The sequence below is a fragment of the Myodes glareolus genome, chromosome 7, assembly GCF_982192425.1.
Source record: "Myodes glareolus chromosome 7, mMyoGla1.1, whole genome shotgun sequence".
Classification (NCBI taxonomy): domain Eukaryota; kingdom Metazoa; phylum Chordata; class Mammalia; order Rodentia; family Cricetidae; genus Myodes; species Myodes glareolus.
This window is the reverse complement of record NC_142032.1, coordinates 52,448,128-52,733,828: the sequence shown is the minus strand read 5'-3', so window position 1 is coordinate 52,733,828 and position 285,701 is coordinate 52,448,128. Positions and strand designations below refer to the sequence as shown.

The 285,701-nt window shown below is 46.7% G+C and overlaps 6 protein-coding genes and 2 long non-coding RNA genes across 19 annotated transcripts; 4 read left to right on the top strand and 4 right to left on the bottom strand.

The window, feature by feature from the left end:
* Window positions 1–16,086: 16,086 nt before the first annotated feature.
* Window positions 16,087–44,948, bottom strand: Incenp (inner centromere protein). 2 transcript variants are annotated; one of them, XM_048457903.3, is made up of 18 exons: window positions 44,787–44,948; window positions 39,742–39,892; window positions 39,232–39,345; window positions 37,644–38,398; window positions 32,483–32,534; window positions 31,338–31,407; window positions 31,145–31,217; window positions 30,452–30,503; window positions 29,925–30,039; window positions 29,719–29,853; window positions 24,816–24,925; window positions 24,623–24,743; window positions 24,144–24,263; window positions 23,126–23,310; window positions 21,864–21,942; window positions 21,601–21,705; window positions 20,317–20,467; window positions 16,087–19,045 (listed from the first exon to the last, which is right to left on the bottom strand). In XM_048457903.3, the coding sequence occupies exons 2-18, from the start codon at window positions 39,879–39,881 to the stop codon at window positions 18,831–18,833; spliced, it is 2,592 nt and encodes an 863-aa protein (XP_048313860.3). In that variant the 5' UTR covers window positions 39,882–39,892; window positions 44,787–44,948; the 3' UTR covers window positions 16,087–18,830. The 2 variants fall into 2 exon arrangements, with proteins under 2 accessions (XP_048313860.3, XP_085549724.2); XM_085693598.2 differs by lacking the exon at window positions 44,787–44,948 and adding an exon at window positions 41,154–41,172.
* A 68,319-nt stretch (window positions 44,949–113,267) lies between these two features.
* Window positions 113,268–114,517, bottom strand: LOC125415888 (uncharacterized). Its single transcript, XR_007236714.2, has 2 exons — window positions 114,319–114,517; window positions 113,268–114,199 (listed from the first exon to the last, which is right to left on the bottom strand). It is a non-coding gene; the product is annotated as an uncharacterized LOC125415888 (long non-coding RNA).
* On the top strand, window positions 113,439–115,997 carry LOC146893569 (uncharacterized). Of its 3 annotated transcripts, none has more exons than XR_015003203.1 (3): window positions 113,439–113,677; window positions 113,880–113,951; window positions 115,640–115,997. It is a non-coding gene; the product is annotated as an uncharacterized LOC146893569 (long non-coding RNA). The 3 variants fall into 3 exon arrangements; XR_015003204.1 differs by having other exon boundaries at window positions 113,439–113,776; XR_015003202.1 differs by having other exon boundaries at window positions 113,439–113,951.
* A 19,841-nt stretch (window positions 115,998–135,838) lies between these two features.
* Fth1 (ferritin heavy chain 1) lies at window positions 135,839–138,301 on the top strand. The gene is made up of 4 exons (XM_087908140.1): window positions 135,839–136,119; window positions 137,395–137,541; window positions 137,767–137,892; window positions 137,987–138,301. Exons 1-4 carry the CDS (start codon window positions 136,006–136,008, stop codon window positions 138,146–138,148), a joined length of 549 nt encoding a protein of 182 aa, XP_087764266.1. The 5' UTR covers window positions 135,839–136,005; the 3' UTR covers window positions 138,149–138,301.
* A 71-nt stretch (window positions 138,302–138,372) lies between these two features.
* Window positions 138,373–153,465, bottom strand: Best1 (bestrophin 1). Of its 3 annotated transcripts, none has more exons than XM_087908138.1 (13): window positions 153,315–153,465; window positions 151,281–151,339; window positions 148,493–148,680; window positions 146,406–146,500; window positions 145,938–146,171; window positions 145,198–145,352; window positions 144,765–144,842; window positions 143,838–143,990; window positions 142,989–143,069; window positions 142,599–142,750; window positions 139,783–140,153; window positions 139,314–139,497; window positions 138,373–138,601 (listed from the first exon to the last, which is right to left on the bottom strand). In XM_087908138.1, the coding sequence occupies exons 3-13, from the start codon at window positions 148,642–148,644 to the stop codon at window positions 138,583–138,585; spliced, it is 1,674 nt and encodes a 557-aa protein (XP_087764264.1). In that variant the 5' UTR covers window positions 148,645–148,680; window positions 151,281–151,339; window positions 153,315–153,465; the 3' UTR covers window positions 138,373–138,582. The 3 variants fall into 3 exon arrangements, with proteins under 3 accessions (XP_087764264.1, XP_087764263.1, XP_087764265.1); XM_087908137.1 differs by having other exon boundaries at window positions 148,493–148,653; XM_087908139.1 differs by lacking the exons at window positions 151,281–151,339; window positions 153,315–153,465 and adding an exon at window positions 149,397–151,247 and having other exon boundaries at window positions 148,493–148,653.
* A 94-nt stretch (window positions 153,466–153,559) lies between these two features.
* Window positions 153,560–199,891, top strand: Rab3il1 (RAB3A interacting protein like 1). Of its 7 annotated transcripts, none has more exons than XM_085693601.2 (11): window positions 153,560–154,061; window positions 187,407–187,662; window positions 188,039–188,134; window positions 188,220–188,297; window positions 188,930–189,148; window positions 189,954–190,100; window positions 190,602–190,730; window positions 190,832–190,944; window positions 192,853–192,952; window positions 195,334–195,400; window positions 196,034–199,891. In XM_085693601.2, exons 1-11 carry the CDS (start codon window positions 154,033–154,035, stop codon window positions 196,114–196,116), a joined length of 1,317 nt encoding a protein of 438 aa, XP_085549727.2. In that variant the 5' UTR covers window positions 153,560–154,032; the 3' UTR covers window positions 196,117–199,891. The 7 variants fall into 7 exon arrangements, with proteins under 7 accessions (XP_085549727.2, XP_048314410.3, XP_048314418.3 ...); XM_048458453.3 differs by lacking the exon at window positions 153,560–154,061 and adding an exon at window positions 177,020–177,269; XM_048458454.3 differs by lacking the exon at window positions 153,560–154,061 and adding an exon at window positions 179,942–180,091.
* A 3,172-nt stretch (window positions 199,892–203,063) lies between these two features.
* Fads3 (fatty acid desaturase 3) lies at window positions 203,064–219,634 on the top strand. The gene is made up of 12 exons (XM_048458463.3): window positions 203,064–203,440; window positions 213,374–213,484; window positions 214,009–214,206; window positions 215,223–215,324; window positions 215,448–215,570; window positions 215,830–215,890; window positions 216,308–216,384; window positions 216,825–216,922; window positions 217,325–217,421; window positions 217,566–217,645; window positions 217,804–217,929; window positions 219,303–219,634. Exons 1-12 carry the CDS (start codon window positions 203,216–203,218, stop codon window positions 219,352–219,354), a joined length of 1,350 nt encoding a protein of 449 aa, XP_048314420.1. The 5' UTR covers window positions 203,064–203,215; the 3' UTR covers window positions 219,355–219,634.
* Window positions 219,635–225,245: 5,611 nt separating this feature from the next.
* Fads2 (fatty acid desaturase 2) lies at window positions 225,246–263,981 on the bottom strand. The gene is made up of 12 exons (XM_048457828.3): window positions 263,471–263,981; window positions 253,806–253,916; window positions 250,785–250,982; window positions 250,579–250,680; window positions 245,157–245,282; window positions 234,294–234,354; window positions 233,979–234,055; window positions 228,868–228,965; window positions 228,604–228,700; window positions 228,010–228,089; window positions 227,188–227,313; window positions 225,246–226,829 (listed from the first exon to the last, which is right to left on the bottom strand). The coding sequence occupies exons 1-12, from the start codon at window positions 263,675–263,677 to the stop codon at window positions 226,778–226,780; spliced, it is 1,335 nt and encodes a 444-aa protein (XP_048313785.3). The 5' UTR covers window positions 263,678–263,981; the 3' UTR covers window positions 225,246–226,777.
* Window positions 263,982–285,701: the final 21,720 nt, after the last annotated feature.

Sequence of the window (285,701 nt, the reverse complement as noted above, 5' to 3'; positions counted from 1 at the left end):
TGAGAGAGAATAGGGGAAGTAGCCCAAAAGAGGCAGGCAAAGGTTTAAACACGTGATAGATATTAAAGTGGGGGGGGAGATTTGAAGGCAGGGATGGGGGTGGGTGAATAAGGGAAAGGAGGAAATATATTAATGAAATATAAAGTTCCCTTCTCCTCCCCCATACTCCCAACTTTTTCAGGAGATCATGTCTATTTCCCCTTCCCAAGGGGATCCATGTGTGTGTTTCTCGTAGGGTTCTATTTGTTACCTAGTTTCTCTGGGATCATAGACTATGGGCTGATTATCCTTCGTTTTATGTCTCATATTCACTTATGAGTGAGTATGTACTGTTTGTTTTTCTGGGTCTGGGTTACCACACTCAGGATGGTTTTTTCCAGTTCCATCCATTTGCATGCAAATTTTAAGATGTCATTGGTTTTTACCACTGAGTGGTACTCTTACTGTGTAAATGTTACACATATTCCTTTTCTATTCTTCGGTTGAGAGGCACATAGGTTGTTTCCAAGTTCTGGCTATTATGAATAATGCTGCTGTGAACACAGCTGAGCAAATTTCTTTATGGTATGAGTGTGCACCCTTTGGGTATATGCCCAAGAGTGGTATTGCTGGGTCTTGAGATAGATTGATTCCCAATTTTCTAAAAAACTACCACACTGATTTCCAAAGTAGCTGTACAAGTTTGCATTCCCAGTAGCAATGGAGGAGTGTTCCTCTGACTCCACATCCTCTCCAGCATAAGCTATCATTGGTGTTTTTGATCTTAGCCTTCCTGACTGGTGTAAGACGGTATCTCAAAATCATTTTGATTTGTGTTTCCCTATGGCTAAGGATGTTAAGCAATTCCTTGAGTGTCTTTCAGCCATTTATAATTCTTCTGTTGAGAATTCTCTGTTTAGATCTATAACCCATTTTTAATTGGATTATTTGGTAATTTGATGTTATATATTTTGGAGATCAGTGCTCTGTCTGCTTTGGGGTTAGTGAAGATCTTTTACCATTCTGTAGGCTGCCATTTTGTCTTAGTGACAGTGTCCTTTGCCTTACAGAAGCTTCTCAGTTTCAGGAGGTCCCATTTATTAATTGTTGCTCTCAGTGTCTGTGCTTCTGGGGTTATATTTAGGAAGTGTCTCCTGTGTCCATGCGTTCAAGGATACTTCCCACTTTCTCTTCAGTGAGGTTCAATGTGGCTAGATTTGTGTTGAGATCTTTGATCCATTTGTGGTGTGGGAAATCCTTCTGTATATGTGTTTTTATTGGTTAATAAAGAAGCTGCTTTTGGGCAATGGCTTAACGGAATATAGCTAGGCTGGAAGGGATAGATAGATAGATAGATAGATAGATAGATAGATAGATAGATAGATAGATAGATAGATAGATAGATAGATGGAGAGAGAGAAGGCAGAGTCAAAGAGAAGCTATGTAGCTCTGCCAGAGACAGACACTAGGCAGAACTCTAGCTGGTAAGCCACAGTCACATGGTGATACACAGATTAATAGAAATGGGTTAATTTAGGATATAAGAGCTAGCTAGAAATACACTTCAGTGATTGACCAAGCAGTGATTTAAATAATATAGTTTCTATGTGATTATTTCAAGTCTGAGCGGCCTCTGCCAACACACTTGGACTTAAGTTTTGTATGTGGGGATAGGTATGGATCTCTTTGTGTTCTTCTACATGTTGACATCTGGTTATGCCAGCACCATTTGTTAAATATGATTTCTTTTTTCTACTGCATAATTTTAGTTTCTTTGTAAAAAAAAATCAGGTGTTCAGAGGTGTGTGGATTACTATCAGGGTCTTTGATTCGATTCCCTTGGTCCATCTGTTTGTTTTTATGCCAATGCCAAGCTGTTTTTATTACTGTATATAATAGAGCTTGATGTCAAGAATGGTGATGCCTCCAGAAGATACTTTATTATAGAGTATTGATTTGCCTGTTCTGGGTTTTTTGTTTTTCCACATAAAATTGGGTATTTTCTTTTGAGGTCTGTGAAGAATTGTGTTGGAATTTTGCTGGGGATTTCATTGTTTTCCTATAAAGACAAGAACAGAACTCTGCCCCAACCCTATATGATTTCCTTACCACCTGTATGGTTGTCACCGTTATGGATGAGCTGTTATTACTGTTTCTCAAGAGGTTTCTCATTTTCAAAGCAAACCTTTATTAATTTTGATGGTATCCATAGTTTTTCTTCTCCTGTGGAAACAAGAGTCAAACCCCTTCCCCAATGTAGCACATCTTCTAGTTTCCATTGTGAGGTCAACACATCCTTAAAATACACAGGTTGATTCAATTCAGAAGTTTTTTACATTATTCAATGTCTTCATTTTCCAAGGAAAATACACATCTTCAAAAGTTCAAGAGACCCTGGATGTTTGGATGCTGACAGAAGGAAAAACGGAATATGACTTATGAGGACAGGTGATCAAAACATATACATTTAAACATATATATATTTGTGAATATATAGAGTTGGATTTGGGGTTGGACAATGGCTCTGTCTTTCTCTAAACCCAAGCATGTTGTTAAAAAGAACATTCAGAGTTTCTGTCTCGTGTCAGGAGCCATCTGGTATGAGACAGAAGGAAGACTTTAGGAAAAATTTTACTTTCTCCATGGCTATTTTGTTTATATCGTATTCTTCATTGAATATATGTCTCTGTGAATAATGTTTAAGTTTTCCACAATAAACAATAGAGTTTCCTACAGATCCTTTTCCTGCAGTAATCTTTGAAGTTTCTGGAAGAAGATGGGGCCCCATAGCAACAACTCCACCTGGTTGAGATGACATCATGATGCTGATAGCGCTACTACAAGACCAATTTTTGGGTGCCAGCTGCTGAAATGGTGCACCTTCTCATGACATTCTGGCCAGAACTCCAAATAAGAACTTTGGGAAAAGCCTTATCGACTGCTTGTAAATCGTTTGCAACTATACTAGACAGTAATCTTGAAACTTAACCATCACTTCACTTTTACAGGATCCCATTAAAAAGAACGTTGCCCCCATGACAGCTGGAAGCAATTCTAGAAAACGATGTCCCCTCTCCCAACAAAGTTTGTCCTCAGGGTTGGGAACACCGTTTAGGGGTTGTTGATTATTACTTGCATAAGGTAGAAGGTTGGGGTGGAAACTATGTGGGCTCAAATAAAAAAGAGAAAAATGAAATGGGATGATAGATAATTTAGTGTGAATTTATTCACACTAATAATAATAGTGGGTAATAGAATGACTACTTGTGAGCTATTATTTATGGATAATTTACATTGGTATAGTTTTTTGTATATTGATATAAGTTCAAATTATATTTGTTATTTGTTTACAATATTTGTACACCTTGCAAAATTATTCTGTCATATTGTATACATGCATGTTTCTACCTCTGTTAGGACATTTTGTATACTTATATAACTTTTAGAATATATTTTCATATAGCATTATATATTATTCTTACTTCTGACCAAGATACTTATACATTGTTTACATTTTGAGGTCATCATTCTCATTTGCAGCACATTTGTTTACAGATTGTTTAATATTCTGACATGAAGTCTTAGTCTTTAAGTTATACAGGTATTAAATATTATAGGTCAATAGTTGTTCCTGTTTGTTATACATATAGTCAGATTAATTAGGTTCTTTAGATACATAGTGATTGTATTCTGCCCAGATAGGATTTGTATGTAGAACATTTAAATAACCTAGGGTTCTGTTGATATGAGATATGTTGTTCCTGACAGCACCAATCTATTCCCAAGAGAATGTTGAGCACCGAAGACACTCCACTTGGAGTTTGTTTTCTTCTTGGCACAATTGGTCTTTAGGCAAGGAACTGACAATGCCTCAACCACTGACAAAGCACATGGTACCCAGACTGGATAAGCAGGACACAAGGAAAAAGACTGCCAAACCTTGCCAAGACAGGGTAAGATGGTTCTGAAAAATTTCCTGCCTCTGAAAATGGTCTGTCAGTTACACTAGGCCTTAGCCAAAGTTGTTGCTTCAATGTTGCAAATGAGACTTTGGGCTCAGGTACCCAATTGTCTCTGTCATATACTGCTCCCTTTGGAAGCTGCTTGATTGCACTTCCTGCCTATTCAAGTAATATTATTTCCCTTCTCAGGCCTTCAGTGGGGTTGAAGATTAGACAGTCGTACTTACCATCCTCTTATGGTTTAGCCAAGCCTATTTCCCATGCAAGACTTAGACTCTTTGAAATAGAATGTCTATTAAAACATTTATCATGTATTCCTTGCTTAATATTCTTTATGTTGGTTGTAATTTTATACTTGATATCTTTTCCTATTGTATATAGTTTGTATTGGGTTCGGATTGTTTGTATTTAGACAAAATGGGGAGGTGATGGGGAATCTTTGCCAACCAATTATCTTTAAGAGGTGGGACCAAGTTAGGGTGTGACTTTCTGGGACCTTCTCTCTGTGTGGTTCCCTTGCAGCACAGTTGAGCTTGAACTTCTCGTTCCTGTTTTGTGAGTTTTCCCCTTATAACAAATAAAAATATAATTGTTTTATCTTTAAGCTGGCCTGGTTATTTCCCAAATTAAGCTAACAACTACATACAGCTGTAAATGTATGCATGGCCAGTTGGTTGCTGGATTCAGTTCCAGTTTCCTGCTCACACAGAGGACTACTGATCACTGCTCATTCTGTGAGTATACCCCTAAATAAATAAACCTTTATTATACTCCGTTCTGGATTACTGTAGTACTATTTTCTTATAAATTGTAAAATATAGGTTTTTTTCCCTTTCTTTTGTTTTATATTTGTCTTTATTTGCCTATTTTCTTGAGAGAAAGAAGGCATGGAGTTGGACATTTGGGGAAGTGGGGAGAATATGAGGGAAGATAAGGGAGAGAAAACTATGATCAGAACACACTGTCAAAAGTAACTATTTAATTTTAAAAATTAAATTAAAATGTGCTGGAGAGATGGCTCAGTGGTTAAGAGCACTGGATTCTTTAGCAGAGGACTGGGACTTGACTCCCAGCACCTATATGGTAGCTCACAACCACCTGTAATTCCAGTTCAGGGCATTCAGTGCTCTCTTCTGACCCCGTGGGCTGCCGCGGGCATGTGGTACACATAAACTCACACAAAGATACACAAAGACATATGCAAATATACTTTTTTAAAAAGTAAAAATAATAGTGCTTGACCTACTTTTTTGGGGGCAGGGAGTTCAAGACAGGATTTCTCAGTGTAGCTTTGGAGCCTGTCCTGGAACTCTCTCTGTAGACCAGACTGGCCTTGAACTCACAGAGATCTGTCTGTCTCTGCCTCCTGTCTACTGGGAATAAAGGTATGAGCCACCACCTCCTGGCCTGCTCGACCTACTTGTCCCAACAAAGTAAACTGAAAAATAATGCCCTAACATTGCCAACTTTTTGCAAAATGAAACACCATCTTCTATAAGATCATAAAAAGTTACAAATTTTATTAATTACATTTTATTTTGTACACATTCATCCATGTGTGCATGTGGACATCAGAGGACAACTTTTGGGAGTAGTACTCCCCTTCCACCATGTGGGTCCCACGAATTGAATTTGGCAGTCTAGGGTCTTCACCAATTGAGTCATTTCTGCTGACCAGAATCCCAAATGTCATGACTTATGTTGGAGATTTTCCTATCCAGCCTTGGTTATCTTTATTGCTATGACAACCATTTCTGGACCTTATAGTCCAAGGCACCTTCCTAACATATGGGATAGATGGATGCAAACACCTGAATGAGAAGGTCCTGAGCTGGCTTACTAGCTGTGTTGCAAGCAAATGTCCTATGATTTTATATATAAGATGGATATCTCTTTTCTATCCCACACACTGCAGTTATGATACTATTAGAAAAAGAGGCTGTTGGTGTACTTGGTGTTGGTGATAGTATGTTTGAGTGGCATGATAAGGATAATACATTAGGGTTCTTCTGGGCAACACAGCTGTGTGTGTGTGTGTGTGTGTGTGTGTGTGTGTGTGTGTGTGTGTGTGTGTGTGCATGCGTGCCCACGCGTGCTTTGGCTATTTGCACCATCCTGCCCCAGGATAGATAAAAAGAAAAGAAAAGGGGGCTAGAGATGGCTCAGAGGTTAAGAGCACTGATTGTTCTTCCTGAGGTCCTAAGTTCAATTCCCAGCAACTACATGATGGCTCACAACCATCTGTAATGAAATCTGGTGCCCTCTTCTGGTCTGCAGGCATACATGCAGATAGAACACTGTAAACAAAATAAATAAATAAATAAATCTTAAAAAAATAGATGAAGAAGAAGAAGAAGAAGAAGAAGAAGAAGAAGAAGAAGAAGAAGAAGAAGAAGAAGAAGAAGAAGAAGAAGAAGAAGAAAAGAAAAACAACACTAACTTTAAAATGCAAATGCAAAAGCTCTGTCTGACCGGTAGCAGAACACACCTTTAATCCCAGCATTCAGGAGGCACAGGCAGGTGGACCTCTGTGAGTTCAAGGCCAGCCTGTTCTACAGAGTGAGTTCCAGGACAGCCAGGGCTGTTACACAGAGAAACCTCGCCTGGGGGGTGGGGGGAAGAAACACATTTTCTGTTGAAGGTAGTTGTAGCAGTGCACTTACGTGTGTAATTGGAGAAGGAAGTATACACAGGACACAGTATACATGTGGAAGTCAAATGACAACTGAAGTCTGTGTTCTTTCACTACCTAGGTTCCATGAATCAAACTCGGGTTACCAGGCTTGGCGGCAAGTGCCTTTCTATTGAACCATCTCCTGGCTCTGTTATTCTCTAGTTTTATATTTCTGGCTTTAATATTAAGCCTCTGATCAACTAGAAGCTAAACCTGGCATGTCCTATAGAGAGGAGCTGAACGTTTCCCTGAGAGAGTGTGAGCAGTAACTCGAGCTGTCAGATGAGCACAAGTCAGCTACTGGAAGGCACAAAACTCCAGACACGGCTTTGTGCCAAGATCACTCTTCTGACTTTAGTAGTTTCTGTAAGTCTGCTACAGTTAAAAATGTTGAAGCAGCCCGACAGTGCAGCCGGGCAGGCCCTGCTCCCGTGCTGAGGCGATCCAGAGGGGTGAGTAAGTGGCCACAAGGCAGGACAGTCCCGGGGAACTGAAGCCAGACAACCTCCAATTCCCTAAGCTTTTCTGGCCATCCAAGCTAGGTGAGTTTCCTGCTGCTGGCTTTCTTTACCTCATTATCGGCGAATCAATCCCACACCAGTTATGTTTTAAGGGGTTATTTATTTTGGGGGGTAAAACTTACATACACCATAAACCGTCAGGAAGGGAGCCTAGTCGCAGGAGCCGGGAGCAGGAGCCAGGAGCAAGCACCGGAACCAAGAGCCGGAACCAAGAGGGCCTGGTCCGGATATGCTTCTCTTTTTAAAAGAGAAATATACCACGCCCCAGTGGGCTGGTATTTCAGCAGCTATTGGCTGACGGAGCGGAAGTCGCTCCCCGCTGCGCTGTGGGCTCGTATTTCAGCAACTATTGGTTGAGGCAGCACAAGTTACTCCCACAACACCTCATTCCACCCTTCCCCCAAGCCCACCTTTTCATCTGCGAGGTCCTTGGATGCCCCAAAACAGCCTGCTTCAGGGCTGAGGGGTCTGGAGAGCCAGCGGGGAGTGTTCCTGCCGCTGGGGCTTCTTTCTACCACCATCCCACCCTGCCCGCCAAGAAGGGGGGTTCTTAGAATCCCCCCAAGAGACCCTGCTCCTATGCTGAGGGGATCCAGAGAGGTGAGTACATGATCATACCTCCAAATAGTCCCAGGGGACTGAATCCAGGCTCCCTAGAATTCCCTAAGCTTTTCTGGCCATCCAGCTGGGTGAGGTTCCTGCTGCTGGCTTTCTTTACCTCATTCTACCCTGCCCCCAAGCCCGCCTTTACATCTGAAAGGCCCTTGGATCCCCCAACACAGCCTGCTTCAGGGCTGAGGGGATCTGAGAGCCTGCTCCAGTGCTGAGAGGACGGAAGAGAGGGCAGACCAAGAAAAACTCCCAAGTACACAGTCATCCACAGCAAAGATTGGACCAAGACACCAAGACTCTGCTGGCCTCATTTGAAGGAAGAGATGGGTAAGTGCCAATGCAAGAATTCCTCCAACATTCTGAAAAGCAACATGGTAACACCAGAATCCAGTGAACATGCAACAGGAAGACTTGAACATCCTAACCCAGAAGAAGTAGAAGAAATTGACTTTAAACGTAACCTTATGAAAATGATTGAGACCCTTAAACAGGAAGTGAAAAACTCCCTTAAAGAAATGGAAGAGAAGACAAATAGAAGAAATTAATAAATCCCTCAAAGATACCCAAGAAAACCAAGAAAAAGAAATCAAACAGGTAAAGGAAACAGTTCAAGACTTGAAAACCAAAATGGAGGTAATGAAGAAAACATAAACCAAGGGATGGCTGGATATGGAAAATCTGAGTAAACAAACAGGAACTACAGAGACAAGTATAACCAACAGAATACAAGAAATAGAAGAAAGAATCTCAGGCACTAAAGATACTATAGAGGAAAAAGACTCATTGATCAAAGAAAACAGCAAATCCAACAAATTATTAACACAAAACATTCAGGATATCTGGGACACCATGAAAAGACCAAACCTAAGAATAGTAGGGGTAGAAGAAGGAGAAGAATTACATCTCAAAGGCCAGAAAATATATTCAACAAAATTATAGAAGAAAACTTTCCCAACCTAAAGAAGGATATTCCTATGAAGGTACATGAAGCATACAAAACACCAAATACACTGGATCAAAAAAAAATTCCCTCAACATATTATAATCAAAACAAAAAACACACAGAATAAAGAAAGAATATTAAGAACTACAAAGGGAAAAGGTCAAGTAACATATAATGATAAATCTATCAGAATTACACCTGACTTCTCAATAAAAACCATAAAATCCAGAAGGTCTTAGATAGATGTGTTGCAGACACTAAGAGACCATGGATGCAAACCCAGACTACTATACCCAGCAAAGTTTTCTTTCACTGTCGATGGAGAAAACAAGATATTCCATGACAAAAACAGATTTAAACAATACAGATCCACAACCCAGCCTTACAGAAAGTACTAGAAGGAAAATCTCACCCCAAGGAAGCCTACAACACCGACAATAGCGCAGACATTTGATAACCCTCCACCAACACAACTCAAAAAAGGGAAATACACAAACACTACCACCAAAAACATAACCAGAATTAACAACTACTGGTCATTAATATCGCTTAATATCAATGGACTTAATTCACCTATAAAAAGGCACAGGTTAAGAGAATGGATATGAAAACAGGATCCAACATTTTGCTGTTTAAAAGAAACACACCTCAACCTCAAAAACAGACACTACATCAGTGTAAAGGGTTGGGGAAAGGCTTTCCAATCAAACGGACCTAAGAAACAAGCAGGTGTGGCTATCCTAATATCTAACAAAATTGATTTCAAACTAAAATAAGTCAGAAGAAATGAAGAAAGACATTTTATACTCATAACAGATTCATCAAGATGAAGTCTCAATCCTGAATATCTATGCCCCTAATATAAAAGCACCCACACATGTTAAAGAAACATTACTAGAACTCAAATCACACATCAAATCCCACACACTAATAGTAGGAGATTTCAACATTCCTCTCTCACCAATGGACAGGTCAACCAGACAGTAACTTAACAGAGAAATAAGAGAACTAACAGATGTAAAGAATCAAATGAACTTAACAGACATCTATAGAACATTCCACCCAAATAGGAAAGAATTTACCTTCTTCTCATGGAACCTTCTCAAAAATTGATCACATAATCAGTAACAAAGCAAACATCCACAAATACAAAAAAAATGGAGTGACCACCTGTGTCTTCTCAGATCACCATGGAGTAAAGTTAAAATTTAACAACAATACAACCCCAGAAAGCTTACAAACTCATGGAAGCTGAACAGTCAACTACTAAACCACCCCTGGGTCAATGATGAAATAAAAAAATTAAAGTCTTCCTTGAATTCCACAAAAATAAAGACACAACATAACCAAACCTATGGGACACTATGAAAGCAGTGCTAAGAGGAAAGTTCATAGCACTAAGTGCCCACATAAAGAAAGCTCACATTAGAGACTTAACAACACATCTGAAAGCTAAAAGAAGAAGAAGAAGAAGAGGAGGAGGAGGAGGAGGAGAAGGGGAGGAGGGGAGGAGGAGGAGGAGGAGGAGGAGGAGGAGGAGGAGGAGGAGGAGGAGGAGGAGGAGGAGGAGAAGGAGAAGGAGAAGAAGAAGAAGAAGAAGACTCACCCACAAGGAGAGGAAGAATGGAAATAATCAAACAAACTAAGGGCTGAAATCAACAAAATAGAAACACAGAAAACAATCCAAAGAATCAATGAAACAAAGAGCTGGTTCCTGGAGAAAAATCAACAAGATTGACAAACCCCTAGCCAAACTAATCAAAAGGTGGAGAGAGAACACTAAAATTAACAAGATCAGAAATGAAAACGGGGACATAACAACAGACACAGAGGAAATTCAGAGAATCATTAGGTCTTACTATAAGAGCCTGTATGTCACAAAATTGGAAAATGTAAAAGAAATGGCCTTTTTTTTTAGATAAATAACATATACCAAAATTAAACCAAGACCAGGTGAACAATTTAAATAGACCTATAAGTCCCGAGGAAATAGAAGCTGTCGTCAAAAATCTTCCAACCAAAAAAAAGCACAGGGCCAGGTGGTTTTAGTGAAGAATTCTACCAGATCTTCCAAGAAGAGCTAATACCTATACTCCTTAATGTATTCTACATAATAGAAACAGAAGAGTCATTGCCAAACTCATTTTATGAAGCTACAGTTACTATGATACCAAAACCACACAAAGACTCAACCAAAAAAAAGAATTACAACCCAATCTCACTCATGAACATTGATGCAAAAATTCTCAATAATGTTGGCAAACCAAATCCAAGAACTCATCAAAAAAAAAAAATCATCTATTATGATCAAGTAGGCTTCATCCCAGAGATTTAGGACTGGTTCAACATATAAAAATCTATCAATGTAATCCATCATATAAATAAATTGAGAAAAAAAACCCATATTATCATTTCATTAGATACCAAAAAGGCATTTGACAAAATTCAACACACCTTTATAATAAAGGTCTTGGAGAGATTAGGGATACAAGGATCGTATCTAAATACAATAAAAGCAATATACAGCACGTTGGCAGCTAACATCAAATTAAATGGAGAAAAACTCAAAGCTATTCCACTAAAATCAGGAACAAGACAAGGCTGTCAACTCTCTCCACATCTCTTCAACATAGTTCTTGAAGTTCTAGCAATAGCAATAAGGCAACACAAGGAGATCAAAGGGATTCAAATTGGAAAGAAAGAAGTCAAACTTTCATTATTTGCAGAAGATATAATAGTGTACATAAGTGATCCCAAAAACTCTACCAAAGAACTTCTACAGCTGATAAATACCTTCAGTGATGTGAGAGGATACAAGATACACTCAAAAAAATCAGTAGCCCTCCTACACACAAAAGATAAAGAAGCTGAGAGAGAAATTAGAGAAACATCACCTTTCACGATAACCACAAACAACATAAAGTATCTTGGGGTAACTCTAACCGAGGAAGTGAAAGATCTATTTAACAAGAACTTTAAGTCTTTGAAGAAAGAAATATAACAGGATACCAGAAAATGGAAATATCTCCCTTGCTCTTGGATTGGGAGGATCAACATAGTAAAAATGGTAATTCTACCAAAGGCAATCTACAGATTCAATGCAATCCCCATCAAAATGCCAACAAAATTCTTCACAGACCTTGAGAGAACAATAATCAACTTTATATGGAAAAACAAAAAACCCAGGATAGCCAAAACAATCGTAAACAATAAAGGAACTTCCAGAGGCATTACCATCCTTGACTTCAAACTCTATTACAGAGCTAAAATAATGAAAACAGCTTGGTATTGCCATAAAAACAGAGACGTTGACCAATGGAATTGAACTGAAGACCCAGATATTAATCCACAAACCTATAAACACCTGATTTTTGACAAAGAAGCTAAAATTATATGATGGAAGAAAGAAAGCATCTTTAACAAGTGGTGCTGGCATAACTGGATGTCAACCTGTAGAAGAATGAAAATAAATCCATATCAATCACCATGCACAAAACTCAAGTCCAAATGGATTAAAGACCTCAATATAAATCTGACCACACTGAACCTGATAGAAGAGAAAGTGGGAAGTAGTCTGCAACACATGGGCACAGGAGACCACTTCCTATGTCTAACCCCAGTAGCACAGACAATAAGAGCAACAATGAATAAATGGGACCTCCTGAAACCAAGAAGCTTCTGTAAAGCAAAGGACACTGTCATTAAGACAAAAAGGCAACCTACTGATTGGGAGAAGATCTTCACTAACCCCGCATCAGACAAAGGTCTGATCTCCAAAATATATAAAGAACTCAAGAAACTAGACTTTAAAATTCTAAATAACCCAATTAAAAAAAATGGGGTAATGAACTGAAAAGAGAATTCTCAACAGAAGTTCAAATGGTCAAAAGATACTTAAGGACATGTTCAACTTCCTTAGCAATCAGGGAAATACAAATCAAAACAACTTTGAGATACCATCTAATACCTGTCAGAATGGCTAAAATCAAAAAGCCTATGCTGGAGAGATGTAGAGTAAGGGGAGCACTCATCCATTTGCTGGTGGGAAGGCAAACTTGTGCACCCACTTTGAAAATTAGTGTGGCGGTTTCTCAGAAAATTGGGAGTCATCCGACCTCAGGATCCAGCAATACCACTCTTGGGAATATACCCAAGAGATGCCCAATCATACTATAAAAGCATTTGTTCAACTATGTTCATAGCAGTATTATTTGTAATAGCCAGAACCTGGAAACAACCTAGATGCCCCTCAATGAAAGAATGGATAAAGGTGTGGCACATCTACACATTAGAGTACTACTCAGCAGTATCTTTAATTTTGCATGCAAAAGGATGGAAATAGAAAACACTATCCTGAGTGAAATAACCCAGACCCAAAAACATGAATATGATATGTACTCACTCATTAGTGGATTCTAGCCATAAACAAAAGACATTGAGCCTATTGTTGTGATTCTAGAGAGGCTAAGTAATAAGGTGAATCCAAAGAAAAACATATATAGATCATCCTGGAAATTGGAAGCAGACAAGATTACCAGGCAAAAGTTGGGAGCATGGGGGTGGGCGTAGGGTGAGAAGGGGAAAGGGGAAAGGGGGACAGGGGAAGAGGGAAGAAGGGAAGGGTTGGAGAGAGCTTGGAGGAGTGGGATGGTTGAGATGGAGGAAAAAGGGATATGGGAGCAGGGAAGGAGATATCTTAATTGAGGGAGCCATTTTGTGGTTGGCAAGAGGCCTGGCTCTGAAGGGGTGCCCAGGAGCCCATGGGGATGACTCCAGCTAGGACCCTAAGCAGTGGAGGAGAGAGGGTGCCTGAATTAGCATTGTCCTGTAGTCAGACAAATGACTATCTTGAATATCACCACAGAACCTTCGTCCAGAGATGGATGGAGATAGAGATAAAGATCCACATCGGAGCACTGGACTGAGATCCCAAGGTCCAGTTGAAGAGGAGGGAGAATATGAACAAGGAAGTCAGGACCACGAGGGGTTGGTCCACCCACTGAGAACTGAGACAGTGTGCCTGATCTAATGGGAGCTCACCAAATCCAGCTGGACTGGGGCTGAACGAGCATGGGACCAAACTGGACCCTCTGAATGTGGCTGACAATTAGGGCAGACTGAGAACCCAATAATGGCACTGGGATTTGTCTCTACTGCATGTACTGACTTTTTGGAATCCTATTCTATTTGGATGCATACCTTCCTAAGCCTGGATGAAGTGGGGAGGGCCTTGGACTTCCCATAGGGCAGGGTATCCTGCCCTCTCTTAGGACTGGAAGGGGAGGAGGGAGGGTGAGTGGGGGAGCGGGAGGGAAGTGGGAGGAGGGGAGGAAGCAGAAATTTTGATTGGTATTATTTATAAAGAAATAAAAAATAAAAATTAAAAAAATTGAAGCAGTTTTTCATAAACTTTGCCCCCCACCATTTAAAAAGGTATTGAATTTGGTGAGCAATTTGGGGGTGGAAACTTGACATTTTCGTAAGTTTTTCTACCCATGAGTACAGTATCTACTCCCCCATTTGTCTGTCTCAACAATATGTTTAGCTTTCACTGTTTGAGTTTAAACTCTTTTGACTTGACAAGTATATTCCTAAGATTTTTCCAGACACTATTATGTTTTTACTTCAATTTCTGATTCCACGGTTAACATGGAAATACAAAGACTACAAATGTACCTCAGTGGTAACATGTTTGCCTAGCATGCAAGCATGCACCCTGGGTTTGATCCCTAGCACCAAGAAAATAAAAAATCCCTGCCAAGTCACAGTGACAAGGGCCTATGATCCCAGCACATGGGGAGGTTTGGGCAGGAAGATCAAACTCTTTTTAGTAGATGTTTTGAATTTTTTATATTATCTCAAGCTTTCAGTACTGGGAACTGAACCAAAGTCCTACATGCCAAGTACACACACTACCACTGAGGTACACCCTAACCCTTGAAGAATATTCTTACATTTTCCTCTTTGTCCTACAGCCCTGGCTATAAATCCTTAGGTATTTTAAAATATTGGCATCCTGAATTGGGTGTACATACATACATGTGGGGTTTAATTTGCTAGATTTTTGCTTTAAAAGTGCTTTATATACATAAACAAATTACCCTTAAATCCAAATTTTTAGATTTTATCATGAATTATTAGCATGCAATTGCTGAGTTTTCAGCTTCTACTTGGTTATGACTTTCTTCCTGTGCTATTTCTATGATGAATTTATAGATTTTTGAATGTTAACTCTACCTTGCATCCCTGGGAAAACTCTCATGTGGTCTGTTATCTGGCCATAGGAGAGAACCTGTCATAATTATTTGTTAAAACTTTTCAAATCTTTGCCAGGCCTAAATGTATACACCCATCTATCAGCACGCAGGAGGCTGGAAGCAAAAGGATCTTGAGTTCGAGTAACAGCCTGAATTACCTAATGAGATGCTGTTGTGCCCATCCTCCACCTCCACAAGGGGAACAAACAAAACACTGGGAATTAATGGAACTTTCCTTTACTTGGAATCAGCGCATTGCTGCCCTCATAGATGCAAGGCAGCAGGGAATATAGTTTCATTTTCCTAGAAAAATATGCAATGCCACTCAGGTTACCCACACCTTGCTTTCCTTGTGAAAGATTAGCTAGAAAGTCAGTTTCTTTCATAGGTTACTTAGGTGTTCGATTTGTTAAGTGAACTGAGACAATCTGTATGCCAAAGAAATTTGTCATTTAGTCAACTGAATCTCTAAGTTATCCAGACAGTCTCATTGCTCTGCTTTTGGTGTTATTTTATTTGGAGACAAAAATCTCACCATGTAGCCCAGGCTTCAGACTGAAGCCTTTTGCCTCAGCCTCTTGAGTGCTGGGACCACTGGCACACACACCTGGTGTTTATGATTTTAATCCTATTAAAAGTGTCCTGATGCCATCTTTCTGAGAAAGGAACCTGTGCCTTTGCCTTCAGAGTCTTGGTAGAGGCTTATGGATTTCCTTGAACCTCTCAAAATTCACAAGCTTTTGCCTTTTTTCTTTCTAGTATCATTGATTTCCGCTCTACCTGCGCTACTTGTCACTTTAAATGCATCTTTGTCTAGCTTCTTATATTTATTTTATGTGTATGGGTGTTCTACCTGCATGTATATCTGTGCTGAGCACATTGGCTACAGTGCCCATGGAGACCAGAAGAGGGAATCAAATCCCTGGAACTGGAGTTAAGGTTATAAGCCACCATGTAGGTGCTAGGAATCGAACCCAGGACCTCTAGAGCAGTCAGCACTCTTGACCACTAAGTCAACTTCCCAGCCCCTTTTCTAATTTTTTAAAGTGGCAATGGAGGCCATGTAGATCTTTCTTCACCCCTAACATGAAGAAATTTCCCTGAGTATTGCTGTAGTTATATCACAAAATACAAGACAAACACGTAAAAGGCAATTGTATTTCTATATACCAACAATGAACAAGTATAAACCAAAATCAGAAAAACAATAACATTTACAGTAACTCCACAAAAATAAATATTTAACAGAAAATGTACAGGATGTATATGCTGAGACCACAAAATGCTGATGAAAGAAACCAAGGGTGTAAAGATAAGCTGTTCACAGACAAATATTGTAAGCGTGCCAAGTTCCCCTCCAATTATCTATATATTCAATGAAATTCTAGTCAAAACTGAGAAGTTTTACACATATAAGCTGATTCTAAAGTTTACAGGAAAAGGTAAAATAAAATCAAAATTAATTCAGAAAAGAAAATGCAAAGCTGGAAGACTTAAGGCACTGGAATAAGACGAATACAGGTTCTGGTCCTCGTGGAGCCTGAGCAGTCTGCACATGAGCCACTGTGCTCCCCCGGTAAAGACGCAAAGGAAATGCAGTGGAAAATAAGTCTCTTCAGTGAATGGTGCTACAATTAGACATCCAACGACATGTGCTCAAATACAAACAAAGGCAGACATCCCATAGTTTAAAAAGTTAATTGGAGACAATTATAAATCCTCATGCACTGCCATTCATGGAATATTTTAGGAAACACAGAAGGAAATCTTTGATTTTCTTAGAGATGACTTTAAAAAGGACACAACCCATAGTTCCCAAATTGGAAATGGTGCTCTGTGAAAGTTAGAAACGAAAAGGCAGGCTGCAGTTTAAACAGCACAAAACATATCTGACAAAGACTGCATTCCTACAATATATATTGTAAACTCCACAGTAAAAAATCCTACTTCGAAACTGTAGGCCCATATTTCTATATGGTGTGGCTCTGAAGCCATAGGCCCCACCTGAGGATGGTCACGTAGCCCTGCAAGACAGGCCGCCGCAACCTAACAAAAGGTCAGGATGTTGTTGCTCCTTTTTTGTAATTTGGAGGATGCCTGATAGAAATGTTGATTTAAGCCTATGTGGCAGCTAGCATACAGAGCAGATAGGCAAATGTGGACGTGACAAAAAGCCATTCACCTGGTTACCTAGGAGACAGAATGCTGGTGAATTTCCCACTCAGTTTATGTTTTGGTATAAAAGCTGTTTGGAGAATAAATGAAAAAAATTCTTCAGCATGTAAACTCAGGACTTCATGAGGGACAACCAAAAACCTCCCTCCTGATAAAACTATGTAAGTTGTGTCTTTATTTCCATGCCTCCATGCCAGTCCAGAGAGATAGTTTATGTTGGGGTCTGGTCGAAGAAATAATTGAGAGTCCAGGCTAGCACCGGACATCAACACAAAATGAACAAAGGACTTGAACAGACTTGTTGCCAATAAAAGATATCCAGGTGGTAAATAAGAATCTGAAATGATATTCACCAACAGCCAGCAAATTAAAACCACGATGAAATATCTCCATATAGTCATTAGGGTGGCTAAAGAAATACAGACAAGACCAAACGCTAGTGAAGATTCAGCATAATTGTCTTCCTACTGATTTTCTAAGCACTGAAAAAATGTGCTGACAAGTGAATTTGATCTTGTGGTTTTCGAGAGACCTGTCTTGCAGTTTACTCAGCTGTTACCAGTGCGAATCTGAAGAATAAACTGCACTGTGTGCATCATACTTTAATGAACAAACCGTAAACGAATTCTGCAGGGGAAGATCTTCTAGACCAGGACAACTGTGTTCACTGTTTCCCACTGTATAAAGCACTACTGCCTTTGTATTTAGTCTTTATTTTCACCTAAAGCAATTAGAAAAGAAAGGTCTTCTGAACAGTTTTCCATAAGCTTGTCAGCATCTTAGGCAGCATAATTTACATGCTCTTCGCATGGAGCAGCTGGAGGTAACGGGAAAATACATGGGCCTTACTTACAGGCATGTTCAAGGCAACTGTGGTTTGATTTGGCCCGTCTGCCTGTTCCACGTGGCTGACCCCAATTCTAGGGAAACAGCATCAATTAGGAACTATCAAGACTAGGGCCACCTGCACTGAGCTAAGTAAGCACTTACTTAGTGGCTGGTAGTTTTGTGGTGAAATCTGCCCCTGCTTGTAAGCACAGGTCCTAGGGTCATCTTGAAGGGCATTCCTTTCCTGATCAAATCCCAGTAGAAGTACTTTCTCAAGTCCTTCCACTCCCCATGCCGCAAGCATGGCAGAGTCTGAGGAGTGGTCAGACTGAGAGCAGAAGACTAAATCACAGAGCTGTGTCACAGGGAATAGGCTCCATTTACAAACAGGAAGCATGCTCAACTGCCCTATCAGAACATACTGACATGCTTCCCAGGGGTTGTCTGGCATTAGAACCTCTGGAACACCATCTGGTCCCAAGTGACCTTGAGGCACTGCAGATGAAGGCCCAAGAATTACTGCTGCAGATCAACACCCCAGTGAAGCCCCTAGTCATCTTCACGATAGCCACAGCAGCTTCAAGGTATATACTTTATTAAATTACCTCACAAACACCAAAACCTAAAAGTCAACTGAATTTTAAAAATCTATTTACAGAGTACTGCCTACAGACCAATCAGTGCTGAATCTGGTTCTTCCCCACTCACCCCTCAAGCCCATTCTCCAATCAGGGTTGGGAACACCTGACAAGCAGAGGAACAATGGCATGAACAGACAGAAGAGCACCAGCCCAACACAGAAACAGACAGACAGACAGACAGACACAGATAGACAGACATGCTTAGGCCCAGTACTGCCAGGAGGGCTGAGGATTTGCCTCATGGCTTCTTTAGGCTATAGGCCAGGCTGCTTGCGACCCTGGTGGCTTTCAGGGGTGGCGAGTTCCAAGCAGCAGAGCTAGTGCGCTTGTGGTAGCGGGGTTTGCTCTTCTTAAAGATGTCTTCCAAGTCCAGTGGGAGAATGATTCCGAAGAGCTCTGGAAGGTTCGGGGGATGGTAGTACTGGTGGATGATGGCCTGGCTGAGCTGGGTGCCTGAGGAAACCAGAGGCCTGGATCACTGCCTGATGCTCCCTGGGAGCGTCCCTGACCCCTGCACCTACCTACAGAGTCCGGCCACCCTCTCCATACCAGCATGCCCTGACCCTACTCTACCTACTCCCCTGGAGACCTCCTCCTGCCCATCCCCTCCCAACACCAATTATGCTCTTATCTCCATCTTCTAGCAGCCGAACCCAAACAAAGCACACTGGGAGTAGGCTTGGGCAATAGTTTATTCTCCCCATTTTGTAGGCGGAGACTTGCCCAAGGCACATGGCAGATGAATGGGAGAGCTAAGTGTGAAGACAAGCCTGTCTGCAGATATTAAGTCTTGCCTGGCTACTCTCTCAGACCCTAAGGAAGAACGCAGGCTGAAGCAGCAGAGCTGTGGGAGTCACAGCCCTGCCAACCAGGCTGAGGTGGACCCTTGAGGATGATGAGGGAACTCACTCAGGGCTTGCTCCACACCAGGTACTATTCCTGCATTATTTCACTCTCAATAATCATCTCAGTTGGGTCTTAATACTATGCCCTCTTCACAGATACAGAACCTAAGTAATCCAATAACAACTACAATCATGCAACTTTGTTGGTCTTACTGGCCCCTGTTTGAGTGGCTTAGGAAAGTAAGATTCTAGTTACTATGGGGTTCAAACAAGGTCAGAGTAATGAAAGTTGTCTTTCTGTCAAGTGCTGACCCACTGTGGGATTTGAGGACCCTTATTCTGAGGTCAGCACCCTGTGCTAACCTCCAGTTCACCAGTCCTAAAAAGCACCCCAGCAGGGTCTCACACCCAGGCCAGAGACAGTATCACATCCCTATATAAATCTGAGACCTTGAGACTCAGAACAAATCCTGCTCTAGTATCAATACCCCTTCTCATGACCTTTCTTAGTCTTAGCATTCCAACCAAACCCTGCTGCACCCTCAGCACTATGCTCACCCACCAGTGCTTACTTGGGTCCGAGCCTCAAAAGCCCTGCTGGGCCAGACTCTGAAAAGAGGACGCAAGTCTATGTCACATAGCTACAATCAAGAGTAAAAGAACTCAACACCTTTCATCCTATGTCCTCAGAGGAGCCTTCAGTCAGAGTATTGCTCCTACCTCTAGGTGCATGCTCAAAGCCCAACACAAGCCTCTCAGCTCAATGCCATAAGCCCCTAGGCACTAGCACACCAGCCTACACAGCTGCAGCAGCTTAGCCACCAATTCCACACGCCACAAAGACGAGGAAGGTGGCCCCCAGCCTCTTCAGGAGCTCACCTTTGGCCCAGGAAGGGATGGGCTTCCGGGGATGAGCCTCATCATCTGTGGAGTCATCACTGTTTAGGTCCATTCCATAGTTATCTGTGCTGATCTTGGGGTGGGACTTGGGTCCTTGTGGAGTCATCTGATATGAGGTACAAACAGGAGACTGGAAAAAAAAAAAATCAGCATGGCCATTACTCCCCTCCGCTGCATTCCCGGAGGATACAGACACTCTAGTCATCTCCACCCACTTCTCAACATCATCATTTGAACAACCCAAGCAATACACATCACTTTGCACCATGCCAATTTTCTTCCACTTCAGCTTGCCCTCCCTCAGAGATGCTTCAAGACACACCATGACTTCAGCTTGCCCTCCATTCCTTTAACTAAATTCTACATCTTGACTTTGTAGCAGTGATAGTCTATTTTCTAAACAATTTAAATACTCATTCATCAACAGGAGCTTGTCAAATCCCAGTATGATTAACTGGGACATAGCCATTAAAAGAAAGAAATTTATTTGTATAAGACAGATGTCTAGGGTGGGTATGATAGTGCACTTGGAAGGCAGAGACAGCAGATCTCAGAGCTACATAGCAAGGCCCTGTCTCAAAAAAAAGCTGTTTTCGCTGTTGTTGTTTTTAAAATAACATTCTAGCCGGGTGGTGGTAGCACACGCCTTTAATCCCAGCATTTGGGGACAGATGTACCAATCTCCGTGAGTTCAAGGTCAGACTGGTCTATAAGAGCTAGTTCCAGGACAGGCACCAAATCTACACAGAGAAACCCTGCCTCAAAAAAACAAAAATTGTAGTTTTATAATATCAAAAAACCTATGCATTATGAAAAACAGAAAATAGAAGTAAGGTATAGGCCGACATGCCTGTAATACCTGGAACTGGGAGGTTAGAGATTAACATATGTTAAAGGATTACAAATTTGAGACCAGGCCAGGTGGTGATGGCTCACATTTTTAATCCTAGCAGTCAGAAGGCAGAGTCAGGCAGATCTCTGTGAGTTCGAGGCCAGCTTGGTCTACAGAGCGAGTTCCAGGACAGGCTTCAAAGCTACAGAAAAACCCTGTTTCAAAAAACAAAACAAAACAACAAAAAAAGAAAAATCAAATTTAAGGCCAGTCTGGGTTACAGAGACAGACCCTGCCACCAAAAAGAAAAAGGGGTAAAAAAAAAAAGATAAGTAAGTGACTTGTCCTTTCTTCAGGCTCTAACACAGCTTGAGCTCGTAAGCAAATGGAGAATGGGGTAGAGCACCTCCCAGTGCGGGCGCAGGCCTCACCTGCACATCCACAGTCACATTCAGGGCCTTGCTGGCTGCCGCCTCCTTGGCTTTCTTTGCCTGCTCTTCCTTCAGTCGTTGCTCAGCCAGGCGCTGCTGTTCTTCCTGGGACCCAGCCAACAACAAGGTACATGTGACTCCCCTCTCCTCTTGCCACATTGTCACCCCATGTGACAAGGCAGGTCTGCCAGGTCTGCCTGAAGAGTCTAGCCCAGGCTTCCCAATTTTCTCACCCACAGGGAGCCCATACTCCAGCATCCTACCTTCGTCTTCTTCTCCTCCAGTTCCCTCTGAAGTCGTTCCTTCTGTAGCCGCAGGGCCTTCTCTCTCTCCTGCATCTCCCTGAGAACCACCAAGAATCTGTCAGGGCAGTAATGGGACCCCAGCCCTGTTCCGGAAGCTAGGTTTGGTGGCCATGCCTTTAGAGAACGGGACACTAGAAATGGACACCAGCTTAGAGCCAGCAGCTAGATTCTCTCTCCAAAGGCAAGATTCTGAGCCTGACTTGAGTCTAAAACACATAGCGTCACTCTTGCAGGCAGGTGCAGTCCCTGAGCCTGACCCTTCCTTTTAGCCAATGGTGACTCCCTTCCTTCAGCCTTGTCACAACCACCACACATGACAACAGAGCACTCGGCTCCACCCACAGCAGGGAGGGGCTGGTGTCACCTCCACTGAGGAGTTGACCTCAAACAAGTCATTTAGGCTCCCTCTCAAACCAGTTTCCTCCATAAGGTTGGTAGTTTCTATGCCGTAAGAGTTTCAAGTAAGAATTAAATAAGAAAACCTGCAGAGTATGCAGCTCAGAGATATCAACCACAACACCCCATCACCCCTCAAAGCTAATAGAGCCCTCACCACCCATTCCATTCCAGACCCTTATCTCTGAGCAGAGATGCTTTTGTGTCGATCTATCTATCCCTTATACTGCCATGAGCTTCCAGCCCTCTAGCTGAGGTCCTCACTTCTTCATAAAGCCTATACCTACCACAAAGACAGAGTTTCTCAGGAGTTGAGTAGGAGAGGAAACAGTTGCTTAGCCTGTGGGTCTACATACACATGTGGGCACAATCGTAATAAATGCCAAGGAGGAGAACACCTCACTGGGTTATCACCACCACCAAGGGAAGCACAGGGGCCAGAGCTGAAGATGTTCCATGTCTTGTACTGCACTACAAACACCTCTCCCGCCTACGATGATGCCTGTGGCAGCTCTATAGAGAAGTGCTAGTCTGTCCTGAGAGTCCTCCACCCTATTGTATCTACTGAGAAAGACACCAAAGGAGTTAACACATTTGGTGGGAGCAGAATAAAAGATGGTGTGACCCCTAGTTGTTGCCCCTTGAATCTCCCACAGCTAGCATACACCCTATTTGGTGGTCCACCAGCTGTAGGCATTTGGTTTTAAAGCCAGGGGAAAGCCTGCCAACCTTCAAGAGAAGATGAGAACTGCCAAGAAGCAATAGCCCTGCTGCCTCTCAGTCCTCACATAGGATAGTAGTAAATGGCCAGTGGGTGGCCTCACCTCTTGGCCTGAAGACACTCCTGCTCCCTCTTGCGTTCCTGCTCCCTCCGCCGCTCTTGCTCTGCCAGTTGCCGCTCCTGCTCACGCTGCTCTGCCAGTCGCCTGGCTTCAGCTGCCTTGCGCTGCTCCTGCTCCTCTTCCCTCTTCCGTTGTAACATCTCTTGATGCCGCCGCTCCTCTTCCTCCTGAGTTGGCAATGCATTGAAGTGCAGGACACTCAAACCAGGCGTGGGTCCACAGGGAGAAGCTAGCCAAGGGGCTGCTCCTGCCCGTAGCCAGGGCCCCTAAGGCACTAGCCACTACAATGACAGCAACTAGGACTGAGAAACCAGACTCCTTGACATATGAACTTTTATAAGTCATGGCCAGACTGAAAGGCATCTGGCAACTGCTGCAGCACAACTAACAAGCAAGAGTAGAGCCTGGAGCTAACTGCGTACAATGGGCAAGCCATCGGACCCCACAGTCAGTTTCCCATCTGTAAAACAGGAAAAGCACAACACCTGCCCCTCATGGCAGCGTCCATCACAGCATAAATAAACCATACTAATTAGGACTAGGACTCCCCAATAGTGGACATCTGTTCCCTAAAGTAGTAAGACTGCCAGTTCCCAGGAAGAGCCAGGCCTACTCGTCCAAGGCTAAAGGCCCAAGGACGGAGGGTAAATGCCACTGCTTGTAGGACTTTCAGCATATTCCAGGCATGTAGTACTTCATATACATTAGTGAAGTTTGCTCTCAACAACAACCATATCAGCAAGATTGCTGCTACTTGAGTAACCTGCTAAGAAACAGCAATTGTGAGGTGAAGCCTGATACCAGATGCATATATTTAATCCCCAAACTTTGGTGTTGAGAAAAAGTGTATGGAAAAAGTCACCACCACCCAACCCTCAAGTCAGCAAGTAGTCCAGCATGATCTACTCTGCAGGATGGTATGTCCAGCCAGGGTTCATGGCATGTCGGCAACAGAGTCTGTCTTACCCCACTTCTTCCCTGGCCCCACCTGTAATCGCACCTGTTGGAGCCACCTGAGCCTGCGTGCCTCCTCCTCCTGCTTCCGGCGTGCCTCTACTTCCTCCATTTTCTTGGCAGCTGCCTTCTTCTTGGCCTTCTCTGCCAACCGCTCCTCCTTAGCCTGCAGAATCCACTCACATTTGATCTCTGGAGCAGCCCCTCACTCAGAATGCAGAGTGGGACCTAGGGCTCTGTGATAGGCACCCCTATTCCACTACAAATCCTGCTTGCTGCTCAAGCCCAGGGAAAAGGTACAAAAAGTCATACCTGCCCAAGACTGCCCACTCACAAAGAGCTGTTGGAAAACTTAGGTCAGACTTCCAGCATTTTACTTGCCTCAGAAGAGACTCCAGAGCCCATATGACAGGAAGCAGGGGTACACAGGTCACCCAGTGGATGACCTGGGGAGGAGTCCAGTCCCACCCTTCAGTGCTTGGGCCCCAGCAGGCATCGCCCACCTGCCCATCAGCCCAGACTCACCCTCTCTGTCTTCTCATCAATCTGAGCAAACTTCTGTTCAATCTGTTTCTTCTTTTCCTCCTTTATCTGCTCCACCCGCTCACGGGCCTGCAGCACCTTGCGGAGGCGCTCTTCACGCTTCCTGTGGGCACAGCAGAGTTAAGGAGAGCCTGCCTAGGCTGGGGCAAGCTGGGCTGGAAGTGGGGACACTTACAGCTTCAGCTCCTCCAGTCGCCGTCGCTTTTCCTCCTCCATCTTCTGTCTGCGCACCTGCTCAGCCTCCTCCTTCCGCCGCAGGCTCTCCAGACGCTGGCGCTCCTTCTCCTGAGAGGGCAGGGTGGGTACTGGGATGTGAATGAGGACACCCACCAACCCTAAAGGTTGTCTGGCAGCGTGCATCAGTTCTCAGTCACACGGCAGCAGATGCTTCTCAGGAAGTGATGCCCCAGTGTACCCTGTGCCCACCCTAGGCAAGCACAGACATTCAGTTCTCCTTCCAGGTGGACCTGAATGCCTCTCAAAAACCAATCCCCAAATTAGATGTGTGTTGATTAGAATTATATAAACAGCTTTAAAAAAAAAAAAACTAAGAATGTAAAAAAAAAAGACTAAGAATGCAAAAAAGGACTAAGACTATAAAGAAAGGGAACTCAAAGTGTCTGCAGATGTTCTATGTAGGAGGGCAGGATGAAGAAGAGTTACTTATCAGCACTGTGACTTCCAGTGCATGCTAGGAGTAAATACATGCAGCACTCTTCAAAAATACAGTGCCATCTAGTGAGCTAGATCAAGGGTGCTATGTCTTTTTAGTTTCCAGACCTCATGTGATTTGCCTGTGTTAATAATTTTTAAAACAACCTTAAGAGCTAGCTAGCTGAAGAGATCAGTGCTGGCGTCACCTCCCAGGCACATCCAGAAAGTCATAGCCATATGCAACAGCAAGGGTGGGGAGGGACTCCAAACTCCCTGACCAAGGACCAGACTAGTGCTTTCCAGCACCCACAAGGTGACTCACAAGCATCTCTAACTCTAGTTCCAGAGAACCTGATGCCCTTTCTGGCCTTCCTGGGTATAAAGCATGCAAGTGGTACATGGTGCACAGACATCCATGCATATAAAATACCCATACATGTAAAAAATGTGTGTGTGTGTGTGTGTGTGTGTGATAAAAGGCACAGACTAATTTTTTTTAAAAAAAGCCAAATATGTGGTGTTTACAAAAAACTTACTTCAAATGCAACAATTTAGATAGGTTCAAAACCTTATCTGGAAGGACAGTGTCTAACTAGCAAGGGTGGTAGCATATGACTAAACACAAATCACATGACATCCTCCAAAAATATTCCTAGTGACGAAGAACAAGTGTGTGGCTGCTGAGATTAGAAGATGAAGAGGGTGTGGGTATGAAGAAGTGGCTAAGAACTTTCTGTGGGTAACGGACATGATCTATATCCCACGTTAAAAACTACATTAAAATTCATAGAAACATACCTTCCACCAAATTTCATACTGTGTGACTTTTTTTTAAATAAACAAAAAATATTTAAGAGAGAAATGGAAAGAAAGAGGAAGACTAGGAGCCACAGAAGCCAAGCTGGTTACAGAAGAGCCTGAAAAGCACCGATCCTTGGGGAATCATGGGAAGAAATGGGTGACTGTTAGTAGGCCCCGGTTCTCCAACCCCAGACTCAGGAAGAAAAATGGGAACCAGACATAGTAGCAAACACCTATAATCCCAGGGAGAAAATTCCCAGGGAGAAAAGGCAGGAAGATTAGGATCTAAAGGCCAACCTGGGCTACTTGAGACCATGTCTTAAACATACACACCCCAACTTTCTCTCCCACCATACTGTTGTACACACGTGCTCTCCTTGGGAAAAAAGCATGTCAGAAGCAAAGGCTAGGCGGTACCTAATATTCACCACCACCCTCTTTTCTTCCTTCTACAGACAATCAAACTCCAGCTTTCAACAAGGCTGAGACCCTGCCTTTCATTCTTAAGCTTGAGTGTTAAAATTTCCCAGCACCAGCTGGAGTATTTATTCTACTGCATTATTAGTAAATCAGGACTTTCAGAGTCTTTCTGCCATAGAATCATTTCTCCTCTGCCCAGACTTCAAATGAGCTTTGGTCACCTATGTTCCCAAAGCTACCCACAAGGCCCAAGCAAAATGGGAGGAAACTATAAGCTGGAGTAGCCCCTTATACCTGGAGGCTTCACCTGAACACTCTCCTTGCCATGTGTCCAAAACTACTTTATACCAAGCCCTGCACTCAATGTAGGGACACTCACTCTCCAAATAACAAAATCTCCTCAAGTACTCACTGCTTTCTTCATTTTGCGCTGAGAAAACTCAGGTGACCAAGGCCAAGAACTGTCCTAGTCTCTGGTATCACAGCTATACCCACCAGATGCCCTGTGCAGGGACTTGGATTTCCCAAAGCAGGAAAGAGCAACTTGGCCATGACCATGATTCCTGCAAGGCTCTAATATAGAGGAAGGGGAGAAAATGAATAGTCAACTGAAGAAAGAACAAGTCTTTCTTGTTTCTTTCTTCACTGTCAGGCACAAAAATAATTCCATGAAAGCCACACAACTGGCTAACTAGTATACTGGGAAACTTGCCGTCACCTTGACCAAGCAGAGAGAAGCCTCTGTTCAGGACAAACAAGCTCAGGACCCATGCCCAACTGCTGAGACCCTCCCACCTGCCAAGGCATCAGCTGAAGGCAGAACCCTCCAGGTGTCTTCACAACTCTTCTCAGGAACTCTAAGAACAAGGGGCTGCACCAAGGTGAGGAGTAAGCAGGTGTACCAGAGCTCAGCAACCCAGTGCATTCTATGTGACCTGAGCAACAAGCACCCCTTTTCCAACAAAATCCTGAGCAACTGCTGTGGCTACAGCTACACAAAACCCCTTTCAGAAAAAGCAGCACTCTTCTCCTCCCTAGCAATTCTGCTTGTAGTTTGTGGTCAAATGCACTCTAGAATCCATCAGAGAACTAGACGGAAATGAGCCAAACCAGTTTTAGACTGCACACATAATAAAACAGCCTAGGTCCTCAGCATGAATTTTTAGGAGGGCAAAAAAAAAAACCTTATTAACATCAGGTACCTATGTATTACTGGGCTTACATATTATTAAAATTAAGAGATGTACAACCCACACCTGCATAGGTCAGTTTCCAACTGTCAATCAAAAGTTTACCAGAGCAGAAAACCATCTACACCCTACTCCTAGCAACCAGCTCCCCTTTCTCCTGGACCTACTCGGCCTGTTCTTCCCTTGTAGTTTATCTACCCTGTACTTTCACTTTTAAATACTAGACCTCTGAGAAGGGCAAAAGCACCTGCCACCAAGACTGACAACCTTACTTTGATCCCAGAACCTACATGACAAAAAGAACAGACTCAAAAAACACTGTCCTCTGACTTCCTCTAACCTCCTTCCAAACATGTCCCATAGCATGTGCTTGCATGTACATGTACATGTACACGCACGCGCGCGCACACACACAGACACACACACACACTAGAATAAAATAATTTTAAAGAAAACCCCACATTATCTGTATGTGTGTGCATCTTCAATTCTTTAAACTGACACCAAAAAGCTAAGAAATAACTGGCCTGGTGTAGGAGGTTCTTCTGTCTATGTGTTGCTTTCATTGGTTAAATAAAGAAACTGCCTTAACCTTTTGATAGGGCAGAACCTAGGAAGACAGAACTGAATTCTGGGAGGAAGAAAGCAGAGTCAAAGAACTGCCATGGAGCAGACATGCTGAATCTTTCCCGGTAAGCCACAACCTCATGGTGATATACAGATTATTAAAAATGGGTTAAACCAAGATGTGAGAGTTAGCCAATAAGAGGCTGAAGTTAATGGCCAAGCAGTGTTTTAATTAATACAGTTTCTGTGTGATTATTTCGAGGGCAAGCAAGCCGGGCAGCCAGGACCAAAAGCAGGCCCTCTCTCTTACAACACAGCCACCAGGCACAGGGAACAGGACTGTGAGCTGCCCCTAAAGCTCTTGTTCACAGCAAGTGACCCAGCCCAGCGAGGCCCAGCTCTGAGGTGTCTGGAAAAAGAACAGCTTCTTTGGTCATGTTCCAGGTGCCAATGACAACAGTTACATTGTAACCTGCATAGCTGAAACCAGTCTCAGTTTATAGCTACCAATTTTACTCCATCACATATCCCATCAGGTCTACTGCTCAGGTCTATGACCAACGAATTTCAGTGGCTCTATGAACCAGAGACATGTCTGTCCTTTTTTCCAATCCTCAGGCCCCAGTGCTGGGGATGAGGAAGAAGATGGCTGTGGGAAGCACTTTTAGCTGTGGCCTGGATAAACACTGTAGGTCACACCCCACCCTTGTCCTCCCTGTAGCAGGGTAAGGGCAAAGGGAAATCTCTACAGTGGGAAGACGCAGAGTCCCAGAACAGTTGGATCCCACCAGCTACCCTGGTGACTCCAGTGCCCTCACATGCACATCTGTCTTCCTAGCACTCCCACTTGCCATGTTAGCATTTCCATGGGGACTGTCAGCTAGCTACACACTGAAATGGACATAATTAAGTCTAGGTGTAGCTCTGTTAAGGGGCAGGAAAACGCTTTACTTACAACAAAGCTGCACTGTGGAGAGGAAACAGAAAACATCAAGAGTTAATGCCAAGGGATGTCCTACAGGGCAGGCCACGCACCTATCTGTGGCAGTGGGTCTACTCAGGGCCTTTCACAACACGCTGCTACCTTATCCCACCCAGCTCTCCCTCCCAACAATCAAGGTGCCTTCACCTGTTCCTCCCAAGTCACTCCCACCACTGGTCTGTGGACATGATGGCCAGTATTAGGTCTGCTAAGCCAATCCTCCCACTTTCCAGCCTAGGGTTCACCAAGTGGTTGAGCCTCTGAGTCACAGTTCAGGGTCCATAAGGCCCAAACAGCACCATAGTATTGAGGCAAACCCTGGCCACAGAGGCCTTAACCGCCCTATGATCAGTGTCAAGCCTCCATATGACGAGGCCCACACACTACCTCCAGCAAACTAAGAGAGCCTTCAGCCACACTGCCCCAGTTCCAGCAAAGCACAGCCAAAGGACAGGCTCCCTTACCTTAGGGTCCACACGGAGGGGAGTGTTGCGTTTAATGAAGGACTTCATGACACTGCTGCGGGAAGCCAAAGTAGGGGTCATGAGCATCTGGTTCTTCTGCACTGTGTGCAAGAAGGTCCGGAGTGGCCGTACCACCTGCAGACCAGAGCCAGAGTCAGCAAAGAGCAGGTAGGGCAGACACCAAGTAAGGGCAAGAACCTGCTTACCTTGTTGGCTGGACAGGGTGGGGAAGGGGTTTTGTTCTGTGGGGGTTGCAGCTCCTCATCCTCCAGATGCTCCTCGTCCGGTTCACTCATTGCCTGCTTATAGCTGCGTTTCCTCCTGGCCCAGGACAGGACATATCATAAAGAGGACCTGAGAACCCACCTCACAGCCCTACTACATCCCATAAAGACCATCGTTTACAAACAAATCTGGGCTCAAGCCACAGAACTCTGGACTGGAAGAGACTGAAGACTGGCCATTTGCTGCCCTCTCAGAAAAATGTAGGTGGCCAGCCAAAGGTCACAGAGCCAGAAGCATGCAGAAGGACACAATAACCCATTCCTAAGCCAGCACCTACAGCATCAAGCTTCCTTCTCTGTTTAGTCAGAGAACTGAGTCATGATACCGGACAAGAAGTAGACTTCCTGGCAACATACCTACCCTCCCTACACAAGAACCCCAGCTTGGTTCAAGGCCTTCTGGAAGCCTCAGACCAGAGCTGTCGGCATACCCCTTCCCAGATGCAAACCTGGCACTCGGAGGTGGTTCTCTGTGTCCATCTGTTTGGTCAAGCTTGGCTTCTGTGGAGAGAGCAATTTCAGTGAGGTTGTATGGATGATGCCCGTGGAGTATACATGCCAATTTTAGGGAATTCAGCACCAGTTACAGGAGGAGCAAGTCCCCTCCTGGTAACCTGGGGAAGTACCCTTTACTCCAAAGTGTCTTTGCAGCAGTCCTGGGAGCTTTCAAGCTGGCACAACAACGATCCTTGACCCGTTCACAAAGAGGATGTTTTGTTCAAAACCTTAGAGCTGCCATTTCTTCACAGCAGGGAAATCACCCTCCACAGAGAAACAGGAGCCAGTCTCCAAGAAACTACTAGTAGCCTGGGAAGCCAGGCAGGGCTCCTGACCAACTCCCAAAGCCCACAAGTAACCCTACCCTTTTTGTACTAGAAAAGTTAGAAACCTGAATGCCAGGTAAACATTCAGACCCAGCCTGCAGTTCTTCAGGAATTCCCTGGAGTGGGCCTCATGACCTGGACGGGGTACCTTCACACCTTCACTCTGCGTCCTAACCACCCAGCTAAAGTTACTCATTGTGACACCCAGCAGCAGCTCCAGCCATAAGATTATGGCCTCTTCAGGTTTAATTTATCTTTGGTGTATCAGATCAGAAAATGGGGCTCTGTATCCCAAGAGACAGGGCCAGGCCAACTCACCTTGCTGCCCTTCAATGTCTGTTGCCTGGTCAGTGGCCACAAGTTTCGAGGTATAGTCACTGTTTTTGGAGACCTACAGGAAGAACCAAGACTTGAAGAAGCCCACGTGGATCCTGAGGCTCAGGATAGCTGTGGCATATAGATTCAGAACTGGAGAACTCAAGTCCTATCCGTCTCTGACCTGTAGCCTTACCTCTGGCTCCTCCTCAGAAGGAGGAGCTGCCTCCTCAGACTCAGCCTCCTTGGTGGACTCCTGCTCCAGGCTGAAAGCAAAGCAGGGCACTGTGAGAACTCTATGTCCAAGCTTTTTCTAATTCCTCAAGTTAGGATCAATATTAGATGACCAGTCCTGGACCACAAAGCAACAGTCTAGGCTAGATAAGAAGACAGCAGCCATCCCCAGTGGCTTCCTGAGTAGAAGTGATGTCAGTTTCTGAATCTTGTTTGATATCAACCTATCAGAGATCTCATTTGGGATGGAAACTTGCTCTGGTTTGGATCTTCACTGTCCCCAAAGACCTGTGTACTAAAGGCTTTGGTTCCAGTACAGAGCTACTAGGATACAGTGGACACTTTGACAGATGGGACCTAGCTGGAGGGTTTCAACTTAGTAGGGATCCTTTCCTCCCTTTCTCCTTGCAAATCCCAGCCATAAGATGAACAGCCTTGTTCTACCACTCTCCTGTACTCTCCAAAGCAGCAGGGCTGACTGGTCATGGAAGGAAGGCTCTACAACTGTGAGCTAACTGAACCATTTTCCTTTGCAAGCTGAATATCTTAGGCATTGTTCCAGTGATGCTGAGCATAGAAATACTTTACCCAGGTCTGTCTCAGTCTATGGGGCCCATCTCTTTTGGGGCCTGCTCACTACTCACCCGAGGGCCAGGTAAGTCAAAGGTATGCCCAGACTCCATTTCTTCATCCCAAGCACTGAACCTCTCTGCCCCAAAGTAAGGAAGGATTAGCTCAGGACAGCAGAGCACAACTCCTGAGAAGCCAGTGTCCTGGCTCCTAGTAATCTAGGTCTAATCCAGAGCAGAAGCACCCCTGAGCCCCAGACTACCCACTCCATCACACCTCATTTTAAATGTTGCTATACCTCATTTATAGCCATGAAACTCATGAGCCAGAGCTGACAAGTGATACTGACTGAATGTTGCCTAGAGACCTGACAGTCATATTGTTTGCTGCCTGGTTACAGAGGGACCAGGCTAAGGGAACATGGGGCTGTTAGTAGTGCCATGGATAAGGAGGGAAGGCTTAGCCTCAGTAAAAACTTCCACCCACCCCTCCATGTGCCCTGCCCACCCTTGTGGGAGGCCCTGGCATGGAACTTACCTAACTTTCTGAGGCACTTCAACATTCAGGAGCCTCTCTAGGTAACTGTGACCTGAAGGAAAAAATAATAGATGTCATCGGAAACCAGTCAGGAACCAGGCCAAGTAGTCCAGGAAGTTTTGACAAGGGCATGATCATTGCTCCTTTCATAGACACATAGACTATGCCCGAGTCTCACCCTTATTCATCCTACAACCTCAGTGTAGCTAGTAGCTTTATGTCACTTGCCAAGCAGGCATACCTCCTCCTCTTCACGAGGCTAGAAGTATCTTGGAAAGCGGGGTATCTGACATAACACTTGGCCCCAACAAACACAGTTTATTTTCTCAACAGATAGTCTCTCAAGAGATAGATAGTCATCAAGTGCTTACTACGTACTGGGTTCTGAGCCAGGGCTGAAGGCTCAAGGCAATGGTAAGAAAAATCGACAAGGCCACTGTCTGGTCTTCCTACCAGTATCAGACCATCTTAGATAGTAAACTAGGGTATATCCAACAACCAAATCAAGGATGCTGAAACCTAGATGGGGACACCTGAACTGAAGATCAAAGGGGAGGAAGCAGAGGAATAGGAAGGCAGAGGTTTTCAAAGCATATTCCCCAACTTCTGGAAATACTTGAGGCCCTTTGGGGACATCCACAGGTCTTAAATATTTTCACCACTGCACTAAAGTGTGACTTTTCCTCCTTACTATATTAGCATTAGCCCAAACAGCACCAAAGCAACAGAACCAAGGAGAAAATGCAGAAACAGCACCTATCAAGGCTTCAACACCAAACTCTCATCCTATCATGCACAGTAAAGCAATGCCCAGTTTCGGGAATGTCCTTGGAGAATCTGCATTAATTACAGGAATGATGATTCATACCTTTAATCCCAGCACTCAGAATGCTGGGACAGGGAATTGCCACAAGTTTAAAGCCAGCCTGAGCTTTATAGTAAATTCTAGGGTTATCTGGACTACAGAGTGAGATGGTGTCAATGATCTAGGAAGAAGGAAAAACACTCAGCAAGACCACAAAATGAAAATAGGGCTTTGGGGTCAGGGGGTTAGAAAAAGGCCAGCTCCTGGATCAGGGAAGTAAGACCAACACTAAAGAGACAAGGAACCTAGGCAGTGCCCAAGGCTGAAGAGAAACAGGGAAGACAGGTAACAAATTGGAGCAACAAACTGGCAGGGCTCAGAGAGAACAAAGCACCAACAAGAAGCAGGAATTTCTCCTTTCTGGGCTATGGAATCCAGGTTGGAGGCCAGAAGGAGGCAGCAACAAAATGAAACTGGCAGCTATAGGTGCTACCTTGAGGGGTCTATGGTCAGAAGATACGCTCCCCTCTGGTGTAGGAATTTACAGTCACTGTAGCTGGGTAGACATTAGAGTGAACAGCTGTTTTCTAGAAGACCTTTGACCTTGGAGAATCCTTGGGAAAAACAATGGGCTGTTTCCCACGATTTGTAGGTTTTCCTAAAGGGGCATTGTGACCATCCCATGACTTTGGTTACAAAGCACCTGAGGCACACCTGAGGCTCTTGTATTATTGTGTATTGCAAATGATATATAATAAAGGACTAGAGTCATGGGGACATGTGATGGTCTCCTTCAGTAAGACATGGAAATTAGATTAGAGACCTTAGCAAGAGGGAATACTTTATGTAACAATCAATAAATATGCCTTTGTACAGTTGTTCGGGGTTCAGTACATTGAAGAGGCTGGACCTTCCTGCTGACACATAGGCCCTAAAATTTCATCTTGGAGTTCCCTCTTTCTTCAACTGACATGTGCTACACAGTGCACCCAACACCCCTCCTCTGCCATTGCCCCTCTCTCCTAACTTCAAGTTCCTTGACTGGGGGTGGGGAGGGGGAGGTAAAAAGGCCAGAAAACACCTAAGTGAACACATAACTATTTCACAGCACAAAGACACCCCTGCATGCCAGAACAGGCCCAGGCAAAGGAAGTGGCCTGGCCTAAGGACTGAGGAGGAGCTACCCTCCAATTAAAAAAAGTAGCCATGAAGTCTGAATGACAAAGCTGGACTTTCTAGAAACCCCACAGCAGTGACCCTTGTTCCTGCCTGCCCAGTGATGTCAGAAAGCTTCCTTCTGGAGAATGCACACCAAATCAGGAGGAAAAGAGGCTTCAAGTCCTCTGAACTCCATCACTAGCTCCAGAGACTCCCAAAGCACCCTTTACTGTCAGGCTCGTTTTCATGCCTTCTTCCTTCCCCACTCCCCTGCTGCAAGTGTGTCAAAAACCGCCTTGGGGGAACCCAGGCGACATACCACCTGAGTTGCCTATCCAGTCACACCTCAAAGCCTGGCATCAGAAAAGCACCAGGAAGCCTCGGTCTTGCCCTTTCTCACCCTTTGAGTAACATCAGTACAGACATATCTCGGGATGTTGTGCTGTCCTGATTGTTGCTGCTAGTGCTGATGAATCTGAAGCTGGTATCTCCAAGAATAGGCAGGCACACCTGTGAGGATGCCCTTTTGGTTTACATACTGGGTGTGAAACAGCTAATTGTTGGTGCCAACAAAATGGATTCCATTAAGCCATCCCACAGCAAGAAGAGATATGAGGAAATTAAGGAAGTCAGTACATCAATTAAGAAAACTGGTTATAGGGTACTGAAGAAATGGCTCAGAGGTTAAGAGCGCTGACTGCTCTTGCAGAGGGCCTGACCTCACAGCCATCTGTAATGAGATCTGATGCCCTCTTCTGGCCAGCAAGCATACAGACAGACAGAACACTGTATACATAATAAGTGAAGGAAAGGAAGGAAGGAAGGAAGGAAGGAAGGAAGGAAGGAAGGAAGGAAGGAAGGAAGGAAGGAAACTGGTTACAACAGAAGCATTTGTACCAATTTCTGGTTGGAATGCTGACAACATACTGGGCCAGGTGTTAATATGCCTTGATCTAAAGGATTAAAAAGTCACCCATAAAGATGGCAGTGTCTTTGGAACCACACTGCTCTTTGGAACCACACTGCTAGAAGCTTTAAACTGTATCCTACCACCAACTCATCCAACTGGCAAGTCTTTGAAGTTGTCCCTCCACAATGTCTATAAAATGGTGGATTGAGATACATATATATTATAGAAGACTGAAATCAAGAAATCTTCAGATAAATCTTCAGAAAAGATTACAAAGATTATATTGAGTGAATTAAGCCCAACCCAGAAAGACAAACATCTCATGTATTCTCCTAATCCAAATCTTTAGATATGTGTATATAACCTAGAATAACTGCAGAAACTAGAAAGCTAAAAAGGGATGGGCAGGGGAGTAGAGAAGGGAATAGCAGGGTAAACATGATTTGAAAAGGGGAGATGGGAAAAAAACAGAAGTGGGGGCTTTAATTTAGAGAAAGTGGGCATGGTGGCACACACCTTTAATGCCAGCACTTGAGAGGAGAATTTGAGTTCAAGAACAGCCTGATCTACAGAACGAGTTCAGGACTACCTGGGCTACAGAGAAACCCTATCTCAAAAAAAGGGGGGCGGAGCAGGGGTATCTGAGATTCTCCCCAATTCCTCCTACCTTTCCCAGAACTCCAGGCTTACCTAGTCCTGTAGACCCTCCCCAGGACCAATTTCAAGCCTGTGACACCGGCCCCACTCCAAGCTACCTGACAATTCAAAACGGACAGTGTGTCAAAGCTCGTGCTGCACATGACCAGACTGTCTCTCCAGCTGCAGAGCCTAGAGCTGGGCCAGAGAGAACCTTCCGAGGGTGATGTCTTGGACCTACCTGAGCCCGACAAACCCAGGCCCTTAGCACCTGCCTTTCTGGATGAAATGCAAAGGGGCTCAATTACCATTTTCTGGACTTTACAATTTGTCTACCCCAGTTTCTTCTTCTATTAAAAGGTATAAACCCTGAGGAGCCAAAAGTGTTGTTGCACAGACAGATTTCTCCCATAAATCTTACAAAAGTCAGGTAGACTTACTTCCCATTTACTATAAAACCTGGCCTGCTCTCTGACCTGGGTCTTGCAGGAGTCTGATCTAGCCTCCTCCTCTATTTTTTACAAGGTGCCTAAAAATCTCCAGCTATATTTGCTTTAGTAGCAAGAAGCTCCAGGCAACCCATCATTTACTGCTTGGTATCTCCAGGTCTTGGTCCAAGCTGTTTCCTTGGCAAGATAACTAGTGCTACATTTTCCTCACCCGGCCAGAGCACAACCATCCTTCAAAATCTTACCACAAGTCCCCATCCACTCAGACAGCCAACCCCAACTCTCAGGACTGCCTACTCTTCTCTATGGCTCCATAAGATCTATTCCCATCAGGGCACTGACCCCCTGGGCTTAGATCTGACCATAATGAAAGTGGCTACTGGGTACCAGCCCACATGTTCTATGTGGCACATCTCCACAGCAGTTTCACCATTAGGAGTTACATACACGGATAGTCCATCACTGCAAAATAGCAACGAGGGATATACTGACTCTGGGAAAAAGACCATAGAATACTGGAGCTAATATTCTAGGCCTATTTCCTCACCTATAAACAATGATGAACTACATTCGTCACCCAGTAGTGGCAACCACTAGCTACATGTGGCCATTTAAATCTAAATCGAAGAAAGTACAATGAAAATTATATCTTAGGCCAGTGAGATGACTCAGAAGTAAAGGCACTTGTTGCCAAGCCTGTCAACCTGAGTTCAGTCATCAGGCAGGACCAACACAGTGGAAGGAGAGAACTGATTCCTACAAGCTATCCTCTGACTTCCACATACATACACCATGGCAAGTGTGTGCACGTGCACACACATACTAATAAAAAGAAAAACAAACAAACAAAAACTTAAAATCCAACTTCTTGGTGGTACACACTTACAATTCTAACACTGGAGATAGAGGTAGAACTTTGAATCCAAACCTAGCAAGAGCCTATCTCAAAAAAAAAAAAAAAAACAACCAAGGGCTAGGGAATACTGTTCAGTAATAGAGTAATAGAGAACTTGCCTCACTCATGAGACATAAAATCAACTTCTCCATCAGACTAGACACATTTTCAACAGTCAGGCATGACTAGCTATGGATCCATGCAGATTCATGTAAGAAACATCTCTGAAGGGTTAATGGAAAGTCCTCTCAGAAACACCCCAGCTGAGCCCCCACTGCACCATCACCCCACTCTTGCCCCACACTCACAGATGATGCGAGCAGAGGCCTCTGGCTCCTTGTCAGCCACCTTGGCAAGCCGGCTTGACCGACGAGTAGCATTTTCTTTTTCTGCCACCAAACAGTACTTTTTGGATAGTGGTACTTGGGAATCTTGGGAAATCAGGCTTTGCCTCACTGACCGAGCATTCCCAAGAGGGTTCTTGGCTGTAGTGGGCAAGATGTTGTTTGGCAGGAGAGGAGAAAGCACCCTCTCCTTCCGAGGAGAGTCTGGAGAGCCAGGAGAGTCCTGCAGGCCCCGAGAGGCCCGAGCAATCTTGAGTTTGGAAGCGGAGCGTCCTGCTTCAACCCCTCTGTTCTTGGAACTCTGGGGTGTAGCCTTAAGGGAGCTCACTATGACGGATTCCAGCTTCCCAGACTCCACCTTCTTGGGTGTTGATTCCTCCTCTGACGTCAGGATGTCTTGGGAAGCTGGCGGTGTGGCTGGAGCTTGAACTGAAGATGGAGGATGGCCACCTTTGAGCTGAATGAGGTGCAGCTCTGCACTCCGTTGCTCTCTGGAGCTTACCTCCACCACAGCTTTCTTCATCACTAGGGGAGAAAGTCCAGCAGTGGGAGAGGAAGCAACTGATGCCACAGAGGCGGCTGCTGCTGCTGCTGCTGCTGCAGCCCGAGTTATTCGCCGCAACACAGGAGAGCCATTTTCCCCAACACTAGTAGTTGCCTTCTCCACCTTGTCCTTGCTGCGGAGGCGCTGGCTGTTCCGAGACTTTCTGCGGGATAACCTGTTGTGGCAGCAGAACAGAGGCTGAGATAGGGCAGGGGCTCCCCCAAAATAAAATTCAAGTACAATCTCCCTAGCAGGCACTAGTTTCAATGAAATATGAACAAAGGGTCTGAAGGCAAAACAGGTCCCAATGCAGACTCTACCACCATCAGCCATGAGAGCCCAGTTGTTCCTCTCTGATCCTCAGCCTCCCCAACTGTAAATGGATGACAATGAGTTCCATTACTCACAGAACTGCTGGGAAGATTAAATTCACACAAACTTCTCGACTGTGATCACACTGTGCTAAGCACCTTCTACAGACTTCACTCATGCCCTCAATCTGCAAGACTGAGATAATGGCCCTGGGAAGCAGGCTCCAATATCCCACTTTGGAAGATGAGAAAACAGAGAGACAGAAATCCATTCCAAGGACATACAGCTGCTGAGGCATGAGACTGTGGCTGACACAAATACCAAAGCTGCCTTGGATTAGAATGACCAGTATCTTTACCTGAGTACTGCAGTCACCACCATTTCTGCAAGGAACAGCCCAACAGAGGAGTTGGGAACCAACAACCTGGGCCACGCCTCTGGTGCCTCTCCCCTCCACCAAAACTCAAATCAATCTCCACCCCACCTTTGCCACCAATGCACAGAAATTCACACCTGTACTCTCAACTGGGCTAACACTGCATTTTACCCATGGCATCTCAACTGTGTCGGCATGCGGTACCAACTACCACTGCCTTCCGGCTGCTGTTTCTATCAGCACGTTCAGGAGCAGACTCTGCCAGAGGGCACCAAGTCTCCAGAGACCACCTCCAGTGCAACCTCCCCAGCCTTTCCTACCTTTTCCTCATAGGATCTCTGTTTTCATCCTGAAAGTTAGACACCCTTCTCTTCCTCCGACGGTTCTTCTGAGAGGGAGTTTTGGGCATCAGCTCCGGCTCATTGTTGAATTCTCTGTTAAGTACAAGAAGAGTGATCTTGAGGCTCCCTGGGAACAGCTGAGCTGCCCTTTCTCTCACTGGACAACATTCCACCCCATTCATGGCAATGACAAGTCAAGCTAGAGAGACCATCACCAGGAAAGCTCTCCAAAGCTATGTGAACTCACCAACTGGACACTCAGAGCTTCCTCCTGGTCACTGACAGGCAAGCAAGTTCCAAGACAAGTTACCACAGGCCACCCACTCAAGAGACACAGCTAACTACAGTGACCCAGGAGAAGGGCTCAATCTCTTCTCCCCCGCCCACTGCACTAGGGTGGTCCCAGCACATGAGGCACTTAGGAAGAAACCCTGCCAGGCTATTTGTCTGACCTATCAGGACACCCACACCAGCATGTCCCGCCTTTACCTGATGAACATGCGCTCAGCCTCCTCCTTAATCTCCTTGAGCCACATCAAGTCCTTATTGTCCACATTGCAGACAAAGTCCAGGAGTTTCTGGTCACATAGTTCCAACAGGTGAATGGGCCCTGGGGCTCTAGTCCCCATGGTGGCACTGTCTGGTGAGGGTAGGGACAAAAAGCATAAGGATTCAAGGCTAGGATAGGACCTTTTCTAGGGAAAGTCTATCAGACCCCAAAATCACACACAATACCCTGTGCCGAAACCTATGCATCTCCCAATACAGAGCCTCTTGCCGTTGCAGAATTCCAAACGCCAACCCAATGACTGCATCTCACAAAAAGAAGTGATATTACCCACTCTCTTGACAACACAAACACAGAGCATGACTGTCTCTACACACCCACCGTTTAATTCTGATATAAACTTTACAAAAAGTCATTTGGGGGCTTAATATGACTTTTCTGGATCAGGGATATGGCTGTGGAGAGAGGAATAATCCTGAGACCCAATTGAAAGGAGAGAAATAACTCCTATAAAATGCCCTCTGGCCTCTACATAAGCTATGCCACATCTGCACGGTTGTATAACAGTGTCCTCCCAGATTGAACCATTCCATCTGCAAGGAAGCTCCTTAAACAGGAAGGTCAACAACTCAAAATAGCTCCAGGAAGTGCCTGAAACTGATCTAATTCACTAGAATTCTCCCTGCCAGAGTAAGCAGCAAAAGTTGAGGGTCCTTCTCAGACAAGCAGAGTTGAGCTGCAAAGAAGACCCTAAGAGGAGCCCAGATGCCTAGAAGATTCTCAAGACAAGCTGAGCGGCAAGAAGCAGAAACCAGCTGAGCTTCCTGGATGAGGTTTATAGACTGACTAAGTCACTTGGAAGGACACTGCATCACCTGTTGAACTGGCTGCAATCTGTGCAGTGTAGTGTACTACAGGTGTCCCAGATTTTGTGATCTGCCGATGCTGGGGTGGGCCTTGGTGATGAGGCTGTCTTTGAGTCATTTTTGCTCCTGTAAGTAACCCCAATAAAACTCACTGGTTCACCAAGTTAAACTTTGGTGGTATCTGTACTTTGGTCTGCTGTAAGTTCTCTATCTAGTATTAAGTAGACCCTGAGGTGTTTGTTGCATGTCCCCAGGTAAAGTTTTGTAACACAACATGCATGCATACATACATACATACACAATACAAATAAACACGTAAATGGACAGTAGAGCTGAGAATGATGGTGCATGCTAAGAAATGAGGAGTCCACAGACACACGCCCTCAAAGAAACCCCACAAGCCCCTCCCTAGATTTAAAATGCCCTATAAATGGATGAGAGAGTAGGGTGAGTAAGCAATGTATTGTTTTCAGGAAAATCTGTCTATAAATATCAGGCAAAAGATGATGAAATGCCAATTTTCTTACTTTCTTAAAAAACTGGGTGTTTCAGGGGCTGGATGGATGGCTCAGAGGTTAAGAGCATTGCCTGCTCTTCCAAAGGTCCTGAGTTCAATTCCCAGCAACCATATAGTGGCTCACAACCATCTGTAATGGGGTCTGGTGCCCTCTTCTGGCCTGCAGGCATACACACAGACAGAATATTGTATACATAATAAATAAATATTTTTTTAAAAAAACTGGGTGGGGCTAGAGAGATGGCTCAGAGGTTAAGAGCATTGCCTGCTCTTCCGAAGGTCCTGAGTTCAGTTCCCAGCAACCACATGGTGACTCACAACCATCTGAAATGAGGCCTGGTGCCCTCTTCTGAACTGAAGAAAAAATACTGTATACATAATAAGCAAATAAATAAATTTAAAAAAAAATTTTTTTTAAAAAAACTGGGTGTTTGGATATCTGCCTTATGATCTGGTTATAAAATCATAGCAAAAGTCCTACACTAAGTGGAAGTATTCTGTTACTGTCATAGCAGGGCCTTAATAAATACCCCAAGCAGTAAATACATAATAAATACCCCAAGTGGTAAACACATAAAAAGACAAAATAATGGATGACAGCCATAATCTACAGCACATCAGATTTCACCTTACACAGGGACACTGAGCCACCACTCTTACACTTCCTTTTAGGATAATATGTAACTTTTTTCTTTTTTAAATTTTATTTAATTAACATTTTCATTTATTTTACATGCCAACAACAGTTTCCCCTCCTTCATCTCCTCCTCTGACTCCATTCAGAAAGGGTCTGTCCTATCATGAGCTTGAACAAAGCATGGCACTTCAAGTTGAGGTAGGAATGAGCTTTCCCCCTGCATAAAGGTTGGGCAAAGTAATCCAGCACGGGTAACAGGTTCCCAAAAGCCAGCTAATCTTAAGGCTAGGAGCCTTACAAACAGACCAAGCTACACAACTGTCACACACATGCAGAAGGCCCACATCAGTCCCATGCAAGCTCCCTCACTGCTGATCCAGGCTCTATGAGCTAAGGTCAGCTGTCTCTGTGGGCCCTCTTCGTCCGCCCCCTCCTCCCACTTGTACAGTCCCTTCTCCTTTCTCGGGAGTCCCCGCAGTGCTTGGCTGTAGATCTCGGCATCTGCTTCCATCAGTTACTGGGTAAAGGCTCTCGGATGACAATTAGGAAGAGACATCTTGATGGGAAGGGTGCGTTTTGGGGTTAGGGAGAAACCCGGTGCCAGGGAAATTCCCAGGAATCCACAGGAATGACCCCAGCTAAGATGCCTAGCAATAGTGGAAGAGGTGAATGAACTAGCCTTCTCCTTAATCAGATTGGTGACTACCAACTTACACTTTGAAAAGCAGGAACCACACATGTACACCTCAGTCTCTTGCCTACAAAGGTCACAGAAGGAAAAGCTAGATTACTGATCCCCCATCCTTCTGGAATTTGACGCCACAGGTATGCTGTAGCATTAAAACACTCTAGGGTTTTCCTTTAAAGTTCTTCGGTTTGATTTGTGGGGCACACTATCCCTTTGTCCTTCAAACAAGTTCTGCCTTCTAGGAACTCTGTCTCCTGTTTTGTATAGCTTCTTCACTTAGCTCTCAGATCCTCAGCGAGGCCAGACCTCCAACCCAAACCAAGATCTCACACACAGAGTTATGTGTTATGTGCACAGCAAATGAGTGCTTGTTCGTTTGCTACTTTTGCTCTCTCTACCTACTAATCATTGCTCCCTGAGAGCAAGCAGTTAAGGTCTTGTTCATCAACAAAATGTGTAGCCCTCCAGATGCCTGGCACTTGAGGAATGAATTCATCCATCCATCAACTAATACTGAAGCTTTCCTTACCATCACCATCACACACAGGGACACTCAGTGAGTAACTCACTGGGTACAGGTTAGGACAGGCCAATACACACCCAAAGACCCTGAGCTAACTGCCAAGAGCAGCACTAAATGGAGCAAACACAGGAGCACTGTGGCTTTAGAAAAAACTGTGCAGTCAGCTAATCACAAATATGGCCTTTCCACTACCACCCCAGTCTCCCCATCCCTCTACACTAGACCTGCCGGGCAAAGCCCAAGACTTCAGTTCAAGGTCAGCAAAGAGAACACTGTTCAAGGACACCAAAGATTTTTGCAAGGGAGCTACAGAAAGCAACAAGTGGGTAACTTTACAAAGCATCTGTTCAAACTGCCAACATGAGTGAGAACGTCTTTCAACCAACTCCAAAACCACACTTCCTCCATGAGGAAATGTGCCTTCTAGCAGGCCCTCACTGCAAGTTAGAAGAGGTGACCCTGAGAAAGCAGGTGTGTAACAAGAATCCGACTCCTGGGAAACTTCACCCTAAGCCCATAAAAGAACCAGAGCATCCAAATCCAGTCAAGGGAGAAGGGAGATCACTTCCTTTCCATAAATACTTCTTTCTTGCCATTCACCAGATTAGCACCTCCACTGCATTCTCTCCTTAGGGTGCAGGAAGTGAACTAAGCACCTCTCCCCACGCATCTGCACGCACGAAGATTGATCACTATAGTTGCTCTCTCATTCAGAGTCCTACTTCGGGCCAGGGACCCTCTCATTTCCTTCTTGCCACATATTTCAGGATACCCACGCACATAGAAGGTGACAAGAAGTCTAAGTCAAAGTCACCAAGTAAATCAGGAGGCGGAGCATGGATTTAAACTGCTCTTGACCACTAGCTACAGGCCTCCTGGACACTACCTACAAGTTCAGAACGGCACAAACCTGCCCCTGGGCAGCAGGAGGCTGGACGGAACTGCACTGCAGACAAGAGACTACGCTTGCGGGAATGACAAAAAGGCAGGTTCAGTTTCCGGACCTGGTGTAATGGTCTATCCTGTCTCTTAATTTAAGAGACAAGCCACGCCCACTCCCTCCCATGTTAGCTGAGGCAGGCTGATTTTCAGCTTCCAGCCTGAGTGCCTTCTGGGGGCACTTTCTGTCTCCCTCTGGGAGGCAGCTTCCGTCTGTCTCTTCTGTCACCCACTTCTCTCTCTCTCCCTCTCTGAATTTCTCCTCTTTTCCCTTCCCCTCCATAACCAACCTAATAAATATCCAACCTCACTCTACATGGAGTGCCCATCTGTCCGTCTCTGGCCGCCGGGGACCAGCCACCTTCGGAGACCTGCGGCGTGGTCTCGTGCATCGTGCCTGCCTGGGACTGGCTACTCTCGGGACCCGCTGTCCCCTGCCTGCCACCACTTGGAGACCTGCAGCGTTTCTGCTGCCTGCCGCCCCCTGGGATCCTGCAGCATTTGTATTAATTACACGTGGGACAGTTTTAAAATGCTACTCAGCTGGGGTGCAGGAAGCTCAGCAGTCGTTACGGTACGGAGACTTGGGTCCGGATCCACACAGCGGCCCAGGCTGTGTACTATGTGTTAGGCCCCGCGTGGGGGAGGGGATTGGTCCTTCTCAGATCCCAGGGCCCAGGTGCACCGGAGTGGAGGTTAGCTCCAAGCCCAGCACCATTGGAAAGTGACCCCCACATCACAGGCAACAAGGGGCGAGGGTGAGGGGTCAAGCCTCTGGCCCGGCCTGGGCAAAGAAGCGGACAGGACCGGATGCCGACCACCGCGGCCCCGCCACCGGCCTCCTGCACTCACTCACCCGGCGTCTGCGCGTCTGCCCCGACCACTACGATTCCAGGCCGCGGCCTCCGCAGAAGAAACTCCCCGCCAAGCCCAACCCGCTAGGCGCCGGGGCTCAGGGCTCGCCACAGGCAAGCACCAACGGAGCAGCGAGCGCGGGCGAATCTACGATTTTCAAAACTGTGGCTCAGCCAATTCCCCCTAAGTTTGTCAGGGCGGTTACAAAATTGCAAACCAATCATGTAACAGGACACAGGACTCCGGTAATCTATTGGCTGTCAGTGCTGTCAATCTGTGGGAAAAGACCATAGACGCTTTTAACACGCCCCAACTTCCGGGAGCCGCGGCACGCAAAGCAATGAGGAAGTGATTGCTCGTTCTGGGACGGGAATGTAGCTCGGAACTACAAGTCCCAGCTTGCATTGCGAAGACGGGCTTCGTTATGGGAGGACTCAGACTTATCTTCGGGCTATCCACTTCGCTGGTCACAGGTTCAAAATTCTTGTGCTTTCAGAATGGCAGCTTTGTGACCTCTGCTATTTTTGAGAAGTAAAAAGGAAATTAAAAAGAAACACATTGCAAATCTCACAGTGTTTCCTTAGAGTCGCGATTGTCACCCGGAAGTATTTGCTAAGTACCCTACAGATTGAACAGCCACACACAACAGAGAATTCTCTGGCCACAGACATTAATAAAGTATTAGTTGAGGGTTGCCACCACCTGTGAAAGAAAAAGCTTCAGTCTCCAAAATACCTACACCTCCACCCTCTTTATCGAATCATTCGCAGTATCCAAAAGGTGGGAGAAACTGAAAGTTCATGAACAGATGAAGAAGGGTTTTGTTTTTTTGAAATTGTTTTTCCTTTTATTGAAAATATCTTTTTTTCTCACATAATATATCCCGATTACAATTTCCCCACTCTCTACTCCTTTCAGTTCCTCCCAACCTCCCCTCCCATCCAGATTCACTCCCTTTCTGTCTCTCTTTAGAAAGCAGACAGGCAGGCTGAGGAGATGACTCAAAAGTTAAGAGCACTGGCTGGTCTTTCAGAGATTCTGAGTTCAACTCCCAGCAACCACATGGGGACTCACAACCATCTATAATGAGATCTGGTGTCCTCTTCTGGGCTGCATGCTGCAGAACGCTGTATATATAATAAATAAAGAAGAAAAAACAAACAGGCTTCTAAGAGATAATAATAAAGTAAGACATAATAAAATATAGTATAAAAAACGCAAAGTCTAACACATTGAAATTGGACAAAACAACAAATAAAAAAGCTCAAGAGAAGGCACAAGAATCAGAGACCCACTTGTTTGCACACTCAGAAATCCCATAAAAATACTAAACTGGAGGCTGGAGAGATAACTCAGTGGTTAAGAGCACTGACTACTCTTCCAAAGGTTCTGAGTTCAGTTCCCAGCAACTCACAACCATCTGTATTGAGATCTGTTACCCTCTTCTGCCCTGCAGGCATACATGCAGGCAGAACACTGTATAAATAAATAAACAAATCTTTTAAAAGAATAGTAAAGCCATAACATGTACACAAAGGACCTGATGCAGATTTGTGCAAGCCCTGTGTTTGCTGCCTCATATGAGCTCATATGAGTGTTGATCCCGTTGATTTAATGAGCTGTGCTTTCTTGGTGTCCTCCATTCTCTCTGGCTCCTCTTACACAGGGTTCCCTGAGCCCTGAGGGGAGGGACTTGATGGAGACATCCCACTTATAGCTGAATATTACAAGGTCTCTCACTCTAGATAATGTCTGACTGTGGATCTCTGTATTTGTTTCTGTCTGTTGCAGGAAGAAGCTTCTCTGATGACGGCTGAGCAAGGAACTGATCTGTGAGTGTTGTGCCCAGATTATGACCCCCATAGAGAGACCACCAGAGAGGCCCAGATTATAATAAGCAAGGTGTAATTAGCATAATACAAACATGTTTGGAACCCCTGTTTCCAAACCCATTGCAGTGAGGTAGAGAGGAGTTGAATCTCCTCTGTGGGGTAAGCATTTAAAGGTGTAATTACAAAGAGGCTTTTTGGAGCTGCTTTTGTCATTGGTGCAAGGTCTTTTGCTCTCTCCCATCCTGCTTTTTTATCACCAGGTGGCTGGCTAGGTGGGCTGAGCTAAGTGACCTTGTGCTCAGAATCTCCCGGGTAGGAGAGGGGAAGGCCACTATCTTCCTGGGAAAACATTCTGCTAGGAAATTTCTTCTCGCCCCTTTGAGAATAAGGGGTGAGGGTCCCACATGAGTACAACAGAATGTCATTAGAAATCACTTTATTGATATGTTCCTTTACTAGACCAGTAATATTTGACTTAATCCTAGGTCCCTGGGTTATCTAGTCACAGATTCATGGTCGCCACGGTTGTGTCAGGTGTGGGTTTCTTCTTGTAGCACAGGCCTTAAGTCAAATTAGCTAATGGTTGGTTACTCCTAAACTTTGTTCCTCCATTGCCCCAGCATATCTTGCAGGCAGGATCCCACTGTTGATCAAAGGGTTTTGTTAATCCCACCAAACAAGAGTAAAGACCATTACCCAAATCCTTTTAGTCAAGTTAAACAAGTTTTATTTTCTGTCAGACAAGGCTATTTCTCTAAAACAGGGCTTGAAAGAACAGTATCAAACACAGGAGAATGTGGGATTTATATAGCTCAAGAACTGCAAGACTAGGAGGTTTTCAAAGGTTGAGGGATTTCTAGAGGGTCTTACCAGAGTGGAGATCAGGGTACACAGTGTGGAACATGTCATGTTCCAGGAATGAGGTCAAACCCAAGTTTTACAGAAAACAGGAATGGCCTTATTTTGATCTTATAACAAAATGACTTCTAATCTTTGGGAAGAGGGGGAGGTTGTTGTGGGATATTTGTACATGGTGTGAAGATGTATTGCTGTGATTGGTTTAATAAAGAGCTGAATGGTCAATAGGTAGGCAGGGAGAGCAGGACACACAGTACAGAGATGAGGTAACAAGTCATGAGGCAGAAGGTAGATTAAAAACTATGTTAATTAAGTTATAAGGGTTAGTTGAAAACAAATCTAAGCTAAAGGCCAAGTTTTCATAATTAATAATAAATCTCTGTCATTATTTGTGGGCTGGTGGTCTCAATGAGAAAATACTACTACTGGGGGTCTCTGAGACAGGGTTTCTCCATGCATCCTTGGCTGTCCTGGATCTTGCTCTGTAGATCAGAACTCAGAGATCTTCCTGCCTTTGCCTCCCACGTGCTGGGATTAAAGGTGTACATCTCCAGTACCCAGTTAAGATGGCCTCTAATCTTAAAATGGAATCAGTCTGGTCCATCAGTTTGTGGCTGGGCTGGTGTTTATGTTTCTTTTGGTAGTGTGCAGAGTATCTTCCTGTACCAAAGATGCTAGGATATATGGGTGAAGGCTCTATGTAGGCACCAGCTTCTACTTCTCAACTTCACCGTGTTCAGTGAGTTTTGTAAGTGTTGTCATCAGCAATGCAGCCTTCAGTTTGTCGAGATCAATCTATAGTCTTGGCAACAGACTTAATTGTTTGGGGATTCCTGTGGGGCCCCTTTGGCCAACAAATCAATTAGATTTAACCCAATCCCAGTACTAGAAGCTTCATTTGGTGACAGGAGATGGCCCACTGGGGCTCTGTCACCTCCATTATTTGGCAATTTCATTTAGCTTGCCTTCACATATAGATCTGTTTTAGGAAGCTTCTACTGTACTAGGTTTCTGTACTACTCCTCAAATGACCCTTAGTTTTAGCTGTCTCTTTCTGTATTTCCTCTCTTGCCCCCTTTGCTCCTCCTTCTTCTCATTTGATGTTCCTGTTCCAGCCCCCATCTATCCATAACCATTCTATTCTCTTTCCTAACAATATCTATCTGTCCCACCTAGTCCCTTGTAACATGAGGGGCCAGCTTGTTGGGGTATCTGTTCCTACCCGGTACCCCACAGCTGGCAAGTCCCAGAGAAAATCAATCACACAGAGATCTCTCTAAGTTATAAAGCTGATTGGCCCATTAGGTCAGGCTACTTATTAGTTCTTATGACTTATCTTCACCCATTATTCTGATCTATGTTAGCCATATGGCTTGGTACCTTTTTCAGCTGTCAGCTTACATGTTGCCTCTTCGGTGGTCTGCGCAGGAGTGATAGAGGAACCTCCCTGCTTCCCAGAATTCTCCTGTTCTCATTGCATCACCTCTACTTCCTGTCTGGTTTTCCCGCCTATACTGCCTGCCTGGCCAATCAGTGTTTTATTAAAATATGATTGACAGAATACAGACAATTCTCCCACATCAGTCCCTTATGAGTAAAAATGAGGACACAACTGTAAGAAGGCCCCAGATCTTAATAGGACCCCATATCTTAGCACAACTGACTACATGATAGAAGTGCCATTTGGGCTGTAAAACTCAATACATAGCACAACCTGCCAAAAATAAAACAATGGCCTAATACATCAAAGTTCATAGCTCTGGGAAAGACTAAATGTACTAACTTGGCATTTTAGCTACTACAGTTCTGCTTCTGGATAACTGTCCTAGTTACCTGAAGTCTGTTAGCCCAAAACATGGTTTTTGTGTTTAAAGCTCACCCTGAGAAAGGCTCAGGGCTATGCTGAAATCCTGAACACACAGTGTGATCAGTAGCTAGCTAATAAAGATATTCTATTGGTTTAAGCCTACATGCAAGCAGGGTTTTTCTAGGAATCTAGGCCAAGGGAAGCAAAACTCAGGGGCTAGAGGGGTTTAGCATGGAGGACAGGGGTGAGAAATGCCGAGAGGAACCAGGACTCTGGTACCAAGTGCTTGCTATGCTAAGGGAGCCTGGCAGCCTGCATGTGCTTTGGTATGTCAAATAGGCACAACAGTTAGTCATTTGTCCTGAGTTTCTTTGGGACCTGACTCCTTACTCTATACCTAACCTCTGTGGTTCTGTGGTTTTCACCTTGGTTATTTTTGACTTAACAGCTAATGTCCACATATAAGTGAATATATATTTTCTTTCTGGGTCTGGGATACCTCACTCAAGATGATTTCTTTTTCTAGTTCCATCAGTTTGCCTACAAATTTTATGATATTATTTTTTAACAGCTGAGCCATACTCCATTGTGTAAATCTACCGCATTTCATTTTCTTTATCTATTCTTCTGTTGAGAGACATTTGGTTGTTTCCAGTTTCTGACTTTTATGATTAGAGCAGCAGTAAGTATGGTTGAACAAGTGTCTTTCTTCTTTAAGGATAAAATGCCCTCTGGGTTTATGTCCAAGAGTGGTATGCCTAGATCTTGAGGTGGATCAATTTCCATTTTCCTGAAGAAACACCGCACTGATTTCCACAGTAGCTGTACAAGTTTGTACTCCCACTAGTAGTGGAGAAGTGCTCCACATCCTCTCCAGCATGAGCAGTCACTTGTTTTGTTGATCTTAGCCATTCTGACAGGTGTAAAATGAAATCCCAAAGTAGTTTTGATTTGCATTCCCCTGATGACTAAGGATGTTGAACACTTATTTAAGTGTTTCTTGGCCATTTGAGTTTCCTCTTTTGAGAGTTCTATTTAGAGCTGTATTCTATTTTTTAAAATTGGGTTGTTTTTTTTAAGCCTAATGGGATTTTTTTGTTGTTGTGTAGCTACAAATATTCTCCATTCCACTGGTCCCCCTAGAGCGGTTTCTCTCCACCCAATGGGTCCTGCACACTAGCTCCTGCAACAGCTTATGAAATCACCATTTTGAGGCTAATATTAATTGCATATTCTTTGGCCTATTAGCTCAGACTTCTTATTAACTAACTCTTACATCTTAAATTAACCTATTTCTATTTTTTATCACAAGGCTCGTGGTTGTTACCTCTTGGGCAGCTACATGGCATCTGCCTAATTCCGCCGTCTTTCCTCCTCTTATCTCTGCTTAGATTTACCGCCTTGCTATATTCTGCCCTGTCATTGGACAAAGTGGCTTCTTTATTAACCAATGGTAATAAAACATATTCACAGCATACAGAAGGGAATCCCACATCATCTTCCCTTTTCTGTCTAAATAAAAAAGAAGGTTTTAACATTAACATAGTAAAGTTACATATAACAAAACAGGTATCAAGCAAGAATTACAGTTACAATATTTCTTTGTTAGTCTAAAGTTTCATATCTAATTTATCTTTTGTCGTAACTAAGGAAAATTATAACTGTCTTGAACTCCACCAAAGACCCCAGAAGGATATAATAGTTCCTAAATAAACAAGAAGTGCATTATAAACAACTTCCAAAACTCTAGAATTGACAGAGACATCATGCTGCCTGGACAGTTACCCAAAATTCTGTAATGTTGGGGCATCCATCTTCAGTCTATAGGACCATAGTATCTGGCAGATTTTTCCAAGAAACAGGAAATTTGAAAGACTATTTTGCCTATATTAGCAGTTGGTCAGTCACTTTCTTCTGTGTCCTGCAGAATGCCTGGCAGACTCTTTTATGAAGCAGGAACCCTAAAAGACCATGTTACCTTCTCTTTTTTTTAGATTTATTTATTTATTATGTACACAACATTCTGCCTCTATGTATGCTCGCAGGCCAGAAGAGGGCACCGATCTCATTACAGATGGTTGTGAGTCACCATGTGGTTGCTGGGAATCGAACTTAGGATCTCCGGAAGAACAGCCAGTGCTCTCAACCACTGAACCATCTCTCCAGTCCCCCCATCTTACCTTTTTTTGGCATGTTTAGCAGTCATTTTTCTGTGGGTCCTGCATGTCCAGTTCACACAGCATCCCATCAAGCAGTCCAGGCAAGAGAAGTTTCTTGCCCAAATGGCTAGCAAACTCCATACAGAGCCTCTTCGATGCCCATCATCCTGTTGAAGTACTTGGTGCTGCCAGAAGCAGACATGTCTCACTGTCGAGAAAAGTCTAAGTTCTTAAAACCTTTTAAATGCCGTATTCTGTAGGTCTTTGAAGTGCTGAAGATTATCTATCTAACTAAAATATATTTATATATCTAGAAAACCTAACTAACAAGACTACAAGTTTGACTATTATAAATGACTGTTAATCTGTAAATTTGATTATACATTACATTTTTAATGGGCTGTATAGTCATAATACCTTAAACAAGAGTAGAAATACACATATAACAAAGCTGACCTTAAATTTGTATCAATAAACCAAAGTCCATACCATTGTAAAGTATTCATTTCTATATATTGTGGGAATTCCTTTAGCCAATAATCTTTTAAATACTGGCCCATTTGGAGCATGGTCTAAGGTACCATAAGCACAGATGAAAAGCATATGTAACCCCTTTTTCTGCTGAATTTGGTTCCCAGCTTCCAGTGCACACAGAGGATCGTGGACCTCTACCCTTACTGTAAGTTTTCTTTCCAAATAAATAAACCTTTGTTATACTACATTTGGGCTATTGTGAACCTCTTTGATACGCCTACATTGTTGTGTTGTTTTGTTTTGTTTTTTAGTTCTTTATGTATTTTAGATATAGTCCTCTATCAAATGTGTAGTTGGTAAAAAGTTTTTCCTATTCTGTAGGTTGTCATTTAGTTCGAAAGATGATGTCCCTCACCATGAAGGAGCTTCTAAGTTTCATGAGGTTCCATTTGTTACTTGTTGATCTTAGTGCCTGTGCTATCAGCATTCTGTTCAGGTCTTTCCCAGGGAAGCTCATGACCAACTCTAGGTGCACCCGGGTGTGCTTCTGCCACCCTCGGTCCCCAACCCACCCTTCCTGACTGACAGCAGTTGCCACATCTGCCTCATTCTGATTTTGTTAATTAGATATTCTTTCTCTGCCTTTTAGTTAATTTGGATAAGGATTTATCAACCTTATTGATTTTCTCAAAGAATCAACTCTTTGTTTCACCGATTCTTGTATTGTTTTTACTTGTTTGTTTGTTTCTATTTTATTGATTTTAGCCCTGAGTTTGATTATTTCTTGCTGTCTTCTCCTCTTTGGTGTGATTTCTTCTTTTTGTTCTAGAGCTTTTCAGGTGTGTTGTTAGTTACTAATATTAGAGCTCTGTAATACTTTATGTAGGTACTTAGTGACATGAACTTGCCTCTTAGAACAGCCTTCACTGTGCTCCACAGATTTGGGTATGCTCTGTGCTCATTTCATTCAATTCTAGAAAGTCTTTAATTTCGTTATAATTTCTGTCTTGACACACTTTTTATTCAGTAGAGAGTTGTTCAGTTTCCATGCGTTCATAAGTTTTCTGTTTTTTTCTATTGTTGATAACCAGTTTTGATCTGTGATAGTCAGAATGTAGGGTGCTATTTCACTTTTCTTGTATCTATTGAGATGTGCTTTGTGTCTGAGTATGGGGTCGATTTTAAAGAAAGTTCCATAAGATGCTGAGAAGAAGGTATATTCTTTGTGCTTGTGTGAAGTGTTCTGTAAACATCTGTTAGTTCCATTTGGTTCATAACATTGTTCCTCTGTTTAGTTTTTGTCTGGATGACCTGTTCATTGGTGAGAGTGAGGTATTGAAGTCACCCACTGTCAGTGTGTGAAGGACAATATGTGATTTAAGCGGTAGAAATCATTCTTTTACAAAATTGGGTGCCCTTGTGTTTGATGCAGAGATGTTAAGAATTGCAATGTCCTCTTGGTGGATTTCCCCTTTTTTGAGTATATAGTGTCCTTCTTTATCTCTTCTGATTAGTTTTGGTTTGAAGTCAGATATTAAAATGGCTATATCAGATTGCTTCTTAGGTCTATTTGCTTGTAATATCTTTTTCTATCCTTTTACCCTGATGTGATATCATCCTTGAAGTTAAGGTATATTTCTTAGATGCAGCAGAAGGGTGGATGTTGTTGTTGCATCCATTCTGTTAGTCTGTGTCTTTTTATTAAGGAATTGAGACCACTGATATTGAGAGATATTAATTATTTTGTTGTAGGTGCATATGTGTGTGTGTGTGTGTTTCCCTCTTTTGATTGCTGGTCTAGGGTTATTTATCCCTTGTGTTTCATTGGGTGTGGTTAACCTCTTTAGTTTGAAGTTTTCCTTCTAGTGTGTCTTTCTGGATTTGTAGATGGGTATTTGTTTCAATTTGATTTTATCATGGAATGTCTTATTTTCTCCCTCTATTGTGATTGGAGGTTTTGCTGGGTATACTAGTCTGGGCTGCCACTTTGTAGTCTCTTAGAGTCTATAGAACATCTGTCCATGCCCTCCTGACTTTTAGAGTCTCCATTGAGAAGTCAGGTGTAATAGATCTGCCTCTATATGGTACTTGATCTTTTCCCCTTGCAGCTGTTAATATTCTTTCTTTTGTTCTGTACCTTTGGTGTTTTGATTATTATGTGCCAAGAGAACTTTATTTTCTTACTTGGTGTTCTATATGCTTCTTGAACTTTGGTAGGCATCTCCGTCTTTAAATTAGGAAAAAAAATTTAAATAATTTTGTTGAAAATATTTTCTGTGCCTTGTCTAAGTCAGTGTTCTATTGCTATGAAAAGAAACCATGATCACAGCAACTCCTATTAAGAAAAACACTTACCTGGGGTTTGTTTACAGTTTCAGAGGTTTAGTCCATTGTCATCATGGTAGGGAGGGCGCATGGCAATGTGAAGGCAGACATGGTGCTAGAGAAGGAGCTAAGAGTTCTACATCTGGATCTGCAGTAAGCAGGGAGAGAGAGAGAGAGAGACAGAGAGAGAGAGAGAGAGAGAGAGAGAGAGAGAAAGAGAAGAGAGAGAGAGAAAGAGAGAGAGAGAGAGAGAGAGAGAGAGAGAGAGAGAGAGAGAGAGAGAGTCCCTGGGTCTAGTCTGGGCCCTTGAAACCTCAGAGCCCACCAGCAGCGGTGACACACTTCCTCCAACAAGACCACACTTCCTAATCCTTTCAAATAGTGTCACTCTCTGGTGACCAGGCATTCAAATCTATGAACCTGTGGAGGTCATTCTTTTCTGTTAGATTGTTTGCTTGCATTCTTTTTTGGTTTTTTGTTTGTTTGTTTGTTTTGCTTTTTTTTTTTTTTTGAGACAGAGTTTCTCAGTGTACCCCTGGCTGTCCTGGAATTTGTACTGTAGACCAAGCTGGCCTCAAACTCACAGAGATCTGCCTGCTTCTGCCTCCCGAGCGCTGGGACTAAAGGCATGAGCCACCACTCCCTGGCATATGGAGTCCATTCTTGTTCAAACCACCACAGCCTGCCATCTCAGCTCCTTCTCCTTCCTTTATTCCTATTATTCTAAGATTTGATCTTTTCATAGTGCAGATTACCTAACTATTTGGTGACTGGATTGTTTTAGATTTAATATTCTCTTGGACTGAGGCTCCATTCCTCCTATTATATCTTCCAAAGCCTGAGATTCCCTCTTTCATCTCTTGCATTCTATTGGTGAGGCTGACTCTGAGATTACTGCCACCATTGTCCGGTTCAGTTTGGGTTTTGTTTATTGATTTCTGTTTTCCTTTTCAGGCTTTGAACTATTTTATTCCTTTCCTTCCACTCACTATGTGTTTGTATTTTCACGGTTTTCTTTAAAGGATTTATTCGTTTCCTCTACCATTTTCATAAAGGCTATTTTCAGTTCTTTTTCTTGGTGTCAGTTGTGCTGCAACCCTCGGGGTCTGCTGCAGTAGGGTTGCTGGGCTCTAGAGGAGACTGTCCTGGGGGATGTGACTGTGCCTTTATGCTGGTGTCTCGGCATTGGGTTTGGGAAGATAGAATTCTTGGTGCTTGACATCTGGTGCTGTCTTTGTTGAATGGGTGTTTTCCTCCTTGGTTTCTATTGATCCTCTGTCTGGTTCTTAGGAGAGTGTGGTTGCTCTGTGTTGCCTGGCAGGAAAACTCTTCTGAGATCCTGACAGTTTGAAGCCGCTGGGGATTCTAGGGCAAATGTATTTCTAGGTATTGGGAACTGACACTTAGGACTGGGCTAGGAGGGGAGTACTAAGGGGGTCCACAGGAGGGAGGAAAGCAGGGTGTTCTACTTAGTGGTGATCTGCTTAGTTCCTGGGAATAGGGGCAGAGTGAGGAGAGGTGATCTACCACCGAGCTGTGGGTGAGGCCCGGGGATTAGACTTGGAGGAACAAAGGGAAGCATGAAATCTGCAGTTAGCCTACTTGCTTCCCTGGCTGGAATCAGGTATTGTTTGTTTGTTTCTATGTGTTATGTCCTCACAGCAAGCTACTAGGCTGGATCTCTATATCATCTGATGAGAAGAGGAGATAAGTACACATCCGGGTGCCACAGTAAAATCAACTCTGTTTGTAAATTGGGAAGCGTACAGGAAATACAGCCCTCCAGTATGCTACATTACTCTGATGATTACATCAAACTTCGGGGAACCATGGATGCATAAAAGAGGCTTCTCCGAAGAATGTCTTCTGATCAAAAACAGCCTCCAGCTGGATGATGGTGCCTCACATCTTTATTTTTTCTATCTTTTTTTATTGATTTTTATTGAGTTCTATGTTTTTCTTTGCTCCCCCTCCTTTCCTCTCCTCTCCTCTTCAACCCTCTCCCACGGTCTCCATGCTCCCAATTTCCTCAAGAGATCTTGTCTTATTCTATTTCCCATGTAGATTAGATCCATGTATGTTTCTCTTAGGGTCCTCATTGTTGTCTATGTTCTCTGGGATTGTGATTTGTAGGGAACAGTCCTCCATTGCTGGTGGGAGTGCAAATTGGTACAACCCCTTTGGATATTAGTATGGTGGTTTCTCAGAAAATTAGGAAACAACCTTTCCTCACGACCCAGCAATACTACTTTTGAGTATATACCCAAAGGATGCTCAATCATACCACAAGGACATGAACTCAACTATGTTCATAGCAGCATTGTTTGTCATAACCAGAACCTGGAAAAAACTTAAATGCCCCACGACTGAAGAATGGATAAGGAAAATGTGGTATATTTACACAATGGAGTACTACACAGCAGAAAAAAATAATGACATCCTGAAATTTGTAGGTAAATGGATGGAGCTAGAAAACATCATATTAAGTGAGGTAACCCAGACACAGAAAGATAATTATCACATGTACTCACTCATAAGTGATTTTTTAAACATAAAGCAAAGAAAGTCTCACATCTTTAATCCCAGCACTCGAGAGGCAGAGGCAGAGGCAGGTGGATGTCTGTGAGTTCCAGGCTAACCTTGTCTACAGAGCAAGTTCCAGAACCCTGTCTCAAAAACAAAACAAAACAAAACAAAAAAAACAAAACAAGCAAACAACAGCAAAACCAATCTTCAGATTCAACCCAGGCATCATGAAAACCCTCCATAAACTCTCTCTCTCTCTCTCTCTCTCTCTCTCTCTCTCTCTCTCTCTCTCTCTCTTTCTTTCTCCTTCTCTCTCCATTAACAAGTTACAGGAAGAGATAAGAGTTTTTCAGGCTAGTTATTAACTATCCATGTGAGAGCCTGGTCATCTTTCCATAATTTGTACTCCCTAGGTTACATGCACAAATGCATACGTATATATGTGTATATATGCTCCCCCTTTTAGTTTATTTTTTTCGGTGTGTGTGTGAGTGTGCATGTGTGCGTGCGTGTGTATATGTAGGTACCCACAGAAGTCAGAGGATGACATCAGATCCTCTGGAGCTGGAGTTACAGACAGGTGTGAGTTACATGACTTGGGAGCTGAGAACTGAACTCAATTCCTTTGAAAGAGCAGCACACACGCTTAAGCACTAGCTCTCCCTTCTTCCCTTTTCTTCTTTCTTATTAAAAGAATGCATAAACTTTTAAGTCACACTTGATTTGGGAATATTCAGTTTTCTCTCATATGATACCCTCATGCAATAATTATAAAAAGATAATAGCAATAGATGTTATATAAAATTGAATTCTCAGTTAGCAAACCCGCAAAGGTCAGGAAAGAGAACGTCCCTCTACTCCCACCCACGTGAAGTGGAAGTGGAGATGCACACCTACAGTGCTAGCTCTCAGGATGTGGAGGCAGGAGGATCAGGGATGCAAAGTCAATCTCTGCATGTAGTGAGTTTGAGGCAGTCTTGTCTCAAAAACAAACAAACAAACAAACAAAAAGCAAAAGAGGGTCTGGGAATACAGCTTAGTGGTAGAATGCGTACCTAACACTCATGAGGCTTTACATCAATTTTCAGTTCATGCACATGAGCCTTTACTTAGACAGAGAGGGAAAGAGAAAGGGGGGGAAGGAAGAGGGGGAGAGAGGGAGAGAAAGAGAGCTGCATTGCATTTAACTTGGATTACCTATCTAGAACCTAGGGAACTAGAAAGGAGTCGTTGGCAGTGTGGGGAAAGAAAGATCTTCGGGAAGGTGAATGGCAAAGTACAGGTGGCATAAAGGGGGGAGGGGGAATAACTTGAGGGACAAGAAAAGGAGAGAAGAGAGATAGGAGGGTAGGACAGAGGTGAATGCAAGAGGAGGGATAACTAACATGAAGCCTCTTTGAAAGAGCCGTAAGAAACTCTTTTATCGGGTTACTGAAACATACAATTTAAAAAAGGAGTTTGAGAGTCTGGAGAGATGGCTTAACAGTTAAGCGCACTGACTGTTCTTGCAAAAGACCCGAGTTTGAGTTCCAGCTCCTACATGATGGCTCAGTTCCAGAGGATCGGATCTCTTCTAATCACAGGCACCAGGCACACATGTAGTGCACATGCAAATATGCAGACAAAACGCTCATATGCATTAAAAATAACAAAATTAAAGAAAAAAAATAGTTTGTAGGGCATACCCTGCCAGAAACCATGGATTATTAAACAAAAATCCCACTGCCAGGTGTGGGCTATCTTCCTCCAGTTGTTGGCCGTGAGGCCCAGCGAGCCTCAAAATAGTACAGGCTACGGCCATTGCACTTAGCTGTTGTCCCGGTTTGTGTTGCTGTCGTGAAATACCCCGGCAAAGTAACCTACTGGAGAACAGGCTTATTTTAGCTCACGATTTCAAGGTACAGCCCACTGTCACAACAAAGTCAAAAGCATCAGGGATCTGAAGCAGTTAGTCACATCCACAGCCGAGAGCAGAAAGAGAGAACACGCACGTGGCGCGTGTTCAGCTTGTTTTCTGCCCTTTATACAGTCTTGGACCCAAACCCAGAGAATAGCGCTTCCCGCTTATAGACTGAGTGTTCCACATCAGTTAATGTCGTCAAGACAGTCTCTGACAGACATCCCCACCAGCCAACCCAATCTAGACGGTGCCACAGTGACGATCCGTTCCCAGGTGATCCTAGATTGTGTTAAGTTGACAATATGAGCCAGCCCTCAGAGCTGCCACCAGAACTTGATGATAAGACCCTATTAGTGGGGCTGGAGAGGTGGCTCAGGAGTTAAGAGAATTTACTGTTCTTGCAAAGGACCTAGGTTTGGTTCTCAGAGCCCATGCTGGCAACCTACAGTCACTTGTAAACCCAGCTTCAGGGGACCCAATCCCCCCTTCCGGACTCCACAGGCACCTGCACTTACAGTGTACATTCCCACGTACAGACACACATGTACACACAATTAAAAATTAAATAAATCTTTTTAAAGACCCTCTTGCTGATCTTAAATTATGCACTTTTCCATGCCCACGACCCAGCTAATGCATGTGTATCATTTGCTGAAAGCAGCAAATGCAGAAGTTGAAAGTGACTCCCTAAAATCTACCACAAAGGTGGAAAGCAACATTTGTGTATATTGGCTGATAAACAGTGCTTGTCATTGGGATTCACTAGCGCCATTGGCCTCATTCCTTGTGGAACTCTGTTGTTTCCCATCCCTTTCCCATGTGATGCTTTCTATGCTGTCCGATAAACAAAGAGAGAAGCTCTTTGTTAGGGACACAAGACAGAAATACACAGACAGACATACGTAAGGGCAGACACACACTCAGGAACAGATTCACCATATAACCTTCAGGCAGGCTCAAGTCAGGCACAGATCACGTAAGACAGACAGACAGAGGCCAGAAGACACAGGGAGCGTGAAGTAGAGAATTTAAATCTGGGCTCGCTCTTGGCTAAATGACTCCAAGGGAAAAGGCTTTTATTTCTTTCCTCAATGTGACACAGATATGCTATTGGTATCTTAGACTTAATTGCTAATGCATTATAATCTGCACATTGTGAGAGTGAATCTGTGCTGTGGAATAATCCTTCTGTACACTGTGAAGATGTGTTACTCTCATTGTTAATAAACAGCTGATTGGCCAATAGCTAGGCAGGAGGAGAGGAGGCGGGAGAGCCAAACTGAGAGAATGCCAGGAAGAAGAGAGGGATGGAACCACAGGAGTCAGTCGTAAAGAAACGTGGGTTAGAAGAAATAGGTTAATTTGAATTATAAGAGCTAGTTAGAAACCAGCCTCAGCTATTGACCAAGTTTTATAATTTTTTTTTTAAAAAAAAGACCCTCCTGCTTAAGACATCATATACATTGATCACAGAATGTAGAGAAGTTAAGCTAATTTTGAGCTGGGGCATCTTCCTCCCTGGTGGCTAGCTTCCGTAGGTCCTGAGGTCCTGTGTAGATTGCGGGGAGAAATGAATAGTACCCAGCTGTGAACTCTGCAGGCTACAATAATGACCAGACTGGCCCATTGGTGCAATAGTTGCATGGATGTTCTGTACCTGGTACTACAAACCTAGCTAAGACCCATGGCTGGGGCGGCCCAGGGGAAAACTGCTTACTATTATTCTGCTAAGTGAGTACAGTGTTAAACTGTCTCCTAAATAGTTGTCTTTATACTCACAGATTAGTATAGCTTTCCACCCTCATCAGAGAAGCTTATTTTTTCAGTGGACAGCAGTTAATATAACAGTTCACAACTGGCCAAAGTGCAAAAGATCGGTGTCAGTGTGATGATGTGTGGCATACGCATAAACTGTATCACAGCCCTCATCAGGAACACTGTGGAAGAGGGGGTAGGAAGAGCCGGAGGCTGGGGGCAGGGAGACGGCAGTAAAACGGTATCTTCTGGACATGGACATGATAGTCTAATCACAGGGACACACACACACACACACACCTACAACCCAGTAGCCCTCATGAACACAGATGCAAAACTCCTCCACCACTACTAACAAACTGAAACCAACAAATCAAACATACTGCGCTCCATGATTGGGATCTGACACCAGGATGTAAGATGGTTCGACATACATATATACATTGATATAGCGTCTTAGTTAGGGTTCTATTGCTGTGAAGAGACACCATGACCGTGGCAACTTTTTTCTTTTTTTTCTTTTTTAAAATTTGGTTATTTATCATGTATACAGTGTTCTGCCTGCAGGCCAGAAGAGGGCACCAGATCTCATTATAGATGATTGTGAGCCACCATGTGGTTGCTGGGAACTGAAGTCAGGCCCTCTGAAAGAGCAGTGTTAACCTCTGAGCCATCTCTCCAGCCCAACCATGGCAACTCTTACAAAAAAAAAAAAACATTTAACTGGGGCTGGCTTACAGTTTCTGAGGCTTAGTCCCCTGTCTTCATGGTGAGAAGTGGCAACATGCAGGCAGACGTGGTGCTGGAGAAGGAGTTGAGATTTCTACACCTTCATCTGCAGACAATTTTACATGGTGCATCCCAACACCTATACTATTCTACAGGCAATAAATAAAATTTAAAGGCTTTTTAATTATTTTAATTTTGTGTAACAAGTGTGTCTGTGTGTAGATATGTGCACTTGAGTGAAGATGCCCTGGAGTCCAGAAGAGGGATTGGCTTCCCTAGATCTGGAGTTTATTAATTTATTTATTAAGGTGGTTGTGAATCCCAGCACGGCTATTAGGAACCAAATTCGAGTCTTCTGTAAAAGTAGTACATGTTCTTATCTCCTGAATCATCTTTCTAGCCCCAATAAATAAACTTTATAAATATGAATATCAGGGATTAAGTATGTCTGCTCAGTTGATAGAGTGCTTGTCTGGAACGCACCAAACCCTGGGTTGTCTCTCCCGCATCTTATAATTGACCATAGTGGCTCACATCTGTAGTCCCAGTGCTCAGGAGGTGGAGGAGGCAGGACCAGGAGTTTAAGGTCATCCTGGCTACATAGAAAGTTTGCGGTCAGCCTATGCTATGTGAGACTCCGTCTGAACGAATGAGCTGGTGAGAGGGCTTAGTGGGCAAAGGTCTTGCTGCACATCCATGAAGACCTCAGCAAAACTATGTACATGTCATTCCCATGGGTGTGCCTCCGTGACAGGAGCTAGGGGTGGGGCGGGGTGGGGATTCTCCTGGGCTCCCTGACCAGCCAGAGATCCTGTCTCAAAAGCTAAAGAGGGGATGGAGCTGGAAAAAAGGCTTAGCAGTTAAGCACAGGCAATTCAGAGAATTCCTGGCACTCACATCACCACCAGTAACTTCTGCTCCAGGGGATCTGGCCTCTGAGGGCACTCACATGTATGCAGCGTCCAAACACATACACAACCACACTCCCCTCCCCCCCCACACACACACAGAGGAGGAGGGAGGGAGAGGGGATGAAGAAAGAGAGAGAGCGAGGCTCTCAGGAAATAAGTTAGATCAGAAAAATCAGTTATAGGCTTCAATTCCTCCCCTGGGACATGTGGAGGATCTGTTAGGCCAGATAAGGAAATCTCAGAAAAAGGCCCTCCCTGAATATGAAGCCCCTCAACCCTGGTGCTCTCAGTTTGAGATATTCGCCACGGAAAAGAAGAGCGTGTGTGGGGGTGGCATTTCCTGAATGTCGGCACTTTCTCGACCTGACAAGAGAGTGCAGACGTCTATGGTTTGAGTGCAGTGCTGTCTATGGAAGTGCGCCCCGTGAGGTAGTGGAAGGGACGCTGCTGTGTGGCTGGCGGGGGTTTGTGTCAATTTCTCCACCTCAAAATGATAGAGCTGGACCGGATGGGAGCTGGCTTCAGAAGGCCCTCACAAGACAAATTCAGCGCCAGGGAAATCAAATTTTAACTTCTGGATTGAGGGACAAGACTCATACTCTGCGTCCACTAGGGGGCAGTAACTCTCTGCCTTGGATCTGAGCCCTTCAACCAGCAGGGCACAATTCACATCTGTGGGAGGGGTTAGGAACCTCACTTGGCTTCCCCCACTGCACCAAGCTACTTTACAACAAAGCCTCCTAAGTCGTAGCCCTGTGGACCAGTGGTTCTCAACCTTTCTAACGCTGCGACCCTTTAATACAGTTCCTCATTATCTTTGTTGCTTCTCCATAGCTGTAATTTTCCTACTGCTGTGTTATGAATAGTAACATAAATATCTGCTATGCAGATATGTGACCCCTGTGAAAGGGTCTCTTGACACCGAGGGGGTTACAACCCACAGGCTGAAAGCCACTGGTCTGGAGCAATAAGAAAAACGTGAGTCTTCTGTTGTTACCACGGTCCAAATGTTCCCAGACTCATCCCTTTGATACCCCCTCGTTACCCTAATAAGGTCAATTTGATAATCACTGCAGTTCTTGCAGGACTGAAACCGACACTTTGTAACTGGGCAAGCATCTCACAGAGCTGGGTGGCCAGCTTCAAGTCACATGAAAATTCAGTAATGTGCCCAGAAATGGACATTATCAAAGTCCATCCATCTTCTTACAGTGTAGTAAGAGGTGGTTTCTGGGGTTCCTTCAGACCTAAGAATCTGAGTGTCTGGTCTTGATTTCACAGTCCAGAACCTTCTACTCCCCTGTGTTGGTTCTAAAATGCTAATGAGCTGGCAAGTGACCCTGTAGTATCTGAGCTAGGATCATTTAAAACCCTCACCAGAATAGGAGTACGTTATATTCCATGAAATTAATTATCTCAACTGAATCTAATGTAAATCCCTTGCAGTTCTGCTTCCCTGAACATTTGTAGAGCAGGAACATTTATAGAAATATTGTTGATAATTGGAGTTTGGTTTTGTTTTTAGACAGGGCTCAGGGTGTAGCTTTACACTGCTGATCCTTGAGTGTTAGGATGACCGGCATAAGCCACTCGCTGCATCCAACTCCACATTTTGATTTTTTAAAAAACGTGCATGTGTATTTTTACCTGCATGTCTATCTGGGCGCCACATATGTGCCTGATTCCCATAAGAGCCATTACACTGTGTGGGCTAGGAATCCAACTCAGGTCCTCTGGAACAGCAGCCAGTATATTCTTAACCTCTGAGCCATCTCCTCAGCTCAACCTCCTTCCATTTTGATAATTTGACAATGTGGTCTCTATATATTTGTAGGCAATATGTAATGACCAGATCAGGATAATCCCCACCTTCTCCACCCCAATTGTGTGTGTGTGTGTGTGTGTGTGTGTGTGTGTGTGTGTGTGTGTGTTATTCAAATGTTCTCTTCTAGATATTTTGAACACCTGCGGCGACTCTTCATTAACTTTAGTAGCCCTGCCATTCTGTAGAGCTCTGGAGCTTCCCCCTAACTGGATTCTGAGGATTCTGTGTGTTTTCCCAGTGCAGACCTATGGGAGTGGCTGACTCAAGGATTCTAAAAATCCGTTCAAAAGCTGAGCATGGTAGTACACACCTGTAATCTCAGCACTCTGAAAAGGGAGGCGGGACCTCAAGTTCAAAGTCATCCTCAACGCCACAGCAAATCCAAAGCAGGTTTAGTATCTAGGAAAGTTTGTCTCAATAACAAAGGAGAACGAAATAAAATGAAGCTCAAAGTCAGTTACAGAGCCTGAGAGGGCACAGAGCCACGAAGGCTGCAGCATCCTGGTCTAACAGTGCCGTCTGGTGGAATGCAGCAAACAGAAATCGTCTGTAGGCAGACAGGCTGAGGGTCAGCGGGAACAGGGACTGCAGAAGTGTCTGTAGGCAGACAGGCTGTGGGTCAGCGGGAACAGGGACCACAAAAATCATCTGTAGGCAGACAGGCTGTGGGTCAGCGGGGACAGGGACCGCAGAAATCGTCTGTAGGCAGACAGGCTGTGGGTCAGCGGGAACAGGGACCGCAGAAGCCCTCTGTAGGTAGATAGAAACCACTATCAGGTGTGACTTTAATCACCCAAAGTCTCGGAGCCCTAGGAGGACATGAAGCATGTTTCCAAAGACACAGAGTGACTGGAATTCTCCCAACAGAGTTGTTGGGCAGAGCACAAAGTCTTTGCTCATCAGAGTAGCTGATAACGCACTTCACGGTGTCCAGAAGTTGTTTGCTTGGTCTGGCCTGAGAGCAGACCTGAACAACTTCGGCTCTGGCTTAGAAACCCCTGAGGGATTTTGAAAGTCAACAGTCCACACGTCTCCGCCATGCCTTTCCCAGACTTACATACTTCCTCTTCTTCCAGAAGTTTCCTGGACCTTGGAGGGTGTGATGGGTGTGTCTCATTTGTGACTAGATGTTCAACAATCACTAATTTTCTGTACCTTGACAATCATGAGTCTCTGCAGTCACCACTGACCCCTGCCAAAGGAAGTTCTCTGACTAAACCAGACAATAGTAGATGCTGTGGGTAGGAACGGCTGTTTAGGAGGTATTTTGATGGGCACATCATGTCTCTTTAGCAAAGTAACCAAAGCAGCATCCCCACCGGGCCTTTGGCCACCTCAGTCATGTCCTTTTTAACTGGGTTTACAGAAGCAGATGTGAATTCTTGCAGAGGAGCAGGCATCAAATCAAATCAGAAAGTACTTGGTTCCCTCCACAACAGACTTCCCACTAGTACATCAGGGGGCTCATCTTGCCTGGCTGGTTAATAGTCTAGTCCAAGTCTACCTTGGTGTCTCTAAGTCCTCCAAAATAATATGGTATCTTCAGTAATATTACCAACAGCCAACAGCAGCAGCTACTTCCTACAGTGTTAGAGGAAGGGTCTCAGGAGTCTCTACGACCAACAATTCCAAGGGAGGTAGCCTACCCCAGCACTAGAATGTCTATGTAGTAACCTAACCTATGCCTTCAGGGAGCTCTTTATGCACCCCTCTGTGGCATATAGTTGTTTGTGTTGTGAGTGTGTGTGTGTGTGTGTGTGTGTGTATGTTCAAACCCATCAGGGCATATGTCTGTGTTCAGAAGCACATGTACTTGTGTATGTACATGTGAAAGCCAGAGGTTGACATAGCTGTCTCCCTCAACTTTTCTCTACCATATGTACTGAGGCAGCACCTGTTACCTAGACACTGAGCTCACAGATTCAGTCCCTCTAGCCTGCTTGCTCCGGGGACGCTATCTCTGCCTCTCAGGAGCTGGTATAACAAGTGGGCCATCACATTTATATGAGTGCTGGACAACCAAACTCTAGTCCTCCTGCCTGGACGGCAAGCACTTCGCTTCTACCCACATTTTAAAGATGGAGTGTCATGTTTCCCAGATTGGCTTCAGCTTGCTTTACAGTCAGACAAGGGTGACTCTGAACTCCTGATCCTGCCTCCACCTCCCAAGTTCTGGGGTCACACCCATGTACCCCCTGCCTCCATGTTATGTTTGCTGCTTATTTTTTTTTACCTAAATGATATATTTCTTCTTCTGAGAAGACATTTTGCTACATAAGAATGACTTTTTAAAAAGAAAATGGACTAAATTATGGTATTTATGTTGAAAAATGAAAAAAAGGGGGGGCATTATAGCTATTGGAGGTAGTAGCTCTTTGGTATAGTGAAGACTAGATTCTGTCCCAAACAGAACACATGAGCAAGATCTTTACAATGAAACCAAATAATGCCACTTCTAATGGAAACACTTCTGTATACATTAGTGCTACATGCACACCTTGTACCAGTATTATTACACACATCTAAAAACTACTATTCTGATTTTTTTTTTCTCTGTGGCTTTGGTGCCTGTCCTGGAACTAGCTCTTATAGACCAGGCTGGCCTCGAGCTCACAGAGATCCACCTGCCTCTGCCTCCCGAGTGCTGGGATTAAAGGCGTGTACCACCACTGCCCGGTAATTCTGATTTTTATTTTTTTAATTCCAAGGCAAAGGAGAAGTAGTTTTAATGTTTTGGAGTGGTAATATTGAAGAGCTAATTTTCATATTTTTAAGATCTAAAAATAATATTTAAGACACTTGAAAATTATAAATAAAATTGGGCATGATGGCAAATGCTTGCAATATCCACACTGAGAAGGGAAGGACAAGAGACTAGAAGTTTCGGGTCATTCTCAGCTGCAGGGTGAGTTGGAGACCAACTGGGCAACATAAACTCCTGTCACCCCCACAAAAGGAAAACATTATATCAATTACAATATTGCTGGCCTTTATGTGTGTGCACAAATAGGCTGAATATCTCAAATATTGCTCATGTGTCGGAATTTCTGATGCCTCGGCTCTTTCTCTTTAATATGCTAGTCTTTTTTGTGCGGGTGAAATAGTCCTTTCAGAAGACAATAGAAGCCAATACAGAAGCCAGGCGCATGCCTTTAATCCCAGGACTTGGAAGGCAGAGGCAGGCAGATGTCTGAGTTGGAGGCCAACCTGGTCTACAGAGTGAGTTCCCAGGCAGTCAGGGCCACACGGAGAAATCCTGTCTCAAATCCCCTCACCACCACCACCCCCAAAAAAAGAAAAAGAAAAGAAGAAAGGAGGGAGGGAGGGAGGGAGGGGGAGAGAGAGAAATCAATACAGAAAATCCTCAGTCGGTCATACACAATAAATACAGTTGTTTAAACGTCCATTTGGGGGCACCAGAGGACAACGCCTGCTGGCCGCTCCTGTTCTGAGTGACTGATTTCCTTGCTTCACTCTGGGTTTTTGTCTTGTTTGCAGTGATAGGGATTGAACTCAGTGTTTTTCCTCACGCTAGATTAGCATACCCCTAGTTGATATTCAAACTATTGTTGGGATGGAGACCTAGCTTTCTATCGGACACAAAATCTTACTTCAAAAGTCCTCCATAGCTAGGCTATGAAGGGTCCGAGAATAAGAATATAAAAATGTCGATTCCAAAAATAAGAATGTAGAAATAAAAATATATATAAAGTTGTAAGCCTAGGAGAATGAGAACAGACTGTCAGGAGTTTTATTAGCAGCTTGAGGATTAACCATTAACAGTGGGTTACTCTGTTTTACAACCATAGCTCTGTTTACAAGGCCGAAACATCTGTCTACAAACTGAGGCTAGCCTACGGATATGAGCTGAGTCAACTTTTAGGAAATAGATATATGACCTCTGGGTTATGCATTATCCCTGCTATGTGAAACTGGCAGCATCAAAGGGGACGGCACAGGGCTGCAGTAAACACCACCTGGAAGCACCAAGGAAGACAATAGATTAAGTACTCAGTTACTTCTGTTAATGGAGATTGTAAAGTAAGGTAATCTGTATCTGAGTTTTACCTTGAGATTGTAAACATTCCTTTGTTCGGGCCTAATGCTTGGTGCCCCTTCTATAAAAAGATGGGTTCAGAAACTGGCCTCTGCCACAAGCCTAACAAAATCCGTCTCTGGCTGTGGTCTCAGCTAGCTGATAAGCTTTTTGTGCCCCATGGAGATATTTTATGTATTTATTTATTTATTCCTGGATTCTGGTTCCTGGAATCAAGTTTGCTTCTGGTTTATTCAACTTTGGTGGTCTGTCCCCATCTTTGTGCGGCCCCCTGGACCCAGCAGCTCCACTTGCTTGGCCTCAGGCATACTTGAACGTATGTAATAAAATGTTTTCTTACTGTTTCTGCGGTGCAGACGGTTAGCGTGTTTGACTGTTAACCGAAAGGTTGGTGGTTCAAGCCTACCCAAGGACGTTAGCCTTGTTTGCCAAAGATGCCAGGAACTGAAATATGCATTAGAAAGACTTTGCTCTATAGAGAGAGTCCTAGGTTCTCTACTCCAACAGGGCTACCTAAGGGAGTGTTTCCCTAGGTTCAGTAAAGCAAATTCAGGGGCCAATGCAGCTGTGGCTACTTCTGTCCGAAGACTCCGCTACTATCTCCATGGTCCTGGATTTGCAGATTGCCTAGACTCCAGCGTTGTGGAGTCATGGAGATAGGCAACATCAGTTTCCAGAGAAATGCCTAAGAGGCCCTGCAATGTGTTGCAGGAAGCCCCTGAGTGAGCTATGCATGAAGCTTTGAAGACAAAAATCTAAGTTGCAGTGGCAACCTCTGGGTGCTAGAAATGCTAGGAATGTGAGCTACCTGCCCCCAAAGACCAATAGGCATTCAAGGGAACTGACCCTAGAGAGAAGCCATATAAGCAGCAGGTGGTAGGCCCGGCAGGTGGCTGCCTACCCCACTGAAGCTTATATCCTGCAGACACTTGTTTTGAAAAACCAGGCATGAGCTGCTGCAGGGATCACTGTTTCCCCTGATGGGTTCAGCCCTGCTTTGACCCAGTTTTTCCTTGCTAGCCTCCCAGTCCTCCTTTTAGAATCAGGCTTCTTCTTAGTCTGTACCATTCTATGTTGGAAGACCACCATGGTAATAAGCCAATTAACAGGCCAGCTATCACCAGATGGTGGTGTTGCATGCCTTTAATCCCAGCACTCATCTGGCAGAGGTGGGTGGATCTCTATGAGTTCGAGGCCAGCGTGGTCTACAAAGAGAATTCCAAAACAGCCAGGGCTACACAGGGAAACCCTGTCTCGAGAAACAAGAGGACAAAAAGGGAAGACCAGCTTTCACATGTGTGCCCACACACGCAGGCACAGAGAAAAGTAAATATTTTAAAAACTAAAGCACTCAAGTGTTTTTGTTTTGTTTTGGTTCTGTTTAAGTGGTATTTCCAGCGGTTTATTCTGGAGCAGTTTGTGGTTGGAGTTCTTTTTACTTTATTGTTTTTCCTTCGCTTGTAAATGAGCAGAAGACACCCATGTAGCAGAGAATAAAATTCTGTAGACATTCTCGGGGGTAGGGGTCGCAGTAAAAACACACATGTTCCCAGCTTGGGACAATATTAACCCTGTCCTCGAGATGGTGACCCTTTCCTGTGCTCCAAGGCCACTGAGACCTGAAAACTGAGAGCAGAGGGAAGGAGGTCCAAGGTCATCGCTTGTCTACAAAATGTATTAAGTTACCCTGTGAACACTGCGGGTGCCGTTTGCATTGCCACATGAAAAAGAGAAATGAGGAATGTGGAGGGATTGGCCACTGGGAAAAGGCCAAGAAAGACTTCTGTGTGCAGGTCAAGCCATACCATAAACAGCTCTTGGGAAAAGGAAGCACAAATGAACAGAGCAATCCAGCAGCATTAGAGGAGAAAGATCAAACAAAAGAGAGATAAGCACTCTATCCGGAGTGGTCCTGTCTGACTTCTGGTGGAGAAAGACAGTCCCTGTAGCTTCCAACAGGACAGAACCAACATGAAAAGCAGTGGGAAGATGGGAGGCCCCTCTACCCAAAGCTCCTAAGTCCTGAACATTATTCAGACAGGAAAAAGAGGGAGCAGTGCATGGAATAAGATGGTTACTAAAGCCTGCCTTTTCCAAATCCACCTGGACACGAAAGACCCGTGAACCTGGAGAGCTTGCAAGTCAAGAAGATTCGGGCCACACCCTGAATTCAAAAGCCACCTCTGCCTCTCCTAAAGCCACCTTTTGGCTCATTTAGCGTAGAAGGCCTCATTTCTTCTATGTAAAATGTGGGGGTTTTATGCTAAAGATATGTCACTTTTGTTTGAGATGGAGTTTTGCTGTGTAGCCCAGGCTGGCCTTGAATTTGCAAGCTCTCCGTCTCTGCCTCCAGCGTTCTGGGATTGCAAGTGTACAAGACCTTTGTGCAAAGGCATTGCTGCTGGCGTGATAGTGAACAAGTGGGGCCTCTTTCTTGGGCCGATTCAGTTCAATGCCTGTGGGTTTTCTTGGCAGATATCCCACGTGTCTGGCATTTCTTGCACGGGGGGGGGGGGGGGTTTGCCATGGAAACTTAGGTTTTCAAAGCTTCACGAATTGTCAGCTCAGGGACTTTCTAATGCACACTAGTTTTGTTTTGTTTGTTGGCTTGTTTGTTTGTTTACACAGTGTCTCCAGCCCAGTTTGACCTCAAACTCCCTACGTAGCCAAGCATGATTTTGAACTCCTGCAAGATGCCCAGAGTGAAAAAGGTGAAACACAGAGAGCTACTGGGAGCTGAGGGAGCCTGCCCTCAGTGACCTACTTTCTCCAGCAAGGCCATACCTCCTAACTCTTCCTAGGGGGACAGTTGTCATTTAAATCACCCCAGAGGGTGACCCTGAAGTTACTTCCTCCTCTGTGTTCACTGCTACTGCTTGACTCTGTGGTTCTCAACCTTCCCAGTGCTGCACCCCTTTAATATAATAATAAACAGTTCCTCATGTTGTGGTGACCCCAACTATAAAATTATTTCATTGCCTCTTCATAATTGTAATTTTGCTACTGTTATGAATCACAATGCAAATATCTGATATGTGGTCCCAAAGTGGTTGTGAGCCTCAGGTTGAGATCCACTGCCCTAACTCTTACTTAGGTAAAATTTCTCACCTTCGAGATTGTTATAGTCTTTATATAGTCCAAATTTTAATATTTGAAACGTTTTTCCTTTACATCACATAAAATAATACCTACTTGAATTGTTAATTCTGAGATTTGCTGGATAAAAATTAGTTCTACCATTTTGGGTCAAACTTGAAGCAAGCTTTATTAAAATCTTAAATACTGACCAAGATGGACTTTGGTCAGAACCACACCCTGGAAATATCCCAGTTGAATGGTCCTAGACACGTGCTGTTGGAGTTTTTACAGACAAAACTCAGAGCCACCATACTTTCCCATAAGGCTTTGCTGTGATTTTTCAAGCACTACAACTCCTAGCATCCCAAAAGTTACCTGGTCCTTGGGCAGGTGGAGCTTACAGGTTAGATTAAAGTGGCACACACCTTTAATGCCAGCACTTGGGAGGCAGAGACAGATGGCTCTCTGAGTTCAAGGCCAACCTGGTCTACAAGAGCTAGTTCCAGATTAGCTCAGAGTATATCAGTAATGTATTAAAGAAGATACAGGGTATGTTAGCCGTATATGGAAGAATATGCACATCGACTATGTCAGTAATAGAATAAAGAATGACAAAGACTTCCTGTGGGAGCTTGACAAGAGTGATGTTAGGTCTCAAACTTGGGACCAAAGGCTGAGGTACCTATTTAACATATCAAAATGGGCCTGCCCCTGAGATGGAGAGTTCGGGTAGGGTAGGAGGCCATGCCAGCCACAGCCTGTGACAGGTAGGGGCTAAGGGATGCTGGGAGAACTTGGTGGCCAGGTCCACTTTGATATGTTAGGTAGGCATCTCAGTTAGCCATATGTTTGACCCTGTTTGAGACCTAAAAGTCAGCAAAATTAGAATCTCCACTTCCTCTCTGTGTCCTCTGTCTGACTGTAACAAAGGGTTTAGCTCTGTAGCTTTTGAACTCCACAGAGAGCAAATCCTTAACAGGGATCTTTAACAGAAATTACAAAGGAGGAAGTTACTTAACTGACCCAGAATGGTTTGCACTAACTACAAATAGATGTTATCATCATGGGGTGTTTGTTTTGTTTAAGGTTTCTTTCAAAGTGTTGGCTGCTGTCAGCAAATGATTACAACGCACACACAGACTCTGGGTCAGGGGGATGAAAGAGTGCATATCTGAAGATGAAAGTCATACACTTAACTCGGTCTGTAAACAGTGATGCAGGGGAAATCTAAAGCATAGTAAGTTTGGTTACATTGTTCTCTTAAAGGCAAGTTAAAGCTTACCCCTGCTGAGTAAACAGGAAGATGGCAGGTTGCCTGCAAGGTCTGGCGAAAGTTCAGTCCCCTTTGAAGGCAAGGGGGATTTTCAGGAAACACATCACCACAGTTGGAACCACACAAGAAAAGATTTTAAAATCCTAAAAATGGAATGTGCTGCTAACATTTTTATATGTTAAACATTAATATAATTTCAAGATGATGTTGAAAATTGGCTTTAAAAGCTTGGTGTGGCAGGGCATGACAGCACATGCCTTTAGTCCCGGCACACAGGAGGCAGAAGCAGGTGGATCTCTGTAAGTCTGAAGTCAGTCTGGTCTACAGTGCTGGAGTGTGACCTGGTCTGAATGAATGAATAGGTAAATGCAATTTTAAAATAAAAGAAAATATGGTCAATTTATTTAGCTGAGTTTATTAATTTAATCCGGTTGTTAGAAGCTAGGGTCTCTTGGTAAGCCCTGCCCTGCCTCCCCTCCTCCTCCACACTCCTCCCACTGTGTGCAGAGCTCAGCAGTTTGGGTCTTCACCCCTCTAGGGTTTCAGTCCGGGAAGTCGGGAGCTCTGTTAGCTTTCAGCAGACCTTTCCATAATTGATGACATGTCATGAACCACAAGGCTCAGAGTTTCAGCTAGTGTCCTAAGAATTTTAACCTGACCGCAGAAGCCTCCTGGGGCATGAGTAGCAAGGAGCCCGGAAGGACAGAGCATTGGGGCATCTGTCCTAAGAAGGTCAAGAGATTATTCAGGAGCAGCACAAAGTGGTCCCCCACCCTCTGTAGAGGCAGAAGCAGAAGAAAATTCTGCCACCATCCACCACCACCCTTATCCCCCAACACACCCCAACCACCACCACAAACAGCTGGAAGAATTGGGACAGGCTGTGGCACTGACCTCGCTCCAGGCACACTGAACTGGAGTGATGATGGGTGTACAACATTGTAAGTGCACTGGACAATGGTTAAAATGATTAATGCTAAGTTCTGTTACATATACCAAGGTTCTAGCGGGGAGGGGAAGGTTCTCCTGCATCAGAGAGTCTGCAAAGTTGATGGACTGGAACTTCCTGATTGTGGAGAGTCGGAATGCTGCAGGTCCACGGTCAATTATGCTAGGCTATCTTTAACCCTGAATACCATGCATTGCCCACCTTTGTGTTTGACATAATATCCTTATGACTAACATGTGAGATATTTTGGGATTCATTCACTTATTTTATTATTTATTTTATTTTTTAAATTTATTTATTTATTATATATACAGGGTTCTGCCTGCATGTATGCCTGCAGGCCAGAAAAGGGCACCAGATCTCATTACAGATTGTGGCAAGTCACTATGTGGGTGCTGGGAACTGAACTCAGGACCTCTGAAAGAGCAGTCAGTGCTCTTAACAGCTGAGCTATCTCTCCAGCCCCAAATCACTTGATTTATATATGACTTTCTTTTTATCTGTAACTATAAAGCCATCAGGAAACTGTTTCCACCTTGGAACATGCTATTTGGGACAACATATATCTGTGTTCCCAAGCTATGGGCTTTGAAATGAGAGAAATATTTTGCAGCAACAATGCATTTTGCCGCAGTTAAAACAAAGGTAGAATCTGGACATGGTGGTATGCCTGTAATCCAGTACTTGAGAAGCAGAGGCAAGAGGATTGCCATGAGTTCTAGTCCAGTATGGATTTCATAGTGAGTTCAGGACAGTTCAGGCTACAGAATGAGGTTTCAATATAAAACAGGGGATGAGGAAGTGGGGTGGAAATTCAGTTACTTATAAAGTCCAAGATCCATTACCTACTACCTTTGTTCACTCCGCAGACAGTTGGTCTACCAGGGGGTTGTCTCTGATACCTCTGGGAAATATTCTAATCCATCCCCTCCATCATGTGCTGGGGGCAGCCTTGCTTACAGCAGGCAGCAACATCCTCCTAAGGCATTCCACCTCCAGTCTTGTTTCCCACTGCTCCTCAATAACAAAGGAGGGTCTTTGCTTACTTATCTGTTTATTTGAAACAGGGTCTCATGTAGCCTAAGCTGGCCTTGAATTCTTACGTAGCTGAGAATGGTCATGAACTTCTAGTCCTCCTCCCTCAGCTTTTAGAGTGCTGGGATTACAGTCATGTGCCACCATGCCAGTTAATGTGATAGGGGTGATCAACCCAGGGCTCTGTGCATGGTGGGTGTGGAGACACAGAACTGGCTTAGAGTGCAGGCTCTTCCTGGGACAGATGAGACGAAGTTGGGAAACGGTTGCTTGGCAAACCAAGCATAGACGAAAGCAAACTTTCTCTGCCCATTTCTCAAACCTTCTGTCGGAATCTGTACCCTGGATAGGGAAGTGGCCTTTGAGCTCAGTTCTTCACACTCTACCAGTTACAAAGGAGTGCTTTGCTTCTGTATACTTTTTGCCTTTTTTCTATGTACTTCTTTTCATTTTTATTACTGTGGTTAATTGAGGTATTGTTTCTTGCAAGGTGAGGCAAGAGTTTCTCTTGATCATGTACATGAGTAAAGGGGGTTTCAAAGTTGAGGTAATGCTTTTTAGTCTGTGTAAAAAGGGGGGTTTCAGAGTTGAGGCAATGCTTTTTAGTCTGTGTAAAAGGCCATACAAAGTAAAGCTTGTTATGCAGTTGTTCCCACCCTGCATCCCCTGTGCCGATTTGCGCGAGACCCTTACCCAGGGACCCCAACTCACTAGATGTTGACAGGTGGGTAAGTGCTCTACCAACTGAGTTATGTCTCCAGCCCCACGGTGAGCTTTAAAACACATGGCCGAGACTCTGGCTCTTGGAATAAACATGGTGCCTCCTCCCACCACTCCTGGTCCTGCAGGAGGCTTACTCCCCATGTTCCATCCAGCCTTTGCAGCCACCTTTCTTCCCTTTGAATGGATAAATTCACTCCCACATGGGGGGGGGGCCTTCTTGCTGTCTCCTGGCCTGCACAGCTGCCTCCTTCCTTGCAGACTCGATCTAAATGCCACCTCTGCAGAAAGACCTCTTCTTTCTAAGTCCAAACTTGCCACTCAGCCTTGCCATCACATCTTTGCTGTTTTCTTTCTAGCTCTTGTTATTCCTTGATATGTTCTTGTCTGTTCTGTCCGTCTGCTCTCCTTAGCACAGAAACACTGTAAATAAGAGTCTGCACAGCCGTGTTCTCTACTCCTAGAGTAGGCCAAGGCACAAGTAGAGGCACGGCAAGTATTACTTGAGTGGGTGGGAAAGAATCAAAGTCCACATCTTAGCCAATCATGGTGGCTCATGTCTGAAATCCTAGCATTCCAGAGGCTGGGATTTTGAGTTAAGGCCAGTCTAGGCTGCGCAGAAAGACTCTTTCTAAAAGATGAATCCCAGCTGGGCGGTGGTGGCGCACGCCTTTAATCCCAGCACTCGGGAGGCAGAGGCAGGCGGATCTTTGTGAGTTCGAGGCCAGCCTGGTCTACAAGAGCTAGTTCCAGGATAGGCTCCAAAGCTACAGAGAAACCCTGTCTTAAAAAAAAAAAAAAAAAAGAATCCCAGCATTTGAAAGCTGCCATGAATTCAAGGGCAGCCTGGGCTACACAGCAGGTACCAGGATAGCCAAGGTTACACAGCAAGACCCTGCCTCCACAAAATAAAAAAGACCAGTGTGATATTCAGCAGGTGCTTGTGGCTAAGCCTGACAGGCTAGTTCATGGTGGAAGGCAAGAACAGACTCCCAGGTCCTCTGACCTCCATGGTGTGCTCACAAGTAAATAAGTAAATATAATTTTTAAAACAAAAAAGAGAAAAGAGGGAAAGGGGCAAGGCGACAGGAATGGAGAAGAGATGAAGGGAGGGAAAGAAAGGGGAGGGGAGGGGAGAGGAGAAGAGAGCAAGTCATGGAATGCCAAGGATAACAGCAGCCACCAAAGAGATCCCATGAGCTAGGCTCGATTCCCCTTAAAGCCTTCAAAGGCTGCAGGACTCCACCCAGGTCTCATTTCAGACCCTCCTTCTCCCAAAGTGCGAGAAATAAACACTCATTGTCTTAAGCCCGCTTCTCCAGTTCTGACAGCCATAGGCTAGGAATCCACTTCCCCAAATTGCTATGAACTCCCCTCCTTTGGGTGAACCACCTGCCGCCAAGCATGTATGTTTTTCTCATTCCTGTATGTCTGGCTGTGGCTGGTGACAACTTGCAGGGTACTGGTGTCCTTGTGCACAGACACCAAAGGGTGGAGAACAAGTCATTAGCTTTCAGAAAGTGATTGGCGAAATGACACAGGTGTTAATGATAGACCTGGAACTTGGCTACCATGGTTGACTCAGGGCTGGCTTTATTTCGAACCAGTTCACAGTTAATTAGCAGTTTTTCAATCTCCACACTTAGGTCCTGTCACTTGAGCTCCCCCCTGAGCCCAGCCACTGTGGGGTAGGTTTTGAAGCCTTGCAATCTGACCTGTACTTACACAGTTACAAAATGACCACTGCTGACAGAGGGCCACAACATGGCAGATTCACCGGTTTTGTTCCAGGTTCTTCCTCAGCTGCATCCACTGGTGAACATCCAAGTTTGGGATGCTCACTGGAGTCTTCCCAGGTGAAAGATTACAACCCCCAGAGAGACCCCCAGAAACCAGAGAAGTCCAGACTGCAAAAAAGCAAGGTTTATTGTTAATGCGAGCGGAACCTGTCTCCAACACCGGGGGTGGGGGGTGGGGGCAGCAAGGTAGAGAGGAGTTCAGAGTTCCTTTGTGGGGTTAGCTTTTTAAACCCACAAGAAGGGGCCTGGCACGGGTGTAACATCTTTGCTCTCTCTCCCATCCTGTTTAGTCAGCTTGTCTTTGTCTTCAGAGCAAGGTCACCCTGTCCCTGAGTCAGGACACCTTTATCAGTCTCCACCAGGTGACTGGGCACCTCGACTCTGTGCTTTGGAATTTCCTGAGGGGTGGGGATGCACTATCTTTTCTGGGAACATGAAGCTAGTCTGGGGTTTTTGATTTTAAAACACTCTGCTAGGAAATTCCTTCTCGTTCCTTTGAGAATGAGGGTATTACAATAGCTGAGTCCAAGTTTTTAGGATTAAGACCAAAGAGAATTCATGTTACACTCCTCTTCTCCCCCCCTTCCGCCGCCTCCCTCTTCTTTTATTGTTTAATGAATTCCCCCCTTCTGTTGTCCAAGGGCAGAAAATAATGAAAGTTAGTGTAAAACAAGCACTAAAGACAAAGACTAGAAAGTATCAGATAGGGACAGGAAGTAACATTTGTGTGATAAAAATATGAAGTTTTAGGAGCTGGTGAGAATGCTCAGTGGTTAAGGTTAAGGCCATGCACTGCAAGGCTGCAGAAATGGCTCAGTGGTCAGGGGCACACACTGCTCTCACAGAGGACCTGGGTTTGGTTCCTGAATCAGACATTTATAATCATCAGCAACCTCAGCTCCAAAGGATCCACCTTTCTCTTCTGGTCTCTTCAGGCACCTGCACACATGTACACATCCCTGCTACCCATGACCACACAGACACATAACTTAAAAATAAAATAAATCTTTAAATAGGAGAGAGAGAGAGAGAAAGAAAGAGAGAGAGAGAGAGAGAGAGAGAGAGAGAGAGAGAGAGAGAGAAAGAAAGAACATGTACTACTCTTCCAGAGAACATAAGTTCAGTTCCCAGATGCCACATTGTATCTCACAATTTCATGTAACTCTTCTGGACTCCTTGGGTATCTGTCTCGACACAGATACAAACAGAGACACATGGATACACATAATTAAAAATAGACATATTTCTAAACGTGTAGCTTCACTAATGATCAGTTGTTTTCCTGTTTGTTTGTTTGTTTGTTTTTTAAGCCTAAACAGAAGCTGAGCATGGTGGCCCACACCTGCAGTTCTCTTGGCCTGTGCAGCTCTGCGCAGGATGGTGGAGAGAGAAACATGAGACCTACGTGTGGAATACCAGTGCACTAGAAGCTTTTGGCATCGTTACTTTCGGACCATATTCTTAGTTTCTTTCTCTTGCTTGCCTCAGAGGTTTGGTTTTCCCCTCTTCACCAAATTCAGAAAATTCAGACCAGCTTCTCCTCGCACGGAGATACAGAGAATAGGCCAGTCTTCCTGGGGTTGAGGACTATGTCCTGGCACAGACCCCAGGGTGTAAGGCAGGGGCCCCAGGACCAGCTGGGCTATGGGGACAGTGGGATGACACATGGTCACGGGCTCCACTGCAGTGAGGGCCAAGTAAGTCCTTTGCTGTCACGTAGATGCCAAACATTTCCTCAACTAGAGGGACTCGTGGGTGCCACAGGGGCCAGGGCCGGAAGTGAAGGATTTCTGTAGCAAGTTCACGACTAGGAAATCCCACATGCTTCCTGGTGATGGACTAGAACGTTCTTGAGGTCCTTGTCACCCCATGAGTGTGGTGCTGGGCACTGTGCCAGAGAGCTTACACAAAGCTGTTGATCCCTTATGGCTGAAACTGACAACACCCCTGTTGAGAAGGCTGGGCAGCCCCAGTGCTGTCCTCAGATGAGGAAGCTGAGGTCAGAGGTGAAGTCACTGACTGCCTGGCCTAAGGTTGCATAGCTGGCAGGAGATGGGGCCCTGCCTGGAACCTGGGTTCTCACTGTGGGGAAATGTTCTAGTTGGGTATGTTGATGCAGCCGCGGTGGCAACATCCTGAAACCCATGGCCTTCTGCAAAGGTGTGGAGGAAGAGTCCCCGGATTCTGGTTGTCTGGAGACTTCTGAAATCTGAAATGTCATCATCTCTTGGTTACCACGGTGGTTGAAGGGAATGGGACGGTTACAGAATCCCTCACAGATCCCTTTTCTTCCCTCATCTCCTTTCCTTCCTTCCTTAAACTGGGAAAATCCTTAGCTACTGTTACAGTTAGGAGATAGCTTGAATGAATCCTCCAAAGGCTTACAGCTTCCAGTGTAATGGTATTGGAGCTGGGGATTGCTAGAAAGTCTGCCTACATGTTCACAGTCAGGGACTGTTCCCAGCACTGCATAAAATCAGCACTGCGGTGCAGACCTATAATCCCAACATTAGGATCTAGAGGAAGAAGGATCAGAAATGCTAGGCCATCTTTGGCTACAGAGTAAGTGTGAGGCCATTTGGGCTACATAAAACCCTATATTAAAAATCAAAGGTCCAATAAGATGGGGCGTGTGGAGTACTGAGCACCTGAAGCCCCAAATGTGTGCTGCTGACGTGGACATGACCGCGTCAAGAACCACAATGCCTCAGACTCATGAAAATGGCAGGTGAGGCTCAGAGATGTGACAAAGCCTTCCTCTGGTCTGAGTGCAAGTGCCCGAATCGACCAGTGTGTGCAAAAACACGAAAACTAGCAACCACAGCTTCTTTCTCCTAGATGACAGCAGTCTGAGACCAGCAGAGACTTCCTACTAACCCCTCCTTGTGCCGTACATTATAAAGGCTGAGTTTCCAGGTAGCAGAGTGGGTACCCTCCATCAGAGCCAGCATAGACCACCCGATCCCAGCCTTTCCATATTTATATCTGTCATTTCTTCATTCCCAAGCTACCCCAATCAGGTTTCTTAGAGCCAAGCTGTTTGGCATGAAGTAACTGCCCTTGGGAGGGGTTGATTCCAGTCTCATAGAACTAGATTGATTCCCATGAGGATAGGTTATTGCAAAGGATGATGCCTGGCCCAGCAGTGTCTTCCTTTCTTGCTATGAGTGCTCTTCTACATATGTTCTCACTGCTGTGATGCTATCCATGGCGAGGCCCTCATGACAATGCCATGATCTTGCTCTAACCTCCAGAAATATAAGCTAATTAACCACCCCTTTTAAAGTTAATAAGGTTCCCAGCTCCAGGTATTTTGTTGTAACAACACAAAATGGACTGACTGGACTACATTAAGAAAAACATTGGGCATAATGGGAACCCCTTGACAGGGATATGGGTACTGTCTCCAACACTAAATGGGAGGTTCTCTGGTATGGCCAAGACACATGTGGTTATGGAGTCCACAAGAATAGGGATCAATTCCTGTTCCAGGACTTTTAAAAGAGATGTCATTAATATCCCAGGGTCATTGTAAGGATTCAGTGACTAAAGCTAGCTTTTCATTTTGTTCCTAATATATAATAAATATTCCATGCTGCAGTTGAAGTGTGTGTGTGTGTGTGTGTGTGTGAGAGAGAGAGAGAGAGAGAGAGAGAGAGAGAGAGAGAACCCTAGGCTAGCCTTGAACTCACAATCTTATGGCCTCGGTCTTGCAAATGCTGGAATTAGAGGTATCTAGCACTATACATGGCTTTCATTATCATTGTTTATAACATTTCTATTCGTTATTACTCATTCTTATAACTATTATTTTTTAGATCAGATTGCTTCTGTAAACTTCAAGCTTGCAACACAAAGAATCATTTTTGTTTTAATTAAAAATACAAGCTGAACATGGTAGCACATGACTTTAATTCCAGCATTCTGAAGGCATTTCCCACCCCGCTCAGGGTTTAGCATTTGAACAGAAAGAAATACAAGAATATTCTGGAGAGAAGTCTGAATGTCGTAACTACTAGGGAGGCTACTTTCCATATGAGTGCTGCTGCCTGGCCCCAACTATGGGGTCCTTTTTGCTGGGGACAAGAATGGAGTGTAATCTTGCAGTCATCCATATTCTCTTTACACTGTGTATTTCCAGAAACATATTCTGGGCACATGTCTATAGGGAAAAGAGGTTCCTGCAATGTGTGGTAGTTTGAATAAGAATGATACCCACAGGCCCATATATTTGACTATTTGGCCCCTAGTTGCTGGAACTGTTTGGAAAGGATTAGGAGGTCTAGCTATGGTGGAGGAGGTGTGTCACTGGGGGCAGGTTTTGAGATTCCAAAAGACACTTGCCTGCTTGTCAGCTGCCGGTTTCCCCACCATGATGGTCACTCTCTGAAATGGCAAGTCCCCTATTAAATGCTTTCTTGGCCATGGTCCTTTGTCATGACCGTAGAAAAATAACTAAGACACTCAATAAGCCAAGGACGTTGAAGGCAGGCCACATGGACCTACGGAGGCACTGAGAATGGGGTCCAGGCCTCCTGAATAAGTTGCATAGGAAACTGCCTGTGTGACCAAGTGTGATGGGTGACATTAACTGGTCTCCTTCAATAAGGGATGTTCTGGCTTCTCTATTTGTAATAAAGAATGCCATACTCTTCCTTGCTGACCTTGGTCATTCCAAAGCAATTACTGTTATTGCAGCAGCCCCAGAAATAATGAGCAACACCCAGGATGAACTTCAGTCTGTTTATGAGTCCTTGGCGTACAAATAACAAGTATCAATCATCACATTTTTATCACCCAAGAAGCCTTTGGCACTCAGGCTGGCCCTGCACTATTGCACACTTTCCTTTGTTCTCTAGCCAAAAACACAGGTCAGTCCTTGTCTATCAACTTCCTGCCATCCTTCTACAGACATCTGCCAGTTTCCAGAGCAGTGTTCATTGCACTGCTCATAGAGTTACTAAGCCACGCCCAAACCCCTCCCCCACTGCTTCGCCACTTGTTTCAGTCCAGAGATGGTTCATCTGACTTTTCCTGTGTAGGAAATCTTCTGTCTAAAACACTGAAAAGGAAACCTTAAGCAGTAGAACTTCCCCCAGCAAAATCCAGAACGTTCTAACTGGACTTACTGGCAATGCTTGGGCCAATCTGACTCCAAGAGTGAACCTATTCTAAGAGGCTCGTGGTAAGATTTTCAGAATTCTTTATCCTTTTTATAAATTGTTTTTGTTTTCACACAAGGTCTCATAGCCCAGAATTACAAGAATGTGCCACCATGCCCAGAGAGCATGCTGGGCAAAGGGCAAACAGTCTGTAACTGAGATATATATATATATATATATCAGAACAGATATACAAGGCAGAGGGCATCTCTTCCGTGCATTCACTCAATGATTACATCACTTAGACTTCTTTCTAGAACATTCTCTTCTTTTTGATCCAATGTCTCAAAAAAAGAGATAATTATCAGAGTCAGGTGAGATATCTTGATCAATAAAGTATTTGCTGGAGGACCGGAGTTCAATCCTTAGCACCCACATAAAAGCCAGGCCAGGTGCAGCAGCATGCTATAGTCCTGCACAGGAGAGGCAGAGACAGACCCTGGGCTTTCTGCCCAGCTAGTCTAGAAGAAACGGTGAGTTCCAGGTTCAACAAGAGACTGTCTTTAAAGGAAAGAAATTAAATGAAAAGAAAAGAAGAAATAAAAAAAGGAAGGACGAAGGAAAGAAAGAAAGAGAAAAAGTAAGTTGGAGAGTAAGAAAAACTCTAGCCACCACACACATGTGCACACACAAGAACAGCACACACACACACACACACAAAGGGTGGGATGGCTCACATCTGAGGAAACAGATTTGCCAGTTACCCTGACCTGATCATTACACATTAGACATACAAAACTTCTTTGTGTGAAAATATTCACAGTCCTTTCTATTACACATTCTGAAATAGCCAATCAGTTATTGTGTTAATAGCCATCATCATTGTGATGTCTCAATCTGTGCTGCCCAAGGAGGGATCCACATAGTGTTGTGCTTGATTCCCAACATAGCATAAAAGGGAACTTTCATAATGTCTGGAGCCCTTGACGTCATGCAGACGAAAGAGGAGAGGGGAAGGATGTCCTTATTTCCCTCGTAGCAGGAACCCACTTAGGTGGCACATACAGTTTAACATATATATATATATATATATATATATATATATATATATATATAAAGGAAAGGGGACAGTGTCTACATCGTGAATCTAATGAGAACTTTAAATTCTGATCTAGAGCTTAAAAAGACCTAGAATATAGACCACACCTTGGGTATTTTGCATCTGGGTAGCAAAGAGATCCCCATAAAAAGACTGAGTTGTCTGGCAAAAGTGTGGCCAAGTGAAATGAGAGTCAGGAAGTTAGCACAGTGCAGGAGATGCGGACTGGGTCCAGGAAACGCAGGAGGTGCAGGCTAAGGAAGGAGAGAAGTCAGGTGCTGAGCTGGAGAGACAGTTTAGTCAGTAAAAGGCATGAGGATCAGTTTGAATACCAGAACCCACATTAAAAAAAAAAAAAAAAAAAAAAAAAGGCGGTCATGCTGACATGTAGCAGAGCTAGAGCTAGGTGTGAATCCCTGGGACTTGCTAGTCTAAATCAGCAAGTTCCAGGTCAGTGAGAGAACCTTTCTCAAAAAACTAAAATGTGTGTGGCATGTGAGGAATGACATTCAAGGTTGATCTCTAACCTCCACTCAAACGTGCAGATAGGTACACACATACACACCAAAAAAAAAAAAAAGAAAGGAAGGAAGGAAGGAGAGGGAAAGAAAAAGGTGACTCTCTCTTGAAAAGCTGCCATCCATACTTCTTTTTCTCCCTAAACCCTTGTGCATAAGCCTATATTGAAACATCTTTTTAAAATAATTTTAAAAGTTATGTCGATGTTGGTGTACAGATGTGTGCACATGAGTGCAGGCGCACTTGAAGGCCTGCGGTGACAGATCCCCTGGAGCTGAGCTTACAAGTTGCTGTGAGCTGCCTGTCATGGGTGCTGGGAACTGAACTGAGGTCCTCTACAAAGGTGGTGTGTGCTCTTGATTGCTGTGCCATCTCTGCAGCTCTGAGACAGCTTTATTAAGACCCAACTCCACTTCAAAGAGAAAGGAAGGAAGGGAGGAAGGAAGGAAGGAAGGAAGGAAGGCGAAAGAGGGAAGGAGAAGAGGAGTGAACAGAAGAAAAGAGAAAAAAGAAACTCCGTTGTGGAAAAGTCTAGAAATGTAGCAGGGAAGCATGAACTCAGATCGGCACTCTCATTGCCTAGACACAAAAGAGCCTGAGTTCCCACCCACACAAAGGTGAACTCATGACTGATGGTCAGCGCCCTAAAGGAACTTACAACCTGTGGGGCCAGGGTCACCACAGACTGGATGACTTCAAGTGACGTGGTCATAGACCTTTGCACTGACCCCTGCGCTCAGAAACCATGAACCTGAAGTGTGTTTGCTTCTTGCATATGTAATGCCTTCCTTGTACAATGGAAACGTGGTTTGTGTTGCATAAACCAGTGCCCACAATGGTTGTTTTCTGCCAGTCATGATGGCTGAGTTTTCTACTGTTTTCTGCATAACTGTCAGAGGGGTGTGGTCCAAACAAGCCCTGTCATGTCCTGTGGGTGTCTGCTGATAGCAGTGTGCCTGCTGACCTCAGCTCCCCTGATGTAAGACCGGAGGCCTCACGTGGGTCTCTTCCAGTGGCGATGTCTGCAGTCCTGTTTGGAAATCCATGGGCCCGGAGATGATGACTCACTTCCCTAGCCTCCAGAGTTCCGCCTCTCCTTCACCTGGCTCTGCGGGGTGCCCATCTGGCAGAAGCCCTCCTACTAACAGCCTGGGCCTTGAGCTCACTCTGACTCCCCCCTACACACACCCAGGGAAGACGCAGTGGAAGAGACAGGTTTCCTGCCTTTGTGCTCTTTACAAAAGACAGAAGAGCAAATGCAAGGACTCCGACTCTAGCTCAGACCTCGCAGAAGAGACCTCATCCATTGCTCAGGCCTAGAATTCCCTAGGTAGATCAGACTGGACTCGAACTTGCAGCAATCCTCTTACCTCAGCTTTCTGAGCACTGGGGTTATAGGGTATAAGCCTCCATGCCTACCTTGTGTCTATTAATTTAAATGCAGGGAGAAATTAGGAAATTTAATGTTTCTCCCAATCACGTACAACAGTTGGATGAGTTGTATATTTTTCTGAATGAGTCTCACCAAGTGTGTTTTGTAATTCCACATCTAATAACTGATAGATGTGTGCCCACTGAGCCATCTCTCCAACCTGACTGGTACTTTTCTAAGGTCCTGAAAAGCTGTCCCCTCTCCACCGTCTGTGCTGAAGGAATCACTCCTGTTTACCACATGGATGGCTCTGCAGTGCAGGATGACTTCAACCCATACTCCTCTAGCCTCAGCCGCCTAGAACCAGGACTAGGTAGTGCTGAGGCCATGCGTAGCTGTGTTTGCTGTCTTCAGACTGTTATTTTTAGACCAATGAATCACCCTAAAGGGAGTACAGGACTCCATTTCTGTACGAAATCTTTGGTTTCAATCCTTCCTAAACGGCCATTTCCTTTCAGGCCGTTCCCTTCCCCAACAAACAGCCACACTATTGTGTTTACTGCGTCTTTAACTATATTCTTGGGGTTTCCAGTTAATATTTTCCATGCCTGTGCTCTGATTTACTTTCATTTTTTAGTCCATTTATTTATCCGGGGACAGACACGTGTCATAACACATGGGTGGAGGCCCGAGGACAGCTCACCAGAGTCAGTTCTCGCCTTTCACTATACAGCTCCCAGGCACAGAACTCAGATTTTCTGTCTTGGCGGCAACTAAGCCGTCAGGCTTTCTGATCTACTTGTATATAAACAAGGGTTTCAGCTGATTATTTTTCTTTCCCCACTCCCGACATTGATGCCTGCTTTGTTGTCACGGGTTTACTGAGCTCTCCTTCTCACAGCTGTGTGCTATGCAAGTATAGGTGCCACTTTTCCCATCTCCTCTCCCCCAGAAGGACCCCTACTGTCCCACCACCATGCGCGTGCATGTGTGTGTGCGCGCGCACACACACACACACACACATACACCGCACTCATCACGTGACTGACTAGTCACCAGATGTGCAGACTCGGGAGGCTGGGGAGATGGCTCTTTTCATAGAGTGCTTGGGCACAAGTATGAGGACCTGAGTTTGATCCCCAGAACCAACAGACAGGCCAGGCGTAGCAGCACAGCATTTGGGGAGATTGAGGCAGGAGATCCATGGGGCATGGCTAGCCAGACAGTCCAAACAAATTGGGGATATCCAGGTTCAGTGAGAGACCTTGTCTCAAAAAATAGAGAATGACTGAAGAAGACACCAGTGCTTGCCTACACACACACACACACACACACACACACACACACACACACACACACGTATACAGGCTTTCCCCACAGCAACCAATTCTCCAACACCAGCTGGGTATCCTAGAATCCAGTTTTGACACTAATACCTGGAGTTAGAGTCAGATTCCACAGCTTAGTCTGTGTTACCATATTTTGAGCAGTTGATCCCCAGCTTTGTGGAACTGTTTGAAGGCTCTGGAGCCATTAGCAGGCAGGGCCTGACTGGCAGAAGGGAGTCACTAAGAGTGACTTAGTGGGGGTTTTACCACTTTCTTCTTCCTGTGTGTGCCCACAATGTGAGGAGCCCCAGCGGTGCACTCCTGCTGCCGAGGATGGAGCCCCTCCCACCACGACACTCCCCCCCCCCCCCGCCATGATGGACTGATGTTCTTCTGGAAACCATGAGCCAAAACAACCCTTTCTTCTCTAAAGATGCTTCTGCCCAGAATTTTGTCACAAGAAGCGTAACTAACTCAGTCCAAGACCGCCTGCACTTCACAAGTCCAGGTCTTCCATGCTTTCCATCAACTGCTGTAAATCAAGGATCCCTACAATCTCCTACTCAGAACTTGAGAAATGTTGCCGCCATTCCCCCCTCTCTTCCAACCACTCACTTCACAGCTCGTGTGTGTAGCTGACGACAAAGCAGCTCTTCTGTCCTCAACTAAGGCTAACATTCTGTGTTCATGAATCTGAACTAACTACCTGTGTAGTTATAACTACCTGTGCTGGACACTGGTCTAAGCACAGAGCACCTATCGACTAGTTTCACTAATATTAATATTACTAATATTAATAACTTAATATTCACTAAGTTGTTAGCAGGAATTCTCCCTACACCCAATTTGCAGGCCATAAAACTGAGGCTCGAGATTCTCATCATCAGTAAGCAATAAGATAAAAAGCCAGCCCGCATGCGCACAGAGCCTGGCACTCTACCCACTGTTTCGTACCATCACTTATTAGCATACATCTTTCTCTCTCTAAAATACCCACAGCTGAGCCAGACCCTGGTCGCTCCCACTGCAGAAAACCCTGTGTCTTGCTAATGCTTATTTCTTGAGACGGGTCTTACTTGGTAACCTATGTTAGCCTGAAGCTCACTGTGTACCTCAAGATAGCCTCCAACTTAAAGCAATCCTCCTGCCTCAGTTCCTAAGTGCTGGGATTATCACTGTGAGCCTTCATGCCTGACTGTGAACTATGCCATTTGAGACTCCAACATCACATTCTGTTTTCTGTGCAAAGTCTCTGGGCATAGACAGACAGCAGAGTGTTTGTCAATGTGCTTGGCACAGGTTCTTAGCTCCTTTGTGTCAGCAAGTCCCAGGGACTACAGAAGTGCTGCTTTCTGAGATGGATGGTTCTGAGGCTCAAGTTCTTCCTCTAGGGCCCATTGCTCCCTGGTCCTCGTCTTTCTGTTTGTGTTCTTGTTTGGATCTATCGTGGTTACTGACCACTGTTCTAGTCTGCTCGCTGTTGCTGTGATAACTTAGAAGAGGAAAGGGTTTATTTCAACTTATACTTCCAGGTCACAATTCAGCAAGGAAGGAAATTAGGGCAGGAGCTTGAAGCAGAAACCAAGAAGGAATTCTTCTTGCTGGTGGACAGGTTCATACTTAGATAACCTTTTTTATACAGCTCAGGCCTACCTGCCCAAGGAATGGTGCCACCCACAGTGGGCTGGACCCTCCTGTAAAGATAACAAATGACAATCCCATACAATATGCCCACAGGGCAGTCTGTTCTGGGCAGTCCCTCAATTGAGACCCCCTTCTCGGGAAGCTCCAGGCTGTAACAGGTTGGTGGTTTACGCTCACTAGGATGATCATTATTTCATGTTCTCCCATTCTTGTCTTGGTCTCCAGCTCTTCTCTCTCCTGGCTACCATATACTTTGTGTTTTTTTTAAATGGCCTCACATCTACCTGCCCTTTCTTCTGCCTCAATTTTAATCCTAAACCCATGAGGGAGCTGAGTCTGAGCAATGTCAATTCTTCCTGTCAATTTCCCCTCCCCCAGGAAGCCCCTACTCACTGCTCCCTATGCGCCCAGCTGCATTGAGAACAATCATCCCTCAGTTTACCTTCCTCCTACTGACTGATCAGGAAGGAGTGTGGTCTCCTCTGGAGGTGACAGTGGCTCCCACTTCTCCTTTAACAGGACATGCATGCAAGCAGCAAAATGGCTGCTGCTCGCTCCCATTCTGATCGATTTCTCTTCTCCAGGGAAAGTGGCTGTGTGAATGCAGCGGGATCCCTTTCATTTTCTGAGAATAGCCTTGACTCAGCGCGTCCCAAGGAAGCCTGATCACTTCAGCTCATCCTGTGTGACCTCTGATCCGTCACTCCCCCTTGCCACCGTGCCTTGGAGAACATTTAGTTACAAGGTCACCCAACACTGAGAAATGCTTTCGCCTTTCTTTGTTCAGGGAGCCTGCCATAGAACATTCTGGAATAACCGAGACGTACTTGAGGTCCCGCCTTCTGCTGCTGACTCAGACTCAGCAGTAAAGTCTGAAAACATACTACAAGGACACAGACGTGACAGCAAAGGCACAGTAGGGTCTGACGTGAATTTAAGACATAGGTCGTTGCCAACACAAACAACAGTCACTGCCTGCAGTCACACCCGTCTCTGCTCAGGACTGGGAACCTTTTGTCTGCAGCTGCTTCCTCACTTTAGAGCAGAGAAAAATTTGGAGGTGGCAACAAGGCCGGAGGGGTAAAGGCACTTGCTCCCAAGCCTGACAGCCTGAGTTGGATACCCCACACCCACAACAAGTCTGAGTCTTGGATCTTTGTCCCAGGATTCCTGGAGGCACGGGTGTCTGAGTCATCCTATGGTGTCCATACTGTGCAGCTGGGTTTTACTCTACAGCCTCTCCACCATCTCTACTCAGAGTTATAGAAAGCAGAGCACAGAGTCCCAATGTGAGACTGGGGATGGGGTGAAGGGAACTGGCTCTGGAAAGCCAGTTCTGCCATCAAAGCTTAGCACAGTGGTTCTCAACCTGTAGGTTGAAAGCCCTTTTGGGGACATCAAACATAAGATTATTGGAAAACACAGATATTTATGTTACAATTTATAACAGCAGCAAAATTACCATTATGAAGTAGCAATGAAAATAATTTTATGGTGGGGGGGTCATCACAACATGAGGTACTGTATTAAAGGGTAGTTAATACAGAACTTTATAATTTATACAGAACTGTATAAAGTCACAGCATTAGGAAGGTTGAGAACTACTGTCTTAGTAGGATACTCTCCTCGGCCTCTTGTTAGTAAAGTATATTACTGTAAGCTTCCAAATTGCTGACCACACTGTTGGGGTCTAGCCTCAGTGAGTCACACGTTCCAGGGTAGGGGCATGTGGATTAGAAATATTAGGCAGACAGAACAGAAATACAAAGGAAATAGACAAAGACAGAATATAGTCAGGAGGGTAATCCTGTGAATACTGAATTCGTCCACATTTACTTTCCATATGCTAGATAGCCCAATCCAAAACGGGGAGCAAAAGACTGCTTCAACATGAGACAAAGAACAAACAGGACAATTTTCTCTTCAATACCTGAAACATCAAACAATTATACCCTGAGTTAAGTATTCTGTTGTTTAGGCAGGAAATGCATCAATCACACCTTAGGACAAGTATCCTGTAAGCAGCCCCTCCCTGGGTCAAACATCCTGTCTTATCCTTGAAGGAGCAGGCCTGAACTCTCTGGGCCATCCCATGGGCCATCTTTTTTTTTTTTTTTTAAGATTTATTTACTAATTATGTATACAGAGTTTTCACTGCATGTATGCTACATGCCAGAAGAGGGCACCATATCTCATTATGGATGGTTGTGAGCCACCATGTGGTTGCTGGGAATTGAACTCAGGATCTCTGGAAAAACAGTCAGTGCTCTTAACCTCTGAGTCATCTCTCTAGCCCCCTGTGGGCCATCTTAATACCCAAAACACCAAGTACCCTAGGTCAAGATATCTTGTTAGTAGCCATACCTTAAGTCAAACCTCTTGTCAATAACCTTGAAGGAGCAAGAATAGGCCTGAACTCTTTGACCTTTGGTCAAGGTAGAACAGACCCACTTTTGTGGACTCCCACACCATATTCATATTTATTGATTACTGCTATAACGACTTACCACAGATGTCTTTAAAAGAATTGCTGTTTTATTTTTAAGTGCATGAGTGTTTTGCCCTGCATGTATGTATACGCACCACATAGGATGGTTGTGAGCCACCATATTGATTCTGGGAAATGAACCCTGATCCTCTGAAACAAGTGCTTTAAGTATTGAATCATTTCTCCAGTCTCAGAAAGTATTTTAACACTATAAAAGTGAGGATTGGAAAGATGACTCTGTGGTTAAGAGCATTGACTGCTTTTCCAGAGGATCCAGGTTCAATTCCCAGAACTCACATGGTAGTCACAGCTGTCTATAACTCCAGGAGATCCAATTTCCTTTTCTGGCCTCTGTTGGTACCAGGCATGCATGTGATAGACAGATAGATACACATGCAAAACAACCATGTCTTGGTCTGCTCTGTCCCTTTAAGAGACAAGCCATGCCCACTCCCTTCCTGACCACCACCGAGGCAAGCTGATCTTCAGCTTCCAGCCTGAGTACCTTCTCTCTTCCATCTCCCTCTCAAAGAGGCAGCTTTTGCCTCTCCCTTCTCCCTACTTCTCCCCTTCCCCCTCTCTGTCTCTATCTCTCTCTCTGCTTTTCCCCCTCCTCTCTTTCTCCTCCATAACCCACTACATAAATATCCAACCTCACTCTGCATGGCATGCCTATCATGTCTCTGTCTCTTGCCCACCATGTGACTCCCTGCCAAGGGCCAGCCACCTTCGGAGACCTGCGGCATGGTCTGTGATGTGCCCATCTGTCTGTCTCTCCTCATAGGACTGGCTGCCCCGTGGAGGTCTATCATCTACCATGCATGTCACCCTGGCTGGGACTCGTGGCCCACTGCAGCCACTTGGGAAACTGCGCCATCTCTGCCTGGGACTGGCTGCTCTTGGGACCCGCTGCCTGCTGCTTGCTGCCACTTGGGGACCTGCAGCGTTTCTGCTGCTGCAGCCACTTGGGGATCTGCAGCATTTTACTTTTACCATTACAAACCATATACATAAAATAAAATATTTAAAAAAAACAGCACCAATGTGTGATATCTTGGTTCTAGAGGTCTGAAATAAATTCTCCAAGGGCTAGGAACAAGTTATCAGTAGGACCATATCCTCTGGGAGACGCAGACAAACTCTGTTCCTTGCCTTCGTGCCTCCTAGAGGCAACCCATATTCACAGTGGGACACTTCCAACTTCTTCCATCTGCACATCTTCTCTTATCCCAGATGCTCTTGCCACATTCTTTTAAAGACTTATGTGGTTACCCTTGGACAATGCATAGGAACCTCTCCCTTTCAGAATCCTTAGTCATATTGGTAAGATCCCATTTGCCGCGTGAGGTAGTATTTCCACACATTTGGAATAAGGACCTTGATGTCTTTGGGAGCCATTATTTGGCACACCACAGTACCCAACAGGAGAACACATGTGCCCATCTGCAATTTTTTTTAATAAAATATCAGTCTTACAGAGAAGTAGATAATGATGCCATTTCTTAAAAACTATATATTCAGCACCAGCTGGATCTGATCTCAGTATTGCCCCTACTTTATTCAGTAATGGAACATTAAGGATTAGAATGTAGCTCACAGGTAGAGCACTTGCCTAGCACATACAATGTTTGGTACCCAGCATGGCAAAATATATTAAAATTAAATATGGAAGATTTAGTTGAAGCTCCCTACTTTGCAGATACTCCAGTTTTCCCTCTTCAAGATAATCAGTAGCTGTCTGTCTCCTCTGACACCATACCCTGCTATGTTATATTATGTGCATGCTATATTCATGCATTGTGCAGGTACTAGAGGCCACAAGAGGACATTAGGTGTCTATTCTATCATTGTCTGCCTTATTCCCTTGAAATGGTATCTTTCACTGAACTTGGAGCTAAAATGGGAACCAACAAGGTTCACCAAGTCTCCTGTCTCTCCCTGCCCCTAGCCCTACAATGCTGAGTGTCAGGTATGCGTGTGACCAAACCCAGATCTTTACAGGGGTGGTGGGGATTCAAAATCAGATCCTCGTGCTTACGCAGCACATAGTCTTACTCAATGAACCATCTCCCCAGTCCCCTCAAGTGTCTTTCGAAATTTATAATTATCATCCCAAGCATGGCTTTATATATTCAGTTTTGCTATCTACAAGACATTAAGCCCTTACAAATATTATTTCCATATGACGTGACCCCATGGTGGTCACCTCTAGGAAGCTTCCTAAGCCAGCTCTCCTACTAGGGCCATGATTTCATTCAAAAGGTGTCAGCTCCAGAATGAGGTTGAGATGGAGGGCAAAGAACAGCCATTTCCTCTGGGATAACACATTATCATGCTGAGAATAATGTAGAACATTTTTCGATTGCTAGCTCCAAATAACAACACAGAGACTAATTAATAATGAAAGCTTGGCCTTTAGCTTAGGCTTATCCCCAACTAGCTCTTATAACTTAATCTGCTTTTATTAAACTATGTCCTACCATGTGGTTTGTTTACCTCTTTTCCATTTCTGCACATCCAACTTGCTCTATGTCTCATTGCATCTTTCCATCTCTCTTCTTCCCAGAATTCTCTCTCTCCCTGAAAATCCTGCCTATTCTCTCCTGTCTAACTATTGGCCATTTAGCTCTTTATTAAACCAATCACAGTGACATATCTTCACACAGTATAAAGAAATATTCTGTAAAATTTCTTCTTTTTGTCTAAAAGGAAAGATTTTAACTCTAACACAGTAAAAACTTCCTTTAATAAGAACAACTATCATGGAAGAATGACATTCATAATGTCCCGTTCATTTCTCATGGGCAAATTTGTTTTTTTCTAATAATTTTTATTACTTTATAAATAATACCATTCAAAATTTCCACTTCCTCCTCTCCTCCCACTTCCTTCCCACTCTTCCACTCCCTCTCTTCCTTCCCCCTCCAGCCCTAAGAGAGGGCTGTGTCATGGGCAAATTTGGAGAAATTATTCTATTATTAATCCTATCTTGGTGAGTACAAGCTTTATACCTAAACCATTTTTTTATTATAACTTGTGTTATGCCCAAAGTTCAGATCCGCATCACCACAAATCTGATGCAAAAGAAATGAGTCTTTATTACAAGTTAACTGGGGTCCCTCTGTCCATCTGAAGAGGCAGCAGCAGCAATGGCGGTGGCAGCAGCAGCAACAGTAACAGTACAGGAGAAATCCTGAGTGGCAAAATAGGGGTTTATAAAGGGGAAGAGGCTTGGAAATTCCTCTGGGCTTATGATTGGCTGCCCCTGAGTGGACTGAGGGGAATTCCAGACTTTCAAGTTTGGGATTGGCTGCTACCTATGATATAGGGAAATTTCCAGGCCTGAGGAGAATTCCCAACTGCCAGTAACTGCCTGAGGGAAATTCCAAGCATCTAGGGGCTCAGTGATTGGTCCATTTTCCCTGCTTAGGGATTGGCTGGTTTTGTGTCAGGAGCAGAGATGGCTCTGATTCTGGGGCCAAACTGTGTTTCTTTGGTTCTTTTTTACCTTTTTGACTCTAATTCTGGGACCAAGATGAATATTTTGGTATGTTCTGAATCTAGGAACTTAGTACATTCTTTTGGTCCCTGGTTTCAGGGACTTTTCTCCAGCTCTAGGTTTGGGGACAAATTGTTTCTTCTCCTTGCTCTAGCTCCAGCTCCATTTTCAGGGTGTGTTTCTTTCCCTGGCTCTGAACAGAGCCAGGCTGCTCAGGGTTATGCTGGGACTATGGACTCAATGAATGAGAGCCCTGGGCCTCTCAACTTGAATTACAGTCCTAAAAATATCTTTTTAGACCTTAAAACATCTTTTTAGATAAACAACTTAAACTTTTTTGTTTCTCAACCCAAGGTTCCTCTGTAATGTCGGGGCATTCATCTTCAGCCTACAGGCCTAGAATGTCTGACAGACTTTTCTGTGAAGCAGGAATTTTGAAGTATTGTTCCACCTTGTCATGGCAAAATCTGGCAGCTGCCTTCTTTTGTGTACTGCTTATCTAGTTTGGACAGCACACTGTCAGCAGTAGACAAGGGTGGTTTCTTGCCCAGTGGCTAACTTTGCCACAATAAAAGTAAACTCCATAAAGAGGGTCTTCAATACCCACCATTCTTTTTTGAAGTAAACTGGTGCTGCCAGGAGCAGATGTGTCTCACTGTCATGAAAAGTCTTATGTTATTAAAACATTCTAAATGCCATATTTTGTAGGTTTCTTAAGTGTTTGAAGACCATCTCTCTATCTAAAATGTATTTCCATTTGATCTTGAAACCATCCCTACATGACTACAAGTTCGATTGTCATAGATGACTGAATACTAAACTGCATTTCTTAATCATCCTAAGTAGACTGTAATAATAGCTTTCAAGGACTAGAACTATAGATTACATTTTAAAATGAGCTGCATAGGTTCAATACCTTAAACAAGAGTAGAAACATATATAGAGCATGTTCTAACAAAAATAACCTAAGATTGAGATCAATATAAAAAAATTCATATCAATGTAAAATATTTGAGATTAATAGTTGCTTTTAGTTTAAAGTAGATTCAATAATCTACCCTTTCATCCTATGCTTTCCATATCCCCTTTTTCCTTTCAGAAAGAGATCCTTGAAGCCAACCTCCCTTGATAGTTTCCATGACCAGTAACAATTTGCAACCAACTCCCCTAAATGATGACAAACATCCATAACCCACCAAATGACCAAAAACCACACCTCCTCTTGGGAATTGGCATCATGTTCTTAAAATTACTTCCTGTTGTCTGGGAGATGGTGATATCTTTAGGGGAACCCGAGAAGACTGGAATAATGGCCAAGTCCTAGGAAAACCAGCTATAACATTTGTTGTTCAGTCTCTGTGTAATGAAGAAGTGCAGGGCTTATCTCAAGTCCTGAATAGAGTAGTCTCTGAGGCTGGATCATCTCAGCTAGCAGCACTGAAGTTTACTCTGAGTGGTTTGTAGTCCAAAACTGATCTTTGGGTGGTGTTTGTGGTAATGGCATTATCACAACCCAGGTGGAATCATTGCTATGGAGCCCCATTATCTTTTAGGAGACTTCAAAGGTCACTGCTAGGAATGGTCATGGTTTACTGCAAAAAATGTAAACATTTTAAATGTCATATGCAACAGATCTCAGAGAGGTTACAGGAACACAATCTGTTAAATACATCTGGGATACACAAGCCTAATTCCTAGTCACCTGTTTCAGAATCAAGCCCAAAATCACATGCAGAAATCTGGATGAAGCTTATTTCTAGAATTAGTTTTCTATGTGACCATTAATATCAAGACACAATCTCTATACATAGATATATCATAATCTTATTAATTTTGAGATAATATTTATACTTTAAGAGAAGTTTTAAAGAGTCAAAATAAAACCAAAGGATTATGAGATTAGTGACAATAGGATAGTCCTTTAATTTTGTTTTTTTTTCTATCCTATATACCACGTGGCTCTTCTGATATGAGACAGATATTTTGAACTTTCCTTTAACAAGAATGCTTGAGTTTAGAGAGCCACATCCAACTCCAAAGTCAGCTTTGATTTATAATTGAATTGGGACCTCAAAAAGACCATTTACGTTTTATGTTTGTAGAGAGCAGCAGAAAGAAATATTTGGTAAGATTTATGAAACTCCACCCTGTTGGAGGTGTGCTACACCATTAGGTCAATTTACTATCTTTCTTGGGAAATTTTCTTTTGATGATTTGTCCTTCTTCAGATGTCTCATTTGTCCAGTGGTCTCCAGATTCCTTAGTTGGAGGCTTTTATTTTCCTGGAAAGACAAAAACAAAACCCTGCCTCAACCCTAACTTTGGGGAGTTTCTTTTTTGGCATGTTATACTTTTGTTAAAACAAAATGGTTTTTGGCAGCAGAAAAAGTATTACCTTTTAATAATAGCAATATTAAACTTTTTTTTTACAAACCTGATCAAATGAAAGGCATTTATTAGTATTATAAAGTTATTTTGGGTTGAATGATCAAGCTATTTGTTGAACTATTGCCTCTCCTAATCAAGAGGTCTCCCTTGTTCAGATCTAATCTTTATCAATCTTCTTGGTATCCATAGATAACTTGTTGTTTGAATAAATAAAAAAGTTAATTCTGAATCATCTGCAATAAGTTCAGCAGTTTCAATATGTAAAAACTCTTTCTACATATTGAGAGTCAGTAACTAAATTAAGAGTTTCTAGAAAAGCTAATAACACCATGAGAATTGCATATAATTCTGATTTTTGAACTGGATCATAAGTGCATTGAACCACTTTACTTATTTTTTCTGACTTAAAACTTGTCTTTCCTGACTTATTTGCATTAGTATAGAATGTAGGGACTCCAAAACTTGGTGTTCCCTTTATTATATAAGGGAAAATCCACTTCATCCTTTTTGTAATTTGGTCTCTTGCTTTTGGGATATTTGTTGCTAATCTTGCCCAAAACATTACCGCAAGCTCTTTGCCAGTGTTTATTTTATGCCCATAATGATGTAATTTGAGCATTAGTAAAAGGTATCACAATTTCTACCTTCTAATTCATGAAGTCTCAATTTTCCTTTCAGAATTATTTCAGAAGCCTTTTCTACATAGATCTTTAATATTTTACTCTGTTTGTGTAGTAAAAATATTCATTTTAAGGTATTTTCTTCTCTCTGCTTAAGAATTCTTGTAGGAGGGGGCTGGAGAGATGGCTCAGTGGTTAAGATCACTGACTGCTCTTCCAGAGGACCCGGGTTCAATTCCCAGCACCCACATGGCAGTTCACAACTGTCTGAAGATCCAGTTGCAGGGCATCTGACACCTTCACACCAATGCACATAAAATAAAGTTAAATAAACCATAAAAATATTTAAAAAAAAATTCTTGTAGGAGAATGCATAGAAGGTAAAATAACCAGAATACAATCAAGCTCTGGATCTAAGTGATCAACATGTACATCCTGTAATTTCTTTCTGACTAGAGCCAATTCTCTCTCAGCTTCAGCTGATAATTTTCTTGGACTATCTAAGTCCTTATCATCTTGTAAGGTTTGAAATAAATATTTAGTTCTTGTGTAGTTAATCCAAGTGTAGGTCATAGCCAGTTAATATCTTCCAGCAATTTTTGAAAATAATTAAGAGTTAGTAATTGATCTCTCCTGATTTTTATTTTCTGTGGTTGAATTTTCTGTAAACCTATCTTATATCCTAAATGAGTAATAGAATCTTCTCTTCAAATTTTTTTTCAGAAGTAATTTGTAATTCTTGACAAGGCAAAATTTTCTTTACTTCATCAAACACTTTTTTCTAAGTATATGCATTTGAATCATCTAGTAAGACAACATTCATATAATGGTAGATTATAGATTGAGGAAACTGTTTATGAATTATTTCTAATGGCTATTGTACAAAATATTGATATAATGTGGGGGTGTTTAGCATTCTTTGTGGAAGAATTTTCCAACAGGCTTGGAGTTATTCTTCTCACAGGCTGGGAATTATTATAAGTAGGCACTGTAAAGGCAAATTTTTTTCTATCCTATTCTAGTAAAGGTATAGTAAAATTGCAGTCTTTTAAATAAATCACTGTAATAGACCATCCCTTAGGTATTAAAGAAGGCAAGGAAATCCCAGGCTATAAAGAGCCCATTGGCTAAATCACCTTATTTATGACTCTTAAGTCTGTTAACATTCTCCATTTTCCAGATTTGTTTTTAATGACAAATATAGGAGAATTCTAAGGACTGGTCGACTCTTCAATATGTTGAGCATTTAGCGGCTCCTGAACCAGCTGTTCTAGTGCCTTTACCTCTTCTGATATCAAAGGCCATTGTTCCACCCACACAGGCTTGACAGTTAACCATTTTAAAGTAGAGTAGTTGGTACCTTTGAAAGGCTGACAGCTGTTTGTACATCCTGAACAGTCTGTATCTGTTCTTAATAATACCTTTTTCTATTTCTCTCAAAAGCATTCTTTATTTTGTTATGTGTTTCTGAGATTAGAAGAATGGTAATCTGTGTTTTCCACTGCTGCAACAAATCAAGTCCTTGTTAATTCATTGCTATGTCAGTATCATATGGTTTTAATTTTCCTATCTGTACTTCTGGCCTTCAACTCACCTTGCAGTTTGTTTTACCTGGGATAAAGTTCCAATACATAGAACCTGAACATTTACCTCCTAAAAAGGACAATCTGGATGCCAAGATTTTGGTGAAATTATTGTTACATCTGCACCTGTGTCTACCAAATCCTCAATTTCAATGCCATTTATTCGTATTTTTTTAACTTTGGTCTCTGATCATTTATAGTAATTTGTCAAAGTACATGTTTTCTGATCTCTCATGAATTTTTTATTGTATCTATTGAAGCCGTTCTATTTTTTTTTATCACATTCAGAGCAGTGTGGTTTTTAGCAACAGGTATTAAGTCTTTTATTACCCTGTGGATGAGTTTCTCAATGCTGACAGGAAATGACTGAACCAAATTTGATATTGGGACCTTTGGGAGACCCCTCATGTCAGTTCTCAATAGCAAGGGTTACCTTGCCTGTCCCTTGTTGATCTGAATTCCTAAGTCCAATGCCAGGTTTGCCATACCTTCAGCATACTCTAGAAGGCTGGGGCCTTCAGTTTGAATTATCTCTAGAAAAATACAAAAAAAAAACAAAAAAAAACATTGTCTCTAGGAATACCTTGCCTACAATCCCTTTTAAAATGACTTTTTTAAAGCCACAGTTAAAACCTCTTACATTTTGATTTTTCTTGAAATTTTTAGAAAACACTTCTATCCAAATATCATAAGTGTGAGATCCAATATCAGCTGTATTTCTGATCCATTCATCTATGGGTTCTGATTTTGCCTTTAAAGGCATAATCATCCTTTTGCATTCTAAGTAGGCATTTTCAAAAGCCAAAGATTCAATTAACATTAGTCTAACTTCTAGATCTAATATCATTTATAGATATAATTCCATTTATAGCAATAGAAGTCAATTGAAGTCAATCTTTGAAAAAAAATCAATGAAGAGTTCTCTTGTATAATTTTAGCAATTTATAGTCCTCTTTCCTAATTCTCCAACCCTGTCCTAAGCATTCAGAGCTTTTATACATAATAGAGACAAGATGCAATCAACAAATTTAAACTATCTTTGCAAATCAGCATATTGGCCTTCACAGAGGGACTGGTCTTGGGAAATCTCAATATCTCTAGCCCTACTTTGCTGTTCTATGACCCTAGCTTTCTCTCTTCATCATGTTTTTGTAACTGAAGAGCAGCTTCTAATATTGCTGTGGCTAAATCTTTTTTGGCTTGTGGGATAACTCTGTTTCGAGTTGTCCATAAATTTAACATCTGTTTCACAAAGGGTAAATGCTTCCTTAAATCTCTTCAAGTCTAACATTTCTACAGGATTCCAGTTAACTTCTGAATAGCCTTGGGGGTGCCTATGATCTGGTGTCACTCTTGTATGGTAACTGGATAAATTCAGGCTGGTTTTCTAATAACCTTGGGCTGCTCCTCTTCCCTTGCATCATGCATTGGTGCAGCAGGTTCTGCTCTAAATTCCTCTGTCTGTGCCTGGGTATTTTTCTTATTTTCACTAGAAAATCTTTAAGTCTTGTATTTTACCAGAAGTAAGTCTTTCTAAAGCGCATGTCTTATCACTAGTGAGTCCTTCTAAGATTTGTATCTTATCAGTCAAACTTTTATTATTTTCATTAGTAAGTTTTTCTAAGGCTTGTATCTTATCAGTCAATTTTTCACATTTGGCATAGTTATTAAACCACTTTTTAAGGGTAAAATATGAATTGCCAAAATGATAGTAATTAAGTTAGCATTATATCAATCCCAGGCAAGTGGTTCGTCCCCTCATTTATTTTTCCATTTGCAAGCCATCCATAGTAGTACTATACAACATCCTAATTCTCTGCGTTGTGATATTTCCATTTCTTAACATGGGAAAGATTTTTCCTTTTAATATTATTTAACTATCTCCTAAGGACTTCCCAAGTGTCCCATCAAATCTGCTGACTTCTTGGTTTGTCTGCAGCGGTGCCAAAAGCATAGGGCTTTGAGACCCTCCCGTGATTTCCAAGCCTGATATCCTGAGTCCAGCACGCAGTAAGTGGTAGGAGCCTACTGATGTGAACTCTTTGTGTGGCCCTGCCCCACCTTGGATGCCAAATGTAGTCAGAGCCACCAGTTCCAAATAACAACATAGAAAATTCATATGGATTATAAAAGCTTGGCCTTTTGCTTAGGCTTGTCCTAAACTGCTTCTATTAATCTATGTTCTACCACGTGACTTTCCGCCCCCCCCCCCCTCTTCTCCATTTCTGTAAGTCTGGCTTGTTCTGAATCTCCTGGTATCTCTCTGCCTCTCTTCTTCCCAGGGTTCTCTCTCCCCAGCAGTCCCATCTATTCTCTCCTGCCTAGCTACTGGCCATTCAGCTCTTTATTAAGCCAATCACTGACATATCCTCACATAGTGTAAAGAAATATTCCACAACAGAATAATTCTAATACATAGCATGTTTTCTATATTAGTTATTTTTCTCATTCATGTGACCAAATACCTAACAAGATGTGACTAAAGGACGGAAGGGATTCTTCTAGTTCATAGTTCTCAAGCACAGACCAACACGGTAGAAAAGCGGTGGATGCAGGAGCATGAGGCTTCTGATCATATTGAATCCACAGTCAGAAAACAGAGTACTAATATCGGTGTGCTACTTGTACACAATCCTCTAAAACCCCAGCTTGCAAGCTGGAGAGATGGCTCAGAGGTTAAGAGCATGTGTTACTCTTGCAGAGGACCTGTGTTTGGTTCCTAGTATACATACGATGACTCACAACTATCTGTAACTCCAGTCCCAGGGCATCAGACATTGTTTTCTGACCTCCATAGGCACCAGGCACACACACACACACACACAGAGAGAGAGAGAGAGAGAGAGAGAGAGAGAGAGAGAGAGAGAGAGAGAGAGCAGACATACGTGTAAGCAAAACACTCATACACATAAAATAAGAATAAAATAAATCTTAAAAAAAAATTAAAACCCCAGGTCCTGGCGTGGTACCACCCACATTCGGGGTGGGACTTTTTAGTTAATCCTTTCTGGAAATACCCTCATAAATCCCTGACATGCTTCCATTTTTTAGAATTTCCAGGGAAATTCTAAATAATAAGCATCACACTTCCTAAATGCAAGGCAACCCCTTCACCTGATGCTCAGCAGAACAGGGTGATCAGTTGCCAGGCTAGAGGGAATAATGCTGAATCAGCCCTGTAGAGGAGGAATGGTGGCCTCCCACGTGAGATTTTTCACTCAAATCCCAACTCTGGAACTTAACTGGAGGTAGATCCATGGGAGGAAATGAAGTCTTGGGCCACTGGTAGGATTTGGTCAGGGAAACGGGAAGACTGAGTGAGGGTGGCAAAGACTTTCCTGGCAGAGGGAAGAGCATAGGCAGAGGATGGTGTGATACACACGCACTGGCTGAAGCACTGGAAGGAGGTGAGAGGTGGCGGGGACCAGAGCGTTTAGTTCTTGTACGCTGTGCTGTGAATTTTTCCCTCTAGGTTATGGAGATAGACAATCTGAGGTCGGGAAGAGAGTCATCTAACTGGAGTGGGATTTCTGGCCATAGTACATGTTGATTGGTGTGACCCCTAGCATGCTTCTTCTTCCTCTTCTTCTTCTTTTTCAATTCATTGACAAGACTGAATGATACAATATGTGTAAAGACTGCCTGGCACATCTAAAACATTCACTAAATGGCAACCGAACTCCTACTCAGTATGATTGTTATTAAAGGCAGTCAGCCAGGGCGCAGCGGGAGCACCCTTTCCTGCTGCTCTGTGGGTGAGAGAAGAGAGGATTTGTAGTTCCAGAGCCCTACAGGCATCCTTTCTTGGCTAACTGTACAGAAGGTTCCAGGAAAGCTGGCAGGCATAGTGAGTACTGACCTCTCAGGGAATTTCCCAGTCGTTCAGCTGCCCGGGGAGTCAGAGAGAAAACTTGAAGCATGTTTCTGTGGAAGCCAGAATTCCCAGCTTTCTCGGACCTCCCCTGCAGCTCCAGCCATGTTTACAGCACACATGAGGCAGGTCAAGGGAGGGGTGGGCGCTGGCAGCATATCTGTGGTCTTAACATCTCCAACGCAAGCCAGGCACAGTGGTACATGCCTGCAGTACTAACACTCAGGATGCAGAAAGAGAAGGCTCAGGGGTTCAAAACCAAGCTGAGCTACATGAAACTCTGCTTCAAAAACAGTAACAACAAAGAAATTGGAGCCATCCCTTACTCTGTGTCATGCAGAGCAGGGTCTTCTTTGACTTGGGCTGAGAAGGTCGTTCGGTTGGTAGAATGCTTGTCTGGCATACACAATGTTTCATCCCCAGTGCTGCGTAAAACCAAGCAAGATGACAGATGCTTGCAATCCCAGCATTTAAGAGGTAAAGGCAAGAAGATCAGGAGTTCAAAGTCATCCTTGGCTATATAGTGAATTCAAGACCAGTCTGGGAGACATAATGAAATCTCCAGCTCATCTTTGTCTACCCAACACTTCTTGCTCAACCCTCCAGGAGCCATTGTGACTCTGAGTTCCCAGAGCTTTCTCCTGTTGACTGTTGGCTGTGAAGCAAGGCCATTTTTTGGTCACTCTGACATTCCACCTGCCAGTAGTGTTTTGAGGTGTTCAGAGACTGGGTCCTGGGGCAGTAGAATATACATCTTATTCACGGAAGAGGGTGTGAGACTGAAACAGGAAAAATGTACCTTGCGGGATAAGGGTTCTGCTTGCAGTTAAGACAGCTAAGAATAAGTTCCTGTCCTGTTTGGCCCATCTGCACCAGATGTGCTTGATCATATGTGGGCCAAAGTGCATGAGCAGGAAAGACGTCAGGATATATGTTTGCCCCTGATTGGACAAGATGGAAAATGTGCTGAATTGTGGGTTTTGCCTTTTAAGCCTCTGCAAAACGTGACTTCCAGCCATTTTCTGGAAACCCAGAGATGAACCTGGTCAGAGTCCATAAACCTGGCCAGTGTTTAATTAAAATGTGCTTCGAATTTCGCTCAAAGATTATAGTTGTGGTCTTGTTCTTGACTGGTGGGATTAAGGAGGGCTTTCAGCAGCTGTCCTCAGGAAGTAAGTTAAAGAAGAGAGACACGTCAGGTAACCAGTGATAGAGCCATCCCTTGACTTAATTCACCAGCCGTATCTATTGTCATTTCTCAGCCTTGCAGCTATGAGTGTCAAGGGAGTAGCTGGTCCTCAAACCAGGAAAGGGAACTTTGACCCTTCACATGGCCAGGGCCCAAGGACTCTGGGAAATCCTCAGGCTTTGTTGAGTTGAGAGCAAGTTTAGGTCATACTCCAAGACAAGACTGCCAGAAATCCTACTCCCTGCCCAGCTCAACCTTGAGGCAAAGGTGCCTTCCTCCTCTCTCCCCTGGTCTTCCAGCTCTAGGATAAAAAGTCTGTCTGGAGTTGGCATGATAGCAAGCTCTCCAATCCCGGCTCTCAATAGGTTAAGATGCGTTTGAGGGCGGTCCAGGCTATGTAATGAGACCCTGGATAGTGTTATTTTTCCTGGAAAAGTACAATCAGTCGCTTCATCCCAAAGAGAACATCAATGACAGGCCAAAGTAATGATGACATCCAAATTCAACTTGATAAACTAATGAATTTTGAGGACTTACTTAAAGGAGTATGAAAGAAGAGGTGTCAGTTACAAAAGCTAAGCCCGCAAACATAACTGTGCTGCCAAAAAGTACCCTCCATCATAGGTGACAACCTTACAAAGTTGCAACTTGGAGTCTGACCTTCATTTAACCTCCACGTCTAAAGATGAGGTGCAGTTGGGAGGCAGAAGGAAGTGCTGGGTGAACTCCCAGTGGTTCAGTGACTCCCATCCCTTCCTGCTACCTCAAAGTGTTAGCAGCACCATAGCCATTATATTGGCATAGTTAACATGGTAATATTTTATTTATTGTAAGGCCAGAAATGTAAAAGGGTTGACTAAAAGTTACAGAGAGATAGATAAAAATGAATTTATTAAAAAGTGAGTGAGGGTACCTTGCTTTGCCTGGAAGAATCGATCTTTTGATATTCAGTGTAAACAAAACCCTGCTTACCATACTTTTGCCTAATCTGGAACAACCTATCTTTGTCACATGACCTTTACAGCCCAATACAGTATAGGTATGATACTTCCCCCTTCCCTGGGTTATCACTTTTTTTTTCCTTTCTGGTTTTTAGAGACAGAGCTCCTCTGTGTAACAGCTCTGGTTGTCCTGTCACAGACTAGGCTGGCCTTGAACTCACAGAGGTTCACCTGCCTCTGCCTCCCGAGTGCTGGGGTTAAAGGGAGGTGCCACCACTGCCTAGTGATTATACTCTTTTCAACTTGAAAAATTAGTGTTTTCTCAGTGACATGGAAGCTCAGGCCTGAAGGTGATGTTGAAAGAGAAAAATAGAGAAGGCCACCACCTCAGAAAATTTCAAAGAGCATGTCCGAGGACAAAGGACTCCCCCAGTACAGGACTCTTCCACCTATCACTCCACAAACATCCCCCACGGGAGACTTTCCACCACTTTCAAAACAGGGGCCACTTTATGAGACAGTCAGTCTCTACTTCATTCTCCCATGCCCAGACTTAAATAAAATCATGTCTCTCCCAGCCACCCTCTTCTGATTTGCTTCAGTACAATGTAGTAGGCAGAAGGACCTCCAGGGCCTGGTGATGTGACTATAGGATGCTCTCTGGCAACCAGTGGTCACACCAGACCCAGAAAAAAACCACTTTGCCCCCATGTAGTGAGCGAGCTAGGCCAGAAATACAAGTGAGCATGGTCAAGACTTTCCACACTGTCAGAATTTATTGACTAACAATAAATTCTCAAAGCACTTCAGTTTCATTGATATCAATTTGTCAAGTAGTCCTGAATTCCTTGACAGCTGGCCAAGGGACATGCAGGTTCTTTGGTTCCAATTTTAATTTCTAATATAAACTCTCAGATCTCTCTCTCTCTCTCTCTCTCTCTCTCTCACACACACACACACACACACACACACACACATGCCTACTGAATGACTACAGTGGCAGAGGTGGGAAATTGATGAGGAGGCAGGCTCTAGGTTCAGGTATTGGTGGACAAATGGACAGCAGGTCCTGATAGATGAATGGGTGGAGAGACTGATGGTGATTTGAATACAGTTGGAACCATGCTGAGCTGAAGTCCCTGGGAAAGTAGAGAGTTCTTCGCCTGTCAACACCTGGTGTGGGAAGTCCTTCTGTATATGTGTTGCTTTTATTGGTTAACGAATAAAGAAACTGCTTCGGCCTGTGATAGGGGAGAATAGAGCTAGGCGGGGAAAACTAAACTAAATGCTGGGAGTAAGTAGGCAGAGTCAGTGAGAAGCCATGTAAGCTAGACTGGACAGATGCCTCTGCCTGAGCCCGACAAAGCTTTTCTGTAGGCCTTGACCTCGTGGTGATGCTCACAAGTCTTAACTCACAAGTCTCGGGATACTCCTGAAACTTACAAGACTGGCAAGGCCTTTCCTGGAGGTCACACACAGAGACTTGCTGGGGAGAAGAGACTCCAGGCTTATGGAGCTGCCCGAAAGAGGTGCAGGGAGCTCTAGGGATGCAGTTTTCACGAATTCTCACCTTGTGCTGGGATGGACTTTTCAGTAATATATCTGCCTTGGAGTTATCCATGTTTTTATAAACCTTTACTCGAGCGTTTTAAGTAAGCCCAATGAACTCATGGGCTTGCCAAGTTGAACACTGGTGGGAATCAGCACTGACATCCCTGCCCCGTCTGGGGTGAAGCTGAATAAACATTTGTTCTTGTCTCCTAGGTAAAGTGAAATACCTTATCAATATGTATCAATTTTTCCCTTCTAAAAACTCAACAGCTGTCCTATCCTCACATGAACCAAAGAAGGCTGTAAATTCTGAAATCTTCCTGGAGAAAACTAGAAACTATCTGGCCACCCAGGCTTTCTAGAAGACAGACTTTGGGTTAGTCAATGAAAAGCACCTGCTTGCTACAGCTGCCCAGAACAACAAGAATCAGGGACTATATTCATGAGACTCTGATAGCGGAGCAGAGATTGGTCGAAAGAGCTGATTTTTCGATCTGTGTTTGGCTACAAAGGGAATTTAGTACCTGTACCTGTGTGAGTCTCTGCAAGCATCACTAGGGAAAGAACTTGGGTGTGGTAAGACTGAAACTCAGTTCAACACGAATTAGTTACCTGATGCTAGGCCAAACTTGTGGAGTCTGATACTAGGCAGTTATTTTAGCCATATTTAAGCATAGCACAACATTGGAAAAAAAGTTTCCTAGTGACAATTAACTCAGTCCTGTGTGCACAACCAAGCTTAAAATGTTTACATTGAAACTCTTGACCAAGTACCTATGGCTTATTCCATAAAGATGAGTTCTATTGACCTAAAAATAATGCTCAAGACAAGGATCTAGGGAGAGTGACTGAGGAAAACATAATGTCTGTGGGAGTCAGGATCAATCTGGCCCTAAGATTACACAGAAGTGGGGGCTGGAGAGATGGTTCAGTGGTTAAGAGCACTGCCTGTTCTTCTGAAGGTCCTGAGTTCAATTCCCAGCAACCACATGGTGGCACACAATCATCAGTAATGAGATCTGGTGCCCTCTTCTGGCCTGCAAACATATATGCAGGCAGAATACTATATACATAAATAAATAAATAAATCTAAAAAAATAACACAGAAGTTACTTAGGCTATTGTAAAATACAAGTGACATCTCCCATAAGGATGGGTTTATGTACTAAGAAGCAATGTTCAAGATTTATGTGCGGGGGGTCGGGGGGAGAATGTCTGGGATAAACATAATATTCTGGGGAATTCAGGTGAAACTTGGTCCTACAAATAACCTATATCCTTTCCCAGGATTCCTGGAGGAAGACAAGTAAATGTCTCCTTTCTTTGAAGAGACAAGCATGAATGTATAACTTTCCTGGTTTCTCCAGTGCATATCTGTGTGCACAAGGACCTCTTACCTTCTACATATCTGTGTGAGCAAAAACTGCTTTGGAAGGATATGGCCATTGCTCTCTTGAACTCTCAGCAACTGGGCCACATACAGAATGCCTAAGCAAGGCTGGGCCCATTAACTTTACATCATGAATGAGGGAGAAGTTCTTAAGACCAAGCCCCACAAGAATTTATAGACAGTGGTATGACCTCACAATGCCCTGCCCCACCCTGAGAATGTATTAGCACTTCCTGAGGCAGCAAGACAGTTTCTTCAGTGGTATAGCCACTTATAAGTTGTCCATGCCCCTGTTAAGAAATCCCTCACCCAAACTTCTGCAAGTCGCCTAAATTAAACTAGTTAGTTTACAAAGCTAGACTTGATAGCGTCTTAGCTCCTACGGCTGTAATAAAACTCCATGGCCAAAAGCAACTTGAGGAGGGACTTTATCAACTCCCACTTTACAGTTCATCATGAAGGATCGCAGTGCTGGAACCTGGAGGCAGGGACTGAAAGAAAGACAAAGGAGGAACAAATACCAACCACCCAGGACTGCCGTTTGGTGTCTGGATCAGGGTCCTGGGACAGGATCTCTTGGTGCACTATGACCCACAGTGGGCAGGCAGCTGGCTGGGAGGAGCGCTGGCAGGCATTTCTCCCACTTCCCCCTACACCCATCATGGGACAGAAAGGGCTGGCTCCTGTGGGTAGGAAGAATTTGAGAGGGAGGGGGAGAACCGGCAGAGAGGGAGGCCATTTTAGGGACCTGAATAGCATCTTTCATTGCACTGTTTTCTTCTTGGAGATTGGTTTGGAGGCAGAGCTAAGCGCCTGCCTTGGCCCTGATTCAGGGTTATTGCGCAATACTAATAGAAACCAGCAAGACAGCAAAGACCACAAGTTGTGCTAGGAAAATATTTTTTGCCTGTTTCTTTTTGCCTCCCCCACCCAACCCCACCCCGCAATGCACCTTTCCCCCTGCCTTCTGTCCTTCCCGTTCCTGGGTCACTGGGAATGACTCCTAGCTGTTTGTGGGAGAGATGACGGAGGGAGCAGGACCCTCGTCTGGGGCACCTAAGTGGCGATTCTGTGAACCCCTCAATCTTCCTGAGGTTGGAGAACTTGAGCTAGTGAGCTCCAGGGCTAAGACACTGGTGTGGGCCCCAGCCAGCTGATCTGTGTCCCTGCTGGTGAGGAAGTCAAAGTTTCACTTCCTCTGGAAATCTCACTCCCTTGACCTCGGTCCCCTGCGGGTCTGTCACCTGCATCAACACCAGGAACTCTTCTCATAGAACTCCACTCCAACAAACTCAATATTCTTGCCTCGTGGAAGAAAAGAATTTCAAGACAAGCCAGTAGAAGCAGAGTGAGGGTTTAATAAAAGAGACCCCCCCCCCCACACACACACAGGGTTTCCTCTGTTTAGCTCTGGCTGTCCTGGAACTCGGAGATCTGAGTGCTGGGATTAAAGGCATGTGCCACCACTGCCCAGAAAAAAGATTTTTTTTTAAAAATAAATGTTTTCAACCACAGTGTTAAGAGGAGAGAAGACCTAGAGAAGACACAGCACAGATCATGGGTGTGATTTCTCTAAGAGACACAGCTTCACAGTCTTTTCAGCAGCCATGTGTAGCTAACATTTGGTGGGTTCTAAATCTCGAGTTTTAAGAAAACTAAATGAAACCACAAGTTACGGACAGGATTCCAACTGATAAGGTAACACTCTAGGTCACTGGGATACAGGAAAACAGGATCTCTTCAATGTAAACGAAGTTAATTAGCTTTTTGGAGACTCTTAGAATATGTTTGGGGGAAAGAGTGAAGCCCTGGCTAAGGCCTTAAGCTTAGTTCATTGCTACCTTAAAATAAGAAATCTGTGTATGAATGAGGTGTATCTTTGTGCCCAAAACTTTCACAGCTGACGCTGTTTTGGAATTCCTGCTTCTCAGCTGTTGAGAGGTGTCAATCAGACTCTGGGGTGGATTCCTTTGCTTTCCTACAGCCCATAATTTTCCCTGGCTTTCTATCTTACTTCAAAATCAAGTGAGTTAGAATTAATGTGCTTAGCTGGACATGGTGCTCCACGCCTTTAATTCTAGCACTTGGGAGGCAGAGGCAGGTGGATTCCTGAGTTCAAGGCTAACATCTTCTACAGAGAGAGTTCCAGGCCAACCAGGGCTCCACAGAAAGAAACTGTCTCAAAATAACAAAATAAATAAGTAAGTAAATAAAAGAATGTATGTGTCTAATTGTAATTATTTTGAGGGGCTATTTTGTTTGGTTTAGTTGTTTGTCGGTTTTTTGTTGTTGTTGTTGTTTTGTTTTGAGACAGTGTCTCTCTATGTAGCTCTGGCTGCTCTGGAATTCACTATGTAGACCAGGTTTGGCCTGGAACTTAACAGAATTCTGCCTGCCTCTGGATTAAAGGTGAGCGCCATCATACCCAGCACAACTGGAACTTGGAACAAGTGTAACTTGACAATACAGAGGTTTTCAGTGGTGCCCTAAATTCTAATCTCAGCCCTGGTATCTTCCACAGGCTTGGAAAAGTGGCTTCCTAAGCTTGGTGTCACCTGAGTTCATTGTATCCACTCTGAGTCACCTTATGGGTACCCAGCTTCCTGTTGGGGACCCACAGGGAGCGTTTTTGGCTTCCCAGAACATACAGAGATGCAGTCCACCCACTATGTAGGAGAGGAAGCTGGAAAAAGAGGATGTGGCCTAGGAACTACAGAGTTGAGGTACAGGGGCAGTAGAGGCAAAGGTACCTCTGGGGAGGGGAACAGTCACCAAGGCAGGAGACAAGGTTGGAATCACTAGCATTGTCCCACTCGTGTCCCTGTTACTAACCATTGTGTCCCCACCCTATTTGAAACGGATTGGCCAGTGGCTGGAAGCTGGAAGTTTTGGGTGTTAGATCAAGGAGAATGGCAGGTGTGGATCTTGTCCCAGAAACACCTCTGCTGGGGGCTCCAACTGCCTGACACAGTCTACAGAAAGTGTCACTTCCTCGTTAGTGAAGGTGCTAAGGAGCAGCGATGGAGGGCCTCAGATTCAGCCTGTCAGAAGTTACAGGAAGAGCAAGACTGACAGAAGGCAAGGCCATCTCCTCCCTTGCAGCTCTCCTTCCCCTGCCAAGCCACATCTTCCTCACTCCAGGGCAGTGAGAGAATGGTCCAGGGGAGTGCTGACAGGTCCAGCCTCCTCATCCTGGACCCAGGTGAGACCCAGACAACCTGGGTTCATGCACAGTAAGAGACAAGACACGCTCCCAGAGCAGAGATGATGGCAGCCAGCCCTGAGAGCTGCTGAAGCCATGGATTTCCTCTGTGTGCGCATGCATCTAGAAGCCAGAGGACAGCCTGGGGTGTCATCCCTCAGGTGCCATCCATCCTTGTTCTTGGTTATTTTTCCAGATTTATTTTATTATTGTATTTTACATGTGTATGTATGGGGGTGGGGCTTGAGGGAAGGCCAGAAGAGGGCATTGGGTCCCCTGTAACTGGAGTTATGGGAGACCTCTGAGCCTCCACGTTGGTGCTGGGAAGCAAACCCCAGTTCTCTGTAAGAATAGCAAGTGCTCTTGCCTGCCAAACCATTTTTTCTCCAGTCTCCCCTTTCCCCAGGCACATTCGTCTGGTTTTTTCAGTCTCTGGCAGGCTTGGAGCTCACTAACTAGGCTGGCCTAGTTTACCAGAGTCCATGGAGTTGGCTTATGTCTATCTCCAGCCCTGGGATCACATGTGCCCACCACCACGTGTACCAGGCTTTTTCATTTGGGCCACCAACCAGTTCCCAAATCATGACGGAAACTTATTATTTTGAATGCTTGTGTTGGGGGGCTTTGGACCCCAACAGCTCGACCTAGCTCAGGCACCTTTCTGGCTCTTTTAACTTAAATTAACCTGTTTCTCTTTATCTACCTTTTGCCTTGGGACTTATTGCCTTTCTTTTTTTCTTTCTTTCTTTTTTTGTTTTTGTTTTGTTTATTTTGTTTTGGTTTTTGAGACAGGGTTTCCTCTGTAGCTTTGGAGCCTGTTCTGGAACTAGCTTTTGTAGACCAGGCTGTCCTTGAACTCAGAGATCCACTTGCCTCTGCCTCCCAAGTGCCGGGATTAAAGGCGTGTACCACCACCAACATCTGGCTTTTAGATTTTTGTTGTTTTATTACCTTTCTTACTGTATATCTTACTTTCATTGCTTTTCTATGTCTGACTGGCTGGTGTCTGCCTGGCTTCTCGCGCTTGGCATGTCCCTCATTCTTTCCTCCTTCTCTAGTTCTTCTTCCCTCTTCCTTTCGAGCATAAATTTCTCCCCCTATTTATCCTCTCTCACATATCCTTTCTCCTGCCTAGCTATTGGCCATTCACTTTTTATTAGACCAATCAGGTGCCTTAGGCAATCAAGGTGAAACAAATGCCACACATCTTTTCATAATTAAACAAACACAGCATAAACAAAAGTAACACACTTTACACAGTAAAAGTAATATTGTGCAGTATAAACAAATGTAACACATCTTTGCCTAGTTAAAATAATAGTCCACAACAACCATGTCCAGCTTTTTCATGTGGCTTCTGAGGCTCAAACTTGGTACTTGATGCTTGCAAGGCAAGTGCATTGCAGACAGCCATCTCCTCAGCACCCACCACAATTTCTAGGGCCATGTTACCTCTTTTTTTCTCCCAGTACTAGGAACTGAACCTCATGCATGTGAGACAAGTGCTCTTCCACAGGGTTCCAGCTCCAGCCCTGCTTTTTACTTTTTATTTGAGCCAGGGTCTCACTGATTTGCCTAGGCTGGCTTCAAACCCTGTCTTCCAGGCAGATCTTGAACTTGGATCTTCTTTTCTCAGCCTCCTAAGGAGCGGAAGTACAGCCCTGGATCACCAGCCTGTGCTGCACTTTAACTCTTAAGCTGTATTTGATTCTGTGAAATGAAGAGCTAAGGAAGGCACCCGTATTAGAGCTGCTGAGCTACGAATGCTCCTTTGGCCGTAAAGCAGTGGCTACAAAATCTAGAGCAATGAGCACACACATGATGCGTATACATACATGCAGGCAAAATATGCACATAAAATAAATATCCAAAGTGTAGTCCAATGAACAATAATAATACTTAGAGAACACATGGTATACGTCACATACCTCAGCCTCACAGTGACGTATGGAGGTGGAAAGAATAGGAATTACGTCACACAGATGGAGAGAGGACTGAGAAAGTTCTCTGCTTCCTGGGCCTGCCCTGCTCTAGACCTTTAAGGTCTCCCATTACAGGAAAGAATTAAAACCTGTTATCCTCCCAAAGCCTGCCTTCCATGTGCACAATCCTTGCTGCAGGAAGACTGGCTTATTAAAAATTGATTGGTTCAATGCCAATCCATCAAAAACCACTCCAACAAATCCACCTTAGCGTCCTAAGTTGTAAGACTTCCACAAAGTTTTTGACAACTTGAAGGAATCATTCCACCACATGGGCCTGGGGACCCAGGGGCTCCAACTCAGATTATCAGATTTACACAGTGAGTAAGTTTGCCCACTGAGCTACTTGTCAGCCCTGGTTTTTGAGACAGTCTTTCAATGTAGCCTCTACTTGCTTCAAACTTGGCATCCTTATCCCTTGACCTCAGGGGTATTAGGTACTACCACGCTCAGTATTGTTTATTTAAGAAATGACAATTCAATATATAATTGAAGATTATCTCTGGCAGTCAGCTCCTCAGGCCCCTCCTTGTCCTAGAACTTACATTCATTTCTTTTAGAACCCGGCGTCTGTACTATGTGCTGTATGATACTATGCCTGTACTATGCCTGTAGTTTCTGTGCCGCTACAGGTCGAGACATGAGCCGGGAACTGGGCTGACCCAAAACACAGAGACACACAGAGAGAGGCAGAGACATGGCCACTCTTGATACAACAGTGCCAAGTTTAGTGTGCTCAGGGGAAGCTTACATAGGGCTCTGGCCACGCCCCAGCACTCAGGATACAGCTGCAGACCCACCAGCCTGCCATCAAGGCCTCGTGCTCAGAGCAGCTGCAGGCTGCTCAGGGAAGAGGAAAACAAGTTGTTTTGCTCAGTTCACTCCAGCAGGCAAAGGGTCTGAGGCAGGCAAAGAAAATCAAGGGGTCAGGGATTTATAGCTCCCAACACATTCCTAGCCAGCATTGCTGAGGAGCGAGGCCTCTGAGTCACAGATGTACTGAGTCTGACTCAGAAGGCGAGGCTCAGGCCTCTGTTCATGATGCATCTGTGCAATGCTTCCAGTTCCCAGAGCACAGAGCTTGGGTTCTCGTTCCTCACCACACATGCCAGGTGAAGGGTTGGGCGGTGTCTTGGTTTTCCTCTCCACAAAACACGAGCTCTGTGCTTTCGATGGACCGGATCATGTGCTAAGGATGTATTTATGAACGGGTGGGTAGGCAGCTGGACAGATGCGGGTCCTGTGCTCTTAGGGAGTAATGGTCCTTCAAGGGTGACCCTTAGTCACTGTAAAACTTTTAATGTTTGTTCCCAGCCATCTCTTCTCAGGAATGGAACAGGGGTCTCCTCCACCCAGTCCTCCTCCATGGCATCTTGTAGTCTGCAGGTGAGTTATCAGAAATTCTCTGTGCTAAGTGTGGTATTAGTATGGATTTGGACAATCAAGGTTTCCTAAGGTGGGAGGGCACTTTGAATCCCAGCATTTGAGGGGTTAAGTCAGGAGGATTGACAAGAATTCAAGGCCAGCTTTGGCTACACATCAACTACTAGGCCAGATCAGACCACAGAGACCCAGTCTCACTAGACACGGTCCTCTCCTCAAGACCATCTGTCTCCAAAGCTTCATCTCCAGACCTGGAACAAAGAACTGTTGACAGGTAAAGCCTTCCCTTGCCCAAAAGCCAAACCCACCCTCTTCCTGCCCTACAGATGCTCGGCCTGGTGCTGTGTTGTCCTGCATAGGCTGTGCTTACCTTAGGGAGGGCCTAGGCAGAACGAAGGACAGGAGTTCACTCCTCTGGGGAACAGAGTATGAACTCTAGAGAGCAGCCCTACTGCCGGCAGAGAAGAGGAAGAAGGCAGCACCCTAAGCCACAGGGAAGAATGGGTGACACTGGGCTAAAAGGAGGCCACGTGGACTCAGAACCTAGACACCTCCCTTCTTCATGCTGCTGACTAAAAGGCCTCCGGAAGGGACTGGTGATTCAGATGTAAACATGAAACTGGGGCCGGAGATGCGGCTCAGTGGCCAGAGTGCTTGTCTATCATGTACGAAGTCCTGGACTGGATCCCCAGAACCACAAAAACCAGGCATGTGGCACCCACTTGTGACTCTAGCACTCAGAGGGCAGAGATAGGGTCGGGACTTCAAGGTCATTCTCAGGTGCACAGTGAGTTGCAGGAGGGCAGCCTGGGAATCATGAGAATCTGTCCCCAAAAGTAAAACTATAACATTGTAAAAATAATCCAGATAAAGTCTCCTATAATTTAGGAGTAGGACAAACTTTCCCAGTTCTCATAAAACATCCAGAAGCCATCATGAGAAAGATGCATAAGAAATTGGATTCTGTATGACCAAAAACAAGTAATCGAGTAATAAAATAAAGTTTCTATCAATAGGGGCTAGACAGGCGGCTGTGGTTAGGACTGCTTCTAGAGGATAGAAGTTTGCTTCCCAGGACCCACATCTGCTGGCTCACAACCACTCATAATTCCAGCTCCAGGGAACCTGACGCCCTCTTCTGGTTGCCAAGTACACTTACACTCACACACATGTGGCACACACTCAGACACACATACACACAAATAAAAATAAAAATAAGTCTTGAAAATGTATATAAATAAATGAGCAAAATTAAAACAACAAATAACTGCCTAAAAGTTTGATTTATATTGTTGACAAAATTTATACATTCAGTATAATATATATTGATATTATTAGTATACAAAGGGCTTCTAATATAGATTAAAAGCTTAGTGACCTGGTTGGAAAATACAGTAAAGATACCAATAGTTAAAAGAAAATGGCAAATGCTTTAAAACTGTGCAAAAAGACAGTTAACCTTGCTTACAGTAAAGGAAATGCTAATTGTCCTGGGGAACTATTTCTCACTGATCAGATTGGCCAAAACACAAAGATTCCATAAAACGCTTTCTTGTTTTGGTTATGAAAAAGCCAACATGGTCACACATGGCTGGTGGGAATGAGGATGGTGCCATTTCTACAGAAAGGAACTTGGCAATGCTTAGCAAAAACAACCTGTGTTTGCCCTCTGACCCACACCCCACTTCCAGGAACTCATCCTAAAGATCCACTGCAAACAAAACAGAAAGTCCTGGGACAAGATTATTTACTGAAGCTCTCTGACAGTCAAGAAGCCAAATGTCCAGGATGAGAGAGGATACAACCAGCACATCACACAACAGACCGCTCTGTGGCCGTGGAGGGAACAAGGAAGAGCTCTTCAAAGTGGTCCCCGGGGCACCCTGTGAAAGGGAAAAAATCTGACAGAGAAGAGCGAGAGAGATGCACTCAGAAACAGGGAAGAAAGAAGACAAAGGCAATTTTGAAATGTAGAAACATCCTCATAAACGAGGGTGGTTTAAATAGAGGAGAGAGACATTAGAATACAATAAATAGGCCTTATTTTTATATGTGGCATGACTCTATTTATTTTACATAATTATAAAATTAGGCAATTTTATATTAGCTGGGCAGTGGTGGCACACATCTTTAACACCACCTCTCAGAAGGCAGAAGCATACAGACTTCTGTGATTTTTGAGGCTGCTCTGGTCTACAGAGTGAGTTCCAGGACAGGTTCGATAGCTACTGGGAAACCTTGTCTTGGAAAAAAAAAAAAAACAAAATATAAATAAATAAAAATATATTAAGGGTTGGAGAAATAGCTCAGTGGTTAAAAGCACTTGTTGCTTTTGCAGAGGACCTGGGTTCAATTCCCAGCACCCACATGAACCACCCATAACTCCAGCGCCCAGGGATCCAATGCTGCCTTCTGTCGTCCTTGGGCACCAAGCACGTACATGGTACACATACATACCTGCAGGCAAAGCACTCACACACATAAAATAAAATGAATAGATCTTTTTTTCAAATTAATAACAGTAAGTTAAAACTTGCATTTATTTATCTTGCATGTGTATATGTGTATGGGCACCTTGCCACAGCATGCATGTGGCTGTCAGAAGACAACTTTCAAGAGTGAGTTTCTCCTACGTGTGTGTCCTGGGGATCAAATTCAGACCATCAGGCTTAGCAGCAAACACTTTTACCCACTGAGGCTTCTTGCTGGCCCTGTATTAAAACCTGAGAGCAATCTCAGGCGGGAGGAGCAGCTCAGTGGTAGTGGGTGTCTTAGCATGGTCAAAGCCCTGAGTTCATCTCCAGCACCGAGAGAACGACAATGAAAAGACAAACTGAGGACACCAAACACAACTGCCACCTCAAAAGGAGGAAGAGATGATCTACTCTGAGTCACCAGAGTGCCCAATGGCTGAGAAATGGATTCAGCTTTCCCAAAATAGCATTCTCTAACAGGAGGCCATGTTATAATGACATGTTATATTAACAAAACAGACATTATAGTAACAAAACAGCAAAAAGAGAACGGCAAAGTCAGGGCAAAAGAGAACTGTGCAAGTCAACACATCCTTTTTGTTTGTTTGTTTTGGTTTTGGGGTTTTTTTCCCAAGACTGTGTAGCTCTTGCTGCCCTAGACTTGTGTTCACCAGGCTGGCCTTGAACTCACAGAGATCTGCCTGCCTCTGCTTCCCAAGTGCTGGGATTAAAGGTGTGTGCTACCACATCCAGCTAATTAAGGTATTTTCTAAGCACACTACTGGGCACATCAGGTAGGTGAGTTATAGTCAAGCAAGGAAAATTTCACTATGAATTTTACAGACATTATTTATGACATTCTTAGGTTTGGGTTGGCAGAAGCCAAGAGTTTGTTAACATGTTCCCAAATATTTCATATGACAGTCACAAGAATGTTAGGTCAGACACAGGGGGAGCTATTAGGGACTCCAGGGGGAATCATGTTCTGGATGGGCAACACTGTAACTCTCCACAGTCTAAACGTTCTCACCCATCACTCATCCTTGCAGATTTTTTTAAACTTGGATCTGGCTTTTTTCTAACAACTTCATTTCATAAAACTAATTGCTAAAATGTGAAAGCAGACTGTCCCTGTGTGCTGGCAGCACACGTGCGGAGGAACTCTCCGGAGACTTTACCCCCGTCATTCCACATCCCTGGTGAGGTTTGCTCCGAGAACAGTGCAGTAAATTAAGCTGTCTTCAATAACATGAGTTAAAGAAAAATGCACATAAGGAGTTATGATGCTGTTCTTAAGAAAGGAGATTTAGGGCAGAGGGGAAGCCATTTAGACCCAAAATCTAACTGCCTGTGTGTGGGCAGGGTATCTGTGGCCTTCATGGCCAACAGAGTGACGAGCCAAGCCATGGGAGGCAAGAAGCCAGTTTGGCTCACCGCCACTCAGTAGTCGGTGTTGGTTCAAACTTCAGGAGTCTGACCCAGCGTTGTTTGTTTTAGGTATAGTTAAGCACAGCATAGTGTGGTGAAAACTACTCTGGTGATAACTCAGTTCCGTGTACACAACCAAACATACACAATAAATCTCCTTGGGAAACAAATTAAGCCAAATACAGGTCAGATGTGACTCCATGGAAGCCAAGATACATTCTATAGACTGATGAAAAAACAAATTCACGATAAGGGTCTAGGGAGGACCAGTGCCAGAAAAGCCTTTCGCCATGTGGACAGCACAAAGGTCATTCGGCTAGAAGGCACGTCTGCTCCAGCCTTCTGAGCAGATACCATGTTCTGTGTTCCTTCTCATGAGGGACACCCTGTGTGGTTAACATTCAAGGTTCCTCTAGCGCGTGTCTGTGACCACAAAGACCTCCGTCTGCCCATGCTCCCGATTTAGGTAAAACTTACATAAAACCCTAGACCTATACATTTTAGTAGGAAGCCAGTCTGAACTTATTTCTTCTTAAAATTAAAAAAGAATATTGATCAGGCACGGTGGCTTGTGCTATAAGCAGGCAGACTGCCCCAAGTCTGAGGCCAGCCTGGGCTACATAGTGAGAAGTAATCAAACCAGAACTCCAAAGCAAGATGCTGACTCAAAACAAATAACGATAAATAGAAGAATTCTCTCTCTCTGTGTGTGTGTGTGTGTGTGTGTGTGTGTGTGTGTGTGTGTGTTGCTCATGAGTTACATATGCATGTTCGCATGTGTGTGGGCACAAGTGTGTATGGGTGCATGTGGAGGCCAGAGGGTAACATTACATATCTTTGTGATATGTAATTACTGCTCTCCACCTTAGAGATTGAGGCAGGGTTGATCTCTGAACCAGTTGCTTGCCAATTCTGCTAGTTAGCCAGCTTGCTTCAGGAATTTCCTGCCTCTCTGCCTTGCTGATGCTGGGATTACAAACAGGTTGCCCCACCCACTCTGAATTACATGGGTGCTGGGAATTTAAACTCAGCCACCACATTCATGTGGCCTCCATTTTACACATTGAGTCATCTCTTCAGTCCCCAAATAAATAAATATTCCCCAAAAACCCCAAAACAAAACCAGCACAGCAATGGTGGCGCACACCTTTAATCCCAGCACTTTGGAGGCAGAGGCAGGCAGATCTCTGTGAGTTCAAGGCCAACCTGGTCTACAGAGTGAGTTCCAGTAGTACAGCCAAGGCTGTTAAACTGAGAAACCCTGTCTCAAAAAAAAAAAGCCAAATAAATAAATAATATTAAAAGCTTTACTTGCATTCTCTGAAAAGACCCAGTGTTTTTGAGCAACACAAATAACAAGTATACATCTACTCTTTCACGGTGGTCTCTAAATGCCATTTAGAATAGAACAGAATGAGAACAAACAGCTTGTTCTAGATCTAATGGAGAGGTCGTGTCAAAAGGACTCATGCACAAGGTGAAGAACGGCTACCACCAGATCCAAGTTGAGACCCTCTGAGAACCAGCACAGCTAATATCTGAAGTGCCAAAAACACATGAAATGCACGAAGATCCAGGCTATGTAATGAATTTAACATTTATTTTTAATATCTCTGTCTGTATCTCTCAGTGTCTGTTTATCTCTTTCTCCCCCCATCCCTGGTGTGTGTGTGACTGTATGGCAGAGGAAATAATATGATACTGGATTCCCTGGGGCTAGCATTACAGGCTAGTTATGAGTGACCTACATGGGTTCTGAGAACCAATCCCCCATATTTTGGAAGAGTAATAAGTGTTCTCGATGATTCTGCTATCTCTCTAGCCCCTTCATAATTTTCTAAACTAAAAACTTAACATGGTACATCTACAATCCTAGCACTCAGGAGGTAGAGGCAAGATGGTCAGAAGCACAGGGTCATTCTTAACTACATAGTGAGTTTGAGGCTAGCCTGGGACACATAAGACCCTGCCTCAAAAACAAGATACCTTATTGTCTGACTTTAGTGGGTGCTATGGTTCAGATGAGTGCCCCTGTGTGGTAGAGTCTTGGTCCCTATGGGTAAAGTTCTTTGGGAAGCAGCAGGACTTGGAAGACATGGGGCCTGGTGGGAAAGTCTTGGGTATCAGGAGCATGCTATCACAGACTACTATAATACCTTACCAGCTTCCTCTTCCTGGCATGAGGTCACTTCCTTGTGTTCCCACCATAATGTGCCACCATCACCAGGGTCCAAAAACAGTAGTGTCATGCAATCTTGAAATGTAATTTCCAGTCCCATCAACAATAAAGCCTTCTTCTCATAAGTTAATTGCCTCGGTTTCTTCATTATAGTAATGATAGCTGACTGTTACAGAGGACACTGGAAAACCAACTTATTTAGCAAACAAAGGGGAGGGAAGTCAAGCTCTTATTTTGCCTTCTCCTCTGAGCCTTCTGTGTCTCTGCGTTGGAGGGATGTCACTCAGCGAAGGCTGAAGGAAAGGCTGTTAGCAGGAAAATGGAGAGGAAGAACCTGCTGTCGAGCTGGCAGCTGCCCACTTAAACCAAAGTTTGGATGGATAGAAAGGAAGAGTTTGGGAGGTCAGGGAAGATGGCTCAGTGGATGGGAGCACTTGCTGTGGAAGCATAAGGACCTGACACTTGTGGAAAAGCTGAGCACAGCCTTACATTCCTGTGGTGCCAGCATTTGACGGGCAGAGACAGGCGGACCCCAGCTCACTGGCTGGCCAGCCTAGATGAAACTGTGAGCTTTGGGTTCAGTGAGAGACCCTGTCTCCAGGGCTCAGAGTCATGTCCTGCTGCTGCCGCCACTGCTTATGCCACCACACACACACGTGCACACACACACACTTCACTTTTTTAATTTAAAACAAGGTACAGTTTTAAGATAGAAAGGCTTAAAGAGAAGCAATAGAGGTAGGGCCACACTGGACCTGTGGGGCACAGCAGAGACTGATGTGGGGGACCTAAGGGACTCATGAGACCTGGAGAAGGGATGTCAGGGAATGAGACTTCATTGCCTGCCCTGCCAGTTGTCAGACATCTGCGCCTGGACTCAGAGACAGCTGCTAAGTAGCAACTGTCTGAGAGGTGAGCGAGGTCAGCTGTGGAGCTGGCAGCAAGAGGGAACAGGGCAGCCGGGCAGGGCATGGCACCTCAGCAGGCTCCCTAAATGACCTGGTCCCAACAGTCCTGTTCCTCTCTGTTTGACTACTGGCTAGAGATGCCCTGCGAGTTTGGAATTTGCCCTAACCACTTCTAGATGGTGATTTATCAGACTCCATTTGCGGCAGCTAATTGCTGCTTGCTGGCTCAGAGGTTACACCGGGGAGATAGATGCCTGGGTCCACGGCAACCCTGGCACCAAGCAGGTGTGGCAGGCAACGAGATTATTAAAACATTTGCAAAGAATTTGTGTTAGCCGGGGCTGTGAGGTCCCCAGGGCAGCCGAAGGCTTGTTTGTCACTGGTTCCCTGATGGCTCCACAGATCACTACCAGGCATTTATTAAAGGAATGGCTTGCTAGAAGGTTCATTTTCAGTCCTTCTCTTTCATGCTTCCAAGAGAGTAAACGCAAAGTGGATGAGGCTGCTTCCTGAATAACCTGGCATATTGTTTGACAGTGAACTTGATTTTCCATTTTGTTTCTCAAGTAAAAAAGAACAGAGTAAAAGAATGCTAAGAAATATACCGTAGTAAATAAGCTAAACCAGGAACAGAGGCATTCCTTACCAAGTATGACACACTGTGCATAATTGCATGTGTCGTACTTTTAGCCAAATGTCAGTGCGGTCGCTCTGTTTACACAGGAGTCACCACACATGCGTAAGTAAGTAAACGTCACCAGGTAATGGGAATGCAGAACCATGTCATATGAGCGATCCTTCATTAACCAAAGCGTACTGTGGTGCATGACACTTCGTGTTGCTAAGTGTCCTGTGAACTACGCCAGTTACCTGGATTCTTGTTTCTTGCCTCCCTTTTCTCCTCTTGTTTCCGTCCCTCTGCACCCCTCTGTCCCCAGCTCAAGAAACCGAAGATTGGGACATTATCCCCATGCTTTTTCAGGCCTTTAGAACTGTGTATAAACACCCTGACAGGCTTTGAAGGAATACAGTTAAAAGTCGCTGGCTCAGGGGTCAGAAGGCATGATTATGGTTTTCAACTCCATCTAGCTCTTTTCTTTTGTCCAGCGCTGGGGTTGAACTCAGGGCTAACCACAGTGCAGGCATGCTCTCCACCACACATCCTGTCTTTTTAAAATGTTTTGTTGCTAGTTTGAAACAGGGTCTCCCTAAGCTTCCCAGGCTAGCCCTGAACTCACCCTGTAGACCTAGATCTTGAACTTTTGATTCTCCTGCCTCAGCCTCATAAGTAGCTGAGGTTACAGGCCTGTGTCATCAGGTCAGGCACAAAATGTGATTTTAAAGTGAGTTGCAGGCTGGAGAGATGGTTCTGTGGTTAGCAAGGCCTGCTGCTCTCCTAGGACCCAAGCTCCCCCATTGGGTGGCTCACAACTACCTATAATTCCAGCTCCAGGGGATTCAACACCTCTTCTGGACTCCAAAGGTACCTACACAGATACACAGACACACAGATACAAATAGACAGACATACACAGACACACATGTACCAATTTTTTTTTTATCTTTAAACAACTTTTGGTTGAGAGGCAGGGAATGTAGCTTAGTCGGCCAAGTGCTTGCTCAGCACACACAAAGTGCTATTGGATTACAAGCACCACACAAACTGAGCTTGGAGTCACTCAAGGTCATCCTAAGTTACATAACAGGCTCAAAGCTAGCGTGGGATACATGAGACCCTAGCTCCAAAAATGAATAAACAAAATTTTAGTTAAATGACAGAATAAGTCTTAAATTAGTCTCAAAGGCTCCTTCCAGGCTTGACCTACAAAGAAGTCAGCTGCCATTTAGGTGATTTAAATGGTAAAATGGTTGAAGCAGGGTGTGATGGGTCCCACATATAACCCCAGGTAGAAGCAGGAAGAGGAGGAGTGCAAGGTCCTGCTCCTGAGGTCATCCTGGGGTATGTGAGACGTAACTCAGAAGAAACTACAACAACACCAAAAGTAATTTCACTAGAAATGTTGTCCCAAGTAACAGAAAGCATGACTGCTGCTGGGGGTGGGGGTGGGGTGAGCAGTTGTAATCCTAGTGCATAGCAGTGGTAGAAGGGAGGAAGCCGTTCACCAGAGGGAAATCTAGTGGAATCTGAAAAGAGAGGTAAATCTGGGAAGTGGATGAGGAACTAGAGAAGTCAGCAATCCCAGAATAAGAAAGAAAAAACAGAATCTGCTCCTCACCTGCACAGCCATGTACCCCCACACCACACCTGCACAACCACACACCCACACACAACACCTGCACAACCACATACCCACACACAACACCTCCACAATCACGAATCCACACACAACACTTGCACAACCATGTATCCCCACACAGCACCTGCACAACCATGTACCCGCACACAACACTGGAAAATCAGGTGGACAGGAGAATGAGTTGGGAGGGATTAGAGCTACTTAGTTCCAATTAATTAAAATTCCAGGGAATTGCAAAAGTTGGAAATATCAGAGGGTGTTAGAATGTCATTCATACCTTTAAAGCTAGAGAGATGGAACAGGAGAGACATAAAGATGCTGATCCCTAAGAGAGCTTCTCCTGGGGTGTCACTGAAGGCACAAGCCTCAAACTGCAGAGGAAGCAAGGGATGGGGGCTGGGGCCCTGCCTAGAAGCTGGTACTGATGGATTTCATAACAGATCACCCCAAACTCTCCTATGTGTGATGTACTTCTGTTTCAGGGATACCAGACACTGACAAATTGTACAGTCCTCAGCTCCCACACAGGAATGAGAAGCCATGAGCTCCTCAGAGAGACCTATAGCTCCCTGATACGGTATTGCTCGGCTATGATTGGCAAGAGGCCCCAGCCTCTGGGGGAACAGTTCAGCCTGCAGAGAGCACTGTGTAGGCAGAGGCTGCTTGTTCGTTTCCCAGACGCCCAGACCTGAAATAATCACACAGAAACTATATTGATTACAACACTGCTTGGCCAATAGCTTCTTATGAACTAACTCTTACATCTTAAATTAGCCCATCTCTATTATTCTATGTATTACCATGAGGCTCATGGTTTACCAGCAAAGTTCCAGGGCATCTGTCTTCTTGGGCAGCTATATGGCATCTCTCTAACTCTACCTACTCTCCTCCTCTATCTGCTTGAAATTCCTGTCTTACCCTATTCTGCCTTGCTGTAGGCCAAAGCAGCTTTATCCATTAGTTATCCATTAGTTGCTAATAAAAGCAACACATATACAGAAGGATTTTCCACACCAGCCCAGGAGGGCTGAAGAGTCCGTCTTGGTCCCTAAAAACAGTCGGTATACACCTTATGTGCCCTCAGGCCTCTGATGAGCTGCTCGGGGACATCCTACAAGATGTCCTTTACACATATGTCTTGGTATGTGTGGGCCCAAACACATATACACACACATACACACACACACACACCATATATTTAATATATATCATTAGTATATATTAACTTAAAGAAAATAAAGAGAACCACAACAATGGGCCAGGGAGATGGCTTAGTAGATTCTTACTGTACAATCCTGATGACCTAAAATTCCATCCCTGGGGACCATGTTAAAAAAAAGAAAGGAAGGAAGGAAGAGGGGAGGAAGGGAAGGACAGAGGGACAGGAGGGAAGGAAGAAAAAAAGCTAGATGCAGTGGTGTTCATCTGTAATTCCACTCTCCTAGTCAAGATGGGAGGGCAGAGACAAGAGAATCTACCAGAAACTCATGGTTCAGCTAATCTGAATTTGCAACAGTAGTAAGCAACAAGAAACATCCCTGCTAAACAAGACCTCCACACACGCATCAAGTAACACACATACAAAATACATAAATATTGAAAAGGATCATAAAAGTGACCTACAGTGCCGGGCGGTGGTGGCGTACACCCTTAATCCCAGCAGCACTCAGGAGGCCGAGGCAGGCAGATCTCTGAGAGTTGGTAGCCATCCTGGTCTACAGAATGAGTTCCAGGACAGGATCCAAAAGCTACACAGAGAAACCCCTGTCTCAAAAAGACAAAAGCAAAACAACAACAACAACAACAAAAAAGTGGCCTACAGTTAGTAATAAATGCAACACTCACTGAGGTAGAAGGGAGAGTTTAAGGCCAACCTAGACTACAAATTGAAATCCTGGGTACTGAATGGGTAGTGAATCACAAAACTCCACCAACAAGCAAACTTCAGTTAGGAATCAAATCACGAATTAATTTGGAAAAGAACTTCTTATAGCAAACCCAACAGCTTTGCTGCTGGCAGGGTCACAGTGAGCTCAGAAGTGGCCGCTTCTGACTCCAAGTCCCGAAGCTGGTCCAGGGGGCCCTGCTCACCACTGCCTGGGGATCAGGCTGCAGAAACTGTGGTGCACCTATGGTACAGACACGGAAGGTTCTCTGTGCTAGCCGCTACTTTTGAGAAAACCAAACTGGACCCCTTGTCATCATTCCATAAACACAGCATTCAGTATTACAAGTAAACTAGACAGGACTTAAAGTCTGTGAGAGAGGCCTGCGGTGGTGGCCCACATCTTTGTAATCCCAGAACTCAGAGTCTGAGGCATAAGGATTACTCTAAATTTGAAACTAGCCTGAACAACATAATAAATTCCAGGCCAGCCTGAGCTAAAGTGAGACACTGTTTTAAAAAAGAGAGAGAGGGCACACAACACAACTGATTCCTAACACAACCTAAGGCTCAGGGAACAACACTGAAGAGGGGACAGAAAGACTACACTTGCCAGAGGCCCAGAAAGTCTGCTCCATTGTGCCTTCCAGCTATGATAGGGGGGCTACCTCCATGAAATCTCAACAATATGGCTGCCTAAACAAAACCTGAACAATGATGCTGGTTGCTATGACAAGATAGATGGGGGAACCTCAAGGTATCCCACCCCCATATGAAGAGCTACAGGGGCAATTAAGAGAAAATGGAGAATACTGAGAGCAGAAGAATTCATGTTCCTTTAGGGATAAGCCCCTAACTGGTTATCCAATACCAACTAGTCAGTCCTAAAATCATATATATGCAAGCAACACTAAAGGGACTCAGCAGGTTATGTTTATATGTATACACACACACACATATGTAGCAATGATTATTATTGAATAATAATTGGAGAAAAAGAGCCATAAAGTTGAGAGGTGTTGGGGCTACAGTGATCCTTGTACTTACAGAGAAGCACTAAGAGAACCAGGAATGTTAATCACGCAGGAGTGTCTCCTCAGTGGAGGAGATAAAATCAAATGCCTGTCCCATCCAGAAAGCTGAGAGCGGAAGCTGTTAATGACTTAGTGACTTTTGGCTATCTGTAGGGATAGATGTCACCCTAATTCCCCAGAATGATTACCCCAGACTCTTCCCTCCCTAGACCATTCCCCATCCTGAGGGGAGATGTCACAAGTACTTTATGGCCTGCTGACCTCTACACTATTGGTCAGAGATCACACTAGAGTCTAGGCCTTTTAGCTATAAACCCACCCTCACGGTCACATGTACTTTGTAAGTGTCTCTATGTAGTCACACCTTACACTTTATTGTACATCTGGAATTGGACTGATTGTTGCCTGGAAACCTTTTCCCAAGTTGTACTGCATTTTAAATATGCTGACAATGAACCGCCTGGTACTAGACTCCCCAAAGTCTCATCCAGGTTGACGAAGTCAATCTCCACAGGGTTTTCATTCTCATCTCTTCAAATGGTTCACTTCCCTGTGTGACCCCTGTAGCAATCCCCTCAGAGAGGGATGGAGGAGAGGATAAAAGATGTCATTATAGTTTAATCAAATGTTCTAAAAAGAGGTGGGATGAAGAGATGACCCAATGGATACACTGAATTGTCTGCCAAGCAAGTATGAGAACTGAGCTGCATCCCCAGCACCCATGTAAAACTCCAGGTGTAGAGCGCACATCTGTAGTTCCAGTGCTGCAAGGGCAGAGAGCAGATCCCTGACGCTCACTGTGCAGTCTAACCAAACTTGTGAACGCTAGGTTCAGTGAGACCTGGTTTTTTTTTTTTGGTTTGGTTTGGTTTGGTTTGGTTTTTTGAGACAGGGTTTCTCTATAGCTTTGGAGCCTGTCTTGGAACTAGCTCTTGTAGACCAGATTGGCCTTGAACTCACAAAGATCTGCCTGTCTCTGCCTCCCAAGTGCTGGGATTAAAGGCGTGCGGCGTGCGCCACCTAGTGAGACCTTGTCTTAAAAAAATAAGGTGGAGCATGAGAGAGAAAGACACCCAGTGAAGGTCGACCTTCCACACACATACATACATATGCACTCATGCATCTACATACATGTGCACACATACAGAGACTATATGGGAAGATGCACCTAGATCATGTGCAGACACTATGCCATTTAACGTGTTAGAATTGACGCTGGGGGTAGTGCTCAGTTGATAAAGAGCTTGCCTTACGTTCACAACATCTAGGGCTCTAACTCTAGCACTGCATAAAACCACTTGTGGTGGCACATGCCTATAATCTTAGCAGTCAGTCGAAAGGTAGGCACAGAGAGACAGAAGTTCAGATCATTCTTGGCTACATAGAAAGGCCAGCCTGGGACACTTGAGACCCTATCAGGAAGGGAAAAAGAAGAATTGAGTATCCATGGTTTGGGGATTATACGGGGTCCTATCTAGAAGTCACACCCTCAGCTCAAATTCCAATTCCTATGGATACCAAGAGACAATGACATTTCAGAAGTCTCCAGACAACCAGAATCTGGGGACTCTTCCTCTACACCTTTACACAAGGCCATGGGTTTCAGGATGTTGCCACCGCGGCTGCATCAACATACCCAACTAGAACATTTCCCCACAGTGAGGACCCAGGTTCCAGGCAGGGCCCCATCTCCTGCCAGCTATGCAACCTTAGGCCAGGCAGTCAGTGACTTCACCTCTGACCTCAGCTTCCTCATCTGAGGACAGCACTGGGGCTGCCCAGCCTTCTCAACAGGGGTGTTGTCAGTTTCAGCCATAAGGGATCAACAGCTTTGTGTGAGCTCTCTGGCACAGTGCCCAGCACCACACTCATGGGGTGACAAGGACCTCAAGAACGTTCTAGTCCATCACCAGGAAGCATGTGGGATTTCCTAGTCGTGAACTTGCTACAGAAATTCTTCACTTCCGGCCCTGGCCTCTGTGGCACCCACGCGTCCATCTAGTTGAGGAAATGTTTGGCATCTACGTGACAGCAAAGGACTTACTTGGCCCTCACTGCAGTGGAGCCCGTGACCGTGTGTCATCCCACTGTCCCCATAGCCCAGCTGGTCCTGGGGCCCCTGCCTTACACCCTGGGGTCTGTGCCAGGACATAGTCCTCAACCCCAGGAAGACTGGCCTATTCTCTGTATCTCTGTGCGAGGAGAAGCTGGTCTGAATTTGGTGAAGAGGGGAAAACCAAACCTCTGAGGCAAAGGGTGTGGTGACTGAGCTCCTCAATAATGGCAAAGTAAATAGTGAGTGAAGGCCAAGGTCAAGCCAACCTGTATTTCTCTGTAACCCAAGGCTGCTATTTTGCTGGATACTAAGGTGACGGGCAGGAAAAGCACTGCCATGATGAACAGGGCAGGCCTCCTTCCAATGGCAAGGGCTGGCAAACGCAGGCCACTCCAGCAAGGCACAGTATTGGAGACACTAGAGCACAGAAAGGCTAGAAATTCTCCCCTTGGCAAGGAGGGGAGTCACAGGGGATGTCTGAGCTGGAGGCTGTTGAAAGCTAGGTTGTTTTTCTGAAATAAAAGCCAGAGGCAGAAAGTCTAGGCTGAGCAAATGAGGTGGGAGGGGATTTTTGAAGGGAATAGGCTCGAGGTGAACAGCAGAAAGATGGGATCTGCTTGCCTCGGTCCATAGAGAGGACGGGGTTCCAACATTATCTCTGGGGCAGGGGTGAGCCCTGCAGGGATTTTAATCCTAGAAAGGGAATGTTTGCCTTTGCTTTTGCAAGACTGGGATAAGCAGAACAGGAGGATCCTGGGACTCTGCTAGTGTCCCCATGATGACTGAGACCCCTTAGGTACACCTGGTGAAGCCATTGGGATCCTGATTCCTTCATGGGGTGCTCAGATTCCTGTCTACTGTCCAGCTGCTGGTCCACATAGACATGCTAGTTCTTTTAGAATGGCACTGAAGGAACCTTCATCAGAGAGGGAATTTGCCTAGCTTTTCACCTGTGAAGCCTTCTCTTCCCACTTAGTACTAGGTCTGTCCTTTGTATCCATCTCATAGCCCAGGCTGTCAACTAGACTTCCACTGGGCTGTGTCCATTCTTCTTGTCTTGCAGACCACGGCAAGTGAATCTAGAATTCCCACACCTAGGCTCCACAGTCAGACTACTAACTCAGGTCTCCTCAGTCAGCTCCTCAACCTTGACCCGGTGCTGGATGTTTACACTGTGTGAAGCTGTGTCGTTGTGATTGGTTTCATAAAAAGCTAAATGCCCAACAACTAGGCAGGAGAGAATAGATAGGACTTCCGGAACTCTGGGAAGAAGAGAGGTAGAGACTACAGTGAGAGCAAGTAGGATATACAGAATGGGAGGAAGGTAAAAAGTCTCATGGCAGAATGTAGATGAATAAAAACAGGTTTACGTTTTTAGAAGAGCTGGTTGGGAATAAGCCTAAGCTAAAGGCCAAGCTTTCATAATTAATAAGTGTCCGCATCATTATTTGGGGGCTGGCAGCTGACAGTAGGTTTGCATAGCCTCCCCTGAACAGGTGAGCATCTGGTGACAGAACCCCCATTTCCTCAGAGGTCTCCCCAGGCCCAGGAGGCTGAGAAGTCATCTTTCTTCTCTCGTCACTACCGAAGCTGCTGGCTGTCACTTCTGAGAATCTGAACCTCCCTGACTTGGCCAGGATGGGCCCAGCTGAGCCTAGACTAGGTAAAGTAGGCACAGCATACGACTGGGTAACCGCTGATAGCCTGAAACATGAACTGCGGTGTATAGGAAACTGTGAACAAAGGTATCTTTAAAGAAGCTGCATTTGTTAGGGCGGGTTGACTGCCTAGAACTCCAGTGATTCTGGAAGGATCGGAATGCTGCAAGTCCAGAGCCTCAGTGCAAATTATCTTGAGTTATCGTTAGCTCTCTTAAATGGCCACTGATCTTACACCTTTGTAGGTGGCCTACAGACCTTGTTACTGTTAGATAAATCCTTGGAACATATAAACAGACCCTGGAGCTTCTTCATCTCAAAAATCGATGAATATCTTCAGGTAGCATCTGAGGCCTTTCTCGTTTTTCACTGTAACTCGCCTATCTGCTGTACCCATGAATACATTGCAAAAGTCTGATATGACTTTCATTTGTTCTGTTATTATGAAAACTTCACAAAATTGCTACCACGCTAGAATGTTATCTTGGGGGTAACCTAAACCTGAATTACCAGATACCACTCTCATTTGGCTTCATGAGGAAAGATGCGTGGAGACATATGGGGGAAATTGGGCTTCAAACGCTGTACCCCGATACAGGAACAGAGCTCAGAGAGCCAAAAGGGATGTGGCAGCTACCCAAGGGGACACTGAGAAGGACAGAGTAGAGCCCTGGCCTCCAAGGGCCCTCAGGCCAACGCAGGAACCAGACCTTCCACAGGGAAGGATAACTAGAGGAAAGCTAGCAGCTGCGAGCCGTGGGAAGGGGAAGGGCCTCTAGCAGGAGACAAAGTCCGGAGGGAAGGTGAGCAAGCAAACAAACAGTCAGAGGCCAAGCGATATGGTCTCTGGAGAGACCATGGTGGCTACCCCAGACACAACCCAGGAAGTTCCTCAGAGGCAGGAAGGCCTGGACCATTTTCTTTGATTTTTTTCAGAATTCCGTTTGTAAATACTGTATGTACAACATTTCCACTCCTTCCCTTCACTGTTTTTAAATTTTATATTTAGCAGGAAGGGCATGCAACTTGCAGGAATAGGTTCAGTCCTTCTACCATGCAGATGAGGAGGGAACTCAAGTCAACTAACTTTCCAGCCCTGAATTACCTTTTTAAGGGGAGGCAGGGCTTCCATCCACAACTGTCCCCTAACATTCCAGGTTGTGAATCTCAACCTTAAGTATTACAGAAGAGAGGGATTCTGGGTGTCTGTCTAGACTTTTAAGTCTACATGACCTCATGAATTTTTAAGAAATGATTTAAGGACATGCTCTCCGAATGACAGTTGGTTCATCTAGAATGTACCAGACAGAATCTGGCTGAGTGGTGCTTTTGCAAATGTCAGAACTTCCTGCACAACTCTCAGGGAATCCCACACTTTTGCAACACTGGCTGCTTAGCCTCAAAAGCCTTTAGCCCATTTCCACCCAGTCTTAACCTCTTTGCAGTCCTGTGAAGTTCTTTCGGTAACTGGCTTCCAGGAACTATTTAGGACTCTGATTTCTCACTTAACATTATTCCAAATGCACACTCTGACAACACATTCATCATACATCTAACGAGCACAGGATGTTTAATGATTGCCCTCGTGTTCCATCACATGCTCTTCTCCGCATTTCATTTAAAGGTCACATGATGTTTAATGATCGCCCAGGTGTTCCAACACATACTTTGCTCTACATTTAATTTAACGGTCACATGACATTTAATGATCGCCCTGGAGTTCCACCGCAACACAGTTTTAGTTGGTGATTATTGCCCTGAGCAAGCCTCACCTTCTTTGGGTCTCACTTTCTACCCTACAAGGTAAAGTGATCTGTAAGCTCTAGTGTCCCTTGGACCCTAATGTACCAAATGTCTAAGGCTTCTTGGATGTGGCATCCTCAGCAGCTTTAACTGCAGAGGGGAAATTACTAGAAGGAAAGGAGTTCCACTATCTGCTGAGAAGTCCCTACAAGAGACAGAAAGGCATTTCTGGCAAAAAATATCATCCAAGCCTGGCTGGGTGATCAAGACTTCTTCAGTCTCAGTTCAGCTTCTGTGTCCCATGGGGGAATGAGGAGCTCTCACATGTTGCCTCCTGCTCCTCTCCCTCTCCCCCTGCCCTCTCTCCCTGAGCAAAACCACAGCCTCCCAGACTGTCCTGCCCCTCCATGACAAAGCACTTTTGGAGCCCAACCCCTCTGGAGGAGCAGAGTGCTGAGTCACAGTGAACAAAAGCCTTCCACCACAAGGCTTCTCCACCCCCACCTTTTGTCAGCAACAAGCTAGTATTCTACAGAACAGAGGGGCCTTCCTCTCTCTCCAGGCCTGCATTTGCTGTGTGGCTCCTGGCTCTGGGAGGCCACTGTTCAACTTGTTCTGGGCAGCTAGCCAAACTCCCTCCTCAAAGTCACGAGGAATAGAGGCAACGTGGGGGTTGGGGAGGCAGAAGCCTGATCAACAAACCTCTTAAGACCCAGCCACATCTTCAGAATCTGGAGGCTTGGAGATAGCAGTCCGACACCCAATGCTCCCAAAAGATGGGAACCAGGCCCATGCAAGATGCTCACACACTTCCCATTTCCTTTCAAGACCTCCTCCCTTAGTGACCCTCTACAGTACACAGTATCCCTGGTTTGCTCTGCTGTTTTCTGTAACTAGGGATGTATTTAACAAGCAAGGAGCTAATACTGATTCACAAAATTTAATGTAGCAGCCCAGACCTCCTTTCAGTGAAGCTAACTTTAATTTTATGCTGTTCTGTTCACCTGGGAGTCTTAGAGACTCAACATAGCCAGTCCAAAACCAAACTGACCTTTTTCAAAAGCCTTTCCCCAAACTTGTGCTTCTTCTGTGTTTCCCTGGCATCATGCAGGGCTGCAGCAATCCAGCTGTCCAGGCCTGAAAACTGGAGGACCTGGTACTCACACCCCACCTCCCAATCCACAAAATATCCAACCATTCAACTCATCTCATCTTCTCCACAGTCTCTCTTCTGCTTTCTGTCTCCTACGCTCATTAAAAACCATGGCAGCTGTCTCCCAACTGGTACCCAGCCCTCTGCTTGACTGGAATCCAAACTCTACACAAAATGCATCCATTTGTTCAAGCTCCAAGACACAAGCACCTTGCAAAGGACTGAGTGTGCTAGAAATGCCTCAATCTATGGTAGTAGGAAAGTCAACCAAGCAGTCCGTATAAAAGGAGTGGTTACAGATATCGCATAGACTAGTGCAGTGATACAATGGAGTCTGGGTATTAGAGAGGCTGAATTAAAAAGGATTGCTTGAGCCTAGGCTTTCAAGATTAGCCTAGACAATACAGTGAGACCATCTTTAAATGAAAAAAAGAATCGGACTGCAGCAGGAGTACTTCAGTGGTAGAGGGCCTGGGTAGTCTGCCCCAGGCCCTAGGTTCCATCCCCAAGACGGAAAACAGCGTGTATTATACAATTATGCATACATGTGCTGGCTCTTGATCTTCATCCTTTCTATGGACAACATACACCACCAGCCTAACACATCATTTCTGTTTAAAATATCTTTAGCTAAACCCTTTTCATTTTTAAGCAGTCAAACCTGCCAACTTTTGACAGACTCAAAAGAACATTCCCTACTCCAAATTTGGATAATCTCTTTAGCAGTTTTCTTAAAACTTTATAGATTTCAGCTTTAAGGGTTGTATTTTTAATTCATCTGGAAGGTATTTTTAAATACAGAATGATTCATTTTTTCCACATGATAATTGTGTCGACATTATTGGTTAAGCCCATTCTTCCCTAATTTGAAAGGCATGACTTTAACTTATATCAAATTCCTATACGTATATGGATAGAAATATTTTGATATTGATCTAATCTTCCTGTGCCAGTACCATACTTTTTATAATATATACAAATGTGTGTGTGTGTGTGTAAAATAGTGATCTCAAGCAATCTTCCCTTATAGTTTTGTTTTCCTCCAATGTTTACCAGCTAGTCCAATGACTCCATTTGAACCTCAGAATCACACCCTAGCAAGGAAACACTGTGATTTTACATTTCAGACTGTTGAATTACAGGGTTAGAGCTGACATTGTAGTATGGAGGTTGACCCTTCAGAACTCCTTATCACGGTAACTGTTTTTTGGTTTTTTGTTTTGTTTTGTTTTACTTCATGTTACTGTTAATCTTATTACTTGGTACTTGGAATATATGCTGCTGATCTAAGTGAAAATATTTGATATCACCCCCCACTCCATCTTTTCCCATCACATTTCCTGATTGTGGCTAAAAACAAATGGGTATGGTATCACCATATTGCCTGCAGGGTAAAGTTTAATGACTTTTTATGGCACCCCAAATCTAACTGTACTCTTTCCAGCACTTCCCAAGATGTACTTTGTTTTCCAGGCCAACAAACGCTTTCCTTAAGGTTTCTGGAACAGGAAGTATTTCCACACCTGTGCACACGCTAATCCCTCTGCTTAGAATTCCTTTTCCTACCTCACTCCTACACTTTCCAATGGGAGTCTGTTCACCAAATTTATCTCAGTATCTTTCTCTTAGGGTCGTCCTCCTGAAGTTTGATGCTAGGGTGTTTATCCAGCAGCAGGCTGCAGCGAGGGCACCACTGAAATCTTACCTGAAAGCAACACATGTTCTTAAAAGAATAAATACCAGCCAGGCAGTGACGGTGCACGCCTTTAATCCCAGCACTCAGGAGGCAGAGGCCGGCAGATCTCTATGAGTTCAAGGTCAGCCTAGTCTACAGAGCAAGTTCCAGGACAGGCTCCATAGTTAGAGAAACCCTGTCTTGAAAAACCAATAAATAAATACATAAATAAATAAATATCATTAGTAATGTAGGGTTGTAATCCCAGCTCTCTGGAAACTTGCAGGAGAATCAGGAACCAGTTTGGGTTATAGAGTGAGTTCCAGACCAGTCTGAGTTGTACAGTAACCTTGTCAACATTTGTCTCAAATATACAACAAAATGTTTGAAAAGTCCAGCTCCCAGTTTTGACTATTTGGAGAAGCGTCAGCTAGGGCTTCTACCTGTGTCAAAAGACTAGCCTGAGAGCAGCAGACATAGATGGCAGGGCCTTGCTAGATGTAGTAGCTAACCTTTAGTTCTGCTACCTAAGAATTCACAACCATTCTGAAGCTGGGTCACAGCTACCAGACACACACAGTTGGCTTATCCCTTCAAGGTTTCCTACACCTGTCACCTGCCATTCAGCCCCACCAGCTTTTCTCCAAGGTCAAAGCAAACCAAAGTTATTGAGAGAGATGAAGGAGACCATTTTGAAACAGATACACGTAGATGGCCAAAGGCCTCTCTTAATTTTCAGCATCACTGGGGACTTTCTCAGAAACCTAGATGGTTCGGCCCCAGGATTCCCCACACAGAAGGCTGTCCCTGCTCTCCAGAGTAAACGTCCCCTCAACCTTTGTTTTTTTAACTGCCCGAAGCCATCTTTGCTATCAGCAAAAGGCCGGGGCTGCCTGAGTCAGAATGACGGGGCAGACCCAAACCCCCCTCCTCCCCAATAGGCCCTCTACTCCTCCTTAACGCTTCTCTCCACAGACTGAAAGAGATACAGCCGCTCTTTCCCAGTCCAAGTTATAACTCGTTCGCCACCTACAGCACCACCTTCCATTTTGCTATTTGTAAGACGAAGTCACGGCCTGACGTATATCACGATTTAACAACAACACGTACTGAGCTTAGGGATGGATGTCCTGTGGGACTTGAAAATCACCCTCCTCTGCACCCTCGGTCCCCAAGGATTCCAAAGACCCAGATGCCACTGCCATAGGGCTGGAGCCAACTACCGCCCGCCTCGGGGCACAAGAACAGGCCGCTCATTGCCAGGCACGGCTCTGGCAGAGGAACAGCGCCCATTGCGCAACCTCCCACACAGGATCCCCGCCCGCGCCCTGCGGGTCTGGGCCACACGCTCACCGGAAGAGGCGGGTCTCGGTGGCCCGCGGCGCTGATTGGCCAGAGCGCGACCTGACGCGGATGCCCGCTATAAGAGTTGCCCGCTGGCCACCAGCGCCAGACGTTCTCGCCCGGAGTCGCCGCGGTTTCCTGCTTCAACAGTGCTTGAACGGAACCCGGCGCTCGACCCCTCCGACCCCAGCCGGCTGCTCCAAGCCAGAACCCTCTGCAACCTCGTCGCTCCGCCGCTCCAGCGTCGCCAGCCGCCGCCGCCATGACCACCGCGTCTCCCTCGCAAGTGCGCCAGAACTACCACCAGGACTCGGAGGCTGCCATCAACCGCCAGATCAACCTGGAACTGTATGCCTCCTACGTCTACCTGTCTATGGTGAGCGCGGCCTGGCCTTTAGCGGGGCGGGAGTCGGATGCGGCCTCCCCGGGGCCGCTGGGGGAGCAGGCAGGGCGCGGGCTGGGGCGTGGCCAGCTGCAGGCCTCCCGGCGCCCTTTTGGAAAATGGAGTTTGCTCGGGCTCTCCCTGGGCAGGCCTGGCGAAGCGGGGGCGGGGGGTGTCTGAGCTATTAGCCCCTAGCGACTCTTTCAGAGACCAGGCGCGTGGTTATACACACGCCCCCCTTGTTAGAGGTCTTGAGGCTGCGGGACTGTCATCCCGTCCAATCAAGCCTGCAGTTAGGTGCTCACCCCTCCCCCCTGCTCTCCTCTCTGGTCACGTGGCCTGCAGGCTTCTCTGCCTCGGTACGCATCCAGCTCCAGTTCCTCTGAGAGCTGTGGCGGGTCTGCTTGATCATGGTGTCGAATGGCAGCGTTGGGGCCTGGTGTAAAGAGGCTTATCTCTTGTGAACGTACCTTGACCCCTTCTTAAGCAGCCGTCTCCACCTCTCCGCTCTGCTTATCACAGAGCCTCGCTTGTATTGAAACATTATCTCTAAGAATCGCCCCTTCTGCAGTCATTAGTGTCACCTGACTTTGTCCCCTAAGACATCCAACGTACTGTATCGAGCTTTGCCTCTGAGAGTTGTGACTTACTAACAGAAGCGGTGGGTAGTTGTTGGATAAAGCCCACCATCAGTTGCTGGGCAAGGAAGTTTGCCATGCACTAATATGTTCCTGAAAAACAGGTTTGGGGCAGTGTAGTGAGAATCACCCTTTGATTGCCTTGTGATTGTGCGAATTATCCAAAAATAAGTTTTCCAGATAGATTTGAAACAGGCCTGGGCTTCTGTGGCTGTCATTCTTTGGAATGGCCAAACACACCGAGTGCCTGAAACAATGAAATCTCCTGATATGTTTGTGCTAAAGTACAATTCCCTCAGATGTCATCAGGCATGGTATGTTAATTTTACAAATCAGTCATCAGGAAGGCTTGTAAGCTTGTGTTAGCTGTTTTTTACATGAGGTGAAGGAGAAGAAAAATGGCCTCCCAGTGCAGGCTGGGTACTCTAGCACCCTCCCCCACGGACAAGTAGATTTGGCCCTGGCTTAAAACTTTTTCTCTGCGCTGATACCGAGCCATAGGACACTTGCTGAAGCCAAGTTCCAAAGTCCTCCCCTCCTTTCTGAGTGGAGCAGCAAATAGCCTAACACCTACAGTGATCCCAGCTGCCTCGCTGTGGGAACCTGTAACATGTACCCTTTGCTTTGTCAGTCTTGCTACTTCGACCGGGATGATGTGGCCCTGAGGAACTTTGCCAAATACTTTCTCCACCAATCTCATGAGGAGAGGGAACACGCTGAGAAACTGATGAAGCTGCAGAACGAACGAGGCGGCCGAATCTTCCTGCAGGATATCAAGGTGAGTAGATCTAGGGGTGTCTTACAAATGCGCAGAAAATGGGCTTTTTGTCCTTGGACTTTTTTAGGCCTATACCAACACCAAGGTTGACAGACAGCAGTGAACAAGGACGGTCCGGGGGAAGCTGTTGTCAGAGGGAACTTAGGGCAAAGCATGGTGGTGAGCTGTTTACCAGCAGGTTGCTTGGTAGAGTCTACGGATGAACTGACCTAATGCTCTTTTCAGAAACCAGACCGTGACGACTGGGAGAACGGGCTGAATGCAATGGAGTGTGCACTGCACCTGGAAAAGAGTGTGAATCAGTCACTACTGGAACTGCACAAACTGGCTACTGACAAAAATGACCCCCATGTGAGTATTAGAAGCATGGGGTGTGAATGGAGGAAATCATTTGCCACAGGGCTTGGGAGAGCTGACCGACTTTCTCCCGTGTTCTCTTCCCTAGTTGTGTGACTTCATTGAGACACATTACCTGAATGAGCAGGTGAAATCCATCAAGGAACTGGGTGACCACGTGACCAACTTGCGCAAGATGGGAGCTCCTGAAGCTGGCATGGCAGAATATCTGTTTGACAAGCACACCCTGGGACACAGTAATCAGAGCTAAGCTGACTTCCCCAAAGCCACAAGTGACTTTACTGGTCACTGAGGCAGTGCGTGCATGTCGGTCTGCCATTATCTTTTCTATAAGTCGCACCGAAACATCCGCTTAAGTTCTTTCATTTGTACCATTTCTTTAAATAAAGAATTTTGGTACCCAGCTGTTGTCTTGAGACTGAAGGTGTGTCAGCGTGCAATTGTGTCCCTGTGACACTGATGACACCGAACACGTAAAAGTATACTTGTATTTATTAAACTCCTTAGTGTGGGGAAGATAGTAAGACACAGGTGTGTTGGGACAGGACTGAGCACCCCTGGTTCTGAATTACTTGCCAGACTGTCTCAGAAACACACTCTGGGTGTCGACAGCTGTGTGCCTCTGACTGGATCAGTGTCCTGCTGGCTCCATGCAAGATGAGGACCAGGCCGAGAAGCAACACGTTAGGTGCCAGTTTCATCCCTGTGGAGAATTTGGGAAAGTGCTCGACTTAGGATTTTATGAGGACTAAGGTTGAAGCTTATCTTAAACACCCGGGAGATCTGTAAAGTCAATGTCTAACCCTAGAAGCAAGTTAGACCAAAAAGGTGGACGTTCTGATCACAGATGAAACCAAGAATGGGGAAGTGGGAAATCCACTCCCCATGTGATCAGTGTGGGGGTGGAATGTTCCTAACTTGGCAAATGTCCAAGAAATTTCAAAGAAAAATAACATGATGTAGGCTTGTGACAGCTTTTCAGCTGCTTGGAAGCCCTGAGAAGGTATACCCAGGAGACCTGGGCGATGCCTGGGGAGGAGGAGGAGTGCTTGGGGATGGCCCATAGACAAGTGTTTGTCATCCAGCTGATAGAGCAACTAGAGACTTAGTACTATCTCAAGACTTTTTGTTGCCATCCATCCCTATAAAAAGTAGACAGCCTGGCCAACTACCCCCCCCCCTTCCCCAAGATGGCTCGCCCTCCATTCTGTAGTGCAGTTTCACTTTCCAGAAGTGTTCTGCTGATGTCAGGCACTTAGCTGAAGTGGGCAAAAGGCCTCCCAACACATCGTTCTTGCCAAGATGACTGTTAACTATGTGGGGACAGGGGTCCCAGACCCATCAGCAATAATGGGATCTTTAGAAACTGGGTTATAAGCATATGGCAATACAGTTCCTCATCGGGGTGGACAGACCTGTTTTCCAAGGTGGGATGGGGCTCTACTTGGTCCTTCAGTATGGTGTGTATGTTGGTTGGCAGCTGTTCCAAATGGGGTTCTCTAGGGTATCCTGCGGGACTCTTTGGAATGTTCAAGTTAAACTCCACAGTTTTCTTCTTCATGTGACTGGCTTCTTGGTGCTCCGGGGAAGCCCCATCACCTAGGAGCAATTCAGCGTGGGTCTTGAGAAATTGCCTGGATGTCAAAAACCCTCCCACTCCAGCGGACCTGAGTTTGGTTCCCAGCACCCATACCTGGCAGCTCACAGCTGCCTACAACTCCAGCTCCAGGAGATCAAACACCCTCTTCTGGCCTCAGGGTTACCAGTATACATGTGGCATATACTCAAAAAGACATACACACATACATAAAATACATCTTTAAAACAAAGTGTTCTTGGTCTCAGAAGTCATGGGTGTTAGGCTTTTGTCTTTAGTGTCCATACCTGTGACTAAGTAAGGCTTGGAGGGTGCTGACTGCTCAGGAGGGAAGACCATGGGAGTGTGGCTGAGGGGTGTCTGTGGGGCACTGTGATAGCCTGGCCTCTCAAACAGTGGAGCAGCCCTGAAGGTGTTCAGACCCTTAAGTCTCCAGGCATTATCTTCCTGGTCACTGGAGTTCTTCCTGGAATTCTTATGCTGGCCCTCGGCGTAGGAGTTCTTCCTGGACCACAATAGCTTGGTCTTTGAGTCTGTCCTGGGAGGTTGGTGGTCATTGGACTGCAGCCCTAGGAAGCGGCCAATGACACTGCCATGATTGTTCTCGTTGTCGTCATCCTCCTCGTTTGGCTGAAATTCCATGTCTTCTTCTTGCAGGCTGGAAGGAAAAGGTGTGCACAGGACTAAGTGGGTGGACCCGAAAGACGGGCACAGGTCTCTGGTCAGGACCAAGGCTGCACAGCCTTCCCTGTGCCTCAGCTCTCACCGCTCCTTCCCAGGGAGTCTCTGAAGGCCTAGTTCACCCTAGGCTCCCTCTTGCTCACTGGCAACATTCAGTTCCCCAGCCTAGCGTTACACATTTGGGGTGTGTGCATGCGAGGGGGGAGGTGTGTGCCTGTGTATGCCTGTGTGAAAGCCAGAGGATAATCTCCGTGTGCATTCTCCGGAACGCCAGTCATCTACCTTCTTTGGGGTAGGGTCTCCCATTAGCCTCAAACTCACCAATTAGGCTAGTCTATCTGGCCAGCAATCTACGGGGTCTTTCTGCATCATTCTCTTCACTAGGATTACAAGTGCGTGCCACCATGCCTGTCACTGTCATGTGTGTTCTGGAGATCAAACTTAGGCCTTCCTGCTTTTACTAAGAGTAATCCCCTGAATTCCACAGGCTCCTGTTTATCAGCCCTGTTCAAACAAACATCTCTCTCCAGGCTGTGGGAATAACTGCTCCTGGTAAAGCCAGCTCAGCTAAGGCCCAGTAGTGTCCACACAAAACCAAGAATTTGTTTCCCAGTGGGGAACAATATCTTCCAAAAGGGTGTTTGGCTTCCTGGCAGCAGACTTCCTGAGGCTTCAGGATCTTTAACCTGTAAGAAAGAGCTTCTTACCCAGAGTAGAGCCTTTGCCCACATCCAAAGCCTCCCTGGCTCTAAGACCTACATGCAGGCCCAGAAAATCAAAAGCAACCTCTGTTCTGCATCCTGCCCAGTCTTCGGCCATGGGAGGGAGCTTGCTCAGCTCACTAGCTTGCACATGCCCTGGAGGCAGGGACCCCACCCAGCTTCAACGCTGGTGTTCAGATGAAACAAGTTCAACAACATCTTCCAAAATGTTCCTAGTTAATTCTGATTTCAGTTCAATGGACTTTTTGGGTCATAAAAGAACAAAGAGAGAACAGCACAGTACAGTGTGCAAATTATGTCAGATACTCCAGCGCCTTCTCAGCTCTGTCATCCAGAGAACTGTGTTGGGATGCGGGAAGGCCCATTTGGCCCACTGTATCCAGGAGGAATTCAGATGAAATGGGATTGTACAGAGGAAAGCATGACTGCTGTGGGTGGAAGGAGGCCTTTTCTCTGTAGGACAGTCTATTGAGGAGACTGGGACTGCCTTGCTGTGCCTCCTCTACCCCAGACTTCCCACACTTCCGTGTCCACACAAAGGCTAGTTTTTCTGGTCAGAGTTAGAAAGCCGGTCTCGGCATCTCACTGCATCGTCAGGCACTGGCTGCCCTTGGAAAGGTCCTATCTCTTCCTAGGCCTCTACACAAGGGAGGGGAAACTGGACTGGAGGGCCTCACACAGCACTGTGGAGGGTTAAGAGTGTGGAGGTAGCCAGGTGTGGTGGGGCACAGCAAGTCTTTTAATTCCAGAATTTGGGAGGCAGAGGCAGGAGGATCTTTGTGAGTTCTAGGCCATCCTGTCTAAACAGTGAACTGTGTACAGGGATCTGTCTCAAGAAAATAGTAATAATAATGATGATGATAATAATAAAGGTAGAGCCACAGAGTGATGATTCCCACCTATAGTCCTAGGCCTGGAAGGACTGAGGCAGGAGAATTGTGAATTCAAGGCTAGCCTAGGCTGTCAAAGATTCAAAGCCAGCTTGGACTACATAGACACTTGTCTTCAACAAAACAAAACACCAAAAGCCAAGGTAGTGGAACCTGTAGTGTAACACACACCCCCCCCAACAACATAGTGAGTTTGAAGCCAGCCTGGGCTGTATGAGACTACCTCAAGGTAAACCAACCAAAGATAAAGAATGTGGAGCTGAATCTAGACATCTAGCTCACATGTGTTCTTTCTCACTTATGTAACTTTGGGCTGGGCAACTTTATTGCCCCTTTTAAACTTACTTAATTGTCTGAGAAGTAGAGATAACAAACAAAGGTTATTGGGAGGGAAAAAAAGAATGTCTGTAAAGAGCATAGTCTAAGCTGGGCAGTGGCAGCCCACACCTTTAATCCCAGCACTTAGGAGGCAGAGGCAGGTGGAGCTCAGTGAGTTTGTGACCAGCCTGGTCTACATAGTGAGTTCCAGGACAGCCAGGGCTACACAGAGAAACCCTGTCTCAAAGAGAGAGAGAGAGAGAGAGAGAGAGAGAGAGAGAGAGAGAGAGAGAGAGAGAGAGAGAGAGAGAGCCTAGTCTGAGAGAGAGAGAGAGAGAGAGAGAGAGAGAGAGAGAGAGAGAGAGAGCCTAGTCCACTAGCTAGTCGTTACTGGCACGCATCGTGTAGTAGTAGCAAGAACTGTTCCAAGTTACTAGGGAAGCCTTACTTGAGTGTTTCCGTTTCCTCGCCCAGGTCTCTGGCATTGCCTACCTGATGTTGAAGGTCGAGCCCAAGAAGGATGGCCGACGAGACTGGGCAGAAGCAGCTGTGTAGGGAGGTTGAGGCTCTATCTCATTCCAGTACATGTCACGCTCCATGGGAGGCAAATCCTGGTGCATCTCATCCACAGACAACAGGGATACCTGGTTGCCAAGGATAGAGGGGAGTATCCAATAGACTGGGCAGGGGCCTCAGTTTCCCCACCTGCAGCCTCCAAAGTTGAGGTGTGAGTACTGGGAGTGAATGATTGACTGAGAAAAGGGCTAATGTTTGAGAAGGGGAGGATATTTGCTGTGGAGTCTCCTCGGAAAACGGCTGGGGCCCCTCTTGGGATCCAGTCTGAGAAAGATCCATGGTACAGTCTCCCCCCATCCCCCATACCTGAAGGTTTCTGTCAATGATAAAGTTGGTCTCAAAATCATCATCATCCTCTCCGAAAGGGTTGATGAGCTGCTCTGCCACCTTGGGGAGGGGGGTGGGGGTGGGAAGAGGCTCTGAGAACCTTGACACTCTGGTTCCTATCCTAAGCCTTGGGTCCTGCCATTTCCACTCCCTTGTGATACCCTTCCTGCCTAACTGTCTTCAAGGCCACAGCATTGGACCCTAGCACCCTCCCCACGGGGCTTCCATGTCTCTCCTCTTCTGCTCCTCTCACCCTCATGAGGCGACCCTACCCCCGAAGACCAGCTGTCCCTTCCTATGTCACTCAGCCGAATCACCACCTTGATCCCACCCGAGTAACTAACTCACCTCTAGCTGCGTTGATTCTTTCGTACACTTATGTATTTCCCAATATGCATGGATTTGTTGTTTTATGGTGTTAGAGATAAGTGCTGAGGCTGTGCTGAATTACAGTGGGCAGGAGGGGAGTGTCCCGGACACTAATATCTAAAACACTAAAGCAAAGCTCCAGTGGTCCAGGGGACATCCTGATAGCTAGTGAGGCACCTCAGAGAATTTTAAGCATAAAGGTAGTATAATCTAGAGGAGCTTTTAGAAAACAAAGAGAAGGTGTATGGAGACTACAATTCTCTCTCTCTCTCTCTCTCTCTGTGTGTGTGTGTGTGTGTGTGTGTATTGGACAGAAAAGTTTGTGTGTGTATATGCTCATGCATGTGTGATATGCATGGCCTTTCTTAGCTGCTTCATCTCCCTCCCAGGTGGCTGCTGGCCATAGCCCCTCAGTCCATGCCTATAGCATGGGGGAGGGTAGTATCCAGTGAGGCCTACCTTCAGCCAGCCCATGTAAAATAAGAATTGTAGGATTGTGAAGATAGGTACAACGAGGTCCATCTCATGGCCTGGGTAGTTCTTGGCTGGGTTCAAAAACTGCCGCCCCACCAAGCATGCAAGGAAAAAGCTGTATACTGCCACTGTCACCACCTGGAAGGAGAAAAGGCTCAGGTGCCAGAAAAGGGCTCAGCAGAGACCTGGAATTGGAAGCCCTAAGCCTTCCTCTGACCTCCACACTCATGTGACTGGGTTTCTGTTTGCCTTTTTCTTTTTTATTTGCTTTTTGTCTGGTGTGTGTGTGTGTGTGTGTGTGTGTGTGTGTTGTTGTTGTTGTTGTTGTTTCTTTACTTCTATTTTTTTGAAACAGGGTCTCATGTAGCCCAGGCTGGCATGAAACTCACTATGTAGCCAAGGATGACCTTGAACTCTGCCCCTATGGCCACCAGATCCCTAGTGCTGGAAACACAGATGTGTGCCACCATGTCCAGTTTCATGCAACGCCGAAGATCAAACCCTGGGATTCATGCATGTGCCAAGCACAGCCCAGTGAGTTCTACCCCATTTGCTCCTCTTTAAGACCAGGATGGGGGCTGGAGAGATGGCTCAGAGGTTAAGAGCACTGGCTGTTCTTCCAGAGGTCCTGAGTTCAATTCCCAGCAACCACATGGTGACTCACAACCATCTATAATAAAATCTGTTACCCTCTTCTGGTGTATCCATAGTAAATAAATAAATCTTAAAAACAAAAAACAAAACAAAACAAAAAACTAGGATTCTCACACACCCTCTGCTGGGCAGGACCACACAGCAGCACAGATGCCTTGACCTCAATACTAGGAAGAATCTTCCAAGTCCAGGCCTAACTCCCATGATGGGAGTCTGTACTCAGCCTCTAGGGAAAAGCCTCACCAGTCTCGTCTGTACCTGTGTGTACACCAGCGGGATGCTGATCCAGTCATAGGCATACAGATGTCCACATTGAGTACGCAAGGTGCACATCTCCTGGAGGGTGGGGGAGAGGGAGGAGGTGCTGGCCACCACCTGCTCCCCCAGAACCTCCCGCAGCTCTCCCCCAGATATAATGCAATGATGTTAATGTGATAGCTTTGGCTGTGTGCTCACAGGCAGTTCACTAGACCTCCGTGTCTCGGTAGCTTCATCTAGCAAAAAAGAGCCAGGACTTTACAGGCTCACTCAGAGAGGGGACAGAGGGGAGATTTGGAGAGGGGCCACTTCGGGCTGTGAATTCTTGTTCAAAAATATCATACACCACCAGGACAGGCTGGAGGAAGAGCCTCCAGACTTCTCTTTAAAGGAAGCCACAACCCTTCCCGCTGCATCCCATCTGTGGGCTCACGTTTATCAGGCTCTGGAGCAGGACAGAGTCCCGGATTCGACCTCCAACATAGGCTTTCATTGACAGGTTGGTAAACCACACCCAGGGCACCCAGTATGTGTTGTGTGGTAGGCCCAACTTCTGCAACTGCTTATATTCCCCAGGGGTCATAAAGCCTGCAGGGCAGAGTGGACAAGGCAACAGGTAACCCTGCAAAAGAAGTAGCCTGCACCAGGAAACCCAGCCAGCCTGTCTGAGCTCCTAGGAATTTCTGTGCTCTTTTAATATGCTTGTTTCAACACACAAAATGACTGAGCCCCAGTTAGGTGCTGTTCTGGATCACATGGGACAAGAGGTGGGAGGGTAGAGGGCTTTGCTATTAGTTAGAGTCAGGCCCCGGAAAAGTGAAGTGAAAGCCAAGGACCCATGTTAAGCCATCCAGTCTGAAAACCGGAAATCAGGACAGGCAGAGAGAAAGGACGTAGATCCAAGTTCCATCAGTCCCCAAGCCCCTTCATTTAGCCCTGAAGGGATCTTGACCTTTCTCAAATCCCTACCTTTTTAGTTTACTCTGGCCTCGCCCCACTTCTAGAACTGATTCTGGCCTGCCCAATTCTGTCCCAATTCCTGCCCCACCTCAACCTCTTCAAGTCCAGAGGACTTTGGCTCCACCCAGCGTCAGCTCCTGCCACTCCAAGTCTCAGGTCACGCCTCCGGTCAGCTCCGGCCCTGCGGACCCGCCCACTCCAGGTACTGCCTACCGGCTTGCACCAGGTGTTGAAGACTGGGGAAGCGCTTGTAGACCGCGGTGCTGATGCTGCGCAGGATGAGCACTTGGCCCAGGATGGCATACCGGATGAGTGTGCGCCGCAGCAGCCGACCTTGCTCGTCCTTGCCCTCCACGAAGCTTGACACCTGACTCATGAGGCGGTCGGGCCAAGGCAAGCTCTCGTACTGGTTCCACCAGCGGGTCACCACCACCGTCACATAAAAACCTGGGCAGGAGGGATGAGGGACGAGGGGCGAGGGGACGGGCTGTGGCCAGAGACCAGCGCCGGGAAAAGTCTCGGTTCTGTCTTCCTGATACATGTGGGCCCAGCCTCAGCACTTTTAGAAGACCACTGGCCCATCTTACCCCACTCCCCGCCTCTGGTGGAGGTCCGCCCATTGTGTGCCTGGAGTTAGGGGGACGAACACTGGACCCCGAACAGCCGCAAGGGGGCGCTCACCCAGAACAAAGGATATAGGGATGAGCTGAATATAGTTGTCGCAGTACAGGGCCAGCTTCTCGAACAACAGCTGCTGGTCATTCGTGAGAGCCATTCTGAGAGTGGATGAGGCATTGAGAGAAGTGTCTAAGAATGTGTTCCTACTCCCCGCCGGGGTGGGTGGGGAGAAGAGCGGGGCTATCTGGACTATCTGGATGTTGTCCTTTCAACTGGTCTGGCCCAGGTCCCCTTCTGGTTAAGGTGGGTTCTTGGAAGAGGTTACTTCGGGCATTGTGAATGTGTGTATGTGGTGGTGGTGGTGGTGGTGGTGGTGGTGTGTGTGTGTGTGTGTGTGTGTGTATCTATGTTGCCACAATGGTAATGGAACCCAGCTCTTACTTAGGTTAGGAAGATACTCCACTCCAGCACTGAGATAGATTATATTCCCAGTCCTTTACTGACCCTTTAAAACAAACCCAGGGAAAGTTGTTTAAAAGTGGTTGATGGAACTGGAATGATAGTTCAGTGGTTAAGAACATTTGTTGCTCTTGCAAAAGAACCAGATTCAATTCCCAGCATTCATGTGGCAACTTAGAATTATCTGTAATTCCAGTTCCGGGGGATCTGATGCCCTCTTCTGGCCTCCTTGAGCAATGCACACACATGGTGCACATACACACATATCAGTAAAGCACTCATGCACATAAAATAAAAATAGATAAAAGCAGGTGGAAACAAAGGGTTTGGTGTTTTTAGAAAGTATAAGGTAGCTCAGCTGGCACAGTGCTTGCCTAGCACAAGTAAGTTCATAGGTTCAATCTTGGCACCACATGTAGGACTGAACCCAGGCATGGTGTCATACACCAAAAAAAAAAAAAAAGAGGAAGGTGGAAAGTGATGGCCAGGTTGAGCATCTGGTTTTAGGGCAATTAAGTGACTCTTGATGGTACTCTAATGGTACATACATGTCATGGAAGATACATTTGTGCAAACCCATGGGATGCAGGGAACCATGCATGAGCCCTAATGACCTTCTAGTGACACAAGGTCAGTTCACTGACTGCAGCAAAGGCGCCAGTGTGCAGCTGTGCTTTGCTAAAGTAGAGGGTAGTATGGGCACAGATGAGAAGGTTTGTATCACCAGAATTAGAGCTATTTTATATTTTTCTTTTTCTTTTCTTTTTTCCCTTTTTTTGGGGGGGGTTGGAGTCTGGAACTAGCTCTTGTAGACCAGGCTGGCCTTGAACTCACAGAGATCCGCCTGCCTCTGCCTCCTGAGTGCCACCACCACCCAGCATTTTGTATTTTTCAGTACATGGTAGAATGATTGCTTTTTAATTTTTTATTTATGTATTTATTTCTTGTGTGTGTGAGAGAGATCAAGTATGTGTATGCATGTAACATACACATGCATGGAGTTCAGAGGATGGTGTGTGGGAGTTGGTGCTCTCCTGTAATATTTGGGCCCTGGGGATTGAGTTCAAATCCTCAGGCTCGACTGTAGGTGCCTCCAATTACAGAGCCATCTCTTCAACTCATGCTTTTTCACTTCAAATGTTATCAGGTATTCTATAACTATACCTGCCTGGCATTCTTTTGTTCATAAAAACATTTTCTTGAAATAGGCGTGTTAAACTGTATTGTGGCAGCCTGCGTGCCTCAGTAGGACTAGCTCAGGCCTGTGTTCCAGGTCCCTCCTGGGTTGGAGAGAAAGAGCTCCTGAGTCACTTCTGGTCTGGGGTGTCTGTGCGTGTGTGTGTGTGTGTGTGTGTATGCATGTCACACACATGTCAGGAATCCTCTCTTGTCTGATTTGTGGTGTGTGCATGCGTACATGTGTGCATGTGTGTTGGGGGATCGAGCCCAAGATGACACACATATCTGGCAAATATTTCTCTGGCTACATGCCCAACTCTGGCTTTTTTTTTCTTTTTTTTTCTTCCCAGCCTCCACCCCCAGTGGCCAGACCCTGGCCCGAAGTTTAGCTCAGCCTTATAAACAAGCTGGAACATTGGACCCTCTCCTCCCCAACTCCTCCCATTTTCACTGCAGGCTTGGAGAGCCCTCCTGCAGATGCTCCACCCTCCCCCCCACCCCGACTCTCTTACCTATAGACTCCACGAATGGCATAGTAGAGAAACATGAAGATGAGGAACTCCCCGTAGAGCAGCTTGTAGATGCTGCCGCGCCAGCACAGGAGCAGGCAACAGAAGGAACCAAGCCGGGCGTCGGCTACTTTGTTTGTGTAGGTGATAGTCATGGCTTGGCACTAGACAACAGAAGGTGGGCTTGGGTCCTGGTCAGCAGGCAGAGGGTGACACAGAGGGATAGGGTGGGAACACATGAAGACCTTGGGCAGGTCTGTGACTTGTCTTGTGCCCACAACAAAGGCGGCTGCAAGGGCAGCAGCAACATTCATACAGCGCTCAGGGTCTCAGAGCCAGGCAGAATGAGTGAGTGCTCAGCCCGCTTCCCCAGCTTCCTCGGCTACACTGGAGTGAGTAGCTCAGGGATACAGGCTAGTCCTGCTCACAGTCATGTCCCCATTCCCAGCACACAGTCTGAAAGGAGGAAATGCTCTGCTAATGGTTACTGGATGGTGACCCCAGGGCCTTTTCACCTGCTGCTGTAACCACCTGAGGGGGGCACTTCCACTGTAGTCTCCTAGGAGAAATGCCTCCAGCTATCCTACTGGAAATAATGCCTCAGTTGTCACCAGTGTCTTCCCACTTTGCTTGATCCTTCTACATGTTATCTGAAGTCATGTGACACAGGATACTCCTGCTTACTGTTTATTCTCTTCTCCCACTGGAAGTCCTTACCGTATTCTTGTATTCTTGGAGCGGTTGCTCAATACAAATGGATTAAAGCTTTGATTGACGACTCCCTTTCCACCGTACAGAGTCCATCTCACTCTCACATGCGCCAATATGTGCCCATCACACCCGCAACCATCCACCCCTTAAGGTTCACAAAGCCCCAGCACTGTCCACTTGGGCAACCCCTACTCACAGGCAGGGTTCCGGCAGTTCAGGCAACCCCATAAGTCCTGGCCACTGGGTTGATGGGACTCCCTGAGACCCTGGGGCAGGTACCCCTGGCCATACTTGGAGGCTGGCTCTGCCCACCTACATATGTGCTGAGTTGTCACCTGACTTCCTAAGCCAAAACTTGAACAAAGGAGCCCTTGTCTGGGCCCCTCCTGTAATCTGCTCAAGGGCAGCAGCCAGCCCTGCCTGGGCAGTGTTCCTCTAATTCCTTCCTGGGGGTGTGGAGCGAAGAACAGGCCTGGAATTGAGGGTCACACCCCCCTCTTCCATGGCTCTAAACTTTAGAATCAAGAAATCTGTGTGGCCACCACTGTGTCCTGATTTCTGAGGTCTTTCAGAGAAAGTTGGGGGCAGGATTAAGCCTCCTCTACGGTACCAGGAGTTCAGGGGAATAAATCTTGTCCAGGCCTCTGGGGGCCCTTCCAGAAATGGCTATAGCCCACTACCACAAGTCCCTGGCTTCTAGTGACCTGTGTGCTAGCCCTGCCTGGGCCTCAGCATCAGCATCTCAAAAGGATGTGTTGCTTTGGAATTTCATCAGCCCAGGAAGTAACAGCAATCTGCATACACTGGTAAGAAGCTCTGATTGGCTGCTGGTGACATCATAGGTTGTGGTGGCTGTGATTGGTTGGCAGGTTCTACTAGTAGGTACCTTGGAGGTAGGGAAAGAAAAGAGGGATTGGAAGGCCAGGTCTGGCAGCTGGGCTTGGTGGGAGAAAACCAGATGCCTGCTGGCCAAGCTACCTAATTCCAGACAACCTGAGAGAAACAGAGGCTCTACCCATGCCCCCAGGCGCAGCTGGGCGGCATCTCGACAGCTGGGCAGACCTTAGCACACCTGTCCTTTCTGAAGGCTCTTCTGAGCGTCAGGCTAAGATGGGGGTTATCAACAAGCTCGTCTTCCATGAAAAGTGCAGACTCCAAGGAGCACTGGTTCTCAGTCTCCACTGGCTGAAACAGTTGCCAAGACAAGTACCAATGCGCAGCTCCTCTGGGTCTTTCTCGGGAGTCTGGTGCTGCGTCCTTGAGATGTTGCATTTTTATCAAGTGCTGCAGGAGTCTGATTTGGGTGATCTTGGGAACCACACTTCTGGAAGCCCCAGCTTACAGTTTGACCCTGAGTCTTCAAATGAAGCCGCCCTCCTCCTCCCTGCTGCTGCCTCCTCCCACCGCTTCACTCCCTAAGGAGGCTGAGCTTGCAGGTGATTCTCTGTCCAGAAAGGCGAAATAGCTATTTCACCATGACCTTGACTACTTTTCTAATCACAGCGGACAATAAAGCTGGTGTTATCCTGAGAGTCTGCTGAGACCCAGGACAACCTTGGAGGGAAAGCAGCCACCCCTCCCTGCCACCCTGTTCCTGTCCTTAGTTAAACAGAGAACGGAATTGATGTGAGCCGCAGTCTTTTTGTTTAAACACAGGATGAGATTAAGTGCTGCCCTGCTGCAGGGTGAGCAGGCGGGATGACAGACAAATCAGGCCTGGGGAGGATCTGCAAAGCATGGTGCCTATGCCCCACCTGGCAGGTGCACAGGGGCAGGCTCGCCTGGCTTAGGTGCTGGATTGCTGTTGTAATATACAGCCTGGGCTGAGAATCGCTATGGATTCTTACCTTGCTTTTCCTTAGCCCCAACATACTGACACTCAGAAGAGAGCTTACCGCCTACTAGGCTTTACACACACACACACACACACACACACACACACACACACACACACACGATAAGATGCTTGCCATGTGCCCATGAGGGCATGAGTTTGGATTCCCAGCACCCACCCATTTAAAAAGCGGGGTATGGCATGTCTGTATAACCGCGGTGCTGACTGATATAGACAGTAGGGTACCTGGAACTCACTGGCCAGCCATTCCAGTCAACATGGGCTCCAGGTTCAGTGAAGAGACCCTGTCTCAAAAAATAAGATGGCGGTCAGATGTGGAGGCATATGTCTCTAATTGCCGCACTTGGGACGCAGAGGCAGGCTGAACTATATGAGTTCAAGTACAGCCTGGTCTACATAGTGAGTGCCAGGCCACCTAGAGATACACAGAGAGACCTTGGATCAAGCAAACAATAAGGTGGAGATCCATGAGACAGACAACCAACAATGTCCATGGCCTTCGCATGCATGTATGCACACACATGCACACCCCCACCATCTACATGTTTTATTTGGAGTATTTTCTCATGTAGCCCAGGATAACGCTGATTTGCTATGTAGCCCAGGAGGACCTTGAACGTCTAATACTCCTGTTTCTACTTCCTGAGAGCTAAAATTACAGGAGTGAATCACCATACCCAGTTTATGCAGTACTGAGGATCCCATGAAAGACTTCATGCATATTAGGCAAGCTCTCCTTCCACTGAGATACAACCACAGCCTAATAAATATATATATATATATATATATATATATATATATATATATATATATATATATATATATATATTTAAACTAAAGTTGAACCAGTTCCTGTCACACATTCTGTTTCAGGTTTAAAAACAAAAAAACAAACAACCCCCCACCCCCCCCAGCAAACCCTGACTTTAATGGATGCAGGAGCATCCCTCATATTGGCCACTAGAGGGAACCATTGACTTGCTTTTTGCTGGGGAAGCCTGGTCCAGCTGTCCGGATGTCACGGAAGATGCCAGCTGGCTTTGGAAAGCTCTGTTGTCTCCCTGATCATTCATTACCAGTAGCTGTAGAATCCTTTCAAAGAGCTGGGAGGTGCTGCATCCCTTCTTCCCTTTTCCACGAAGCCCCCCTGCTCCTCATCATTAGCCCAGCAATCCCTACAGACCACACTTCCTAGGGCTGCTCCCCATCCATGATGTGCCAAGATGTCTGCAGAGACGTTCTGTGAACAAGCTGCTCCTGGCCTCACTCCGCTCTAGGCACACTCCGACACAAGGCATGGTCTCCCACAGATTTCAAACACGAAAATGTCTCCAGCCAAACAAGCAGACCTCAGGGAAACAGTAAAGCCGAAGACATACCTGGGTGTAGGACCCCGAGGACCCAACTCAACCTGGATAATTCTCTTTTACTTTCCATTCCACAAAGACGGTATTCAACAAAACATCTCTGAGGCCAGCATGGAATCCATTCTAACTCCTGCCTCTAAGAAGTCACAGTGGAGCGACAACTAGAGAGATATTTTTAAACCTCCAGCAGAGAATGAGAGCGACGACATCTGAGAGACCAGGAAGACTTACAGAGAGGTGGCATTGGAGTTGGGGCTTGGAGCAGAAATAGGACCTTACGGAGCTGAGATGTCAGTGCTTCAGAGCAGCCATGGCCAGCCATAGAGGCATTACTTAGGGACAGTTGAGTACATACACTTAGGCGACACTGGAGCTTAAGGCAGACCTTTTGACTGAAGTCACATCATTATCAATGATCTAAGACCAGGACCTGGGACCGTAAGTGTAGTGATAGTTCGTTTGTATTTTAATAAATACAGCTTGCCTGAAGATCAGAGAGTAAAACAGCTGCGTGCTCAGTCACACAAACCAGGCAGTGGTGATAAACCTTTATCCCAGTAGCTACATTAGTTTGCCATGGAAGCTGGGCAGTAGTGGTGCATGCCTTTAATCCCAGTACTAGAGACGAATATAAAACAGGAGGAGACAGGTTTCAGACAGTCTCATTCTGAGGATTCCTGGAGGCAGGATTGCCATTTTGGACTGAGGTAAAGGTAAGAGCCAATGGCTGGCTGCTTTGCTTTTCTGGTCTTCAGGTTGAACTCCAATATCTGTCTTTGGTTTTTTATTAATTGTTCTACATATAAATCTTCTGACTTTGTATCCTGGGCCCTTTCTACCCCCAACCATGACCTCTGCCCTGGACAGGGGCCATCCAGGACCTGAGACTTACCTCTTAGGGTCTCTGTTGGCGTTGAAGGGAGGTCTGAGGAATGAGGGGTGTGCAGAGAAGACTTTGAGGGTAGCAGAGCCCATGCTCTCGAGCCCCCTGGTAGAGAGCCATGTCAGGGAGCAGGCAGAGCACAGCTGGGCTGACAGGTGAAGGTTCCAGACCCAGAACATTATAGTCTTCCCATCTAGGATCACCATGGCAACAGGAGCATCACAGAGGACCTGACCTCTGCCAGGCAGGTAGAAGAGGATCAGACTTGGCAGAGGGCAGTAGGCAAGAGGCCCTCAGGTAGGCCTAGTGGGCCTGACTGCTGTCTCCAGGCTCTGTATAGAGTGCCTGCCAGCCTCCTCTACTCCCCTGAGCCAATCACAGAATAGGGCAGAAGCCAAGAGGAAGAAAGAAGTAGATGAACACAGCTGGGCAGGGAAGCAGAGGACAAATGGTGCCACTCCAGGGACAGGAAGGAAGACAGTCAACACCTCTTCCCTGATATCAGGCAGACCTGGTTCCTAAAGCTCCAGGGGACTTTGACACATAACCTGTGACCCCTTCAACCTGAGGTAGGAAAGGCCAGGACATGTCAGTCCAGCATCACCAAGCCATATCCGGCCAATAGCAATGAGATGGTACAGAATAGATCAGAACCAAAAAGAGACATGTGGTGAGTTTTCAGCACAGCCTGGGTGAGAACTGGGATCCCTGCGCTGTGCTCTGCTTCATGGACTCCACCCTGCGGAGACCAGCCAGGTGAGGCCCTGACCCTACCCCCATCTTCTCACCCCATCTCCCCTGTTTGGTGAATTTGTTTTTGAAAAAACAAAAACAAAAACAAAAGCAAAAACAGGACACCCACATTCTGAGAACATAATGTAATGCTGAGCTGAGTCATTTCTGGTTTTTATTTTTTTGTCTTTGTGTGTATGGGTGTTTTGCCTGCACATTTATATGCACACATGCCCGATATTCCTGGCAGCCAGAAGGTATAGAATCCCTTGAGACTTCAGACCTGGTCCTCTGAACGGGTGAGCCACCTCTGCAGTCCAGTGAGTGAGTTCTTGATGTAACTATGTACTACATAGTCTAAGCTCCCGAGAGAGGGGGACAGTTCTAGAGGGCATAGCTTTTTCTCCAAGGGCTCCTCAGTTTCAGTGAACCACTTTACCTGTTCATCTCCTCCTAGAACACGGACTCTCACACCGAAGCCACTTGGTGTACATACCATACAGAAGTTTGCTAGAGAGCAAGACTCTTGGGCTCCATCCCAGGCCCAATTGCAGTCATAATCTGCATTTACTTTTTTCAAATTATGTTTATTAGTTTGTGTGTGTGTGTGTGTGTGTGTGTGCGCGCGCGCGCACACGCGCATGCACGCTTGAGTACCACAGCATACATGCAGAGGTCAGAGGACAGCTTTTGGGAGTTAGTTCTCTCCTTCGACCTTGTGGGTCCCAGGCATCCACCTCCGTCTTGGCTGCAAGAAGTCTTTCCAGCTGAGCCATCTTGCCAATCAGGAATCTGCATTTTAAACAAGTTCTCTAGCTGAGTTCAGTGCAGTGTACAGCCTAGGTTGTTGAGAGGCTGGCTTCAGGTGATGATGAAAGAAAGTTTATTATTGTATACATTTCAGAGCACTGAATTCTATTTTGTCAGTCTGTCTGTCTGTTTTTGTTTTTTGAGACAGGATTTCTTTGTGTAGCTTTGGAGCCTGTCCCAGAACTCATTCTGTAGACTAGTCTGGCCTTGAACTCACAGAGATCCACCAGCTTCTGGGATTAAAGGTGTGCACCACCACCACCATCACCACCACCACCACCTGGCAAAGCACTGGATTCTTTTGTTTTTTTAGACAACTCTTGAACTTGATTAGTATCTGAAGATGAACTTGAACTCCTAATCTTTCTACCTCTATTTCCCAAGTGTTGAGGTTGCAGGCCCAATTTATGTGGTGCTGAGGATTGAACCCAGGTTCTCTTGCATTGATAGATAAACATTCCATCAACTGAGCTACACCCCAGAACTCTTTATGCTTAGTTGAGAATGTTCTTTGACACCTAAAACTTTTTAATTTTCATGAATTTTGATCTTGCCAAATCTAAGGTCATGAATATTTGCTTACTCCCTGTTTTCTTCTGAGAATTTCGTGGTTTTAGCTCCTACATTTAGGATTTGACATATTTCCAGTTCATTTGTACAGATGGTGTGAGGCAAAGGCTCAAGGGCTTATGCTGCATATGGATACCCAGGTGGCCAAGCCTTCTTTGTTGGAAAGCTTTGTTTCCCTCATTCAGTGGTTTTGGCACCACTGTTAGAGATCAGTCTGTGACAGACGTATCTATTTCTGGAGTCTCTCAATGCCATTGATCTCTGGTCTGTCCTGAGGCCAATACTACACTTGTTGTTTGTCTGGTTTTGGTTTGGCTTTTCTTTTGCATGTGCATGCATGTGTGATATGTATGTGTGATGTACATATGTGTCTGCATAATATGTGTGTGAGCATATGTATGTGCATGCATATCAAGGCCCTTGTTGTCAATGTCTTCCTCAATGGCTCACTACTTCATTTACTCAGGCAGGATCTCTTGCTGAAGCCAGAACTCACCAATTCTGGCTAGTCTAGTTTGTCAGCCTGTCACAGGGATACCCTGCCTCTGTCTCCCGAGTGCTAGAATGACAGATGTGTGTTAAGTCTCAGACCCTGGGATAAATGGCTGAGAGGACTATTTAACATATCAAAATCAACCTGGCCACCAGGATCCCCCTAGCTATCAGGGCTTGCACACCCCTTTTCTACCTGAACTCTCCAGTTCAGAGGGCTGGGCTGCTCTTCCCTATGTAATACAAGCATATTGTATTGTATTGTATTGTATTGTACTGTATTGTATTGTATTATTGGTTACTCACTCACTCCTTTAGTACCTTTGGGTCTCCTGGCTGCTGCACCTGGTTCCCCCCTCGTAGTCCCTTCATTAAATATCTTAAATGTTGTAACCAACTGATCTCTGAAATGTTTTGAAGACCATTATCTATTGCGTATATCTTATTTGAGGCACAACCTTGAAAACACAGGAGGCTAAAGAAAGCTTGTCATTAAATGAATTACATAACAGTTTGCAAGTTAGTAACTTTTATAAGATTAAGATTTTATAGCTTTACCCCTGTTAAGTTTGAACTTTAAAAGTTTGACTTGAAGATAAACTTTTACCATTACAGAATATCATAAATTCTTTGATCCAAATAGATAAAACTTAACAAAGCAAGCAAAGACAATGAAGTTAGACAAATATTACAAATGAGCAGACCTTAGGAATTTATGAATCTTATTTACTAAATATCTATCAAACATGTTGTTACTCACCTAAATTTCCTAGAAGCTTGATGCTGATCAGTTAGCAAAGCTGTCTTATAGAACCCACGACCACCATCCCAGGAGTGACACCACTCACAATGCACTGGGTCCTCCCCTATCGATCCCTAGTTAAGTAAATGCTGTACAGCTGGATCTTATGGAGGCATTTTCTCAAATGTGGTTTCTTCCTTTCAAAAAAGTCAATAGTTTGTATGTCAAGTTGACATAAGACTAGCCATTAGAACTTCTATAATCTTAGGTTTTCTATCATCATATATAGGCATCTCAACCATTTGTCTCAGGGTTAGAGACTTAACAGTGTGCACCACCAAGCCTGTTTTGACAGTGACAGGCGGTGGGTAGGCATGCTGTTTTGAAGTTAAAAGTGTGGGTTAGGCTGAGTGGGTAAGATGACCAAAGTTCAGTCCTCAGAACCCACAAATAGGAGAGAACTTGCTCCCACAAGTTATCATCTGATTTCCACACTTGCTCCATAGTACATGTGCATCAACTTTCCCTGCTCCCCTAACCACACACACACACACACACACACACACACACACATGCTTCAGATAAGCAAATGTTAAAAAAAGAAGTGTGGGTTCTCCTACTTTGGTCATTTAGGATGTGGTTCCGGTTCATTTCTGTTTGTGATGATGCCCATGACAGAAGCCCTTTCGGGGAGGAGGGGCTTGTTTGGTTAATAATTCCAAGTCACAGCCGATCATTTTGGGGAAGTCAGGCAGTCGGAACTTGAAGCAGCCAGCCAGTCGTGTATATAGTCAGGAGCAGAGAAAGAAATGGTGGTCCTTTGCTAACTAATCAGCTCTCTTCCTCTGCCCTTATGCAGTCCAAGACCCGAATCCAGGTAATGTCGAATCAATCCCACACCAGTTATGTTTTAAAGGGGTATTTATTTTGAGGGGTAAAACTTACATACACCATAAACCGTCAGGAAGGGAGCCTAGTCGCTGGAGCAGGAGCCGGGATCAGGAGCCGGAACCAAGCATTGGAACCAAGAGGCCGAGCCAAGGCTTGCCGCTCTTCTTTTAAAGAGAAATATGCTACGCCCCAGTGGGCTGGTATTTCAGCGGCTATTGGCTGGCGGAGTGGAAGGCGCTCCCGCAGCACTATGGGCTTGTGCTTCAGCGACTATTGGCTGAAGCAGCGGAAGGTACTCCCGCAGCACCTCCCCCTTTTGTTTAAGTAAGAGAGTTCTAAGCCTACTACAAAATTATATACAGTAAGTACAAACCTACAAAATTATATACAATAAGTACAAATATCCTATTCTAACTAGCTAAAGTCTTGTATAATAAATAACTTGACCAAGTCATGAGGGGAAAATAGCTACATTTATCTAGTCTTCAATCCCATAGAAGATCCGAGAAGGGAAATAATGTTACCTGAGTAATTAGGAAGTACAATCAAAGAACTTCCAAATCATGCAACAAATCACAGAGACAACTGACTACCTGGGCAATCACCAAAGACCTGTTTGCAGCGTTGAAGCAACCAACTTTGACTAAGGCCTAGAATAACTGACAGATTATTTTTAACAGGCAAGAGATTTTTCAAAACCATCTTACCCTGTCTTGGCAAGATTTAACAGTTCTGTTTATCCATTTCCGGATTTTATCCATTTCCGGATTTTAACAGGCAAGAGATTTTTCAAAACCGTCTTACTCTGTCTTGGCAAGATTTGACAGTTCTGTTTATTCATTTCCGGATACCGTGTATTTGTCAGTAGTTGAGGTATGGGCAGTTCCTTACCCAGAGGCCAGTTTTGTCAAGAAGACAAACTCCAAGTGGAGTGTCTTTGGTGCTCAACAATCTCTCGGGAATAGGTCGGTGTTGCCAGGAGTGATTGTGTCTCACTACACAGAACTCTAAGATTAAATTAAATGTCATTTTCTACAGCTCTTCGAAGAGGTTGAAGACTCTTTATACATAATCTCTATGTATCTAAAGAACCTGATTAGTCTAACCATAAATATGACAGACATAGATGACTATTGATCTACAATTCTTAACATGTATCTAACTTAAAGACTAAGAGAATAAACAACTGTGCAATAAATGAGGACAATGACCTCCAAATGTAAGCAATAAATATCAATACATAAACAGTATATGAGTGTCTTAATCAGAGGTAGAAATGTACACTGCAATATGGTATACATATATCAATACAATATATATCAATACATAAAAAATGTTTTAAACAGGTAGAAGCATGCATACATACAATATTCAATATATGCCAATGTAATTATCTATAAACAATAACTCACAAATACCATTATTATCTATCCAATTATCCCTTTTTTTTCCTAAAGATCCCTGAGCTTATAAAATTCCTTTCCCAACTTTCAACCGTATACTAATGATAATCAATCCCTAAATATTGTTCCTAAACCTGAGGACAAACTTTACTGAGAGAGGGAACATCGTCCTCTAGAATTACTTCCAGCTGTCATGGGGGTGAGGTTTTTTCTGGAGGATTCTGTGAAAGTAAAATGATGGTTAAATTTCAAGATCAATGTCTTTTAAAATTGCAAACAGTCTTTGAGTATTTTGTGGAGGTCTGGCCAGAATGTTGTACAAGATGTGCACCATTTCAGCTAACCAAGTTGGAATCATCTGTGCAGCGGATACCCGGAACAGGACTTGTAGTAGCACTATCAGTATCATGACGTCATATCAACTGAGTAGAGTTGTTGTTATGGGGGTCCCATCTTCTTCCTGGAAACTTCAAATGTCAGTGCAGGAAAAACTCATTGTTCATTGTGGAAAACTTAAGCATTAATTATATAGACATATACAAACATATATTCAATGAAAGGTATGATAGACATATTCAATGAAAAGTATGATAGATATGAAGAAAAGCAAAGATGTTTTCTAAACTCATATTTCTTTCTGTCTCATATCATGGCTCTTGACATAAGACAGAAACTCCAGAAACTCTGGGTTTTTTTTCCTAACAACAGGCTTGGAATTAGAGAGGGACTGAGCCAAGAGTCCAACTCAAAAACCAGCTCTATAAATTCAGAAATATGATTTAGTATATTCCAGAGCTTCATACTCACAGAACCTATTCAGTTTTCTTGATAATCCATATTGGGTAGTTATTTTTCCATCTGTCAGTATTCAAACATCCAGGGTCCTTTGAATTTTTCAAAGACGAGTGTTTTCCTATGGAGATAAGAACAGAACCCTGCCCCCATTCTATGTTTTTCTTACCACCTGTATGGTTATCATCATTGTAGATGCTGTCATTTCTCCTTTCCAAGAGGTTTCTTCTCTTCAAATCTAACCTTTATTAATTTTGATGGTATCCACAATTTTTCTTCTCCTGTGGAAACAAGAGCAAAACCCCTTCCCCAATGTAGCACATCTCCTGGCTTCCATTGAGAGGTCAGCACATCCTTGATATAAACCGGTTGATTTAGTTCAGCAGAATTTTCCATTATCCAATGTTTTTCTGCGACTGTTGTTCCCTTCTCATTAGCGTTAAGAAAATTCAAGGTTAATAGGGCGTTATGTAATCTATTTCTGGGGGCATTTTCCACCCCTTTCTGTTTATTTAACATATCCTTTATAGTTCGATTTGATCTTTCTATGAATGCTTGACCTGTAGGATTGTATGGTATACCTGTAACATGCTTAATATTATAATAAGCAAAAAACCGTTTCATTTTCCTAGATACATAAGCTGGACCATTATCTGTTTTTATTTGTGCAGGTATACCCATAATGGCCATAACTTCTAATAAATGTGTGATTACTGAGTCAGCTTTTTCTGAGCGTAAAGCAGTTGCCCACTGAAAGCCTGAATAAGTGTCAATGGTGTGATGTACATATTTTAATTTTCCAAATTCTGCAAAGTAGAACACATCCATCTGCCAAATTTCATTCCTTTTAATACCCTTTGAATTAGTCCCTGTAGGCAATGGTGTTTGGTTATAAAAAGAGCAAGTAGGGCATTTCTTTACAATCTCCTTAGCTTGTTGTCATGTAATAGAAAACTCTTTTTTCAAACCTTTGCTATTGACATGATGTTTTTTATGAAATTCAGATGTCTGCAGCACACTACCAATCAATAATTGATCAATATCTGCATTACCTTGTGCTAGAGGACCTGGCAGATCCGTATGGAATCGGATATGTGTTACATACATAGGGCAGAGCCTGTTCCTGATCATATCTTGTACCTGGATAAACAATGAAGTCAACTCTGTATCATCTGGTATAAATTCAACAGTTTCAATATGCAAAATAACTCTTTCTGCATATTGTGAATCTGTAACAATATTAAGAGGCTCTTTAAAATCCCTTAGCACCACCAGAAGGCAGAAGTATAAGGGCTTTGTTCCACCTTACTCAATTCATCTGATTTATAACCAGCCTTCCCTGATTTATTAGCATCAGTATAAAATGTATGGGCTCCAGTTATTGGAGCATCACGTACAATTTGAGGAAGAATCCAAGAAGTTCTCTTAATAAGGTTAAGTCTACCTCTTTCTGGATAGTTGCTATTAATTTCTCCCAAAAAATTAGCACAAGCTCTTTGCCATGGTTCATTGTCTTCCCATAACTTTCTTTTTTTCATCAGTAGTGAAAGGCACTATAATTTCTGCTGGGTCTATACCTGCTAGTTGATGAAGTCTCAGTTTACCTTTTATAATTAATTCAGAGACCTTTTCTACATACGTTTTCAATTTTTTACTTGGTTTGTGTGGTAAAAAGATCCATTCTAAAATAGTATCTTCCCTCTGCATTAAAATTCCCGTAGGAGAAATTCTGGAAGGCAATATGACTAGAATGCAACTAAGATTTGGATCCACCCTATCTACATGTGCCTCCTGTAATTTTTCCTCAACCATCGTCAGTTTCTTTTCTGCTTCAGCTGTTAACTCTCTGGGACTACTCAAAACTTTGTCACCATCTAAGGTTTTGTTTAAATGAATTATTAGATCAGGTGTTATCCCAACAGCTGGTCGTAGACTGGAAATGTCTCCTAACAATCTCTGAAAATCATTAAGAGTCCGTAACCGGTCTCTCCTAATTTGTGCCTTTTGTGTCCTAATTTTCTGTAAACCTATTTTATAACCTAAATAATTAACAGAATCTCCTCTCTGAATTTTTTCAGGAGCAATTTGCAATCCCCATTTTGGTAATACTATTTTTACTTCTTCAAACAGCCTTTCTAAGGTGTCTTTGTTTTGATCAGATATCAGGATATCATTCATATAGTGGTATATTATGGACTTAGGAAATTGTTTGAGTATAATTTTCAATGGTTGACTTACAAAATATTGGCACAGGGTGGGAGAGTTTAACATTCCCTGTGGGAGGACGGTCCACTGGTACCTCCTTGCAGGCTGAGAGTTATTATAAGTAGGCACTGTGAAGGCAAACTTTTCTCTATCTTTTTCTTGTAATGCTATAGTGAAGAAACAATCTTTCAGATCAATAACTATAAGAGGTCATCCCTTTGGTAACAGGGAAATCAGAGGAATTCCAGATTGCAGAGGGCCCATAGGTTGAATAACCTTGTTGATAGCTCTAAGATCTGTCACCATTCTCCATTTACCAGATTTTTTTCTTAACAACAAATACAGGAGAGTTCCAAAGGCTGGTAGATTCTTCTATATGTCCAGCATCTAATTGTTCTTGTACCAGCTGTTCTAAAGCCTGTAACTTTTCCTCAGCTAAAGGCCACTGTTTAGTCCATATTGGTTTCTCAGTCAACCATTGTAGAGGCATGGCTGTTGGTACCTCTGAAGGGCCATCAATTGTGTTGTGTTCTTGTATAGCTCTAATGGCTGGTTTCCGCCATCTGTAATATCTTGTAATATTGTCCTCAGAAATATAGGCTCTGGAAGCAGCAGGAATGTTAATTTGGGTATTCCATTGCTGCAATAGGTCACAGCCCCATAAATTCACTGCAATATTGGCTACATATGGTCTTAGTTTTCCTATTTGTCTGTCTGGACCTATACAATTGACCCATCTTGTGCTTTGACTTACTCAAGATAGGGTTCCAATTCCTAAGAACTGAATATCTATCTCCTGAAGAGGCCAATGCGGATGCCAAGATTCTGGAGTAATGATACTTACATCCGTACCTGTGTCCAGTAAGCCAGTAATAAATTTGCCATTTATACACACTCTTAGCTTTGTTCTTTGTTCTTTTATAGAAGTCTGCCAGAATATGCGTTTACTTTGTCGTCTTAGATTTCTTGATTCATTCACCACATTTAACTCATCCTTCAGGCCGTTATTGCTTTTAACAGCAGGCATGGGGCATTCTAATTTCCCTGAAGAGGCATGTTCTCTGCAGTGATCGAAAATGACTGGACCACATTTGCTATGGGGGCCTGCGTGAGGCCCCCCATTGAGTTTCCCGATGGCAACGGGTTGCCCTGTTTATCTCTTGTTGACCTACACTCATTCGTCCAATGCCTGCCCTTTCCACATCTCTACATAAACCTGAAGGCTGAGTCCTCCTATTCCTGTTATTCCTAGAAGAGGCATTATTCCTGGACTTCCATTGTCTGCAGTCCCTTTTCATGTGTCCCATTTTGCCACAATGAAAGCATTTTGTAATCTGATGTCTCCTTTTACCTTTGGAAATTGCTTCTTGTACCCATGTTTCATTGCCATAATCAAATGTATCAACATTCATTGTATGTAAAACCCATTCGTCCAAAGGCGCTGATCTGAGCTTTTAAGGCCCCAGGATCCTTTTGCATTCTACATTGGCATTCTCATAAGCCAAAGACTCAATTACTATATTTCTTGCTTCTGGATCAGGTATTCCTATTTGTACAGCCTTAGTTAGTCTTTGTAAAAAGTCACTAAAGGGTTCTCTCTGACCCTGTTTGACCCTGATATATGATTCTACTCTCTGACCTGAGTCTTGAACCCTGTCCCAGGCCCTTAGAACTGCTGTAACACATATGGATAAAATGTTTTCATCATAAAGAGCTTGTTCCTGAGGATCAGAGTAAAGTCCTTCCCCTAGAATTTGATCTAGAGAAACCTCAATTCCTTTTGCTGATTTTTGTTGTTGTAAAAGTCTGGCCTCTTGTTTGAATAGGCATTTGAAATGCCATAAAGGTCTGTTCTCGAGGACAGCTGACGTTAATTGATTCCAATCTTGAGAGGTGGCCCTGCTGCTCAGAGCCCAGGATTTTAACATCTCCCTAACAAAGGATGAATGTAGTCCATAAGTCACAATTGCTTGTTTAAATTCTTTCAGATCATTCATACGTATAGGCTCCCATGTATATTCTTTAATGACCTTAGGGTTTTTGGAGCCGGTTATCTTTTCTGATGTTATTACTGAAAAGACAGGTATAACTCTATGTAGACTGAGAGTTTTTTGAGGTGAATGTTGCCTTTCTACCTTTTGCTCCTGTTCATCAGAGTCTATGACTTCCTCAATCTTATTAAATCTGCTCACCATTGCCTTCTGTTAAGTCCTGAATCTCCTGTCCAGTATTATGCTCCAAAGCCTTCATTAACGATTCTAAGGCATGGAGCTTGTCCGTCAGAGACAGCATTTCCTCCTTGGACACAATCGCCTTCATTGATAATTCTAAGGCATGGAGCTTGTCCGTTAGAGATACCATATCCTCCTTGGACATAATCCTCATGGCATGTACTGTGCCTTCTTGTATGGAAATCCTGTCAATTAATCTATCATACCCTTTTGATAAAGTCCTATTTTCACATTCAATGGTTATAATCCTCTCAGCTAATGTTTCAGCACTTACAGTCATGGACTGGAGGTTACAAGTAATTTTGGTTGTCCCCTCCTCCAGAGCAGTGAAGCTCCCTTCTAAAGAAGCAATATCAGACTGTACATTCTTGATATTTTGGTCAGTCGACCGAGTCATACCAGACAAAGATCTAGTCTCCTCCTTGAAAACTCCAAACTCTGATCTAGTCTCCTCCTTGAAAACTCCAAACTCTTTTTTGAGGAGGTTGGTGTCAGTCTGAATTATCCTTAAGGTTTTAATCCTCAGCATTGTGGATTCAGTCTGTAAGGACTGTATCATCCTTATAAAATAGCCAAACACCAGAAAAGCGACAGATCCCAGGAATAACCAAATAAGAGGAATATCAGAGACATCCTACAGAATATCCTCCATAGCACAATTAAAAAAACCATTGAACTTTTGGATAGTAATATTTTCTGACATTTTCAATCAAAAGAAATTGTATTTGTATGTATGTATGTATGTATTTATTTTCGAACAAAAAGAAAAATCTTATCTGTAAAGACTGTTGCCTGCCAGTAGGTGGCGGGGGCGCACCTGAATCCACGTGGCAATGGCGTCAATCCAGGAAGTAAACTCTAGAATATATACACTCAAATCCAGAGGTTAAATTCACAGATCGTGTGCTCCTGCGCAGGTCGAGCGCTGGACTCAGCTGGGCGGCGGGGAAGACAGTGCCTGATAGGGGTAGCAGAAGCCAAAAAGTTCCCTCCCCGATCCGCCTGAGGTCAGGGCCAGTTGGGAGCCAGTAGTGGTGTGCGGCTCTGGTTGCTTGGCCCACGCCACAAGGGGGGAAAAACCCACATGTTCGGGTGCCAGATAATGTCGAATCAATCCCACACCAGTTATGTTTTAAAGGGGTATTTATTTTGGGGGGTAAAACTTACATACACCATAAACCGTCAGGAAGGGAGCCTAGTCGCTGGAGCAGGAACCGGGAGCAGGAGCCGGAACCAAGCGCCGGAACCAAGAAGCCAAGCCGAGGCTTGCAGCTCTTCTTTTAAAGAGAAATATACCACGCCCCAGTGGGCTGGTATTTCAGTGGCTATTGGCTGACGGAGTGGAAGGTGCTCCCGCAGCACTGTGGGCTCGTGCTTCAGCGACCATTGGCTGAAGCAGCGGAAGGTACTCCCACAGCACCCAGGGAATGGTGTCTCCTACCTTTAGCCAGGGTCTTCCACATCAACCAATTAGTGTAATCAAGAGAATCCCCAAGCTGGGCAGTAGTGGCACATGCCTTTAGTCCCAGCATTCGGGGAGACAAAGGCAAGTGGATCTCTGTGAGTTCGAGGCCAGCTTGGTCCACATAGTGAGTTCCAGGACAGCCAGAGATACACAGAAAAACCCTGTCTCAAAAAAACCAGAGAGAGAGAGAGAGAGAGAGAGAGAGAGAGAGAGGAGCATGCCCACAGGCAGCCTGACCACAGCAATCCCTCTTGGAGACTCCTGAAGTTAGACTAGATTGTCAAGTTGACAATTTCAGTGAACCGCTGCAAGGTGCATTGAAATTCCTGTGAATTTTAGGATCTCCTGCCATTTCTGAATAACGGCAGTTGGACTTCTGGCAGGATGACTTTGATTCTGTAACACTCTGTCATGTACGGTGTATTAGTCTTCCTGTCTGTGGACACGGCTATCTGTTCATTTACTTAGGTTTCTTGTGTTCAACAATAGTTTGCAGTTTTCAGTGTATGTGATTTTTGATTTTGTTTTTGTTTTTTCTTTTCTTTTTTTGAGACAGAGTGTTTCTATATAGCCCTGACTGTCCTGGAACTAGTTCAACCAAACTAGCCTCAAACCCACAGAAATCTGCCTGCCTTTGTTTCCCAAGTGCTGGCCTTATCAACCTGTACCACCGTGCCCAGTACAGTGTGCAAGTCTTTTTTTTTAAAAATAAGCAGCATCTTTTAAAATTTATTTATTTATTTATTATGTATACAATGTTCTGTCTGCATGTATGCCTGCCCGCCAGAAGAGGGCACCAGATTTCATAGATGGTTGTGAGCCATCATGTGGTTACTAGGAATTGAACTCAGGACCTCTGGAAGAAAAGCTCTTAACCTCTGAGCCATCTCTCCAGCCCCCCCCCCCCCCCCCAGTGTGTAAGTCTTACATACTCTCTTGGCCAAAAATAGTCTTTCTATTTTTTTATAGTACTGCAGCCAGAATTGTTTTGTTGACTTCACTTGTGGAGTCTTGCCAGCAGACTGAAATATAACTGCTCTGAAGCTGTCCTTGTTTGTCAGTGGCATGGTTGTGGTTTTGTTTGTGTGTGTGTGTGTGTGTGTTCTGTGTTTTGTGGATGCTAAACAAGCTGTCTACCACTATGTTATATTCAAAACTCCTAGTATCATGAGACAAAGTATGTAGGTCAGGTGCAGCAAGTCTTTCTCTGCACCACCAGCTCCCAAACAATGACATGGAGACTTCTTATTAATTATGAAAGCTCGGCCTTAGCTTAGGTTTGTCCCACTGGTTCTTATAACTTAAATGAATCCATTTCTTTCAATCTATTTTCTGTCGCATGGCTCATTACCTCTTCTCTCTGTATTGCTCATTCTAATTTCTCCACATCTCTCTGGTCACCTACTTTTCTTCTTCCCAGAGTCCTCTTGTCCCCAGAAGTCCTGCCTACCCTCTTCCTGCCTAGCTATTGGCCATTCAGTTTTTTATTAAGCCAATCACAGTGACACATCTTCACACAGTGTGAAGGAATATCTGCAACAGTCAGGCTGGCTTTGAACTTGTGATCCTCTTACCTTGTGCCACCCACCACTACAAACAACTGTTTGTTTGTTTGTTTGTTTTTAATTTTGGTTTCTCTGTGTAGACTTAGCTGTCATGGAATTAATTCTGTAGACCAGGCTGGCCTTAAACTCAGCTCCATCTGCCTCTGCCTCTTGAGTGATGGATTCAAAGACGTGTAACAACTGATTTTTATGTTTGCTCTGTATCTTACAACTTGCAATTTATCTACTAGTTATAACAGATTCTGCGTGACTTTTATTTATGTGTGTGTGTGATGTGTGAGTGAGTGTGTGTGTGTGTGTATGTGTGTGTGTATGTGCACACACTTGAGTTGTTAATCCAGAGCTTTGCACATGCCAGATAGGCGTTCTATCACTGAGCTCTGAGCTCCATCTCCAGCCCTTGTTGGAAGTAAAGATTGGTATTTAGAATAGAATAGAATATACCAGGCTGGCCTGGGATTTGATGGATAGCCTAGGTTTTAAACTTGCAAGCACTGGCCTGCCTTCCAAATGTTATGATTCTAGGCGTGTAGCACCGTGCCCTTTCCTGATAGATCCCAGTTTGGCATGTTTAGTCTCTCTCTCTCTCTCTCTCTCTCTCTCTCTCTCTCTCTCTTCCTCTCTCTCTCTTTATTTTTCTCTTGGATCTCTGAATTCTCTTAGTAGTTGTCCCAGAAATCACCTTTACTGTCTTTATCTTGCTTTACTTATTTTTAAAACGAGGTTTCTCCATGAGATCCACCTGCCTCAGCCTCCTGAGTGCTAGGATTAAAGACATACACTACCACCTCAGGTTCAAATTTAATCTTTAGCTGTTTTTGAGTTCAAAGTCACCTTGGGTTACATGAGAACCTGTCTCAAAATAAATAGATAAAATTAAAACATTTCTGTCACTAAGATGGGGTTCATGCCTTGAGCACATGAGCATTTTGGGGGGATGTGTCAGACCCAAACTATAGCACATGTGTAGATAACTCAAAAGTTCACACAGCCCCCCAAAACCAAACAAAAACCTTTTTTTTTTTTGAGACAGGGCTTCACTGTAGTTTTAGAGCCTGTCCTGGAACTAGCTCTCATAGATCAGGCTGGCCTTGAACTCACAGAGATCTATCTGCCTGCCTCTGCCTTCTGAGTGCTGGGATTAAAGGTGGGGGGGGGTCTGCCTGACTAAAACAAAAACCTTAAAACACAGCAGTGAATGGGTAGAGGCAGAGGTAGGCAGATCTCTGTGAGTTCAAGGCCAGCCTGGTCTGCACAGTGAGTTCCAGGACAACCAAGGCTCCACAGAGAAACCCTGTGCTGAAAAACAAGCAATCAAGCAAACAACCCCCCCCCACACACACATCAAAAAACAAAACCAAAAAAACAAAAAAAACCAACCAAACCACATACTTCAGTGTTTTGCTTCAGTCCTTCATCCCTCCTTCTTCCTCTCTAGTGATTTATGCATCACCATATTTCTAAACATATCTGTACCGGTGGCTTTTTAGTAATCGATTTGAGACGTTAGCTATTGGGTTCCTATTTGATAGATACAGATGCCATTCTCCGATTAGCACCATGGGTTAAAACAGGAAATGGGGCAAGAAGTCCGCCCAGTTAGTAAAGTGCTGACCTGCAAGTCGGAGGACCTGAGTGGGGTGCCCAGAAGCGATCCTAGAATTCACATTAGGAAGCCAGTGGTGGTGCGCACTGGTGGATGCAGGGTCGCCAGGTCTGCTGCCACTCATTTTGGAATCTTTGCTTGCCTGCCTGCCTGCCTGCCTGCCTGCCTGCCTTGCCTACTTTCAGATGGTCTCCTGTAGGTCAGGGTCTGCTACCTTTTTTTTTTTTTTTTTAAACTTGCTGGGTTTGATTTCTTTCATGTCAGAAGGCTTCTTACAGTTGGTTGATAATCTTCAGTTGCCTGTTTATAGCCAGGAATTCTGGAAGTGGGGCTGGCAAGATGGCTCATTGGGCAAAGGCACTTTCTGCTAAGTCTGATGACTAAAGCTAAATCCCTGGGACCCACATGGAAGGAGAGAACCAACTCCCACAAACTGTTCTCTGATGTACACCTGTGCACTGTGGCTCATGTGAATCCCCACCTCCAGTAAATAAATGTAATACGATTTTGTTTTGTTTTGTTTTGAGACAGACTTTCTCTGTGTAGCCCTGGCTTTCTTGGAATTCCCTCTGTAGACCAGGCTAGCCTCAAATTCAGAGATCCATCTGCCTCTGCTTCCAAAGTGCTAGGGTCAAAGCTGTGTGCCACCACTCCCAGGATTAAGGATGATGTTTAAAGTTAAAGAACTTTAAGGGGCATAAAGAATAGGATAGAAACTCCAGGTCCAGCTTGGGCTACATAGCAAGACCCCAGACCGTGCCTCACATCTCAAAAACAAATAAGATGGAAGCTGGGTATGGTGACACACGTGGGAAAGGTAAACAGGAAGGCTAGGAATCCAAGGTTATGTGCCCTTGTAGTGAATTTGAGCTCTGCTTGGGCCACATGAGACCTTATCTCAATACAAAACAAAATATTGATGAGATGTTTCTAAGTGTGATAGTCAAGCTGACCATACACTGCTTTTCTGGGTTTTTGTTTGTTTGTTTGTTTGTTTAGTGTGTGTGTGTGTGTGTGTGTGTGTGTGTGTGTGTGTGTATGTGTTTTGAGACAGGGTTTCTTTGTGTAACCCTGGCTGTCATGGAGTTAGCTCTGCAGACCAGGCTGGCCTTTAATGCAGAGATCTGCCCGCCTCTATCTCCCAAGTGCTAGGATTGAAGGCATGTGACACCATGGCCAGCTTCCATATACTGTTCTTAGTCGGATGATTATACTAGTCTTAGGCCTCTTTTCCAGGCCAGAGTCCCAAAGCGGGGAGTTTGGAGGGTAAAAGTCTAATAGTCAAGTAAGAGAAGGTGTGTGTGTGTGTGTGTGTGTGTGTGTGTGTGTGTGTGTGTGTGCATGTGTGTTTGGATCTCAGTGTTCAACATACCTGCAATTGCTAAAGCCCCTCAGGTCCACCAAAATACTCTGTTTTACTATCTCCGGAGAGTAGTTTCCAATCTTATGCAGGATTCAGAAAGGGCAGCTTCTCAGTGACTTGCAGGGAACAGACTCAGTGATCCAATTGCTTCTCAGTTTGCTTGGAACCAGTGCTCCGTGCTTAGGCCATTACTGCAGATGCAGAAGTCTCTGCTGCTGCCAAGCCCTGGCATTCTGCTTCCCGGCTCTGTCCATTAGTCTGTTGAGACTCTTTCCCGATGGCAAATTTATCTAATTGCTCCTTGTAGCTCTTAAGAGTGTTTGCTTTAAATATTGTATTAGGCATCTATTAATTTAGAACTTTCTGATGAATTTAACTTCTATTTTTATTTTTTTTTATTCCTTGACAGTTTCCTACATGTATATAATGTATTTCAGCCATTTCCACCTCCTTCTCTCTCATGCCCCTTCTCCTCCCTAGAAAGTTGGCCTGCAACTTCCATGTCTTTTTGTGTGTTACCCACTGTGTTTAGTTAGGGCTGCATGCATGAGCACTGGTGGACGTTATTCACTGGTATATCGGCAATGTGTCAGTGGCTACACTACTGAAGAAACTTATCCCCTTCTCCCCCAAAACCACCAACTGCCAGTAGCCCATTAGGGATGGGTGGGGCATCATAAGGACTTCTGTCTTCCGAGGTAAAATGTTGAAGGGCCCACTCTTGTGCAGGTAATCACAAGTTCGTGAGTACAATGGCTGTGAAGGTTCTCAGCATGCCTCCCAGCCCTCACCTTTGTATATAGCCTCCAGAGACGCAAGTCTCTCTCTTGCTGTGTCTAATTTGTTATGTAACCCATTATTTTGAAACCATAAAGTATTCATTTGGCCATTTAAATTCTTTTTCTGTTCTCCTTAATGATCTCATGCTGCTTATTAACCTGAAATTCGCTTATCACTTTTCTGCTTTGCATAAAGGAATCTACTATCTGGAGCCCTAAGGCACCCACATCTGTCTGTGAGTAGCTTCTATTGATCCACACTTATCGTGGCTGGCATCTTTATGTGCTGGTGATCTTGGGTTTACAGATTCTTGCTCATTGTTGATGAATAGGAATTCTGCACGAATAAACTCAGATGTTTTCTTCCAAAGTTCCACATACAGTCTGTCGAAGGATGTCACCAACATGGAATACTGTGGCTCTCCTCAAGGACTCTGGGTACAGTAGCTGCTCCACATCCAGTTCCAACCCTCCTTACTGGTCCTGCTCCCTGCTCCCTGCTCCCTGCTCCCATTCTGACTTTCCTTTGTAAGGCAGGAGGTGGCTTCTGGAGATCTTGGCAGACAAGGCCTCAGAGAATCCTGACATCTCTCTAGGATTTATTTGTTTGCTCAGAGTCACAGGAATTGCACAAGCTGGTCTCCAACTTTCCAACTTTGGACTTAAATCATCCTTCTGTCTCAAGTAGCTGGAATCCCAGATGAGCTCTACCATGCTTGGCTTAGGGTATTCTTTTTTTTTTTTATTTTTTTTTATTTTTTTTTGGTTTTTCGAGACAGGGTTTTGCTGTAGTTTTAGAGCCTGGAAGGATATTTGTTTTCCGTGGCAGAAGGGCCCCGCATTGCTTTAAGGCCAACACATCATGAGAAGCAGAAATGCCCAGTGATTCCACATGCATCTCTAGAAGCTTTCTTGCTTTGAGACAGGATCTCACGAAACCCAGACTGACCTTAGACTTATGTAGCCGAAGCTGACTTTAAATACTATCTATCTGCCTCTGCCTCCCAAGTGCAGGGATAACAGGCTTGCACCATCATTCTTGACCCTTAGAGCTACTCTTTAAACTGGAAATCCAGTCACATCACACATCTTCCTAAATCTCCCAAAGACCTCCCTTATGTACAAAGTCTAAACTCAGGTTACGACCCCCAGCACTCCCATGATCTGGTCCCTAATTCTCACATTAGCCCATATCTTCCGATAATTCCCTTCCTTCTCCCAAACTTCTCCCTTGACAATTCTTTCCCCTGAACTCTAGGTCCAGATTAGGAATTGCTGGGTGACCCTCCAGATTAGCGTATACTCCCCTTATCTGAGTGTCTTCCACCCAGTGCTCCAGTCAGCTATTGAAATCTCATCCCCTACACACCACCATCTCCCAAGCTGTACTTCGTGAACGGAAGAGATGCTCTCTTGATGGCTAACATACCACCCTCCGACTTAAGGTCAAATGAAATGCCTGAATGAGCGAGCCTCTGCTGGGCTCACAGTGTTTCTCCTGCTGATTTTTGTGAACTCTTGACATGTTACAGATGTGGCACCTTTGCCCGAGCATGGTCTCTCTGCTCATCTGCCTATTACTGGTGGTTACTTTTGTCATGGGCTGATGAGAGAGGCCTTGGAAAACTTTTCAGTATTGATATGAACAGATCAACTGGTTCTCTTCTATCCATCCTGTCCAGGACTCCCAAGTTGGCCAAGTCTCTCGCGGGAGATTTGATGAGTAAATGGTCACTTCTGTTTTCTGCTGCCAGCAGGGCCTGAGTCATTCCACTCTCCTGCTAATTGAATGAATGAATGAATGAATGACTAAAACAAAATGTAAACAGTGCTCCTAAGAGCATTTAGAACAAATTCCAAATTCTTTGGCTTGGCCTCTGAGGCTCCAAGCAGCCTGGCACTCCCTCGCCAGCCTTTCCTGGAGACCTCCCATCCCCATTGAGCCCCAGCTCCCAGCAGGATGAAGAGTCTGCCTCTCTCTCTTTCTGGATGTGTGTCTTTTGCCACTCCCAAACTTGCTGGTCCCTAAGCACAGAATGCCCCATTCCTAAGTAAATCTTTAAATCCTGCATATTTCTCAAACTCTACTAGTTCTAAAAAGCCTCACCTCGGCCCTCAAGGAGCTCGGGACAGGAGTATAACCACGAGCTTGAGATTTCATAGTAAGACCCTATCCAGTGTATACCTTGCTCAGCCTAGATACAGGAGGGAGGGCCTTGGATCTTCCACAAGGCAATGTGCCTTACCCTCTCTGAGGATTAGATGGGGGTAGGGTGGGAGGGTGTGTGGAGGGAATGGGAGGAGGAGAGGGAGCAGGAACTTGGATTGGTGTTTTTTAAAAAATCTAATAACTTTTTTTTTTTTTTTAAAAAAAAGACCCTATCCAGAAAAACAAGAAACTTGGACTGATGAGATGGCTTAGTGGATTACAGGGGTTTGCTGATCAGCCTGACAACCTGAGTTTGGTTCCTGGGACTCGCAGGTGGAAGGAGAGCACAGACTGTCTAAAGCAGCTCTCTGACATGTGTGCTATGGCATATGCATGTCCTGTCCAAACTAAATAAATGTGAGAACAAAGCAACAGAGACAGGCCCAGGATGTAGATCAGTTGGTAGAGTGCTTGCGCGACATTCATTGAAGCCCTAATTTAAACCCTCAGCACACACGCAAACTGGGTTTAATGTCAAATATAGCAATCCCTGCACTCACGGAATTCAAGGTCATCCTCAGTCACCTAGCTAGTTGGAGGCTAGCCTGGGCTGCGTAAGACCTGTCTCAAAAACAAACAAACAAACCCCCCCAAGCGTCTTTCTGGAAAGGTGAACAGGAGAGATGAGGAAGTGAGCTTTGAAGTTGGCCCAAGCATCTCCTCTTGTTTGCGATTGGCCGTCTCCTTTTGCCCTCACAGCGTTTTCATCCCAGCCCCCTTCCCCTGCTAAATAGGCAGGTACTGTACCGTGGAGCTATGCCACCAGACCCCAGTTCCTACCTTTTAGATAGGGACCAAAAGCAATGAGGACCATATTAGATGGGCATAATGTCCTATGTTAGCAGGTCAGTGCCACACCCCACACACCTTTATCTGGCGTCTTCCACTCCAGTCACACCTTCTCATAGTTGTGTCTTTCCCTGAAGGTCTGAATGGCTCTCAAACTCCTCCACCAAGTGACTGAGCTTTCCCTCAGAGCAGATTTCATCTCTGGGAACCTGAGCTCCCTGCTCAGGCCCTGGGAGCCCCTGGATGCGCTTTGCACACCTATTTGGCCTAAAGTAATCCCCTTCTTCCTTTCCCTCTGTCTGAGCTCCAGTGGTTTCCCCAGTCTCCATATTAAATCTCCAAAGAGATCTGCCAGCACCCAATACTCTCAACTACCAGCAACCCCAATACAAAGGAATTAAATGAAGGATAACCCTACCCCACTTTAAGGTGGGTAAAATGAACCTCAGACGAGAATTGGTATGGTTGGGTCTAGAGCTTGTGTGTTTTCAAATTCAGAGAAAAGGACTTACTCATAAGGTCCTGGGGGTGGGGAGTGCTAGGGAGGGGAACAAAGTCTGGACCACAGAGAGATGAGCAGAGGTGTCCTCACTCTCAGAGTTCCTCCTTTGGTCCACAAAGCAGCTGGTAGCACACTCTCAGAGGCCACCCTGGCATTCAGTTTCTACTGTGTTGTGAACATGGATTATCATATAGTGGACACCGTCTCTTCTGTGTCTTTGGAGAAAGAGCAGAGAGGATGGCTGTCTCTAGGGCTGGGGGTGAGGATTCCCTGGATAGTAAGAAGTACAAGTTCAGCAACAGGAAACCCTGTTCAGTTTTAGGTCTAACTAAGCGTGCTGTGTCCACAGAGGCGAACACACCTGCCCCTGGACCTCAGCTGTCCTATCTATAAAACGGAGAGGCTGTGGGATGGAAAGATCTATGCTAGGGTGATTCTCACATTCTTAGAATTCTCCAAGAGCTGCTCCTCACCCAGCCCAGGCTGTCCCCAGGGTCTGACTTCATCATTGGCCCGACCAACTCTTTGACACCATACAGCTGCCTCCACTGGTCATGCGGCCTTTCCCCAGGATCCTGGCCAGACTTTAGAGCCCCAGTGGAATGGGAGCAGCAGGCAGTCACCTCTGTCAGGCCTGAGGGCACAGGGACTGGGGTGTCCAGGCCTGCGTTTGAGCTCCCCAATCTCTCCCCTCTTCTTGGAGCCAGCATCCTCCTTTCCCTCCCTTGTGAAATCTGAGCTTGGGGATCCAGGGAGAATTCTGGCGGCAGAACATTCCATCCAGTTGTCCAAACACTACACAGCTGGCGGAGGGAGGGGCAGCCAGAGGAGGCGTCAGGAGCCCAAAAGTTGTGTTGTTTTCATGGAAGTGAGGGAGACCTTACTGAGGGAGTAGGGGGACCGGGTGTGGTGTGTGTTCAAACCCTTGCTGCCTGGAAAGGTTCACAGGACAAGGAAGACTAACAAAGCTGTCCCCCCTGCTCCCACTTTCCTGGGCCTGAAAGCCCAAGGTCACCCTGTGGAACTCCTGCAGGAATAGATCCATCTACCTCAGAGCCTGCCTAGCCAGGTCTGGGCAGCTACCTCTCGCCTAAGGAGTCTCTGCCTCGTGACCAGACTCCAGGCTCAACCTCAAGCAATGGGGGAGGGCAGGCAGGGATGCCTAGGAAACAGCAAGCCCCAGAGAGACAGCTCTGTTGCCAACTGGCCCATTCCCAACTGTCTCCTGGTGCCCACTCGCCAGTGACCCTGGCTGACTCTCCAAGCCTCAGTTCCGTGATTTGAAGGGGAGAGGGTAAGCTCCTTACTGGCTCTGGAAAAGGACTTCACAGACCCTCCCTTCTGAGCAAATGTCCAGAAAGCATCATGTTTCTTTGTGAGGTCCTCAGCACCTCTGACTCAGTTTCCCCACTGAGGGTATCCCCCCATGCCTTTGCCATCGTCCAGGCCAGGGTGAGTCAGGGTGGTAGGAGATGCACCCCTCTCTGCACATCCTGTTTCCTGCTAATGGTTTCCAGGTGAGGCCTTGGTTGCCCTGCAGAGGAAGGTGGGGGCACTGGAGAATTTAGTAGGGGGATGAGCGAGAAGCAAAAACAGGAAGGGGGTGGGAGCAGGCCATGGAAAATTCACAGCCAGGAAACCCTCCGCCAGCATCTGGCTTACATTAGGCTAAGCAGGCTTCGGAGTCCAAAGCTAAGCAGAGATACTGTTATCCGCTGGCCGGCTGGGCGGGGTGTAACACTAGTGGGGAGGGACCCAGAAGGACCCAAAGGCTGACCAGAAACAATAGTCAAAGTAGAGGAGGAGGAAGTTAGGGGACGTGCCTGTGACGTTAGGGCAGACCCTCCATGAAGGTCACTGCCTCCCATAGGGAAAAATAGTTCCCATTTAATAGATGAGGGACTGAGTTCCAGAGAGGCTAAATGATTTGGTCAGGGTCACACAGTCCAGGAAGAAATCTTTTCCATTTTGAAAGGGACAAAATGAAATGGAAGTTGAAGTTAGTTGTAAGGCTTGGGTGTTTGGCTTAGTATTTATCTTGCATGCACAAGGCTCTGGCTTCAAACCCCAGCATTACCACAACCATCCTGCTCAGAAGAAAGGGAGAACATGGGAAATAACTTTGGGAAAGAAAAGATAATGAGAGCTGGTTGGCTATGCCTTAGAGGCTGACAAATCACTTTATGGAAACTGAGGCACAGGGCAGCTGAAGCTACATTGAATTGCCCTTCAGCACTGGTAGTTAAGGAGCTTAAGGGGGTACTGAGTACTTGTGTTCAAATGCAAATAGCAGCCAATGCTAATAGAACCAGGTTGCCCAATGTTTCAGTCGGGGAGAACAGGGATAGGCAATCTCTAAGGGATGCGGAACCTGGGGCATCAGCACTGGGGAGTAGCTTCCCTCCTGCTCCCAGGTAGATCTTGTCCAGCTCCCAGCCCACAAGCCTGGAAGGAGGCCCATGTCTTCCGCTGCCCGCTGAGCTTCAGGAGTTAATAATTAAGGGTTTAAGAAGATAGAAGCCTGTCTGGGAGGCCCCGCCCGGCCACTGGGCTGCTGCTCCTGAGAGATAGCAAAGGTTAGTAGGAGCCTCTGCCCGGCTCGGAGGCAGGCTCTGCTGCTTGCCCTCCTGGGGGTGTCCAAAGAGACCTCAGCCTGGCCCGCAGGCATGGAAGCCTCCGACAAGCCCAGGCAGTGTCCTGCCCGAGGATCATGCCCAGTGTTCTTGGCCATGAGCTCAGGCACTGTCCGCTATGCCCCATCGGGTCTGGGCCCTGTACCTGAGAGGAGCTTTAGAGAGGAGCCCTGGGATGCAAACAGGTGAGCTCTGGGCTTGGGACCCTGAGGGGAGGTGCGGGGGATGGGGGTCAGAAGTGGCTTTGAACAATGGGCTGTTTTGAATCTGGAAGAATTTCGGGAGCTTCCTATAGGGTGGGCACTCAGAGAAGAGCCCTGATTGTCTGGTCCAACTTGAGGGTTAGACTAAAGGCAGAAACGGAAGCTCAGAGAAGACAAGATACTCATCGTAGGTCACAGTGAGAAACAGACATAAGTGCAGAATCTGGGGCTGATTCATCCAGGCTGACTGTCTCCCAAGGCTCATGTGCCTCCAGCCTTAGTCTAGGGTCTGTGGCTAAGGGTAAGGAGCTGGGGATGGGAGAGTGGACAGGAGGAGGTAGTGTGGAAGGAGGGAAGACGAGACTTTCAGTGGTTGGTGACTATAGACACATCTTTAAGTTTTCCCTCCCCACTGACTGGCCAGGCACCTAAGAGGAGTTCAGCAACCCTCCGAGGGCTGCCTGGACCCAGACGCGGCTTCCAGCAAGACCAGAGGCTCTGGGTTGTCTCTTGGAAAAACTGCTGTAAAGAGCTTCCGCCTCACCATCCCCGGCTGTGTGACATCAGGCAGGTTCCTCAGCTTCTCTGAGTCCATTCCTTTCCAGTGGCACAGTGCTGCCTGAGGAAACTGTACGGCTTGGGAGTTCACAGAGTCTAGATATATAGATGAGAAGATATTTTTGGTTGGTAATTACTTGCCAATGCTCTTAGGGTGGTGACCACACGCTTGTCCTTTGAGGCCTCCCTCAAGGGCTCTCAGGATGAGGCCTCTGCCTCTGGAACCATAGACCTTTGCTGACATCCTCTCCCCTTTATCTGCCACTAATTCCACGACTGTAGTTTATCTCTGCCCTGGTTTTTAAAGACTTGGAAGGCAAGGCCCCTGTCCTGAACTCTTTGTGTCTTTTCCTGCTTCCCCTGGATAACAACCAGCACAAGGGACAGGGGAACAACTTTTGCTCAAGGCTTAGCTGGTGAAGGGTTCGAATCAACAAAAACATGTTGACGTGGCTTTGGGCCAGCCCCTAAGCTGGGCTGGGTTGGGTGGAAGAACACAGACAGCTCCAAGAAGGGCTTGGTCCTTACCCAGGAGAAGGCCTAGCCAGATAAGCACTCCAGAGAGTGAAGAGCACAAGAGACCTGAGCTGAGAGAGTCTGTCAGGTGGAAAGGATGCGTTGGAGGACTGTCCAGGTTCTTCCCGCCATACGATGCCAGCCGTGGGAAAAGACTTGGATTCCAGCCTGGCTTCCACTCGCCAAGTCCTTGTTACTATAAGCCGGGAAAGGAACACTCTATCCTTTTTTTTTTTTTTTTGAATGTTTGTTTATGTGTATATATGTCCATGTGTGGGTTTGTGCACAGTCATGCAGAAGCCCCTAGAGGACAGAAGAGGGCTTAGGATCCCCTAGAGCTGAAGTCAGAGCAGGCTGTCGGCTACCTAATGTGGGTGCTGGGAACCAAGCTTGGTTCCTCTGCAAGAACAATGCAAGCTCTTACTGGCTGAGCCACCTCTCCAGCCTGACTTTTTTCTTTCGAAAGGAGACACTATTAGTTGGTGAAGATGTACCCTAGGTAAGTTGAGGCTCTGGCAGTAGGAGCCCTTGAAAGTAAGTGGTCTGGAATCCATGTCAAGCGTGGTGGCACACACCTGTGGTCGCAGCCACTGAGGGAGTTGAGGGAGGATCATTTCAGCCCAGAAACTGGAGATGGGTCTAGGTAGTACCTGACTCAGAACCCCTGAGAAGAGGGGCTTAAGGGAGAGGGAGGGAAGGAGGGAGGGAAGGAGGTGGGGCTCCAGCCTGGAGGGACTCCTGCTTTTGCAGGGTCCTTAGACAACTCAGAAGGGGCAGCAGACTGATGGGTGGATGATTGAGATGTGTTCTCAAAAGCCCAGAGGGATCTGCAGATCCTGCCTGTGGGAGCTGCTCCTAGCAGCATTCCAGGAGGGGGTCGGCTGTGGGCTCTACTCACTGGATCCTGATCTGAGGTTGAACTTCTTTTGGGTCGGTGGTCTGGGCCAGGATAAAAGCAGGACCAGGGATTCAAGCTTTTCACAGATTTTTTTTTTTTTTTAAATACCTAGGACTGGCAGGTGCTTGTGAGGTTGGTGGAGTAGTCTCCAGAGTTTAGGATGGCTGGAGGGGCTGGGATGAGCAGTGTTCAGAGGTACATGGGGAGGGCCCTGGAAAGCAGAATTGGTAAATTGAGCCAAAGTAGTGCTCTCTTGGGTTAACTTCTCAACGAATGGGACTAGTCTGGGGTCTGCTCCACCCCTTTCCAGAAGTCAATGTCACACAGAGACTGAAGCAGAGCTCCGCACTTCAGAAAGTGGTAACAGGGCTAGAAGTCTGAGTGAGTGTGTAGGTGGTGTCTGGCCGCTTTGAGTGACAATCTGCACGAGAATCAGAGCTGAGACCACCGGGAGGCCATTGTAGGTTCTCGAGCAAGGGTGGTCCAAAAGCACGAGGCAGAGTGTGACTGGGAAAGGCCGAGGCCAGCTCTGGCTGAGAGTTGACTGAACCAATCCTGCCCTCGCTCCGCGGGATCACCGTCCCTACGCAGCTGGAGGGGCAGGGCTGGGCCGGCAGAGGGGCGGGGCTGGGCACGTGGCCTGGGGCCGCCTCTCGGGCACGTGACCCGCCCAGGGCAGGGGAAGGGCTGGGGTGGGGCGGAGCCGCGAACCTTGGCGGCCAGCGGGACAGACCTGCGGTGAAGCGATTGACAGGCTGCTGGGCAGAGTTGGCTGTGCGCGTGGACGCGGCTGCGGCAACGCGGAGAGCGGGGGCGCCGGGATGTGGAGCGGGTAAGTGCCCGCATGCCCGAGGATCTGCGCTCGGTCTGGGCCGCTCTGGCCGCCTGGGGTGGGAGAACAGGAGGGGTCATTGCCGTTGTTTGCGCCCCACTTGAGAGATGATCTGTACTCCCTGCCCTGCCTGCAGCGGAGGGTAGCATTGTACCCTGAGGACACGCTGCTGCCTGAGAGCCTAAAAGACCTTGGCGGGACCGATCTGAGTTGCCCCAGGGTGGGAAGGTGACAGCGCCAACTCCTCCTAGCTCTAATGGAGCTCTTGAGAGAAGTGGGGGATGGGGGGATGAGTGGTAGTATGTACACCCCAAAGTAAATCTGGGACATGCATTTAAAGGAAGGAACACCCATGAACTCTGGGGAAACAGTGGAATTGAGAAAGCTAGCTGTGTCTCTTCAAGGTCCCTGGCCAGTTGACTGGAACCTTCTGATTCGAGATGGAGATGGATCTGTGCTGACCCGCAGTCTGGAGCAGAACAGCACAGACTCTGAGACTCCTGTGAACCCTTCCCTCACACCCACTCCCATCAGTTAGGACCATTATTTCTGTTCTTGGTCAATCGATTAGGAGATCCTGCCCTGTGTTCACAAAGGTTGGTGCCCTTTCTTGAATTTGGGCAAATACCTTCTCCCTGGCCTGGCCTGGCCTGGCCTGGGGTGTTCCTACTAAGGACTGTCCCAGGATGGAAGGACGGAGGAAAGTCCCTGGGGAGGGGAACAGGTGAGATCTATCTCATCGCATGGGCCCCAGCTGAGCCTGACCCGAAATCCTAGGGGAGAAATGGGGCTTCCACCCCAGCCAGGGTACCAAACCTGAGTTCATGTGATGTGTGGACAGGCTTGGATCTTTTAGAGGAAGCAGAAAGCAGCCTGTGTTTGCTGGAATTTCACTCCAGGGAAAGAGGCTAGCTAGGCTTGCAACGTGTTTGGGTGGGTTCCTGGTGCCTGCAGAGGTGGAGGCAATCCTGCTTGGGGATACATGCCTTTCCTGTCTGGAGCTGTGTGTTTGGGGAGCAGCCTGGTCTGAAGGAAGTTGTGAGCCTTTATGCTGAGTGGACCCAGGCACTTGCTGTGTGACCCTCAGGGTACAGGTCCCCTTTTCTGGGCTGGGACCAGCTTGATCTGTGTGTGTGTGTGTGTGTGTGTGTGTGTGTCTGTCTGTCTGTCTGTCTGTCTGTCTGCACACATGGGGGTCAGAGGAGATTCCAGGTGTCTGTCTCTCTCCCTTGTAAGTTCCCTTGGGACAGAGCCTCTCCCTAAACCTGGAACTTGTTTTTCAGCTAAGTTGGTGGCTAATATGCCTGAGTGATTCTCACGGTGCCACGTTCCCTCAGTGCTGAGCTTGCAGGTACCTATGGCCAAGTGGGATCTGAACCCGGGACCTCATGCTTGTGCAGCCCGCACTCCTAGCCACACAGCCATCTCTCCAGCCCTTGGACATAGGGGCCAGGGTCTGACCTTCTAGCATGCACTGGGGTCTTGGGGGGCCCTTAAAGCATTCCACTCCCTGCAGCGGTTTAGAGGGACCATGCTCAGGGTCATACGTTGCGAGGTCACTCTATGTGACCCCCTCTAGAAGTCCATGTCATCTCCAAGAGGCACATCTTAGGAGCTGTGGAGCCTAGCTCAGGAAGAGTTGGGACGTGGCCAGTCCAAGGTTTCTGGGGCTTAACTTCCTGCTGTAAGATGAACTGAGCTATCGCTCTTGGGTGTTTGTTCGTGGTGGGGTCCTAGATGGGGATGAACAGAAGTGACTGGATCCTGTAGGAGCCAGGAGTAGAGAGCCTTCTTGGGATCCAGAGCATAAACCTTGAACTCTGGGGAAATGGCAACTCTAGTCTGATTTTTGGAGTAGGGGAAGTGGGTACAGGGTCTCATGTAGCATAGGTCGGCCTCAAACTCCCTGTATAGTTAAGGATGACCACCTCCCTCCATTTCCCAAGGACTGGGATCCAGGCATGCACTACAATACCTGATTTATGTGGTGTTGGCTTGGAACCTAGAGCCTTGTGTGTTGCTGGGCAAGTGCTCTACCAACTGGGCTGTAACTCCAGCCTCAGTCCTCATTTTGGTTTTCTTTGTTTCTGGACACAGGTTCTTGTCATATAGACTAGGCTGACCCAGAACTCTTTTTAAAGAAATTTTTATTAGTGTGCAGGATGTGTGTGTATCAGATGGGGGGAGCAAGCTCCTGTGTGACCGACCACACACACGTTGAGGTCACAGGACACTTTATAAAGTTGGTACTCTCCTTCTACTTTTACATAGGTTCTAGGAATTGAACTGCGGACCCCAAGCTTACACAGCAAGCCCCCTTCCTCACTTAGCCATCTCACTGAGCCTGGCCTAGAATTGTGATCCTCTAGCCTTAGCCTCCTCGGTGCTGCGCTGCTGCGCGTAGATATCTAGCCTCACCTGAAGGGGCTGAGCCAGGACTGGGCTTCTCCTCCGTTTCCTATAGTTTCATAGGCATGTAGTCTTGGCCATGCATCTAGATGGTGGAGTGAGGATGATACATACATTGAGATTTCTGTACCTAACTCAGTCCTGGGCACTCTGAATTTGGTCATCAGAGTCCAGAGTGTGAGCTGTCACACATATAACCTTGGTGTGGCCCTCTGGCCTCAGATTCCCCATTCACTGGGTGGGATTAATTATACCTATCTCTAGGGAGGACCAAACTCTAATGAACTGCTAAGAAAAATAGTTGAGATCACCCAGATTCCCAGGTGTCAAGGGCCATGCCTTTGCCTCAGGCAGTGACTAGGGAGTCTGAGCAAGTCACTGTACTGTTCTGGGCCTTCCCTGCTCGGAGGACTCCTGCCCTAAGACCCAGATCACAGGGGACTGAGAGCCCCAGGACCAGGCAGACAGGCCTTCCCTTTGGGGAGGACTTGTACAGCCTCCGTGATCTCTCCACCCACCCTGGTCTTTCAACAGACAGAAGCATCATGCCTGTTGTTCCTTACCCAGCATATTTGTGTCCAGGATCAGACCAGACCCTCAGTAGAGCCCTGCCAGTCCTCACACTGAAAATATACTCAGTAAACCTTGGGGAATGAGGCGGGGAAGGTACAGAGTGAAGAGGGTAGGGAGAAAGGATGCCATGGTAGCTCCTGGAAGCTTCCTTGCAGTTATGGAAGGATCAGGATATGGAAGCTGGCACAGTAGGCACTAGACACATGCTATATGCCAGAGGTCTTAGGGGTATGTGTGTGTGCATGCGTGTGTGTGCACATGTACACATGCATGTGCATTTGTGTGTGTGAAATCTTGAATCAGAAAGCGTCTCCCCTCCCCCCCCACCCCCCCCCACCCCCCCCCCCCCGCAGAAGCTTATACAGCCCTTATCCAGGCCTGGCCTGGCTCTTGGTGGATTGACAGAGTCTTGAGTCCCTCTCTTGGGCTGGTCTGACTTGCCCTGGGGGCAGTAGCAGGAAGAATCTGGCCTGACCACCTATGTAGTCTCTTGATCTCTCCCTCCTACCTACTCGGGTCTGCTGCTGTTCTTAAAACCCTCCCCTATCTGCCCCCCTCACCTCTATTAGTGGCCTAACATCCCTCCCACCCTCTGCCCTATTCCCCTTCAGCAGTGGCCTAAGCCCACCCTGCTCCTTGCCTGTCCCTTGTGCCTCCTTGCCTTGGCTCACTGGATTCTGACCCAACTCCAGATCTCTACCATCAGAGAGACAAGATGTTTCTCCCCCTTTCTACCCCTAAGCCCAGTCTCAGATGCTTGCTGTTCCTGCTGGTACCTCCCAACAGCTGCCACTGTCCTGCCTTTTCCCTTTAGCCACCCACAGCACCCTGTAGTTCCCAAAAGCCTGAGCCACCCCCTTTCGCTTCCCTGAAGACCCCCTCCCACTTCCTCATTCCCATTCCACTATTCTCACTTAACGTTCCCTTGCTTTTAAATTAGCTTAGTTAATCAATTACTGTGCTGCATGCTCTCCCTGCCCTCCTACCCAAGTCCTGCTCCATCCCTGCCCATGCCCACAGACCCCCTATAATGCTTTGTCTGTAACATGTCCCCTCCCAGCTCATTCCTGCCTGGCAGACAAGGCAGCCCTAGGCATCACACTTCACCACTCCACCCTTACTTGGGCTCTGTCTCCAACTTCCTCAAACCCCAATCTGCATCCTGCCTCACTTCTGCGAAACCTCCATTCATTCCTGCTTGTGAGGGGCAGGTCACATGCTGTTTGTGCTGTGCCTGCAGTCTGGGTCCAGTTCCCATCCTTCCACCTCCTTGCTGTGTAGTCCAAGCCAGTCACCAACCTTGTCTCATGCTTGGTAACCTTGTCGTGGAGCCCTTCCCACTGCAACACTGTCATGACACCCACAGTGGTTGACGTGGTGGGCTGGCCTGAACCTGAACCAGGAACCTGGAAACCCTACTATGTACTTGTTGGTTTGGGCCTGAAGACTTAGATTGTGCTAGACTTGTAGGCTGCTAATAGAGAGCCACAAAACCTTTCCTGCACCTTGTTGCTACTTGAATGTCATCTGTCTGTCATTCTTAGTCTCCTGAATGAGTCGGAGTCCTGCCCCAGTACCATGGCACTGCCTCCCTGAGAGTCAGTTCCAGGCAAGATTTCTGTAGCTTCCTGGGGCATAGGATGTGTGCTGCCAGTCCTGGCCTCCTCCCGTTCCAGAGCTATGCCCAGGGCCTCCTCTGCTGTTTATTTAGTGAACCATTGTGGCCTGGAAGAGAGAAGGGATTCTTAACCGTAGAAAGAGCTGCAGAGGGCCATGCCCACTTGCTGAAGAGCCCAGAGAAGGCTGGTTTGTTCAGGCTGGGTGTAGAAGGGTTTCAAGGGATCCTATTTAGCTCTGGACAGGATCTTCTGACCCAAAGAGGGTTTTTGAGTGTCTGCGTGACTAACAAGCTATAGAGTGCAGGAGTGCTTAGAGGATAGGGCAAAAATCCCTGCTGCCTGCTGGAGTGAGAGTCGTAGCCACTGCATTCTATTTCCTGGGGAAGTGACCCGGGAGAGCATTTCCTGTATGTGGGGGCCCTAGGCTCCTAAGTCAGCTTCAGGATGGGGGGTGAGGGACACCCATCTGCCTCTGACCTTGACTGTTTTTGTCTATTCCTCTCCTACCCCCCACCCCTGGCAGGGTTTCTCTGTGTAACAGTCCTGACTGTCCTGGAACTCATTTTGTAGATCAGGCTGACCTCAAACTCAAAAAGATCTGCCTGCCTCTGTCTCCCAAATGTGTGCCACCATGCCCGACTCTAACTGTGAGTCTTAATATCTGTCGTCCCTAGAAGAGCCATTCCCATCCCCATAGGATGCCTCACAGAAGAACGTATTCCCAAGGACCCTGGACTGAGGTGGTACAGGGATGGTGGATTCCCAACCTACTGAAGATCTGAGGGGTTGACATACTGGTTGACGTGTGTGGGCAGTCAGAGAGTCTGGCTCACAGGGACCTGTGGAATCCTTTCCATCTTTCTCTGAACTTTATGGATCACCAGAACTGGCTTTGCAGCTACAAAGTAAAAAGGGAGGAGGGTCTGCAGACTGGAGTGTCTACCACACACACGCACGCACACACACACACACACACACACGCACACACACACACACGCACACACACACACACGTTGGGGCTGGAGAGTTGGCTTAGTCGGCAACGTGCTATAGCAAGCATGACGACCTGAGTTTGAGCCAGGCATGGTGGCACACCCTTATAATCATAGGGAAACAGAGTCAGGAGAATCCCTGAGGCCCCGTTCAGCCTAAGCAATTAGCAAACCCCAGATCCCAGTAAGAGATCTTGCAATAACCCTGGAGGGACAGCATCCAAAGGTGACCTCTGGCCTCCATATCCATGTACACACATGCATATACCATTACAGACACACAGACACTGACACACAGACAAAACTCTCAATCTCTGGCCAGAGTTCTCATCCCATACAGCTACCACAGCACTGTTTGGGGACTCAGGCCTCAAGAACCCTGTGTCATCAGGACCTGCCCCCCCAGCAACGGTATTGGGAAAGTCTGTTACACACACTGGTGGCATGGTGAATCTCTGTCCTTACCTTATATTCACTGAGGCCCAGTCCCTGTCAATTAGGGCCCAATTCCAGGAGCCTCAAGGCTACATGTTGGGCCCATTCCAGAGCAGAGAGAAGGCTGGCCGGGGCAGTGGACTCACTGCTGTGGTCTCTAAGATCTCACTTTCAGAGGGAAACTGAGGCTCAAAGCTTTGAACTTCTCAGGGTCTTGAGGACAGGAGAGAGGGACCCAGTTTCATTGGCCTTGTGCTCTTCCAGTGCAGGCTTGGCTGAGCCCCTCCCCCTCACTTCCCACTGTTATCAGTCAGTCAGTCCAGTCCCCCCCCCCCCCCCCCCGCCCCAAACCCGCCAAGCCGCTGCTGCTCTGAGGCTGCTGGCTCAGGAGCCCCAGATTTTGCTGAGCAAGCGAATCCAGAGGTGCTGTCTCGGCACAATGGCCACTGGCCAGACCTTCCTCTCTTCCCTCTCCAGGGTCTGCTTTCTAGGGGGTACTGTAGCTTGGAGGTGGGGGCTGGCTAAGGGTAGCACCCCAGTGCCTCCTGGGCTTCAGCTTCAGCAAGTGGGGGGGTCCTAAGGCTTCTGAAGAGGGGATGTTTGTCTGAAATCACACAGAAGACCAAGGAGAGCTGCATTTTGCTCCTCACAAAATCCAGGGGTGGCAGGAAGTGGGTCTGGTGTGCCTGGGCTATTTGTAGAATCTTGCTGCCTGCTGAGGTCCGGTGCTTCCTCTCTGGTCCGCCTTTGTGAACATCTATCATATTGATAATGCCATTAATGGTGCCATGTTATTGATACAGTTCGATTTGCTTTAACTATGTTGAGGTAGAATCCCACTTAACTGCCTCTTCTGTATCCAGGTTTTCTGTCCATCTCCTTCAATTCTTGGAAATGACAATCATTGGGACAGTCCTACCCACAGTGTAAAAGTAGAGATTCATTCTAAACATTGATACATTTATAGTCATCTGTCTGCTCAACAAACGTGAATTGTGTTTGGACTTAGTGCTGGCCACCTCTACATACCAAGCACTGCCCTGCGCCCTAGGTTGGGGATGGTGGATGACAAAGGTGAATGAGTTCTGCCTTAGCCTCTAAGAGAGTTCATGCTTGGTCTCTCTGCCCTTGTGGCATTCCGGTTACAGCTTGTAGTGACTCTGTTTTACAGATGGACAGACTGAGGCTCAAGGGACAGGTATGTGGCCTAGGCTTGGTCCCTGGGCTCAGCTCTGCAGGTCTTGAGTCTCCAGCCTGTGTGTGCTGATGCCCTTGTTTGCCTTGCAGCCCACCCCAACCAGACGAGGGCCTCCCGACGGGCCTCTCAGCTGTCTCAGTCCCCTGGAAAAACCTTGGCCTCAGCAAAGGTCACAGGGAGTCCCCAGGCGGCCTGGTGGAAGCCTCTGCATCCCGGAAAGAGGCTCAGGGTGAAGAACACTCGGCAGCTGTCCCCCTGGATGTGTCACGCCTGCGCAGCTCCTCCATGGAGATCCGAGAGAAAGGCTCAGAGTTCCTGAAGGAGGAGCTGTACAAAGCCCAGAAGGTGGGTGCTCCAGGGTAGGGTTGGGGACTGAGTGAATCCAGATAGCTGTGGAAGGGAAGAGGGGTCTTCGCATGCCAGGCCTGTGCTGGAGTCCTGGGGACTCAAAGGAAGATTCTGGTTTAAACCAGGACTCCAAGCGTCCTAAGCAGGTGCTCCACCACTGACGGCTCAGAAGTCTTCAATGTTTTCCTATCTCTTAACTCATCTGGAAATCTGCTTCTAGCTCTGCTGGGCTAGGGTTTTAACCTCGTGCATGGGCCAAAGTACCACCGATTGTCAGAAACCGGTGAAGTGAGCTGGTGGTCCCAAGCTTCATACCAGGCTGGGGAGACGGTGCCTGCTTAGGGCAGGCTGACAGTCTCCTGCCTGCACCCAGGAGCTGAAGCTGAAGGACGAGGAGTGTGAACGGCTTTGCAAGGTGCGTGCACAGCTGGAGCAGGAGCTGGAGGAACTGACAGCTAGCCTGTTCGAGGTACGTTGGGCAGCCTGGGAATGGGTGACCCAGGTATCCATCTGGTGTCTTGTGACCACTCATGTAGAGGTGCCCCCTCTTCCAGGAAGCTCACAAGATGGTTCGGGAAGCCAACATGAAGCAGGCTGCATCAGAAAAGCAGTTGAAGGAGGCTTGGGGCAAGGTGAGACCCATCCCTGTGTGCCTAGGCCAGTCCTTGATGGGGTGTACTGGCCTCAACCGGCAAGGGCACGCAATAGGTTCCTCACAGATCTACTCGGCATCAGAAACAAGAGAACCAGGTCTGGGACAGGCAGAGTGGGTCTGAATTTAAGTAGCCCAGGGCCTCCAGACTCCATTGGTGCTCCTATTCCACCATGGAGATTTGTTTTGGTCTGCTGTAGTCCAGGAGGACCCAATGGTTAGTTCAGGTTTACCTTCTGACTTCAAAGCAGAAATATGGGCCATGGCTGTAGAACACAGGCAAGCAGCTTCCTTTCTCAGAGTGCTTGCCAATCAGTAAATGTGAAGCTTGAGCTGTTCTTGGCTTCTGGAGATCTCTGAACACATAATAGAAGCTCTAAGAAGTTCCTAGAGAAGGCCTCCAGCAGAGCCTCCTGATGTGACCAGAGGCAGGCCATGTCTCCTCTCAGCCTTGGTTTCCCTGTCTGTAGAATGGATGACTTAGAGGTTGTTCTAAGGTGGGGGGGAGAACAACCAGGCTAGTTACTGCTGGGGCTGCTTGGCTGACAGGCCATGGTAGCCATGGTGATATTAATCCTACATTGGGGTTGATGGTCATCTTGTCTGGGCCAGATTGATATGTTGCAGGCAGAGGTGACAGCCTTGAAGACACTGGTCATCACATCCACACCAGCCTCTCCCAACCGTGAGCTCCACCCACAGCTGCTGAGCCCCACCAAGGCTGGATCCCGAAAGGGTCATTCACGCCATAAGAGTACCAGCAATTCCCTCTGCCCAGTTGTGTGCCCCACTGCAGGGCATATTCCTACCCCAGACAAAGAAGGCAAGGAGGTGAGGCACAGGCTATAGTGGGCTCACAACAGGGAGGGATGATCCTGCTTAACCAGCCAAGTGAGCATTCTGAAGAGCCAGCTTGACCTCTCCTGTGGGACCTACCACCTGTCTCTTCCCTCTCTGGGCTTCGGGGTCCCTTGAACTGTGAAGGGTGGGCAGGCTCCTCCGATTCCAAGCAGGAGGTGGTAATCTCTGAACTCGAGCAGTCTTAGAACCTGAAGGTCCTCTCTCAGGAAACCTCTTCAGAGATGCACTTCCTATGTTAAGAGTGACAGACATCAGTGCCACTGGACATCTAAAGAGGGACTGACTACCTGGTGTTCGTGGCTACAGTCTTGATGTCTAAGACCACCCTGTATTTACATGCTCGAGGGTCCTCAGCACTGTGCTGAGGCAAGTATGACCTTAGAAAAGCATTTCTCTCCTGCCTCAGCAGGGAGACGGGGGAGGGAGGCTTGGTTCAGGCATGACCACAGGTCCTTGGGTAGCTGTTAGCACTTCCAATACCTCACATGCCACATTCCCACTGTCCCCCTCAGGGGAGGAACTGTGGGAATATGAGAAAACCAGTTCAAACTGTATCTGGTACGCACTGGATAGATGTGAGGTGAAATCCAGCTTCCTGGGGCTCTTGCTCAAGCCCATCCTAGCTCAGAACTCTCTCCTGAGCTCATCGGGAAGTACAAGCAAAGCCCTCCCAGTCCCCTTCAGAGCCCTGAACTTCTCACTGGACACTGACATCTCCTCCTTCCTCCTGTCTCTATGTCTGTCTGTCCATCTGTCCACCCATCCCCGGGCCCAGCCTGGGCTGCCCCCTCTACTCTCCCTGCTGCTGTGCGTGATCCCCAGCAAGGCCATCCACCTCACCTACGAGCCAACCTGGCAGCTCCCATCTGGGGAGCCACCCACGGCCCCCAACTCCGCTTCCTCTCTCTCCTTTTCCCGACAGGTAATGGCTCCTTTAGGGGCCACCTCTCCTCTCCCCTCTGGGATTCACTGATTGTGCATGCAGCCCAGGGCAGGCCATCATTGCTGCCTCTAGTGGGCAGCAGGGAAACCTGTGAAATGTTCTCTCCTGTGTGCATGTACCTATCTGTGCATTCCAGGTGTACAGAGACCCACAGGTTCTTACAGGCTTGCTCTTGGTATTTTCTTCCAAACGGAGTCAGTAGCAGCACTCAGGCCAAGGCCCTGGATCCAAGTCTGTAATTTTACAGCCAAGAAACTTAATGTACACCCAGACACAAACTGTGTTGTTCTAAATTCTTTGGTGCAAAGGGCAGACCTCTTCTTCCCCTGGACTCTGCTCCCCTGCATGGCTGCTGCGGACAGACCTAATGGTCCACTGAGCCCTCCTGCATCTCCCTCCTCGCCTCTCCATCAACTTTGCCTTCTCTGAGGTGCTCACTCTCATCTCTGACTGCCCCTACTTGGCTCCCCTCCCTTGCAGGTAGATACGACCCTGTTTTCAGAGTTCCAGGCTTGGAGGGCATCACCTACCCTGGATAAGGACTGCCCCTTCCTGGAAAGGGTATACCGGGAGGATGTGGGCCCCTGCCTCGACTTCACAGTGCAGGAGGTGAGGTGGGCTGAAGGGTCCAAAGGTGTGGCCAGCTGGGGACCCCGTCCATTAATTCCCAGTCACCCAGCATCTCACCGCTCTGCCCTGCTCTGCTCCAGCTCTCAGCTATGGTGCGGGCTGCTGTGGAGGACAACACACTCACCATTGAGCCTGTGGCTTCACAGACTCTGCCTGCTGCGAAGGTGCCCACCGTTGAATGGAACACCACTAAGTAAGCTGGGCCCCTTCCTGCTTGGGTGGGAAAGTCCAAAGTAGAGCCTTGGGCAGCACCCTTGGGGACTAGGACAGGATCCTGAGTCTCGATAGGATATAGAGCCTCAGGGTGGGTAGGGACAATAACATTCAGGGTGACTGTCTCCTATGGTTTATGGCCTAGGCACTCCCAAGAGATGGATACGTCCTTGACGAGCATGTACAAGGTCATGGAATCCATCCCCAGCACTTTGTAAAACCAAGCATAGTGGCATACATCTGTGATTCCAGCACTTGGGAGGTATAGAGGCAGGAAGATCAAAAGTTGAAGGGCATTCTTGGCTATATATAGCAAATTCAGGACAAGCCCGGGCTACACAAAGCCTTGCTTTAAAAAAGTGAAAGCAGTAAACAACAAGAGAGGAACAGTCATCACTGTCCCCATTTAGGACCAGGAAGTATCTTTGACAAAGATTCCTGCTGCCAGCTGGGGTGCCTTTTCTGGCTGGCGTCGTCCGTGCTCCCTCTCCCTCCTCTTCTGTCCCACAGAGATACTGGACTCTGATTTGGCATACAAGTGACTGCTAGGGGCTGGCTCTGTCTCTTGCCAATAAATTACTCACAGCCCTGGCAGTTTACCTGCACTCTGCTCAGCCAGCACTGAGAAGGGTAGCAACGGAAGTGAGCAGTCAAGGAAGACTGAGGGTCAGGCATGTTCCCCGCCCTTGGCATTCCAGAGCTGGCCTGGAGGGACTGCTCCCACAAAGGAAGCCTGGCCACACAGAGGGAACATCCGAGCCAACTTTGCAGGCAGAGGGAACAGAATGAATGAAGGCCGGGGAAGACGGAGTGTAAACACCTCAGAGTCAGGACATAGCTATGGATTGGGGAGCTGGGGTTGAGTCTCTAGGGGTTGTTTGAGGCTAGAGTTTAAAGGGCCCCTGCCCATTAGGGTACCAATTCATCAGGTGGGTGTTTTAAGGGTCATCAGCATGTGTTACCTTAAAAGAAAGTTTTCTGGTGACCTTTCACTGAAGGATCAGTCTCGCAGTGAAGAAAAGGCAACAAACACAATCAACTGTCCTTTACTTGGGATTCTGTATTTCCTGGACAATAGGGAAGCTACGGGGAAAGATGAGTTAGACGTGGCCTTTGGAGACGCTCCTGGCTGTAACATAGAGAAGAAAGGTAAAGAAAGTAAGAGCGTGGTTGGAAGAAGCTGAGGGAATTCAAGCAGAAGGAACGGTGTAGGCTGGGGACATGGTAACCAAGTGCAGATATGGGGGGAGGAGCCCAGTAGGTGATGCTCTAGACTTCATCATGAAGGCAGGGACCAGTGGAGGAGTGAGATTTGCAAGTGGGAGGCTGGGCGATGGGCACTCAGGACCACAGAAACCTAGTATTTGGGTAGCTGAAGGTGCTAAGGGAGTTTCCCAGACCTGGCTGAGGAGAGAGGTGGCATGGGAGGGGTTTCTTAGTGAGGCCTGGTAGGCAGGGGATGACACAGGGCTAGTTGTGGATATAGGAGGCAGTCATACCAGAATTCAGTTAAGCAAAGAGATGATTGATCATAAGGTCCCCAGGAATGGGGGGGGGGCGGTTTTAGAGGCTGCAGAAAGGAAGGCTTTGTTATACTTGGTATGATATGAGATTGACCAAGCTCCTCTGCCTGTGTGGGGAAAGGAACAGGGGTGGGTGAGTAGGCATGGATCCAGCTGTGTTCAAGGTCTTTTCTGAGGACTCTTGCCCCATCCCACATAATGTGTTTGGCCCCAGGCTCCTTTGGAAGCTGGGAGGAGAGGGAAGGGGAGGCCAGGCCCTACTTCCCATCTGCTTCCTGTGCTAACTCTATGTGCATCCTCTAGCTAGTACATGTTCCCTGCCTCTGTGAGCCTCATTCAGCATCTTACACTTCCTCTGTTCTCAGCACGTGTGCCCTGAGTGGACTGGCCCGTACCTGCCACCACCGAATCCGCCTCGGGGACTCCGAGAGTCATTATTACATCTCACCATCATCCCGGGCCAGGGTGAGTCATCCATCCTTCACAAGTGTCACTTGGCTTGTTCGGGACCACAGGGACTAGCACTCTGGACCGCTGGCCTGGAAGCACAGCCTGAACTACTGTCCTCATAGGTGCAGAGACTGACCCAGACCATAGCCAGGGCCAAATGTCTTGTTTTCCTATTGCTGTGTGACAAATGACCCTAAATATAGGGGCTTAAGATAACATGCTAGTTCTTTAGCCAACCTCTCATAACCCAGTTGCTATGCAACTAAAGATAACCTTGAACTTTGATCCTACTGCCTCTACTTCCCAAGTGCTGGAATTATAGACACACTCTATACCATGCCTGTTTTTGTTGTTGGTTTTTTTTTTTTTTTTTTTTTTTTTTACCATGTTAGAGATTGAGCTCAGGACTTTGTGCATGGTAGGCAAGCCCTCTACCAGTTGGCTATATCACCACCCAAATGGTAATATACTCTTTTTTGTTTGGTTTTGTTTTGAGACAGGGTCTTTCTATGAAGTCCTGGCTGTTCTAGGACTTGCTATATAGACCAGGCTGACCTTGAACTTAGAGAAATACACCTGCCTCTCCCCGAGTGCTAGGATTAAAGGTGTGAGCCACCATGTCTGGCTGTTAAACACTCTGATTCTCTCATCTTCCTCCTGGGCCAGGAGACTGGACACTGATGCACCAGGCAACCTCAGCCCAGGTTGCAGCCTGCAGTCAGAGCTCAGCCCAAGTAGGCTCCTTTCTGAGTTAAGGTCCTTTCCAAGCTTCTGCAGTTGTTGGTAGGATTCAGTCCTATGTGTCCCCAAAGGTCCTTGTAAGCCAGGGACACCCTCAGCTTCTACCACATGAACTTTAAAAACAGGGTGAGGTGTACTCCAGGGCCACACAGTCTGGACATGGAGTCTCTGGACTGAATTGTAGGCAGCTCCTACTTTGTATCTGCAGGGTGCCCAGAGCCTTGTTCTGTGACCTCAAGTCCCCTTTATCTCTTCCTAGCCCAACCCACAGGTCAACAGAACCTTTCTTTTGTTGTGATCTTGGTGTCCGGTGCTGCCTGCCAAAGTTGTGTAGTGGAAGAGACATGAGCTGAGGAGGATCTAATGGTTTGCTATGTGATTCTTGCTCAGACAGACTGAGAGATGAGTTGTTGACCAAGAGCACAGCCCTGGGGAGAAATTCCACCACTGCCACTCCGTGTTCAGGAGCCTCTTGTGGTTATCTCCCTCCAGCTACTCACCTGGCATCAGAGTTGTGCCATCTCCCCTCCCCCAGCCTTGTTTCCCCTTCCCAGGACCAGGCTCAGCCACACTTGGCGGCTCCTATACTTTCTCACACCAACTTGCCTTTGGCAGCCTCCCCCAACTCCAGTTCCCTGCACTCTCTCTGGCCTCTTGGCAATTTCTATGGGTTTGGAGGCCTAGCAAAAGCACCAGCCTTACCTACAGTCTCTTTCACTTGCCAGTCTCTGGGTGCCTTACATGTAGAGCTTCTCAGTTCCAGAATCCTGGGGAAGGACTCCTGTAGGCCCAGCTATCTGTTCCTTGACTGGTTTTCTAGATGCAGAGATTGCATGGGCATTTCTGGAACTTTACAATGGGGTGAGGGAAGCAGGACGAGGCAGGGAAAGGAGGCCAACCAAGACAGGGCTTGGCTTTGGCTTGATCCAGAGAGGGTCCTGAACTCAGAGCTCCCTCCATCCTAGCCAAAGAACTGGCCTTGTGTTCCTGCCACAAAACGGGGCACCATGGGCTCAACGTTGCCTAAACCCTCAGAAGCAGTGAGATGGGGTCAGGCTTGGGGGTGGCCTCTGGGCTAACAACAGAGCCCCTCTTCTCTATGAGTCTTTGTGGCTGTGCCTGTGCCAATGAAGGGTCACCAGAGCTCGGCAGTGAACAAGTCCCTAGCCATACTGGGTTCTCAAGCTTAGGGACAAGCCTGGGAAAGCAACTCTAATTGGCTTTCATGGAATTACACGCAGTACCTAGTTCATGTCTGGTGGGCCCAGACTTCCTTGCTCAAAAGGAGCAGGTCTACAGGGGACTAGGCTTGGATGCTGATACAGGCTGCCTGATTTCCTCTGTCAGTTTGACCACTTCCTAACTCCGCACTCTACCAGTCTTTATCACTGGCAAAATGTGCATGGTGAGTGTGTCTTGCTTGTTGCATTGCTTACAGACAGTTACAGCAGTTATTCTTAGGAGCTGTGGGAGTCTTGCCACTGTTAATTAAACCTTGGAAGCCGAGCTCTTCAGAGCTCTTCAGAGAGCATCCCCCTGACTCTTCCGGGTACCTGGGACTTACTGTTCCAGGATAGGGTCTCCATTGGCTTTTGGAGGGGACCCCTAGGGTAGGGGGAATCCGGTGGGTCACACCCTCTCCATTCTGCCCACAGATCACCGCAGTATGCAACTTCTTCACCTACATTCGCTATATCCAGCAAGGCTTGGTTCGGCAGGATGGTGAGTGCCCCCTAGTGTTCTTTTCTAGGATAGTTCCTAAGGGAGGGCGATAGGGCAGAATGGGGCTGGTTAAGTGCCTTCCAAGACTACCTGTCTGGCAGCAGCAGAGGTAGGACCCTACAATTCCTTCAGTAGAAGGCCAGCAAAAGGAACTATTGTACATTAATAAAATGTCCCTTATCCTCCTTGGTGATGGGTTCTGCTTCACTGGGGCAGCAAACCTGGCATCTTCCACATATCTGGGTCATGCTGCCTTTTCTTCTGCCTAGAAATCCTTAGGGCCAGCAGAGACAGCATTCCTGTTACTGGCTTTGACATTCATGATTCTTTATGATGAGTCTCTCCTGTGACTCTCCTTTATGGCCACCAAAACATGGGTTCCCTGCCTCCTGTACTGGGTCCTTCCTTCTCCAGACACAGGGATGCCCTGGGCCCTGCTCATTGCTCTGGGTCAAGGTGGGAAAATATTTGCAAATATGGAAGTGTAGTTCTAAGCCCACGATGAGGACAACTGTGTGGCAGAGGGTGTATGTTTGACCAAGAAGAAAGGGTGCTCGGCCACTGGCCTGCCCTAGGTCAGAGGAGGCCAGGGCAGTTGCCTGAAGTGACCATGAACTGTCTCTCTGTCTGCAGCTGAGCCGATGTTCTGGGAGATCATGAGGCTTCGGAAGGGGATGTCGCTAGCCAAGCTTGGCTTCTTCCCCCAGGAGGCCTAGGGCAGGCCCCAGGCCTGGATTAGGCTCTGAGCTAGAGCAAATGGCTGCCTTGGGGCAGACAGACAAGAAATCCTGGAGCCCGCTTGAGCCAGAAGCTGAAAGGACAGATAAACAGCCAGGCTGTTGAGACAGAACTAAGCCAGTCCCACCCATTCCTCCTGGGACAGACGGAAGGACAGCCTGCCCTGGACTTCATGAGTTGAACCTCTTGCCTACTGGGCTCTGTTGCCACCAAGAGAATTTCAAGAAAGCACCAAAGACAAGGAGCTCGGAGCCATCTCGGGGAGAATCTCAGCGCTAGGGAGGGTACCCTGGAGCAGCCAGTACCCCCTTTACAATTTCCCGCTGCTTACCAATGCTCTGTTGCTGTCTTCAGAAAGGGATTTTTCTAAGATGACTGGATTTCCAGAGTATGCTCCGTTACATCCTCTAAGCCCTGGGTCACCAGCACCCCCTTGTGGCCATCTCTCACACTGTTCCCAGGTGACCTCGTTAGACTGCCCCAATGGTGGGGCAAGTGTCTCCAATCTAAACACGGTGGAGGGATAACTGCCCGCAAAGTGCTCTGAAAATGAGTCCAAGCCCCCTGCCCGCAATTCCTCTGCGTAGAGGCCTCTCTTTCTCCTCCCTCCCTACTTCAACCCCATCTCCAGGAGGTCCCGGTCCTAAAACTGCCAAAGGCCTGAGCCCTTTCTTAGCCAAAGTATGCCACCAGGGGAGCTTCAGGATGTAGTTGTGGGCAGGGGCCCTGAATGTGGGACTGGATGGATTGGGCAAGCTATATAGGCTCCAGACCCTGCTATACCCATCATAGCCCCCTGGGAACTGGGCTTGGGGTATCCAACCTGGACGTGTCCCTCACCACGCCCCTATTTCCTTCAAGTGGAATGTAACACGATCTCTATTTAATAAAGGAAGGCTTTGTTGGTAGGGGCTAGGCAGCAGTGGCCTTCACTCCTGCGCCCTGGGGCTCTGGCCAGGGCTTGGGCATCTGAAGGAATGAAATCAAATCCTTTCCTGACTGCCCTCGTGCTTGGGATTAAACCCAAATCCTGAAGCCACCCCCACTGCTACCACCACTTACTTGCTGTTGGAAGACTGTTGGAGTTGTCCTTAGTATTTCATGAGACTGTGGGGTATTGGAATGGGTTGCCCCTCTATGTGTTCGGTTCTGATCCGTGAATCTCCTAGCTCTCAGAGATGACCCTCGGTCTATTAGAAGCGGGCAGTCGAAGCATTTAGGCTTCCCAGGGCTTGACAGGACAGTGCAAGAATGATTGGTACTACCTGCCATAGGGCACATAGGGACTTCGGAAGTGCTGGATTGGCACTCTTGGATGGGCCGTTAGCAAGGCATGACAGACACAAGTGGAAAGAGGTGAGGGTAACCAGAATCCCCCGGGACGTCCAAGTAGGCCTGAGGAGATGGCCTGTGATTCTGCTCCACCTGTAGGGCCCTTTGTGTCTTCTTGGAAGGAGGATGCAACAGATTCTGGTGGGGTCAGAGGTTGTCAGTAGCCTACGGGAACTTCTCTATTGGCCTGCAGCCCAGGTGCAGCTGAGATGGTAGATCAGCTGAGGGCTGGCCAGAGCTCTGTCAAGGCCTTCTGCCTTAATGGGTTCCCAGGACTCTCCTGCCTCCACTGCACCTCTGTGTTCTCCTGTCCCCTCCCTGCTCCATTATAATTCATCCTTTCCTACCTTCCCAGTCCCTGTAGACACCTGGTCACTAACCAGACCCCTGTCACATCTACTCATCCATTTAACAGCACAGGGGTGATCTCTGTACTGGACGTTGGCAATAATAAACAGCAGTAATACATCCAGGTCACTGGACGGAGGAAAGTAAAGATGAAGGAGAACGGCGGGGAAGGACTTGGTGTACCAGATGGCATCCTCTGTGTCAACACTTGTGCACCTGAGGACAAGGAAGGAGGAAAACCTAAGCTCTGGACTTAATTATCAGTCCCTCACTTCTGTGTTCCGGGCTCAGCCATATGCAGAATCCCAGGACCGAAGGGACACCAAGAGGCACTCCAGAGGCCTGTCAAGGCCCCTGCTTTTCTGACTACTTGCATTTCTGTACAAAGCATTGGCCACGATCTGACCACAGGTGGGGCCATCAACACAGCCACACCTTGGTAACAGCAATGAATAGCTTAGCACCAGTCATAGCTCCCAGCCCTCTCCGAGCCCATTGTTTCAGCCTCTTAGCAACCTTAAAACATGCTGTTCTCTCTCACAGAATGGACAGAGGCATTGGGGAGCACAAAAAGGTCTTAAGGTTGGGGTTTATTTAGCTCAGTGGTAGAGGCTTACCTAGCAAGCATGAGGCCCTGGGTTTAGGCCCCTGTTCCGGAAGAAAATCAAAGAGATCCTAACTCTCTGGGGCCCATAGTATTAGGGTTTTGTGTTTTATACTAAACACTCAAAATGTGCTTACGTTCTTTGCCTGTGTAATTGACGCAGAAGGCTGGGGTGTAGATCAGCGGTGGAGTGCTCAAGGCCCGGGGTTTGATCCTCAGCACCACACACACAACAAAAGAATTGAGATTGCACCTGGGCTTCAGGCCAAAACAGATTGAGACAGGGCTGGCATTTGAACCTAGGTTTGTTTCCCATGCTATCCCCTGTTACGGTTGACTGTGCTATTGAACCTGTGAGATAGTTTGGGGCTCTTACTCTTGAAGCTGACAAGGAAGGTTAATTGCCATCAGCTACATAGTTGTTATATTTTCTAGATAACCCTCTTGGGCGTCAGAGGAATCATTTGAGGCCTCCTTGGCCAGCCCTGAGTCTGGCCTCTAGGCATGAAGGCATTGAACCTGACTAAGCACATTTACCTGGTGACGCACCCTGAGATATCTCACTTTCCCATCTGCCAAATCGGCCCTGATTTGAACCCTGCCAGGGCTGTGACCTTGGAGCCAGTTGCTTTTCTCATTTATGAGTTGGAATTATGATTTTTTCCCACGCACTCTTCCCTCATTCGATCATGCACACATGCATTCATTTGGTGTTTATGAGTTGTATGTTTGTGTGTGTGAGTACACACGTACCATGGTGCACATGTCATAAGACAACCTCTGGTGTCCTGTTGGTCCTGGTCCTCCCCTGAGTCTTTTATTGTCCATCGCTGTGTAGTCCAGGCTAGCTTCTGGGAATTTTCCCGTCTCTGCCTCCTCCCTTCCCATTAGGAACACAGCTGGACCGAGCTTCCCACAAGTTCTGTGGGTCTGGACTCAGGCCATGAGGCCTGCACAGCTAGTGCTTTGCTGAGCCCTCTGCCATACTTAGTTTTTAAAAAACATGCAATCGTGTCCATTTTTAAGTGTAGAACTATAGTTGTTTGGTATATTCAAACTGCCATGAAACCAATCTATAAACCTTTTGCATCTTGCAAGGCAAATGCTACACCCATTAGACAGCTCCCTATTTCCCCGGCCTCTAGACTATGGGGACCAGCATTTCACCTGCCTCTGTGAATCTGACTCCTCTAGAGACTTGCTGTAAATGGAATTATAGCACACTCATCTTCTGACTGGCTTGTTTTATTTCATGGAATGTCGCACTATCCATCTATGCTGTAAGACGACAGGATTTCCTTTTGAAGGCTCTCCCATGTTCTGCTGTGTGTGTAACACCCTGCTGTGTCTGTCCATTCACTGGAGAAGACACAGGCTGCTGGTACCTGTTGATGTGTATGCAAATATCTCTTGAAGACCCTGCTTAGAGTCCTTTTGAATAAATAACAAGAAGTAAGTTTGTTGGCTCACATGGTAGTCCTATTTATTAGAGGGCCCTCCATGCTTTTCCATGGTGGCTCCACTGTTTTAAAGTTCTAGCAACCATACCCCAGGGTTCCAACTTTTCTGCCTCCTGACCAAATGTATTTTATTGGTTTTGGTAGTAGTCTTTGTATGAGATGTGAGTTGTTGCTCCCTGGGCTTTGATCTGCACCCCTAGTAGTGATGTGGGGAAGGGGGTCTTTTCACCTTTGCTATACATTTCTGTGTCTCCTGTTCTCACCAAGGGGTGTTCTATGGAGGTGTGTTCCACCATAGTGGCCAATAGGCTTGCGGTTGTTGGCCTAAATGGTTCCAAACAGCTTTTACACAATTCCATAGTGCCCATGGTCTCCACTCCTCCTTTTTTCAAAAGAGTTGCACCCTGAACTACTAACCCAGCTCATGATGTGACCTGTAACTCAAGCCAAACCCTAGAGTTCTGACTCGTGTCCCTTTTGCCTGAGCTCTGGAACTGCTCTTTGTTGGTGACTCCGGAGCTTTTTCTTAAAGCCATTGCTTGTCTGTCCAGCTTGCTGAGCCTCCCTGGCACTGCACAAACATACCTTGGCTCCAGGACAGTAGCTAGTGGCTCTGTAGGGGGTGGCAATTTCAAGGCATCCAATAAGATGCCTGGGTGGAAGCTCCCAATAGTAAAGGATTCAGCTGGGACAGAGGCAAGGGTCTGCATTCAAGGCATTCAAGGGGACTCTCCTCAAACCTCAAGTTTGACCCCCTCAAAAAGTAAAATACTCCAGTTGGCTGGCTTCCCCCTCCTATACTCACACACCCTGGCAGTGGCCCAATGGCAGCTCAGGAATGTCGAGTGATGCCTCTCCCTTTCTAAGTGGTCTGAGAGGCCTTAGCTGCCTGGATTTGGGGATTTGAGGACAATGGAGCCTCAAGTTCCCCCAAACCCTGACTCCCTGCATGGTGCAAATTCTCCAGCACCAGAGATCAGAGTGACCTAGAGGTGACCCCAAGGCCTGCAGAGAACTAAAGTGGGAAGCTGTTTGTGTGGGAGGTAGGGAGAGGACACTTAGAGTTTAGGCTTTATGGGAACACACAGCTAGATACAGGTGGAAAGAGCCCAATACCACCTATAGATTCCATGTGGCCAGAGAGGGTGGTTCAGGCCGTGTCCTTGGTTTATCTAACCAGTCTGTCCAGCCTTCACTTTGCTGACTGTTCTGGTAAGGCTAGGACACAGAGAGATTTTACTTACCGAACCCCTAACAGCCTCCCATGCCTGAGTCCAGGCCAGGCCCCCAGGGAAGGAGCCCTTTGATGGCTCTTGAGCCAGCCATATCATAATACTGAAAGGAGCAGGGACTATACCCTATGGGCCACCAGGCTTGGATGCAAGAGATATATGTATTCCCTGGGAAGAGTAGGCTCTCTTCATCCCAGTGCTTAGTGTGACCATGTGGGGGCAGCAGTACCTTCTGTCCTCTTTGGTGTGGGCTGCTGTATCCTCTTAGTGTGCAGCAATGGGGTTCCAGGATTCTGAAGACCCTGGTAGAAAGGAATTAATCTCCTGTCTGCGGCAACATCATGGGTCTCTAGTTGTCCTGGCTAACCAAAGCAAGAGTTCCTTAAACTACAGAGAACCAAGAGGTTCCCTTCTTCAAGCTCTGGTCTCCTGCAGCACATTGGTCTTCCATCTCTGTGAGTTCTGCAGCCTAAAACACATCGACAGTAGATTGGACATGTTCATAAAATAATTCCAGAAATTTCCAAAATGCCAAGCTGGAATGTGCCACACTCTCCACCCAAAGAAAGCAGTGTGTATGTAGGCTGGCCCTGCTGTCACCTCTCCTCATGTCACAGGTCCTGACTATCTCCCCAACATTCTTTAGAGAATTGTTCACCTCTGCCTCTCTTCCTGTCCTGTGTGTTTAGGCTTGGAATGGTTGCAGCTGGGCTGAATGCCTTCAGCCCTTTTATTCTTGTCATTGTTCCCCAAACAATGCAGTGGACAATTATTTATAGACCATTTACATCACATTAGGTATTATAAGGAATTCTGAGGTGTTTTTAAGTGTGTGGTAGGGATGTGTGAAGGTTACATGCAAATACTACCTTAGATAGGCAAGGAGCACAGGTTGATTTTGGTGTCCACAAGGTGCCTTACAGGCCAGGTCTCCTACAAACTCTTACGTAGGCCAAGAGGAAATGTTAGTATACTGGAGAAATACACTTTAAAGTTTGGAAAAGATTTTCTCCAACCAGCAGGTCTGCCTCACCTTTCTGTCCTGAGTCATTCTAGGGTGGAGTGAGGGAGTCTGTTTTAACTAGCCCTCTGGGAAGTTCTGATAGAACTTCAAGTTTGCCAATTATGGCTCCTGTTGGCGTGAATGCTTAAGTTTTAGGGACTGACTTGGTGTAGACCTCAAAGTAATTGTACATTTGGGAATGTAACTACACTCTCAAGAGGATTTCAGTAAGTCAAAAATGCTACTGAAGTGGGGGTGGGGAAGTGGGAGGTAGTAACAAGCAAGCCACCCATTGCAGACTGGTCCATTCTAGCGCTGCAGGCACCAGTGCCGCCTGCCCCCTCCTTAGTGACCATCCTGGGCATCCCAACCCTGTATGCAGCCAAAAGGGAGAAGAGATTATCCGCCTCAGCAGAAGGCTGTAGAAGGCCTTCCTTGTGTGGATGTTGACGGTTTGTTGGGGGGGGGCGAGGTTCGTTGTTTGAAGGCTGTTGATAGTCACCCTGAGGTAGTGTCCTCACCTCTAGCCGTCGGGATGCGTGCCTAAAGCCACATGACGTACCTAACCACACTTCCCAGTCCCTTGGGGCTCAGACCCGGGTTCCTTTTGGGCCCCTGAGGGTGCGCCTGGGCACAGCAGCCTGCAGGACTCTCCTGTGTACCGGGTCCCCATTCCCCTCACCCCGCTTCGGCGAGTCCGAGGAACTGGGGGCGGGACACTGTCCCGGGGGCTGGGCCGGGCGTGGTGGCCCCCGAAGCCCTCGCGGGTGGGGCGAGCCCCTTCGCGACACCGCCCTCCCCGGATAGCCAATGGAGGTGGAGGTGCCGCGCCAGGATTGGAGCGGGCGCGGGACTGGCCAGCGCGGGGGCCGGGACGAGGGGCGGGCGAGGCGAGCGCTGTCAGCGCGGATATAAGGGAGGGAAAAGTTCCCTGCGTGGAGAGCCGGGCAGGCGCACGCTCGTACGGCGGCCGCAGCGGCAGGGCGGGGCCGGCAAGGCGGGCTGCAGAGGAAGACCCTCGATCGCGACCTCGCCTTCCACGGTGTCTCTCAGACCTCTGCAACGTTCCGGAGTCTGGAGGACTTGTGCACAGCGGCCATGGGTGGCGTAGGAAAGCTCGGCGGGAGACCGGAGCCGCGGGAGGGGCCCACACCGCTGGGGGCGCCCCTGCCCATCTTCCGCTGGGAACAGATCCGCCAGCACGACCTACCAGACGACAAGTGGCTGGTCATCGAGCGCCGTGTCTACGACATCAGCCGCTGGGCACAGCGGCACCCAGGGGGCAGCCGCCTAATCGGCCACCACTGCGCGGAGGACGCCACGGTAAGCTAGCCATAGCCAGCGGGGTGGAGCCTGGTGCTAATGATGGGGTGAGAGACGTGGGTCATAGGTTCCTATCTCATTCCACCTGCGGACCTTAGCATCCTTTCTGCTCTCTCTGACCTTTGACTCTCCCACAGCTTGGCTCCAGAGTTGAGATGGAACCAGGGCTAAGGAGGTCCTTTTCTTGCATGGAGGACCTGCGGTTGGGTCAGTCTATGCAATAGCTCTCCGGGAGGAATGGGCTCATTGAGGTGGGTGTGCCTTGAGAGGTAGATCCCACCCTAGGTAAGGACCCTCACTGTCGTACTGAGGGTCTCATCTCTGCTGTGAATCTCTCAGACTAGTACCTGGTGTTTCCAAGTGAGAGGGGCAGGGCTGGGTCCCTACCGACAGGGATATGCCATCAGAGACTGGGGCCTGGGTAGCAGAGCTTGGGCAGGGCCTGGAGGTCTGTGGCTTATCCAACACTTGTGTAGACTGTTCTGAGGGCCAGTGACTCACCTCTGCTGGGCTGGCAGCTGCACGTGGGAAGACTTTGCCAGGCTGGGTGGGCCTCCACGGGAAGCATAGTCACCCCAGGCACCGACTGGCCCCTGGGGACGCTGGCTTCCCATTCTCAGTCCACGACTAGACAAGGAGGGATGTGGCTGGCCAGAAGGACTATCTGGCTGGAGCCCAACGGTGAAGCAATTTCCCAGACCCTTCCTCCCTCAGTCACCCTATGTGGACAAAGGTTGAGGCCATGATGCTCTGCCCTCAATTGTCCAGAACTGTGGGTTATTCACAATGGGTACCAGGAAGATCTTCAGGACTGGAGAGAATGAATTCCTAATGGGAGAACTTGGTGGCAGCAGAGGGGATTCTGCCCTGTCCCAGGACTGTTGCTGTCCCTCTCCACCCCCATTCATTCCAAGTAACTGAGAGGCATAGGAGTGAGAAGGTTCTTGAAAATCATCAACCTTGGACCATAGCATGTATGTGCATGCATGAGTATGTGTGTGCATGTGTGCGTCTGTGTGTGCCTGTGTGTGTGGGTGTGCATGTGTGTGCATGTGTGCATGTATGTGTGTGTGCATGTGTGCACATGCGTGTGTTCCTTCCTTTCTACCAGGAAATGGTGGACATGAGGTGCCACAGCCCCTCCCACAGAGCCCTGGCAATCCTGTGAGGATTGTGTTATAGCATCGGATAGGATGCTGGGTAGGAGAGGAGAAGGACAGTAGAGAGCACAGACTGATAGGTTTTTCCTGCTCAGGGCCATGCCTGGGCAGAGGGCCCTCCTACATGGGATTCCTAACTTTATATTTAGCTCAGTGCTCTGAGACCTCCATCTAATGGTTTTGCAATAGCCACCATTTTGATTCATAGCCAGTAAGATCTGTTAGGAAAACATCTCTCTGCATCTTGTAGCAGGGTTCTGGCTTTGCCATTGAAGGCTCTGAGAGATAATTCCTCCGAACCTCAGTTTCCTTATTGATCAAGTGGGGAGAGCTGGACCATATGGCAAGCCAGTTAAGGGCAAGACCATACCTTCTCAACCATGCTGCTATGTGGCGGCTGTATGTTCAGTAACTGCCCTTTAGTATATGTATGCAAGCTGGAGAGTGAAGTGGGACCATCACAGCATTCCCAAGCCTTTGCGAGGTAACCTTGCCTATCTCTGGCCCTGTCTGTAGTAAGAAGAGATTGGTATAGGCCCCAGACGTTGGGGTGGAGTTGCTAAAACGTCCTGGTATGCTTAAATAAAAGGGTTAGAAGGAACCTGGGTTCAGCAGACCCCAATCTTTGTCTGTGATGGGCCCACAGGACAACCATGGATTGGACTGGTCCAGTGCCCTGTGCGATCAAGTCTAGATATCAGTTGTCCCATCTCAGACCCTGCAGCTCAGGTTGGGGGTGGGAGGCTGCTGTCCACCTCCATCAGCCCAGCCGCCCATCAGCTGTTCTCATGTCCAGGCAGCAGAAGCTTTCTTGCCAGGAAATTCCCAGAGTTCTTATGCCATGAAGTCAGCTTGTGACCATCCTGGGATACAGAGTCTGGTGCCCTGGGGAGAACACTCTGGGCCCTGGGCCAGGTTTGCCTAAGAGTCATAGTCACCCTGAGACGAGAAGAGCCAGTCAGAGAGTACAGCCCCTGCTGTTCATAAATATGTGAGGATCACACGCCAAGCACCTACTATGTTCTAGACTCTAAATTCAATGTTTGTTATTGGTACTGTTTCTTAATCCTCAGAGTACCCCCACTAAGGCAAGTATTGCTGCTCTTCTCCCACTTTACAGAGAAGACAGATGCAGAGGAACAAAGTGACTTGAAACAGTGGCAGGGGTGGGATTTGAATGCACAGCCATGTTCTTCCTCATCTTGGTTTCTCTGTGATGGGGTCCCCTAACTCTGTCCATGAGTATCTCCTATGCACCCCCATCGCTGCAGCTGCAGCTGTGAACAAGACATTTGCAGGGACGGAGTGTCCAGCAGATGGATCAGCTAAAACAAAGAGTCAGACCACATCACCTATACCTGAGGAATACAGCACGGGGAGGGGGAGTCAAAAAGTAGGCGTGCCAGACTCACTGGATGCTTTTGTCCTTGGAAGGACTTCAGTTTATTCTAAAGAGAGAGAAGATCCAGGGAGGGCAGAGAATAGAAATCAAAGGGGTCTGCTGTGTCTTTAAAAAGGATCCTGAAAGGTTGGGACGAAGCTTAGTTGGCAGACTGCTTGCCTGGTATTTGGGATGCTTTAGGTTCCATCCTTAGCGCCGCTTAAACTTGGTTGTGGTGGCATCCACCTGTAATCCCAGCAGTCACAAGGCAGAGACAGAGGACTTGGAGTTCTAAGTCACTCTCAGGTATGAGGCAAGTTTGAGCCCAGTCTCGGATTCACGAGACCTTGTCTCCAAGTCAAAGGACCCTTGGGGTTAGAGAGATGCCAAGTGGTGAACAGTGCATGCCACTCTCTCAGAGGACCTGCGCTCCATTCCCAGCACCCACATTGGGTGACTCCAGCTGCAGGAGAGCCACATCTCTGGACTTTGTGTGCACTGTCACTCATGTTCACATATTATCCCTCAAACACACACACACATGCACATAATTAACAATAAAACAAAATAGAACCGTCTTCTAGAAGGGCAAAGGCTTTAAGATATCAAGGTAAGCAAGATGGGGACCTGCCTTCTCTTTGGGGAGGGAATTCAGAACAAGTGACCATATAATTGGGCTCCAAAGTGTGAATGTGGATACTAGTAGGGGCCGTTAGAATTAGCTCTGTAAGATGAGAATATGGCTCAGTGGTAGAGTGCTGGCTGAGCATGCTCAAGGACATGGGTTCAATCCCCAGCAGTGAAAGGTTTTTTATTTATTATTATTAATGATCTAAAACAAATAGAGTCCAGCATTGTGGTGCAGGCATTTAATCCCAGCACTTGGGAGGTGGAGGCGAGACCACGAGGGGTTGAGTATCCTCCTCAGTTATGCGTTGAGTTTGAAGCCATCCTGGACTACATTAGATCCGATATCAAAGCAGAACCAAAAAGAAATATACCTGAGTTATCTCTGGGTTATCCTTAGAGAAGGAGCTGACCTGTTCGCACACTGTGGCTCTATTTCCCATTCAATGTGGCAGGGATAAGATGGCTTTCATTTTGGATTGGCTGTGGGGATGGTGCTGGGCACCTGAGTGACTGGTTACCATGGGAAATGAAACCCTGAACTCAGCTGGTGTAGTTATGGGGAAGGTGAGAGTTTCCCAGCAGTCCCTGGTAGCCATTAAGCTGAAGCACTGTCAGCCTGAGAAGAATTCAAAGTCCAGCAGACCTGGCATCCATCTCCTTGTGGCCCCTTGGGAATGATGAGCTGAAAGTAGGGCTGGCTAAGGCCACTGTCAGAGGCCGTGTCATAGTAGTTTCTGCCAACAGCTATCGACTGGGCTCAGTTCTGAGAACTTTCGATGTGATCATTACTTACTTCTGACAGCCTTCTGAGGTTGGGTCCTATCTGTTGTGTAGATAAAGAGACTGGAGCAGAAGATGAGCAATGCCATGGTACCCTAAAATGACAAAACCGTCATCCCTGGATTTGGGAGGGAGGGTCCGTATCTGAATGGGAGCTGAGAGGGAACAGTATGATGACCAGGAAGCTCTGGGGTTTAGAGAGGGCAGGATGGCCTCATCCACCCCAGAACCAATGCCCACACCCTGTTCCCACCAACCACACTGGCTGCTTGAAAGTCCTACTTCAGCGAGTCGTCATTCTGTGGGGCCTGAGTGGGCACTGGTTTGTTTTGTTTGAGACAGGCTTTCATTATGTATTCCTGGCTGGCCTAGAACTCATTATATACACGAAGCTGGCCTCAGGCTCACAGAGATCAATCGCCATTTCCCTCCTGAGTACTGAGATTATAGGTACAAGCTACCATACCTGACTCTGGTGGGCTTTACAGGAGTCTTCTCCTGCGGGCTGAAGTGCTCACTCCTCCCTGTGGGAGACTGGCAGGAATGCAGTGTGCAGAGGTGGGAATAATTGTGATCTCAGAGTGTCAGGCAGCCTTCCCCCTTTCTTCCTGAGAGGGAAGGGCTTCCCTTGGCTGTCTTGGAGTTTCTGATAAAAGAGTCAGGCTTGCAGGGTGGTGGTGGCAGAGGCAGTTTGAGGCCAGCCTAGTCTACAGAGTGAGTTCCAGGATAGGCTCCAAAGCTCCACAGGGAAACCTTGTCGTCAGGCTCCATTGGTAAAGCCAGAGTTCAGTGGTAAAGAGGATCACATGCCAGAAGGCTGGGTCATTTTCAGGTATTTGCTGAGACAGCAACATCTCTGAGGCCAAGGGTCCCAGCTAGCAGAGAATCAAACGTGTGTTCCCACCGTTCACCAGGACCCCAGGGATGCTGAGGGGGCTGGGGCAGCTTCCCTTGAGCTGAGCTTTGCTGCACAGGCTGGAGCCTCACATACTGATTACAGAGCTGCGTGTCCTTGCTTCCTCGTCCTTGCCTCAGTTTCTCCCTCTGTTAGGGAGGGTTACTGATAATGTTTTCTCATGCGCCCGGAGAGGGTGACAGGAACAATTTAGTGCAGAGCCTTAGTCCCTCTTGTCTGTTCTCCATTTGGAGGGCAAGAGTGGCAGGGGTGTCCGTGGAGACCCCATTCCCCCTGTCGCAAAGGTGGAAACAGGCAGCAAGTGCAGACCCAGATCACCAGAGCTGCAGCAGCTCTCCCTGCTTCCCCACCTCCCCGGCTGCTGTGGAACATTCTCCATTCTTTGGCCAGAGACCAGAACTTCTTCTCTCCCTTTCATGCCCGGGGTAAAAGGAGGTTGTCTCCCCCATCCCCCAGCCTTCCTGTCCCTTAGACAGAGACTCAACTAGGTCTTGACCCAACACATCACATTTTCACTCCTCTACTCAGACGTGCAGCCGCGGCTGTCAGCGGCAGGTGCATAGTGGTCCCTGGGGTGCAGCAGAAAGCTGGATAAGGGGGCTCATGTTATCCTCTAGGCCCTCTTCTAAGTGCCTTACCCCCAGGTCAGTGCTTCCAGCAGCCTGTGAGGTGTGTGTTAGTGTTTCCCATCTTTCTGAGAAGGACATGCAGAGGGAAGAGGGGGCAAGCCTGTCTGGGGCTCCTACATGGAATCACAGGTTCCATCTGCAGGACAGCTGGCTCCAAACTGTACCTCACCTCCCCAGCCCCCAGTCAGCTGCTGTGCAGAGCTCATAGTGAGCTGGGGTCAGAGCAGGGGCTCTGCTTGTCTGGACTCTGAGATTTACATATTCTGAGGGTGTGTGGACATTATAGAGAACAGACTCAAGTTCAAACCTCAGCTCTGCCACTACAAATTCTTACACTGGGACAGGTGTCTGGAGAGAAAAAAAAGTTCACAGCCCTACCTGGGAGGTGAGGAAGGCTGACTCTTGTCTACTTATCATCTGCACTTGAAAGCTTGCCACAAACCAGGTCTGTCTGTAAACAGAGCCTCACAGGGAATTTAAGTTTGCTATGCTTTTTTATTTTAATTTTTTTCAGATTAAAAAAAAGTTATGTGTACGAGTGTTTTGCCTGCATGTACATATGTGCATCACATGTGCACCCGGTGCTCACAGAAGTCAGAAGGTGTCAAATTCCCTGGAAGGATTTCTGATGCTTGTGACCACCATGTAGATGCTGGAAACTGAGCCTGGATCCTCTGCAAAACCAGCCAGTGTTCCTAAGCACTGAGAAATCGCTTAGTCCCTCGTGGTGTACCTTTTGATTCCAGAAGTTTCTACCCACTCTTCTCTGAGACTCAATGAAAGATTTCCAATTTCATTCACTTTTGACTCTCTCTCTCTCTCTCTCTCTCTCTCTCTCTCTCTCTCTCTCTCTCTCTCTCTCTGTGTGTGTGTGTGTGTGTGAAATTACAAGGTTTGATACATATGTCCCTTAACCTTTCTGAGTCTTCCTTTCTCTCTGGCCCTTCGTCCTTGATCCCACAAAGGACTACTCCAAATGACCCAAGCTAGAGTCCTGGAAAGTCCCTTACTGGTTCTCAGAGTTCAGGGACCCACCCTGTGAGTATTCTCCGATAATATACAGGCTTCATGGTGCTCACTCACTCCCAAGGCCCCAGACTTCTGTCCTAGGGCCTAGGGCCACTTGACTGTTCCCTTCCCACCAGCTGGAGCCTTGACCTACCCATCACAGAAATTTTTGACCTGGCCCTAAGGGGGTTCACACCTTCTCCATCACTTTAGGGACTGAGCTGACTGGAAGATCCTTGAGTGAACCTGGTTCTGCTCACCTCCCTACAGTACACACCTGTTCAGGGTGGTTCTGTCTGGTGTTCATGTCAGCTGTGACCCTAGGCGCATTTTTAAGAGTTTGAATCTCGCTTGTTGCGGTAGTGGGTGGCTGCGTGTGTGAGAGAGGGGGCGGCAGAGAGAGGAGAGAGAGTGTCTGTTTGTTTGTCTGTCGTCTGTCTGTCTTTCCATGCCCCAGGCTCTGTGCTCAGGTAGAGAGGTTTCAAACCACCATCAGCTTTAGGGAACTCTAGCACTTGATACAGCATGGATGAACCTTGAGGGTATTAAGCTACGTGAAATAGGCTAATCACAGAGGGACAAATGCTATCTGATTCCATTAAAGTGAGCTTCCTGGAATAAGGCTAGAGCCGTAGGAATCAAGAGTAGAATGGTGGGGTTGAGGCTGTGGAAGGAGAATAAGGAGTTGAATGGGTTTAGCCTTTCATCTGGGGAAGAGGAGATATTCTGGAGATAGGTGGTCACACATCAGCACACAAAGGCCCTCGATACCAATGGACATTACAACTAAGAATGATGAACTTAGATGTATTTTGTAGATATTAATAATAATAATATAATAATAGAAGGCTGGAGATGTAGCTCAGTTGGTAGCACATTGCCTAGCACCCACAGAATCCTTGGGTTCAATCTCTGGGAGTGCACAAACCAGAAGTGGTGGCGTGCACCTCAAAGGCGGAGTCAGAATCAGAAGCTTAAGGTCATCCTCAGCTACAAATGAAGCTCAAGGCCATCCTGCACTACATATGATGACACTGTCTTAGAAACAAAGATGACAATAAAGTTTATGTTGAGCAGTCCAATATCAGAAGGGTCCTGAAGACAGGAAGTAGAGGCCCTTGCCCGAGAATGTCCAGGCTCAAAGTCACATGGAAGTGGGGTCAAAAGAACCCCAGTGAGCCTGGGTCCAGGCAGCTTCCTGTAGGACCCCATTCTCCTGTGTCCTTGCCCCTCCTTCATCTCCAGAGGAAGTGAAGGCTATGCTTTTATAACCTCTGCTGCTGGATGGGGCCCAAGGACCCATCCAGCCTGGGTTAGTTCAGAAACCACACCTTCCTAGCTCCCCAGTTTCTAGCTGTCTTGGGTCAGTGACCCCCTAGGGTAGACTCTAGATATGATCTCTAAATAAAGTCTCTTTCCTCCAAGGACTCTTCAGAAATGTCCTGCCAGTCAGTGTAGGGACTATGGTCATTTTAAGCTTTATTTTGTTTTAAAATTATTTTATTACTTTTTTTTATCTGTATGTGCATGTGTACTGTATGCATGTGAGTGTGTGTAGGAGTGCCCACATGCATGTGGAGGCCAGAGGAGGACCTTGGGTGCCCTGCACGATCACTCTCTACTCCATTCCTTTAGACAGACTCTCTCACTGAATGGAGACACACTGGCAGCCTGCAGGCTCCTCCATCTCTGCCCTCCCCCACTTCCCACCCAGTGCTGGGGTTACAGACTCACATAGCTATGCCCAGATGATTTCTACGTGGGCACTAGGGATTTGAACTCAGGTCATTGTGCTTTTACAGCAAGTTCTCTTCCCACTGAGCCATCTTCCAAGCCTTTTATTTTGATAGACACTTAATAAGGCCCCTGTTCCTGTGACCAGTGGGCTATGTCAACACCTGTATACTTGTACAGTGATCAGGGTAATTAGCTTGGCGGTACAGTGGGGTGACTGTAGTTAACAACGTCATTTCTGTTTCAACCTACACAAGCTGGTAGACTCTTGGACAACAGGAGGCCCCTGTTCTTTGTCAGACTTCTGCAGAGGTGTCTCTTTTCAGCATCTTGGAAGGGCCCTCAGTCCCCTTTCCCAGGGCCATGGGGACAATGCCATCCAGATACCCTCTCTGCATTTGAAATTGCAACTGTAAAAGTCAGTTGACTGCCTGCAGCTAATAAATGGGCGCGATGTGATATCATAGGCAAACAATGAATGGTCTAAGTCAACAGCAAGAGCAAAGTTGAGGACGGAAGGGTGAGGGAGCCCAGTCACCTTTGTCCTTATCTGTCTTATCTCTCACTTTTGTTTTTTCTTGTACAGCAACTCCTCACCCCTGCCTCAGTTATTATAGAAAGACACAGGAGTGACAGGCTTTTCTGTTCTTAAAACTGTATTATCTACTGAGAATGTAGCTCAGTTGGTAGAGCGCTTGCCTGTCGTGCATGGAGACTCTGAGTTCAGTTCTCAGCACTCTCATGAACTGAGTAGGCATGATGGGGCATGCCTGTAGTTCCAGCACTAGGGAGGTTGAGGCAAGAGTATCAGTCTGAGGTCATTCTCTCTTGGGCTATTTAGCAACTCTTTGGCCAGGGCTACATGAAACTATGTCTCCAAAAAGAAAAGAATAATCAAAATAAGTTTAACTGCTCCAATATCTTCTTCGCATGAACCCAAGAGCTCAGTGTGTATGGCCTACCACTGACTCGCCTCAGGTGACCCAGGAGTCTTCAATGACATGTCTCCACACACACATTTTACCCACTGTTGTGTTGATAAGAACTGGATAAATTTAACATCTGTGATCCAGATCTTATATTCTGTAGAAAATACTGTGGCATACAGAAAGCTTTTTGGAAGGGCTAAACCTTTTCATGGATGGACTCAGTCTTTCTGGGGTTCTTTCAGGCATACTGAGAGGAGAACCCTGTGCTGGATGAAGCAGATGGGGTATGGCAAGTGAGGGGTGTTGAACAGGGCACCTGAGACCTGGGGCAGAATAGGGAGGGCTGATAGGTATGGCTGATCCTCCTGGGTTTTTTTTTTCTATGATTGCCCAACATCTAGCTGACTTTCTATCTGGCTGGCTGTCCATCAACAGTTTCTTTCTGCTAGTTTTAAGAATTAGGTTTATTCAATTTTTGTATGTGTGAGTATTTACCCTGCGTGTATTTACATGTAACACATGCATACTTGGTGTCACGGAGGTAAGAAGAGGACGTTGGATCCCCTGAAGCTGGAGTTATGGATGGATGTCGGCTGGCACCTGGGTGCTGGGAATCTAACCTGGGTCTTCTGCAGAGCAACAAGTGCTCTTAGCCACTATGCTATCTCCCCAACAGTGCAACAGCCTTTCCACCCTGTTTGTGTGGTTCTTCCTGGGTGTTATATGAGTTGTGTATATATTCACTTGACTGTCTGTTCTCCTTCAGGATGCCTTTCACGCCTTCCACCAGGATCTCCGTTATGTGCGCAAGTTCCTGAAGCCCCTGCTGATTGGAGAGCTAGCCCCAGAGGAACCCAGCCAGTATGGGGCTCAGAATGTGAGGGAACAGCTGGAGGCTTGGGGGCATTGCCTGTTGCCTGTAGCAGCTTGTTCTATATTACTTCTGGGATACTCAGGATGGGGGCTGGGTTTGCGGTCCCTTTAGGGCCACAGTCAAAGGTGAAAGCCATAGTGATGTCCTGTAGAAGTAAGAATTCCAGATCTGACTTAGCTAGAAACTTGCTGTGGGTCTCCAGGTGAGGCCTCTTTCTGCCCCAAACCCAGTGCTTCCCTGCCCCAAGTTCTACAATGAGGATGGTTTTGAGTCCCAAAGGATCCTTTTATTGGCTATGGTTTTTTCTGCTTATCACCCACCCCACACTTTTGGGGTCCGGGAGAGACTTAGCCGCTAGCTAGTTCCCCAGTTTACACCCTGGCTGGTGTTTTGTTCCTCTCTCCATTACCTTTGCTGATACCTGGGCCCAGCAATGGGCAACGGGATGGCTTAAGAAGCAATGAGAAGTTTCTGTGGACTCTGGTGGTCCCTGCTTCCTCATCTTCTGGACCACTCTCCTGCCACAGGTCCAGTTGATCGAGGACTTCCGAGCCTTGCGCCAGGCAGCTGAGGACATGAAGCTGTTTCAGGTTGACCACACTTTCTTTGGACTCCTGCTGGGCCACATCCTGGCTATGGAGTTGTTGGCCTGGCTTATTGTCTACCTCTCGGGACCCGGCTGGGTGTCCAGCATCCTTGCTGCCCTCATCCTGGCCTTATCTCAGGTAATTCCAAGACTATGCAGCAGATATGGGGTCCAGCACATGTGGAAACACTCAGGACATATATTTTTTTTTTAATTAATGAAAGAAGGGATGGATGGATGGATGGATGGGTGGGTGGGTGGGTGGGTGGGTGGATGGATGGGTGGGTGGATGGGTGGGTGGGTGGGTGGGTACACGGACGAGTAAGTGAAATGTTAGAGGCCTTTAAGACGTGCCAGGTCCAGAATGTCATAGCCCTATGTGTGATAAGGACTGGCATAGGTGAAGAAAAGGCCTAACATGAAGGTCATGGCTAAAACTCCAGCAACAAAAGACAGATTAGCAAGAGAAAAACCTAGAAAATTTATCTAATCATAGTCTTATGTGGCCAAGGAGCCTTCAGATTAAAGAGCAAAAGACCAGAGTGAGCTGTTGTATGAAGCAGGAATAGCCGGTAGGAATGGGCCCAGACATGAAAAGTCCATGTGATGGAAAGAGAATGAGAGGGTCTGAGCCGGTGGAAACAGACTGGCTCAGAAACCTGGCAAGGCCTGGCTGCTCAGACTTTTCTTGGCCTCTTTCTGAGGCATTATTCCCTCCCAGGTATGGAGTGGAATACTTTCTGAAACAGAGGTCTTATGCACTCGTATCAGATGAGGTGCCCTCTGTAAGGTCAGGACCAAGGCAAAAGGGAAATTAAGAGTAGTGATTTCAGATTTGGGGGGAAGAGCAGCCTTGTGTCTATGGCCTGCCTTAGGTAAGGGAGAGAATTCTAGGTTCTGTCATTTGCCTTGGGGGATGCAGGGAAGCAGGAGAACAGGAAAGTTGGCTTCTGCAGCCTGTATTCAGAGGAATGGTTTTTCTGACCCTTGACCTTTGCATACACGCACACCATCAAACTCAGGTGCACTGGTCCAGGAAAAGAGGCAGCTGGTTTCAGTGGAACATCAGTAGTAGGTGAAGCATAAGCAGTGGGTGGACCCCTAGCTCCAGAAGGGGCCTAGGTATCCTCCTCCACCCTTGACCTCTTCCCCCAGGCCCAGTGCTGGTGTCTGCAACATGATATAGGCCATACCTTCATCTTTACCAAGTCCAGGTGGAACCATGTGGCCCAGCAGTTCGTGATGGGGCAGTTGAAAGTGAGTGTGAATCTGGGTGGGCATTCAGGCATGAAATTGGGGCTCCTCTGGCTCTGCTCAAATGTGTGGGTACAAAGTAGGGGCACAGCCCGATTCCACTCCTGAGATCCCTTCTCTGCACAGGGCTTCTCTGCCCATTGGTGGAATTTCCGCCACTTCCAGCACCATGCCAAGCCCAACATCTTCCACAAGGATCCAGATGTGGGTGTGGCACCTGTCTTCCTCCTGGGAGAGTCATGTGTGGAGGTAGGTGGCAGGGATCATGGTCGCTCAGGACAGGCCTGCAGCTAAGGGGACTTAGCAGGGACCGAGACCCCATGCTTGCCCCCTAGCTTAGCCTTATTCCAGCTCTAGGTTCAGTCCTTCTCTCATCTCCTAGTCACCTGGGGATGAGTGACCCAGTGGCTAGAATCTAGAGTTGCCTTTGACCTTGGCCTCAGCCAGCCCCCTGACCTTGGCCTGGAGAGCTGCTCTCCCCAGCCTGTCTCCACACCTGTCTCCACAGTACGGCAAGAAGAAAATCAGATACCTGCCTTACAACTGTCAGCATCTGTACTTCTTCCTGAGTGAGTACCTGCTGGTCCTCTGGGGTGGGGTAGGCCCTCAGCCTGTGTTACCCACCTGATGGCTCTAGGCCTTCTGCTCTGGCTGTCCTCACTCTTTCCCACCCTCCCCAGAGTCCCTCTACCATCGAGTCAGGGTGTCTGGAGTCGTAGAGCGTTCTGTAACTGCTTCTGCAAACAGGGACAGGGTAGACCCAAGGACAGAAATGTGTAAGGCTGGCTCCTGACCTATACAAGCGGCAAGGGAGGTGGGAGACAGGGACGAGAGCCACCCACCAAGAGACCGAGTATGAGTCAGGCCCTGTGGGAACTGTGAGGTCATTTCAGTGGATAGGTCCGCATTTATATTTCTGTCCTCCACCCACCTCACCCGGGTCCCCCATCCCTGTTACTGCATGCCCCTACGCTCCCTTCTTGCAGTTGGCCCGCCGCTGCTTGCCTTGGTGAACTTTGAACTTGAAAATCTGGCACACATGCTGTTGCGCATGCAGTGGATGGTGAGTGGTGCTGCTCGGGATCACAAGTGTCCAGCTTTCTGGGAGAGGGCTTCAGGGGACAGTCCTATCCATCCCTGAGTGTGAACGGGTGTGTGTGCGCAAGGAGAGAGTATGTACTTTGGGGTATGCGGTGGATCTCTTCTGTGAGGAGTTCCCCTCGTGGGGAGAGTCACTGGACTGACTGCCAGGCACCTGTGTCCCAGGCATGGGCTGCCCTACTGCACCCTGCAAGGTCACCACCATGGTCAGCTCTAACTGGTGACAAGGCAGGGACCCCATCCTTTTACTTAGTCATGAAAGCAGAAGCCTGATGCGGGGCAGTGGCCTATCTGGAACCCGAAGCAAATGCAAAGGAGTTGAATGACTCCAGCCCTTCCTCCTGTCTCCCAGTTCCCTGCATCCGTGAAAGCTACTCAGCACTGCCTCTGTCTTCCTTGTAGGACTTGCTGTGGGCTGCTAGCTTCTACTCCCGCTTCTTCTTGTCCTATGCTCCCTTCTATGGTGCAACTGGGACACTATTTTTCTTTGTTGCCATCAGGTATGGGCACATTCAGGGTGGCAGGGAGTGGGGAGGTTTCACGCAGGTGGCAGGGGACCCTGACCACAGCCCTCCCTGCTTAGCCTGTTGTCCCAATGTAGGATGGGTGTCGGTACCACCTCTTCAGGTAGCTGTTACAATAATCAAATTTTAGCAGGGTGGCCAGACCCTAGGGCTGCTGAGTCTGAGGAAAGCAGCTTGACTTGGTCATGGGTCTGTGGGTGGCCCTCAGCCTCACTAGGGACACTGCTCTATGAAGTGTCTTTCAATGTCAATGTAGAAGCAACTAGATAACCCCATTGTACAGATGGAGAAGTTGGGGCCCAGGTCTGGGTTCAGCTGTATGTATGCCAGCCTCCACTCTGAGCTGGATTTAGGGCAGTACCAAAGCCTCCCTCACAGGGTCCTGGAGAGCCACTGGTTTGTGTGGATCACGCAGATGAACCACATCCCTAAGGAGATTGGTTACGAAAAGCACCGGGACTGGGCCAGCTCTCAGGTAGGCCCTGGGGAGCCTAGTTGGAGGACATGCCAGCTGGGGAGTCATGCTCTGGGAGGGATCAGGCTCTGCCGAGGCTGCCAGATGGTGGGGTCAAGGTTCTGAGCCAGCTTCCCTCACTTGTACCCCTCCTGCCCCTGGCAGCTGATAACCACCTGCAATGTGAAACCTTCGTTCTTGGTTGACTGGTTCAGTGGGCACCTCTGTTACCAGATTGAGCACCAGTAAGTGTGGCCTGTAGGGCTTTCTGGGTACAGGGTGAGGACAAAACCAGGGTCCAGGACTCACTTCTCTGTGGTCCCTGGAAGATGTGGCCTAGAGGGTGAGGAGTAGGTGGGCTGCCTCTGGCAGCTCCCTACTCAGGTCTGGCCTATCCTCCCAGCCTCTTTCCCACGATGCCAAGGCACAGTTACCCCAGGGTGGCCCCTCTGGTCAAGGCGTTCTGCTCCAAGCATGGCCTGCAGTACGAGGTGAAACCCTTCCTCACTGCCATGGCGGACATCGTCAGGTAAGGTTGCACTGGGCTCCTCAGGTTGCATAGACTAGTCTCTTCCAAGTCCATGCTCACTCTTGACCCAGTCAGCACCTTCCAAGCTCCTGGCCCTCCCTCAGTACCAGCTTTCTAGACTTTTCCTGATCAGCCAGTGCTCAACTTGTTCCCCAGCATGGAGATCTCATGGAGCCCTACAAATATGGCAGTGAGTCAGATAGGCTTAGAGGTTTCTGCCTCCTGGGAACTGAAACCAATGTTCTAGTTGGGGAAACAAAGCAAGCATTTGTAGGGCTAGGGAGTTGGCTCAGTAGGTAAAGTGCTTTAGGAGGTAAAGAAGACTTGAGGTCAGATCCCTGGCACCCATGTAAAAAAAACAGGAATGATGGCATGTGCCTGTAATCCCAGCACTAGGGAGGCAGAAACAGGGGATCCCTTTAGGGTTTATTGGCCAGTGAGCTCCAGGTTCAGTGAGAGACCCTGTCTCAGAAAATAAGATGGAAAAGCAGTAAGAAGATGCTGGACATCAACCTCACATGTAACATGCATTCACACCACAAACACACGCATGCGTGTGGTCAAACAATGAGTGCATGATAAAATTTGAGAACCATTTTAAATACCATGTAACGAGAATGAAAACCTAGGGTGGAGGCAGGAGAGGGGATGTGGAGGGTCAGGTGGGGGGTGTAATATTGTTTATGGCATAGCAGGTGCAGAGTGTGGAGACTCTGCCATGTGAACAGAGGCAAGAAGCTGGGAGACAGCTGCTCACTGGGGAAAGGGCACCTGGCTGAAGATAGAGGTCCTGCGAAGGTCCTCAGGCAGGAATGTGCTGATTTGTGGGAGAAGAGGAGAGAGACCACCTGGCTTTTAAATCTTGCAAAGATGCTCTAAGTGAGCATGCACTCCGAGCAAGAACAGAAGCAGAAAGGAGAAGGCCAAGCTGCTTGTCAGGAGGCAGGGCTGTCAGGGGAGGTCAGCCTCAGGAACAGCCCTGGAGGTGGGAAAACAGAGGTTGGATTCTAGACTTGTGGTATCTGTACATTGTTCTTTTCCTGTTCTTCTCTTTGGGATTATGATGGAGGCAGGTTCTGTGCCCCATGTCTTGGGTTGCAGACCCCAAAATGGAGAGGCAACAGGGAGAACCAGATGAATGATGGCCAGGCCCACTGAGGCTCACAACTGGACTTGGCCACCTGCCACTCACCTCCCTGCCGAGTTCAGATTCCACTCTGGTTAATGAGTACCTGGCCCCACACAGCCGCCTGTCTTGAGGAGGGCGGGGGATGGGAACCCACAGGGATGTCTTTACTCAACATTCCTTATGGGACACAGGAGGTTGCTAATACCTTCCAGTTGAGTCCCTGACTCCCATCCCAAACTCTCAGATCCTTGAAGAAGTCTGGTGACGTCTGGCTGGATGCCTATCTCCATCAGTGAAGACAGTGCCCTCTTGGGTGGCGAAGAGGGGACGGATATAGACTCTTGCAATCACCAAGTCACTGGGCAAGATTGACAGCCCTCTTCACCCCCTGCTGGGCAGCCTGCCTACCTGCCTGGTCCTGCTGCTTTCCTCAGTCCTCAACATTTTCTGTTCAAGAGCCCTATGGGCATGGCACTTGTCCAACAGGACCAGGCGTGGAGCATAGCATGTTTTCCTAGAGCAAGAATTGGAGGAAAACTTGTTATTTTTATATAAAAAGCAACTCAGACACATGGAGCCAAGTGTTGAATTTTCATGGATTTTCCGCTTCAGACTTCCTGGAGGGGGCATCAGAGTGTCGAGATGGGATGGGATGTAAGGAGTTCCCCTCCACGCTGGGTACTCTGGGTCTTGACGGCAACAGCTGCTCCAGTCGGCTCCACCTCAGGGCTTGGCCCCTTCCTGTTCCTACACTCAGCAGCCACCCTGGGATGGGTTATATACTCAAGGACCTGGGGTCGAGGGTCACATCTGCGGTTGTAGGGTCACATCCTGAGTTGTAGGATGGAAAGCCCATGTGTTGGTACTGGCCTCCTAGAGTCCTCCACGCAGGAGGGTCCAGTAGTGGGGAACTCTGCCAGACTTGGCATGGCACAACAGTTACAGTGATGAATGGGCAGGGACTCGGGTGGCCATTCTGTCCCTAAGTCCTTGGAATATGAGGACTGTCTCTTGAGCAGGGGCTAGCCTCCCACTTGGCCTCAGACTGTCCATCCGGATAAGCTGACTGTATCTATCAACTTTGGGACCTCTCTACAGGGAGATTTTGCTTAAATCTTGGTTCTCTACTCCCAAAGTACTAAGAATGTTTCCTTTTACTTATACTGAGCATCCCAGTTTGGGAGGGCATACATACTCAGTGCTTTAGGCATACTAGGCAAGTACTCCACTACTGGCCTAAGCCCAAGCTTGGTGAGAAGAGAAGGCCCAGTGGACCCTTTCACCCCCAGCACAGACACTCCATGGTTCCAAGCTGAGCTGCAGATCTTTAAAGAAGTTTCAGCAGTTTTAGGCAGTAACAAACCCAGCAGAAATACCGAGCTGGGGTCTCCTGAAGGAGCAGAGGCCACCCCACCAGTTTTGGGGGACGCCCCACACCACTCTTGTCCAGCAATTCCACTGCTCCAGACAGCTGTCTTTGAGAGGGAAGGACACAAGCGGTGTAGTTCTGTTCACACACTTCTCTGGTCCTGCCCGGTTCCCGCAATTGTTAAGTTCCAAAGAAATCACACAGAAGTCTACTTTAATTATAAACTGATCGGTCCATTAGCTCGGGCTTCTTATTAACTCTTATAACTTATATTAGCCCATTATTCTAGTATATGTTAGCCACATGGCTCATTACCTTATTCAGCGGGGCAATCACATCTCGCTTCTTCTGTGGCTGGGCAAGGACTCCAGAGGAATGGGCTTCCTCTTTCCCAGAATTCTCTGTTCTCATTGGCCTGCCTCTACTTCCTGTCTGGTTGTGCCCACCTATACTTCCGGCCTGGCTACTGGCCAATCAACGTTTATTTAAAATATAATTGACAGAATACAGACCATTCTCCCACACCACTGCCCCTTGGAACCTGACTGTTTCAAGACCCAAAGACATTGAATGTTCACAGAGACTGTGAGGCTGGTTTCCTGGCCTCTTTCCCTAACCTGGGGATGTCCTCTTAACCCACGGAATTCCTTCCCTGCCCAGCTCAGTTCACTGTCAGTGACTGGTGGGTCCCCAGAGCCTGGCCAGAGAGGATGACAGGGACACTGGAGGTGTAGCGTCCTTCTTCTCTCACCCTGAGCCAGGAGAGCACGTGATGGTCTTCCTCCATTTACATTGCCTCCCAGGCCTGCAGTAGGCAATGGAAAGCTCCCTGTGCCCTTATTGCCCAGGGAAGTGCCTCCTGGAGAAGGCTAGGAAAGCAGACGTAGGTGGAACCATCATCTGCTGGGTACCCACCTGGATCCACTCCATTTAGCTTCTACCTCCCTTTCTTTGAGATTAGGTGGGTGGGGGGTGAGGGCTAAGTCATGCATGTGTGAGGACTTAAGGCTGCTTCCTCAGGGAAGGAATCAAGCTCTCAAAGCTAAAGTATCACTTCCAAAGTGGTGAGAAATAAAAATGATGTCCCAGGAAGGCTCCTAGCAAAAGGCTGGGCTCAGAAGTGTATTTCTAAATCTTATGCACATGATCCCATGCCCCTGGGCTAACTACTTGGTGCCCCGAGAGAAGCCCTTTGCTTCATTTTCCTCCTCAGGTACTATCCTGTGAGAGGCGCTTCTAAAGACTGTGCCCATACCTGTAAACCAAGCTACTTAGGCTGAGACAGGGGGATCACAAGTTCAAATGCAGCCAAAGTAACTTAATAAAACCCTGTCTCAAGATGATAATAATATTTTAAGGGTCTGGAGATGTAACTCAGTGAGAAGATTGTTAGTCTAGCATGTGTACGCCCTGAGTTCAAGCCCTAACATTAGAAAGAAACTACTTCCTGCCTCAAAAGCACCGTCTTTCTGTATTGACTGTTCCCACTTCAAGAAGTCACCTCTCCATCTAAATCCTAGTGCCACATAGGTGTGGCCAATTCGGGAAGGGCTCAGGAGGGCTCGCCCTCCACATACTGTCTGGCAGCACTTTGTCTCCACACTGGCAAACAGTCACCGTTCTGTTGATATTTCTGACATGCTTAGAGGACATCCTGTTCAGAGGAATCATCACTGAGCCTGCAGCACCACCCAGGGGTATCCACACAACTGCAGTGTGGACCATGTTTCATGCTGCCCCTAGTGGGGGCTCAGGGGAGTGCGTTCTCCCTTCAAATCCAGTTATCTAATACATCGTGGAAACCTTTAGGTCTCTTCCTGGAGCTGATTACTGTCCCTTCTTCCTCTCTGTCATCTATGTTAGCTCTTGGCAGTGGGTCACCTCCACTCACCTGAGTCCCACTTTCCTACCTGTATGCTTCTCAGAGCAAAGATGCTGAGATCATAGACCATACTTATCAATGGAAAAGGCCTTGGTGGCACCTTTGAAAGACCCCACTTTACCCATTTTTTTTTTATTGTCTATACAGCAGTCCTAGGTCAAGAAATAAAGTTTCCTAGGAGAAGCCAGGGCTTATTCTTTCAATCCACCGACAGCTAAGTCCGGGAGCCAGCTCATAGGAACCAGTGCTGCCTTTGTGGGTGTGGCTGGCAGTGGGGAGATAAAGGCCTTGAGAAAGGACTGTGCAAACAGACTGTGTCCTTAAAGACCTCAATACTTTCCAAGCCCTGCTTCCTGTTACTGGTTCTCTTCATTAACTCTTGAAGCAAATGGTTTGAAGACCCCCGTGCCTTCAAAGTCCAAAGAAAAGCATCGATAACAGCAGAAGGCAGTAGGGCCACGACTGTGATGTTCTGGTCTTGAAACACTGGGTGGCTATGTGTTCCATTTATTGTGAAGCCAGTCTGGCTAGAAATGTAAAATCCTATTCATCAACAGAACATTGGTGTCCAGAAATGTACAGAAGTTTCCTCCGGTCCATTCCCAGGTCATCGGATGATCTGTGAGGACCCACTGCTGTCTGGTCCATCTCGCAACAGCTCTCCTCACTACAGGCCTTCCCAAGTCAGCACAGCAAAGCCAGCTGAGCCTCGATGGGCGCACAGCATGGTAGCCCAGGCTAGCCCAACTGGCTGCAACCTTTGCTCCAAACCTTCTTGCTAAGGGCACCCCCTCCTCCCAAGTGGCCCTAAAGGCTCCGACGTGTTGAGCTGGATGTATGAGGAACTAGTGAAGCTGCTGATCCCCTCTGGGCCTCCAGCTATACACACAGATGTGCATGCACAGATATCCAAGCTGCTCCAACAGTCCCACCTCTGGGGTCTGATGCCTGGCGCATGCTCATTCTACCTCAAAGCTGGTAGGGACAGTTTTCAGTAGCACCCTATTCCTTATCTACTTCTCCACCCGGACTAACCACCCCACTGTCTGCCTCTACCCGTGGGGCCTCCTGTACAGTATGACGTTTGGTGTGGTGGGGTAAGGGGAAGAACCAGCCTCGCTAACTGGGATAGAAGCACAGATTCCCCGTGTATGCTCTGAGTCATCTGTTGCCACTGTGCTGATTCAGGCTGAGCAGCTTCCCTGCTCTGGTCTTAGCACCTTGGCCTGGGAGGTGTTAGGGTTTGATAACTCCAGGCTTTAAATATTAGGGTTGTAACTTTGGTAGGGGACAGAAACCAATAAATTGAGGGATATTGGTCAAGAGTCTCAGCCAAGTCCTGTAACAAGAGAGGAACAGGTACAACCATCCTCAGCTCTGGACCTTAGGTAGTGCTCAAGGGCAAGGCAAGAGGTAGGAGTGTGTGTAAGGTGAGGTGAGGTAGTTATCACAGAGACAATACAAGCTCAAGGATGTGGGCCTAGATTTCCCTGGTATCTTCACAGCTGAGACCACCCAGCCCTGCAGTGTTCCCTTCAGTCACCCTCCTGCTCCCCAGATCTCTGGGTGTCAGATGCCATAGACCCTGGATTCACAGTTGACAGGCTGATGCAAAGGAGAGGGCCATGCTTGTTTGTCCCGGCCGCCTGGCTAGCTTACACCCGAAATAACCACACAGAAACTGTATTAATTAAAACACTGCTTGGCCATTAGCTCTAACTTCTTATTGGCTAACTCTTACATATAAGTTTAACCCATCTCCATTAATCTGTGTATTGCCACGTGGCAGTGGCTTACCAGAGATTCTAACCGGCAACCATCTCATGCAGAGGATCCATGACTTCTCTGACTCTGCCATTCTTCCTCCCAGCATCCAGTTCTGTCTTCTCTGCCTACCTAAGTTTCACCCTATCAACTAGGCCAAGGCAGTTTCTTTATCCATTAACCAATGAAAGCAACACATAAACAGAAGGAACTCCTACACCAGCAGGCAGGGCTTGCCCAAGCAAGTGGAAGAAAGGCATGGGTGAGTAGCGAGGATGTGTTCACCAGAGTCTGCCACCTCCAAGGTCTCCAGTGGACTTATCACTCAGGTGAGGTCAGGGCTTGTGCGGACGAACACAAATCAGCAGCCTTGGAGCCATTTTACCCAAAGCCTCTCTTTTCTTCAGTGTGGAAACTGTGGCACCAAGGGTCCTGGAGGTGAGGAGGCAGAGGACTCATCCAGGGCCACTCAGTGGATCAGTGACAATGTCTACCACCCCGGCCCTGTTCCACCCAGCTTCAGTGTAGTCACTGGGAACCATTCCCACACAGTGGCTACTATCCCTGTCTCTCTCTGACTAGGTCCTGGTCATCCATGGGGATGACATCTCTGCTGGAGCTCTCCCTGGCCTTTCTGGGAGCAGCTATAAGGGCATCGAAGAACCGCTAGAGTGCTGGCCACCATGTGCCTGATGTCTTGCTCTTCCCTGACACATCTGGAGTGACATGGCCTGCTGAGCCTGTCAGAGATGGGTGCTCAGAGAGCAGCAGCATGGGTCCAATCACAGGGTGAACGGGGCAAGTACCTCTGGTGTAGATTATTCTGGCTTCCCAGGCTGGAGATCAGACAGACCTAAGACCAGAGTCCCCTATGTGTGAACAGTAACCAGGGCTGGGATGCTACAGGCCTTCCCCAGGCTATAGAGACTCACCAAGCCTCCACGTGGGCACAGCAACACAAAATAGACACCTCTGTTTCCAGAACCTTGACTGCCTCTCCTAGAGAGGATCAGGGTTCTGTTTGCTACTCGCCTTAACAGTCAGGCCTTTCTCCTGTGGGGCAAGTGCCTCCCTTCCATACCCACATCCACGCATTACCATAGCCATGCTACCCATGACGTTAGCGTACAAGAGCATTAGCCATCCAATGTTCTTATTCAGCTACAGGCAAGTAAGAATAAAATTACATTTTTTTTTTATTTCCCAAGAAAAGTAGAGGTGGGGAAACAATGTGATACAAATCATGATTAGCTTCTTACAGGTTCTCTGCCTCTGTGGAGCAACAAGCAGCTGGTCTCTCTTGGCTGGGGGTCCTGGAGGGCTTTCCCAGTGCAGGCTGAGCCTCTCTTTCCAATTTAAATATTGGTTAGTCCAGTTAGATCTCAGGATGACACAGCATGGGCCCCTTCCTGATACAGCCAGCAGACATCCCCCCCTCCCACCCGCCCTCACACGTCCCTCATGCCCTCAGCCTTCCTGACCTCCCCTTCCCTCTTGCTTGATCCTTGATGGGTACTCCCAGTGGCCCTCCTGAGAGACCCCCCCCCACACACACACACACTCCTGTTTCTCCTAACCTGATAGCAGTAGCCTCAAGCCACAGCTTATAGTATGGCCTGGATGGTGAAGCCTAGCTCTACCCGAAGGGCCTTGGGAGAGCCTGGCAAAGGACATCTGGATTACCCTCAAGCCCAGCCAGCCCTCTCTTACCCTCCTATCAAAAAGCATTCTGTAGGAAATGTTACCACAACAACATCTAAAACAAACAAACAAGATTGTAAAAATAGGAAAGAACCAGTGAGCGGTCAAGTGCTGGCCATGCTGGCCGTGCTGGTCACCCTGTCCTGGGGAGGGCAGCTCAGGGGCTCTCCTGCAAGGTCCACATTCTCCAGTCTTTGGGGACTGGCCGGAGGATTTGAAAAAGGTCTGACCAAGAAGCATCTGGTCGGAGTGGGAGATAGGTTAGACTCCAGGGTGACCAGTCCCCTAGTTCAGCCTGGCCACCACCTCTGCTGAGCCCACACAAGGGACAGTCCCTTTGGTCTCTGGAGTTGGGTAGACGGTGAACTAGAACCTGTACAACCCCAGGGCCTGGAGCTGTGATGGTGGGCATGGGAGAGCTTTTCCTTGGGCCTCAAAGTTCAAGCTGGCCCTGGGCAGTCAGAGGGAGGCCCTATGTTCCAATCCTAGTCAAGGGAAGGACACCCAGAACACAAATTATGTCTTCACCCAAACAGCCAGACCATAGGCTGGCAGGGAGTATAGAGCCAAGTCCTGGACCCTGTTCCAGGGAGTATAGAGCCAAGTCCTGGACCCTGCTCCACAGACCCCAGGTGGGTCTATGGGGACAAGGGAGTGAGGATGAAGGTCTGAAGGCTAGGCTGCAAGAGCAGAGTCTCACACCAGGAACCTTTTCGGTGCAGAAGTTAGCTGCAGAGATGCAACCACTTGCTTCAGCCACTTCTCTCCCGCTCTTTGGGAGAAGGGCCTGGGAGGCAGAGGCAGAGGGCACAGGGCTAGGACTGACAAAGGGAGATAGAATAGGGTGGTGGGGAGAACAAGAAAGGATGCAAGACCAAGTATGGGGAATGTGAGCCAGTGAACACTTTAGTCTCATGAGAACCCTTCAGAACAAAAGCCCTCCCCTCCCTCTGGCCGTCACTCCAACTGTGCCCCTCCCCCAGGTGCCCTAAGGACTGCAGCTTCATTTATGGAGGTAGGCATCCAGCCACAGCTCCCCAGACTTCTTCAGGGACCTGTAAAGACACACAGAGAGGACCAGGGCTCAGGAACCAGGATGGAAAAGGGCCAAGGCTTCCAGGCAGTGGGACATGAAGGAGGTCATGCTACCCATCTCAGCTACTGACCAGAGCTTGCCACTTACCACATGGGCTGTGGGCTACTGGCTAATGTTCCCCAGGGAAACCCCTGGGCAAGGAGAGAGAGGAGGTCCTCTTCCAGCCCTGAGTGGACCAGAGGTCAGTAGTCCCTACTGTGAGCTGGAGTCTCTACTGTAAGGCTTGCATGTATCTCTCACCTACTCAGCCCCACCGCAGCACCTCTGACCCCTTCCTGTGCCTCAGAGTCCTAGCACCTGCCAAGCCCACCCCTCACCTCACAATGTCCAGCAGGGCCCTCAGCAGTGACTTCTCCTGGTACTTGATGCCATGTTTGGTGCAGAGAGACTTCACCAGCGGGGCGATCTTGTGCAAGTTGTGCCGTGGCATGGTGGGGAAGAGGCTGAGGGGGCAGGTAGGCAGAGTGAGTACAGGGTGGGCCCCATGCTCTCCACCTCTCCCTACAGCCCAGGCAGGCAGGTCTGAGGCCCTATCTGCAACCCGGATAAGACTACGCAGCTCCCACCAGCTGTCTACAGGGGCTACTAGTGATGCACAGAGGGGCGGTTTATGAGCAGGGACACTCCAGAAAGCCTTATTGGTACTGCACAGCCAGAGACAAGGGTCTGAGTGTTATGGCTCATTCCTGTAGTCTCATTATGGGATGGACAAGGCAGGAGACTCCTGTAAGTTCAACTCCCAGCTTCAAAAAAATAAGAAACAGATGGGAGACGATGAGAAGAATGATAAACGATGAGACAAAGGCAGATGCACTAGGGACAGTCCTTCAGCCACCCAGGTACCAGATAGGCTATCGATCAGGTCCTCGGTTTCCCAGTCAATAAAGTGGGAGTGAGGTTCTCTACCCTGGGAGCATTATAGGACTGAGAGATGGTCTTCACGCTTTTTGTATCTGCAGAGCAACCACACAGGAGAGACCCCCCCTCTCCTGCTCAACTGTGTTCTCAGATGGTGCAGCGGCCTTGCCAATGAGAGAAGATAGACCCGCATGGGTACCCTTGGCCTGTGGGCTGGTGACCACTGCCCTCCCACTCCTTGTCTTCCCCGCCCCACCCCCACCTTGCTGGGCCACACTCACTGGTGCTCAATCTGAAAGTTGAGATGCCCACAGAACCAGTCATTGAAGAAGGACTGCTCCACATTGCAGGTGGCTGTCAGCTGCAGAGGGGACAGGGGATAAGTGGCTGGGGATAAGAAGAAAGCCAAAGGACCTGGACTTACCTCATAAAGGTTACCTTACCCAGGGTCTCAGGGCCACCTCTCTAGTCAGACCATTCTACCTGGAAGCCTCGGCCCACCCAAACCCCCCGAGGATACTCTGGAAGATTCCTGCCATTCCTTTCGTATTTTCTTCTGAGTCGTTTGTAACTCAGTCTGGCCTTGGACTCCTGATCCTGTGTCTCCACGTCCCAAGAACTAAGAGTATAGGTGTGGGCCACCATACTGGGTTTGCTGGGTGCTAGGCTTAAACCCAGGACTGTATGCATGCTAGGCAAGCATCAGCCTAGCCGCACCACTAATCTTTCCCACCACCCTTTCCTGCTTAGTTCAGAGGCTGCCAACAGACTACAAGTAGAACTAGGGAAGCCCAACATAGCCCTAGATCCACCGAAGTACCCAAGTATGGGTGAAGGCACGGACAATGGGGTCCGGGCTTTGCTGGGTCCCTCACCTGGCTGCTGAACCAGTCCCGGTAGTGATCGAGATCAATCTCCATGACGATGTGGTTCATCTGAGTGACCCACACGAACCAGTGACTCTCCAGAAACCTAGAAGACAGTGCAGCTCATTGCAGCTCAGCCTCAGGGTAGGGAAGGGAAGCCACATATAACAGACCCGCTGTACCTACCCTACCCCCACGGCAGGTAGGCACAGGCTTTATATCACAGAGTCAGTGCTCTTAGAAGCACAGGGTGAGCCAGCAAAGCTGGGGTACCTGATGAAGTTCAGGAAAACCAGGGCTCCCAGGATGCCGTAGAAAGGGATGTAGGTGTAGAAGAAACGCACATAGTAGCTGATGGACCAGGCCAAGTCCTGTAGGGGAAACATGATTAGACTTTACCCGCCCTACCCTATTTGGCATGGTGTACCTAACCACAGAGGCATGTATACACACGGCTCACTCCTTGGCACAGGTGCTCAGAAGAAACCACAGCAGGCTGCTGGGAAGTTGGGACACTGAGCCATACACAGTCCGACACTTGCTTAAGCCCACCAGTTTGCATCGAGTTTGCATGGTCAGTTTCAGGAAAGAAATGGGATATTGGCTAGCAGGTAGCCAGTAGGTTCAGAGGACTGTAATGAGCTCCCAACATATGGTCAGTCACGGGCCACCCTCAGCCTTTACGCCTGGATTTCCTTCCTTTCTCAGGAGGAAAAGGGCCGGCAGACACAAGGCGCCCCTCCCTGCAATCCGGCCCAGGTCAGTGAACTCTTTTCTTGGGCCCTCCCCCTCCTCATTTTGCCCCTCCTTGGAGTTGGTAGCAAGGTCCTAAGCTACCATCTGTCACAGGCTCACAAGCAGTCATTCTGCAGAGAGATCCATGTCTCTCCACTTCCTCTGCCACTCAAGCCACGTGTCTGGACCCTTTGCTTGCTCTCCTGCCAATGGTCCTCATGCCTCTGCAACCAATGACCTCTGCTCCAAACAGGTCCCATCTCCTGCTACAAGACCCTCCCATGTAATCCAAGTGGCCATAGAGCTCTGCAGGATCCAGAAGTCCTCTTGCCTCAGCACTCCGACTCAGCTCTCTGTTTGGTAGTCGGAAATGCTCGTGCCCAGCCTATGCTTACACAGAAAGTTATTTCATCAAGGACTGGCCTGAGGGAATGGGAAAACCCTGCAGAAGGGATGGAGAGTTGGTTCACTGGATAATAGCACTGGTTACTCTTCCAGGGGATACAGGTTCGATTCCCAGAACCCATACAGAGGCTCATGGGCATCTATAACCTTGGTTCCAGGTGACCTAATGTCCTCTTCTGGCCTCTGCAGGCACCAGGCAGTGCATAGATACACACGCAGACAAAACACTCGTACACATGAAATTAAAGATAAAATCAAAACCAAAGACCTTGAAATGACAACAGAATCTGGCAACTGGTGACTTAGTTCAGGCACAAAACGGAGAACAAAACTATGATCATATTGATGATGACAACATGGCAGATTCCAGAATGACTTAGAGAACAAGGGTGGCCTTAATCAGTGCTTTCTTGGTTGCAAGGAATTGAGGCTGGTCCTTAGCGCCATCCCAGGTGATCAGAGTGCTGTCAGCTGAGTAGGAAAGGGGATGAGCATGTCAGGAGGGTCGAGGTAGGAACAGATGCAACAGCTAGAAGTGGCTGAAGAGAAGATCCTCATATCTGACCAGGTGCTGCTTTAGGTCAAGAGAAGGAGGCACAGCAAGTTCTGGTCATACTTCGAGCATCCTCCGACCTCACACCCTGGGCTGAGTGTGAACTCAGGGTCTCATGCATGCTAGGCAAGCACTCTGCCACCAGTCACATCCCCGACCCCACTTTAATCTACTGCATAAATGCAGTGCATAAGTATGTATGTATGTATATGCATGTGCATAGGATGTGGCAAACACAGAGAGAGAGAGAGAGAGAGAGAGAGAGAGAAATGCAGCATGGCTACGGCTAGATATGGCTTGGGAAGTAGAGGCAGGAAGATTGTGAGTTCAAGGCTAGTTTGGGCAATATAGTGAGGTCCTATTTCAAAATTTAGTAAGTAAATACATAAATGTATGGAAAGCCTGAATAAACAACAGGGAGACTACCAAGGTAATTTGCCTCGGATCATCAGTTCCAGGAAAGTGGGGTCTGAAAAGTATTCCAGGCAGTGCTGCAGGTGCCTGTGCTGGATCATGAGCACCTCCTCCAGACTCGTAGGGCTTCTCATCTCCATTCTCAAGGCGAGGGTCTCCCAGCCCCCACGGTGTGTACCGGTACAAAACAATTCTTCACCATGAGGCTTTGTGGGATGTTTACCACCTCTTGGCTAGATGCCAGGCTAGCATCATCTTCGCACTGCTAAATCTGATAATCATAAATGTCTCCAGATACTGCCAATGGCCCAGCAGAACAGCTGCTCTGGATGCAAGGCCTGGGAGCCTGTCAGAGTCCCCTGGCTCTTGAGGGACATGGTTTGATTTCCTTTCCTGCTCTTCCTAGTTGGTGCTTTATTCTTTGTGAAGCGCGCGCGCGCACACACACACACACACACACACACACACACACAAAAAAAATAGATCTAGGGATATAAAGGTGACTCATTTTCTCCTAACCGAAGGCCTGAATTTGATCCCCCAGGATCCCCTGCATGAATGGTGATGTGTGTTTGTAACCCCAGCATTGAGGAGACAGGATCGGGAAGACCGCTGGGGTTCTCTGGCAGCCAATCTAGCCTAATTAGTGAGGTCTTGACTCAAAGGAAGAAGATGGTGTTCCTATGGATGACACCCAAGTTTGTCGTCTAGCTGCCACAAACATGGGCACACAGTAACTGCAATGCTCATAACAGCACAAAACACAATAGCTGTGTGTGTGCATGTGTATGTGTGTGCATATGCCTAGGATGTGGTACACACACACACACACACACACACACATATACACAGAGAGAGAGAGAGAGAGAGAGAGAGAGAGAGAGCCAGCGAGCGAGAGAAGCTCTAAGACACCCTACGATATACGGCACTGCTGTGTGAAAGACTGCTGTGTGAAAGTGAGGTGGCTCAGTATGGGGAATGTGGGTAGAAGGATGTGGCATCAGGAGTTCACTATGTCCCTTGGTGTCATACCGGGCAAGGCACAAACTTTCAGTCTCAGTAATTCTCATTGTGAAACTTTGCTGTTGTCTTCATTGATGCGGGGTTCTTTTGTTTGTTTGTTATTTGTTTTGAGATAGTCTTATCTTGTATCCCTGACTGGCCTGGCACTCACTACTAGACCAGGCTGGCCTCAAACTCACAGTGATCCTCCTGCCTCTGCCTTCTAACTGCTGGGATTAAAGGTGTGCGTCACCATATGCAGCCACCGATGTGATTTCAAAAGGCTAAGAACACACACTAAGGGGCTGTGCACTTGCCTGCTCTCTCCTGAGAGCAGGGACCATGTTTTCACCCCAGCTAAGTCTCTGCCTGTGGGAACTACTCCCTAGAGCTTACTCTACCATGGTTAGATACTCATCTTGTACAAAAATCACAGTTGTACCTCTATGTAAAACCAAGCTTGCCTCCTCAAACCCACATACAGCCTTCCCCATCCCTGGAGGGACTGCTAAGCCTATTGTTTTAGGTAGAACATGCCCTCTGTGACGGCTAATTTTGGTTGTCAACTTGACTACATCTGGAATCAACAAAAGGAGTCCCAGAAGAATGAAGCTTTTGCTTTTTGCCTGCTTACCCTCACTCTTGCTGCCAAGTTCATCCATCCTTTTGCTGTGGCATTCCTTCATTGATGTTAGAATCCACTCTCTAGGGATCCTCTGGGACTCCAGCACCAAACTGGGACTGCTGAGACATCCAGTCTCATGGGCTGAACAACTACCTGATTCTTGGCCTTTCTGTCAGGAGAGAGCCACTGTACTACTCTGTCCACTGCCTGTAAGCCACTCCAGTAATTGTGTGTGTGTGTGTGTGTGTGTGTGTGTGTGTGCGTGTGCCGCGCACGCGTGTATTCATTTTATCAGTTCTGTTCTTTTAGAGAACTCTAACACACCTTCCAGACTCATAGACTGACATTCTAAACCCCAATACTTCAAAAGGCAATGTCTTTAGACATGGCTAAAGTCCTTGCTAACAGAACTCATTAACACAGGGTCATTCCACAGGGGTCCTAATACAACAGGAAGAGTGTCATCCTATGAGAAAGGAACAAAGTCGGGAGTACAGCTCAGCTGGTAAAGTGCTTGTAACTTTAATGCCCAAAACCTATGCACAAAAGCTGGACACCATGGCACACACTTGCAATCCTGGTGCTGGGGAGGTAGAGTCAGGCAGATCCTGGGGCTTGCTGGACAGGCCAGCCTAATCTGTAAGCTCCAGGTCAGTGCGAGACCCTGCCTCAAAGGAAGTGAGGTTTCTGTGGTGGTTTGAATGAGAATGCCCCTGCAGAGGCTCATACATTTGGATATTTGGTTCCCAGTTGGTGGAACTGTTTGGGAAGGATTAGGAGGTGCGGCCTTGTTGAAGGAGCTGTGTCACTGGGGATGGGTTTTGAGGTTTCAAAAGTTCACATCATTCCCAATTAACACTCTGCCTCATAGTTGTGTCTCAAGATGTGAGCTCTTAGTTACTGCTCCAGTGCCATGCCTGCCTGCCTACACCATGCTCCCCACCATGGTGGTCAAGAACCCTCACCCTCCGAAACTGTAATCCCCAATAGAGTCTTTCTTCTATAAATTGTCTTGGCCATGGTGTCTTGTCACTTGAACAGTGACGAGGACTGTTGTCATCTGGCCTCCACATGCACACACATGCAAACACACCTATACATATACATGCACCCCCCACACACACACAAATACACATTAAAAACAGGGGAACACGGGAACACAGATACAAAAAGGCCTAGAAGGAAGATGATGCAAAGAGAGACAAAGAGAACCTGGTCATCTACCAGTTAAGGGGAGGGGCCTGGGTCCCCACCCCTACTCCCCAGGCTGCTGTCAATGGATTTTAGATTTCTTGCCTCCAGGGAGTAAGAAAATATGTTTCTATTGCTGAGGCTATCCACTTTCAGTGGAAAATCACATTCCCCTCTGGAACTTTCTAAGGAACTCTGCAAGGGCAATGACTAGCCAGGTAGACTCCCTCCACGTATGTATTGGAGGCATCATCACAATTGGCATGCTGTAGCATTCTTGACCTTTTTGGCTCATGGCTTTCTTGGCTCTGGTGGCCTCAGAGACAATCCCTTCCTAAGACTGATGAAGCGGCTACACTTAGGAAGAGATGTCTGGGGATCTGCAGGCCCAGAGAGGCACCAGGGGCTCAGGTGTCCCGGTCACACTCACCCACCGCTGGCCAACACCACTTGACTTACCACCCAGTCCCTGCGGACAATCATGGTCTTGAAGATCTGGTACTGGAAGTACACAGGGATAAGCAGCGGTGGTCCGACTGTAGAGAGAACAAGTGGCCTGTCAGGGGTGAAGGAACATGTCGCCACCTGCAGGACAGCGCGACAGTCTGGTGTCTGGGAGTCTAGAGGAACGTAATGGGTCCAGACAAGTTTATACAAGCTGGCTGAGGGCACCCTTCCCTTGAGTAGGCACACTGCCACTCTGCCGGTCTGAGAAGGGATGGGAGGAAATGGGGGCAGAGAGCACAGCTGGGGACTTCTGGGTCTCGCACTCACTCAGGAAGAAGTATTCGTGCTGGTGGTTGTAGGGCAGGTAGTTCAGCTTCTTCTTGCCGTACTGAGGAGAGAGGAAGGGAGTGGAGATGAGCCTCAGTCCCCCACCTCCAACCTTCTTTCCACGCCACGGTCCTCAGGGGAGACCTCATCTCTTTCCCACCTATCTGTATCTGGGTTCAACAAGGCTTCCGCTGCCAATTTCCTTGGGCTTGGCTACACTATAGTGTTTTTACCGGAGCTAGGGTCAGACTCCTGGCCTTGGCAGCCCCAGTGAGTTATGCTCAGCTACCTATCAGCAATGGCTCAATTAAAGAAATAGAGAAAACAGAGAAAGGAGATTTAGTCAGTGTGATAACACTGTGAAGAAAAGAATTAAGAGGTCCAGTAAAACACACTACACCACACCCCTATCCATCATTGGGATCCTAAAAGGAGGGTTTGGTTTAAACCCAAAGCAAGAGGTATATATAACTAAGCGGGTCTGGTCAAGATGTGGCCCTGCCCATCACTGGCCTATCTTCGTCTCTGTTCCAGTCTTTCCTGCAAGGCAGTCTGACAAGTTCTCAGAATTGGGTGAGATCTCTCTGGGAGACAAGCTCTTCCCTGGCTGCCACCAGGCTTCAGCTTTTTCCTTCTCCCAGCATCCTGGGTAATTTCCAATTTCTTGGGGTCTATTGTTCAACAGTCTGAGAGCCAAAGGGAGCGGGCATAAGTTTCTGTTTTAGAATACCTTCATTCCTGCCAGTGCCATGAAGCTAAAATCCCAGGCCAGCCCTCAGTCTGGCTGCCAAAGTTCAGGCTCACAATTAATAACTACCCAAGTCATGAGAAGTAGACCTCCTGTTCGTCTGTCTTTTCTTTCCTTTCCTTCTTTTTTTTCTGTTGTAGTTTTGTTGGAAGTGTTGGAAATGGACTTCAGGGCCTAATTCATGTTAAGCAAGTTCTCTGCCACCGAGCTACACTCCTAAGCCTTGGGTGAACTTGGAGATAACAATAAAAAGTATAATAAGCCTAGGTACCCCACGAGGAGCTTCTGGGACTGCCTCTACCTCTACCCTTTCAGGAATGACAGAGGTTCCCAGGTCTCAATGGGGCACTCCCTGGACACTGTTAACAGCTAAGAGAAAGCAACAAGAACCAGGAATTTTTAACAGACACAGTCCTGGGAACATCTATTCTTGAGATTTTACAGTCATTTCTCAAGGCTAATCTCTTTCCAGTGGCTCCTGACACTTGAGGAAGCCAGTTAGGCAGAAGAGGCCCTACACAACTGAAGAGATGGCTCATCTGTTAGGAGCACGTGTTCTAGAGGACCCAGGCCTGGTTCCCAGCAGGTGACTCGCAACCATCTGTAACTCCAGCTCCAGGGGTTCCGATGCCCTCTTCTGACCTCTCTTGAGCATCACGCACTCATGTGGTGCACACACACAAGAACAGACAGAACGGTTATATACATACCATAAAATATGCATGGAATAAAATAAATAGAAGCAGCAGCAGTCACCCTTTAATCCCAGGGCCTGACCCCTAGGGAGCAGCCCACCCAACACTGCCACAGATCAAGGAGCACCTGCTCTTTTTGCTTGCACTGCTGGCCGGGGGGTGGAGTGAGGTGGAAGGGGAGAGTAAGCCTGTGCTAGGAGTCAACAGATCCAAACGTATTAGATGCTGCTTCTTGTCAGCACGGAGCCCATGCAGGTCCCCAGGTCTTTCTGAGCATGTTTGAATTTCAAGTTATTGGTTGTTAAGCGTTGCCAATGGGAACCTCAACATAATGACAAGTTGACTCCAGGACAATGCCACCCTTCCCTCTCCAAACCCAAAACTTATGTCGCCCTCCTTGAACACTTCTGGGGATCAGGAGAGCAAAATGAGTTACAGATGAAAGACAACTTGGATGTCTCCTAAGCTCTGTACCCCAAGTGAAAACAGAGTGAGAAGTGTGTGTCAAAATCACAGAAGTCCCTGGGCTCCCACAAGGTAGGGGTGTGGGTGGGAACAAAGTCCAGTCTGTCCCCAGAATGTGTGTCTTGGTACCAGTGGTCATGGTCACACGCCTGCCAAAGGACAACCAGAAATGATCTCTTTGTTCCTTGTAGCTTCCTGTGTCTTGGCAAGGACCTCATGCATTCCCAGAAAGTATGTCATGTACACATAGTCTGTCATTAGAGTCAGGCCTGAGGTTGGCCTAGGACATGTCAGAGCCAGGGAAGCCTCAGAGGGGCCTCAGAGGGACGAGAGATACCCCCCTAAGGTGCCCAGTGAGTTTGGGGAGCAGCCGTCAGGGGAACATGAGGACAGACCCTGAGTCCTGCTCTGACCTCCTCCCAGGAGCCAGTGAACCGGCACCCAAGCCCAGACTCTGAAGGCAGGCTTCCCAGCCCTGGTTGTCCCCTATATCTGTTCCCTCTGGAGACAGTGCTGGCTAGTTTTATGTCAATGATACGAAGTCACTGGAGAGGAGGGAGCCTCAACTGAGAAAACGCCTCAGTAAGATCAGACTACAGGCAGGCCAGCAGGGCCTTGTCTTAGTGATAGGGGCAGATCCTGCCCATTGGGGGTGGGGATGCCCCTGGACTGGTGGTCCTGGGTTCTACAAGAAAGCACACTGAACAAGTCATGGGGAGTAAGCTAGGAAGCAGCATTCCTCCATGGCCTCTGCATCAGCTCCTGCCACCAGGTTCCTGCCCCATTTGAGAGCCTGTCCTGACTTCCCTCAGTGATGGACTATGATGTGGAAGTGTAAACCAAATAAACTCTTTCCCTCCAACTTGCTTTTAGTCATGGTGTTTCATCAGAGCAATAGTAACCCTAACTAAGACAGAGACTGGGCATCAAGGATGATCTTCAGGTCAGCAGAGGCAGAAGGCCCCTTAAAGGACTGTGGGAGAGGGTCACCAGGGCAGACCATTTGAAGGTTGTATTTGCATAGCAAGCACTGTTTCCATTGGTTTACGGTCACTGTGGGGAATAACTGAGACCGTAGGGCTGCCTCCAGCTGCTTCCAGTTGGTAAGCATTATTGGCTTTCAATATCCCAGATTGACCCAGCATGGCCAAGCCACCCCAGGCAGTGGCAGGTCTCAGAACCAATCTCTATGGATGCCCAATCTTAGGGATGCAGGAACCCAGCATCTGGAAACAATTCTCCATTAAACCAAACTGCTTAACCTCCATGATGACCTTTGGGTTCCATGCTGCAAAGTGAAGGTACGGTGCATACTTCATAGGGATTCTGAGAGCCCAATGAATGATGGAGATACAGAGGCACTATGGGATGGTGAGCAGTGTCATAGTGACTGACATACACATGCACAAAGTGGCATGCTGACACAGCACTGTGGCATGCTGACACAGCACTGCATGTCTGTTTCCAACTCAGCAGCCTCGGAAGGGACAGCTCCAAAGGGATGTTAGGGAATGGCTGAGCCACCTCTCTTACTCAAAGCTCATTTAGATGGTTAATACTGACTATCAACTTCCTGGTGAGTCTAGATGTAGTTCCTTACGGTTGGAAAACCTGCCTTAGATGCAGGTGCACCATGCCATGCATTAGGGTCTTAAACCGAATAAAAAGAAAAAAAGCAAGCCAAGCACCAGCATCCATCTCTCCCTGCTTCCTGACGGCCCTCCACCCTGATGGACTGAATCCCTCGAACTGTAAGCCAAAGAACCCCCCGCCCCCAAGATGTTTCATGTCAGGCTTTTCAGTCAAAGCAATGAAAAAAGAAACTGGCACATCCACAAAGCACAAACTGTGATCTCAGGGACACCAGGCCATGCCCTGTGATGCTTCTCCAGCTGGTTGGTTCTACTTGGCTCATGGCTTGTCAAGTCAGGGGATCAAGAAATGGATGCAAGGAGGAGCTTTAGAATGCTCCGAGTTAGGAGGGTGCCTATGTGGCTTCTTTTCAGAACGCCGGACTTACCAACAGAGACATTACCAAGGGCTGGCAAGCTGGTGACCTGGGTGGTAGCTGAACTGTGACTTTGAGTATGTCATTTTCTTCTGCCTTAGAGGTTCTAGTTACCTAATGACCGATGACAGCTCCCGCCTCACAGGTTAAATAAAGAGTATATGGTGTTGTGCACACCTGAGACTCACTCAGTAAGTTACTCTTCCTTCCAGCTGGCAGGTGCTGAGGCCAAAGTCTGGGATCCACGGGATCCTACTCATCTCCTCTCCTGTCCCACGAGGGAAGGAAGCTGGGGGAGCCAATGAAAGTCGAGGGGAGGAGCCAGGAAGACAAACGACACTCTGACTAACTAACCTGTTGTGACCAGAGCCCAGGATGGAGATGGCGGCACACAGAGCTCTCATCGACCTGGGACAGATGAAGACCACAGCAAAGGGCAGAAAGCAGAACGTGCTGCCAGCCCTGGTGTGACGAGCTTCTTCACCACAGGCCAGATGTGATAGTTAGTAATGCCTGCCAACTTGATGAGATCTAGAAACCACGTAGGAGATAAGCCTTCTGGACATATCTGTGAGGGATAACTGAAGTGGGAGACCCCCTTACCTGTGGGTGGCACTATTCCTTAGGCTCCAGTCTAGGACATATCTAAAACAGGAAGCAAGCTGAACACCAGCCTTCACCCCCACTTCATGACTATGAACACAGTGACCAGCCAGCCCTGCTCCTTCCACCATGCCTCCTCTATCATAAAGGAATGACTCCCCTGGAAATCTAAGCAAAAATAAGTCCTTTCTTTCTTAAATGGCTTCTTGTTAGTTTTTTTTTTTTTTTTTTTTTTTTGTCACAACAATGAGAAAAGTAACTAACATATCGAACTGCTACCAAGAAGCGTGGCCACTGTGTGATAATCCTGACCATGTGGCTTGTAGTGCTGGGGACTGGCTTGTGGGAGGAATGGGGAAGTTGTGACGTAAGCTGAAGAAGCCCCAGAATGCTGTACGCAGGGCTTCCTGGGTCATTCTGCGGGGAATCTGGAAGATCAGAAGGCTGAAAGGCTGAGGGCTGGCAAGGGCTAGCTCATGAGGTTTGGGAAGGGGACAAGGACTCATTCAGGAAATGGGCAGGAGGCCTTTGTGTGGTGTTCTGGCAACGAATCTGACTATGTCCTGAGAACTTGGGTGAGGCTGAACTCAATAGTAGTGGGTTAATTAATGTGTTTGGTGAAGGAAATCTCAAGGCAGAGAATGAGCTGTCTGTGGATCAGGTCAAGTTTACATCGAAAGAGCGACATGGAAGGGCAAATGCTAAAGATTCTCATAGGCTAAGGGAATGAGCTCAGATAAACAGAGAACTGTAGCCAACGCTTCAACTACAACAGAGGCTGTGACTGTGACTGTTGACGGGGCTGTGGCTGTGACTGTTGACGGGGTTGTGACTGTTGACGGGGTTGTGACTGTTGATGGGGCTGTGGCTGTGACTGTTGACGGGGTTGTGACTGTTGACGGGGCTGTGGCTGTGACTGTTGACAGGGCTGTGACTGTGACTGTTGACGAGGCTGAGGCTGTGACTGTGGCTGTTGACGGGGCTGTGACTGTTGATGGGGCTGTGACAGTTGACAGGGCTGTGGCTGTGACTATTGACGGGGTTGTGACTGTTGACGGGGTTGTGACTGTTGATGGGGCTGTGGCTGTGACTGTTGACGGGGTTGTGACTGTTGACGGGGCTGTGGCTGTGACTATTGACGAGGCTGAGGCTGTGACTGTTGACGGGGTTGTGACTGTTGATGGGGCTGTGACAGTTGACAGGGCTGTGGCTGTGACTGTTGACGAGGCTGAGGCTGTGACTGTGGCTGTTGACAGGGCTGTGACTGTGGCTGTTGGCAGAAGCTGTGACAGCTAACAGAAGTTGTGATTCTAACAGAATACCTCCCGTCTTCACTGTTATAATAGGAAAGTTGTCCTCGGGTGAAGGCCCCACCTATCAAAGGCTCCAACTTGTAAAATGCAATCCATTTGAAAAGAGAGATCCTGGACCTGTAGAGATAGCTGGGCAGTTAAGAGCACTTGCTGCTTTTTCAGGAGACCTCGGTTTGATTCTCAGAATCCACATGACATCTCACAACCACCTGAGATATGAAAATGAAGTGTAAGTTTCAATGAGACATCTCTTCCTTCCCATCGTGTTCAAGATGCCAGAATCATGGAATACTCTCCAAGTACAACTGCATGTACACAATGGAGCCAGCTTGAGCCCTTTGAGTCCAGATGATTCTATCACAAACCCTAGCTGCTGCAAATGGAGCTTTAGATTTAGGCGTTTGCCATGCTGGGTATCAGTCCTACTGTGTTTGCTGTGCCCATCCTTTAGGGATGTGAATGTTTACTCTGTGCCAATGCATGTTGGAAGTATGGAATGTAGGCTTCAATGTTACAGGTGCTCACAGTGAGGAGGCTGACAGAGTCTCAGAGGAGACTGTGCATATACACTTTTAGTTGTATGTGTGTGCATGTGTGTGCATGTGTGTATGAAGGTGTCCATGGAGGTCAGAAGAGGGTGTCAGATCCCCTGGAGCTGGAATTACAAACAGTTGTGAGCTGCCCAACATGGTTTTCTAGGATCTGAACTCTGCTAGGAACTGAACTTGCGTCTTCGGGAAGAGTAGCATTGATCTCAGCCAGCTCCTGCACTGCAACTGTTAAAGACAACAGACTGTTGAAGTTGGACTGCATGCATTTTGCACTGTGAGATGCCATGAACTTCAAGAACATCAGGGGAAGGTTGTGGCCTAAAAGCAATGTGTCTGGGTTTAAGAAATGGCACCGCGATAGTGAATACTGATTATTACCTTGACAGGCACTAGGCTCACCCGGGAACACCCGGGAGGAGTTATCTTGATTAGATTAACTGGGGTGGGAAGACCTACACTAACAACCTGATATGTTGACCTCCTAGACTAATAAAAAGAGAAAGCAAGCCAAGCATCAACATCCATCTCTGTTCCCAACTGCAGATGCCACGGCTAGCCAACTTCCTGCTCCTGCCATCATGCCTTCCCTACCTCGATGGAATGTACTGCCTTTATCTGTAAATCCTAATAAACCCTCCCTTCTTTAAATGTCAGGCATTTAAAGGCTTCATGTCAGGTGGCAGCAAGAAGAAACAGAAATAATGCAGCAGACACAGGCAAGGTCATGGGGAGGGACCTTTCGGGTTTGAAGTGAAGCATCTGAGGAGTAACAAGGGTCTTCCTCGTCTGCCCAGAGCTGAGGGGCGGTTTGGCAGGATTGCCACAAGGTCAATTGCTGCCTCTGAGAACTCACAAACTCATGTACAGAGCAACGAACAACGTGGCCACAGTCGGCACTGGGAGGATGCTAGATGCTCACCCAAGTTCCGAAGAAGAGGGCTGCATGTGCCCTAGGAGCTGCGGTGGGGACTAAAGGTCTGCCGGAAGCAGGAAGGTAAGTAGAAAGTAGGGCGCTTCACAGAGGCGTAGAGGGGGGAGCCCTCAGGCAGGAAGGCTGGCAGGCTCCCACTTCTGGGAACACTACACTATGGGGACAGTGACATGGCAAAAGGGAGGGGTGGCAAACAAGATTGTTGCATTTACCACAGTCTAATTAGGCTGAGAGTCTCCACCCAGCGCTGAAACCCCAGGCAGAAATAACAGAATGGTGCCAGTAGAGAGAAGGCACTGGCCTCCTTATTTATAAGAGTGTGATTGATTGATTGCCTTCCCAGGAGAGAAACTGAATGCACGTTGCTCCAAACAAACCAAGGACACCCTCCCAGAAGTCATAAATACAAGCAGGTAGTGCAAGATTGCTCTTAATATTTCAGTGACTCCGATGCCCTTGTGGCTAGTCTGCTCTGGTCATCCATATCTGAGGTAAAGGCCTTGGTGGGCATCAGCTTTGGAGCCTGGGACAGAGGCTTAAGGCCCTGAGGTATGGCCATGTGTGGCTCTGTTGAGCCCATGTGCTGGAATTGCTGTCAGCCCAAGTAGAGACCAGGATTCCCTTTAGGCAAGCATGGTCTCCTGAGCACTTGCACACAATTCAACCAGAAACCCAGAAAATGTGGTGTTTCCCTTGTAAACACCTGATCGCCTGACCGCGGACACTGTGATGCTGGCCTCCATCTTCAAATGCCACTGCCAACAGGACGAGCCGACTCCCACGACCTCCCTCCCAAAGTCAGTCAGCATTTGAGAAGTGAGATGGGCTGGAATTCACCCGCTACAGTGCAGCCGATCTGCAGAGCTGGTGACCCTGGCTTCCCTTTGTTTGTCAGGAACTCGGGACTATCTGTAAGAAGAGCTAACGGCTTTACCGCAGATGTTAAGGAAGACTTTGTCCTCACTATCAGGAGACCTCTGAGCAATCAGCTCTCCTATCCAAACACTTTTAACCAAAGGTTAACAGGCCATATCCTGAAACAAATACAGGTGTTGGACACAGAATGAAATCCCTGCCTAGGCACAGTTCGGAACTGTGGCTGATGCCCTGTGCATCTTGGGTCAGACAGGGATATAAATCAGAACTGAGGAGAAGAGGCTCTCTCATCTATGTTACGAGCCTTGGATACCAACACAGCTAGGCTACTCCTTCTTCTATGACCCTGATTACTGAGGGTAAGTTTGTATTCTCTCATAACTGCCTACTGAGGGCTCTGCTCTGCCCAGCACTGTCATTTCCCACTATGATGTTGAGATTGAACCAAGGCCTTGAGCATTTCAGGCAAGGTCTCTGCCACTGAGCGATACCCACCGCTTGACTTGTGTACATCCTCCGTGTATCTCCAAGATACAAACATGGATAGATTTTTTTCCCCCTCTTCCTTCCTTCCTTTTGGTAAATTAAACCCTACTCTACTTTTTAAAAAAAGTATAGAACGATCATCCCCGTTTAAAAGACACTTCTTGCTATGGAGACCTGGCTGGCCTCAAACTCACAGAATTTCCCCTATCTTAGTATCCTGCTGTCTGAGATTAGAAGCATACACAACCATGCCTAGATTGAGCACATTCTTTAAAAGCATCAAGGGTGCCTTATTTTACTTCTCTATGTAATGTGTTTGGATATTTTGCCTGTGTGTGTCTGTGCATTACTTGCATGCCTGAAGAGGTTAGAAAGGGTGTCAGATCCTCTGAGACTAGAGTTACTGATAGTTGTGAGCTGCCATGTGCAGGTGTTGGGAGCCAAACCTGGGTTCTCTAAAAGCACAGCCAGTTTTCTTAACTGTTGAGTCACCTCTCCAGTCCTATTGCATTTTTTTAAATTAGCATTCTTTAAACTTTTCCCCATTTATGTGTATGTGTGCGTGCGCACGCATGCCATAGTGCATGTGCAGAGGTCAGAGGACAATTTAAAGGATTTAATTCTCACCTTCCATCATCATGTGCCTCAGGGATCAAGCTCAGATTATCAGGCCTGGCAGCAAGCATCTTTACCAACAGAACCACCTCACTAGCCTTTTATTTTGTTTTCGACAAAAGTCTCATTATCTGGACCAAGTTAAGCTAGAATTTGAAATCCTCCTGCCTCTATTTCCAGAGTTTTGAGTTCTGGCCTTATCACCACGCCTGGTTGGGTGTGCCTTTAGTGAAAGAAAATTAAGTGGCTGGGGATACAGAATCAGAGGAGAAAACTAAAGAGTTCAATGGTAGAACTTGGGCTTAACACGTGTGAGGCCCTGAGTTTGGACCCCAACACTTACCCCAAAGAGGGAAATTAGGATCAGCAGCACAAAGATTTCTCATATGAAATAATATGCATCTTGCTAGAATATGTAAATGGAACAGAACGGTACACAGTCCCCAAGAGTGAGACCAATTCCCTTGCACTCCTAGAACACATTAAAGCAGGGAGCTGCAGAAGAGAAGGCCTACGTTATTCCCGTTTTGTTTCTAAAGAAAAAGGTAGATGCATAGTATGGCAGTTTGGATAGGAATGGCCCCCACAGACAGGAAGTGGCTCTATTAGGAAGTAGTGTGGCCTCGTTGGAGGACATGTGTCATTGGAGGCAGGTTCTGGGTCTCAGAAGCGCAAGTCAGTTTACTTCCTGTTGCCTGCGGATCAAGATAGAGAACTCTCAGTTCCTCTAACACTGTGTCTGCTTGCAGGCTGCCATGCTTCTCGTTGTGCTAATAATGGACGAAACCTCCGAAGGTGTAAGTCAACCCCAATGAGATGTTTCCTTTCTAAGAGTGGCTGAGGTCATGGTGTCTCTTCACAGCAATAGAAACCCTAACGAAGACAGATGACCATATACACACAGAAGATATTGAGGGCTGGAGACAAGGTTGGCAGCAGGCACTTACAAAGCCATCTAGCTTCTCACTAACAGTGGTTATTATTGGGTCCATAAACTTGAGGTCAAGAGGTAATAAAGATAAAGTACTGAATATACATTGCTATACTGTTTCAATATTTGTACCAAGTATGTTTTATATTTATAATAAAAAAATAAAATGATAGTAAAATAAGTGTGGGCAAAAAGAAGGAAGGGTCCTAGCAAAGATCTGAAGGCTTATCCTGGACTAACTGGTGAATGACCAGACCCTCTGACACTTCCTGTCTTCTGTCTGAGCCTTGCTTTCTCATAAGCTGTTAAGGGCGGCTTGAACAGGCTGCTCTTCTGCAGACAACGCTTCCTGCACACAGACTGGCCCTACTGGACCGTCATGGAGGCCTAGGATTCTGCCTTCTTGAAAAACTTGACCCAGTTTCCTGTGGGCAGAAGGGACGAATGCACTGAGCCTACTCATGAAGTTCTGTGTCCAGTTCTCTCAAGGAAGGCCATTCTACGTAGACTGCAGCTGGGATAACTCAGGGAAGGGTTCTGAGCAGCAGAAGGTGTGGATGTCCTGGTTGAATGCTGACCCTACAGGACTCCTTCCTCCCTCCCATGACACCTCCTAACCAACGCCATCCCCGCACGGGTACCTCAAGGGGCTGCCACTCGCCAAGGACAAACAGGTGCCGGCTCTTTATGTCTGGATCCTTGTGGAAGATGTTGGGCTTGGCATGGTGCTGGAAGTGTCGATGGTTCCACCAGTTGGCAGAGGCACCCTGTAAGCAGAGAGAAGTGAGGTGAGCCACGAAGGTCAGTGGGCCCGTGACCTTGCCAGGGATGGGTCTTGTCTGGAACCATGTGCTGGTACTTCCCCACAAATGACTGGCTTCTCCATCACATATGGGGATCATGCCTGGAGTCCCTGGAAATCAGATGATAGCCCTGCCACTTCTGAGAGAGAGAGAGAGAGAGAGAGAGAGAGAGAGAGAGAGAGAGATTCAAAAATAACCATGACAGAAATGAACTGAAATGCATTTTCATGCATTCATGAAATGTCCATGAACTGAAACTGCAATGTGATATCCATACAACAGGATGGTTTAGCTAACAGCAGGATGGCTCAGTGACTGGAGGTGCCTTCCCCAAAGCCAGAGGACCTGAGTTTGATCTCTGGGATTCGCATGGTAGAAGGAGAGAACCAACTCTTAAAAGATGTCTCTGACTTCCACATATATGCTGCACTGCCCCTCTCCCCAGTTAATAAATTCACAAATAAATGAAAAGAATGGACCACTAACACATGATATAAGCACGCGTGATCCCAGAACTACCACACAAAGTGAAAGAAGCTAGAAAAAAAAAATTCCTACAGTTCATGATCTCACTGACGTGAAGCTCGGTGGAAGAAAAGCTGAAGGCTAACCAGGGATGGGAGCCAGCAGCGAAGAGAAAATAGGGTTGGGATACTGGAGAGGGGGCTGGAGATTTGTGGGGACTTATTCAGTGGGTGATGAAGATGCTCTACAATTGTACGCTAGATATATAATCTGTGAATGCTCTCCCAATTATGCCCAACGTTCACTTTAAATGAGCGAATGGCTCTCTACCGCAGATGTTAAGGAAGGTCAAAGGCTTCCATGTAGCACCTGAAACTACCAGAGGAAACGAAAGGAACCACCTGAAGGTCTAGGCACAGGAAGCCATTTTCTGACCGGACACAGCCAGAATCGGCAAGTGTGGTGGCACTGAACTGAAACAATTGCTAGTGATGAGACGGGAAGGGAGTCAAGCTTTGCCAACTATTCATCCGACAGGAAAAGAATGCAGAAGAAGGTTTACAATATGAGACACCAAGAGAATAAATAATCCATTCAATAAGTAGACCGACGGATTGATGCTGCTGCTGCCTGAAACTACAAAGGAGACTTCATCATCCCAGTTCAAACAGGCACCACCAAGAAAACGAGCAGCGAACGCTGCTGAAGTGTGTGTGTGTGTGTGTGTGTGTGTGTTTGGGGGTGCTGATTCAGCGCTGGTGGGAATGTAGATGAGTCCAGCTACCATGGAAAACAGTATAAAGGTTCCTCAAAAAACAAAGCCAAAAATTATTGCATGACCCAACTCGACCACTCTTGGGATAGATAACAGACAGACTGTCAGACAGCACATGATATTCCTGCTCACTGAAGCTCTACGAAGGACAGCCAACTCTCCTGGACAAGGTGGCTCACACCTGTAATCCCAGCACTGCGAGGTAAGAGGATCAGGAGTTCAAGGTCAGCTTCAGCTAGGCTGGAGACCAGCCTGGGTTACCTGTGACATGATATAAATAAATAAAAGCTGAGTATGGAATCTGCCCAGGCACCTTTCAGTGGATGAACAAATGAAGAAAACAAGGTATACAGACAACAGAAGATGATTCAGCCATGACATCTGCAGAAAAGGGACAGAGCTGGAGATCACGTTAAGAGAAATAAGCCTGACCCAGAAAGACAAAAGCCACACATTCTCTCTTAGATATGGACTCTAGAGTTGAAGACACAAAGGTAGAAGTGAGATCATCTGGGAAGGAGAGGGAACCAGCATGAGGGAAGAAGGCAGCAAGGGGGGTGGTAAAGGAGGAATGTGAACAAGTATCTTGTACAATTGGGTGAAAATGTCCTAGTGAAATCTTAAATTTTCAACAAATTGTTTAGGCTGAAAAAAATTGATATAAGTCTACAAAAATATAAAGGCAGTTAAGTATGGGGGAGGGGAATCCCAAGTTTTCTCAGTTGTACCTCAGTTGATGTAGTGCTTGCCTGTCATGAGTCCCTTTCAGTGAACACTGACTGACATCCAGGAGGAGCCAACATTTAGATAGCATCCTACTCCCACAATACAGGAAGCACAGAAAGGGGACTTATTATTTATTTGAATGCCACAGGTTGCTATGGCACCAGTTCTTAAATCCTTCTTCAGAGGTGTGTCATTCAACAAACTTGCCAGGTGGCCCAAGTAAAACACAGGTCTTTTCTGTCGCTTCAGGAGCAGGTAAAACGTTGACCCATAGATGGCTCTGTGCTTTGATAGGGTCTGACCATCTGCAAAAAGGTCTATTCGCTCAACACAAGCTTCTCACTTGGAGAGTGTTTTAGATACAAACACAGCTTCTGAACACTGACAGCATGGGTGGTAACAGTGAGAAACAGCCGCGGCCTTTGCAGTGAGCTCAGGCCCCGGTAGGCAGCAGGCTTCGAAACCCATCACAGCAAAAAGCAGCATAGCGGAGTGGGAAAGCTCCCAGGTTTAAGGAGTCGAATGACATGCATTCACATTGGAAGCCAAAAGGAACAAAATTCCCAAGAGAAGCATTGGATGGAAAAAGCCCTGACATGAGACACCTATAGCAAGGACTGTAACAAGTAAGCTGGCTTCAGCTGACAGCGCACCGACCGAGAGATATCTGTGGAGTGAGGGTCATCGAGGCTGCGCACACTCCCTCCCTGGACTTGGGACCAGGCACCATATTTCGCCTGTTCATGCTAGCAGCCTTGCATTGGGTCTCTCCCATTCTTCTTCACCAGGCAAAGCTCTACTTGTCCTTCAGCAATTCCTCCTCTACGGGACAGAGAGGCAGCATCTGTCTGAGGATTCCATGTTCTCACAATAAGGGGCGATTGGTGTCGTGGGAGGCGGCGGAGGCAGTGGTGAGCCAAGAGACAACGTGCTTGCTTATCTGAGGCCAGGCTGTCCTCAGACCTCCTTGGCCTCCCGAATACTAGGACTGGTCACAGGAAGCACACCACACCTCCACACAAGCACAGCCAGCAGGGCTGGGTCATGGATCAAAGCCTGGGGCAAAAGTTTTTCTTTTGCCAGTATGCACTCTGGCAACTGCATCTATAATACGTTCAAAATCTACTTTGGTGCTCGTCTTCAAGTGAGAAATTCTGAGCTTGAGGCACTTAAATAGTTGTAGGTTGGTGGCAGAGCAGTTCCCTACCTAGCATGTGCAAGGCCCTGGGTTCAATCCCCAGCACCACAAAGTTTTTTTCTTAATAAGGGAAAGGCATAACTGATTTTGTTTTGGTAAAAATAAAATACTTATATTTAAAATAATTTTAACAGACTATTTTATATTTTGGCGTTCTTGAGTTAAAGGCTTGATCATTTAAAAAATTATGTATTAGCCATGCTTGGCAGCATGTGCCTTTAATCCCAGAACTCAGGAGATAGAGACAGGTGGACTTCCATAAATTTGAGGCCAGTCTGATCTATATGGGGAACAGTAGGTCAATCAGGGCTACATAGTGAGACCATGTCTAAAATAAAGTAAGAGAGAGAGAGAGAGAGAGAGAGAGAGAGAGAGAGAGAGAGAGAGAACCACCATGCTCAGCTTATATGGTGCTGGGGATGAACCCATTGCTTCAAGATACTCAGTAAGCATTCTACTAACTCAGTTACATTCCCAGCCCCCAGAGTTCCAATTTCACAAGCAAATGCTCTATCGAGAAGTCAGCCCTCTGCCCTGCCTTTTCTAATGCAAGAGCTGTGTTTCAAGCTGTCCTTCAAGGATTCCAAGGCCTTGGGCAGGAAAGGCCCTCAGGACCAGAACCTGGAAATAGGACACAGTTCATCTTTGTTCGTGGCATGGGGAGAACAGGATCAGTGGGTAAAATGTTTCTTTCCTATACAGAGGAGGATTTTAGGCCACAGTGGACAGTGCAAAATAAAACAAAGGCCTTGTGTGGACACCCTCCTGAGGTTCTGGGAAGAGTCCGGTTCTCAGCCCTTCGAGGCTCAGGGCCAGGCAAACTGCTAGCTTGGGAACCACCGAGCAGATCATTGCTGGCTCACTCACAATCCAGTCCAATAGCAAATCAAGAGTGTAGTGGGGTCATGGCCAGAGAGCAGAGACATTTAACCTAGGCACAAGGCTCCTCCCCAGCTGAAGACAGGAGGGTAGAAGTCTTGCGGACCTAGCTTTTCTGAGGAAGCAACTAGATGCTATTGAGATGGACCGACTATGGGAGGCAGTGGGGTTTGTTTGAGAGAGTATGTTATGGTTTAAGCCTGGCACAGCTCCAAGAACTTGCAGGCTGAACCCTCAGTCCCATGCCAATGACACTATTTTAGTAGACAGAAGGAACTTAAGGAGTTGGAAGAAGTAGATCAATGGAAGGGGTCACAACTTTGAAGGCTTGTCTGGTGCCTTTCTTCCTCAGTAGCTTCTACCAGCAGCTTCTGCCTCACCATGGGCCCAGAATTAACAGAGCCAAGGGCTGTGGCGTGACACTTCTGAAACCACAAACACTGGAAGAAGTCCTCCCTCTCCTACAGTTTGCATCTTGTTACAGGGATGAGTACAGTTGGCAAGAAATGATCAGCTCAAGGTCACTGGCAAGCTTAGCTTTGTAGACTCAGCTCCTCTCCGTGGGAGCAGAACCAACTCGCTGTCTACATTTAAACAACTTCAGTCCTTTGGATTGGTTAAGTATTAAACAGTTTGGTATCACTCGCTGAGGACTTATCTAAAACTGACAGTAGAGGTGATTTGCAATTCCTGATTTACAACGGCGTTTGATTGTGTGGCAGACAGACACAGATCATTAGACAACCAACACCCTGCATGGCCTTCCGTGGCTAAGCAGTGAGTGAGGCTTGGTGGACGAGGGGAATTACCTATGTTTCTAACTTGGGATATTTTTCATTCAGAGAATTGATCTCATAGGGTGATCACCAAGCTGCTGGTAGTCCCCTCTACTCTCCAGTCTCCCCATTTTCAATGTGTGTGCATGTGAAGCTACATGTTTGAGGTGAGGCTCCATGCACGTGGAGGCTGGGCAGTTTTAGGTGGAATCCTCAGAAACACTGTCCACCTCATCTGAGACAGAGTCTTGCACTGGCTTGGAGCTCAGAAAGTAGATCACACTGCCTGGCCAGTGAGTCCTAGGATCCCTCCTGTCTCTGCCTCTCTAGTGCTGGGATTACAAGAACCTGACACCATAATCAGCATTTCTACATGTGTTCTGGGTATCAAACTCGGGTCTTCCCGAGTGATTTCCTTACTGAGTAATCACCTTTACATACCTTTAAGTGGCCGATGACGAACTTGTGGACAATGTGGTTCCATATGGATTTCTTATAGACAGAAAGATGGCCATAATCGTGTTGCAGCCATCCAGCTTGGGCCTGGGGAAAGAGGGCTGTGAATGTCATTGCAGCATCAGCAAACAGCCACAGGGGATCTGAGGGGTGGGGATGTTCAGATCGTGGTCAAGGGTGTCAGGCCTCACCTGAGAGGTAGTGAGGATAAAGGAGGTGATAAGGGTAGGAATCCAGCCATTGCCAAAGTGTGAGAGGGTGAACCAGGCGATGCTTTCCATGACGATGATGTGGGACAGGAGGAGAAAGAAGAACAGGTGGTTGGTTTTGAACAGGTTCATGTCCTCGGCAGTCTTCTTCAGGGCCCGGAAGTCCTCGGTGATCTGGGACTGTTAAGCAAGGACACAGAAGGGAGTCAGCCACTAGACCCTCCAGGAAAACAGGCATCCAAGCACAGGACACACTGGAGTTGTGGCAAGCACCTTGAAACTTGTGCGATCCCAGCCACTCGATGCAGCAACAGCCACCATTACTAAAGATATGTCGCAGCTGGATAGGAGGCAGAGAAAAAGTTGGACTCAAAAGCTTGTACTTTTAATCATACTAAGTGAATTAAGCCAGTCTCAGAAAGACAAATATTTTGTGTTCGCTCAGTTCTCTCGTGGATTGTAGATTTTATAGGCAGATAACATCTTAAACGTACATATGATACTGAACTAGAAATAAAGCTTTACGGGAACAAGAGGGATTAATAGGGCTGGAACAATGGCTCAGTAGTTAAGAGCACTGACTGCTCTTCCACAGGACCAGGGTTCGATTCCTGGCATCCAATTGGTGGCTCTCAACTGTCTGTAACTCCAGTCCTAGGGACTTCCAACAGCCTCTTCTGGCCTCCAGAGGTACTGCATGCACATGATGACATAAATGCAGGCAGAAGATTCGAACACATAAAATAAAAATACAGTTCTTTTTAAAATTAAGGGACTAAAGGAGGTAGAAGAAGGGGTTAGGAGGGGAGTGGGAGGATATGGGGCAATATGCTCCAAGGACACTGTATATGTGGGTAAAAATGGCCTCCTATAACCCCGTGTAATAATAACAATAATCAATAATAAGCAGCTTGTATCTCCAAACCAATGCTTGAAGTGTTATTCACAACAGGCAAAAAAATACAAACAGGAGCTGGAGAAATGGCTCAATGGTTAAGAGTGTGGCTCTCACAGACGACTGGAGTTCTGTTTCCAGCATCCACGTAGGGCCCCTCACAGCTGCCTGTTCTTACAGCTCCAGGGGATCTGATGCCCTCTTGGGGCCTCTATAGGCATTCACATGTACACGTATACGTACATACACACACACACACACTGTAATGCTTTAAGTAAGTTTATAATTTTGTGTTAGCCTGCAGGTTGAGTATACATGATTATGTTCTGTACATAGACTGTTCAGCCTTAAAGACAAAAGAAAATTTGGCACATTGCTACAATGTGTACTATAACAAATGAAGTTTATGCCAAATGAAACAGGCAGTTATAAAAGGACAGATGTTTTGCATTTAAATGTTATAATGAAGCCTATTATTCTGTACAGTCAATATATACTAGTTGCCAGGTGTGACAGCCCACACCTGTAGTCCCAGCACTTGAGAGGGTGGCAAAGCAGGAGGCTCAGGAGTTCAAGGCTAGTCCGGGCTACATCAGACCCTATGTCAAAACAACAAAGAAAACAAAATCAATGAAAATATATACTAATACAACTCTGTTTTGTTGTTGACAGAGTTTCTGTGTGGCTTTGGAACCTGTCCTGGAACTCACTCCGTAGACCAGGCTGACCTTGAACTCACAGAGATCCACCTGCCTCTGCCTCCCACGCGCTGTGCTGGGATTAAAGGCGTGTGCCACCACCACCCAGTTTACACCAATCCAATTTTGCAAAGGACAAATACAGTATAATTCCACTTATGAGCTGCCTGGCGGGGTCAAATGCTTTAGAGACAGTGGAATGGTGTTTGGCAGGGAGTGAGGAGCTGTTGTGAAGGTCATAGAATGCCAAGTGGAGATGATGTGAATCTTCTAGAACTGGATGGCGAGGATAGCTTTACAACAGTGCAATCGCTCTCCACGCCACTGAACGCTACTACGCCTCAGAAGAGAGCACTTGTATCTTTCACTACCTGACTCTGTGTAGGTACAGGATGGGCTCCTGCTCATGACCACTGAGGATGCCAGAGAAGCCACAGTGAGTGTTGAGCATAGGGGCCAAGGAGGCAGAGGGTCCTCTATGGAGGACCAACCAAGAACCCAGGCCAGGAAAGAGCCTGTGTCCTGCCAGGTTTTGTTGGGGCCCTGAGGTAGAAGCTAGGAAAGAATTACTCCAGCCCAGGAAGGGAGCAGAAGGGGCCAGCCTGGTCTGGTTTCCCTCAAGAAACTTCTCTGACTTGGATGGCAGCTGGAGATGCCACCTCCCTAGGACAGGCACAGCTGTTGATGGCCAGCCCTCTCCTGCTGGCACCAAGGCCACACGTAGTATGCCTGTTGAAGGGATACTCTGAGATCGTGGTGTGCTTCTGAGGACCTGAACCAGCCGACCCTACAAGATGCCAGGCCAACTGGCTCAGGACACAGGGATGGGTCCCTCAGCCCCACTTACAGCTTGGAGAAGCCTAGGCTCCATAGGAAGGGGGACTCTACTAGGGGAAGGTGAGAATTGAGGAGAGAATGAGGAACCCTCAAGGGTTGGAGAAACTCTGAAACATGCTGCTCTACACAGTTCCATCACGCACGCATGCCAGGTCTGGTCTATAAGCTACTTCACCACCCAACACTCAGTAGGGCATTGGACTCAGTGACTGAAGCCCAGCGCTCACTGGGGCGTCTGACTCAGTGACAAAGGAGTAAATGATGGTTAGTCTTTCTCAAAGTGACTCGTTCCAAACAGCCACACTTCATTAGCTGATACTCTTTCACCATTTCTGTCCTTTCTTACATAGTCGTGTACCAGACCAACACCTGGAAGCTTTGTTTAAACAGAGGGGCTGCCATTAACTGTCACCCAACCAGAGACTCCCAGGGGACACTCTGAGGTCCTCCCTGACCTACAGTGTTCAGGGTCTCCTGGACAGGCTGGAAGACTCTCCTGCCGCAGCGCTGACAGTGAGGTCTCACCCCTCCCGTCCATCCGGCCTCGTCCCACTCCCGCCAAGTCCCACTTACGCTCTTGCCACGGTCTAGGCTGGGCTCCTCTGGGGCCAGCTCACCGATCAGCAAGGGCTTCAAGAACTTGCCCACGAAGTCAAGGTCCAGGTGGAAGGCACGAAAGGCATCCTGGAAAGCAGAGAAGCAGCCGGTAAAGCTGAGCCCAATCCTCTGCGGGAAGGACGGTGCCGAGCGAGCAGCATCTCTGCCCAGACAGCGTGGCTTCCCTCCACCCAGTGGTAAGTGTTCACTCCAGACTCAGCCCCTGACATATTCCCACTGCAGGTCTCCAACAGCAAACAGGAGCCACCCTGAGCTTCTGCACTGGCACCAGGCCTGCTGAGCTGGCCAAGGGTCTGTGTATAGACAAGACTCCAGGGGGTAGCAGGTAGGCACCAGACTCAGAGAAGACAGTCCTAGCCTGCTCCTGAGCGGAGTGTCCTCCGCAATGCACAAAATACACCACCCACCACTTCAGAGATTTCCTCATCCACATGGTCACAATTACCAGTGAAGGAAGAAGACCCAAGGCGGGGAGTTAACTCAGTGATAAAAACACTTGCCCAACACGGGGGAGGCCCTCAGCTGGATCCCTAACATTCTGAAAATGACTACAGCATGGAAAATGAGCTTAGATGATATTCAACAACAACAAGAAGAAAGATAACATGAAACTATGTAAAATAATTCCTGAAAACCCTGCTACAGGGTTGGGGAGCTAAACTATTGCTAAAGGCATAGGTTATGCCTTGTTTTATTTTCATTAGCTTACAAATTCCTCTAACATTACTATTATTTTCTGCATTTTAATCTTTCTTGTTCCAAAGATGAAGTAAAAATATGATTAATTCTGGCAACATTAGAAAATGCACAGAAGAATGAAGGAGACAACTCATCACCATGTAGGAAGTGTTTCCACCAGCTTCTTTTCCACAGACCATAAATGACAAAGATTATCTCCGCAAAGTCAAGCATCTCTCCTGGAGGTGTGTCTGCATCAGATGCCCCAGGGTGTGTAGCTGAATGCTCCAGTTTCACATTTATCCTGCCTCCCATCACTCCTTCAAATCGAGGCACTGCAGGATTGAGTTGAGCAAGCCATGTGGTACCAGGAAAAATCAACCAAAAAAAAAAAAAAAAAAACAACAACAACAACAACAAAAACCAATATAGTGAGGCCGGGAGATGTAAGCGTGGGACAATGGTCTAAATGGAGACATATGAACCACAGGCTTTCACTAGAAAGGCTCCTGTTTGGAGGGAAAAGATGTTACACAAGACTTTTAGGAGGCATTTGTGAAAACAAAAATGGGCATTGGATTTTTGATCCAGTGGGGATTATTAACTTTTTATGGCAGGGTTTTGTGCCATCCAGGTTGGCCTTTCAGCTCTTATGTAGCCAAAGATAACCTTTATCTTCCTACTTTAATCTCCCAAGTGTTGGGACACAGGCATGTGCCACCATGCCTGGTTTATGCAATGCTTGGGACTGAATCCAGCAGCATGCTAGGCAAGCCAAGATGAACCACAGTTCCAGCCTCTAATTATTTTTGTGAATGTGACAGCCAGAATACGATTATCAGATAACATCTTTATGCTTGGGAGAAGATGCTGAAGAACTTAAGGACACATTATATGATTCTGCAACATATCTGCTGTTTTACTTCTAAAGTTTCCTTAGATTTATTTATTTTATGTGAATGAGTATTTTGTCTGCGTATAGGGATGTATATTATGTGTGTTCCTGGAACCCAAGAAAGTCAGAAGAGAGCACTGGATCCCTTGAAACTAGAGTTAGAGATTGTTGTTAGCTACAGTGTGGATGCTGGGAACTGAACCCAGTCCTCTGGCACAGCAGTGTTCTTACCCAGTAAGCCATCTCTCCAGTCTGTTTTACTTCATTTGTTTTTACATGTGTTTATTTGTGTGCATACCCAGCAGATGGAAGCAAGAGGACAATGTCTGGATTGTCCATTATCTCCTTTCACCATATGGGTTCCAGGGACTGAACTCAGGTCACCAGGCTTGGAAGCAAATGCACTAACTGATGATTATCTTGCCCACCCTGATTTGCTCTTTTGAGACAGTGTATCAGGTGGCACAAACTGGCCTCAAACTTGCGTGGCTGTAGAGAGCTGCGTGATGCCACGCCTTAAAGGTGGCACTGGTTTCCACCTTCCACCTTCCCAACAGTGAGTGCTCTCAGCTGTGAATAACTCCATATATGGGCGTTTCTGAACCTATCTGCATTTCCCACGTGGCTTGCTGGGGTTGGCTACCTAGAGGTTATTTAAGCTGTAGACTGGCTTTGCCCCGGGGCGAGAGGGTAGGAGAGGTGCGAGAGGGTGAGAAGATTGTTCAAAAGGTCCTGAATAAACCGCAGTTAAGAAGAGTCCGGTGTTGCGTCATCCTTGCTGGCGAGGTTGGACGCGACACGTAGCCAAGGTGGGCCTGGAATCCTTATCCTCTTGCCCTTACCTTCTGAGCGCTGGGATTAAAGGTATGCACCACCATACCTGGCTTTGATACAGCTTAATTTGTCTAGACATAAGGAGAAAGCAAATGTAGTCAAACATGACTATTAGTGACTCTCGGCTTAGAAGAGTTAGTTTTCTTCAACTCTCAGCCTCTGCCTTCTAAAGGCAGAAAGAGGGCCACCATCAGTAATCCCAGCAAGGCCATCATGTGAACCACAAAATAAGATTTTGTTCAAGAGAACAATGAGCAGCATTTAAAAACAAACAAACAAAATAAATCTCCCCTATCTGAAGGGAAAGGACAAGATTAAATCAAGGGACCAGATCAAAACCAAGGGTCTTTCAGAGAGAGAAGCCTGCTCTCAGGAGCCTCAGGCAGGCAGTGGGGGAGGGAGGGACCAGTTCTGCTAGCCTCGGGCTTCTCTACAAAATATAAAAGCAAACAAATAAACATAACCAAAACTAGCCAGACTCTTAAAAAGAAAGACCAGTAAGAGTTGCCAAAGTCAAGGCTTGGGCCTGGGTTCCTTCACTCTAGACAAGAAGTCCCCAATAAGATTCCTCTCCACTGGTTGAAAGTTAAGTTTGGTGGCTAGCAAGTGCCTTCATTCACCTCAGATCTTCCTGTTCCCACACACCTCCCCCTCCATCCAGGATGCCTCCAGCTATGGGGGCAAATGACAACCCTGTCTTAACCTTGGTTACTCCTTAGTCTTTTGCACAGGGCTATGGGACTACCTCAGCCCCCTGAAATAGGTGAGGGACATTAGCCACATGCCAAGAAAGAAGTCAGGGCCTTCAGGGCCTCAAAGCTCCCAGGCAGTGAGGTCCTGAGTGCTGGGGAGCGGAGCCAGACTGCAGTCTAGACCACCTGCCTCCAGGAACGCCTCTTATCAGCTCAGAAATAAGTGCTCCGCGGGACCAGCACAGCGGTCTCTAGAGCAGGCTCTTGAATACATCAAGTTCCTTCCCACACCCGTGCTGGAGCTGGAGCACCTGCTTCAGCGTTACCTGTCCGAAACTCTCCCCAGTGACACATCAGAAAACAGGCTTCTCTGTTTCCTTTTCTTCATATCCACGTCAGGGTCACCAACTGAGGGGCTGGGGATTAAGTGCTTGCCAGGCAAGTATGAGGACTGGCGTAGGAGCCCCTAGCACTCACATTAAATGCAAACTCTCTGTAATACCAGCGCTGAGAAGACGGAGACAAGAGATTCCCACAGCAACACCCTACCTCGGTAAATAAAGTGGACAATGATAGTGGAAAGGTACCTGATATCAACTCTGGCCTTCATGAGCACACACACACACACCTCACATGCCTATATATATGTATGTATATTCATACACATACATACGTATATAAACTGCAGATAGGGCTCAGCTGGGACAATGATTGCCTAATGTGCACAAGGCCCTGGGTTCAATCCCCAGCACAGCACAAACCAGAGGTGGAGGTGGAAAAAGATGTTTAAGCTGTGGAGACAGAAGTTGAAGCTGCTTTCGGTCACAAGGTGAGTTTGAAGCTAGCCTAAAGTACATGAAATCCTCAAAAAACAAACACACAAAATTCTGTGGCAAGCTCACTGTAAAGCCACCTACAGAAGAGCTACATCTAGCCTGTTGTGACCGCCACCATACACCTGCTTCACAGAGAGTTCACAAGGCTTGAAGAACCCAGGGCCCAGTGGCTGTGAACCCTCTATTCCAGGATGAGCTTCCACCCCGTAGTCCAGGGTAGACTCTGTCCGCTGTCATTTTTTTTATACAACCCAATAGATACTTCTGAAACATGGGAGCTTTTCATCCCTTTAGGCACTCACACCATCGGGCTGGTCTAGTTGTCATTTCGTAAGCTAGGAGCAGAGCCACACGAGTGACCTGAGTCATCAGCCGCTGTTTACTCGGCTCTGAGAGGTAGATCTTTTGTTGTTGACATTTGTTTGTGCGAGGAATGAAACTCAGGCTAAATGAGCAATACGTTACTGAGTGACATCCTAGCCTTTCGGGTTCTGCTTTATTGATGAGACGAGGTCTAGGCTGGTGACCTCACTTGTCCACAGCCACACTCAGGAGTTGGCTGGGCAAAGCCTGGGCTAGGACTGACTGTTGATCTTTCTACTGTTAGGACAAAGTCTTCTTTGGGAACTGATCACTTCAGATGTCTCTGCTTCAAGGGGCCATAGATGTGCCTTGAACACTATGGCTGCCAACAGCTGACTGGCTAGAGGAACGTCAGGTTGCAGAGTGGGCCACAGTGCAAGGCAAGACCAGGCCAACCCAAATGAGGCGTTTGGAACCAGGGTTAGAAGCGGGCTCTCCTTCTCTGACAGGGAGAGAAGCCAAGTCTTTCTAGGAAGCAGGCCAAGACTCTGGGACAATGAAAATGAGTGGCGTACAGGTGCAGAGGAGGTCTGAACAGGCACCTGGTGGGCTCAGAGGCCCAGATCCTTAGGCACCGCACTTGCCGACTGTCTCTATTCCTCCTGCTGCAGCCATCCAGCTGCCGCCTCTAGGCACAGCCTCTGCCCCTGCTGCCCCCGGGGCAGAACTCACTGTTCTTCTCCTTGCACCAAACTCAAGCTCCCCAAGCGTGTTTCTGACTGTGCCCAGGTTCTTCTGCACAGGACAGCTATAATAATGTATAGCTTTCCACATCCATGAATTGAGTCCAGGATTTGAGAAGTACAGGCTCAATAAGTAAGGCACACAGTGTTCTTTGACGACTGTGCAAGGCAGGAGGGACCCTGGAGTTCACAGGAAGAGATTTAAAAAGATGGCAGACACCAGGGATATTGGTTTCTGATTTCCTTTCTACAGCACATAGGTGCAGGCAGGGCACAAAGTCCACTGGTCTTGTCCCCTCCAAGGAGAAGAGACAGCATTACCAGGGCCCGTGAGCCCCTGGTAAGAGAATATGTGCTAACACAGGATGTGTGGACTTCCCTGGCTGCACAAGAAATAAGTCCCCACAGAGACAGAGCAGGTATAGAGGTGTGATGCCATTTTCCCCCTTTTCATGTATGTGTGCATGCATGTGGAGGCCCAAGGCCAATGTTGAGAATCATCCTCAATTGCTCTTCCACTTTATTCACCAAAGCAGAGCTTTGCAATCAAACTCAGAGTACATTGGCATGGTTGGTCTCACCAGCCAGCTTGCTCTGGGGAATCCCATCCCTTCTGCATTCAGAGGCTACAAATCAGCTGCCACCCACACCTGGTATTTATGTGGGTTCTGGGATCCAAGCTTCATTCTCACTATTGGACATCAAGCATTTTAACTACTAAGCCATCTCCCCAAACTACATTTGTATTTTATTAGAACCACTACAAGGAAATGCTGGGGCTAGATATGGGAATCTTCTTCCCACCAAACTGCAGTGGGCAGAAGTCAGACAGCTCCTACTCAGCTAAGGAGAAAAGATGCCCTCCAGGCCTAGAAACTCCCAACTTAGGTTCTCCTGCCTTGTCTACAGAGGCACAATTCCATTTTCACAAGAACAATATAGATAGGAAAGGTTAAAAGACAGAACCCACCTCTGGTCCCCTTTGCCTTCCTTTGACTCTAAGAGGTAAGTAATCAAGGTAGACGGGCCAAAAAGCATAGACAGAGAGGTGAGTGTCTGGACATGGAGGACCTAGGTTCAAGCCCAGCCTGAGAAAGAGAAAAAGAGAGACACAAATCCAGTGGATGCAGGCCATGTCTGTGAATTATTCATCTTTGCACTGAGGCCCTGCTCAGAGCCCAGTTCGGAACCATGGAGACGCTGCTCAATGAATGTTTGATGAGCTCTTGCTGAAGATGAAAATGCACACGTGGGGCTCATTTTGCACTGACCAGAAGATTCCCAAGAAAAGTGCAAACACTCGCATGGGGCATGGGAGACGGCTGTTCGTGCCTACAGCAAATCTAAGACAGAAGTTCTGGGGGACCATCAGGAAATGACCAAAGACACAGAAAGAAGAGTAGGGAGAAGGAGAGAGAGCAGAAGGCAAGGCTGGAGGGCTTGGTGCCAGCAGATCCTGGCTAGGGCTGACCACCACCTAAGCAGGCTTTCTGAGCCTCAGGACAGCAGCAGGACTGACCACAGGCCAGTGGCAGGGCTGACCTGAGAACTAAATGAGATAATATTCCAATGGGTTTGTGAACTGCAAAAATTACATTGTTTTTAGTCACAGAATCTCACTATGGTACCCAGGCTGGCCTCAAAACTTTGGGTTCAAGTGATCCTCTTGCTTCAGCCTACTGAGTAGCTGGGGCTCTGGGCACGTGCCACTAAGTTACTTTTTAAAAATTTATCTGTTTTGTGTTCATTGGTGTTTTGCCTGCATGTATGTCTGTGTGAGGGTGTCAGACACCCTGGAACTAGAGCTACAGTTAGGTGTGAGCAGCCATGTGGGTGCTAGGAATTAAACCCGGGACCTTTGGAAGAGCAGTCAGTACTCTTGACCACTGAGCCGTCTCTCCAGACCCATACTAAGTGATTTTTACTAGAACAAGTGAGGCCAGGGTCTGACTACAGAAGGACCAACTGACAAGTGTTCCATCCTTCCAGGGAAGAAGTGAGCACTTCTGAGGTGTTTCCTCAGAAACAGAAAATTTTTCACTAGATTATACTCAATCTGGCTTCCTTGGCTTCTGGACTCACTCCCCTTCCATCCCAGGTCAAGACATCACAGATATCCTCGGACCTGGGTCAAACCTCACTTTGTTTGGTCATATTTCCCCCACCCCACCCCCCTCAGCTTTCAGAAAGAAGGCAAGGCCCCTAAGGGCAAAGCTACTTGCAAAACAGCCTAGAGAGGGATTCCTGCTCCTGAAGCTCCCTTTGAAGATCTCCACATTGCCCAAGGCCTTTTTCCAACCTGGTCTCAGACAGTTTAAAAAGGAAAAAAAAAGAAGACAGAAGAAAAGAAGAGAAGGGGGAGGAGGAGGAGGCTGGGGGATGCCAAAGAAAACACCACTGCTTCCCTAGCTCTCTTCCAACTCTGTCTCCAGGGAGTGTGTTTTGTGCCCCCAAAAATCTTATTTAGGAAGACAGTAAACCTTGATGCTGTGGCATCAAATGAGCTTGCTTCAATTTACTTAGTTTCCTTCATTTCTCTAGCTGTTGCATTCCTTTTGCTTGTCTCTTAGCTTCCCATTGTGGCCATCAGCTGCTCGCTGCTGACCACAAGTTTTCTCCTCCACGGAGTGGGGGTGGAGGTAAAGATGGGGGTATCTCCACCGGCTGACACTATGCATGGGACACACCCCATGACCCCAGGACTGTATCTGCAGCCTACACAGAGTCCCACCTTACCTTTCCTATCGCGGGGCGATTAACATCCCAGAGACCAGACTCGCAATCAATGAAAATGACACAGAAAACAGTGAGGTGGGCAGCGAATTGCAAGTCGGGCTTTCGCATGCAGGAGCAAGACATTCAGGTATCTGATGGCTTAGGTCTGAGGACAGACATTTGGAAGAAACCAGGTCAGGGAAACACACGAAGAACTTCCCAAACAAGGATGAAATATGTCTGATTTCTTAAGTAAACTAGAAAGTTCAAGGCTGTTGTTCGATCGAGCTTCCACACAAGAAAACCTATTTATCTCATGAGATGGAATAAGCAGGTCAAATCTCTCACATTCATCGACTTACTTTTTAGGACGTGTTTTGAGGAGAGCCTGGGAAGGGAAAGGGCCTTTTACATTCACCTATAGAGTCATGCACAGACTAGCACCACAAAACAGTGAAAAGACCTCCACCTACGAGCTGGGACACTTCTCACTGGGAAACCAAGGTCTTTGGTGTGGAAAGGTCCAAGCTACGACACTGGAAGAGTGAAAATCTTAGACCCACCTAAACTGTGATTAGCATCACCAGTCCCATGCTTAAGCAAGGTTCACAATCAAGGGAAGTAGGATTTAGATACTGTGAATACGGCCAGTCAAGCCTCAGTCTTGAGGAAGATTCTATCCTGTTCACCAAAGTCTCCAGTTCATTGATTAGTTTAGAATATGGCTACCTCGGCTGATCTCAAAGAGAAGAAAAGAGGTGGAAGTTACGAATTGAAACTAACAAACTTGCACAACAAAAGCCCACAAATAGGTCAGCACCCTGAACTTTCAGTGGAATGTGGGTTCTGAGTTTATCCCTCTTCTGGCTCTTCCCACTCATCTTTCCCAAGTTCTCTCCAACCTTGATCTTTTCCTCTGCCTTCAGCTCACCACCAGCGCCAAAAATGTCCCATCTTCCTCCTTGACACTGCTTGTCCTCTTACCCACCCAACCAAACAATCCTTGCCATTTGGGGGCGGGGCCAAGCATGGCGTGGGGGTTCTATGAAATTGCTGAGCTACACATTAGGTGTGCATAAGAAGGGCAGTCTTGGTTCCAGAGAGGTCCCTGAGATTCCAACGACCTCCAGGAGTGCAAGAAGGAAAGGCGATCCTGACAGGATTTAAAAACAGAGGGCTATTGAGTTGAATGTCCGAGAGTAACCCCAGAGGCAGATGGACCTGTTGCTAAGCCAGTCTTGGTGCTACCAAATTTACCTTCTAGACATCCTCTGGACTTGGACTTTGCAAACACCAATCCATTCGCCTTCCATCAATTACCCACTTGGTTTCCCAGAAGGCTGGCACTTGGAGTGAGTCGGGATAATCCTCGGGAGCGTGGGAACCTGAGCTACTAGGCAGTCTCTGTCGGGCAGCCATTGTGGACTTTTTCAGACAGGAGTCCAAGCAGGAGCGAGTCCTGGCTGGGAACCAGCTTTCCTTCTCCGCCCCCTGGTCTGGCAGGAGAGACCCACATATGGCTGCCCGCTCTCAGACGCCTCTCTGAGCGCCCAAGGGTGGCCATTTTCCACATGGGGAGCGCCAAAACACGAAGGCCGGATCGCCCCCTTGAGAGAGTCCCTGGCTCCGGCTGGACCGGCGCGCGGTATGCACTTGTGAACATGCAGCGGGCACAGTTTGCCACTGATGGAACTTCCACAGAGGTGCTAAGGCCGGGGGTTCAAAAGACTTGGCCCAAGTATGCCCAGCTGGCCCAGAGAAGGACGAGTCCGGGCGCGAGATGAGAGCAGTAGGTACACTTTCTTGCCCTCCTGGATGTCCTGCGCTCCATTCACAACTGGAGATCTGTTTGGCACCCAGGGACCCCGAGTTCCTGACACCGGCCTGCAGTGGACAAGGGTGGCTGGCACCCACATACCCTTACCGTAGCATCTTCTCCTGAATAGTGTCCGATGACTCTGTGGCCCCCCGGGTGCCGCTGGGACCATTTTGTGACATTGTAGACCTTGCGGTCGATGACGAGCCACCGGTCGGTGCGCAGGTTGTGCTTCTGAATCTCCTCCCAGCGGAAGGTGGGCATCGGAGTCTTGCACTCCGTGCTCCCCTCACCCTGGTTACCTCCCTTCCCCATGCTAACTGTCCGCCCTGATGCCCCGTGCGCTAGGGTCTCAGAGCGCCCGCGGCTTGCGGCGCAAACTGTCCCTCTCCCGGCCACAGTGTGCGGTCGGCGCCCTCCTCGCTTTCGGCTTTTGTCTTCTACTCCTCCTCCCACCGCGCCTCCTCCCCTCGCCTTCGCTCCTCCTCGCCTTCACTGGCTAGCCAGTATCCCTGCCTTCCCTCTGGAGTACCCCTAGCTTCTCAGTGCCCCCAAGCGGTCCCCTTTCTCCGCCTCACGCTCGGCCTGCCTGTTGTGGACTTTTCCCTCTGGTGAAAACTCCACGGTAGCTCAGGGCCTCGACGCCTCCTCCCCCCCTCCCCCAGCCCTCAAGCACCCCTCCCCACGCCCCGGGCTCTGCATCCTCCAGAGTTCCCCGCCACCCGGGTTTCCACAGTGATCAGCAGAGCGCCTGCACCAATCAGAGCTCGTCGCCCCGCCTGCCATTGGCCCAGGAGGATCTTTCGAAGGCCAGCGGGCTGGAGCCGCGGGTCCCAGGCTCCCCCTCCCTTACGCCCGCCCGCGTGGAGGCAAGCCCTGCTGGGAGGCCGGCGACGTGTCCGACCTCCTCCCTTCGCTGGCTAGAGCGGGGAAAGCCGGAATAGATCTCAGTGGGGCCAGGAGGGCGAGCAGGGGCGGAGGCTGGGCTTTTCTTTGCGCGCTTCAAAGCGCGGGCGCACAGAGCCCGCGCTCCGGGGATTTGCACCTGATGCCAGCACAAAGAAGGCACAAAGGCTGTGGTGAGCAGCGCACGGCCTCCCGATGGACTGTTAGGTGAAGTCCCTCTGGCTAGCTTTGGAACATTGTCTGCGCGATCCACATTGTTACTCCCTAGAGAAAGGAGCCTGAAGAGGGTCTCTATTTAACCAGGGCTCTGAATCTTTTCATTAGACCATTTTAGAAAAGAACCATGGAGCCACTGCTTTCTTCCTCGTGCTAAATGCGGCGGGGATGGCCACTGGGGAGGATGCCAGGATGAACTGGACACCGTTCTTGTCTTGGACTGAGGAAGAGCACACAGCCTGGTTGGAAAACATGAAAACAGTAAAAGCTCACGATTGATTTGGCAGTAGCGTACCGACTGCAGGAGGGGAAGACACTGATACCAAAGGAGTAGGGAGAGGAGCCCTATTCACTAAAGCTTCACCACAATCCTATGAGATTGTTATAGCTAACTTCAAAATGAAGAGCCCGAGGTTAAGAAAGGTAAAAGGGTCAAAACACACATGGTTAGCCCTGCTTTACCCTTTCCAGCCTACGGGATCTGGAAATACTGGTGCAGAGGTTGATGCCATTTCCACAGACCCTTCCACAGCATCCTCTTCTCATCTGGTGCTGGCGTCCATCAGGAGCATCCTTTCTTTACTCCACAAACTTCAGACTCAAGGAGTGTGAGGCTTGCTCAGCTTAGAGGAGGGTCCAAACAAAAGGCCTGCATAAAAGATAAGAGAGAATGAAGTAGGTGTGGTGGTCCAACAGTCAGAAGCCTGAGGCAAGACATTATCAGGAGTTCAAGGCTGGCCTGGGCTGCAAGGCAAGCTCTTGCAATGGGAGGGAGGCATAAATATTAATAGGAAGCAAGACTGGCTTTTATGCTTGTTAAAAATTTAGTGTAATAGAGTCAAGAAAACTTTTTTTTCTAAAGATGGATTACCACAATATGCAGATAACTTTAATGAAAATTTTTTAATAATTGTGAAGCTCCGCAGGATGAATGAGAGTTGAACGGGAGCCCCAGTAACCTTCGAAGACTGAAGAGAGAACAAGTGAGAAGACCCAGAGAATGAGTCACAGTACACTCCAAATGAAGGCAGAAGAAAGGGATACAGGGCTCAGGGAATACAGGGCTGACAGTGGGGAGAGTTCAAGTTGGGAGCATACCCATTTGCCTATGGATAGACCAGGACTGAAGGCTTCACGGTGGGGGCTGTGAAGAGTGTTAGAAATTCACCAGTCAAGGGTGTGCTCACGTCGACCAGATCTGTGGTATGCAAAAAGAATGTCAAGGCTTGGGGCTGTAGCTCAGCCGGAAGAATATTCATCTAACATGCTTTAGGCCCTGACTGAGATTTCCAACACGGTGGCACACACTTGTAATTGTGGCCTTCAAGAGGTAAAGGTGGAATAATCCAAAGTTTAAGTTTATCCTTGCGACAGACTGAGTTCAAGGCCAACTCTTTGAGGCCATTTGAAAAACGGGAGGGAGGAAAGGAGGGCTGAAAAGATGACTCAGGGGTTAAGCACATGTGCTGTTTTCAGAGGGGCCCAAGTTTGATTTCAAGCACCCATGTTAGCTGGTTGGAGGTGTACCTATTATTTCTTCCACCTCCAGGAGATTCAACACCTTCTTCTGGCATCCTTGGGTACCTGTACGCACATGCACACACCCACGCATAATTAAAGTAGTTTTTTTGTTGAGAGAGAGAGAGAGAGAGAGAGAGAGAGAGAGAGAGAGAGAAGGAAGGAAAGAAAGAAAATCCAGAGGCGGCTTGGGCCTGGAAAGGGATGCAGGCAAATCAAGAGTCAAGGAAAACAACGGTAAGCTAAACGATCTTGTGGGAGAGGTCAGGAGGTCTGGATGAGGCAATGGCTGTAGGAGGCTGGTCCCACACCGGATGTGGCCTGACACTCTCTTCTCTACCTGATTGCTTCTTCTGCTAAGATAGGCTGGTGAAGCTGTTTATTTAGAGGTACCAGGATACCTTACAGTATCCAGCCCACTCTAGAACTACCTAGGAGAAGGGGCTATCTCAGATACAGAGAAGCAGTTCCTTTGGCTTCTGTCTGTGCCTCCGATTCTGGCACCCTGCACTCCCACCAGCACCAAGAAACGCAGCTTGCTGGGACCCCACCAGGGTATCATTGTGATTATTGATCTTTATCAGGAACAAGAGATCAGCTTGGGTGGCAGGGATTCCAGACTCTTACAGCATGCCAAATGGGTAAAAGACCAGGCCAAATCCTCACGTGTGAAGAGACATGTCCTGTAGGGATGGTGCTCTCACATATGGTGCTCCCTGAGTTGGGGAAAACAGTTTTTCATCTTGCCCTTCTTGGAGACTTTGGTAGCTGCTGAACATGGCTGCTCCATAGCCTGAAGAGTCTAGTTACTCAGGGGGTCAGTGAAAATGGATCACAGTGTTCAAACACCCTACACTTAGTAGGGTGTCAAGAGGGAATGAAAGATACAGGTACCTTGTGAGTAAAACCAGAAAAGAGAAAACTCAGAAGAGAGAGCGAACATTCTCGTGTCTTCCATCTCTTCTTTTCATTGTTGGCCAATACGGCCATCTTTAAAATCGTCTCTCAAGTTGCCTCCTTCTCACATCCTCGCCTCCAACTCTAAAAGCTAATTTATTACCAGACTTTCACCATAGTCAGCCCTTCTTGCTTCATTTCCTATCACCCATTCATTTCTCAGGTCATTGCGCACTTTCCAGTTCTAAAACACGTTGGTCAGCTTCCCATGAGAGAAACAAGCACTGTCAAATCAATCTAAACATAGAAATGGTTTGTTTGCACTCACAGTTTTAAAGGCTTCAAGTCATGGTCAGTTGATCTCCCTACTTTGGACCTGTGGTTTAACAACATGTTAGAACAAGTGCAAGAAAGAGATAAAGGTTAGGAAGGGTTCCAGGCTAAGAGATAGCTCAGCCCATAAAGTGCCTGTCACACAAGTATGACGACATGAGTTCCGATCCCTAGCACTCACTCGCAGAGAAGCTGGGTGTAATGGTGCGTGTATACAACCCTACTTCTGGGGGTGGGAGCAGAGACAGGGAGACCTCCAAAGCTGGCTGGCCAGCAAGTCTAGCCAATTGGTGAGCTATGGGTTCAGGGAAAAACTCTGTCTCAAAAGATAAACTGGAGAGCCATAGTAAAGGATACTTAGTGTTAATTATCTCTGGTCTCCACATGTGCATGCTCACACACACGCACACACGCACACATGCACACACACACGTGTGTGTGCATCTACACACATGCACACACACATTACACACATACATAGAAAAGGTTAGGATCCCAGTATTTCCTTCAAGGGCACAACTCCAATATGAAGATGCCACTATTAGGCCCCACCTATAAAGGGGTCTCATTGCCTTCCAATAGTGCCACATTAGACTTTGAGTTTGAGGTCAGCCTGGACTGCAAGAATTTATCTCAATGCTCGGTATAGTAACACATACCTTAATCCCAGGACTCAGGAGACGGAGACTGGCAGATCTCTGTGAGCTGACAGATGATATACTCAGAGTATTCTGGGAGAAAGTGACTTTTTAATGTAAATTGTAGTAGTAATGCTCCCCTCCCCTGCAACAAAAAGACAAACTTCTTAGACTGAAGATTGCCACGGTACCACCAAAAGATACTATGCAAGCTTCCAAGGGAAGACGCAATTAGTAGTCCTACCCAACTGCTATACCCATGAACTGAATCAATGAACAGCGTAGCAAGATATCCATAAAGGGACAATAGTGGCACTCACATCTTGGTGGAAACCAACAGTATTCTAATTGGACTTAAGGCCCACTCGACATGAGGGAAATCATGTCTGGTTCTAGAAACCTAGCCAACTAGCGCTCGTGAGGTCGTGGACCTTAGGAAAGGATCAACCACTGCCACTTTGCTAGACCAATCTAATTCCTTACTACATTCTCAGTGTTATCCCTATACCCCCAGAGAAGTGTAGCCACCACCCCTCACCAAAGAAGCCTCTCTTTATCACAGAAAACCACAAGTCGACACAATCAACAGATGGAGGAAATCGCAGCCCTAGTGGAAGTGGATACATCTTCATCACGGCTCCTGCATCTATGGCTCAGGGGACAGTGAGGAAAAGGGGGCAGAAAGAGTATGAGTCAGAATGCCAGGAAGTCTGCCGTGAAAGAGTCCATCCTGGAAATGCCTACGCAAACAGGACCGGGGCAATGGCAATATCAAACACGTTAATGTGGAAGTGGAAATAATATGGACAAAGAACTGCAGGCAATTAATAACTGCAGGGAGAGGAGAATTGGCCTCTCCCAGAGATGAGTCCTCTTATTGGCTATCCAGTACGAACTAGTTAACCGTGAAGCCACATACACACAAACAACAAACACAGACTCATAACAAGGCTGCATTCATGTATTTTTGCATATATATATATGCATATATATAACAATAATAATTTAAAAGGCTATCAATTTGAGTGGGGCATGGAAGGGAAGGTGGCTGGAGGGAGGAAATAGAAGGAGGAAGTGGTATAGTTATTTTTTTATTGAAAATTTTCAAAAAATTTCAAATTAAAAAAATAAAAAGAAAGGGGAACAAGAAATAATAAGGAATGAGCGATGAGGTACTAAATCCTAGAGTACCAAACTTAAGGAAGCCTGAGACGGAGAACCAAGCTAATTGCACAGATTTAGAGGGATTTATTTTATCCAGGAGTGTGTTGAATAACGGCCACTTTCCTCTACTCAGAGAGCCCAACTGGGTGAGATATACCTAGTCCTTGGTTCTCACATCAGACAAGATTGTTGCTTTTACATGTTCCTACATCTCTGTCATGGAAGAACACAGATGTGATGGACAGAGACTGTTGGTACCAAAGACACAGAACCCGGCCTATACTCTGGCCCTTGTTGGACGCATCATTCTGGACCAGGTCACTTAATTGCTCTGAGCCTCTGTCTTCTTACTGAAAAGTGGGTATAACCCTATCTCACAGGTTCATAAAAATAAAACAAAGTGAAGATCGAAAACACTGGGTAATCCTCAGAGTACTCAGTGTAAGGGGCTTGATCTTGATGCTGCTGTCATTACTGTAAGTCTTGGTGACGGGACAGCAATGCTGGTGCCCATGTTTGTTTCTGTCTTTAAGAGTTCTTGACCATTCACTCTGCACCAGGGACTGCCTTTACCAACGATGAAGTAAGGCTCAGGGAGGTTTCCTGGTTTGCCCAAGGTCCCACAACTTCCAAGCATTGAGGGGATTTGTGTGATCCATAATCCACACCATTTCCACCAAATCACACTGCCTCGATGAGTCTCACGTCTAAACAGTAGGAAAACAGTTAAGCTTAGAGCTGTTTTCTCAAGCACGCAAGGGTATTTATTGCATTCCCAGCAATGCTAGGCACAGAGGAATGCAATGTCTGTGGATCTAATGGCCTTCCCCGGAAGAAAGCCTGGCCCCAGAGGCCTTGGGTTCTCTTTTCAAATGCATTAAGTTCCCACGAATTTGCTCATATCATAATATCCTAGCTTTTAGAGCTAGAAGGACCTCATTTTAAGATAGCTAAGGAACAGCACAGATAGTGGAATTAACCAACGACACATAGAGATGAACAGCCGGGCGAGCGCTAGAGAGTCTGAATCAGAAGGTCAACATCTTTCTGTAGTGTGTGTGTGTGAGCACACATGTGTTTATATGAACATTCATGTGCATGTTGAATGGAGGCTTGGTCGATCTCCACCTTCGTTTTTTGAGACAAAGTCTCTCACTGAACTTCAGATTTGCCATGTTAGCTAAAGTGGCTAGCCGGCCAGCGAGACCCCAGGAGCTACCTGACTCTTTCCTACAGTGCTGGAGTTATGGGCCATACCACCATGCCTTGCTTTTATATGGATTCTGAGAATCTGTACTCGAGTTTTCATGCTTGTGAGGAACCACTGTACCAACTGAGTCATTTCCCCAACCTTGAAGGTGTAATTTATTGATAACCACCAGGGTGATACAGGTGGAAAGGCCTGACCCAACACCGCAAACACGCGATACACTTGACTGGTTCTTATGGAGCCAAAATCTCCAGAGGGGTTCAGAATCTAGCTTCAGGGGAATCCTCTGCCCTTCTCTTATGAGGACCCTAGTTCCCTCCTCTTACCTTTGGATTCATTGAGAGAGCTAGGGTTGGGGTTCTAATGCATTTAGAGTAGGACTTGAGGGGACCGGTAAGTCACGGGGGTGTGAGTTTGTGTGTGCACTATATGTTAAGGCCAGAGGAAAATGTCAGGTACCCTACCTGATTTACCATACAGTTGCTGTCTCTGGTGCCTAAGCCTGTGCCACCTAAAAGTGAGGCCACACTTTGTCAATCTCATTTTACATTTGGAGAAACTGAAGTTTGGTGAGGAAACTGGCAAAGCTGGAAGGAACAATCTCTGTCCGAGTTGGCTTGATTGAAGGTGTGATTCCAAGGAACAGTCTGTGACTGTGTTGGCCTGACTTCCAGCACCCACTTAACCCCAGTGAGAGTTTACCTATAGTTTAATCATTCTCAATCTTCCTAATGTTGTGACCCTTTAATCTGCTTTCTCAACTTGTAGTGACGGGTGTAAAACAGCGAGAGCTGGACTTTGTCGCGTCCCATGGCGGGTGAGGGACAGACAAAGATGCCACGCAGGCAGTGCTAGAGCTTGAGTGTGGAGTTTATTTAAGATAAAGGGAACGGGAAGAGAAGAAGAACCAGGGAGACAGAGAGGGACTTCAGAGAGAATGGCAGAAAGAAAGAGAAGAGGGAGTGGGAGGAACTTGTCTCTTAATGGGACCTTTGCACCTTTGAAAAAACTAAGACCCTGGGCTGGCCAGAGTACAGCCTGGATACATCCTGTCAGAGGACACGGCAGGTCAGCATAATACCTGAATCCTAACGGTGACCTCTAGGCATAAAATTATTCCGTTGCTGCTTCATAACTGTAGTTTGCTACTGTTATGAATCTTAAAATGTAAATTCTCGGGGTCATGACCCCCCCCCCATGTTGAGAATAGGCAATTGCTGGTTCCTCTGAGGGCTTTCCTGACAACCATGATTACATGGTTGTAATGTGTGTGTAATGCACATTATGGAAGGCGCACGGTGCATAAACATCTAGATTGAAATATGACCGGTGCACACAGCCAGCATGTTGGAGCTAACAGCATTTTAGCATCTAGTCTACTTATTTGAGGACCAGGAAGGAAACTGGTTTCACGAAGCCGGTAGCTGCAAAATGAAAACCAGCATTTGTGTCTTTTAGCTTCTATTCCAGAGCTCTTTTCCCAGCGAGGCTTTCGGGAATACAAAGGACTAGGCACAAATGTCGCCCCCATGCTTTGGTGGTGGCACAAATATCACCCCCATTCTCTGATGGCTCTCCCTTTGCATATGAACTATGAGGTGGGACAGATGAGTTCTGGTACACAACCAACTTGGAGAGGCTCAGAAGAAGTACTGCTGAGGAAAGGGAGTCACGGGGCAGAGCTGAAACAGAGGACCACGACCACAGACCTGGAGCAAGAACCTGCAGGGGCACATGGCCCAGGCAGGGTCAAAAAAGCAGGATCCAGGAAACTTGGCGATTGTCTGGTTTTACATATAAAACAGAGGAAGTAAAGTGTAGTGGCATTTCATTTCTATTTTAATAAATAAAGCTTGCCTGACCAGCCTTACAGACTAGGCAGCAATTACACCCTTAATTCCAGTAGCCACACCAGTAATGGTGCACACCTTTAATCCCAGAACTAGAGAGGATTATAAAATGGGAGGCAACAGCTCTTAGGCTCAGTGAAGAGCTAGGAAAATAACTTGGTTGACAAAATGCCTGGTACACATGACTGTCATCTTATGGCAGAGGATAGGTGGAAGACAGGACAATCCTTGGGGCTTGCTGCCAGGCAGTCTACTTAATTGGTGAGCTCCAGGTTCAGTGAGAGATACTGTCTTAAAAAAATAAGGTGTAACATGAGGGGGCCTGTTTGTTATTTGGGTTTTCTGTCCCGTCCAGTTCCCCCAGCCTGTTTAGTCCCCGAGAAAAATCACACAAAGGACTCCGTAAGTTATAATGCTGATTGGCCCATTAGGTCAGGCTTCTTACTGGCTAACTCTCACATCTTGATTAACCCATTTTTCTGATCTATTTTAGCCATGTGGCTTAGTACCTTTTTCAGTGGGGCAGCTCACATCCTGCGGCTTCGGTGATATGGGCAGGAGTGGGAAGAATCAACTACCTCCTCCCCAGAATTCTCCTGCTCTCCTTGCATCATTTCCACTTCCTGTCTGGTTTCCCCGCCTACACCTCCTGCCTGGCCAATCAGCGTTTATTTAAAACATGATTGACAGAATACAGACAATTCTCCCACACCATTTCCCCCTCTTTTTTTAAAAAAGAAAAACAAAGGAAAATATCCATAGTCCATTTTTGGGAATGTGGGTGTAGTATTTCAGACTACTTCCAGCTGGTTGGGGGCGTTGATAATCTTATGGGAACCTAAGACTGACTGAAGTCAAGTCCTGGCTGAAGTATCCTGTGAGTCTTGATCATCTCAGGCAGCAGTCTTGAACCTGTTCTGGATGAAGAACTCAGACACTTGGGCCATCTGTTCCTGTTGGAGATTTTTCAGGTGGCCTCCCTTGGTCAAATTGGATTTTTCTTAACTTAGAATAAATCCAGAGCCTCTCGTTTTCTGTGGAAACAAAAGCAAAATCTCTTCTTCAAAGTAACATACCTTTTGACTTCAATTTTGAAGCCAAGGTATTTTCAAAATACCTATCTTGGATTAATTCTGCAGCATTTATAAGCAAATATTTTTTAGCAGCTGTTGCTCCTTCCTCAGCATTTAAACAATTCAAAGAGAGCATAATAGCATACAGTATCAAGATTCTCTGTGTATTTTCCATCTTTATGTGTCTTTATTTTAACCTCTATTTCTTTTATTTTTACTTTTAACTTTTGGCTTATTGAGACAGGTTCTATGCATATCTTTGTCCTGGAACTCCCTCTGTAGACCAGGCCAATAAGGTGTCTGGGAAGGAATGTGGGATGCTGGCGAGAAAGCTCAGTAGTTCAGAGCACTTGTTGCTCTTGCAAGGGACTGGAGTTCAGTTTCCAGATCCCACATCTGAAAGCTCATAACCTCTTACAGCTCCAGACCCAAAGGATCCAACAACCTCTTCTGGCCTAGAAGGGCACACACACACACACACACACACACACACACACACACACATGAACACACACACACATACATACATATTCATAAAAATAAGTATAAATAAATAAGGTAGAAATCAGGTAAAATGACTCATTTGGCAAATGCACTTGTCACCAAGCCTGATGACCTAAGTCAAGATTCTCAGAACCTACCCAGTACAGGAAAAGACCTGACTTGTGAAAGTTGTCCTTTTGAGGCCAGCCTGGTCTACAAAGCAAGTTTCAGGACAGTCACAGAGTCAGGACTGTTTCACAGAGAAACCTTGTCTCAAAAACCAAAACAAGACGAGAGAGAGACAGAGACAGAGACAGAGAGACAGAGAGAGGAAAGGAAGTTGTCCTCTGACCTCTACACATGCCCATCCACACACATACATGGTAATAATAATAACAATAATAAGGTTGGAAGAGTGATTGAGGAAGACACATGCTATTGACTTCTGCCTCCATACCCATGTGCACCCCTGTACACATGTGCCCACACACTCATGTGCTCGTGTACACACACACACACACACACACACAATGAGAGAGAGAGAGACAGAGAGAAAGACAGGCAGACTAGGGACCTGATGTCTACAGCAGTTAGAAAATCTGAGAGATTTTCCATGTCTAAGAAGAGGCTGGTCCATGGTCTGTTTGAAGCTAAGAGGCTGGTGAAAGCAAAATAAAAATAGAATGTTCTAGGTACCCACACCCCTGCCTTTCTTACTCAAGAGACATACATGTCCTAGATGAAAGCACAGATGTTCCATGCATCTGGTACCAACTGCTTCCGTGGTGCAAAGGCTTTGCCAGATTTGATGATCTGTCCAGATCCGCATAGACCCAGTTGCATTTCTCAACTTCAGACCTAGAGGTGACAACACCCTGTCCTGTCCCAATCATTTAATATCCCTGGTCATTCTCATCTGGAAGCCAAGTGGAGCAGCTGACTAATGTGCCGGTTTAAGGGCAACCAGACGGAGGAGCTTCCATCCAAGCTTCTCACCCTCACTGGGCCTCTCCTGGCTCTTCCCTCACTTGTAAAGATTATGGTGTTGAGTGGGTTACCTCTAATTTCCTTTCCCATCTGTGACTCTACTGGTGGTTTCAAATTCAAGACACCACCTGTCCCATTTCCAAGTGGTTGGTTGTGGCTGCAGTTGCTGTGTGTAGGGGCCAGCCCATCCCGGGTCCAAGAGCACTGTGTCTTCTGAGGCACCTGCTATCCTAAGGGCCTGCCTGCCTGGAGTAGAATCTGCTTTGGAGCAGCAGAGACAGAGAGTCTCATCTCTCCTCACTCATGCTTAGGCCATGACTCCGGGTGTTGACACTAGGGACCTTTCTTCAGTCATTTACCATTTCCGTTAGGCCCTCCAGGCAGATCTGCAGTCTCCCAGAGTCCCAAAGATATACAACTGGTGGCCAAGTTAACTCCAGGCACATGGAGCCACTCACTTTCTCCAGACACCACTGTGACCTCTTAAGCCTTAATCTTAGCCCTCTTGGCTTTGAAATCCAGTCCATCACCTGACTATAGCACCCCATCCCCACATTATTGTCCTGAAGCTGCTACTCTACCTGAAGAGCCCATTAGGGGGCCTTTTCTCTGATAAGCCCAGAGTTCCCTCATTGGGATTCCCAAAAACTTCACGTGTGTGTGTGTGTGTGTGTGTGTGTGTGTGTGTGTGTGTGTGTGTGTGTAGTGTATGTAAAAATATATTGTATGGGTACATATACATGTGTGTGTGTACATTTGTAAAGGCCAGAAGTTGATAAATGTCTTTCTCCATCTGTCTGTTCCTCTCTCCCCCCTCATCTTTTTTTTTTTTTTTTGAGACAAGATCTCCATGGCTGCTGTTAACAGAGCTGAGATTATAGATGTGCACTGTAGCAGCTAGGTTTTATGTGGGTGTTGGAAATCAAACTCAGGTCCTCACATTCGAGTGGCAGGCACTTTGTCAACTGAACTAGGTCCCCAGCCCTGGAATCCCAAAACTTTTCTGAATATAGTATCAAGATAACTCATACATCTTGACCACCCAGCATGTAAGTTGCTCATGGGAAGAAACTAAGTCTGACTCAGAGTTAAATTCTTGATGAGGATGCCTGTCAAACATTTGTAGAATTCAATTCCAAAGGAAACTCTGGGGAAGAAGGTGAAGTCATTCACCCAGCACAGCAGTTGGGGTGTCCTGACTTGCAGGGCTGTGCTCTAGGCCTCCAGAAGTACATGTAGTAAAAAAGTTACACCGTTGGTTAGAAAACTCCGTTCACAGCCCAACTTCACTTCTCAGTTGATTCTCTCTCTGTCTCTGTCTTCCCCCCCCAATGTGTATGTGCATTGTGTTGTGCATGTTTATGCACGTTGGCTTGTGTACAACCACATATATCCATGTGTGTATGCATATTTCTACCTGTGTGCATACATATATAAGGGGGGGGACAGGGTCTCTCACATGAACCCAGAGCTCATTTTTTTCTGATTGTCTAGCTAGCCATCTTGTTTCAAGGATCCCATATTGTTGTAAAATTGATCTGTTGCATTTGTTTATGCTGTGGAACATTTGTTTAATGATGCAAAGATGTGTTGCATTTGTTTAAGCCTGTGAAGCTGTGTTACTGTGTCTGTCTAAAACACTTGATTGGTCTAATAAAGAGCTGAATGGCCAATAGCAAGGCAGGACAAAGGATAGACGGGCTGGCAGGCAGATAGAATAAAGAAGGAGAAAAAGGATCAAGAAACAAGAAAAGGAGGAAGGAGGATTCCAGGGGCCACCCACCCAACCACACAGTCAGACGTGAAATAAGAAGGAAAGAAAGAAAAGATATACAGAATAGAGAAAGATAAAAGTCCAGAGGCAAAAGGTAAACAGGGTAATTTAAGTTAAAGAAAATCTCTCAAGAAACAAGTCAAGCTAAGGTCCGACATTCGTGAGTAATAAATAAGTCTTTGTGTGTCGCCTACGTTAATGGCCCAAGGCAGCTGCTGCTCCTAGTTCCAGGGCCAGATACATGGAGATCTGGGGTAAAGGATGAAGTTTATCTCACAGGTCACTAAATTATTGAGATTGCAGATTGTGGAGGCAGATGTGTGTTATTAAAACTTTTAGGTTCAAATCATAAGCTGTAGCAAATCCCCAAAGCCAGAATCAGCCACCCATTCACAGTGCACCAATTAAAGAGACAAGCAATAGAGAAAGAAGAGAAAGGAGATTTATTCAATGTGACCACATCGGGAAGAGGAACAATAGCCGGGTTCAGTGATCCCCAAGTCTGTCTTTAGGATACTGACTTGAGGTTTGGACATAAATAAAAGTCAAGGGATGTGTATAAATAGCCTTGGGATGTGTCTGCAAGGGTCTAAAACAAAAACCTTTGGGGCTCTGCCCATTAGTTGATTCAGACAAACAACTGAAAGTTATTTATTATCTGTGTTAATTCTGAGGCCAAAGACCCGTGCTTGGTGTGTGGTGAGAGGCTATGGCTATCACAATATGCTGCTCAAACAGCTGGGGAGAAGGAGACAGCTGCTTGTATTTTCATTGCTACTCTGTCATGGAATGAGACTCTCCTGAAATGTGACAAAAAAAAATGCTGTTATAGAAAAAGGAAGAGGAAAATGTCAGGTAGAGACTTCAAAAGATTGGGGTGACACAGAGATTAGTGCATAGTTAGGGGACTGAAGAGATGGTTCAGTGGTTAAGAGTACCTGGGTTCAATTCCCAGCACCCACATGGCAGCTCATAGTCACCTATAACTCCAGTCCCAGAGTATCTGACACTCTCTTCTGGCCTCTTTGTGTACCAGGCATGCTCGTGGTACACAGACATACACACACAACCAAAACACCCATACACATAAATAAAAGTACATATCTTTAAAAAAAAAAGAATAGCTAAAGAGGAGAGATTATCTTCATAGTGTAGTTGGTTGTTTTGTTTTGTTTTTTTCTCTCAGGTGGGGAGACAACCACCCAGCTCCCAAATAAATACACAAGACTTAATTTCACTTATGAAAGTTTGGCCTTAGCTTGGCTTGTTTCTAGTCATCTTTGGTAATTTAAATTATCCTGTCTACCTTTTGCCTCTGGGCTTTTGTCTTTCTTTATTCTATTCCTTCCCTTCTTACTCTGTGGCTAGTTATATGGCTGGGTGGCTGCCTCCTGGTGCCTTCCCCTCCTTCTCCTTTTCTCACTCCTCCTTCTCTTCTGGAGCCTAAATTTCTCTCCTCTTTATTCTTTCTGCATGCCAGCCCCACCTATCCTGCCCTGCCTTGCTATTGGCTGTTCAGCTCTTTATTAGACCAATCAGATGCTTTAGGCAAGCAAAGTAACACAGCTTTACAGAGTTAAACAAACGTAACATAGGGCTGGAGAGATGGCTCAGCAGCTAAGTTTTGGCTACTCTTTCAGAGGTACTGAGTTCAGTTCCCAGCAACCACATGATGGTTCACAACCATTTGTAATAAGATCTGGTACCTTCTTTTGGCACACAGGCAGAACACTGTATACATAATAAATAAGTAAATCCTTAAAAAACAAAAAGCAAATGAACATAAAAGACTACATCTTACACCATTGGGCAAATATTCCACAGCATAAACAAATGTAACTTATCTGGAACTAATATTCCACAACACCAGAGCTCTACAGCGTGGAAATGTGGAGATAACCTATAGATTATGATATACATCCAAGTACAAACTAGGGTCCACAAGAGGACTCCGCAGGTAAAGGCACTTGCCACCAAGCCTAATGTCTTGAGTTTGAACCCCAGAACTTAAGGTCAAAGAGAGAATCAATTTCCATAAGTAGCCCTCTGGCCTCCACAAGCAAGCTCGCACTAACACATGTATCACCTGAACACACATATGAAGTAATAATATACATTTTTTAAAATTTATTTATTATGTACACAGTATTCAGCCTCCATGTATGTCCACACGCCAGAAGAGGGCACCAGATCTCATTACAGATGGTTATGATCCACCATGTGGTTGCTGGGAATTGAACTCAGGACCTCTGGAAGAGCAGTCAGTGCTCTTAACCTCTGAGCCATCTCTCCAGCCCATAATATACATTTTTAAAAGAAAATTTAAAAACAGCTAGAAGAATCAAAGGTTCATAATCCATAATATTTAAGGAGACAAAATGCTAAAAGCCCTGATTTGATCATTCCATACTATCTACATATATCATTCTCTCATATTGTACTTCATAAATCTGTACAAATATTATATCAACTTAAATTTTTTTTTATTTTTTGGGATAGAATCTCTTGTAGCCCAGGCTCAAACTTGACATGTAGCCAAAGATGGCCTTGAACTTCTGATCCTCCTGTCTCCATTTCCTAAGTGTTGAGATTAAAGAGGCTCATCACCACATTTGACAAGTTAAGGCATTTTTTAAAAAAAAAGAAAATGCAAAAACAACTCGGTCTCCAAGGCCAGATGTTTTTATTCTCATAGATGTAGAGTGATTTCACCACATTGCAGGAAACATTCCAAAATGCTGACTCCTAATCACTACACTTTTCTAGTCTCAGAGCAGCAACTGGCAATTTGTGGGAGGTGCAGTGTGCAGACCGTACCTTGCGGACGCCTGCCCATGCTGCCACCCAAGGCCCAGGCCTCTGTCTGCAGCCTGCTGCGTAGGCACTGCCATGGAGGGTCCTGCTCTTTTGGTGCAGGACAAACAAAACAAACTTATGAGCCACTCAGACCAGGCCTCGCCAAGGCTCGGGTTTCCCATCTGTGGGATGGAGGGCAGGCAGGACAGTTAGATAATCTAAATGAAGAATAAAGTGGATTAGAACCGCTTTCCCATGTGTATTCCCAAGCAGCTGTGATTTGCCTGCAGCTCTTGGTGAAAGGACTTGTCAAGCAGCACATTGGGGACAGAGGCAGACCTGGTGGTGTTCGCTGGCCCCAACCTTAGCCAAGGGGCTCCTGAGGTCTGTGTGATCCTAAGAAAGAACAGCCATGCTGTCTCTGGACCTAGAGACACAGAAGGATGAAGGACAAGAAAGACAGAGTCTCTTTTCTGTGAGACACACAGCAGGCCCAAAGCCGTGAGGTCTGTAGGAAACACAGGTCTTAGTCCCTCAAGGCTCCTGGGACAGAGTCGGGCTAGGCCTGTGCCCTTAGAAAGCTTAAGAGTCCTTTGAAGTGCTCAGCAACAGAGACAATGGGGAACCATGTTTGGTAAAGAAGCAAAAGTGATTTTAGACATTTGTTTATTTAGTGTGGGGGTATGCCTGTGCCACAGCATTCATGTGGGGGTCAGAGGACAGCTTTCAAGAGTCAGTTCTCTCTTTCTGTAACGTGGGAGCTGGGGTTTGAACTCGGGTCATCAGGCTTTGCAGCAAGCACCCTTATCGCCTGAGCCATCTTGCCCACCCAAGAGTGGACATGTTTGAGTACAGCGAAGAGACTTTCTGTGGGTCCTTGCTGTGGCATTGGGATACTTTTATTTACTAAATGTATTTCTCAGCTTCAGAGAGAACAAAAAAGTGTCCTATTTATAAATAAAACACATATATGGTACACTATGCGAACAGATTGGGCGCTTCCCTCTTTTCTGTTAGTCTACTCACCATGATTTCAGTAAGAAAATACTAACCGGAAAATTCCAGAACTAAATAATCCACACATTTTAAATACACTTTATTGCAGGGTGTGCCAACTCACTCTATTTTATTATTAATTATCATTGTTAATATCTTACTGAGCCTAATTTACAAATTAAACATTACCCAAGTGTATACATACAAGAATAAAACATGAATAAGGTCCAGTACTATCATTGGTTTCAGGCGTCTGCAGAATGACTTGTCAAACTCCCTAAAGATAAAGGGGACTTCTGAAGCATATCTGTACAGGCTTATGATAAAAGAAGGGAGGATCTTTACAACGGTTCTTTGGTGTTGTAATTGAAAACAGCCTGGGACACACTAGCTAGGGGTTCTCTGGTCCTGCCTTTGTGCAGGTGGATGCCACAGCCAGTGTGATTTGCTCCACTAGCCTGTGGGATCACTGGCCCTTTAGGCGGATACACCCTTGTCTGTCCACATGTTGCTCTTTGGCTCACTGTGACCTCAGAGCTGCGGTAAGAAGCTGCCAGCATACCCTGGGCACTGTGTGAGGAAGCCTGGGAGGTCTGGGGCAGGCTGTGGTTAGTCCACACGAGCCAACCCTTTCCTGAAACAGCTCTAGGACAGGCTGTTCTGGACCCATTAGCTGGACGGAGGAACTCTTTCCTTCTTGCTCCTATATCCAACCTCACGTCACCCTGGCAGTCCTCCCTCCCCACCCCAAGCTCACCCTGGTCTGGTCCGGCCTACTCTCTAGGAGCTTCCTGACAACCTTCCTGTTCTGTTCAACCGAAGAGATCCGAACATGCAGGTTGGGTCCTGTCACTCCCCTCTGCTCAAGATACTATCATATTTAGAGTAATCTGAATTCCCCATGACAAGCTTGCCGCGTGGGTTTAAAAAGTCAAGTTCATTCCTGCCTCATGGACTTGACCCAGACCACCACCTGTGCCTGAAGTATTTCCCTTAGGCCCTGCCCACATTTGGCTCAAAAGTCATACTCCAGAGCTCCCTGACTGCCCCCCGCCCATCCGCTGCCCTCCCCCCTCCCTGACCCTTTCTTTAACCGCACATAGCTGTCATGCTTTGTAATGGTTGGTTTGCTGCTTTGGTATTGTCTTTCTTTCCTCCAGAATGTTAATTTCTTCAGGGTGGGGACCAGGTCCACCTTGCCCAGTATTATATTCTCAGCCCCTAGCAAGAGCCTGGCACATGCTTGGCATCTGGTATGATTCGCTGATCGAGTGAATGTGGGGCAGGACAGAGTAGGACCAGGAAGAAGGCACCAAGGTTAACATGCGAAGGAAGCCATCTGGCAGAAGAGTGGAAACCCTTTCTTTCCTGGGCTACAGGAAGTGTAAAACCTGTGTGGGGAAAGCTTGTGATATACAAAACAGGGAGCCAGGCGGTGGTGGCACACGCCTTTAATCCCAGCACTGGGGAGACAGAGGCAGGAGGATCTCTGTGAGTTCGAGGCCAGCCTGGTCTACAAGAGCTAGTTCCAGGACAGGCTCCAAAGCTACAGAAAAACCCTGTCTCAAAAAACAAAGAAACAAACAACAACAACAAAAAAAAAAAACAGGGAGAGGCAGGTGGACTGTTAATGACATAAAGGTCATGAGACTCTCGGCTGGTGCTTATGGTTACATGCCTCTGCCCAAGCACTAGCGAGCCCTCCTCCATTCTCTCAGGAGTGCCTTTCTCTTTCTTCATAAACTGTCTCTCTTTCTACTGCCTGGCCTTGTGTCTTTGGGAGGGAGGGCATTCTTTGTCTTTCAACACAGGAATTTGGAAATTGAGCAAGTGCCTCCTGAATTCCGATCTCCACCTGTAACACACACACACACACACACACACACACACACACACAGAGTCACTCACCCTAAACTGCAGTTATTAAATGGAAACTCAGCAGATAACAGCTCATGTTTTATCAATCATACAGAATGTGCTAAAGAATCTGTAGCTGAGTTACAGAGAACTATCCACTATGCAATTCACCATCAAGACAAGTTTCAGTGGTGGGGTTGGGAAGTCATTGGACTGCATCCTCAAACTGAAAGCCCAATACAACTTTTCTTCCTTCCTTAAGTTGCCTTTTTCATATCTTTGGTGACGGCAGCAAGAAAAGTAATGGGTACACCCTGCAATTCAAAACCATTTTGAGTACTGATAAGATATGACCGTCACAAAACGCCAGATTTTAAAGTTGGTCACAGTAGTGCGTACCTGGAACGCCAGACCAGGAACATGCAGAAAGGAGGCTTGTGAGCTTGAGGCCAAGCTATCTCAAAGAAAGGAAAGAAAGAGTAACAGATGGAAAGGAGAGGAGCCTGGTAACATTCATGGGCTGGGGCAGAACTGAGTCGGAAAGGTGAGTTGGAAAGCAACTGCAACCTGAGCCAGCATAAATCACCATCCAAGTGGCCGAGAACCTCACCGTGTTCTTGCCTAGACTGTTGCCTTTGGCGATTTATGCTCTGCAAAACAATTCTATTGACTTTTCAATCGATTTTCACAACCACACATGGCCACCAGCCAACCTGCTACCTCTTGTTTCATAAGGCCCAGAGACAGAACTGACTAATGGTTATCTGTCAAGAATTATAATCCAGGTCTCTACATTCTCAGATGTCTTTTCCCTCTTATGTGTTCTTGAATGTCTCCTAAGATCTTCCCAAAGTAAACACCCTTTATGTCAAAGGCCCCCATCTTGAGATAGTCTCATGTAGCCTAGGCTGGCCTCACACTCACTTAATACATAGCCAAGGCTGACTGACTTTGAACTTCTGATCATCTTGCCTCTATCTCCCGAGTTCTAGGATCACAGGTGTACACCACCATGACTGATTTTTGTGGTATAGCCCTAGAAACCAGGGCTTGACACATGCTAGGTAAGCATTCCACAACTGAACAACATTTTCAGACCGTGAAAGGGTTTTATAGATGAATGCCAAAGAGCTGGGGGCAAGGGTGCAGGAGTGACTCATCTCAGTTCTGGATGTCTCCTGCAGAAATAATATGCTTTTGACTTTGGAAAGACAAGATGTCAAAGCCCCCCAGACACAGGTCTTCCAAAGTGCTCTTTGTGAGTAAGAAGCAAGGGGGCAGTTTAACCTCCCTTTGCCCCACCCTTACCCCCTGTTACCAGGATCCTGCTGCCAAGGTGTGACCAAGGGATTTCACAAGGCCAATGATACTTCATTATGGCGTGAGGCCCCAGGGCTGTAGCACTGAGCGTTGCTGCAGCTCCAGCTGACAAGATGCAGATGGAGCAACCCACTGGACTTGATCATTCCAAGGTTGCTGAGGTCCAGAAGGACAACGCCAAGGGCATCAAAATGACGTCAGTGAATCAGAGACTGTCCTTTACCTGAAATGGCCCAGGATTCCTGAGGATTCTCTTTGAGAGGACCCTACAGCTGTGCCTTTACCCTTAGCCCTACCTGGCACAGAAAGTGCCAAGCTGGAAGAAGACTGCCCGCCCCCACTGTTTGCAAGTCTGGGTGTTTTCTGGATTTATCATGCGAACTAAAAAGGTCAGAGATGAGAGGTTGTGGGTTTATTCAAGGAGAAGTTACAGATTTCTCTAATTACGGCACTCATGTGTCTCCTGCTGTGGAGCATGAAGCCTCAGAGGAACGCCACTTCCTCGCCTTCATGGCCCTAGTCCATGGACTGAGAGCCAGAGTAAGTTCAATATGAAGGGCATTCTGCCATTACAGCCTGTGATGCTCCTGGAACCCAAAGCGGGCTCTTTCCTCTGTGAGTCAAAATGTCTCTCATCTCAGCAGTGAGTTGCCTGGGACTTTCCTTGTCTTTGGAATTCTCTAGTCCAGCTTCAGGGAGGTGAACATGGATTCCCTGGGAAACTGTCAACATCTCACATCCACAGGAATGTTGTGTCCATAGCTTGGCTACTCCTATTCCCAGTTTCGCTTTGGAAAGTACCCCAGGGAAGGGAGTCCAACGTGCTAGCGGAAGCCTTGAGGACCGATTTCAAGCAGACTCTGCCAGTCCCAGTGTCATCTGGGAGGCTGTAGGCGGTGGGCAGAGCCCATCACTTCATCTTGTATTTTTCTCACCCCCTGAATCATAAAGATGCACCTACTTCCTTCTGGGCTTAATGATTAGCATCAAGGGAGGGTCAACAGCCCTGGACTCATAGTCCAGGAAAAGCTGGCCAGGCCTTTATTTACAAAGTGCCTTCCTTTCTGTCATCTCTACATCAAAGCTTTGGAGGGAGCATTATCTTAACTTTGATAAAGATGAAGTATGAGGTAAGTGGTCTGAGGTCACGTAGCCAAGGCTGAGTAGGCCTGATTCTGTGTTAGAGGTTTGTCTACACCTGTAGCTGCCAACATCAGTCCTTGGACCTGTGCTGGGCTCGCTACACATGAAATCAAGATTCTTGTTCCCAGAGATGCTGATTCAAGAACACAGAAGCACACAATTTAAACAAAAGACTTCTTTCCTCTGCTCTTCTCCCATGAGGGCACAGAACCTGGCTCCCAACATTGGCCTCACCATACATCTCTGGCTGTCACCAAAAAAAGACTTACATATCAAGTTGAGTTCCAGCTCATAGGAGAATCTCAGGGTTGTTTTTTTTTCATTGAAATGTATTATTTTTATTATATTGTACTGTATGGTTTTGTATGTGCGTTTGCCTGCATGTGCCTATGTGTACCATGTGTATGCAGTGCCCAAGAAGGCAAGGAGAGCACATCAGATCCTCAGGAACTGGAGTTTTTTGGATGGTTGTAAGCTGCCATGTGAGTGCTGGGAACAAAACCCAGTTCCTCTGCAAGACCTGCAAGTACTCTTAACTATGGAACCATGAGAGTCTATGGTTTTGATTCTCGGGTCCTCACTGTACTCCGTGGTCTCTATGTGGCAGCTGTACCTTGACTGCTGAAGTCAGGGTCCTCCCCAGACATATTCTCCTATCTTCTCCAGTCTTGTCTGTCTGCCTATACTTATCACATTGAACTCACAGTACATTGATAAATCAGATGTTTTTGCAAGGCTGGCCTCAAATTCATAATCCTCCTGCCTCTTGAGTGTTGGAATTGCAGGTGTATACTACCTATCTGACTCAGAATATATATCCAGATCTGTTTTATTTGTGGTTCCACAGAACAATCCACTTGAATGAATTACAAGTAAGAAAATATACCATTATATAAAACAAAACTAACCACAAGTCTGTGCATGAGACTGGTGCCTAGGTGAATCTGGGAGCTGCTACCACATGCCTATTCTCCAATATCCCTCACCCAACACTAGGCCATTTCTATTTGCTGACTGCCTCCAGGGTGTGTCTTATTGGCCCAGCCCTTTCTGCTTCTGCCTCCTAAGGCCCTTTGGGGCATTTTGTAAAATTTGTCTATTCTGATAAATCACCCAGACTACTGCTATGGCTTCCCCATTCTGGCGAAAAGACAAGCTGTGTTGGGTCACTGAAACTC

What these genes read in the sequence shown, in the direction of transcription:
- Incenp (XM_048457903.3), bottom strand. Translation starts at nt 39,881, where the DNA reads ATGGGGACTAGAGCCCCAGGGCCCATTCACCTGTTGGAACTATGTGAC. An exon ending in GGCCTCTGCTCGCATCATCT is followed by an intron (nt 32,535 to 37,643) that starts GTGAGTGTGGGG and finishes TTTTTCCTTCAG; the next exon opens with GTCACAGTTACCTAGAGAGG. An exon ending in CACCCTGTCCAGCCAACAAG is followed by an intron (nt 29,854 to 29,924) that starts GTAAGCAGGTTC and finishes TCTGGTCTGCAG; the next exon opens with GTGGTACGGCCACTCCGGAC.
- Fth1 (XM_087908140.1), top strand. Translation starts at nt 136,006, where the DNA reads ATGACCACCGCGTCTCCCTCGCAAGTGCGCCAGAACTACCACCAGGAC. An exon ending in CCTACGTCTACCTGTCTATG is followed by an intron (nt 136,120 to 137,394) that starts GTGAGCGCGGCC and finishes TTGCTTTGTCAG; the next exon opens with TCTTGCTACTTCGACCGGGA. An exon ending in CTGACAAAAATGACCCCCAT is followed by an intron (nt 137,893 to 137,986) that starts GTGAGTATTAGA and finishes TCTCTTCCCTAG; the next exon opens with TTGTGTGACTTCATTGAGAC.
- Best1 (XM_087908138.1), bottom strand. Translation starts at nt 148,644, where the DNA reads ATGACTATCACCTACACAAACAAAGTAGCCGACGCCCGGCTTGGTTCC. An exon ending in GCCATTCGTGGAGTCTATAG is followed by an intron (nt 146,501 to 148,492) that starts GTAAGAGAGTCG and finishes ATCCACTCTCAG; the next exon opens with AATGGCTCTCACGAATGACC. An exon ending in CAAGCCTTACTTAGTCACAG is followed by an intron (nt 139,498 to 139,782) that starts GTATGGACACTA and finishes AATTGCTCCTAG; the next exon opens with GTGATGGGGCTTCCCCGGAG.
- Rab3il1 (XM_048458453.3), top strand. Translation starts at nt 177,118, where the DNA reads ATGGAAGCCTCCGACAAGCCCAGGCAGTGTCCTGCCCGAGGATCATGC. An exon ending in TCGACTTCACAGTGCAGGAG is followed by an intron (nt 190,731 to 190,831) that starts GTGAGGTGGGCT and finishes GCTCTGCTCCAG; the next exon opens with CTCTCAGCTATGGTGCGGGC. An exon ending in CACCATCATCCCGGGCCAGG is followed by an intron (nt 192,953 to 195,333) that starts GTGAGTCATCCA and finishes TTCTGCCCACAG; the next exon opens with ATCACCGCAGTATGCAACTT.
- Fads3 (XM_048458463.3), top strand. Translation starts at nt 203,216, where the DNA reads ATGGGTGGCGTAGGAAAGCTCGGCGGGAGACCGGAGCCGCGGGAGGGG. An exon ending in ACTGCGCGGAGGACGCCACG is followed by an intron (nt 203,441 to 213,373) that starts GTAAGCTAGCCA and finishes GTTCTCCTTCAG; the next exon opens with GATGCCTTTCACGCCTTCCA. An exon ending in GGGACTGGGCCAGCTCTCAG is followed by an intron (nt 217,422 to 217,565) that starts GTAGGCCCTGGG and finishes TGCCCCTGGCAG; the next exon opens with CTGATAACCACCTGCAATGT.
- Fads2 (XM_048457828.3), bottom strand. Translation starts at nt 263,677, where the DNA reads ATGGGGAAGGGAGGTAACCAGGGTGAGGGGAGCACGGAGTGCAAGACT. An exon ending in TCGTCATCGGCCACTTAAAG is followed by an intron (nt 245,283 to 250,578) that starts GTATGTAAAGGT and finishes CTCTGCTTACAG; the next exon opens with GGTGCCTCTGCCAACTGGTG. An exon ending in GGGACTGGTTCAGCAGCCAG is followed by an intron (nt 228,090 to 228,603) that starts GTGAGGGACCCA and finishes TCCCCTCTGCAG; the next exon opens with CTGACAGCCACCTGCAATGT.